Source organism: Aptenodytes patagonicus, chromosome 2 (assembly GCF_965638725.1).
Source record: "Aptenodytes patagonicus chromosome 2, bAptPat1.pri.cur, whole genome shotgun sequence".
Classification (NCBI taxonomy): domain Eukaryota; kingdom Metazoa; phylum Chordata; class Aves; order Sphenisciformes; family Spheniscidae; genus Aptenodytes; species Aptenodytes patagonicus.
Window position 1 is genome coordinate 29,273,221 of NC_134950.1, and position 288,358 is coordinate 29,561,578.

The 288,358-nt window shown below is 38.6% G+C and overlaps 2 protein-coding genes across 5 annotated transcripts; one reads left to right on the forward strand and one right to left on the reverse strand.

Moving 5' to 3' along the window:
• Window positions 1-30,575: 30,575 nt before the first annotated feature.
• LOC143157349 (uncharacterized) lies at window positions 30,576-51,929 on the reverse strand. 4 transcript variants are annotated; one of them, XM_076332175.1, is made up of 9 exons: window positions 51,738-51,929; window positions 51,016-51,107; window positions 49,552-49,731; window positions 40,253-40,325; window positions 39,180-39,250; window positions 35,482-35,583; window positions 34,770-34,875; window positions 31,825-31,881; window positions 30,576-30,715 (listed from the first exon to the last, which is right to left on the reverse strand). In XM_076332175.1, exons 5-9 carry the CDS (start codon window positions 39,244-39,246, stop codon window positions 30,637-30,639), a joined length of 411 nt encoding a protein of 136 aa, XP_076188290.1. In that variant the 5' UTR covers window positions 39,247-39,250; window positions 40,253-40,325; window positions 49,552-49,731; window positions 51,016-51,107; window positions 51,738-51,929; the 3' UTR covers window positions 30,576-30,636. The 4 variants fall into 4 exon arrangements, 2 of the variants coding, with proteins under 2 accessions (XP_076188290.1, XP_076188289.1); XM_076332174.1 differs by lacking the exon at window positions 51,016-51,107; XR_012994765.1 differs by lacking the exons at window positions 31,825-31,881; window positions 35,482-35,583; window positions 39,180-39,250; ... (1 more) ...; window positions 49,552-49,731; window positions 51,016-51,107.
• Window positions 51,930-52,708: 779 nt separating this feature from the next.
• Window positions 52,709-235,525, forward strand: MMP16 (matrix metallopeptidase 16). Its single transcript, XM_076329455.1, has 10 exons — window positions 52,709-53,105; window positions 142,984-143,132; window positions 151,033-151,155; window positions 161,049-161,353; window positions 183,380-183,541; window positions 186,496-186,713; window positions 214,164-214,302; window positions 225,143-225,293; window positions 229,815-229,930; window positions 234,492-235,525. Exons 1-10 carry the CDS (start codon window positions 52,974-52,976, stop codon window positions 234,824-234,826), a joined length of 1,830 nt encoding a protein of 609 aa, XP_076185570.1. The 5' UTR covers window positions 52,709-52,973; the 3' UTR covers window positions 234,827-235,525.
• The last annotated feature ends 52,833 nt before the right edge of the window (window positions 235,526-288,358 follow it).

Here is a 288,358-nt window from a genome sequence, read left to right on the forward strand (position 1 = left end):
TGTTTATACTCCTCATTTCCTAGCATGTAAGCAGATGATATAGAAAGCTTAGATCTTTAAAAACCTGTTTTAAGTTCATTTTGTGGAAATCCTTTGCTTAGAGATAAATATTAAAGCAGCAGGGATTGGCCTGATAACAACTGGATAAGACTAGCCTGGAGAGATATAAGCTGTCTCCCTTTGGCATCTAGTGAGGGACGTGCAGGGGCAGTGTCTGCCATCGTCTGGCACCCAGTGGCAGGTAAGCAACAGGCCTGACTGTTAGTCAGAGAGAGTACTGTGGATATGAGCCAGAAGAACAGCTCCCTTAGAGGTCCCTTCTGACCTGCTTATAGAGGCATGGCTGGTAACAAAAAGATGCAACTGAAATTCCACCAGTGTTTCGCAACACTGGGTTGTTGCTCACCATTCAGTTTTGAGCCCTCTGACTATTTCCTGTCTCATGACAATGGCAACAACTCTGGGTTAATAAGTAGGTTTCAAATGTGACAAACCAAGTTTTTTCTGGGCAAGAGATGGAAACTTCTGCTCATTCCATTTTAATACTGAGCTAGACTTGAACCAGGGCCTTAAAAGTAGTTACAGTGAGATCATTATTTCCAAGATTAAAATGAGGATGTAGCACTAGGTCTGCAATGTGTGAGATGGAGAATACTTTTTTCATTTTTTAAGCAGTTGGTTGATGTTTCCCCAAGGTCTGAAAATTAAAGTAAATCATGGAGAAAATAGGGTAGTGAGTAGAGATGAAAACAGACAATCAAATGCAAACCTTAAACGAATGCATCATATTCTTCTGAAAGTTATCCTGTGCCTGTACAACTTACTACACAGATGATATCCCTTTCTGTAGCCATGTCCTTGGACAGACAGAATTTTCTATGTAGATAATATGATACACTGAAAGTGAAAGTAAAATTTCGTACAACTTACAAAAAAGCATTCAAACATACAAGAATGTAGAATCAGGTAAAAAATTCAATAGAAATAGTGCCATGCCTAATTTCTAAAAAAACTCTCAATATACATTAACTGATTGCATAGTGAGGTATATTCAGTTCTTAAAATTACTATAGAATATGAGAATTCTGTATTTTTTTTTTTATGACTAGATATAAGGAAGAAATTCTTTACGCTGAGGGTGGTGAAACACTGGAACAGGTTGCCCAGAAAGGTGGTGGATGCCCCATCCCTGGAAACATTCAAGGTCAGGTTGGATGGGGCTCTGAGCAACCTGACCTAGTTGAAGATGTCCCTGCCCACGGCAGGGGGTTTGGACTAGATGACCTTTAGAGGTCCCTTCTAACCCAAAATATTCTATGATTCTATGATTTTACTAGGTTCTTATTCAGGTCCAATCCCCATTAGTTTCAATAAGATTCTGATTTTGAAGATTCAATCATGTCAGAATAACACAATTTTTAACTCCTGAAAAAAGGTGTCTAAATATAATAAACCATTAGCGATATAAAAAAGTCATTTGCACACAGGTCCTACCGAACATGATGACAACACAAAAAGATGGAAAATGCAGCTCTGTTGGAACAACATCCTCTTCATCAAAACTCTCATAAAGTCAGTTCAACGCAATTTTCTTGAATGGAAATTCTTGGGCGTAATCTTGCAAGATGCTGAGTGCTCATAACACTACTGAAATGCCACTCTTGAAATAATGGCTTTAATAATTTCTTTCTTAATTTCCCCATCTGTATGATATGCCTGATATGTTTCAACAACTTTTGTAAGGTACTTAAGCCATCTTTGCATGGAAAGCAGTTTGAAATGCAGTCATTCATATTGCACAGTAGATCATAGAAAGTTCTTTCAGTACCTGTGTAAGGTGTAGGGTGGTTGAGGAGGGACAATGCCACCTAATTCTTCTGCTCCCAATATTAGGAGTAGTTCTAATAGTAGTTCTCTTCATATGAGAGCAGCTGTTAAATGACTGTGCATTTTCTGGAGTACTGCATCCAGCTCTGGAGCCCTCAGCATAAGAAAGACACGGACCTGTTGGAGCGGGTCCAGAAGAGGGTCACTAAAATGATCAGGGGGATGGAACACCTCTCCTATGAAGAAAGGCTGAGAGAGTTGGGGTTGTTCAGCCTAGGGAAGAGAAGGCTTCGGGGAGACCTTACTGCAGCCTAACATAAGGGGGCTTATAAAAAAGATGGTGGCAAACTTTTTAGCAGGGCCTGTTGCGACAGGACAAGGGGGAATGGCTTTAAACTAAAGGGGGGTAACGGTTTTAAACTGAAAGAGGGTAGAATCAGACTAGACAGAAGGAAGAAATTCTTTACGCTGAGGGTGGTGAAACACTGGCACAGGTTGCCCAGAGAGGTGGTGGATGCCCCATCCCTGGAAACATTCAAGGTCAGGTTGGATGGGGCTCTGAGCAACCTGACCTAGTTGAAGATGTCCCTGCCCACGGCAGGGGGTTTGGACTAGATGACCTTTAGAGGTCCCTTCCAACCCAAACTATTCTATGATTCTCTATAATGTTTTCTAAAGATCTCTTGACTGTACTTAAAATGTTGCCTTAGAGCATCCTTAACTACTTCTTCTTTTCCCAGAGTAATGCAAAAATAATCTATTATGGGCAAAATACAGTCCTATGTATGCTACATGAACGTCACAAAATGGTTTAATCTGATGTGCATAGAAAATGTGATTGTGGTACAACATAAAGTACATTTCCACAAGACAATAGGTTTATTAGTAAAAGTAATAAATGCACCTCAACGTCAAAGTGATCCCATCATCTATAGAACATTGAAAACCTTGTGAATTTTATGTTTAATTATATCAAAGAGTTATAAAATCACAGAAATGCTAGTTAGACAGACCTTTGCGGGTCATCTAATCCAACCTGTTACTTTAACATAGGAGATCATCAGTGTTTAATTAGGTCAGTAATGACTTTGCCTAGCTGAGCCTTGACAAGCTCCAGACAAATTCTATAATCTGTTCCAGCACTGCATTACTCCTTACCGAATCTTTTACCTCATCTCCAACCTCAATATTCCAAGCCTCAGTCTGTGGCAGGCCAATCAGCCTGCTTGGTCCCTGGGAAAGTAATGGAAGGAGTCTTTTTGGTACACATTCCTGGGCATACAAGGGAGAAGAAGGTAAGTGGAAACAGTCAGCATAGATTTACCAAAGATAAATCACGTCTGACCAACTTGATTGCCTTCTATGATAAAATAACAAGGTCTGTGAATGAGATGAGAGCAGTGAATACCATTTACCTTGATCTTAGCAAGGCTTCTGATACTGTCTTCCACAATACTCTTGAATCCAAATAAGGACATTACAGTCTGGATGGGTAAAAAGACGGTTGGAGGATAGTGGGCTCAGAGGGTAGCGGGCTCAGAGGGTAGTGGTTAATGGGTTGTGCTCTACCTGGAGGCTGGTAAAAAGTGTAGAACTGCAGGGGTCTCCTCTGGGACCTGTTCTGTTTAACACCATTATCTTGAAGAGATGACTGAGTGCAGTCTCCTCAGGTTTGCAGATCACACTAAAATGGAGGGAACAGCTGATGCAGTTGAGAGCAGGACTGCCATCCAAGGTGTCCTGGACAGGCTGAAGGAATGAGCCAAAAGGAACCCTATGAAATTCCACAAGGACAAATGCCAACTCCTGCATCTTGGAAGAAAGGACCCCTGGAAAAAATACAGGCTGGGAAGAGCCTGGCTGGGGAGCAGCTCTGCTGAAAAGGACCTGGGGGTCTTCATAGACAGCAGGCTGAGTACAAGCCAGCAGTGTGTCCTGGCAGCAAAGAGGGCCAACTGCATCCTGGGTGAAATGAACAGGAGCACAGCAAACAGATCAGGGGAAATTCCACTCTACTCAACACTCATGAGACCACATCTGGAATACTGCATCCAGTTTTGGGTGCCCCAGTATAAAAAAGATTCACTGAACAAGTGAATCAAATTCAGAAGAGAGCCACCATGGTGGGGGCTGGAGCACTTGCCCTATCAGCTGGACTTGTTCACCCTGGATAAGGGAAGGCTTCGGAAAACCTAATAGCAACCTACCAGTACCAACAGGGAGGTCATCAAGAAGATGGTGTCAGGCTTTTCACAGCGGTGCATAGTGGGTGGATGAGATACAACATGCATAAGTTGAAGCAAGAGAGGCTCAGACTGGATATAAGGATAAACTTTTATACAATGTGGGCACTCAAATGATAGAACAGGTTGGCCAGGGAGGCTGTGCAGTTTCCATCCTTGAAGGTTTTTAAGACCAGACTGCGTGAAGCCGTGAGCAACCTGGTCTGACCTCACAGTTGACTATGCTTTGAGTAGGAGGTTGGACTAGACACCTCTTGTGTTCCCTTCCATCCTGAATTATCCTATTGCCAGTTGTTGAAACACTTGCTGAGAAGAGTTTGGCTCCATCATGTTTGTAATTATGTTTCAAGTATTCCATTGTCCCTGACTCTTCTCTCTGACAGTCCAAAGAAGCTCCCTTAACCCCTTCATACAGGCTGTGTGCCCTGGTAGATATCCTTCAGGGTGTTTAAGAGTACCAGTTTTCTTCAGAAACAGAGACACCATTAGAGACAGTAAGCCATATTTGTTTCCCATTCAACTTGTGTCAAATCTATGTAATTGCCTTTCACATGTTCACCTTTCTCACAGATGCTCCAGTCCTTCCCACAGTAATGCTCAAGAATAAATTTGCATATATAAGTAATCAATCACAAAACAGTGAGACAACTCAAGTGCTTTGGACATACAGATGTGCAAATTCCTCCTAGGCCCAAGCTCAAAAATGAAACCATTTGTAATGCACTATGAATACAAAGTGTCCAGAGAACCAAAAAGAGGGACATGCGAAAATTAAGACTAAAACAAGAAGCTGGAATTCTATCTCTGTTCAAATTGATGGCAACATTTCACTGTCTTCAGCGCAGCCAAGATTTCATCCACTGTTTCCAGAATAATCATTCTCAGAGATCACCCCTAAATTACACGCCTACATTTTGTGAATAATAAATTGCTCTTGATCTTGTCCACGTCTGTTTTTGCTGTCTGATAAGCATTATTGCACATCAGTGTACTAACCTTTCATGTTTTTCTGCTCACAGAAGGAGCAAAAATACAGTCTTCCTCGGCTGGAAAATAGTGTACAGAACATGTTCATTGCTTCACCCGGTAAGACATTTCTATGCTAGTGAATCACAAGAGTCCTCAGTGCATCTGTATTTCCCAGGTTATTCCTTTCCTCTGGAGCAGTGCTGTATTTCAGGCATTGACATTAACACCTAGCAAGAAACGTATCAGGGCTTATTGATGTCAGATGTGACACACAGATGTGATGTGTATTACAAAGTAATTTCTCTTTTAAAAGAGCACAGAAATAATTTTTTTGGTGCATGTAGAAAAAGTTGCAACTTCAAAAAGACTCTTCATTTTCAAGGAATAGGCAGAGTAATATCTTAGTGCTGTCATAAAAATGAGTTTGTGCTCTAACTTTAGTGACCCAATAACTTGCAACACCAATATCATTCATCACACTGTCAGAAAGAAAGAACCAAGGAGGAGGGAAATAAAACATCATATTATATTGTAGAGCCAGTATTTGCAGTTGCCAAGGGAGCAGGGTACCCAGCTGATTGGTGTCTAAATATCAGATCATTAAAAATAGTTCAGTTAATAACTGTCATTTTAAAAAGATTATTTTTTTAGTCTGATTTTTCTGGATAGTATTGTTTTGGTTTCTCTCCACCTATTCTAACAAGGAGTCTTTCAGTTTGGGCTCTGGATGAATTCTGAGAATATTACTTCTCATTTTGGATTAATATCTTAAAATTATTGTCTCTCTACACTAAATTTTGCTGAAATGTAATTTCTGAGCTGATCTAATATAATGGATCATGTTTCCTTTGTTCCTAAGCCATTTAGAGAAATGTAGCAGATTTAATCTGCTCTTCAGTAAAAGAAATTGATGCAGTGTCACATGGGATATTCATTAAACTGGAGAAAATGGGAACAAGTAGAGAAACTGTGTGATAGGTAAGAAAGTGACCAATGAAATATGGAAAAGAACTGAAATGAGATTTATCTTCATAGAAGAAAGTTACTGGTGAAGTTCCTAAAAGGTTAGTCTTGGGTCTGATGTTTTTTAAATATTTCATTAGGGACTTGGCACAAAAGTTTCAATGTGATAATGAAATTTATTGATGATACGGAATTGGAAAGCACCTTAAATACAGAATATCATGTGAAGATGACTGAATGATTCTGGGGAATGGAATAAAACATAAATGGGGAAAAATAAAAAATTCAAAATGCAAGACCAGGCATTGCAAGCTAGACCCCAAAATATTCTTAGGGTATAGCCTACTCTGTTTACCTTCCATTTTAGTTGTATAAAAGCACACAAACTTCTAAAGGTAAAGCTTATATCTCCTGCCTGGTCAATGGAGAGAGGTAGGTGCCTTTGAAGTCCTCATCAGTAAGATCATATCTGCCTAATTTAGGTGCTTAACCTTGGGCAAGATACATCCTTGCTCTGAAGAGAAATCTTACTACTTCATTAGATACCTAAAATGAAGGTATTATCTAGTTACCTAAGTTAAATGAACTGGATTCATCCCTAGGAGCATATGGGTTTGACATGTGAGACCTAGCAGGCTGGAATCTAAAATACAGAATTAAGAGCCTTGATCTGTCACAGTGTACATGGTGTATTAGGCAATCCCGAAATAACGTTGAGTGAGGAGTCTTCTTAAACTACCCCACAGCAAATGCAGAAGTTAGGAAGGGAAGCATGTCAAAGTCACGTTCCTTTATATAGCTTAAGCAATTGACTCATTGGATTTCCTTTTCAAATTTACAGACTGAAGGAAGAGGAAGTATCACTTAGCACTATAAGAGTTTAGGAGTAAAGCACCTCCTCTAGCTAATTAGGGATGGGCCAGGATGGACTCAGGTATAACCTAAGTCCTGAATATTTTTAAAGGGATTGACAATAGGTTGTGTTATAAACACAGATTGCCTATACAAACTTGCGTAAGTCAGGAAACTTAAACTTTCTTACATCAGACTCTTATTCCTCTACTCATAGGCACGGGTAGAGGTTTATCAAGTCTGGAAGTGACAGATAAGACTGCACACTGTATTTGTAATTTCCTTATTTTTGAGTTGCAATTGAGACTCAGTCTCACCAACTTTTTATCTTTTTCCTGCCTTTGCGTGTATTAAAAGAAAATGACTGGATTTCTACAGCAGCAATAACTACTCAATATAACCTAGCCTAGCTTGTATCTCTTCTGCCACAAACAGTATATTTAATGCTATCTCTAATGTATTTCAAATGCTGTCAAGTGAGTCTTTTCCTGTGGAAGATTCCAGACAATTAAAGGGCAAAAAATTGAGGAATGTAGTATTTCAGTTAGTAGTACTTTGTTTACTCACCTTCATTGATTATTTAAGTTTCATGTCCTTTGATTGGTTTTTATACTTTCCCTGTGGGTTTAAAAGATTTATTGGTGGTTGTTAGTGTTGGAACACTAACAAGGGCTGTATTAGTGCCTTAATTGTTGTAAGGCTGGAGACACCTTTTACAAGGACTCCAGTAAGGACTGTCCAGCATAATTAATAAAATTGGTTTTTTGATTGCTTGGTTTTTTAGATAAATGAAGAAATGTTCATGATTTTATGAGTCATGACTCTGTAAAAAATATCACGGAGTGCAAAAGTTTTCAAGATGCTTACAGCTAGTAGGGTTTTATATGCTCTGATATGCCAGGACACATTTGTGCTTTTGTGCATGGTACTGCACTGCACAGCATGGTTTTTCCCAGGTGTGTGGAGCTCTTGGATAACAAAACTGCACCTTTAAAGAACCTGGGCAATTAATTTGGGATGGTACTACAGACTTATCATCTCTTTTTGAGCTAGTTGGGGAATCTACATAGAAAAGTGAAGTACTCAGTAATTTATAATTTAGATGCTGTCAAAGACTTCTGCGTGCCTAAGTCTCTCACTAGGTCTAGTCCTCTGTCTGTGCCTCAGAGAAGTTCATTACTTATTTTTGTGGCTTAGTCTGTGGTTAGTCCAACCGTGAATAGAAAACCACAACCCAGTGGGAATCAATTAACTTAAAATTCTTTAATAATTATTTAGTTTCCAAACTACTCATAAGGCCCATTAACTATCCTCAGTGAAAGCCTTACAGATTGGAAGGAAACAGCAAATTTCTACATGAGCCGCTCTCAAACTATAACCTTAAAATAGGAAGTAAGGAAAGCAAAGAAGACAAAGCACAAATGGGGCCAAACTATTCATTACTGCCATTCTGTAAACAAGAGTTGTCTTTTGTGAGAAGTCTCTACATGATGCATTAGCCACATTGAAACAGTTTTGAATAAAATTAGGAAGTCACTATGGTTCTGCCAGTTTTACATTGAAGCTTTTTCAGTATTAGATACATCTTGAGGCTTTAAATATCCATTAAAATGATCTGTTTCTTCACATAGAAAAGTAGGAAAGGTATTAAAAAACCTGCTGCCAGCTTGAATTAATGACTAATCCAATAATGTTCATGCAACGCCAGGGCAATTAAAATTATTTTTAACATTTTAAAATTTGCATTTAAAAAAACTAACCATTTTTTCCTACTTTCTTTCCAACCCTCTATTTCCCTTGCAGATAAGCTATATTCCAACCTTCACTTCTTTTTTTTCCCCAGGAAATGATTATGTATTACTTTTAAGGCTCTAAATCAGCACTGTAATGATACAGTGAAATGGCTAGCTCATTCCAATAAAAATATGGTGGTAGAATCAGACTGTAAAGTTGTTAACTCTTCCCTCCTCACTTCACATTATATTATATCTATGAACATACAAGCACATCTATGAATGTGCAATTTTTAAACCTGCAAAATCAAAGTTTAATCTATATATATTTAAAAAAAGACTTCCAGCTAACATAAAATATAAAACTGTTTTCCAGACAGTTTTTGTATGCCAAGTCAGGGGATACTTCTCTGTTCTCATGTACTTCAAATTTTTATTACTAGCCAAAAGTTGTACTAGGAACAAGAAGAATATAAGTGATGGATATCACATAAATGCTTTCACATCACAGCATGCAATCAGCACCAACAGATGTTTAATTTTTCCTTTAGGATGGAACTGTGTTCATCCCTATTGTGATGAGATGTTACAGGTATGTTGTTAGGTAAGAGCTCTTTTTAGAGTACTTAAAGTGAAAAGTATCAGTATAATTACATCTTTTATATATCAAAGCAATAGAAATTTATCACATGCCCTTTAACTCATATATTAATTAGAGCATGTCTTTTAGGAAGACATTCAGTTTTCAATTCAGTGTGATAAAAAATCTACCACAGTTCTTGTTAAACTGTCTCAGTGGTTAATTGCCTTCAGTAACTGTCTTATTTTGACTTATAATATAAGCATTAATTTCTGGGTTTGGTAAACTACCCCTTTAGATTATCTTCCTACCTTAAGGTTAGGTATTCTATATAAAATCTGGAAATTATATTAAACCCCTGATCATCTGTTTGTGAACTATTCAAAAAATTATTATTTATAATGGCAACTAGCATTAAAATTTAATCTCTGATATCTTTCCATATATAGCATAAAACTGAATAGTTCCCTGAATGGATTTATCTTCTGTATGAATATCCAGAAACACACAGAGAGCTTTGAAAATATGTGCATAATTTTTTTTTATTAAAATAACCAAAAGAGAATTCATATTCAAGAACACTGCCTACTTTAAAAAAACAAAACAAAACATAACATAACACCTCCATTATATTTCATACCTACATACACCAAAAAGGGTGATCTCTTTTACTATAGATTCTTCACAGATAGGGAAGGCATATTTGGTCTGAAGTCTAAGTATCATGATTCTCTAGGGCTGTATTTTAAAATGCTGTAATGTTGTTTAATATTTCACATCCAGCATATCATATACTTCACAGCAAAATATGTATTTGGTCTATTCCATCCAGTAAGGCTACCTGAAAAACTGTGAAATGGGCACTGCCACATTGTCAGCTCTCTTATAGTCTCACTGAGAGGAGGTTAGGGAAGGTATTGCCCTCCTAAATGCACTCTCATTGTTTCCCATTAAATTTTCACCTACCAGTGCTAATTTCCATTTCTTACACTGAAGTTCTTCTATTGGTGCTAATGTGGTGGAGGTAAAATTAAGAACCTGCTTTCAGTTCTCCCCATACAAGTTAAGTATAAACTGAAATCTATAAGTAGTATTAATTAGTAAGTTCTTCTCTGATACTGCAAAGACAAACTTTATAAAATTTCACATTGATGTAATTCTGTAAGCAACTTACATGGCTAACCAGATCTAACCTAGATTGAAGTTAGAATCCACAACACAGATAATCTATTTAGGACAAAGTGTTCTATCAATATATTAAAGAATATTCTATATACTTCCTTAAGAATTGATTATACAGGATAAATGCAACTTTTCTCACCTAAAAATCAAATCAGAGGAAAATCTGAGATTGCGGTAATGGTAATTTATGCTATATTTAATAAAACAGTTTTTTATGTTTGCATTAACTGCTTAAAGAATCTGCACCAAATTAATGTATTGTTAAACAACTCACATTTGGGAACATCTGATTTTATTTAAGCTATTTATTTTGTCTATTTTCAGAAAGTCTATATATTATAATAGCTAAGACATTAAAAAAAAAGTCATAGATGGGATGTAGTGGAAAAATGAAAGATCTTGCCATCAGTTTGAAACAGGTTTGATATACAGTTGGCTAAATCCAGATTTTCTGTTTCAGGATAAAGGTTGATGATTATTTCTGAATCAGAATGGGAAAAAGTCTTTTCAGAATTCCTATCAAACATAAATGCTAAAAATATTTTGGTCTTCGAAAGTCTGATTTTGGAAGTATTTGTGGTGCCTAAGAGGACTTGTCAGCTCATGTAACGCTTGTCATAGATGTATTAGGCAAATTCATTTCTCATAGGATGTCACATTCTGGGTCACTCTAGGTCACATTCTTCCTGTCCTTTATATGCTGTCTGTCTGCCAGTTCTATGCAGTTGTCCATGGTTTTCTCTCCACTGTTCTTTCAGTCTGTGTTTACCTTATGTGCACTGTTTTCCCTAGGAACATGGGCTATTGCCTTTTGCCATTGTTTGTGTGGTGATTTGACGGTTGGACCCAAGCATGCTCAGCTGTACATCCTCACCTCAGGTCATTGACTTTGCTATAGAGGGCTGTCCACTCCGCTTGACGTTCTCCTAACTGACAGGGTCTGTCATTTCTCTAGTGAGGTCCAGATGACTTCAGGGAATAAAAATGCTTTTCTAGCTCATCAGACTTTATTACCTTGGAAGACGTTTTGCTGTATCCAACACTAGCAGATAAGGATCCTTTTCCGTTTGTTTGCCCTTGCCATCAGTTTCTTGGCTGTCTTTCCAGGGGATTATGCATGCCTACTGCTATCCATTATGTTTTCAGATTCCCAGATGCCACTGAACCACTTGAATTCTCCTGCAATGTGTTGCTCATTTCCTTAGTCAATGTCAGATAGGTCAGAACTTGTAAAATCTATCTTTAGTTCCCTCATCACATTTTTTGCCCTCCAGATAGACTCTCAGAAATTTGGAAATTAGTCTTCTGTCATCCATGTATTTCCTAAATCCTGATCTGATGTTTTCCAGGTTTAGCTGAGAATTTGGTGAGGCTATATGTCTTCTGTATCAGAATCATAGAATCATAGAATCATTGAGGTTGGAAAAGACCTCTAAGATCATTGAGTCCAACCGTCAACCCAACACCACCATGCCCACTAAACCATGTCCCTAAGTGCCTCATCTACATGTCTTTTAAATACCTCCAGGGACAGTGACTCAACCACTTCCCTGGGCAGCCTGTTCCAATGTTTCACCACTCTTTCAGTAAAGAAAGTTTTCCTTACATCCAATCTAAACCTCCCCTGCCGCAACTTGAGGCCATTTCCTCTCATCCTATCGCTAGTTACTTGGGAGAAGAGACCGACACCCACCTCGCTACAGCCTCCTTTCAGGTAGTTGTAGAGAGCAATGAGGTCTCCCCTCAGCCTCCTCTTCTCCAGGCTAAACAGTCCCAGTTCCCTCAGCCGCTCCTCATAAGACTTGTTCTCCAGACCCCTCACCAGCCTCGTTGCCCTCCTCTGGACACGCTCTAGCACCTCGATGTCCTTCTTGTAGTGAGGGGCCCAAAACTGAACACAGTATTCGAGGTGCGGCCTCACCAGGGCCGAGTACAGGGGCACCATCACTTCCCTACTCCTGCTGGCCACACTGTTTCTGATACAGGCCAGGATGCCATTGGCCTTCTTGGCCACCTGGGCACACTGCCGGCTCATGTTCAGCCAGCTGTCGACCAACACCCCCAGGTCCTTCTCTGCCAGGCAGCTTTCCAGCCACTCTTCCCCAAGCCTGTAGCGCTGCATGGGGTTGTTGTGGCCCAAGTGCAGGACCCGGCACTTGACCTTCTTGAACCTCATACAGTTGGCCTCGGCCCATCGATCCAGCCTGTCCAGGTCGCTCTGCAGAGCCTTCCTACCCTCGAGCAGATCAACACTCCCGCCCAACTTGGTGTCGTCTGAAAACTTACTGAGGGTGCACTCGATCCCCTCCTCCAGATCATTGATGAAGATATTAAACAAGACCGGCCCCAATACTGAGCCCTGGGGAACACCGCTCGTGACCGGCCGCCAACTGGATGTAACTCCATTCACCACAACTCTCTGGGCCCGGCCGTCCAGCCAGGTTTTGACCCAGTGCAGAGTACACCTGTCTAAGCCGTGAGCCGCCAGCTTCTCGAGGAGAATGCTGTGGGAGGCGGTGTCAAAGGCCTTACTGAAGTCCAGGTAGACCACAGCCTTTCCCTCATCCACTAGGCGAGTCACCTGGTCATAGAAGGAGATCAGGTTGGTCAAGCAGGACCTGCCTCTCATGAACCCGTGCTGGCTAGGCCAGATCCCCTGGTTTTCCCGCTCATGCCTTGTGAGCATCCTCAAGATGAACCGCTCCATAATCTTCCCCGGCACCGAGGTCAGGCTGACAGGCCTGTAGTTCCCCGGATCCTCCTTCCGGCCCTTCTTGTAGACAGGCGTCACATTGGCAAGCCTAAATTGTTTGCACTCTTGTTTGCACTCTTGTTTGCACTCTTCTCACTGTTCAAACATATGCCAAATAAGCTTCCATATCCAGACACTAGTCTACTTATGTCCAGAGTGAAACACATTTTTCTTAGGTCTGCTCCTAAATCTGCAAGGGCTACCTGCACAGTCCCCTTAGCAATTGGGCATATTTGTTCCTGAAGATCTGTCCATCCATTCAGTATCCTTCTTAGTACTTTCATGAAATAAGGGTATGGTAGCAAGCTGATAGAATCAGTATTTTGCTTTTCATAGCTATCCTCCTGAAATCTTCTTGTTTGTGCTGCCTTGCCAATAGTTGTCAGAGGCAAAATATTTTCAATTACAGGAATTTTACTTAGGTTTTATTGGCAATTAACACAAACTTTTGATTACCGATTCAGGTACTGGGAAAAAAAGGAAAACATACACAATTAAACACTAACACTTTCCTCCCCTCTCCCCAGGCCCAGCTGCTCACTGCTGTCTGTTAACATGATTCCAGTCTTCGAGACGTTTCCACACTGCATTAGCCACCATCCAGGAGTCTGTATGTACATATACTGGGGCCAGTGATGCTCCTGAACATGTTCCAAGGCTATTTTCAAGGCCATTACTTCTGCAAACTGAGTAGAGCCTCCAGTCCCTTCGCAGGTGGCAGCTTCTCCTGTGGAGGGATTCCAAGTAGCAGCTCACCACCTCCTGATCCCTGCTGTAATTTTCCAAGATCTATCTGTAAACAAACTCCATTGTTTGTTTTCAGCACTTAATTCATCATATGCTGCAGCTTCAACAGCCTAAGGAATTTGGTTTATTGATTTACTGGCTACAGAGTAATACTCTCAGCTAATCCCAGTCTGGAGCTTGAACCAGCACATGCCTGCTGGGTAAAGGCCAGCACACATTTTTGCCACGTAGCACTGGTTGCTGTTCCACAAGTGGATTTTGAATCCTTGAACAAAAATTTCAGGACAAGTAGTCTAGGGTACAACCACAGTGGCTGCTCTGTGCCTAACACTTAATTGGCATGCAGAATGTCCTCATCTGCAGTTTGAACCTCTTGCTCCACAGAAATGTAGTTATTTTTGGCTCTTTTGTAGCTTCAGCTCCAGAATCCCAACAGCTTGCCTGTCATCTCCTGAGGAGCTCATTGCCACAAGCTCCTGCTCTTGTTGCCACAAACTGCTGTTCTTTCCCGCACTGGTATATAACAAATTTTTTACGTTGGTCTCTTTCTGGAATAGTACTAATGTCATTGCATGAGCTACCTCCTGCTTGACCTGGTCAAAAGCTTGCTGCTGTTTCTCTTCCCTCTTAAAATGACTCTTTTTTGGAGGTCACTTGCTATAAAAGTTTGGTCAATTGGCTGTAACTGGGGATGTGCCTACACCAAAATCTGTTAATGATCAAGAAGGCATTCTTGTTAATTGCAGATGGGCATCCAAGGCACTTACTTGAGCAATTTGTTCAGCTGTGCTATGTCTCTGTCCATATGGCCATGACAAACCTAAAAAATGTATTTCTTGAGTGGGCCCTTTCAGTTTGGAACACTTAATGGCAAATCTGGTCACCCATGGCCACAGTGCCTCAGGAATGTCCATGCCCTGGTGTGGCTTATCCATGGGCTGCAGTCCTTCAGGATTGTACATTGTCTGTCACAGAGCACCTCCTTCCAAGAGTGCATCTTCAGCCATGTCCCCAACAACATCTCCTTCATCTTGTTCCATCCATAGCGGCTGCTGCTCTTTCTTAAACATGGCAGAGCCATGGCACTGGGGCTCCTCTGGCTGGCTATGGTTTTGGTGCATAATGAAGCACTCACACTGGTGTCAGAGCCGGCTAGAACTGATTGTGACCAGCAAGTTCATGGCTGTTCATGGTGTCCTCCCACACCAGTCACAACTGCTGCCCGTGTACGAAAGCCCTACCAGGTATGCCAAATACAACAGTAGAGATGTTTTTGAGCAATACAATGTTATGCCTTCAAGACTGAAGAGATTTAATATCATTCACTGCATTTTATCTTCATTGCAGCTTCTTTATGGAACTTTTTAAACACTGATAATGTGACTAAATATGTTATATTTGTCTTAAAAATTACTTCTGGAAAGTGATCCACAACAAAAAGCACCTTTAAGAATCACGTCTTTAAGTATGCCCCCTTTTATACTTCCTAAAGACTTACTAGTGGATGCTGCTTTCTATCAGTGGTGCCTGAAATATCATTTAAAAATAGTGTATTGCTGTTCTAGCTTCTGAAGAAGTAAGGTTCTCCAGGATTAGTGACCCTCTTACGATTTGATTTCTTTCTTCAAATGCTGCCCCTTGCTCTCTATTTCCATATTACAACATTATATACAAAGCTTCTCAAGAGTTCATGGTACTGTGAAGCTAAGGTAGTTAAGATAATTAACCACCTCTATAAATTGCTGGAGTCATTTCCCATTCATTACTCTGGGGTTCCTTTACTTTTCTCAAGGTTTAAAGCAAAGCTGGAGACCACCACCTGTCAAGAAATGAAGACTGGAGTAATTTCACTGAATATTCAATTTATCTGCATTCTGTCTACTATTCTTCTTCTAGTATCTGCACAGGAATTGCTATTTCCTTGATGTCATTTTTTCCCACCTAATAAATGAATGTATTGGCAATAAATTTTGATACAATTGGGTACCATCCTGTTTTCTGGTGATATTCTGCCAATAGGCATTCAAATTTGGTGATATCTACCAAAATACATAACAAAAATTGTCAATGGTTGAATGGTTCATATGGCTCAATATGACAGAATTCATTTTTATATGACAAAAAGAGAGCGTTATTTCTCTGGAGAAGTTGGACAGCATACCCATGCTGTTCATAATGACAGTGACTTCTTTTCAATGCTATCTGAAGTGGTTTGGGATAGTGCTAGTCTTCAGGTTACTTAAAGATTTTGTTTGTTTCCTTTTTAGCAAGGACGATTCATCCTTTGCTAGTTTTTGATGTAATAATATGTCTTTGTAGGCTTTCTATTCTCTACTGCAATTCTGTCTCACAAGGTACATCTGGGCATATATTTCCACTTCAGCTTACTCTATTGATGACTATTTCCTTTCTATTTGGAGATATTTTTTTCTTAGATTATAGCTATTATTGCACAGTCTCTCTTAAACTGTTCTATGTTATATATGTGACCTTTTTTCAGTTATAAGCAGATGGCAGAACACTCAAATTTGTAAGTATCTAGTACCCATATTGCATTTTGATTTTGAGTAAAAAGAGTGTTTTTCTTCTGTCTTACTCTGGATGTGAACACATATTTTACTCTTCTGCTATTATTCCTGCCAACAGCTTTGTCCTTTTCCCTGAACAATGCAGTAGAGGGGAAAAAAAAAGGCTTTATTCTTACTGTTTTAGTTTTATCTCCCTTTTTCATTTTCCTGTACTAGTTCACATGTTGCTTTTAAACTATTGCCTATGCAAATTTTAACTTATGGAAATTCAGGATATGCTAGAAGTTGATTCCTTCCATGGTGCCACTTTGCTGTCTTCCAAAGTACTTCTTTGTGCACTAATAAAATACTCTTCTTAACTCTGGATCTGACAAGAGAACTCCCTGCCACCATGACTAATGTAACACTAGTTACTTTAGTTACATTAACTCAGTACATAGATGAAACCACATCAGGTTTTTAAAGATAAATTGATTTTTTATTAAGGCAACTCTTTATTAATTTATTTACATTAAGTACAGCAATAATCCTAGCTGTAAATGAGCTGCTGTCTTGCTTTCTTCCTTCAAAATACATCCTGCCATAACCACTACTTTTCTAAGTCTAATGCTACTCTGGTCGCAGACTAACATGGTTATCTGTATACTTAACTATGATGGAGACAGCAGAGTTGTCTTTCAGTAAGAAAATCAGGTACTCACCTTCTATTCCTGTGTGCTTGTGTGCTGCTGCCAATTCTTAACGTATTTAAGGTGCTTTTCTTTAAATATAAATTCTCAGAGATAAGTGTTTTCATTTAAATGATGCTTGCAAGAGAAGTTGAGTAACATCTTGTGGCCACAATACAGCAGTAACAGGAAGGATGACAACATGATTACTTTGAAGAAGTAGTTTAGAAGCCTACTTTAGAAACCACTTCTAGGAGAGAAGATGATAGGATGGGGAGTGTGAGTCATGCATCCACTACATTTGAAAGGTTTGGTGGTGCTGCCCAAAGTTATTAGGTTAAATTGCATTGTTTAAAGGCTTCTTGTATCTGGTAAGTCAAAATACTTTGCAGAAACTTCAGGAAATATGGGCAAGAGCAATTAACTGATACTGGTATATGGTATTGGTAGATGGCAATACCAATCTATGGTATTCTATGATATATGAATCTGTGACAGTTTAAAATATCAGGGGGTCCTTTCTCAACCAATATTTATTTCTCTTGTGAGGTAGGCATTAATATCTAAAATCAGAATCAAAGTACATCACTTTGCATCCAGCTGGATATTTATTTGCCCTGATGTTGTATGGGGCAAATAAGTGACTGGAGAGGAGGAAGAAGATACATGTCCTGGTGCTCTGGCTGCATTTTCCCCATTCTTCCCTTTAATTTGTACTTCAGAAGATAGCCTGGCACAGGCTGCTCTGGGAGGTTGGAGCAGGGGAAGTTCCACTGGTACTTCAGCTATATCCCTACCCTTGGGAGGGATAACATTTGGGCTGCCTGCTCAGGCTGTCCTCCTGTTGCAAAAGCTCTGCCTACAATTATTATTTAGGAAAGTTCCACATGAGGTCAATACAAATGTCACCCAAATGAGGATGTGTAGATCATCCCCCGCCTTTAACCAGACACATTCTACTCTTTCTTACACATCCATTGAAAAGACCAGCTTGTGTCTCATCTTGTAAAACACTTCAGGGTACCTCGAATGCAAAAGACAGTGAATAAAACCAGATCTTATTAAATTTAACCTTTGAAAAAAGAATAAAAAAAGAAAGCCAAGAAGAGAAGTAATCAATATAGGATAACATACAAAAGCATTTTAGACTTCACTGTCATCCATTTGTTAATCTAAGCTGATAAGCTTCAGTCTGTGGAGAAACAATTGACTCATTAAGAGGTGAACTGAAATATGGTTGCTCTGAGGATTTTTTCTTATTATTATTATTTTAACTTAGTCCTCTGAACAGAAAAAGGAGAAAAACAAATTTGAAAGCTGCTTTACCTGTTACTTTGTTCATAATAATGTGTATACCTTAGTGAAAATATAAAAGAAATATTAAAATTAGTTCCATTTCATCAGTGTGACACAGCTACTTTCCACCTTTTAAAGAAATCTGTATTTACAATGAAATGAGCATTTCTTTTAATATGAACACACAAAATCCTTTTCAAGGAGAATCACCAAAGTCACTTGTCGTCCAAAGGGACACAGCCAGTGGCTTTAATTCAGAGTAGCTTGCTCAGAAATATTATTTTTGGTGTCATTCTGACATTGCTCTGCAAGCAGTTTAGGCTAATAATGTTATTTTATAGTGGACCCAAGGCAGTTCTCTGTATAATGGCCCAAGCATATTCATTGCATAATTCAACACCTGATTGAAAAAGACTTTAAATTTATAAAAAACAGTTACCATTTGTGCCTTTCCTTCAGGAAGTAATAGTAGCAGCACATCAAGAAGGAAAAGTAGTGATTGTTTTCATTCTTTTACTCATCTGTTTGTTTTATATGGTTTCAGGAATTATATAGCTAAGAGTGTAATTATGGAATGGGCCTCATCTGCAGGCAGGACAACTTAAAATTTTTTCAGAGTTCAAACATCTTGCTATGAAGCTGAGAAAAGTGGTCTTGTGTGTTTTTGTCTTTAGCATAAATATTTCATGTTCCTCCATCCCTCCATAAAGTTGCACAGTATAGACAGTCTTCCGTGATACACTGTAGTGAAATCATCTAATTTAAACCACCATGGATCAGCCTGAATCTCTGATTAGACTGCTGAAATTATAAACTATATATGTGTGTAGGTGTCTGCCAGTTAACAACCGAATGTCACTGCTGTATGTACATTTGTATATGTAATATATAATCCAGAGACAAAAAAATATTTTAACACAGAAGTAGAATTGGTAATGTGTATCAGTAAATGAAGACTAAGCAGCATTTTGCTGTTGGCAAACTTTGCTTTTTACCTTTGCAGAGGATTTTTCTATATATCTTCTTACATTTTAAGAATTACCAAACAATTTATACAAGAAAACTGAAGTAAGAAGCTGTCAGAAAATATTCCTTTCATAACTTCTAATGACATGAAAACGTGAAATATCAACCTTTTAAAAAAAAAAAATATTTTAACCATTGAGATCAGATTTGTTACCATGCCAAACAATTCAGACCCCAGTAAAGCTGCACTGACAGTTATTGTACATTTTCAGAGCAGGGCACACTGGTGAATCCAGTCTGTCTTTGTAACTGATTTTACAAAGCTTTAGAGGGCTGCATAAGTAAAAGCAGTGCTATGTGACAGCTGGACAGAGAAAGTCCTCGTCATTCAGGAGAAGCCTCTCTCATTGACTAAGAAGCAAGCTGTGGAGATTATCTTTTTTTCTACTCCACCTCCTGCGAAGTGTTAGTAACTCCAAAAAAGAAAGCCCACTAATCCACTTAAAATGGACTTATAATGGATATTTGGTAGAAATCTAAAAATAAGACAATCTTCTAACATAAAATTATTAAGATTATATGTTATTTGTGCTACTTGGATTCTGATCTTGGTTAGAGTACTTAAGGTCCCCTTCAAAACATGGTGCAAAGAATATATCTCCTAAGTTGTTGAAAGATTAATTTGAAAAGCTTCAATATGCAAAGAATAGGGGCTATTAATTTATTGAAAGTTCACCCAATTACTGAGGTGTACATAGAAGAGGCCTATACTTGCATAAGAGCGAGTATTGGCTTTTGTTTTGGGTATGACACCTTCCTACCAAAAATTTCACAAATGATTTTGTAGTTTTATTGTCAGGACGATGTAGCTCCTGGGAGATAAGACTTCATGTAACATTTAGTAATATTCTTATAGTGAAATTGTATTTTTGAATTTGTGAAGACATGGTAACAGAAAAAGCTTTGATTGTAAGAAAGTATGAGATTTATTTTAACTGAGTTGTACCTGGATCTACAGCATAATGCACTGGATATAATGTTTTAACACATACCTACCAGCTTAAAAGAACTGAAGGGCAGCACAAAGGAACTCCAGCCAGTAAAGACAGCTTCACTGGGGGCCCAACGTAAATGCCTCTATGCAAACGCATGTAGCATGGGGAAAAAACAAGAGGAGTTAGAGACATGCGCACGCCTGCAGGGCTACGACCTTACTGGCATCACGGAGACGTGGTGGGATGGCTCCTATGACTGGAGTGTTGGGATGGAGGGATACAGGCTCTTTAGGAAGGACAGGCAGGGAAGACAAGGAGAGGGTGTCGCCCTCTATGTCAATGACCAGCTGGAGTGCATGGAGCTCTGCCTGGGGATGGATGAGGAGCTGACCGAGAGCTTATGGGTCAGAATTAAAGGGAAGGCAGGGACAGGTGACATTACGGTGGGGGTCTGCTACAGGCCACCTGACCAGGAAGACCGAGCGGATGGGGCCCTCTACAGACAGCTAGGAGCAGCCTCACGCTCACAAGCCCTGGTCCTCATGGGGGACTTCAACCACCCCGACATCTGTTGGAGGGACAACACGGCAGGGCATAAGCAATCTGGGAAGTTCCTGGAATGCGTTGACGATAACTTCCTTCTCCAAGTGGTAGAGGAGCCAATGAGGAGAGGTGCTATGCTGGACCTTGTTCTCACCAACAAGGAGGGGCTGGTGGGGAATGCGAAGCTCAAGGGCAGCCTGGGCTGCAGTGACCACGAAATGGTGGAGTTCAAGATCCTTAGGGCACCTCAGAGGGCGCACAGCAAGCTCACTACCCTGGGCTTCAGGAGAGCAGACTTTGGCCTCTTCAGGGATGTGCTTGGCAGAGTGCCATGGGGCAAAGCCCTGGAGGGCAGAGGGGCCCAAGAAAGCTGGGTAATAGTCAAGGATCACCTCCTCCAAGCTCAGGAGCGATGCATCCCAACCAAGAGGAAGTCAGGCAAAAACGCCAGGAGGCCTGCATGGATGAACAAGGAGCCTCTGGACAAACTCCAACACAAAAAGGAAGCCTACAGAGGGTGGAAGCAAGGACAGGTAGCCTGGGAGGAATACAGAGGAATTGTGTGAGCAGCCAGGGATCAGGTTAGGAAAGCTAAAGCCCTGATTGAATTAAATCTGGCCAGGGATGTCAAGGGCAACAAGAAAAGCTTCTATAGGTATGTTGGGGGTAAAAGGAAGACGAGGGAAAATGTGGGCCCTCTCCGGAAGGAAACGGGAGACTTGGTTACCCAGGATATGGATATGGAGAAGGTGGAGGTTTTCAACAACCTTTTTGGCTCAGTCTTCACTGGCAAGTGCTCAAGCCTCACCGCCCAAGCCGCAGAAGGCAAAGGCAGGGACTGGGAGAATGAAGAGCTGCCCACTGTGGGAGAACATCAGGTTCGAGACCATCTAAGGCACCTGAAGGTGCACAAGTCCATGGGACCCGATGAGATCCATCTGCGGGTCCTGAGGGAACTGGCGGATGAAGTTGCTGAGCCACTATCCATCGTATTTGAGAAGTCGTGGCAGTCCGGTGAAGTTCCCACTGACTGGAAAAGGGGAAACATCATCCCCATTTTTAAAAAGGGAAAAAAGGAAGACCCGGGGAACTACAGGCCAGTCAGTCTCACGTCTGTGCCTGGGAAGATCATGGAGCAGATCCTCCTGGAAGCTGTGCTAAGGCCCATGGAAGACAGGGAGGTGATTTGAGACAGCCAGCATGGCTACACCAAGGGCAAGTCCTGCCTGACTAACGTAGTGGCCTTCTGTGATGGAGTGACTACATCAGTGGACATGGGAAGGGCTACAAATGTTGTCTATCTGGACCTCTGTAAGGCCTTTGACACCGTCCCCCACAACATCCTTCTCTCTAAACTGGAAAGGTATGGATTTGATGGGTGGACTGTCCAGTGGGTGAGGAATTGTTTAGATGGTCACATCCAGAGGGTAGTGGTCAACGGCTCAATGTCCAGATGGAGATGGGTGACGAGTGGCGTCCCACAGGGGTCCGTATTGGCAACAGTATTGTTTAATAACTTCATCAATGACATAGACAGTGGATTGAGTGCACCCTCAGCAAGTTTGCAGATGACACCAAGCTGAGTGGTGCGGTTGACACGCCAGAGGGATGGGCCCGTGTGAACCTCATGAGGTTTAACAAGGCCAAGCGCAAGGTCCTGCACCTGGGTCGGGGCAACCCCCAGTATCAATACAGGCTGGGGGATGAAGGGATTGAGAGCAGCCCTGCCGAGAAGGACTTGGGGGTACTGGTGGGTGAAAAGCTGGACATGAGCCAGCAATGTGCGCTCACAGCCCAGAAGGCCAATCGTATCCTGGGCCGCATCAAAAGAAGCATGGCCAGCAGGTCGAGGGAGCTGATTCTGCCCCTCTACTCTGCTCTGGTGAGACCCCACCTGGAGTACTGTGTCCAGCTCTGGAGCCCTCAGCATAAGAAAGACACGGGCCTGTTGGAGTGGGTCCAGAGGAGGGTCACTAAAATGATCAGGGGGATGGAACACCTCTCCTATGAAGAAAGGCTGAGAGAGTTGGGGTTGTTCAGCCTGGAGAAGAGAAGGCTTTGGGGAGACCTTATTGCAGCCTATCAGTACTTCAAGGGGGCTTATAAAAAAGATGGTGGCAAACTTTTTAGCAGGGCCTGTTGCGACAGGACAAGACAGAATGGCTTTAAACTACAGGGGGGTAGATTTAGACTAGATATACGGAAGAAATTTTTTGCACTGAGGGTGGTGAAACACTGGCACAGGTTGCCCAGAGAGGTGGTGGATGCCCCATGCCTGGAAACATTCAAGGTCAGGTTGGATGGGGCTCTGAGCAACCTGATGTAGTTGAAGATGTCCCTGCCCACGGCAGGGGGTTTGGACTAGATGACTTTTAGAGGTCCCTTCCAACCCAAACTATTCTATGATTCTATAACAAGATGTGTTTGTAGTTGGATGCAGAATTTATCATTTCAAGATTATCAATTCAGATCTGTATTATTTCTTAATGCTTTACAATCGTTATAACTGAAAGCTTGCTCAGAAGCCGATTGCTGGGGAGCAGCAAGGACCAGCTGCTCCCTCAGGGCCGGGGGCCGAGAAGCCTGTCCCACCCTCCCAGTGAGGCGAGAGGGCAGGCCTGAAGATGGCAGATATGTTCACCCAAGAGTTCAGATGACCAGGCAAGGTCATGTTGATCAGGTAGGTCTGAGTTCAAGACAGGTGGACAGGTCAGGTTCATGTCCGGTGAGGGTAACCAAGGGTAACACAGTCCGAGGCATCGGGCACCTCCCTGGGGATGGGGATGGGGATAGGGACAGGCTGGGGTGTGGGCCTGCAGGTGGGCCCGACTTGGCAGGCCCCATGGCAGGGCAGGGCTGTGGCGAGCTGGAGACCGGCCCTGCTGCAGCGCTGCTGGTACAGGGAGCTGACAGCCCTGGGGGGCTGACATGGGGTCCTGGGCCATGGGTGGGTTGGAGGAGTCTCAGGGGGCTTGGCAGGGGTAGTTGGGGCTGGTGGTGCTCTCAGGGCCCTGACAACAATGTTCAATGCACTAAGTAGAGTAGATGGCTTTCTTGCAAGATTATTGCATCAAAACTTCACTTGGACGTAAAAACCTTCTAGGCTTTCTAGCCTGAGTTTTAATATTTAGACGTATTGGTTTTTTCTTGCATACATACTACCTAGAGGAGAGTAGGATAAATCAGAATTGATGCAGATATCATGATCTTGCAGGACCAGGACTGTATATTTTGGGAAAACTATATTCCCAAAACTGTACATTTTGGGAAAAAAGAGAGAGGTTATCTAAACATTTACCCAGCCAAAAGGAAAAGATGGTTTCATATTCCACTTCCCTTGCTTCCAGGTACGTATCACAAGGCACGAGGGATTCAGCAGCCCTGGCATGACAGGGCACCTATGCTGTGCCAGAAAGAAGGATCAAGCAGAATATATTCCCCCATCCATCTAGTGCAACAGTTACAACCTTCTAGTTTACAGTTTCCTGTTGGAATTCCTCCTGGAGCACATATCAATGCTACTTTATCTTCAGGATTAATTCAATGCTACTACTAAACCCTATTTACTCATCATCTTTGACGTCACATCCCAGGCATTTTACCAGCATCTCCTTTGGCATCTGGAACATATTTCCATTTAAACTGATTTGCCTATAATTTCATATGTATGTTTATTATTTCCTTAATCCATTTCAGACCTTGCACGTAAGTGTATGTGTAGATAGTAACTAGAGATATCATTAAAACTTCATTAATATTGGGATGAAATTTAAAGAGAGACCTTTATTTCTACTTTAATTGTTCAAATAAATCTGCAAATTTAGTTTTATTACTGAACATAGATTAGCTGAATTTGTTGCTTCCTAATAATTGCATGTTATTATTTTTTCAGAATGTTCTAACATGTGCCTTTTTGTTAATGTTGTTTTATTTTCTTCATACTTATTTCCTACCCACATTTCCTCTGCCTGAAAGGCCTAGACCTCTGAGAGACCTGCCTAATGCCACAACTACTGAGTAATGTTTCTTCAACTTTCCTCAGCTGCTGTTCCCAGGATTCACATGTAATAGCTATTTTTCCTTGGAGCAAAGCACACTACGGAGAGGATATTTTTGTCGTAATACCAAATGGAATAGCACTTAAACAAAATTATGTATAACTTTTATAAACTATCCAGATTTAGTTCCGGTTTTCTCTGTTAAACATGGTTCAACTCTTTTCAAACAGGCTAGCAATATTTTGTTATGGAAGGCTCTGTTTGGAATTAAATCCACAACAGAGTTGTCAGAGTTCCTGAGTCTGGAGGGTCTTCAAAGTACTCATGAAGACATGAAGATGATTTATTTTCAAGATTTCTTTTTTAAGTTTTTACTTTTTGTAGACAACAGACAACAATCATGCAGGGAATAGAAAAGCTCTCTGGAGCTCACTAATTCTTGATGAGTGCACTGGAATTGTTTGCAAAGACCTCAGTTGCTGCTTCTCTCCCCTAGTTGTGAAGAGACCAGGTAATGTATCACTTATTATGGTGACAAAACCTGAAGAAAAGAATGATGTTTTGGCATGAAAATATAGGGTCATATGCTACATGTGCATGCTAAAGCACAGAAGCATTTTTTGTGGTAATAAGCAGCAAAGTAGAAAGCTCTAGGTGAAGAACACCAATAGACTGTTTAAAAACTTTTATTAGCCATTGCACTCCAATGACTATTGGCTACCATCATACAGTTTCTAGGTTTTCTTAATTCATTCAGTACTTGCTTTGTTAAAAATGTATTCTCTCAATAAAAGTTCACTGGAAATGAATAATACCTATTTTTCACTCAGTTTTAATCTCAGTTATGCTGAGCTTTATCAGTACTGCACCTTCACAAAGTTCAGCTAAGCAACAGTGAGAATGAGACTATAGGAGCCTAACTTTGCTTCAAAACTCTGTTTAAATGTGTTCAGATTCTATGTTTATGAACATTTTAAAAAAATAGATGAGATATTGACCCTATAAATAAATATATTGCAAATTATTCACATATCACTAATTCATTTCTACAGTTAATTTACACATAGTCAAGTTAATTTACTGATATTTTTTCCACCTTTTTACCTTACCTTGTTTACATCATCAATATATAAATTCATTATATAAATGAGATAGTTTGCTGATGAGATCGATGTGTTTTACTGTGTTTTGCAGATGATTTAAGTGTATATGTGATTCCACCAAAACTTTCATAATATCAATATGGACAGTTTTGCATTAGGACTTATCTAGCAAGACAAATGAGCACACTGTTATAAATATACCTGTAATGTGTCTGAATCCCTCATTATAATTTATCCAGTACACATCTGAAATTGCACTGTATTCATCATTTTAATATACTTTCTGTATTACCCAGGTTTGCATCAGAAAGGTAAATCAAAACAGATTTCAGATATTTCATTCATAAATGAATTAAAATGATGCTTTCACTTACTATAGAAATTACTACTTATTTCATTGGATGTGAAACATACATGATAGATGAATGAGGTGGGGAAGATGAGTGGACATAGGGTAATATGGTCTCAGCCTCTCCTCTTCAGGAATATTCTTTCTGCCATTCCTTCCAGTCAAAACATTTTAGAAAATGACTAACTACTCCTCTACCTCTTCTATCATTCTTTACTCACTTTGTCGTTCTCATACTGTAAGGGTTGGTATATACTCCTAAAGGATAGCTTTTTAAAGACACTGGTAAGTCTTTCTGATTGGTACTTTGCAGGTCAGGAGGGGATTTTCTAAATAAGGCTGAAACTGGTGATGGTTTGACAACTATTTTACCTTCCCAACTTCTTTATATAAGTAAAAGACATTTTAACTAGCAGAACATGTGGTTACTGTTCAGGCTAAAGACTGAAGGGCTACACCTCAGGTTAAATTATACTGGGAAAACGGGGTTCCTGAAGTCCTTTACTTACAAAATTGTCCTTTTGACATTCCCTTTTCTCCTCATGGAATAGAGGGTCAGCACATCTGAAGTTGTCTGCCTTGGGTGTTAGTTTGTACGTTTGGAATAGGAGAACAGAAAAAGCAGGACAAGTAGTGTTTCCAGTCTGGAGTCAGTACAAATACCCTGTCACTTACATGATTTCCCGTACCTTTCCTTATTCACGTGAATGTTTTAATCAACCAGAATGTTATTTCAGCTAGATTAGCAATGTTATTGCCCTCTAGTGGACTTATTTATTTGCAATCGTATAAATTATCCTGAAAACATTTTGAAAAACATATGCTCTGTAACACAGAAAAGTGAGTCTGAACAAGAAAATATCCCTTATTGAAAAATATCCCATGAGTGACTTTTTGCAAGGTATGTGTTGGGGATTATAAAATGTAAATTTTATTGGAAGACAGGAAACTTCTTAGAATCATAGAATCATAGAATCACTGAGGTTCAAAAAGATGTTTAAGATCATCGAGTCCAACCATCGACCACTAAACCATGTCCCTAAGTGCCTCATCTACACATCTTTTAAATACCTCCAGGGATGGGGACTCAACCACTTCCCTGGGCAGCCTGGTCCAATGTTTCACCACTCTTTCAGTAAAGAAATTTTTCCTTACATCCAATCTAAACCTCCCCTGCCGCAACTTGAGGCCATTTCCTCTCGTCCTATCGCTTGTTACTTGGGAGAAGACCAACACCCACCTCGCTACAACCTCCTTTCAGGGAGTTGTAGAGAGCGATGAGGTCTCCCCTCAGCCTCCTCTTCTCCAGGCTAAACAGTCCCAGTTCCCTCAGCCGCTCCTCATAAGACTTGTTCTCCAGACCCTTCACCAGCCTCGTTGCCCTCCTCTGGACACGCTCTAACACCTCGATGTCCTTCTTGTAGTGAGGGGCCCAAAACTGAACACAGTATTCGAGGTGCGGCCTCACCAGGGCCGAGTACAGGGGCACCATCACTTCCCTACTCCTACTGGCCACACTATTTCTGATACAGGCCAGGATGCCATTGGCCTTTTTGGCCACCTGGGCACACTGCTGGCTCATGTTCAGCCAGCTGTCGACCAACACCCCCAGGTCCTTTTCCGCCAGGCAGCTTTCCAGCCACTCTTCCCCAAGCCTGTAGCGCTGCATGGGGTTGTTGTGGCCCAAGTGCAGGACCCGGCAACTCATACAGTTGGCCTCGGCCCATCGATCCAGCCTGTCCAGGTCCCTCTGCAGAGCCTTCCTACCCTCGAGCAGATCAGCACTCCCGCCCAACTTGGTGTCGTCTGAAAACTTACTGAGGGTGCACTCGATCCCCTCCTCCAGATCATTGATGAAGATATTAAACAAGACCGGCCCCAATACTGAGCCCTGGGGAACACCGCTCGTGACCGGCTGCCAGCTGGATTGAACTCCATTCACCACAACTCTCTGGGCCTGGCTGTCCAGCCAGTTTTTGACCCAGCGCAGGGTCCACCTGTCTAAGCCGTGAGCCGCCAGCTTCTCGAGGAGAATGCTGTGGGAGGCGGTGTCAAAGGCCTTACTGAAGTCCAGGTAGACCACATCCACAGACCTTTCCCTCATCCACTAGGCGGGTCACCTGGTCATAGAAGGAGATCAGGTTGGTCAAGCAGGACCTGCCTCTCATGAACCCATGCTGGCTGGGCCTGATCCCCTGGTTGTCCCGCTCATGTCTGAACCGCTCCATAATCTTCCCCAGCACCGAGGTCAGGCTGACAAGCCTGTAGTTCCCCGGATCCTCCTTCCGGCCCTTCTTGTAGATGGGCGTCACATTGGCAAGCCTCCAGTCGTCCAGGACCTCCCCCGTTAACCAGGACTGCTGATAAATGATGGGAGAGTGGCTTGGCGAGCTCCTCCGCCAGCTCCCTCAGCACTCTCGGGTGGATCCCATCCGGCCCCATGGACTGGTGAGCATCCAGGTGGCGTAGCAGGTCGTTGACTGCTTCCTCTTGGATTATGGGGGGTTCATCCTGCTCGCCGTCCCTGTCTTCCAGCTCGTGGGGCTGAGTACCCTGAGGATAACTGGTCTGCCTGTTAAAGACTGAGGCAAAGAAGGCATTGAGTACCTCAGCCTTTTCCTCATCCTTGGTGACAATGTTCCCCCCCGGCATCCAATAAAGGATGGAGATTCTCCTTGGCTCTCTTCCTGTCATTAATATATTTGTAAAAACTTTTTTTGTTGTCTTTAACGACAGTGGCCAGATTGCGTTCTAGCTGGGCTTTTGCCTTTCTCATTTCTTCTCTGCACGACCTAACGAGATCCCTGTACTCTTCTTGAGTCACCTGCCCCTTCTGCCACAAGCGGTAAACTCTCCTTTTTTTCCTGAGTCCCAGCAAGAGCTCCCCGTTCAGCCAGGCCGGTCGTCTTCCCCGCCTGTTCTTCTTACGGCGTATGGGGACAGCCTGCTCCTGCGCCTTTCAGACTTCCTTCTTGAAGAACGTCCAGCCTTCCTGGACCCCTTTGCCCTTCAGGACTGTCTCCCAAGGGACTCTCTCAACCAGTGCCCTGAACAGGCCAAAGTCCGCCCTCCGGAAGTCCATGGTTGCGGTTTTGCTGCCCCCCCCTCCTTACTTCACCAAGAAGCGAGAATTCTACCATTTCATGGTCGCTAAGCCCAAGACGGCCTCCGACCACCACATCTCCCACCAGTCCTTCTCTGTTTGTAAACAGCAGGTTGAGCGAGGCACCTCCCCTGGTAGGCTCACTTACCAGCTGTGTCAGGAAGTTGTCTTCCACACACTCCAGGAACCTCCTAGACTGCTTCCTCTCTGCCGTGTTGTATTTCCAGCAGACGTCCGGGAAGTTGAAGTCCCCCACGAGAACAAGGGCTAGCGATTGAGAGACTTCTGCCAGCCACTTGTAGAACGCTTCATCCGCCCCTTCATCCTGGTTGGGTGGTCTATAACAGACTCCCAGCAGGATATCTGCCTCGTTGGCCTTCCCCCTCATCCTTACCCATAAACACTCAACCGTATCATCATCACAATCGTTGAGCTCTATACAATCAAAACACTCCCTAACATACAGAGCCACCCCACCGCCTCTCCTTCCTCGCCTGTCCCTTCAGAAGAGTCTATAGCCATCCATTGCAGCATTCCAGTCGTGAGTCACTCCACCATGTTTCTGTGATGGCGACTAAGTCATATCTCTCCCGCTGCACAATGGCCTCCAGCTCCTCCTGTTTGCCGCCCATGCTGCGTGCATTGGTGTAGATGCACTTGAGCTGGGCTATTGATTTCACCCCTGGCATTGGCATGCTACCCCTAGGCTCATCTCTAGTGAGCCTGGTTTTATCCCCTTCCCCCTTCAAACCTAGTTTAAAGCCCTCTCAATGAGCCCTGCCAATTCATGAGCAATGATCCTTTTCCCCCTGTGAGACAGCTGGACTCCATCTGTTGCCAGCAGGCCCGGTGCCGTGTAAACCTCCCCATGATCCCGAAAGCCAAAATTCTGCCGATGGCACCAGCCCCTGAGCCACGTGTTGATCAGGTGTGTTTTCCTGTTCCTTTCAGTATCCTTCCCTGCCACTGTAGGGATTGAGGAAAACACTACCTGATTCTTGTATTATATTAAACAATGAGTAAAGTCTGTTGCAACAAAGGTTCAAAATCTACCTAGCAGTGGCACCAACCAAGTATAGCATGACCGCCTAAGGCCCAAACCATACAATCAGACTGAGCGGGTGACTGTCATTTCAGCGCTGCAGTATGTGTATTAATCAGTCTCAATCGCTCTCAGCAATTATTCATGTTTTATTGTAGCTTCCATGCTTGGTTAAATTTCTGCAATTAGTCAGCATGTCAAACTCGCACGGCTTCTGTTGGGGACAGAGAGCAAATCTTGGATAATGGTCTATCAAAAAAGAAGGAAGGGCAAGCACTGGAAGGCAACAAAAGAAAATATTGTTAGAAGTGTGTTACAGAATTATCAGGGCATGCACAGAATATAACAGGTTTTTGAATGACATTATAAAGATTGGAATTTAAGGTACCAATCTAATAAAGATAGTTAAGGTGAGTAAAATGTAGATAGATTTTAAAAAGAACCCACTAGACTAAGTACTTACCTCATTGACTTCTAAAAGCATTGTTTAATGAACCTCACTTGCCATTGTAAATCACACTGAGCATCAATCGGCATAGTTAGACCCTTCAAATGTGTGTAAATGTGGCCTTTATATCTAAAATGAATTATATTTTCTATATTTTAATTTGGAACAGGAATCAGTGAAAGTCTCTTTGGGATAAGATGTGTCTGAATTTTTATGAAATATGGATTAATGGGAGTAAAACATGGCTTCACAAATATCACAAATTTACATGTTGCAGCAATTCTCATATTAACATAATTTGGTCATTTAATCTGTTTTAAACATCCAGCGGGTATTGTTTTAATATTTGGAGTCCATCAATAAGACTTATTTCACACAATAAGGACCAACATAAATATTTATTAAATGACTCATTATTTTTCTAAACCATTTCTTAGCGCATAGTGGGCTTGAAAGCTTGACTGAGAGAGACTGATTACTGTAAATTCCATTGCTTATGCTTTGAAGTGAATGGGATTACTTTGGATTTACACTGTCAGGGCCCTGCGTGCATTAATAGGCTTTACCTACCCTAAGCAGCCTCACCTGGACCTTCACCCACCCGCTCTGCCTGTGGGCACAAGGGTTTCATTCAAGCTCGTGCCTGGACACCCAGACCTGCCCTGAGTTATGTTGTAGGTGTCCCTGAGCCCAGACCTGTCTCTGGCTGTCCTGGTTTGTGGGGTTCCTGGATAGACCTTGCACCTATGCTGTAGTAGCCTTGTTTCCAGCTCTGTCTCCTGTTACTCCTCAGGGGATCCCTGGGCTCACCCCAGACTTGACTTATTATCTCACCTTATCTGGGACTTTCGATGGACCCTATCCCTCTCCTCACTCTGGCCTGATGCAGCAGGGCTGTGCGTTTCTCAGAGAGGGCATCGCCCTGTCCGTGCTCTACCTGCTCTCAGATCTTTGCTCATCCTCTTCAGTGGACCAGTCGGGCTCTTGCTGCTCCCTGGCAAACAGGTGAATTAAATGAGAATTTTTCCCTAACAAATTTACATCCAGTATCAGCAAATTAGGCACAAATTTATATTTGCTTGAATTTTACGAATCATGTTTAATGTTACGGAGTTTTAAGGGCAGACAGGACTTCTAGACATCACTCATAAAGAATTAGAGATAAATATTTCTACAACTTATTTCTTGCATTATTATGAATATTTTCTAATCTGGTATTATTCTGCTTCTGTCATACACAAGCCTAATACATTCATAAGAATCACCTTTCACTTAATAAACACATTTCAGAGATTTTAAACAATTTTTAACAATGGCATTTAAGTGCTATGTTGTATCTACAGCTTAAAATTTGTTTTCAGATTGCATAATTTGCCAACTATATTCTCACAGCAACCGTAGATTAAGGCAAAAAATACACTGCGATCCCCAAGTAAAGTCAAAAGGACTGTGAAAGAAGAGGCTTCCACAGCTGAAATCAAAATCAGGCAAACACAAATCATCCTCGGACTATCTGGTGCCTACCTGGGAGTTAATGTCTGGGGGTGGGGATGTGCACAACATTAACCTGGTGGTGAAAGTGGGGGCAGATACTGTATGTCTTAAAATTCCTTGGAGAAGAAAGCAAGGAAATGGAATCTGGCAAGAGGGTGCTTTGCCTCTGCCATAATAAAAAAATCAATCAGTTCAAGTGCTCCACAATACAGGTATCACCATACTACACTTGGCGATCATATACATGGCTTCTAAGAGTGAGCAAGGTGAGCGGTGAGATCTGTGTCAGTCATGCACACAGTTTCATCCCTGTACTATTCCTGGGGTCAGACCAACTATAAAACACTCTATATGCAGCCGTTGAAAGCAAGCAAGCATTTAGGTGGTCATAATTAACTGTGATCCAGCACTACGTTATATCAAAAAATGTCACTAGGGTGGATTCCTGATATTAAGGAATCAATTTGCCATTCTCACTGAGTTTGAATTGTACTTATCTTGTTAAGAATTTCATAAAATTCTATGAAATTATAGGATTGACTCTATGAATAAGATTGACAGAATCCAAATTTACAGCAATATTTGTGAATAAGAATCTAGGACTAGTTTTTTGAGATCTTGAGATTGCCCACTTTAACTGAAAATTTATTGCAGGCACTTCCCATTAGATCTGTGGTTTTATATTAATTAACCTGATATTTAAATTCTCTAGGAAGAAATATATACATCTATCTCATAGCAAGATTCCACTTTTTTATACTTTCATGGATTTTAACTTATTTCCAGCATAAGAAACAAAGTCATTTTTATTTGGGTATGTTAAGTAATGCCGATGCAGAGTTTGCATGATCTCAGTGGGCTACATTAACATTCTTTGTTCCTCTGCATAGTTGGTATATTAGTGTAATTGAAAGAGAAACACTTTTTTCATTAGTTGACCTATCTTCTTTTCCCTTCCCAAAAATGCAGACGAAGTTTGCCATGTTGCATTAAACTGTATGTATTCTTTCATTTTAATACACAGGCAACATGCTCCTCTGCCTGGTGTTACCCTTTCTACATCTTTTTATACTTACAATCTCACTCTTTCCCCTACCTCTTAAAACATCCTTATTAACTCAAGGCCATAGCTGGTATATACTTGATACTTTGAAGAATAAAAATATGTACTGCTCAAGTAATTGTCCAATAAATTTATCTTAAAAGAAGGGGCACAGGAGATAAAACTTCAAAATAAGCAAAGTATAAAGGCAAATATTCAGTACACTGGGTGAACTCATATCCCTGGATTGTAATTATATGACAGACCTCCCCTTGAATTTCAGCAGACCCAGGATTTCACCATTTTTCTTATAAGGAGTCAAAAACTGTCTTCTGCACTACCTGAAAATCAGACTAGGAGGGCAACAACAGTTCATTTGTTAGTAGGGCAGGGAGGTGACTGGATCCAAAGATATATTTTCTTTTATCTTGGTTTTGTTTAACATTTTCCTAGTAATTTTGTCCTTGCTGTTTCAACATATTCCTGGCAATTTCTGGACTAAAGATTTTTTCTCCCAATTCAGTCAAGCAGTAATAAAGTCTCATAGTTCCACTTCCTGATCTCATCCTATTACTTCATTATTTCTTCATTCCATTGTTCCAATCATTATGTTCTCAGATGGTATCATTTTTCCTGCTTTCTCTTAGGTGCACTGATATCTCATCCTTACCACATAGAATCAATATCTTGTCTACAACTGAAAAGGATATTCCCCCATTCAGCTTGACTCATCATTTTTTTATCACTCATTTTCTATTTTCCTGTTGTTTTTGTATTTTTCTGCTCTGCCCTTTCTGTATTATGGAGCAATATGAAAGTGGCCTTCAAATGGATGTCACAAACACAACCTACCACTCCGAACAGGGAAGAGATTGCTTCTTCTGTTCACCACAAAAGTGAAAATGTCTCCCAAAGAATGGGGGAACAGGCAGAGGCATTAACAGGAAATGGTGAAAGACAGTGATGCCTGAGAAGGATGATACTCTTCAGGGACATATCAGAAATTGTAAGGTCATGTTCTACCTCTCTGCTGCTTCCCTGTCTTATGATTTTTTTCCCCCACTTTACACTTTTGTTTTCCTTCCTCTTTTCTCTATTATCTTATAGATAATTTGAGCTCTGTAGGTAACTGATCATATTTTCTACAAGCAAAAGGAGAAATAGCCTGAAGGGTAGACTTAGTTTTACCTATGACCTACTTATAGGAAAGCAATGCAGACTTTGTGTAGTTGGAAAAACTTTAAAATTTACAACCTACTATTAGCGAAACTCTTCTTGGAGCATTCTATTATAGTATGCAGGAGTCCTACATGCAATTAGATGTAAAGTAAAATTATCAGAAGTACCTGAAAGTAGAGGAAGCCAAAGTTTCAAATTGGTCTAGTGCACAACTAATTATATAATTCATCAGAGTCCATATGGAGGCAGCAGTGAAAAAGGATAGCAACACAGCTGAAAAAGAAAAAAAAAAAAAAAAAGATTTTGTGTAATGACTACATTTTTAAAGAACTAATTGTTCATTTATCTTCATCTTAACTGTTGGTGGCCCAGATGTGAGAGATGCAGGATGACCAGAGTTACTTTCATTTCTTTAATCTTTATGTCATAAAAATCACAGAGCAAATTCATTTTCACCAACTTGGTGCAGTGGTATATATGGTTTTAAGATGAGACTTCTGAGGAGACTGTGTAAATGGAAAGGAGACCCAAAGATTCTGGCCCTTCACATGCACTCGTCAGAGGGTTGTTCCCCACTTGGAGCAGTATGAAGTGGGAACAATTGCAAATTCTTTGAGTAAAATGAATGAATATGGTAAGAGAACAGAAATATATGGGGGGGGGGGGGGAATTATCTTCCCTCTCCCTCCAAGGAAATTACAAGTAAAAGACTTTGACTGAGGGCCACAGGAATAAAGTCTCTGGAGCTGCTTCAGCTTAATTCCAGAGAATAGCTCAAAGGAGGAGAGATGGTACTAAAGAACGGCATTAGTATCCTCACACACTTTAAAAGGGGAGATCTGGTTCCTAGTACATTTTATTTGTTTGTTTTCCATTTACCTGCAGCTGATGAGGTTTCCAATTGCAATGTATTTGAATTGCCATGACTAGTTTTGTTTACAGGTACAAAACTCATCTTCTTTAAACATTCTCCAGCATTTCCTTTAAATGAAATACTTATTAAAAATAGCTAACTAACCAAATAAGTACAATCCTGCACTCTAATTCTAGTTCACTAGAATAGTCATAGACAAACACAACCAAGAAATACAATGCTGAAGTGAATTCATTAAAGAAATTAAATGAGTATTTACAGAAATCATTCCCTGTATTCACTAGATTACCTTAATGAAAATTACTTGCGTAAAGAGTAGGTTACTCAACACAAGGTCACACCCTTGCATGCCTCACTTTATTTGTTGTTCTAAACAGTATTGGTGTCTTATTTTGCTTTTCTACGCCATACTGTCTATTGCTCTACTCATGTGAAAGGTTTCTAGCCATACGGGCCATGAGTTCTTTATAAGGCACTACAAGCTCAGAGCTGCCATTTCTTCTTCTTCCTGTCTTCATTACTGAAACAAAGTCAGTGGTCTTCCTGGCTGTAGACATTTAGGCCGAATAAGCCACAGCTTATTACAGCAAACAGCAAGCAGAAGAATGATATGGTGAGCAGTATCACTGCTCATCTAGAAATGACCCCTTTACAGCTGCATTAATAACAGTGTGGTCTTCAATAATGTGGATCAAGGTTCAAAAGTTATCCCATTCTTGCATTTTTCCTCCTCCAAAGGGCAAGTGGCATCTATTTCTGGGGAAGAAAAAAAAAAAAGGCTAGAAGAGGCTATCTGTGTTCATGTACCAGAAACACTTTATCTTACCTATTTATCTTATTCGCCTACCAATATAGGGAAAACGATCTAGAAAATAAGCTGTAGTGGTCAGTATCTTTAACAATTCAGGATCATCATGTTCATGTTTTGAGAAGGGCCACAAGATTCCTTAAAAGATGGCTACAGTCTGATTATTGGCATCTGCATAGGGTCCAGACAAACTTTACCCTGTTCGCATCTGTAAAGGCAAGTTTAGAGACTATACTGGTAATTATTATGAGGAGTTATGGGTTTCTGAAAATGAGATCACTTCCCAAAGCTCTACATACTGTAATTACATCACAATCATATTATTGTCATCATGTTCTCAGAATGGCAAGCTCATACCATTCCACGCAAGTACATTTTTAATCATTAAATGAAAAGCTTTTAGTTCCAAGAGCTAAGGAAAAATATATCATCTGTCAGCAAAAACGAAGGGAGAGAATACTAGTGTTTCAAAGAGTAGTCCCGTTAGTCAGTACACTAACGTGTTCCACAAAAGCCCACAAAACTTGCCATTCTGTAAGGATCTTTCCAAACAAAAAATGAAACAAGAAAAATGGATGTCATGGTTTAACCTCAGTCGGCAAATGAGCACCACACAGCAGCTCGCTCACTCTCCCCTACCCGGTGGGATGGGGGAGAGACTTGGAAGAGTAGAAGTGAAAAAACTCATGGGTTGAGATAAGAACAGTTTAATAATTGAAATAAAATAAAATATAATAATAATAATTAATAAAAGAATATCAAAGCAAGTGGTGCACAATGCAATTGCTCACCACCCACCAACCAATGCCCAGCCAGTCCCCAAGCAGTGGCCCCCCCAGGCCAGCTTTCCCCAGTTTATGTACTGAGCATGACGTCACATGGTATGGAATATCCCTTTGGCCAGTTGGGGTCAGCTGTCCTGGCTGTGCCCCCTCCCAGCTTCTTGTGCACCTGCAGCCTTCTCAGTCAGTAGAGCATGGGAAGCTGAAAAGTCCTTGACTAGTGTAAGCACTCCTTAGCAACAACTAAAATATTGGTGTGTTATCAACATTATTCTCATACTAAATCTGAAACACATCACTGTACCAGCTACTAGGAAGAAAATTAACTCTATCCCAGCCAAAACCAGGACAATGGAGAAACTTATCTTTAACAAATATATTTAATGTATGAACTGGAGAAAAGGAAATATTTCTCTGTCCTATATTCCTTCTCAAGGAGTGGAACAAGTAAAAAATTCTTCCTATGAAAAAAGAAGTTCTATACACACTTAAAACCAAATATAAATTTGCTATTTTTTATTGTTGATTGCATTGTTTAGCTATAATTCATTAAAAAGATAATTCAATGCATCAGTCATTTGGTCAATCTAATCAGCTTTGAGGCAGGACTAACTTGAAACATTCTTATTTTTAGAACTTCCATGGCCTTCCTAAGTAGCCTCTTCCAATGTTTACATATTATTACAGCAAGGAAAAAAAATATGTCTAAACTAAATGTCTTCATTTTAAGTTAAGTCAAATTTATCCCACAGTGATGGGGGATAAATGTGTTCTTTTCATACCTGTACAGTTTCATAGCTATCATTACCATGTCCTCTGCACTGTCTTCCTTTCTAGGCTATACAAATCCAATTTTTAGTCCAAGCCAAAAGCTTTTCTCATACGCTTTTAAATCTCTGATCACTTTGTTGCTCCTTTCTGTTTGTTTTCTCTTGGAGAGTGGTGCCCAAACCTAAACTTCTAGCTGAAGCCTTGCCAAGACTTAGGAAGGAAGAAAAAATATCACTCAGAGCTGTCAATTTTCCATGATCCATTCCGAGAATGACATTTACCTTTTTTGGCAACATTTTATAATCCTTAATTCAGATTATGGCACATCTATACTTTTCTGTAGACTGTCTTGCATTGCTCTTCCTCCTTTGGCATTTGCCTATATAACATCTTTCCCAAGCATGGTACTTGTATTTGTCATCATTAAATTTAATCAGATTTGGGATCTTTTCTCTGACATACATTGATCTCCAGAATACTTTCAAACTCCACAAATATTGTGCCATTTGTAAATTGCATAGCTACGCCCTTCATTTCATTGTTTAAATCATTAATGAAAATATGGAATAGACCTTTGGAGAAGCCTTTTCCCTGAATGGGTCAGCTGGGAGAGAAATGCACCACCTTTCCAGTTTGACACAAAACTATTGAAAACTGAACTTTGTCAATATTTTTTCAACCTCTTCTGGTAATTACTTCTAGACTGTGTAAAATCAACATGATAGTATACTGTTAAGGAGCTGGGTTTCTAAAAAACTGTATATTGAGAAAGGAACTTTTTTCATCACCTAGTCATGCATTGTCCCACATTTTCAGAATTAAATCCCTGCTGCCCTCCATGAAAAACATATACTAAACTGATTGGTGAATGTACCAAGTAAAATGGAAATATTTGTTTCATCATGGCAACAAAGTGCTTTGGTGGGGAACAGAGCATTAAGCTAAAACATATAGAGCAAACAGTTACATAAATTTGGGACCTGAACCATCAAATCTTGAAAATGCAAAATGTGAACTTTTTTGATCCTATGGGAAGGTAGGAAAATGGAGATTCCCAGGTGCCAGTTCAATACCATGACGCCAAATGTATTGTATGAAGTACTGTCAAGTAACCTGAAATTCCTGAGTGCTGGAAAAGTATGTATCCAGTGATACTACTTTAAAGAAAAAAGTTAAGAATATGTGGCATGTGTTGGCAAACCGTGTTACCTATATTGTTATGACTTTAAAGGGAAAAAGTTAGTAAGAATCCAAGGAACTGTATAGCATGATTAGGAAAAAGGTTTAAATTTTATTAAGTATTTGTAAAATGCCATAATGAAAAAGCACCTTTAATACATACCAGAACCACTTTTGAATACTGAAGTAATCTTGTTAGACTGAAGACCTAAGTTCCATAGACTTTGCATTTACCTGAAATTCATATTATAAAAATTAAATGATATTTAGTTTCCAAAGTTATTAGTGCTTCTCTTGTCACATATACATTAATCTGTTCTCTTATGCATTAGCAAAGGATTTGGTTGTACTGTGCTACAGGAAATTATTTAGGTCAAATATAGATTTCCTGAGAGAGGTCCTTTGGTAGTAAAAGTGAGTCCCACTGAAAACAGTGAAAGAATCAGTCTACAGCATATCAACCTGAATCCTCACCTGAATGCTGGAAATGCATCTATCTGCTCTACACTTTTTTAGAGCTGAATTTTTAAGCAAATGATTTTTAATTCACAGGTTATTTGCAGAAGACTTACTGGAAATTTCCAAGTTTTGTATGAACCTGCATAGCTTCATAAGCTTCATATGATCATACGCGTACAGATGTATTTGAATTCCTTATCTAAATGTAAAATTAGCTATTTTCTTTTGACTATTGATCACTTACGTGGTTTAAATATAATTTTTTTCTCCGTGGATATTTAGATTTTCAACCCATAAATTTTGGTTTTTGACTGTTCCTATGATAACGTTTGCTCAGAACTACATTGTCTAAGGAAGAAAAACAACTACGAAGCTTAGTTAGACACTTAAACACTACAACTATATATATCTTAACATCACGTAAGCAAAAAATGAAGCACAAACAGCACAAAAATAAATAAATTTCCAACTAAATTATTTTATGAACTCCAGTCTCAAAGTTGTAATGATAATTAAAGAGTAGACAAGCTTATTTATTTGGTTAATAAAAAATGGTAAATTTACAGATTTTATGTTCTAGACTGAAAAGTTAGAGCTGGTAAAATGGAACTTACTCAAATAATTAATGAGAAAATTTATTTTACTTGATCTAATCTCTGTTATCTCTGTTAGTCCATATGCATAGATATGTTCTTATAAGCATACCATGCATATGTTTCACACTCATTTTGTTCAATACTAAACATGGATGAACAACATGTATTTGAAGATAAGTACCTGCATAGGCTTGGGAAAAGCAAGAAGCTTCTGTCTCAGAACTCCACCTCTCACTCTACTTTCTGGCAGCTTTCTGGATAGTTGTAATGAAAAACTAGACATTATATTCTCTTTATTAAGATAATCTGGAACCCTCCCTCCCTCTCACACACACGCGCGTGTGTGCATGCACACATATACACACTCTCACAGAACAGCAACCTTAGTATGTGTGTTACAATGAAAAAACCCACATATTTCTAATGATGCTGTTGTCATCCTCTGTCCTCCAGAAATTTTACTCATCCTGACAAACACGGGAAAGTTCTAACAAAACATGAGAAACTTCCTAAAAGGTACAAATGTTTGCATCTGCCTTTGGGTCAGTGAGAGCTGAAGGTCTGAAAGTCTACTAAAGGCCCCTCACCTCATAAAGCCCGCTCACTATATGAAGAAGGCGATTTTTCACTATGAATGGCTGGATACAGTAGCAACGGTAATAATACTAAATAATATGAACAGTAAGAAAGGCTTTCAGAGCAGTTAATAAGTTGGGCAAATGCAGTATCAATCAATTAATGTAAACCCTGTGTAAGCTGCAGGTGATGACTAAGCAACTTAATAAACAGCAGTAAATGCACTTTTAAAATAATTATCTATATTAGCAAGTCTCTTTCTAATTCTCCTATTTTTCCCTTCTTTCATTTTTATTCCATCCTTTCCACCCCAGGACAATGAAATAGATTAAGTATAAGCCTAGTGTTTTTAAATATGCCTGTGGGATAGGTTTGTCCAGTTCCCATAAAAATTAATGAGAACTAGGTGTTCAAATCTGTTAGGTTGAGTTGACAATTCAACCTGAAAGTATGAGCACTATTTGGAAGCCTCTCTCAAGCTAAAGGTCTAAGCATAATTCTGCCTCTTCTTCAGTTATGCATGAGTAAGAACATATGCTTAGGATGTGTACTGGGACCCCCCTTAATGATATGGAAATATTGTATAGCCAGTTCTTGTGCTTTTATAAAGTGCCTTGCAATACAGAAGTCAGAAGAAAATAAAATTGAGAAGACCAGAAAAATCCCAGAAGGAAGACAGAGGAAAAGATATAAAAACCTGTATGTCTTAGATTAAGGAAGATTAAAAAATATATGAATTTAAAAATACATAAATAGTCGCTTTCTTGAAGAAAGATAATTGAAAACATTACAAGGACCAGGATTGTGTTTGTGCTCACACATTGTACAGAGCAAAATTGGAGGGGGGGATATGTGTGTGTGTTGCAAAAATCTTCAGTAGTTTTTGTGTCTTTTCTGCACCTGAGTTATACAGGTCACATCAAACTGAACCAGTAAGACTTTATAAAAGTCCACACCATAATCTAAATACTTTCTATGTGTTCCTTCCAGAATACAGACACAAAACTGGACTGCTTATCTCACTCTCTTGCCAACGTCACTGTTACCAGTAGCCATGTATAAACAGACTTGTCAAGGCTAATAACCTTCAGTTCTGCCTCACCAGTTTATCTTCCCATCTTTTTCCTTTACCATAACTTTGCCTGATACAGCACTAGAAATATAATGAATTTAAATCTATTTTTGTAGCTCTATACACACCTACAATACAATCATATATACAGATAGGTTTGAAGTGTACCTCTTTATATGAGGTCCTTCCCTCCAGAAATGTTACAGTAATACTGTGGCAGACCATCAGAAATTTCCTCCTCTTCCCAACAATCACATCTACACCAGCATCTTCACCCTTTTTCACAATTTTATGCAATTTTTTTAAATTGCTGTTGCTAAGGTCGTGACTGCCACTGGAATAGCAAAGAACAGCCATGATGGCCTGTTGATTGATTGACTGATGAAAAAGTTAACAGGGTAAATTCAGTTTAGGCTTAATTACTTTAATCATTTCCTATCCTCTCCTTCCAGAACAAATAAAAATTAAAAACCACCTGTAAGAGTAAGAGGAGAGTGTTCACATTGCTCTAACTGAGAAGTAATCTGTGTTAAAAACAGGGGAATTGAACATTGCTTAGTCAGAGGAGCTTGGGCAAATGAAAACTGAGTCAGGTCCAAACTTATATTCCCCAAAGATAGGTAAAATCATCTATATAGTGCAACTAGATCCTGTAAGTGTGCAATGCATTTTCAGATAGTGTAGCCCTGGTAAACATCTGCCCTACTATTCTAAAGAATTCATTTTCTGAATCTTTCCTTCCCTTCACCTTCCCAACTTTTTTCACTTTGGGATTAAGTGGGTTTATAAAAACACACCCACACTTCAATATTCCCGCACTTAAAAGCTGCATTTCTAAAATTGTTAAATGTTGCTTATTGGACCATCAGCATTCAAGTTAAAAAGTTGAAATTGCAAATGGTACTTTAATACTAGTCTCATGAGCATTATTTTATAGTGGTCTTTGACCTGACCACTATTTCCCAAATGACAAAAATTTAACCAATTACAGCAAAAGGATGCTTTACATGGAAGTAAAGGTTGCCAATAAAAGGGGAAGACAAACAGGTTATAGATGGAGGAGTATAGACACAGAGAAATTGAATCCTCTGTGTGTGATTTTTCCTCTGTCATTTGAATACCTGTTTCTATTGGATAGGTACCTGTTACTTTGGGTGTACCTGTATTGAAGAATGGAGTAATATGTAAGCTTAACCTTGAGCGAACCCTCCTGTTTCTTGCAGGCTGGCCTCTTCAGATACATTTTCAACCGTGCCCTTTTAAAACACATTTTCTATTGTTAACACTGCTCTCTCTTTACAAGCAGTGTGCAGTTTTTTCTTCTCTAAGCTCTCAGCTCTTATTAATCCAAAATCTCATATATGAATGTTATGAACTAAAATGATCTTAAGGAGTCATATGTGTCCGATGCTTTCAAGGGAAGTAACTCCAGTTCTTGGGCTACCGAAGCAGGAGAACTGCTTTTTAGAACCTAAAATTTAATTGATGCAAAAGCAAATAAGTAAAGAAATTATGCTGTGATAATAAAGATATCCTTGAACGTATATGCCAAGTATAATAATTTTATCTTGACTCTGCAGAACAATAGCTCTAAGAGGTGCAGTGATTTCATTAATGACACTGGTAACTAACTCTGAAACTCACCAATTATATTTAAATGTTAGCATTCCTATCTATTTTACTGCTACTCATTTTGCCAGGTGTATGGAATCTATCTATGAAATTCCACAGTCTTAGGTTTACTCTTCAAGTGCCAAATGCAATGCTATTTCTCCCAAACTCCAATTACCAAGACTCATCTTTCCCCAGGTAACACTTCCAACCTTCATTTGTGCTGTAAACATATGGAAAAAAATGTACTAAATAGTCTGTTGAAAGCTGAAAATGGACAATATAAAATTAATTTCTGTGGACAATAAAATAAATGACACAGGTCGTAAGTACAGTTAATTTGGGGAGGTTAATTAATAGAGTAATTTAAAAAAGGTCTATTTTAACCATGTTGATGTGGACTTTCCAGCCAGGTTAGAGCAACACAAAACCTGTGATAATTACCTTCCATTTAAGATTCAACTTGATAGGGAGTTATGGAGACCTTTGTGTTTATATTATAGAAGTCACCTAGTAACTAGACCTTTGCACCCTTTTGAAACGTAGTATTTATGACAGACAACTGTTTCTTTCTTTCTTGACCAAACCCTTCAATATTTCTAAGAGGACTTCGTTACTTTTCAAGCCATTTGGCTATGCCAGAGTATTCTCTCAGAACTCCTCATGTCTTCCTCCTCAAATCTGTCACTCACTTGTCACTACCCTGCATTATTTAGTTCTGTTTCGTGTATTGTGTTCTTCTCTTAGCTGTTACCAATATAAATCTTATACACAGGACACCCTGTAAAAATGAAGGAGATAATATCCAACACAAATTGTTAAGATCTTACAACAATCACTGGACTACCATTCTGATACTACTGTAAACTCAGTGAATAATCACCAGCACAGTCCAAAGAACAGCTGGACCACTTGTAAGCCTTTGGCTGTAATGAACCCTTTACTTTGAGATATGAGTTGGGAAATTGCTGACAGACTTGGTGCTTGAATGGGCCTTTCTTGCTCTGCAGACTGAGCCAAAAATCAGAAAGCATGGAGAGAATGCATCAGAAGTGGGAGAGAAAACAGAAGCATGACAATTGTCATAAAGTAGAGAAAATAAAGTTTGATATGAACAGTTACACAGAGTAAATAAGTAAGGACTTGGCTGCTTCAGTGCATTTCTTGGATCTATTATTCGCTAACCCAATATTAAGTCATGTTTGTAGAAATGTTCTTATGAAAATGTTATTATCAAAAAAGATTTATTATTATTATTGTGTACTTAGAATCATAGCATCATAGAATAGTTTGGGTTGGAAGGGACCTCTAAAGGTCATCTAGTCCAACCCCCCTGCTGTGGGCAGGGACAGCTTCAACTAAATCAGTTTGCTCAGAGCCCCATCCAACCTGACCTTGAATGTTTCCAGGCATGGGGCATCCACCACCTCTCTGGGAAACCTGTGCCAGTGTTTCACCACCCTCAGTGCAAAAAATTTCTTCCTTATATCTAGTCTAAATCTACCCCCCTGTAGTTTAAAGCCATTCTGTCTTGTCCTGTCGCAACAGGCCCTGCTAAAAAGTTTGCCCCCATCTTTTTTATAAGCCCCCTTGAAGGACTGATAGGCTGCAAGAAGGTCTCCCCGAAGCCTTCTCTTCTCTAGGCTGAACAACCCCAACTCTCTCAGCCTTTCTTCATAGGAGAGGTGTTCCATCCCCCTGATCATTTCCGTGGCCCTCCTCTGGATCCGCTCCAACAGGTCCGTGTCTTTCCTGTGCTGAGGGCTCCAGAGCTGGACACAGTACTCCAGGTGGGGTCTCACCAGAGCAGAGTAGAGGGGCAGAATCAGCTCCCTCGACCTGCTGGCCACGCTGCTTTTGATGCAGCCCAGGATACAATTGGCCTTCTGGGCTGTGAGCGCACATTGCTGGCTCATGTCCAGCTTTTCATCCACCAGTACCCCCAAGTCCTTCTCGGCAGGGCTGCTCTCAATCCCTTCATCCCCCAGCCTGTATTGATACTGGGGGTTGCCCCGACCCAGGTGCAGGACCTTGCGCTTGGCCTTGTTAAACCTCATGAGGTTCACACGGGCCCACTTCTCAAGCTTGTCCAGGTCCCTCTGGATGGCATCCCATCCCTCAGGCATGTCGACCGCACCACTCAGCTTGGTGTCATCTGCAAACTTGCTGAGGGTGCACTCAATCCCACTGTCTATGTCATTGATGAAGACATTAAACAGTACCGGTCCCAATACGGACCCCTGCGGGACACCACTCATCACCCATCTCCATCTGGACATTGAGCCGTTGACCACTACTCTCTGGATGCAACTATCTAACCCATTCCTCACCCATTGGACAGTCCACCCATCAAATCCATACCTCTCCAGTTTAGAGAGAAGGATGTTGTGGGGGACGGTGTCAAAGGCCTTACAGAGGTCCAGATAGACAACATCTGTAGCCCTTCCCATGTCCACTGCTGTAGTCACTCCATCACAGAAGGCCTCTAGGTTAGGCAGGCAGGACTTGCCCTTGGTGAAGCCATGATGGCTGTCTCAAATCACCTCCCTGTCCTCCATGGGCCTTAGCATAGCTTCCAGGAGGATCTGCTCCATGATCTTCCCAGGCACAGACACGAGACTGGCTGGCCTGTAGTTCCCCGGGTCTTCCTTTTTCCCCTTTTTAAAAATGGGGGTTATGTTTCCCCTTTTCCAGTCAGTGGGAACTTCACCGGACTGCCACGACTTCTCAAATACGATGGATAGTGGCTCAGCAACTTCATCCGCCAGTTCCCTCAGGACCCGCAGATGGATCTCATCGGGTCCCATGGACTTGTGCACCTTCAGGTGCCTTAGATGGTCTCGAACCTGATGTTCTCCCACAGTGGGCAGCTCTTCATTCTCCCAGTCCCTGCCTTTGCCTTCTGCTGCTTGGGCGGTGAGGCTTGAGCACTTGCCAGTGAAGACTGAGCCAAAAAGGTTGTTGAAAACCTCCACCTTCTCCATATCCATATCCTGGGTAACCAAGTCTCCCGTTTCCTTCCGGAGAGGGCCCACATTTTCCCTCGTCTTCCTTTTATCCCCAACATACCTATAGAAGCTTTTCTTGTTGCCCTTGACATCCCTGGCCAGATTTAATTCAATCAGGGCTTTAGCTTTCCTAACCTGATCCCTGGCTGCTCGGACAATTCCTCTGTATTCCTCCCAGGCTACCTGTCCTTGCTTCCACCCTCTGTAGGCTTCCTTTTTGTGTTGGAGTTTGTCCAGAGGCTCCTTGTTCATCCATGCAGGCCTCCTGGCGTTTTTGCCTGACTTCCTCTTGGTTGGGATGCATCGCTCCTGAGCTTGGAGGAGGTGATCCTTGACTATTACCCAGCTTTCTTGGGCCCCTCTGCCCTCCAGGGCTTTGCCCCATGGCACTCTGCCAAGCACATCCCTGAAGAGGCCAAAGTCTGCTCTCCTGAAGCCCAGGGTAGTGAGCTTGCTGTGCGCCCTCTGAGGTGCCCTAAGGATCTTGAACTCCACCATTTCGTGGTCACTGCAGCCCAGGCTGCCCTTGAGCTTCGCATTCCCCACCAGCCCCTCCTTGTTGGTGAGAACAAGGTCCAGCATAGCACCTCTCCTCATTGGCTCCTCTACCACTTGGAGAAGGAAGTTATCGTCAACGCATTCCAGGAACTTCCCAGATTGCTTATGCCCTGCCGTGTTGTCCCTCCAACAGATGTCGGGGTGGTTGAAGTCCCCCATGAGGACCAGGGCTTGTGAGCGTGAGGCTGCTCCTAGCTGTCTGTAGAGGGCCCCATCCGCTCGGTCTTCCTGGTCAGGTGGCCTGTAGCAGACCCCCACCGTAATGTCACCTGTCCCTGCCTTCCCTTTAATTCTGACCCATAAGCTCTCGGTCAGCTCCTCATCCATCCCCAGGCAGAGCTCCATGCACTCCAGCTGGTCATTGACATAGAGGGCGACACCCTCTCCTTGTCTTCCCTGCCTGTCCTTCCTAAAGAGCCTGTATCCCTCCATCCCAACACTCCAGTCATAGGAGCCATCCCACCACGTCTCCGTGATGCCAATAAGGTCGTAGCCCTGCAGGCGTGCGCATGTCTCTAACTCCTCTTGTTTTTTCCCCATGCTACATGCATTTGCATAGAGGCATTTACGTTGGGCCCCCAGTGAAGCTGTCTTTACTGGCTGGAGTTCCTTTGTGCTGCTCTTCAGGCGCTTTTGACGTTTTTCTTCCAGGAGCCATTTCTATTTCACACTGTATGTTCTTTCTCTTTAAAATGTATTTCTCTCAGTCTTCAGCTACAGAATTATATTTTCTATACCTATTTCTCTTGGCCACTTCTCCTGCCTTCAAGAGATTAGGAGATACCTGCTCTACTTGCTGAAATGGGCATTGTCACCACTAAGACCAAAATAACTGAAGGCCTGAGAAACGCCTCACAGAAGAGATTGTACCCTCAAAATATCTCCCTGAGACAGAGAAATCATATTGCAGACTAGGAAATAATGCTTGGGTTAGATTAACTTGATTTGTAACTCCCTGAACAAGCACCAGAGTAACCTAACCTGAGTTGCCTATGCTTTGTGCAGACAGTTGGACCTGATGACTTAGAAAGGTCTCGTTGACCCTACATTATCCTATGGTATTATGACTCTATGAATTAGAAATGCAATTTATAACTTTGTATTTTTTAAAATTTTTACACTTTCAGACTTTCTTCCTGACTTCACTGGCTCTTGGTGAAAAATTGCAACCAAATATGAACCAAAATATCCTGAAATATTACTGACTTTTATGACTCTAGAAATTTTTCTTCTGATCCTACAACAATTATGTGTGAGGTTTTACACTGTCATTTATCTTATCTTTACTTAGGTTCTTTGCAAAACCATTGGTGGAGCTGTAAGACAACACAGTAAAGTGCACTGGCAGTGTAAGTCAGTTCTACTTCCTGAACAGATAGCCTTAAGCCTACAGTGAACCTTGTGTAAATAAAGAACCATAGATACCTGAACACAGGCAGTATGAGTGTGATCCTGGCAGGAATACATATTCAATGCAGTATTCCCTCCTACACTGTTAAACTTGTTTGTTGCCTTCATGTCCTGTAGGACCTTTCAAATAGTCAGAATTCATACGGACACATCTATGAAAATCTTGTTCCACGAGTGAAAGGCCAGGTGTGTAGAACATCTTTTCCAAAACAGAATTAAGTATACCAGTGTGAGATAAATATAGATGTGCGAGATATGTGATATCTACCCTCAATCTTTGCAGTTTATTATATCTTGTAATGAAGCACTCTTCTCTTTAAAAGTTCCAGCTGGTACTATCAGCAGCTAAGCAACACAAAATGCAGAAAGGACATCATGTAATATTTTTATTTTTTAGTTATCATATGAATTTCTATTCAGAATTGATCTACAGTAAAGTGGAATATTTTTGCCCTGTGTTCAAAGCTGGACATGGGAATGTTTAACAACGTCTATGTCTGCTTCTAGTAATCATCCATTGTAAACCTGCGACTACAGTCACCCATAAAGTATATATTCTACAGAGTATAAGCAACTCAGCTGGTAAATGGGCTGGTTGGGAACACAGCAGACCGACCCCTTCCTGCCTTTCAAAAAGGCTAAAAATTTTAGAACTAAATGGAAATCTCAGTTTTTCAATTTTGCTTCCCTACAAACCTGCTCACTGTTTATTAATTACTGCTGGTAACTGCCATAGGCAAGAACAGAAAAATCATACCGGTACTTGATAAAGATAAAAATCTGCAAGACACTTATAAAGTATACGACTTGAATCATTCAAGTACTTCAACAAATAGCTCCCATTTCTTTCCAATTGCATTCTGCTGCTTCCTTCCTTCTTGTTTACTTACCCTTTCATCTTTGTTGCTTTTTTCTGTCTTTTCTTTAATCTTTCTCATAATCCCATACACACATATCTACAAACAGCCCTATGTATGGAGTTTTAAATTCTTTTCTATTTCTCTTTACCTTCTTACATGTCCCATGAGGCTCTGACCCTAGTCTTGTATGTTCCTGCCCACAGCTTACTCATAAATATTCAAAGTCCTTTCCCATCATTGCTGGCATTTCTTCCCTCACACAAGCATTCCCGAATTATATTTTTCACTTCAAAGATCTTCTCTGTCCTTCATATGCCTTGTTTCTTCCCCTGGCACACATATTCACACATTGCTACTCTCTTTCCTTACCAATCTCATTCCTTACCTGTGTGGTCTCCCTCTCTCTTTCTCAAACATGCTTACAAATACCCAGGTGCTTTCGTTCTCCACTATTCTATTCATACCATTGTTTTTCTTCTTTCTTCTTCTAATGAATACGGTGTAAAAGAAGGAGGTAGCTGTATTCATGGCCCCGTGCTTTTCACAATAAATAGCCACAGCAGTCCTGACAGGGCAGATAAATGAAATTCCAGTTACAGGAACATATCTATTTCCGTTTCCGGGTATTACACTAATGGCAGACTCTACAAAATACACCATCAAAAATAGAGCTAGTGCTCACTGAGAGTGCAAACAAGAAGGAGGTCCCTTAGGGGAAGAGGAAAACCAAAAGGGACAGTATAAAGTTAGTGAGTGTTTCTTTTACACCAGTTACAGTGATCAATTCATAGAGTAATGAAAGAAATTACTGATATACTAGAAGCAAAAAAGTTTACTAGATCTCATAATACAATCCACTGCCCTAGGAATGGAGAGAGGATAGCTATAATATTCTTGCTTATCAAACCTCTGTATGAAAGAGACTCCACAGTCCCACTAGGTATCTTGTTCCAAATGCTACTACCATCACATTTTAGAAAGTTTTGTCTAACATTGAATCTGAACTTTCTGAATAATTTAGTCAATTCATTTTTTCACTCATCCCAAACCCAGAAAGAATGAAACATCTCTGTCCTTTTCACAGCAACACTTTCCATAGAAAAAGACCATTTACCCTCAGCCTTGTCAGACTAAATAAATAGTGTTCTTTCAACTTTTACACATACGTCTTACTTTCTAAATGTTTTAACATTTTGTTATTTTCCTCTCGACTGTCCTTAGTTTGGTACCACAGTTGGCTTCATCAGTCCCTAGCAGAAAAATAATTTGTCCTGTCAGATGTACTGCACACCTATTAATACACTCCACAATGAGGCTGTCTTGTCTTTTTCTTTAATGGTAGCACGCTGCTGACTCATATTTACTTTATAGTCCATTACAGCCCCCAGATTCTTTTCTGACATGTTGGTGTTTTACCAGTAGCCTTTTTCCTTTTTTATTTTTCTTCCCGAATGTAATTTGTATTTGTCAGTATTAAGTTTCTTCCTGATGGTTCCAAGACGTTTCTTTAATTTGTTACGATCATTTTGACTTCTAATACTGGCCACCAAAGTGCCAACAGGTCTTTCTAGCTTGCTGCCAGCTCTATGTTTCATGATTTCATCATTTGCATCACTAACAATCTGAAGAACAGAAAATGCCTTTAAGATCAAGCAGTTAACATGAAAAAAGTATATCACATAAGGAATTCTGCCTAAATACTGTTACTTTTGGTTAGGCAGAACATGACTTCTCTGCCTTACTCTTAAGATATCAAATGATGGAGAACCTACCACATTCCTACGTCCTGTTACTAGGCATCAAAATTTTATACATCTGTTCTGCACGTGTTTTTATTCTGGCCACTGACCTCAACTATCTGAATAAGGAGATTTCATCTGTCAGGTACGTCTTTTACTTCCAGGCTGTTCTGTATCATGATCAAGTATCTTTGCATCTTTTCTGATAACCAAACAAGTAAAAATAAGATAAATTTTCAAATCTTGGAATTTTTAAATTGCTTCTTTTTTTTTTCAGTAAGCTTGCTTCCCCCCTCTCCCCCCCCCCCCCCCCCCCCCCCAAGATGCATTATTGCACTAGCTTGTGTCACTAATGTGGATCATTCCACCTTCCTTTGACTGGATAACCCTGTTAACATATCAAAGGGCTGCATAAAATGTCCCACTAACCATAAAGTCACTGCAAGTTTATCTGTCATAATCACAAGGCATTTTGAACATCACGATACCCAGCATAAAGTTTGTCTATGCTATAGATATTTCACACATTGTTAATATATGACCTTAAATATATGACCATATATTTGGACGCATTAGAATAGATTTTCAATCAACCCAATAGGCAGATTTTGTCTGGCTTTTTTATATCACTGCTAACTGCACTATCATGATCTCACTTTCTGTGAACTTTGTCAGCAGTGACTTTGGATTTTCTTCCGAGCGGCGGAAAGAACAAATCGCTCCGGCACACCCTAATGACCGCCCGATGATCCCTCCCCATCAAGGGCTGCATTTCGGGCAACTCCATCTCTCCGCCTTAGTCACCGTCCAGCCACTTTAACTTGCCGCTTACACTACGTGCTCTTCTCCCGCCGCGGTCCGTCTCGCTGCGTGCCAAGAGAGATTTCACGGCAGCACGGCCAGCCGGTTGCGCTTGCTCCGCTAAACCGGACCGCACCGGGGCTGGGACGAGCTGCCCGGCCCCTCGGTGGCGGCAGGGGAAGGCCGAGGCTCAGGGACGGCCGAGGCCGAGGGACACCCGCTCCGCCGGGGGCCGACCCGCCCCGCCGGGCACGGCGGCGGCTCCCGCAGACCGCGCTGGGCAGGCGTTTCACGGTCGCTTAACGGCAGCGAGGTGCGCCTCCCCCCGCCCCCCACCCCGGCGCACAGGGCGGGCGGGGAAGCCCGGCCCGGGCGGTGCGTGCGTGCGGTAACCCCCGGGCACACGCACTGCCCCGGCCGCACTCGCGCCCCGCGGGAGCGGGGAAAGACTCGGGGCGTTCACGTCGCGCCGGGCTCTTCTTCGCGAGGAGGGGAGGCCCGCCCTCCCGGAGGACCTGGCACTTGTGCGGCTGCCTCGGTACGTTCGCGTCAGGAAGGGCCGAGCGCTCCTCCGGGGCGGCCGCCCTCCGACAGCCGCTCCCGGCGGCAGCGAGCTGGCAGGCCGGCGAGCGCGCTCGTACGGCGGCGACGCGGCAGGGCCGCCTGGTGGGCCCGTCGCCTTTAAGACGCATACGGGGCGGGGCTATGTAGATTTCGGCTGAACATTCTGGAGTAGAGGGGAGCGGCGGGGGGCGGGGCGAGGTGAGGCGAGGCGCGGCAAGGCAAGGCGCGGCAAGGCGAGGCGCGGAAAGGCAGGGCGCCGAGCCGAGCCGAGCGGAGCCGAGCCGAGCCGAGCCGAGCCGAGCCGAGCCGGCCTTCCCCGGGAGGAGGTGGAGGGGGAGGAGGCAGGGGAGGAGAAGGAGGAGAAGGAGGAGGGAGAGGAGGGAGGACACGGGGAGGCGGTTGCTGCTGCTGGGCAGAGGGGAGTCGTGCGGGAGCTGCGGCTGCACTAGGACGCCACATTCCCTCCTTACGGGACTGGTGGTGAGGATGAGTGAGAGCTGACCCTGCCGCTGCCGCCGCCTGTGCTGTGAAGTGTCTGCTCCTCCTTCTCCTCCTCCTCCTCCTCCTCCTCCTCCCCTGTTGTGGGTGAACCTGCGCTACGGGCTCTTCACCGACACGGGGGAGGGTTGGTTTGTTTGTGTATTTGTTTAAGGCAAAGAGAGAGAAAGAGAGAGATCTTCCATCCACTGAAGCACAGTTCACTATGATCGTACTCGCATTCAGCACTGGAAGCCGGTTGGATTTCGTGTCTCAGCCCAGGGTGTTTTTCTTGCAAACCTTCCTTTGGATTTTATGTGCTACAGTGTGCAAAGCGGAGCAGTATTTCAATGTGGAGGTAAGATCAGCCGTATGCGTGTGCGAGCGTGTGTGCTTCCCCCTCTCCCTTTCCCCCCTTCCCTTTTTTTATATCCCCTAAATAAAATCAAATAGCCAGCCAGCCATGTCTTCCAGCAGCCGGGGCATACGCTTGTGTCGGCTTTCTTTCCAACAGCCGGTAGCTAGCTCCCCTCCCTGAGTTCCCCCGCCTGATGGATGCGTTTCAGCCGGAGATCCCGTTATCCGCGGCAGCACAAAGCGCGATGCTGAGCGCTGGAGCGCAGCCCGTGCCTCCCCGCTGCCCTCGCCCACGGAAGACGGGAAACCCTCAGCCCGGGCTCAGAGAAAACCTGGGGCGTAGTATGTACACACAGCTCAGGGAAGGCTCTGTGAATATCTCGGACTTAAGATACCGCTGTATTGCTGAGTTTCCCCAGCCACCTTTTTTTTTTTTTTTTTTTTTTGAAAGAAGAATGAATGAAAGAGCGTTATGGGAACAGGAGGAAGGAAACTTGAGATTTTGGCACGTTTCTTTCTGGTAAAGTATTTGACAAAATAAGATCTTTTTCCCATTTAAACGTAACAAAATGAGTTGCCACTAGAAATAGTGAAACAAACGGCATAAAGGTGCAACTACAGCACAAAAGTTAGAGGGTGTGGAGGACCAGGAAACAGAATTTTGTCCAAGTGAAGAAGAAGATTAAAATGTGGGGATACCTAGATGGGGCAAACCCTAAGAGTTTACAGTGACAGTGAGAATTCAGTGCACATCCATTTCCAGTCACTCTTCTATACATTCCAAGTTTTCCCGTTTGGGGTTTTTACATAGTGCTTTTTATTAACTAAAGTTCCTTTACTGACTTTATAATCTTCCCTTCTTTTTCCCCCTCCTGTCACTCCATTCGTTCTGCTGTGAGCCCTTTTTCTTAATCTGTTTCAGTGCGATGTGTGTATTTCCCTCTTCCTTTCCCTGTCTATTCGACTTCTTCATCTTTCTTGTTATGTGTCTCTTAAATTTATATGTGCTCTTTCAACTTCTAATATATAATTCTGCTTTTCTGTTAGATCCGTGTGTTCCTTCACTTTCTTCTGTCCTGCCCATTCCAAACTTTCTGCTGCACCCATATACCACCCTCACTCATTCTTGTTTCTAGTCTCTTTCATCTCCTGTGTTCCCACAATTCTTTCTCTCAGAGAAATGAAGTCTGTGTCTTTTCCTCTGTCTCACGCATATGCACACTCGCTTGTTTTGTATGAGCTCTTGTTCTCACTCAGTGACACTCATTCTTGCTACTGTCTCTGGCAAGACTGCTGCCGCAGATGCTCCTCCGACCCTAGACTCTCTCCCTTTTTGTCTAAAGTTCTTACCTGTACTTCTTCTCCCTCTGCCTCATGTAAGATCGCCTCAAACATATAAAAAAATCACTTTTTCTTTCCCCATGTCTGCTTTCATTCTAGTCTTTCCCTCTCTACAGGTAGTTTCCCTTGCCACATGCAATCCTCCTCTCAGCTTAACAACACGCATCTGTGGCTTCTCTCTCTGACTTGTATTTCTCCAGAAAGTATTGCCTTTTTACTCCATCATTAAGATCTCTCCTGATTATAAATCCTAGTCTTTTTTTCTCTGTCATCTGCGCTCTAGTCACTCTTCTTTGTTCCTTATCACAAATGTGCATCTCTGCTTCTGTTTGATTGTAAGCTCTTTGGGGCAGGACTCATGTCTTCTTACATGTTTATGCGGTGTGTACCATGGTCGAGTCTGGAGTACAATTGTGAGACTTTTGCCGTATAAATATTAAAGTTGCAAATTTCAGAGTGCACATTGAAGTTTTATCCTTCTTTTGCTCGTGTCCTCAGCTGCCTTCTTTACTGATGAGCAGGGGAAGGCAGCGTGGAAGAGAGGAAGTTGCTCTCTGTCTCCTCTCCAGGCTTCACAGGCTGGCCCCCTGCAGGGTATAGGGATGAAATTCCAGCGACAGAACTTTCTCCTCCCACAGTAGTCTGCTTTGCTGGCATCTGGCTCTGCTGGAGAGACGGGCGGCAGATGGAGCTAGTGTGGGAGGAGAAAAAGATTGGTTTAGTCAAGTGGAATATGAACAGGAGGCCAACTCCAGTCAGAAGGAGGTTTTATGAGGAAAGAAGGGAAACACTTTCATTTTTGCCACCTCTTCCATATGGAAAACAGCACATTTTGAGGGCAAAGGCAATAACAGGAGCAAGAAACACTGTTGGGTGGAATGAAGTAGTGTGTGCGTGTGTGTGTGATGAGGACACATATTTCTCCCTTTTGAAATGTGCCATCTCCTGTTCTTCCTCACAGCCCTTCTGAAACAGTGTGTTGTCATATGCCAGCGCTCCCAGTCTCTTTTCATATTTAAGTCTTTGAGCCACAGATTGCTGAGAGCCAGAAGAGTGTTCCAGGGAATTACTCTAGTATTCGAGAGTTGTCCTAATTCGGGGCCTTTCCCTAGGCCACTGCCTTTGACCACTGTCAGTGACATGGTCCTGGGCTAAATGGACCTGAGACTTGCCCCAGAATAGCCATTACCATGTTTACGTTGTTTGGGTAGTGCTGAAAATCTAACTTTCTTTTTGTTGGGAACAGCAAAAGCTAAAAGCATGGGAAATTTGAGGCAAAGGACTTGGCAACAGCATGTATGTATTGTGCTGTGCAATCCTTGTCAGCACAAGTGCATAAAACAGTTGTACTAGATAGTAAATTGTGAAAATATGACAAACATTTCTTACGACAATAAGAATAAATATGTGAAGTAGGGTTCAGAAAAGAAGTGGTGTACGTTTAGTTGAATGAAATGTCACTGAACAAATGCTTAGGGTGGTTGCAAAGCAGATTTTTTTTCATTCTTTCTCGTCTCCAAATAAAGTACAGATAATACCTGTTGAACGTTATAAAATGCAGAGATCATTTATTTTCTCTTGTTATTCTGTCTCATTTAATCCACATTCCTGATTGATAAGAAAAATCTGTACAGGTTTTTGTTTGTTTGTTTGTTTATTTCAATGGGGGTTTGCTAGGCTGTGAGCCAGGGCAATTCTTAGGAGATACTACTGTAGCTCAAAGGTATTAAATAAAAATGTTATCTTTTAAAAGAAAAACACAAAGCTGAAGTTCACAAGCTTGTATGAACATTACCGTTCTTCTTTATAATTTTGTTGTCCCTCTGTAAAATTTCATTTAACATGGATGAAGTCCTCAAGCTTGCGATGATAGCCGAGTTGTCAATCCTGAAATGTATTCATGTATGTAGTATTACATGTAATAGACATAGCTGAGTAGAATTCAGATCATGGAGTACGGGACTCTGGAGGGGCACACCTGCACTGTGAGTCAGTGAAAGCTTTGTGGTAAAGCTGTGTGAGAGATGATTGTAAACTGATAGTTTAAGTAATGATGAAGTTTAAGATTTGCATACTCTTATGTGTCGGAGGATTTTAGCGTTAATTTTCAAAGTTCACTGATTACTAGTGGCATTTTTGTGCGATATTGTTTCTGACATCATAAGAAAAACTAAGGCCTGCACTGTTAGCTCCCTCTTCTCTGTGCTGAACTACTGGTCCAAAACTAGAACATCAATGAGTAAGTGCACTAATGGAAGAATATGTCCATCAATGTAGAGTTTTTCTACTGTTTTCAACTATTTCTGTACACTAGCAGAGGAAAATGTCATCAGTGAGATATTGAATGGAATAATAGTTATTAAAAGAACATTTAAAATGTAAAATTGAAACAAGAACACACACAAGGTAATTTGTTACTAAAAAATGATAGAGCAACCGACTTCCCCCTCCCCTCCCTCCCTGGGTTCCTCACTATAGTAATAATATTCTGTGTTGCTCAAAGATAACTCCTTTGCATGTTATTGAGAGTTTCTATAGATGGTCTTTCACAAGTATAATCATAGACTATATATATTTTTATATGTTTTCCTAAAACCAATAGTATTGTACTGTTCGAGCTGGTATTATCCTGTGAGTTTATCTTCTAATGTTATCCCTTAGTTTATTTATATATTTAAATAATAAGTATGTGTATATTTAACTTACTATTAAGTATTCAATATAAAAAAAAAAGTCACCATTTTTTTAAGGGAAAAATGGTTACTGAAACAAGAATATCTTGGTCAGAAGACAGGATCAGCATGAATCTAGAATAAGATTAATCTCCAGGTCCGAATACTGCCTACTCTTACTCAGCTGGGTATCTGCGTAAGCCTGTTGAGCAAAGAAGTGTTCTTAGAATCGCACCTAGTTTCATTAACTGTATCTGTGATAAAGGAAACACTAGAGACAAAGCATGCTTCATCATCTCTCTCCTCAAGCTGGCAGTTATGCTCTATTTTCCTTCTTCTAATGCTAAATATATAGGCTTGAATCCCTAGGGGAGATCTTAAAATGACTCTTACTTTAGTGTGAGCAGCTCCTTAAAACAATACACTCTTTTCTCTCCTCCCATTTTCAGAGATGGGACAGTTAAATTGCATATTGTGGAACAAAATACAGTGGAATCCAAACTTCAGAAAAATACCATCAGTTTCCTCCATGGTAATAAGTGGCTGAGAACCCCACTGTTTTCATTGTTAATAAACTTTACAGTTAGCCTCCAGCTCCTGCTGAATGGTAATGCATGACCTTTTCTTCCATAGGCTTTGAGTCTTTTAAGCTTAAAAACAGACCAGTTTAATTCTTCAGTTGGTAATTGAAAAGGAATAAACATTTGGGAGGGGAAAAAGTCCTCCAATATCACCTTTACACACTTTTCAACTAATGGGCTTGGATGTCAGGTTTGCAAGCACAACACAGTATTTTTGTAACTTATTAAAATGCAAGCTCAAAACTATGGAGAAACAATTAAGGTGGTTTTGGTATAAATAGTGCCATGTGTCCTAAAAGGACTTTACAGGGTCTTCTGCATTGTTTTTGGTTGCAGTGAGTAGGTATAATTGTCAGTTATTTAAATCCTAAATCTTACTCTTGCATAAGGTATCAACTAAATGAATTGGATTTTTGTTAGAACAAGAAGTGCGAACTGAAATTATTAGAAGGTTGGAGAGGAGTTATTGAATCAGGTGGTGGAGGTGGTTAGTGGGTGAAATACTAGTCAATAAAAATATAGATATAATGTGGTGTATTTCCTATTTGATTATTGAGGAAATATAGATACATAGAAAACGTCCTGTAAAGGCTTCTGATGAGCAGATATATCTAGGTAAGGAAAATAACTGGAAAGTTATGTGTCTGATAGGCAACAGAACACTCTTCTGTCACAGAAGGCAAATACCTACTATATAATGAACTGGCTCTCATTTGATACGAAGAAGTACATGTGGAGACTGCTAGTTGGCAGACTGCATTCTCAGCTGTAGTTTAAACAACAATTCCTGTTTACAAAAATTGCACTAGATCAATTTTCCATTGTGAAGTATGAGATTATTTCGTGTTACTAATGTTGCAGGGATGTTTATGGTTTCTGTTGCCTGTATTTTTTTCAAAGACAGATTGAAAAGATGGTCCCAGTTCACAATTGACATAGTATGTTAGACCTTAGATGCAGGATGGATTTGTTTATAATTCTAGTTCATCTCATTTTCCTATTGCAAATTTTTGTCTGTTTAGTGTTTAAACATCACATCTATTAGTGGTTCTCAATTCTACTAAAGGAAAGAAATAAAATGGTTAAATAAAGAGATTTATGTAATCACCTTATGTAGTGCAAGGTAAACCTACCAAAACATGTATTCCTAATGTTTTCTGACATGAGATCTTACTAAAATAAATACACAATTTATTAGCTCACCAAAACCCCCTGAACAAGCTCAAGCTCTCACCCCTTCCGTTATTCAGAAAGCATAATGTAAAACTCCTGCATAAGCATTCATTGTTTCTTCAGAGTGGATATATTGTGTTCTTTAACTGGTTTAAGATTTATGCTGCTCTTTGTCAGTTTTATTTGAATCCATCTGAAAGGTCAGTGCTTGCTCTAGGCACCTCAGCTCTGCTTATGCACTCGGCAAGACTGAGTTGTAAGAGTTTATAAAGATAGAATGTGGTGTTATAGATTTTAAAACATTTCAAACTGCATCTGTTTTCAGTATGTTAAAGCCTGTCTCATCCTTCTACTTTATTGAATGATCATTTTGTGGAGTTAGACACTGGAGGACTCTTGTGTTGGTGCTTTTTGAAGATCCTTAAAGTAACAATGTAGCTTTTTTTTTTTTTTAATCAACCTATTTAAATTGCTTAATTCTTCTCGCCTCTCTGTTTTGGATTCCAGTTTATTGTCTAATCTGTTCACTATCCTCAAACTACACTATTGACCATAATCTGAAGAGGCAGGTTGAGTCTGTTTAATTTGTTATCTGTGATATGTCAGATGACAGATTTGGTTTCATTTTGTATGAGGAAGACCAGGATTAGTGCTGCAAACATGATTTTAGTTGGCACTGAATGGATTTGAAAAATAATTATGATTAGAGCTTTATCCTTTAAAGAGAGGTCATGCTATTTGGAACCTTTATTTATTGGTTGCCTGGCAACGGTTCATTCATGTTCCTGCTTATCATCATTCATTATAAGCATCTTTGCTGTACAGTAAGAGCAATTAAGTGGTAATGACTTATTTCTGTGATAAATTAAAATTGACATAAATTACAGAAATTGAAAAAAAAAAATCTCTGTAATTTTACTTATTAACCGAAACTGTGGTACAATGTTTCTCTACTTATTAACGGCTGGTTTATACCAGCTGAGGAGTTATCTGCACTTCAGCTGTGATCATAATGTTCCTAGCATACAGGTATTACAGCACATAATTGACTTAGGGGCTTGTTCAGGTGTTTTTGTCATGCTTAAAATCTCCTGTTAATTTCAAGATCAAGGCTTCAGAGTATGAGGAAACTTATACCCTGTTGATTTCAGTGCTTAGCATTAGACAATCCAATCTCGAGTGCTGAGGCTTGAACCCAGTATTGGGAAAGGGGTTTAAAATTCTGGGATTAAAACTGCTGCAACAGGGGATGAGCAGCTGAAGTAATGAGCCAGAATAGCTTCGTAGAACATTAGTCGCTTGATGGTTTCTCTCTGTAGAACAATAGCAGTTTTTATTACACTGTGAGAAAACATTCATAAAGCATATTATTTGACAATTGTTTTGTGACTGTGGATGAGAAATATTTTGCCTTTTGTATTAATGCTTTATGTATCATATCAAGATTGATGCTTGTGTGGAATAGCAGTGTGGAATGGGACGGTTGTGCTATGGAGTATTCATAGAAGATGTCTCTGTACATTGGGAGGAATATTGGAACAAAGTCCTTATGGCTGCATCTTAAAAGAACATCTGTCACTGTAGGGCCAGGGTGGAAGTAGATTTGTCTCTGTGCTGCTACCTCTTGGCAGCAGTGGCTTTGCCTCTATACCGGACGGCTCAGCACTCAGGGAAAGAATGTCCCTCTATGACTGATGCCTTCTGCTTTGAGCTCCTGATTACCAGGCCGTGGTTATGGGGGACAAAGTAACTGCTATAAGACAAATCTATATCAGTTTTCATCAGCTTGTCCCACTCACATGACATGTCTGTAATACATGAAGATGCTGTTATGCATTTTTACCTTTTACGAAATGATTGAACTGGTTTCACAGTTGTATAGATAATTTGAAAAGAAATGCTAACCTCAGAAAATCTGGTCTTTAATTTTTCCTCATGATCTTGTAGAGAAACAGTTGTTTTATTTCATTGGTCCTGTTCATTTTTGCTGACGTGTAATCACATCTCCACTTACAAGTGTGAAATACAGGTTGGTGAGGGGGAGACTTACCTTTTCAGAAAATTACCAGCTGAAAGGCAGATGGAAAATTATCAATTTCTTTAAAATGTAGATAGCAAAACAGAAAAACAAGCATCCCTTTCAATGGGAAGGAACATACTTCCTTTAAATGTATCAGTGGATATTTACAAAGTGTACCAAAGAGGAAATTGCTTCCTTTTTCTACTGCATCCAGATCTGAAGGTGATGATCCTGTCATATTTTCCTTTCTTACCTCAGATGTTGGTTGTGTGATGCTCTTCTAGGAAATGGCGTTGACCCACTGAGAAATTGACAGATTGTGTTTGTCTACATGTCATGGTTTACATGCTGTACAGAATAGTAATAATGCATTTAATTGCAAGTGAAACAAATGATCTGTCTTCCACACAATAAAATCTATTATTATTGCTAGAAGTAATAGTGTTATATTGCTAACTATACAGCATGATTTTGGTCTTGGCAACTATGACTTTTTTATTCTTTCATTACTTCTATGTATTTAAAAAAACCCCCAAAAACCCAAAAAACAACAACCCAGGACTGTGTTCCCTTTTTCGATTTTCCTTATTGATTATGAAGTGCTGGATTCTGATACTTCTGTCCTTCATTACTCATACATGGAATGTCAGCTTTGGAAAGGTCTTTATTATCTCTTTCTCTATTGCATGTATTTTTAAATATGTAGGAAAAAGGAGGCAATGTGAGTAAGTGACTGAGGCATTGTGCTGGGGGGCTGGAGGTCTGGGTTGTGTGTCCAGTTCCATCATGAGTCTTCATATCGATCACATAGCTTGTCCATCATTGAAACTTAGCTCCCACAAATGCGAATTGGACTAACTGAAGAGTATTTACTGCCTTTTCCAATACATGTCAAGAACAATAGAAGATAAGTGATGTAAAAGAGCCAGGAATATGTCTTCATCATTCATTTGTCTTGGGACAGTTTCACTTTTTTTCATAAAAAGTAAAGAGATATCGTAAAATATAAATACAGCATTTCAATTTGGTCATCTGTGTAATGATTCAAGTAGCGAATACGTTCAAGAGACAGATACCAGAGCAGAAAAGGTGAAAAACATGTCTATAACACTTCAAACCCTGGTGTTCTTTTTTGTTGTTGTTTTTTTTTTTTTTTAAATGTAAATACCAAAACTTGGTAGAGAACATTGTCAGTAGGATTACATGAAGGATGTCATTAGATGACTGAAGATGCAGAGTATCGCATTCTCTTTCAGAATGAAAGTTGGAATAAAATAATTTTTGTTACCCAAATATGAAAACAAATAGCCCGCTTCAAAATGTATTTAAAGAAATGTAAAAGTCTTAAAAAATAAAATGCATTCTGGATCAGATTGTAAATGTTACACAATGCAAAATTAAAAACTGTTCTATTTTTGAATGAAAGTACTATTAAGTAAATTGTTCCACAAACATTCGTGTTGCCTTGTCATGACAGTACCTGTTTTTCCTTTTCTGTTTGAATATTTGTGGATTTTTATGAAATACAATAAAAGATTGGCCTTTCATTGTTCCAGGTATTAATGTTTTTTATTAGATACCACTAATAGGCAGACATGCTGCTCACATACCCCTGGATGTTAGAAACTTAATGGTGGGAAGATGAGGCACAGGGGAAATAAGAGATTTGCTATGCTGACATGTTAAGTATGATAGAATGGAAACTGAATCTTGTTCTTCAGGGTCCTTGTACCATGAGTTCACCTTATGACCTACCTTCCTTCCTTCCACTTTCCTCCTTACTTTTGTTTTCCTTGCTTCTTTCTTTCTTATCTCTTATTCTCATCTTTTTTTTTTTCTTTTTTTTTTTCTTTTCTTTCCCCTCAGCTTGTCTTCCTACAGACCATTGCCTGTAGCCAAGGAAAATAATCAGTCATTATTGAATCACAGAGTCAGAGATATTAGAGATGGGAAAGACCTATCAAGAGCTTATTTCTCTGCCAGTCCAGGATTGCTAACTATTGTATATTTGCTGGAGTTTTGTCAAGTCTTGGGGCAACCCAAGAAGAATACAGGGATCGCGTTAGGTCATGCAGAGAGGAAATGAGAAAGGCAAAAGCCCAGCTAGAACGCAATCTGGCTGCTGTCATTAGGGACAACAAAAATGTTTTTACAAATATATTAATGACAAGAAGAGAGCCAAGGAGAATCTCCATCCTTTATTGGATGCGGGGGGGGAACATTGTCACCGAGGATGAGGAAAAGGCTGAGGTACTTAATGCCTTCTTTGCCTCAGTCTTTAACAGGCAGACCAGTTATCCTCAGGGTACCCAGCCCCCTGAGCTGGAAGGCAGGGACGATGAGCAGGATGAACTCCCCATAATCCAAGAGGAAGCAGTCAACGACCTGCTATGCCACCTGGATGCTCACAAGTCTATGGGGCCGGATGGGATCCACCCGAGAGTGCTGAGGGAGCTGGCGGAGGAGCTCGCCAAGCCACTCTCCATCATTTATCAGCAGTCCTGGTTAATGGGGGAGGTCCCGGACGACTGGAGGCTTGCCAATGTGACGCCCATCTACAAGAAGGGCCGGAAGGAGGATCCGGGGAACTACAGGCCTGTCAGCCTGATCTTGGTGCTGGGGAAGATTGTGGAGCAGTTCATCTTGAGGGCGCTCACAAGGCATGAGCAGGACAACCAGGGGGTCAGGCGCAGCCAGCACGGATTCATGAAAGGCAGGTCCTGCTTGACCAACCTGATCTCCTTCTATGACCAGGTGACCTGCCTAGTGGATGAGGGAAAGGCTGTGGATGTGGTCTACCTGGACTTCAGCAAGGCCTTTGACACCGCCTCCCACAGCATTCTCCTCGAGAAGCTGGCGGCTCACGGCTTAGACAGGTGTACTCTGCGCTGGGTAAAAACCTGGCTGGACGGCCGGGCCCAGAGAGTTGTGGTGAATGGAGTTACATCCAGTTGGCAGCCGGTCACGAGCGGTGTTCCCCAGGGCTCAGTTTTGGGGCCAGTCTTGTTCAATATCTTTATCAATGATCTGGATGAGGGGATCGAGTGCACCCTCAGTAAGTTTTCAGACGACACCAAGTTGGGCAGGAGTGTTGATCTGCTCGAGGGTAGGAAGGCCCTGCAGAGGGACCTGGACAGGCTGGATCGATGGGCCCAGGCCAACTGTATGAGGTTCAACAAGGCCAAGTGCCGGGTCCTGCACTTGGGCCACAACAACCCCATGCAGCACTACAGGCTTGGGGAAGAGTGGCTGGAAAGCTGCCTGGCGGAAAAGGACCTGGGGGTGTTGGTTGGCAGCTGGCTGAACATGAGCCGGCAGTGTGCCCAGGTGGCCAAGAAGGCCAATGGCATCCTGGCCTGTATCAGAACTAGTGTGGCCAGCAGGAGTAGGGAAGTGATCGTGCCCCTGTACTCAGCACTGGTGAGGCCGCACCTCGAATACTGTGTTCAGTTTTGGGCCCCTCACTACAAGAAGGACATTGAGGTGCTGGAGCGTGTCCAGAGAAGGGCAACGAAGCTGGTGAAGGGTCTAGAGTGCAAGCCTCATGAGGAGCAGCTGAGGGAACTGGGGTTGTTTAGCCTGGAGAAAAGGAGGCTGAGGGGAGACCTCGTCACTCTCTACAACTCCCTGAAAGGAGGTTGTAGTGAGGTGGGTGTCGGTCTCTTCTCCCAAGTAACTAGCGATAGGACGAGAGGAAATGGCCTCAAGTTGTGCCAGGGGAGGTTGAGATTGGATATTAGGAAAACTTTCTTTACTGAAAGAGTGGTGAAACATTGGACCAGGCTGCCCAGGGAAGTGGTGGAGTCCCCATCCCTGGAGGTATTTAAAAGACGTGTAGATGCGGCGCTTAGGGACATGGTTTAGTGGACATGGTGGTGTTGGGTTGATGGTTGGACTCGATGATCTTAGAGGTATTTTCCAACCTTAATGATTCTATGATTCTATGTTTCTATAAGTCAAGTTTCAAAATCCACAGTGGTGGGACTTCCAAAATTGGAATAAAAAAAAAGCTGGTAAAAGTATGGTAGGGAAAACTACAGTGGAAGAATTCTTTTCAATAGACTTTTCCTTTGCCTACTGGCAACAGTCTGAAGTTGGCACAGGTTAGGCAATTTCTGATTGAAAGTGATGTCTGTTCTATAATCCAAGATGATAGCAGCTGTTTATGAGCATAGATGGCATGCACTGATTGGTAATTCGGTGTATTTCTTTGACTTTACAGAATGAAAAGTACAGGAGGGGCAGAGAGAAATGAAGGATTGATTTAAATTTTCACTCCATTTGAAATCCTGAGTGCGATTGAAATGGACTAACACTGCCTGATTTTAAAAGATATCTAGGTGTGTATGGACTGCTGACACTGTCTCAGGAGGGTTTGACTAGTTTATGATGATTTTCTCAAAGTTCTATGCCTTGCTGTATTTAAGTATTACTGCCTAGTGAATAAAATTGGATATTAGTAGGAGTCTTACAGATATCTAGATATTACGCTCTGTTAAAAAATCTTATTTTGGAATTTCACACATTACATCATTAGTGTGATCACAAACACAGACTTAAAGATGTTCATGACACTGGCACATATGAGCTATCATAATGTCCATGCTTTGCAAATTAGCTAACACTTGTGAAACAAGGATCTCAAGATATTTTATGTGGGAAGCTTGAGTTTGTTTGCTGATATACATCCTGATTATGAGATTTGTGCAGGATGATTTACATGAGGTATATTTTTCAGCAAGTGTGCAAGCTACAGGGTTAGATCAGGAAAGGGATTCAGTTTGAGAGAACAGTACTTAAATTTAGGTGTTCAAATGTGCTGTACATGTTTCCTATATATTAATAAGTCTGCTGAAGTCAATGAAGCAGAGAGACTAATTCAGCTGACCAACCAGTTAATGTCTGTATCAGAGTGACTTGAATCTTTTTTCTGGACTCTATTGTTGGTATTGACTAGTAGTGTGATTCAGTTGCTTACGTGTAGGCATCCAGCACCATTTAAAGTACCCTTGGCTGAGATGTGCACAAGTCTGACAGAAATAACATGAGACCTATGAAAGTTTCATCTTTTTAGGCTAGCAACAGAAAGCCAGGCCGTGTCCTAAGTTGTCTCAGATGACACTAGACACTTCTGTTTAGGTAACTGAATCCTGTTCCCGATTTTAAGTGATGGTGGATGGTGTCGAGACACCTATATCTACAGGGCTCCCCCCCGGTAGACACTGACATTCACATGTTGTAATTTGGGGTTGAATCCCTTCCCTCTGCAATGGTGGGATTCATTACACTTGTCTAGGTACCTGGTGCTGTTTAGGCCCTGTGGTCTATCTCGCTTGGCCTCTAATGTTCCAGAAAAGCATGGGCCTCCTAAAGGTCTGATGATAAATCTGCCATCCCCTGGATAATGTAGATCATCTCAGGTCACACCAGACACCTGTACTTCTGACAAACCAGGAGCAGAACTCCATTTTTATGATAGTACAATTTTTACCCTGTCACTCTGATGCCCTGCACATTATTAAATACATTTATCCCTTAGTGCAGGAGGCTAACACTTTCTTACATCTTTAGATCTTGTGTATTTTAAATATTCAGTTAGGGGTATAAAGAAAACAATATTTCTCCACTGGCAACAAGGCAGTTTTGCCTTCAACCTTAATGAGACCAGGCCTGGGCTTGTTTAAATCTGTGTAAAACGTATTACCTAACTTACAGAGAATACTTCTGGCACATTTTATAAACTTAGTGCTCTTGACTGTTATTTGATGCCTTACTGTAAATGATTTTAAAGGCTGTCTTTCCTTCCTTAACATACAAACCTCTAAACAGCTATTTGTTGCCCTTGAGGGGAGAGAACAGAATGTTAAGCATTTTTTTTTAAAGTAAGTAATTAGAAAATACATTTTAGAAGAATAAGCTCGCTAAATGTCTATTGTCGATAGACAATCCCCTAGAAGTTAAAAATGAAAATGACATTTTAATAATTTCTTTGGGTAAGAGCCCTAGGCCCTCAAGAATATTTAGCTATGTTTTCAAGTACTTTTGTTATGTAAAGTAAAATGTAGGTTAATTCAACAGAAATTTACATTTCTGTGTTAATACCAGAATTTAGATCTCATCATAGGCAGGTATGTAATTTAATTGATTTATTTACACTACTTGCTTTAGCTCTTCAGAACTGTGAAATTAACTGGGTCAGAATAAGAATGTTATTGGCCAGCTTATGTTTATATGTTTGCTTATTTACTTATTTATAAGTCCAAAATTTGAAATACCTGTGTATGCTACCTGATGTACTATTTGAATGAGTTTTCTGCTATCATGTAATTATAGGGAGACTAGATGTGCTGTTGGTTTTTAAGTCTGCATTTGGGAAGGGAGAGTGATATATCTGCAATCTTTTATTCCAGAAGAGCTTCCTTTCTAATATTTAGCTCTACTCTATTGTTTTGCACTGACAGGCTCATTTAGAGGAAAAAAAACAGTATTTTAGTTCCTTTGTGAATAATCCCATCATTTTTCCTGGCTGCCAAGAGAATTCACTTTTTGTCCCAGCAGTCAGATAAAGATAGAGTCATTGTTCTTCATAGATTAATTGCTGAGATGCGTTTTCCACTGAGATATTAGAGAATTTTTCTCTTCATGCAAGATCTTTCTAAGGAGGTGATGTCAATTTAATTTGGACCAAAAGATTTGGATTCTATAGAAACATGTTCTTTCTTTAGCTTTGCTCAAAATAAAGATTCCGTTTCATTAAAAGTTTTTTTAACATCATTATGAATATTCCCTTCCTCCTCTAAATTTTCAGCAGCAGAGGAAATAATTCTTAAGGTGAAACCAAGCTTTAAAAATGTTAGAACAATACATTCTGTGATGTTTTGTAAAAGTTATGAGTGACTAAGGACAGGAAAGCCTAAAGCAACTATAGCTTTTCTCATGTTCCAACTCTAGTACAATAGAGAAATTCATCATGCCCATTAGCTTTAGCATGATAGCTAGAGAAGGACAGAGTAGGACTTTTAACTTTAAATGTCCTACAATGCAAGGGTGTTAACTTGTTTTTAGAAATAAAATAGCTACATGTGTAGTTGAAAATTGTTTAATGGTGTTCAGTAAAGTATCTAATAAAAAATTAAAATGTATTTTTTTTTCCTTTGGAACAAAGAATTCACAGAGCTGTTGAAAGAAGTCAACAGCCTTAAGATTTATATAGAAATGGAGAGTATAAATATGCTTTTGTTCCATGGTTTCTTTTTTAGAGCTCATACACTACCCATGTTTCAGTGATAAGAAGAAACTGTTTAGAGACAGGAAGAAGAAGGGAATCCACCCATATTTGATCTATTTTCTTTTACATAACTGTTATTTGTTTACTTATTTACCTATTATCCTAATCAGATATCTGTGTCTAGTGGTCTTGATTTGATTGGAAAACTTTGATAAGATTCTAACTTCATGGAATTGGTCAGATAGTGCCACTAATTTAATTTGATCTGAGATTTTACTGCAAGCTGTTTGAAAAGCACTGAATTGCCAAACATTTTAACTGAGTAAATTAAAAGTATGTATATATTAAATACCTAAGATAAATATTGGTGTGGAAATCCATAGCCTTAACTTATACATAAAGGATAAAGTTGGTACAAAAAGAAGTGGAGATAAACTATCTATGTGTAAACTGAATCTTGTAGTTAGAAGTTTAAAATCACTAAAGGAGTGGTGTTCTTGAAACACTTTCCAGGAAGAATGGGGGGGGGGGGGGGTGGTGGTGGTGTAGGGGAGAAAAAGTTAACTTGTTTCGAGATGGGATCTAACTGTTTAATGAGAGGACTTACATAGTGTAACTTCTCTCATCAGCAGTAATGGCCTGGATTCCTTCCTTGTCCTACACCCTCAGCCTAACAGTAGTTTTCCTCCTTCAGTGAGGCTGATGGCTCTGCTGACAGCCGTTGACTGTAATGTTTATTCTCCTGCATTAGTCTGTCTACCTTAAGAACTCTATAGCTATTGAATTAGACCAAAAATGTGGACTATATTGCATCGATTGACTTCTCCGCTTCATTGCTTTTTGTCACTTACACTATTCAGACACCATGTGTGAAAGTCTCTTTTTCCAATAACATTTAATTCAATGCTGTCAATTGTGAATAAGGCCTGTGGAATCAACCAGACTGGTTTGGAAATTGTAAAAAGGCTTTTGGAATATTTTTGGTTGTCTTCTGCTTTTTGAGCTTTTGAGTTCACATCATCTTCTTCTTTTTTTTTTTTTTTCTGAAACAAGGATGAGAAATTCACAGTTAAAGAAGAAACTGAATATTTTCATTATATCCAGTAAGCCGAGTCTTCAGGAAACATACCAAATATTTAAGATGAAACCTATCTAGCACTAGCCACAGTGCTCACTTCATACCTTTTTTCAGTTTCGATTGTCTTCAAAATTGTATTTGCTGCTATTTTTGTTGCTGTTAAAACTTGCCACTTCAAAAGGTCAAAGTACTTCTAACTGCTGACAAACACTTTTTCACTATATGATGACTACTAACATTATACAATTTGCATAACACCATTAAACTGTTTAACAGTGGCTGACTGGCTGGCCTTGTGCATCACTATTTGTTTGACCATGGGAGAAGCCTAAGTGTGATTCTACAACTTAGCTACTGATTGTTTGCAGCAGCAGGGCCTGGGTAGTTCTCCAGAAATTTAGCTTTTATTTTTACAGGTACTGCAATTTCTCTAATTGGAGAAGAAGAACACAGATTTTACTGTTTTTAAGCTAAGTTTGTGATTTTGTACTCTTAACTTGGTATTTTGTAGCATCTGTGAGAGACAAATGGAGTTGTAGTGAGGTAGAACCAGTGTCCTAGAAGTTCAAGATTGGGCCTCCAAAAGCAGTATATTAAAATACTGTTGTGGTTTAACCTCAGTCGGCAACTGAGCACCACACAGCCACTCGCTCACTCCCCACCCCCCCCACCCCAGTGGGATGGGGGAGAGAATTGGAAGAGCAAAAGTGAGAAAAACTCGTGGGTTGAGATAAAAACAGTTTAATAATTGAAATAAAATAATAATAATAATAATAATAACAATAATAATAATAATACATAAAGCAAGGGTTGCACAGTGCAATTGCTCACCACCTGCCAACTGATGCCCAGCCAGTCCCCGAGCAGCGGCCCCCCCAGCCAGCTTTCCCCAGTTTATGTACTGAGCATGACGTCACATGGGATGGAAAGTTTCTTTGGCCAGTTTGGCTGTGCCCCCTCCCAGCTTCTTGTGCACCTCCAGCCTTCTCAGTCGGTAGAGCATGGGAAGCTGAAAAGTCCTTGGCTAGTGTAAGCATTACCTAGCAACAACTAAAACATCGGTGCGTTATCAACTTTGTTCTCATCCTAAATCCAAAACACAGCACTGTACCAGCTACTAGGAAGGAAATTAACTCTATCCCAGCCAAAACCAGGACAAATACTAATATCAGTAGTGACATGTACTTTTAGTCATAAACTAACAATAATTTGTGAACAAAGGAAGTTAATTTAGATAATATATTTAAATAATAGAAATGAATTTTTAGATGAGTACTTAGATAATATAAATCCTCCCTCCTCCTATGTAATCAGATGCTTTTTCTCTTTCTTTTTATATTCTTTTATTTTGTTATTTTATTTTGTTTTACTTTGATTGAGATAAATGAAATTTAAGAAGATGGGACTGCTTAGTAGCTGACTGCTTAGATAGTATTTTCATGAGAAAAATGCTGGTGCTTGATACATATTTAATGGATATTGATTGGAGGGGGGATGACACAACACAATAGACAGTTGACTGCCTAACAATATAAATTTAAACTTCAGAATTCCCATAGTGATTCACTTCATGCGTGAGTCCGGTGATGAAAATCAGGGGATGGCCTTTGGAAGACCTGACAATAGGGATTCTGCTTGTTCAACAATGCAAATAGGGAGTTCATCATTATTTTAACCATATATGTCTATAATGGAGGGTATTTTAAATCAGCCACCACCTTTCTTTCCTACAATTCAGAAAACATTGCTTGGGTAGAAAGGAGACAGCAAGTCATGAATTTCAAAGTAAGAGCTAAACAGAAACACACTATATGTCAGATAAATGCAGCGGATGGTGTGGCTCTTGGTTTTGAAAGAACAGAGGAGGTAATCCCTTCAGACATTGTTCTTTGCTTGTATTAATAGGGTTAGATTCAGCTTTTGAGGTGTACTCCCACAAAGGGTCTCTCTAAAGATAGTGGAATGAATTTAACTCGTTATGCCCGGCTCGGATGTAAAGCCCTAATCACATTAATGTTGGAGACAAAAAAGCATTTGAAATGCAGTCCCAGATGACCGTAAAACCCTTGTCTCATATAAGATGAAACAGAGTCTGTACAAGAAGGTATCCCTTGAGTTCACTGTGCGTTTCAAGTTATGCCGCATAGGTTTATGCTGAATGAACATAATATTGGAAGATTTTTGAAAGAGATCTGACTGAGTTTATGTATAATATATTAAAATAATAAAACTGTTTTTGCAGGTTTTCTGGAGACTTCTATGTAAAAGTGCCAATACAGTTTAAATTGCTGCAATACAGACCTAACTGAAACTGGTATAAGTCTTCAGTATCTTTAATTATGTTGAGAAATTTCCAGATGGTAAACTGAAAAGGTTTGGATAAACTTTCGTATCATGTGTAACTTCTGTCTCTTTCACCTGTTGATTTGCTTGACGCAAGATACCAAGCTAATGACAAGTTAACCTGCAGGAGTTAAGTTTCAAGATAACATGTCATGTTTCAAAAAGTATAAAATTCAGTATCAGAGTAACTCTGTCTATATTGGTAAGCTAAGCAATGCCAGAGAAGTCTTCAGGCACTGAACTCACCTGTCTATGCAGTTAAATTGTTCCAGGCATGGTTTCAGTGTGGACCAGCTAACATTCTTACTGACCAGGGACAACCTCCTGAAGGATTTGAATTCAGGCACTCTGTGTGTTTAACAGTATGGAGGTGAGCTGTTGTGCCTGTAATTTTTTGATGCTGGAGAATGGTCTCAGGCACACTTAATTTAGACATAACCAGTCTTTTTTGTGGGTGTTCTTAAATGAACTGATCCTGAATTGTCCCTCTCAGTGATTCACTCTGTTCAGATGAGATGTGAAGGGGAAAGGTCCAGAACATCTATGTCCTTGTTACCATTTGTTGCAGTTTCTCTCAAAAAATACTGATGACAGACACTCTGTTGGAAAACTGATTGTCTTGTTGTTTCTTTGTTTTTGCATTTCAATATTTTCTTTGGACTTGCATCATCCAGGCACAACAGGCAAAGGATAGCCCCAGACACTTCTATGGTAGAAGAATTTAACCAGATTTAAAGACTTGAGGATCAGGGCTTTATTTAGTATCAGTCTGCAGTAAGGTCATACTGGTGTATTGGGCCAAGGCTCAGTCAGGTTTTAAGTATGATCTAGAAGATATGCCTTCAAAAGCCTGAAATAATTTTATTGCCATTTGTTGCATACATTAGATTGAGAGTCAGCATTTTGTCTGCCCTTCATTGTATTTCTTTTGAATCTCTGCTTTCTTATGATCATATTTTTCTTGGTTTTAAGTTTGACTTACATTGACTGACTATTGAGGAGACAGACATGGTTTTTCCCATCATTGTCTCTAAAATGATTAGTGGCAGGGCAAGTTACCTAACGCTGTACCAAAGTTGATCAAACTTGAGCTGGAGAAAGCAGCACCCAAGTCTCCAGGTGAGAGAATAGTCAGCTGAAGCAGAAACATTAATTGTTACCTCTGATCATGACCTATGCAGTTGGCTCTCGTGAAATGCTTCCCTGCAGTTTATATGTTTGCAGTTCCGCGTTACAAACTTCATTAAGGTTGCAGATTGTGGATGGTGCAAATGTTATGGTGTTGCCTCACAGTCAGGTCCATATCTCTGGGTAAAGTCTCACAGTGGATGAAATTTTGCTGGAAAACATGTCCTCTTTGGTGAGAAAACCAAAAGCCTCTTTGTAGGTTGCGGACAGTTGTATGCTGGTGTTTATCTGGGATATGATTCAGGCAAAAGAAGCAACCAGTGCTTCTAGTCTCCTGTGCTGAAGGTGAGGTAAGTCAAGAGAGCTTTCCAAGGCTCCTTCCTGGGACTGTCAAGGAAGAATGCCACTGAGAATTGATTTGAACGGTATTTTTGGGAAACGAGCTGGGATGATCAGCTTGTGTTATGTACTAACAGCCCTCTGAACTCCTGTAGTAGCAATGATCTAGCATTATTAGCCTTTAAAACCACATTCAGAGTAGTACTTAGATGGGGAAAAATGAGCCTTCCTCTGCTTTTTTCCTTTGCATTTCTCTTTATAAAGCTCAGCCTGGTACATAGCAGAGGACTTTAGCCTTGATCTGGGAAAGCATGCTATTGAGAACTGTGTTTAGGGAAGATAGACCATTCAGTGTCTTGAAAAGGAGAAAGCCCAGAGTGACTTTTTGTCATTGATATTATTAGCCTCCTCTGATACCCTGTGAAATACTGTCTTCGGTATAAACTGTGTAAACAAAATCAAGCTATTGATACCTATTGTGCTTATTACTCCTACACAAGTCAAATATTTTCTCTTGATCTGACACCCTCCGTTCTCGTTTTGTAAGCCAGTTCTTAATCTGTATGAGCAACTTTTCTAATGTCTGACCTTGTAGATGAAACTGCTGTGTGATGCAGCATTAACTGATTTGAAATCGGGATAAATAAAATGTTCATTGTGTCACATTTATTGTCTGTCATGTCAGCAATACATACAGTAAATTTGCCATGTGTAGGTTTTTTATGAGTTTGAGTTACTCTGACTGGTCTATGCAGTATACAGTTTTAAAGGTTTGTAAATTAGGCCATAACAAGCATTTCCAGTTTCTGTCCTAAAAGTGAAGTCAGAGTTACTGGATTGCAGTTGTTCAGATCCTCCCTTGTTCTTTATGTAAATATAGTTATTACCATATAACATATGGTGCTTCCTCTCCCCTTTTTAACTTCACTTCTTTATTCTAAGTAGAAGAAAGGATATTGAAAATACAGCAAGACTAGCGACAATGAAATTCCTACAGTGAAATTGTGTCCAGACTGAAATTAATGGGAGTTTTACTCTGACCTGTGTGTGGCTGTGGTTTCACCTGGAGCACTTCTCTTACAAAGCTTTCAGTTCAAGTGTGAGGGGACTATGTCTGAAGCCGTGGAATCCCCTGTCACCAGCTAGAATGTTTCATGCTGCTTTTGCTCTGTGTTCTTCACTCACGGGATTAGCTCTTACTAACATCAGTGCTATTGGTTGAACACTGTAGACTATGCGATAACTGTAATTCAGGGGAGTATTACTTGCAGGATGATAATGTGGCTGATAATTTTCCAGAAATGTTTCTTGTGTGCTTGGCAAAGTAGCTTCAAGTCATTAAGACTTATTTCTTCTATTTTATTTAGAAAATGTTAAAATACAACAAAATATCAAATGAGGCAATGCAGACATTTGAACTGGGGGAGACTTATCTAGGGATCCTTTGAACAAAGTGTCTGACAATTTTCAAGGTAGTGCCTCAGTTTAAGCCACTTACAGAAAAAAGCGGCTGATGATTATCAATATGTTTAACTTACCTGTATGTACCAGGTAGATATATACCAGATCACTAGAAATACTTTTCTTATGTTTAGAATCATAGAATCATAGAATAGTTTGGGTTGGAAGGGACCTCTAAAGGTCATCTAGTCCAAACCCCCTGCTGTGGGCATGGACATCTTCAACTAGATCAGATTGCTCAGAGCCCCATCCAACCTGACCTTGAATGTTTCCAGGGATGGGGCATCCACCACCTCTCTGGGAAACCTGTGCCAGTGTTTCACCACCCTCAGCGTAAAAAATTTCTTCCTTATATCTAGTCCAAATCTACCCCCCTTTAGTTTAAAGCCATTAGTTTCATAAAGTTTCATCATGATGTAAAATGAGGACATAATTTCTGCATCAACTTGAAATTATTCTCTCAAAATTTGTCTGAATGATCACCAGCAGAACAAGGTGTAAATGTTGCTACTTTGACCTAGCCTCTTTGCTTGAACTACATACTGGGACAAACTATTTGCACTTCCTTTCCATGTGGAGGAGGACAGCGTGAGATATATTGTACCACTGCCAGTCCATTGGCATCGCCAGTGTTACTCCTCCTTTCTTTGGCCAAGGACAAGTGAAGTGTTTCTTTTAAAATATATGAGATGCTCATATGTCACTATAGTGACATATAGATCTTTGATACTGTTTGTGATATGCAAGGCGTATCTGTCCTACAGTACAGAGTGAAACACAGATATCCTGAAACTACCTGCTCTGCCTGCTAGGTAAAGATACTTAACTGGGCTCCCAATAGCAGTCATACAGTGCTACACCTGACCCAAAAAATCCCCATGTTCAAAGACAAAAAATTAGTATGTGTATGAGTAGATCCAGGACTACATCACTTTACTCCTTTTGGTTAGAGACCTAGGGGAGGTCCCTTACTAACTGGCAAGTCCATTTTACTCTATTTCATTTTGCTGGTCAGCCTAGCATTTTGTTAAGTAATTGTCATGGCTTAACCCAAGTAGGCAGCTGAGCCCCACACAGCCACTAGCTCACTTTCCCCGCAGTGGGATGGAGGAGAGAATTGGAAGGGTAAAAGTGAGAAAACTGTGGGTTGAGATAAAGACAGTTTAATAGGTAAAGCAAAAGCTGTGCATGCAAGCAAAGCAAAGCAAGTAATTCATTTGCTACTTCCCATCGGCAGGCGGTGATGGTGTTCAGCCATCTCCAGGAAAGCAGGGCTCCATCACGCATAGCAGTTACTTGGGAAGACAAACGCCATCGCTCCAAATGTCACCCCTTCTTCTTCCCTTGGCTTTTATTGCTGAGCGTGATGACATATGGTATGGAATATCCCTTTGGTCAGCTGGGGTCAGCTGTCCTGGCTGTGCCCCCTCCCAACTTTTTGTGCACCAGCCTCCTTGCTGGTGGGGCAGTGTGAAAAGCAGAAAGGACCTTGATGCTGTGTAAGCACTGCTCAGCAATAACTAAAGCTTCCCTATGTTATCGACACTGTTTTCGTCACAAATTCAAAACATAGCATGATACAAGCTTCAATGCAGAAAACTAACTCTATCCCAGCCAAAACCAGTACAGCAATTAAAATAGTGGAACCAAAACATAGGTCTCCATGATTCCCGGTTGCATAGGAAGAAATATGGGGTGTCAAGATGGAGTGAAGTTGTGGTGGTGGTCTGGAGGAAGAGCCTTACATTCTTTCACAGTTGCCTAGCAGCTAAATATGACTGTATTTTATTATTACTGCATATAAATGTACCCTTGTTCAAAATGCTTGACAAACATCAGCAAACAAATTCTCACAATGATAATAATGCTGTGTAAAAGCATTACCTCTGCACTTTCGGTAGCACTTTGTAGGACATTTATTGAAACGTTGTATATATATGCTGGAAAATAGTAGTCATCACTCCAGACAGACTTTTCAATCACTGTCACAGTCCTATCATTCTTTTTGAGTCTCCAGTCTGTACCACTTTCACGTTCTAGACATGCTCACTCTTTGTTTAAACATCTCATTCAGTAAAAGCCCACCATCCCTGGTGATTCCTATGGATCTGTCACATGCCATAGGAATTATCTGTGCTTTGGTGGTAAAGTCATTAAGGCATCATGGTATGGATCCAAAAGTTCTTGCTCCAGAAGGCTTCCTCATATATACCAGGTCAGGTATAAGTGGGATGTTTGATAATTTGATCTGTGTGATTAAAGGTGAGCCACAATACTTCATGCTTGTTGATACTAGTATGTTTGTACCATTCTAGCCTTGTGAAACTTCAACAGACCTTTGACAAAAGTATGCATTCTTACTTTGTCAAATGGGATTTTTCTAGGATGCTTTTGTTAGCCTATCGTACATATACAGATGAGGAAACTGACGTCAGTTAATCTGCCCAAACATCACTGTGAGAGCCAGAATCAGACGTCATGATTATTATCTTTGGAAAAGTGGTGTCAGACCACTATGTCACACATTCTTCTAATAATGAGCTTAAAAGTCCTTTGTACACCAGCATGTAAGCCACACTCTCTACAAGGGTTACACAGGATAAGAAGAAATGTGGATCAAATAACTAACAGCAGAGTGCATAAGGGGTGCTAAAGGAACCAGGAGATGGAAAGAGACCCAAGCAACCATAAAGAAAGGAGAAAATGGCCTCCCTCTGTTTAAAGGTGTGGCTTCCCATGGCAGAGGACAAGGGCTTGTACATTCTATCCCATTTTTCCCTCCCCCTAAGAGCATACAGAAGAAAGAGAAAATTGCTTTGGGACAATATGAAATTTAGTGCAACTCATGTGAACAACTACTTCTCTACCTTCTGTGTTAAAAGGATCCAAAGCTCTGTAAATGACACTTATGTCCACTGTAGGACTCCTGTACATAGAAGATTCAAAAAGCAGGCCAGTAGCTGAAAACCAAGTCAAAAAGAACCCATTTCTGATGTTCTCTATCTCCCATATGATGATGATAACAAAAGAAGAAACTGTATATCAGGAAATGTGATTTTTTGTTATTTCCTTTATTTCTACAATGTATATCCTCAGCAGCCGCTGAAACCATCTGTAACAATGTTTCTAGCAAGTTTTCATGGTAATTGTTCTTTTTATACTTTTCCCCATGTCCACTTATGCTGTGTTCTAAAGGAAAAATGCATTAACAAGCTCTCATTTATGCCTTTTCTTTGCACGTTTTAGAAATAAAGTGAATTAAGTGATATATTTTTTCTTTTTTTTTTTTTTTTTTCTGTTTACAAGTAACAGTTTGTAAAAATCAAAGAGATTTATTAACCTCAATAGCTGCAAGGATTTACAGGAGTGTAAGTGCAATATTCATGAAACAATAGATCAATTTAAGGCAGATGAATAACAACTTTTCCCAAGTTTTGTATGTTCAGGAGAGGATAAATCCTGGCTCTGGCATTACATGAAGGCTGAATCGGAAGTAACTCTTTCCTAGTCTATATAAAATCAGCGTGGGCATCAGAATCATTCAGCACATTTCCTCAGCTGTCCAACACTTGCTGGTGTTTGTATTACTGTATCTGGATTTTTTACACATTCATAATGAGGTCTTCAGACCCATGATACTCAGGCTGTTCTGTGTGCAGCCTTGGAGGCAGACCAGACCTGTCAAATCCAATGGAAAATAAATGTAATGGCCAGCTGGCTTAGAAGGCTGCAGTTAGATGATCAAGAACGAAAACTCCACCCGGAGGTCTGCCCTCCTCCTGTAGTGGAGTTTGAGCCTCCAGCAACAGATCATGCTATCCCTACCTGAGCTGCAAGGCTTTAACCTTTGATTTTTTACCATTTCATAATTGAGCACAGGGACTCTGCTTGTTCTAATTTTCTGTCTAGAGTGCTTCAGAGCACCAGCAGAGATTTTTTTGTGATTTAGTAGTCTCTTTCTAGACAAGGGAACTTTTGTTCTCTGTGTGATGAAATAGTGAAAAGATGTCCCACATGCCTTCTGTCAAGAAAATATGTGACGGTAAGAGTCAGTCACATGTTAGTACCTGGATTTCTGGATTGTTGCATGCCAAAATATCATTCTGGAAAAAAAAAAAATCTTCTCTAAAACCTAAAAAGGTATGTTTTTGAACTCTTTTACCTCCTTCATAATTATACAGCAAAGACAAAAGAAATACATCAATATCGTGGGTTTTGGTGGGTGGACTGGGATTTTAATTAGGCCTGGTGGTTCTGAGATCAGAGGTTGCCTGACTTTTATCTCCTCAGTTTTTTTTTTTCAAGAAATGCACTGATCTCCAGTTCCTATCTATCAGCTTTACCTCGGGAGAAATTGGTTTCAAATTCTGTATGGCTTACATACATGCAGTTGCCAGTGGGGACACTGCTGCAAAATGTTGTGCAGCTTCTGTTTATGAACTTTTATTTGAATGTGGAGAATAATCTCTGTGGGAGTATCAGAAATCAGAAGAAGAGGTCTATTACGTGCACTGAGCCCTGCTATACTTTGACTACAGTTTTCAGTAAACCAAAAATCTGGAAGGGGAAGTGATAGACAAGAATATTGCTAGATGGCATTGAGCCTAAGCAGAGGGTGAGATTGGCAATCATAGAGAAAATACTTAAAGGGATTGGTCCATATGAGATTCAGGGTTCTGCAGCCCTAACAAGACTGTGTACTGGGGGCAACGGGAGGCTCTATAAGGACCTTCCAGGGCAAGCAGTCAGAGATGCTCTTCTGGTTTCAGGGTTACCACACAGAAGTCATGTGGTCCTCTGACTTATGGGCTTGTGGTCTCATATTGCAAATTTTCCCATTATCACCTATAGAGAGCACACTGTGGCTTGCAAAGGTTATATATATAGTACTATGTTGTATTAGTGTGATGTCAACATTCCGCAGAATCTCTTTTTCCAATAAGCGTGTACGTTTGAGGATGTAGGAATGTGCTAGAGGGAGTGGTTTTATACAGTTTCTGGAATAAACAGGCTTAGAAGTGAGAAAAAAATCAAGAATTTCTAGGAGGTTGTAGAATGTAGTTTGTTTTAAGGTTTGTACTTTATATATCTAATAAAAACATGACCAGGCCATCGTTTTACAGGTGTTTCTGGGTAATAAAATATGGTGATGTTTAATAACAGGTGCCTGGAGAGCAAGATAGTCAAAGAACAGCAATACATAGCAGGAAAAAAAGGAAAGAATGCAGGTTAGAAAGTTAAGCTGATCTTTAACTATAAATAATTCAGAATAAATCTTCATTTTTTCATTGATAAAGTGTACAAAAATGCTGTTTCCACATTAATGAAAAACATTAATTGAGAAATAAAACACTTCAATAAACACAGTTCAAATGCATTTTTCCTCTTTGATGTAATTTTTTGCATTTCTGACTATTTTTTTGCTTTAAACAATAAATATGCCTGTCTTTTTAAACAATGATGAAAGGACTCTGAAAATCAGTATTCTACAGCAACTATATATAATACAAGAGGGTAAAGGCAATCTAAGCAATAAATCTTATTTCTGTGTTAGGATTTTATTTTACCCCTGCAATTGTATTTTAGTAACAAAATGAGTTTTAAAGAGCATGTGTCTTTAATAATTTGCCATCTGCAATGTACAGGAAAATCTGTTTGTTTGAAGAGCAGCAATAGCTCTTACTAATAAGGGGGGGGGTTAGTACTCATGTAAAATAATAGTTGTATCACTGCAAATAGGAACTGCTTAATGAGTCATTTGTCATTTAAATTTTGCAATGCAGTTACAGCAGATGCTTTTATATCCTTATTTTGCTGCCTCTTTTTTGTTTTTATTATACCTATTGTTCACTGCTGAAATGAGCACGGCTGCTCAGCTGATGCCGTTTTTCATAGGCTCTCTTGGCAAGGGAGGGAGCAGGGATGAAGCTGCGTGTAGGTCTCCATGGTGACCTTGGTTTTGGCCTGATGCCTGCAGTCTGGCCTGCTCACAAAATGCCATGCCCTGATGAATTATTTAGCTCTGCTGAAGAAAAAAAGTACAGCAACAGGCTCCTAGTGAGTAACTGAGGAGAGCAGTGAGGTGACATCAGTCGGCTTATACTGATGTGCTTGAGGGTTCTCACCAGCTAGCAGAGCTAGCTTCAGTTTGCTTTTGCTTTTCTTAAGGCTCTGCTATTAATCACTGTCCATGTTGGATACCCACATTTTGTCAATGGTTATGAACAGAAAATAACAGAATAATAATTCTGTAAGCTGATAATCTTTTTTCCTTTGGTGATATTTTATTTATGTTTGAACAGTTTTGTTCTTCCATTTTTAACAATATACTTTCATAGAGAGAAATTACGACAAGAGTTTGACAATATCATACACCGAATTATTAAGCCCAGAAATAATTATGCCCCAAATTGCTATGTGATTCTGTGATTTAGATGATTGTATCAGTTTGTTAAAGAGCATTTGGTAGTTGTCAATTGTTTCTGACAAAATTAACTGACCTATATTTTGTTTCTGCATTGTTATTGTGCTTGGATTACACATATCCAATCCAAAATGCATATATGCAGTTTTGAGTTTTGAGGCGTACTTGCAGGTGGGGAATTTAAGTAGAATAGACAGAAGTTATTGTTATTTCTAACAGTATTATCTACTGCAGGTATGAAGAAAATTTGGAATACTGGGGGAAGAGGTAATGTATCAAGTGTACACTGTTTGCTTTGGCACCTCAGACTTCGGAGACAAATTTTACCAGTGAGCCTGATTTTCAAAAGTTCAGTCTATAAAGGATTATTCATGTGCATGTAATTCAGGGCAGAGTACCATTACATGCATATATAAGACTCAAAAGCCCTCTATTTCAGAAGAACTCATAATTTTCTTTCTAAGGGGAGAAGATTATTTCATACTACCACTGATCAAATCTCTGTTCATGTCAAAAAAGTGAAAAGTTTAAAATAGTTTTTCTCCCTGGCCGTGGTGTATTTTTGCATATTTTTGAGCCATACAATAACTCATTTTATGACCCCTCTTTGTACAACAGCACTAAGTAAGGGTAACAAATGAGCTATTTGACAGATTCAGTAGGGACCATGTTTGTGTCAGGGGGTTGAAGTTCATGTATATTTTGTTGCTTGACTCACCTCCTTTCAGTTTTGACATGGCAACACAGCATTGACCTTCTGCATGAAATATGAACCTGCGGAAGGAACGTTCCCTACTTGGCAAACTGTATAATTAGTCCATGTAAGTCTTGAACTAACCTGGCGAAACACTACCAGTGCTACCATCATCAGTGGCTCGCAAAGCAGTGGTGTGCCTAACCTTCAGTACATTCGTCTTTGCAGCTTCAGCCTCAGCCAGAAGGATCCTCTTCACAGCTCTGTCAGCTTGTAAGTCCAAGGCAGGACTTATAGTGAGGTGGCTGAGATTACTCTGTCCCCTTGCACTCTGCTTTTGTTTTAACCAGAAGTAACATTAACTAAACCGAAGCCTTTGCTAGCTGAGGTTATTAGAAGTAAAAAGCTGCATGTTAGTCATTAAATCCTTATTTTGAAAGAGAGTAAGTCAGTCTAATAATCTCATTTTGCCTTGGGACTCATATTTCTTGAAAGTAAAACACGGAACAGTTTGCTAAAGGGAAAATTGTAACTTCTCTACATTTCAAGAAGTCACATGTCAAAGTCTCCTGAACATAGCTAACATCTTTGCATCTGCCAGCTGCAAATAAAGATGAATTAGTAAATACAGAGCTCAGTTATAATCTAGAGAATACAAGAATTTGAAGACATTACAAAGTGACTGTAAAGATATACAGTATAATTCAAAGGCAGACAGCTAATGATAAAAAAAAAAAAAAATTGTCTTTTATCAGGCAAACATACCACAGTAATAGAACACTACAATGAAGAAGCATTGATGGCTTCAGCAGAAAGGAAACACAGATTTCTGACTATAAGAAATTCTAAAGTCCACATTTTCTGTGAATAATCAACAAGTACTATTCTCTTTTTTCATTAATGCTTAGTTTATCAGCTTTATTTTTCTTCATTTATAGGAGTATTTGTTATTCTTGAGGGAACTGATTCTGAATCTGGGAGTGGTGCTCTGTGTAAGGCTATTAGGTGGTTACTTATAGCTGAAATCTGGAGTTTACATGCTCCTTTCTTTTAGATTATATTGTTTTGACAGGTGGAACATCTGGGTATTGTTATTACATGGATTCTATTTACTCCCAAACAATCAAACATGTAAGCTTATACTTAGCTTCACTTTTAAAATGTTACAAAAAACATTACTTCAAAATTTGAAGTATCTTTGTAGAATCCACTGAAAACAATTGTCTGTGTATTAAATAAATTCCTTGAAATACCATTGCAACAGTGCAGATAAAATTCATTATAAGATCTCTTTAGACTGATCTCATTAACATTAGTTAAAGAATTTGTAATTCTAAAGAAGGTGTTAAAAGATGGGAATGGATTCTTTTTGCTTTTACAGTAATAGCATGTAAGTAATATATTTTATATTCTGACATGCATATTTTTAGATTTTTTTATAGCATCAATTTATCAATCCTGGTCATTTGCATTAATCATCCAAGGTGATGGCTATTTTGCTAATTCCATGGCCTAAAGTGATTCAGGACCCTTCACCAGCTTTGATTACTAATTGATAGTTACAATGATTCATGAGATATGTCCTGATTTTTCTAGCTCTGGCTTTCAAAATAACCTGGTGTTACCCGGTGGACATGTAGAAATAAATTCTACCAGCAATGTAGTGTGTTGTTTTGGCTGTGAAGTTTCAGCATTACTTTTAGTAAAACTGACTATTTTAATAGCATCTCCATGTGCCATTTTGCCCTGTTGAAATAGCTCAGTTTGCCACTGAACCTAGTGAAGAAAGGATTTCAGTCTCCATATCTTTACTGCTTTTTAAACACTTGAAAGTCATGGTCAAAATTACCATCACTGTGTTGAGTTTATTGCTTAATGGCTCAGCTATGTTTAGAAGTCAGGTGTAGAACCTCTAATCAGTAGGCTTAAAAATTTATCATACCATTAGTTGAAACTGATTTGTCAATGGTCTAGCTGTATAATGTGGTATTAAATTACAGTATTCCCCATTTTTTTTCTTATGTTTTCTTCTGTTACTTAAAATAGAAGTGTCTGGAGAAAGGATGAATGGTATTCTAAAGAAATCTTACGAGGTTTGCACATCATTAGTTTGCAGTTGTGTTTGATGAAGAGTTCCTTTAAGATAACATGACTTTATTACCTATGCCATAGGAAATGCATTTTGTGCTTCTTGAAAAAAAAATATTTCTATTTTGAAAATAATAATGACAAGCAAATTTCCCAAAAACAGTTAAAAGCCTGTTATCCAGTTTAGTATATTATTTCAGATGTTTTCCTGACATGTTTTCTGAAACAGAGAACCTCTTTTGTAAGTTGGTTTCCATTTTATACAGTTTTTACTTAGAGAAAAATGCTGTTCAAGTGCACCGCTATTACACCTGTCATTTACATCCTAGATAAAAGGGAAGAGAGTTTTGCCCAAAGTTGTTCTGCAGAATTCATTCCCATGTCCCTAAATTTAAGGAGGAACTGAAAGAAAATATCCTAATTAACATTTAATGCACTGTATGATCTCATATCTCTGCTGAAGCAGAAGGCTGTAATCCATAATTTGAGTGTGAAATGCACTTTCTTTACTTTATGCAATTAAATCCAACATTATTTAAGAAATACATTTCATATTAGTTAGGCCTGCCTTTCAAAAAGGCAGCACAATTGGGATATGGAAGGAGAAGTTTCTATTGTAAATTATGACCCCAAAAATGACACTTTAACTCTTGTTTATTAGTGTGGTGGACTGAATCTCCTTTAGTGACTGATTACCTTAATCCTCTTCTGATATTTTCCATCAGATTAAGTTGAACATTTGCATGAATAAAACTGAGAAAAAGAAGCATGGGATGATTCTCATGACACATCTAAGCTTCTGTAGAGACTGCAGTGGGTGATGAGGTCTCAGGGCAAAAGACATTGCCTGGCATGGGTTTGGTGACTGCCACAGCTATAAAAGAAGTTGTAAGAAGGGAAGCAAAACTTAAACGTATTGCCTGCACTGCTGGACAGTTCCTCTCACGCCCTGGCCCTCTGCAGCTGCCCACCTTCTTGTTTGTGTTGCTCCAGAAATTGCTGCTGGTATGGGTATACTTTTAGCATTACCATAAGCATGAACATTACCTTGAAATTAGTCTACATCATTCAGTGTGCTGTTATAATTAGAAAGGAACAACTTCAGGCTAACTTGAAAAGCATATGCTTCAAAAATACATTTATAAAAGTTTCATTTAAGTTAAGGAATAGTAAGAATAAAAAATACTTGAGTATTATACAGCAATGTCACAGTTTGAGATCACATTGACAATGTAGAGACTAATGGGGCTGCAGAGAGGTGATCGGTGCTGTTGTTTTGGCTTTCCTTGTTTTGAATAGCTGGGTTTAATCTGACTTTGTTATTCATGAGGCACTTCTTATTCCTTCTGTTAGGTGATTGTCTGACAGCAGTCAGAGGTAAAAGTTAGGGGAGCTGAATTCTTGAATTGATGGCCAAATCCATGAAGTTGCAAGACCAACATACTAGGTACAGCTGGATGCTGTTATTGGTTGTTTTTCTTGGTGGTGGTTTTGTTTGTTTGTTTTTGCCAGAACCATCTGAAGCTTTCATGATTGAGAACTTACTTTTTAGTGTCATGGGACCCCAAGTCAGCCACAGCTGTGAGGCAGATGTGTGTAGACTTTTCCTTTACAAGGAACTCTTCAAAGAAATTCAAAAGGCTTTTAAATAAACAAGTAAATAAGTAAATTACCTTTAGGTTTTATTAGCATAAAACTAGATTAGTTAACTTCCTAAGAAAATTCAAATAACATAGGAAAGACAATAAAAATAAGAAGGATTTATAAACAAGTACCTTCCCAGAGTTGATCCTTGCTTCCAGAAAACCCACTGACCTCCTGACTCAGCACCATCCTGTGGGGCCCACAGGGGAAAAAAAAAAGTCCCCATCAGCTCTGAGGTCTAGTTATCTGTTCCTTGCAATCGTTTCTTCACCTTTTCAAATGATTTGCAGGCTCCCAGCCCTGTACTGCTATGCAGGTTCCTTTTCCTTGACATTTTCTCTTTGAGGAGGCTCAGTGTCTTCCCCAAGGAAGGAGCAATATCCCCTTTTCAACAGGTTCCATCCCAACAAGTATTCGTAACTGCCATCAAGAATGAAAACCAAGAACTGCCCATCACAGCTTGTTCACACTACAAATTTATTTTTCGCAGTGAATGAGACAGGTAAAGAAGCAAACTCTACTCCAGCATGGCTTGGTAGAATTGACAAGAGCGTAAAGGTGCTCTATACTGGTTTATCTATTTCTAGATGTGGAAGCAGGAAGTTAAAAAGATATAACAGTATGAAGAATCAAATGTAGAGAAGGTATAGCCATATCTAAATCAGAAACTGCAGTTGTATGGATATAATTACTATGCTAAACAAACCCACAAACCAAAATTTTTATTATGCTATTATCTGTGTATAGAATAGCATTAGGTATATATGCACAAACTGGCAATTACAATGAAGAATGTGTGGCAGATAATTTCAGAAAAATACTCAGGCCTGTGTGTGAAGTAATTTCTTTTTCTATTTCTGCCTGTGCATGCTTTTAAGATTGTTTTCATTCCCTTGCGCATGCAGACAGTTTTGTGATTTCATCTGAAAATGATCCTGTTGCATTTCAAGGAAGAGGGAAAGGCATTTCATTGGGGGGGTCACTTCTAAATGTTCCTTCAGAACTCTTTCAGGCAGAAGTATTTATCTGAATAATGCATAATGAGAGTGTTGTATAACTTTTATTAATAAGATGATCAATTATTTTTTTTCTCAGAAGAGAGATTCTTAAGAGTAGCGATTGTAGTACCTGAGAACATGTCATTCAGCCATTGGTGTGTTCTTGATTGTGCTGGTCTGTCTGTAGTTGTGCATATGTGTGCACATACAGCTCACGGGGTTGCTGATTGTGTACATGGATAATAGAGGTTTCAGGGGTCAGTCTTATGAATCCAGAGTCCTTATTCATCGCCTTGGGGACAGGCTATTTAGTGTCCAAGAAAATGCTGCAAGCTATTTCTTTTCCTTTCATTCACTGTGGAGTTTAGCTGGTGAGGTGTGTAGTTTGGACATATGAAAGCACTTCTGGTGTGATGTGATAAGTGACTGTTTCAGAATTGAGCACTTTTCCTTCTGAAATAGGTTATATGGATTTTGTAAGGCTTGCTTGATGTGCAACTCCAAATGAAAGCAAACTTCCAGTTTCCATAGAAATAAGTACAGCATGTGTTTAAAAACTTTGAATCATGGCCCTATTTTATACTATAAAAAGAGATTTAACAGCAATGTAAATCTACATGCTGAAATTGCAAGCTACTTGCTGCTTTATTGCTATGTAACATTTTTCAATTTCTGGAAATATTTGTATATGCATTGTTTCTCTGATTTTTGAAAAGAATTATTACATCAGCAGCTGTACAGTAGCGTGAAGCTGAACATTCATTCATTCAAATTACTGTTCATGTTCACAGTTCTAAGTAAGGAAATAGTAAGTTTAATATCTGGTTTTCATTTCTGATGGTTACATATGACACATAAACATTGCTATCTGTCTGAAGCAAAGACAGTGCAAAGCTGCTCAGAAACTGAAAGGCTGCGTATGGAAAAGCTTTGGCAGAGCAAATTGCCCAATACTGGGCATTGACTGGGTGTTATTGGAGAAGATGGTGGCTGTGTATGGAAAGGTAAAGAGAACATAAAACCAAAGAGAGGTGTGGAAGTTTCAGCATAACTTGATCGACACAGGCTCTCCAGGTCTGTTTGTAATCCTGCTAATATATCCTTATGCATACTGAAATCTTTGAAGAAGCATCTGGCAAGCAGTCTGTGATAAACTGAAGGCTGTCAGTCAGAAACTGAATCCAAAGAGAAAAGAATTATTTAAAAAGCAGACACTAAATCAGCGAGATCAGCATTTCTTCTGAAATAACTAAGGTTATATGGAAATGGATAGTTTTCCATTCCTTTTAGGATATGGAAAGTTTTGCAGGAGCCTCTTCTTGTTTTGCTCAGTAATATTGCTAAACTAATATTGCACAGACACTGCACAGGTTACGTGAGAAAGGCAAGCTTACAATAGTTAATGCAATGTGATTTTTCCTTCTCAAGCATTGACAGCTCTTGTCATTTCTCTAGTTGTGGACTGCTTGCATGCCAAAATTCTTTAAAGTTGAACATACATGGCAGTCCTTACAGTCTAAGAACAGTACATAAGCATACTATTGTCTTAAGAAGGTGGTATGTCACGACAGGAGAAGTCCAGATGTTCCTGAGAGAAATAATTACACAATCTTGTAGTTGTGATTACATTCTAGAACATTTTCATCTTATTTTTTATCATTTCTATTAAAGAGAGATTGTGTTTCCCTGCAATAGATTTTATGGTTCAGGAATCTTGAGGGGCAGCTAGCTAAGTGGTCAGAAAAAAAACCCCTGAAATGTTATGATTGATTATAAAGTTAAAGCAGGCATGGGCATAAACATGATAATGCTGATGCCCTAACCAGACATTTGATATTTTAGGACAGTATCTAGATGAAGAACAAAAATTGAATGTACAGGAGGAAAGTATGCATGCTAAGAGAGGCTTATCTCTTTCCATAGTTCAGTAGACTTAAGACTCAAATCTGTTTTCAGATCTACTGAAAACTTACCAAAGAAGTTCCTAATGTCAGGGTAGACATTAGTGGAATATGAACTGCTAAATTCATCCACCCTGCAGTGTAAAGTGCTCCTCAGAGTACCAGAGTGCCACTTTTAAATCAAAGCGTGAAAGCATAGCTTTTGAAGGTGAAATATTCAGAGCAGGATCTAGAGGAAGCCTCTAGGTGAAGGATATGAGTAACAACTGGCTGTTCTGCCTGGTTCAGGAAAAACAAGTACTCTGTTTCTATAACTGTTTATAAAACTATTGGACTGCTGGGGATTTCAAACAGCGAAGAGATTTCTTGGTAAAACATAGAGTAGGAAGATGTGGGAAACCACTGCAAGTGAAATAAGCTTGTGTTACAAAGACAAGGGTTTTTTAAAGACTGAGACAGCTCCAAAAGTTCCGCGTCATTCAGGGTTCATTGTCGGAGCATGTTGTGATTTGGGCATCTGCCTGGAGCAGAAGCTGACAATCGTGTTTGCTGATCACTATGAAGTACTTCACAAAATAGCCTGAAACTTAGCCAGTAAGAAACCAAGAGGCTATGATAGTAGCTAGGGCTCCACCAAATGAACGGATTGGTTTGGGGGTTCTGAGTCAGTTCAGATGGGAAAGCTCAGCTTTCTGGTTTTCTGGATAATCCATCTCTTATAATTCTGAAAAATAATTTCCTTTCAAGTATTTGATGGAACACAGCTTGGCCAAGGGGTCTTCACACATCAGTGAAGAATGTTAAAAGCAGACATAGTATACTAAGATTGAGGTTGTAATAAAACAAGAGACTAATGTCATTGATTAATCCCTGTTGTGTGAGAACATGACATCACTGCAGAAATCTCTAAAACTAATCTCTAATGTGGTCCTGTCTTGGGCTAGCTCTGTCAGTAGCTGTCAGTAGAGCTATCATTTTGGATGCAGACAGTATAAGAGAGCTCTTAGAAGACAGAGCACTCTGAAGACATTTTTATTCTATTGTTGATTTTATGACTTCAGTGAGAGCATTTCCTGCTCAGTGCTTTTAGCATAGGACAGGACAAGGTAAGAGCCAGATAGAAATTTTTTTTAGGGAAGAGCACATGTTGGAAAACGCCAACTTGCCTAAACAGAAATATTTCATGAGTATGTTTTCTTTCTCCACTTATTTCCTCCTGTGATGAAGACTCCCATGAAATAGTGGATGGGTTTATTTTTTGTGTCTCTGTCCCTTTCGGTAAATCCAGACTGGTGATAGGTAGTTTCCTTATCCTTTTTCTGAGGAAGGTTAAAGAGATAAAGGCACGTCATTCTTCTTTAATTTTATGGCATCCATATTCTCTCTTTCTTTCTGTATTTAGACATGTATTCTAATAACAGAGAATAATAAAGGCCATACTTGATGGCAAAACATCTATGGAAAAAGGAATGCTGGTATTTGGTTTATTGCAGTAAATTTTAATGATGCCATCCTTGATGCATGATTGAGACAGAGACTTTGTTGGAAAGCATCTTTCTCTTGATGGTTTCCCACCTTTCCTTCCGGTGTGTATCAGCAGCATTTCTATTAACTATTCCAATGACGCAACGGGAGACAGTGCCTACAGGGAGCACCTATCCCACTGGAAGGTCCTCTGCTCTAAAGACTGCAGCTCACAGCACAAGTTGCTAAAGTCCATTTGTGCTCTCTTAGTATTTGTTGAAGGTGCACTGCTGTGAACGCACCTCATAGCATAAGTTGTTAAAGTCTGTCTGTGCTCCCTTAATATTTGTTGAAGATGCATGGCTGTGAACACATTCTGGACTTATAGCCTGGGTGTTGTGGATGGTGCTGGTTACATTACTGCATCCTAGCTAATAGAATAATTTCAAAGCATGATAGCCATTTATTGATAACCGAGGTTTACTTCGATTTTATTATATTTTCATTGAATGTATTGATCCACCGGCATAAGCAGTGTAAGGACCCAAAGAGCTCCAGGAGCCTCCACTCAATTTGCAAGTTAACATTTTGTTTTTTAAAACAATATAGTCTTCTAAAAAAAGGATAAACTTAGGCTGTAACTCTTAACATATTGACTTACAAGATGCCTGGCGTGTGGAATGATAACTCTCTATATTCATCCCACTTTGTCAGTGTTCCATGAGGCTGCTTATGGTGAAATCACTTAATCATTTGTTTTATAACTTAGAAAGGCTAAGAGCAGAAGGTGTTATTATATCAGATAAAGTGTTGCTATATGTACTGCAGATGCCATGCTAGTACAAGATACACAATCTATTGGGACATCCTCCCATATGGTCTGTGGTAAGCTAAACTCTTGGCTGATGCCGATGCCCACTATATTTTGCATTTTTCTGTAAGTGAATGTAAATGCTGATTTGTAAAACCTGAGTAATCATTTATTTAAAATTTATCTTCTGGATGGCTTGATTGAGTGTTGAATTTGGTAAGCTCTCTCACTAAGATATTCAGTTATTTTTCTTTTTTTGTATGTCCACTGAAATTTAAAATGTGTATGAATCCTATTAGGAGAAAATAGCATTGTCTTTTTACAAATGGTATGTTTTCATTCCACACTGTTTGTGTGTTGAGCTTTTATGTTCAAAGTGTTACTGCACATTTCATTTCTATGTCTGTATCTTGAAATGCTTGTTCTAGCTCAATATAAGTGACTGCAGCTGCAGAATTTTATTTAATCCTGTTGGATAGCACTTCTCTGACTGTTTGAGTCTTCCAGAATTATCTATCCATGTTTATTTTAGATTGTTCAGAATATGATTACTAGTCAGGTTTTTATAAGTAGGGAGCCAAAAATAGGCTGCTTTGCCATATTCTTGGGTTTGCTATATTTGCCTTTTCTTTTTTTTTTTTTTTTAACCAGCTTGAATACCTTACCAGGAAGATATTGCAAGGCGTTGTCTGCTATTCAGTTGTCTGGTTCTAATACTTTACAGAGTGTTAAATAACTTCATATCTGCTTCCCATGGCTGTGGTTTAAAAGGGAATAAATGTCTACCTAGTGAAACGTGCCATTATAAACCAGTTTTTGATGTTTTGCTTAATTTTATTATTTTCAATAGAAACATGCTGAAATTTCAAAGAAGGAAAGAGGTCTTGCAAGCAATTCTCAAATTCCATTACAGTTTTCATCAACTAGTTTTGTTTTTATCTGCTGTTTGAATTTCTAGTTAATATCACATAGTTCTAGGTGGCTGATGAGTTTTGAGAAGTGTCTTGGGTGGTATTTCTTGTGAATGGAGCAAATTTTTGCATCTAAGAAGAGAAGACATTTTTTTGGGAGAATCCCCATGGCCCTACTTTCCTTTGGTGAAACAGACTGCATCAATTGAAGTCAACTAATGTACTTTCCTGTACGTCATCTCCAGTTCCTTCCTGGAGGTGAAGGCAGAGTTAAAAGTTCAAAGAAAAGGTGATTTTGCTTTCTCCTCCAGAGAATTAAAAAACCTTTCTTTTTTTTAATAGGCATAGCTATTTTTTCACTGTTATACCTAGAAATTACTGACTAAGGTGAACATGTTCTAAAATATTAAAGAAGCTCACTATGGCTTCCTGGTTTTTTTTTTTCTTTTCCTTCTTCCCTTTTTCTGTTCTCCACTTTCTGCCATTATCGGTTTATGTTAGTCCCTTTTCCACATAACTTTATCAAAAATTCTACTCCCAAAATTATTTCGTAACTGTCCTGTGTCCCCAAACCTTCTGACTTCTCTTTTCCTTTCCTTCCTCAGCTTTACCTCTCAATATTTATTATTCCTTCCATTGTATTCCTATTTCTCATTGTCTCTGTCCCTCCCTGGACACTGTCCCACTAGCTACCTTATTCTGTTCTCCATTTGCAAAAGCATGTCCCAGCTGATGAAGTTTTGGTAACATCTCAAATGAGAATATGGGATGAAGCATCTGCAGAACATGCCCTGCTTGACTGCAGGCACAGCAGGTGAAGCAGATATCAAAGCATAGCAGAGAAATGGTTAAGAAAAGTAAGCCCTCCACAGGTAGGTCTGGTAAAAGCTATTTCAATGATAAATTAGAATACAGATATATACTTAAAAATTTAGAATAGGCAAACTTCTGCTAAGAGATTAGTTTATGGAGAAGGGATGGAGAGAAAGCCATTGTGTTAAGCTCGCCCATATAAACTGAAGAGAACCACGCTGTTCTGCACGTTTTCTTGGCCTATTACAGCAATAGGCAACCTGCACTGCTTATCCCAGAACTCATCAGCTAAAGGCAGCTGTACCTGAATCTCTGATCTTAATTTAACTTGCCTGGTCTAAACTGTGGCTGATGAGCTACTGAAGAAGTTTAATCCCACAGTACCAGCTAGCTAAAGCTATTACTCTAAGATTTACTATTTGAAAAACTATACTTTTCTATCTGTAAGTGACTGCTGAGTCAAATACATGTAATTCAAAGATGGACTGCAGTTCCATAAATGTGACTAACTGCTTCCCTGCTACAAAGTGAAATACCCTGGACCAGATCCAGCTTTCTACTGAAACAAATAAATTGCATGGAAGATTTTATTACAGTTTTTAATATGCTAGGCTCTTTATCCAAAGTCTTTTTAAAAAATAAATATTTCCACATAGGGGCATGCACACAAAAATTTTTGTTGGGAAATAACACCTCTCTAAAAGACACTTTTTTTTATCAGTTAGTGCAATAATAACAGAACTCAGGGACTGTCGTCAAGGTCACTCAGTCTTCCTTTTCCAAATGCCTTTGAAGATCTATATCTGCAAGTAACTAGAATTATGTATTTGTAGGGAAACTTGTAATTGGCTCCATGTATCATCCATTTACAACATATTATGGACACAGTATTATTTGTCTGGTTAATTTTTTCTTTGAGACATAATTAATTTTTATTTACTAGTTACTCGTTACATTTTTTCCTCTCTGTCTTACTAGAAATCAGACTCTTCAGGGCATGAGCAGAGCAGTGTTCGGTAGCACATTAGGAGTACAAGAAAAAAAAAAACAGCTTTTTATTCAGGTCCTCAAAGGTAATCAGACTACTTTCATTGCAGTATAGCCAGAACTCAGCCAGATATTAGTCTGGCATGATAAATTTATTATGTAATAGTAAATGTCAGACATCAAATCAGGCTCAGTTTTTGAGTGTTATCTTCTGCTGGGTTATAGTCTTTCAGATCCCCCTTATCAGGGCTGGGTTACTCTTATTGTATTATGATGTCAAGATTTTTTAAATCACCATTTCTGTGGAGTACACAGAAATTATTTTTGGTTGTTCCCTTGTTATGCTGATACAGTTAAAAAGCAATCACTATTCCTAGAGCTATGCAAGTATCGGTCAAATGATGGTAGTACGCAGACAAAGATATATGGGAATGTCAAGACACTGTGCAAGTTGAAGTTGCTCTTGTTGTTAAACAAATGCAGACATGCAAATTTCACTTCTGTTCAGGGCACAAGAAGAAAAATCAATATTTTCCAAATGGTGGAAATATAAATCAGCGTAAATGTATGAAAGTATCTCTATATTCTCTTGCTGTATGCTAGTTTCTAATGGCTTGTTGCAGGCAGTGCACTGGAAAATACAAACATGTATTGATCATTTTCTTACCTAAAAAGAATAGAAAAGTACTGCTAAAGAGAATTTTTTTTTTTCCTTCAAATTCTTTGCTGATATTTGAAATTCTTTCCTTGGATTCTCAGTGTATAGGTTTCTGAGAATGTGGGGTTTGAAACACATATGGTTTATACACTTTATACATTGAAATGCCCATTTTATGTAACAATAGACAGCTATAACTTTATGTCAGCATATAAATGAGAATAATTTGCATGGTTAAGAACCAGCACTTGACTGAAATTAAACAATAAAAGGAAGCAAGCCATTTTTGATGGCTAATGGGTTTGGTCTGAATGACCTCTAGTCTAGTCTTTGAAAAGGCTCTGTATAATGTATGCCCAGATACTAGAACCGCGCTAATATAATAGAGTTGGTATAATTTTCTGACAAGTTTAACTATACTATGAGCGGTTGTTTGAAACACCATTTACAGAAGAGGAATGAGACCCTAAAAGAAATGCTGCAGATTAAAAAGAGTGATATACGTCCTTCAGATCTGATATGATTTGCAAATTCAGGATGGTAAATATGATTTGCAACATAGTTGACATACATACTGCTATATGAGAAATAAAGACTGTTCTTAGCCTCTGGTTTAATGTAAACACCACCTTCTCTCCATTAATTCAAAATAAAAGGGCTTTGTACTTCTTGTATGGGATTCGTTAAACAGACCTATAGGCAGATATATATGACCTCTACAGAATGATAATTAAATGTTAATGTGACAAGGAATTAGTTCACATAATCACAAGTTGTGATTCTTTCCTAAGCTTAATCCTTTAGTTTTGCAGTTGGTATAAAGATATGTTACAAAACATGTGGCTTTTTTTTTTTTACAGAAACATCCACACAGTTCCATCAGGAAGCTTTAGTGGGAGGAGAGTACAGATTCAGTGGATTTCCCTTTAAAGATATTATGCATATGTAAGCTATGTAAGCTATGCATATGATAGCATGTGAAATAGCCACAGTATTAGAAATATATATATTTTTTTTTTTCTCTCTTGGAGGGGCTGGTATTTATGCTAAATACATAAGATTTCTTTTTAACCCTTAAGAAAGAAATACGATTTTTTTCCACTTCAGAGCAACCATAACGGCAGAACAGATTCACATGTACTACAAACCTATCATTTCTCCCTGTTTGGAACACTTCATCCACTCTTCTTTCTTTCTTTCTACCATTTACTTTCCACTCAGCACTTTGTAAAACAGTGAACCATTGCAACTTTTCAGTCATTCTTGCTTTTATTGTCCTCTATCTTTTTTTTGCATTTTAGATAGGCAAATAAAAAGAGAACCTTTTAGAAATGGAATAAAAAAGGACAGAGGTATTTGCTTCCTGGAACATTGGAATCTGGAAGAGAACTTTAAGTTCCTTAAAAGTGACTAAAATTCATTCAAAGGTCTCAAAATGCTCTGAAAACATAAATGAGTTTAATTATTCATTTGTGGCATGGCCTTGTAAAAATATTGTGAACATTTTTGTACTGGACTATAATATATGGCTGTTCCTTCCAATTTTTTATGTACCTGTGTGTTTGAGAGTTATGAAAAAGGGAAGATATTTAAATTTTCAATAATTGTATCATCCGTGCACATGGTTGATGTTATTCTCCATTTTTAAACAGTTAAAATGAGACACGTTTAATTCCTCTGAGGTCATATTGGATATTTGAATGGAGAAAGGGGGTAGTCAAACATTCAGGGAACTTTTGGGTTGCTTTTCTGTATTGTGCTGAATTGCAAAACTCAGAAAGTCAGTTTGGATCAAATGCTTCATTCTAGCTCAGTTACTCAGGTAAAATGTCCACTACATGAATGGGACTGGAGCCTTGCTTAAGAAAGACTAGTTGTATCCACCCCTCAGTGAGATACCAGTGTGAAACTGTTTCCTTCCCCCCAGATACCGCAAGGTCCTTCCACAAGCAAATCTTAAATCTTTCCAGTGACCTGCACCAGGCTTGGAGCACAACTGCTTCTGCAGTCTATGTGCTGGTACTAACCTTCAAAATTTCCACAAGAAATTCTCAGCTTTATGCCTTTTAAATAGACCCATTGACTTAGAAAATATCAATTACATTCTTAGTAGTTAAATATCTGGTTGAATTACAGTCTAATGAAACATGATAGACCAGTTGTGTTCCGGGTACCCAACCCCCTGAGCTGGAAGACAGGGACAGGGAGCAGAATGAAGCCCCCGTATTCCAAGGGGAAATGGTTAGTGATCTGCTACACCACTTAGACACACACAAGTCTATGGGGCCAGATGGGATCCACCCAAGGGTACTGAGCGAGCTGGCGGAAGTGCTCACCAAGCCACTTTCAATCATTTATCAGCGGTCCTGGCTAAATGGGGAGGTCCCAGTTGACTGGAGGTTAGCAAATGTGACGCCCATCTACAAGAAGGGCCGGAAGGAGGATCCGGGGAACTACAGGCCTGTCAGCCTGACCTCAGTACCAGGGAAGGTTCTGGAGCAGATCATCCTGAGTGCCACCACGCAGCATGTACAGGACAAGCCGGTGATCAGGCCCAGTCATCATGGGTTTATGAAAGGCAGGTCCTGCTTGACTAACCTGATCTCCTTCTATGACCAGGTGACCTGCCTAGTGGATGAGGGAAAGGCTGTGGATGTTGTCTACCTAGACTTTAGTAAAGTCTTTGACACCGTTTCCCACAGCATTCTCCTGGAGAAACTGTCTCCTCATGGCTTGGACAGGCGTACTGTTTCTGGGTCAAAAACTGGCTGGGCGGCTGGGCCGAAAGAGTTGTGGTGAATGGAGTTAAATCCAGTTGGTGGCCAGTCACAAGTGGAGTTCCCCAGGGCTCAGTTTTGGGGCCACTTCTGTTTAATATCTTCATCAATGATCTGGATGAGGGGATTGAACACACCCTCAGTAAGTTTGCAGATGTCACCAAGTTGGGCGGGAGTGTTGACCTGCTTGAGGGTAGAAAGGCTCTGTAGAGGGATCTGGACAGGCTGGATCAATGGGCCGAGGCCAATTGTGTGAGGTTCAACAAGGCCAAGTGCCGGGTCCTGCACTTCAGCCACAACAACCCCATGCAGCGCTACAGGCTTGGGGAAGAGTGGCTGGAAAGCTGCCCGGTGAAAAAGGACCTCGGGGTGTTGGTCAACAGCTGGTTGAATATTAGCCAGCAGTGTGCCCAGGTGGCCAAGAAGGCCAATGGCATCCTGGCCTGTATCAGAACTAGTGTGGCCAGCAGGAGTAGGGAAGTGATTGTCCCCCTGTACTTGGTACTGGTGAGGCCACACCTCGAATACTGTGTTCAGTTTTGGGCCCCTCACTACAAGAAGGACATTGAGGTGCTGGAGCGTGTCCAGAGAAGGGCAACGAAGCTGGTGAAGGGTTTAGAGCGCAAGTCTTATGAGGAGCAGCTGAGGGAACTGGGGTTGTTTAGCCTGGAGAAGAGGAGGCTGAGGGGAGACCTTATTGCTCTCTACAACTCCCTGAAAGGAGGTTGTAGCGAGGTGGGTGTCGGTCTCTTCTCCCAAGTAACAAGCGATAGGACAAAAGGAAATGGCCTCAAGTTGTGCCAGGGGATGTTTAGATTGGATATTAGGAGAAATTTCTTCACTGAAAGGGTTGTCAAGCATTGGAACAGGCTGCCCAGGGAAGTGGTTGAGTCACTGTCCCTGTGGGTATTTAAAAGATGTGTAGATGCGGTGCTCAGGGACATGGTTTAGCGGTGGACTTGGCAGTGCTAGGTTAACGGTTGGACTTGATCTTAAAGGTCTTTTCCAACCTAAACGATTCTATGATTCTGTGATAAACTATATCTACAGTACGCAATGCTGGGCATTATTAAGATACAGTTAATGAAGATAATATTTAGAGTATGAGGGTAAGTGTTTAGCTTGGGAGGAATACCAAGGCAAAATCATTTTATAACATGCTTATAATTGAGCACCACTCCTGATTATACCTATATGACTCTTAATAGGCATGCTATGCTGTGGTGTCTGAAGCTTATATTCTAATTTAAACTTTTGAAATGGTCTGACAGGGAGAAATACAACTATTTCACAACCTAGCAATCTTCTTATCTGTTTAAAAACACTTTGCAGCTGAAGAATGGTTTTAGGAAAGTCAGCCAGGGCTTATTACTTAAATGATTGATTTTTTAGTTGTTGACCTTGGACACTACAGTTCAGTGCTGCACATTTAATTACACAGCCAAGTACTGCAAAATACAGGTGTTTGATTAGGTAATCAAGAATTTAACCTCTGACTACCTAAAATATTAGGAAAGATAGAGGTTCTTTTTGTGCAGTCAGAATCATTAGCTGCCAAAACTAAATTCTTTGTTAACACAGATGATACTTTACCCTTAAATATTTCAAATGAGACATTGATTTATGGTGAAGAGGTGAGGTTTTCTATTGTACTTCTATACTTTTTAAAAATATGGAAAAGTAATTAAACCACTAATACAAGCACACATTAAAGAAAGCATTTGGGGTGTAATCATTTATACCCTCATATAGCCTGGATTTACCCAACAGGTGGAGGTGGTTGTAGCCTTCCTCTTCAGTTGGGGCACACAGTCTAACTAACTGTGATGCAGCTGCTTGACTGTACTGCCTCTCCATGCTTTCTGCCTGTCTCCCATCTGCCAGCCTCTCGCAAACTGTGGCAACATCCTTCCTGGTAGCACTGTCCTGCATGCTCTACTACTGGTCGTATGGCAATACGATCTCAGCCCTTACTGATGATGCTACCTGTAGCAAGAGCAGGTGACAAATTGTTATTGAATTTTATGCACAGAAATATGCATCTGCTTTTTAATGTTGCTCGGGCCGCATTGTCCTCAACTGAAATACAGCTACCTTTTCTCCACGGTGAGTTTCTAGAAATTGAAAATGGCCAGTCTCTCCAGAACTTATTTCTTCACAGTGATTGAAGAGAAGAGCATTCTCAAATACTCGCAGTCACCTCCTGCAGCAGCCTTGGAGCACAACTGCTTGTGCAGTCTATCTGCAGTTGCTAATCTTCAAAAAGTGTGTAAGACATTTTTTTCAAACAAGTTGTGCACCTGGAGTTTGCATCTACCCAGAATTTGGAGAATTTGCAGTAGATTCTAGGTATATTTTGTGTATAGGATTTATAAATATTATCAAGCAAATAATAATTTTTAATAAAGGTAATTATTATTGTCCACATTTACTGATGAGAGCAGTAGTCCAGAGAAGTGATCCTTGCCATAGTTGTCCATTTCCTATGTACAAGTTGGATCAAGATTACTGGGGAGAATGTGAGAGAGCTTTCTGGATCCCATGCTGAGAGCTGGAAAGAGTGGGGGTGGGGAGCTTCTTTGTAATCTTGTTACTTTAAAACTGATAAAAGCCATTGAAAACCAGTAAACATTGAGCTATGAGGTGCTGTTTTCACAGGAACACTCTCTGGAGTTCAATCACCCTTTAAAATTGACTGCAGTCACTGGTTCAAGCATATTTTGTTGTGCTACATACTATGCCCAGATGATGGCTAAGACTTCACCAGGGTTTGAAGTCCTTGGTATTTTGGATGTTTTTTTTTCTCTGTGTCTGTGTGTCTGGTTGTCAAAATGCATTTCAGACTTATTTTGAATATGATTGTTGCTAAGGCTATGAGTTAGTTTTTCTACAAGAAAACTATTGCCCAGTGTGGGAAGATGTGAGAGAGAAAAGCAGCGCTATTGGCATTGATTCCCTTTGGGAACAGTGTGGATGTTCTCTAGGCAGGGCCATTTACTCTGAACAGCTCTCCGGCCAGAAATCCAGTAGCAAATGACAGGAGCATTAGAGCAAAGAGAACTTCCACTGAAACAGCAGAAGTAGGAAGGATTTGAAAGGAGCATGCTCTCTAGACAAAGAAGGCTATTTTTGCCCAGAAACTGAATATGAAGTGGAAGAATGAACGTAGCTTCTGGGTGAGCATAACATTCATTAGAAGTTTGAGAAGTAAAATTACATTCAGGAGGTTATTGTTTCCCTGAGGAACTTAATTCCCCCTCCCTTTTTTTTTTTAATTACTTTTTGCCTATTTTTTTTTTTTTTTTTTTTCAGGAGAACAACAGTTCTGTGTCTTTTAGAAATTCCTTTGCTGAACTTGAGTTCTTTCTGTTACCAACTTGTTCTCCTTTAAGAAATTAATGATAAGCCAGCATCTCTGTTATAGGCATGTGTTGTCTAGGAGAAATTTATTCAATTAACTGTGGCACTTAAAAGGCTTGAAGGGCTAGTTCCAGAGTTGAGGCATCTGATGTGCAGATCCTGCTCACCTGGAATAGTCTCAGATTAGAATTTGCACTTGAGAGAGCCAAACTAACCATGGTTACACCCACTGCTTAAACAGAGGGAGCTTTATAGCAAATAAGGTATATAATTCTATCACAACAGACTAGCTTTCACTGAGAACAGCAGAGCTGAACTAAGCTGTGGTATAAGGCTTGGTTTTGACATTTTTATCACGAAGGAATCCATTTAAGATGTGTGCTTATTGGATAAACACTAGAAGAGAAAAACTATATTGTGGATTTTCAGTAAGTTAAAGAGGGAATAGATTATGGGCTTTTCATTTTACTGTTTGCATAGCTGAGGAAACAGAAGACAACAGATTGAAAGAAGTGGCTCTAAATATAAAGTGAAAGAGATAATACATTAGATAGTACTTAGCTAGTCCATTGAATTCACAGGAAATCTGAACTTTTTGACTGCACTTTAAAAAGATAAATTAATAATATTTGGATACTGATATTATTTGTAGGGATGCATTATGTGGCAATAGATTATCACATTTCTTTAATACCTGAGTAGAGATTAAAGAAGAATTTAGAATTTTCACATGGAAAACTGGATGCATGGACGAAGGGATCTGTTTCTTCTTAGCAGAATATGTAGTGCTGGCTACTGCAGCAATATTTTGCATATAGTTTGCATATAGCATGTGGTTCAATTAAGTATGAATCAAGTAGAGTTTGGAAGTGAAGTTTAGACCTCTCAGAACAAGCAAATGAGAAAAAAATGTTTGTCATATTTTGTCTCTAGTGGAATTATGTCCTTCACTGATTTGTGATAGTAAATCTGTAATGGAAAGAAACATTGTCCTAATGGGAGAAGCAGGGGTGTGGACTTCAGCCAGACGTGTCATTTTCTCGTTTCTTTTTGTGCCCTACTTTTGCATTTCCCCTGTCACATAAGAAGATCCTTTTTCAGTGCCTGCAATTAGATGCCTACTACTGTCAAGTGTTCCTACCCAGTTATGTGTAAAGAAACTGTCTGTGCTACATGAGTGAACTAGTGCTTCTCATTCTGCCATGCATCAGTAATATTTGAAGCAAATTGGAATGGTCTGTCTCCTTTGGAGAAAAGATGTTGTCTGTATTCAGTAGCTGTTTCCTGGGTGTAGCATTTGTCCCAGATGGGAGCAGTATCTCTAACATCACTGCTCATGCAAATGAGTTTATTTAAGTTTGGGAAAAGATGAATAGGCTGCAGAGTTACTTTGCTCTTTCACAGGAGTAAAGAGATGCTCCAGATGCATCTTTGTGCATTAGATCTACTTAAAAAGCATGCTAATAAACCAATTCTCACTTTTAATGTAGGTGTTTTACACTACAAAAGAGGAGAGAAAAACAGTGTTAACACTAAGAAACTGTGATTGTAGAAATACAAATTAGTGTGGGAATTGTGGGCCTGCAGTGTATATGCAACAGCTTTTAACACTGTATTTGGAAACTAACATTACTTCTAACTCAATCTCTTAAGCACAGATCAATGTTGTGCAGCTTAATATGAGTAAGATATTTTTTCTTCCATAACAGGAAATGACAATTTCTAATCTTGCAAGTACTTAAGGCAATCAGCAGAGTATACTGGAGTACTTTTAAATAAGGTGAGAATAGATTTTACTAGGTTTATTTTAAGACTGAATTTTTTTAGGTCATACATATCAATGTTTTATGCTAACCACAGGCAAAAGAGATTTACCCATAGCTGTAATTAAACAAAGTCAGAATTCAAAACATGATGGTGCTGTAGTAGACTTAATGAGAGCTGCAAAACAGATACTTGCTAGCATATTTTTTCAATTAAAAAGATAAAACCTTCTCTTGCTTAAGGTACACTTTTAATATAGTTAGTTAGGTAGGCACTGTATTTCACTAATTGTTTTAAAAGAAAGAGAGGAAATTTAATGCCAAGGTGGCACAGCAGAGCACTGGAGTCAGAAGATCTGGATTATTTACTTGACTTTGCCCCTAATCCATCATTGAAAAATGAAAGACATACTGCATATGTAAAATAATTGTAAATTTTTTTCATTATAAAGCAGTTGGAGACGTCTGTTATGCAATCATTTATGAGTCCATTGTAATAATTAACTTTAAGCTTTTCAGAATACTGATTGCAAAATAATGAATGTACACATAGTTTACAGAATTTACAGCTGTCTAGAAACAGTGTTATTTGTCTTAGACTATTAAATAAAAAAATTATGGGTTTATGGTAGATTCCCAGGTCTCAGTCTTCTTTAAAAAAATAGACTTAAGGGGACTGAAAATCTTGTATCATGTAATGATTTTGAAATCATCCTTTCTTGTAAGAGCACTCTGAACATCTACAGGTTGAACAAGAAATCAGACTTCCCAATTCAGCAGTTCCAGAAGAATCATAAGATTATATTTCATTAGATGTCCAGAGGCAGAGGTGTATGAACATTTGCATGAGCAACCGCCCTTCTTTCACTTCTGTTTTGGTCAAGTCTCCCTATGTCGCCTCTGAGTTGCTGTGGAAATGACCCAGAGGGAGCTAGCAATGACCTGGAAGGCTGAGAATTGGCCTGGCAAGTATCATAGCAGTCAAGTAAACACTGAAGTGGCCTTGTTTGCACCCTGGGTATAAAAAAAATAGGGGGAATTTAGTGTCTGCTTAATGACTATTGCATATCCAGAACGGAATCTAACATTTATTCAGAATTAGCTGGTTGCACCCTGTAGAATTTACCACAGATAAAAAGAAGACGGTTAGCAGGTCTGTACATTGTGAGTGAAAAGTAGATTGGAAGGGTACAGTATGTTTTAAAAGGCTACAATACCACAGCAGTCTTGAAGTCAAAGGCAAAGTGCCCCTTAACTTCAATGAAAGCACTGTGAAACCCCTGCAGAGTAGCAGGGTTTGGATGATAGCATATTTTTCAGTCTGAAAGTGAATTAGCACAGTTGTAACAACAAATGGTACAAGCTGATATCTTAATATGTCAGGAAAAAAAGTCAGTTTTGAGGTGAGTGTATAGATTAGGATCTAGATATATGTCTTTTTTAATGTGGTTCTGATAGGTTGTGGCTGGATCTATAATTAAACTGGCTTTGTTGGAGGAGTCCACAATGGGCGTTTTCCATTCAGGGAATGAGAATTGATTGTCTCTTCAGCTGATCCAGAGCTCATCTGTTTGCTCTAAACCCAGGACAAATAAAGATTTGTACAACTAGCTCTACAACTAAGGCAGAAAAGTGTCACTAGCTGACTTAATGAGTAAGAATTTAAATATAACTTCACAGTAGCAAGAGGTATAAACAGGAGATGTACATTGTTCAAATTCACCCTTACAGCAACTATTTTTTTTTTTTTTTCTTTCATAAAATGGCTGTAGGCTCTTTTAGGTGCAGTCCAAAGCCATTAGTGTGTGAAATTAGTATAATTAACTTCTAGATGTTTGCTAGGAGATATTGATATATTGCTTGATGATGACTCCTATTTATTTGCATCTAAAATTTAGTGTTTAGCCTTACACATAATTACTGCTTATTTTAGGCTAACTTTTCCAAAACCAAATAAAACAGGAGATAAAACAAAACAAAACAAAAACCTCTTCATTCTCCTGTAACATTTTCTGTTGAAATGTGGTGAAATTTTGGGGCAGATGTTTTCTCCTTAATGGTCTGAAGGCATATTTCTGCTCATTTATTTGACAGTATGAGAAAAGCCATTTAGAATTACTAAATGTAACATCTTTGCCTTGTCAGAAATAGAAAGGTGCAAATTAGTCTGAGAATTAAACAAATAAAAAGCTTAAGGATTCTAGGAGAAGCAAAGAAATAACTGAAAGCTGGGGTTGGTAGCCGCATGTGTCTCCTTCATTAAACTCATGCCTCAAGCCCAATCAATCCAAGGAAAAAAAAAAAAAAGTTCAGTGAGCCAACTTCTACCATGCACCTACTATGTGCACATAAATCTCTTGGGTTTTGGTCCTGAGAACCATTACAGGTTCTTAACTTAATAAGATAAAAAGTTAAACACATGTAACTGTTAATAAAACATGGAAATCTAATCTTTAGTTAATCCCATGATGTGTTAAATATGACCTCGCTGTTGTTTTGTCATGTTAGTACATGATAAAATAAAATTTAACGCATCCAATTTCAACTGCACTTTTCAGAAAGGAGCTAGTGGGGAAGAAGTCTTTCAGAATTTGTGATCACCTACTTCCTGTGTGAGCATCGGGTCTTCTAGTACAAAAAAAAGTTGCAGGGAATAAATTACAGTTTGCTAGGAACATTATGTGCTTTTCTTCTTGTGCACTTTCCATTCTACAGCCTACAGATTCTTGCATGTATCTTGGAACTGACTCCAAAAGAGTTCAGAACTTTATTATAATGATGAAAGGCAGATTTTTTTAATCTTTTTTTTAAACTTAAAACCTTTAAGTAATAAAAGTACGTGTGAGAAATGAAAGATATTGTTGAGAGTGGTTGGTCTAGAAATTTTGGATCCCCTACTCTAGATAAAAGAATTGTGACACAATCCATATTAATTTGCAAAACACTACTTCTTCTTAAATTCCCGTAATGGACAATTCATTCTGCTTTTTTTTTATAGGACTCTAAATTTCAGTGGACTTTTTTCAGAATTCTGCTTTGGTCAGAAGTTCTTAGTACAGTTCAAACCTTTTGCCTGTTATTGTAGCTGTGATTCTTGGAACCCACTGCTGGATAGCAGAGGATGTGATTTTAGTAAAAATTTATGCATAGCACAATGACATTTATTTTACTGATAAATCTGTTGTTGTATGGAGAATCTGGTAGCAAGGATCTGATTCCAGTAAATTAGATTAAGTTTTTAAAAATATAACTTCTCTGACTGCCTACAACTCATCACAGTAAGAATTCCTTTTCAGATCTCTCTAGCCTGTTGACCTCTTTTTGATTCAGTGATTTTCTGTCTCACAGGTCTATTCCTCAGCTAAAATGTCTCTTACAGTTTTTGACAAAGTTAATATAAACTGGAACAGATTCAACCATTGTTTTAGTGGTCTCCTTTTAAGTTTCTTTAGCATCTTAGTGTAATTCTGTGAACAAGATTTTCTTCAATTTGTAGGGTGAACTTTGGGAACATGTTATTGAATTTCTATAACATTTTCGGCTAATAAGAGAAAAAGCTTTGTTCCTTCCTAGTGGAAACTGTAAAAACATCTTACTTTGTTGGCTCAGGCACTGTAGGCTACTGCAGAAACAGGTCAGAGCTAACATTATTTTAACATCAAGGATGAATAAATTTCTTTGTAACAAAGTCTAAGATGGATTCAACCTAACACCTGACCCCTCTTTTTTTTTTAATCTTGAAATTCTTGAATTCTTGAATTTCCCTTGGAACTTGTATCACATATACTTTTCCTGTCACTTTTTCATAGACTACATTACCTTTTTCAAAAATTCTTTTCATTATTTTCACCACTACAATTTTATTTCAGCTTTGAAATTTGTAGTAAATTGGGACAGTGAAGTGATGGTGTTACCACGTCCTGAGGAAATCTGGATCATGTTGAAGCTACTGGGTCTTTTGTTGATTTTAATGTTCTCCTTACTTTTAGAGAGTTATAAAGTTTGCATTTGACCTTTTGGCTTTACCAACCATGTTTGTGCAATTCCAAAAGTTATTGTGCTATAGCTTATTTAAGTTGTCTTCTAGTGAAGAGATGTTATCTTTCAGTATTTAGATCTTTGCAGCTTCTCTTCCTCTTCTTTAATTTCTGTTTATTCTCCACACCAGAGCACACTACTCATTATAAACTGCCATTATCTAATTCATCATTAAATTATTGAAATGAGCTAAACTATGAAAAAAGTGTTTCTTCATTACACTCTCTTCAGCACAGTGTGAGGAAGAGAGTTTACACAATCTCTGAAACAGAACCAGATTAAAGCACTTTTAGAAATCATGGAATATATTAAATGCATTTTTACGATCTCTGATAGTTTTTTTATAATGCTAGCTATCTTGTGGTGGGGAAAGACTTTACATCTACAGTGGTTCTAATGATTAGGTTTATATAACCTTAAAGACCACAGAAGCCATCTCCTACATCTTGTTGAAGAATGCAAGAATAAACTCAAATGAGCTGGAGATAAGGTCATTTTAGAGGAGCCTTTAAAAGACATTAGAGAAAGCCTCCTTCTCACCATATTTAGGTCCAGCTAAAAGAAACAGAAAACCCTGGGAGAACTTTCAATAATAACAGCCTATTACTGTATCAAGAACAGGGCAAAGAACTGAGCTTACCACCCTCTGAGGAAATTTTAAATATTTTTAAGCACATGGAAGCCACAATGATTGACATTTTCATAAATGTTTATACTGTAGAGAGATTGTTAAATTGCCAAGGATTTGCTAGTGACAGTGTAAAAGAAACCCTCTCTTAAATATTAAGCTATACTGCAGAAGGCTGAAAAAGTTTTAACTTATCAGAATTGTGTATAAAACAATTACATACTGACAAAAATCTCATGTGAATGCAACATTAGTTAATTAAAAGTAAATTAAACAAAATGCAAATAATGTCACTGTACTAGATAGTTACAGAGTCAGCGTTTGTTTGTTTTGCAGTAGTGTATATGAAACGTGAGGAAAATACTATGAAAATATTCTATCTTATTGGAATTTACTATTTATCAGAATTCTTTTTTCATTTAATTTGATTTTAGGACAATGGAGTGCTACATTTCTGACTCAGATGGCCAGTCTTTAAGTTAGTATTAATCTGAGATAATAAATCAGCTTTATATGAGCAACAGTTTTAGAATTTAAATGGATCCTTTTAATTTTTTATTCCATTTTTCTAATAAATATATAATGCAAAATATGTAGAGACTTTATAAGTTTTGCTATATCCATTTCAAGAATATAAATTATGTCTTTATTTCCCAGTATATCACTGTTGAAATATTTGTATGTGTGCATGTATGGTTTTATCACTATATATGCTTATAAAATTATAGATATGATTATTGTATTTTTTATATAGAAAGTTTTTATGGGTTCAGTTTTTCAGTAGATATGTTTATCCAGAAAAAGAGGTGTGAAGTATATGTTGCAAAATGCTCACCTCCTTTGAAAGACAAGCTTGTGATGGTAGGAATCAAACTGCTATAGTGGCCCTTTGGATATTTCTTACGATGAGGACGGATGACTTTATGTATGCGTCCTTGTCCTCTCCAAAGCCTACTCACTGAGGAAGTAATCTTCCTTCACTAGTCTGCTAATATAAAAAAAAAGACCTATAATCTCATATATTATCTGGCATAATGAAGATGCTATGCAGGTTACCACAAAATTGCAGCTAAATGTTGTAATGTCAATGGTGGAACTTTCTATTGCAGATATAGCCTTGTTGCACAATTATCTCCATGCTGTGACTTCACTGAACGTAACAGCAGCTAGTTGCACCAGGTATTGTCCAGTGTTCTGAATACATACTTTCAGTGCTTATTTTAGTGTAAACTAATTAAGTTATTTTAGTAAAGTCACACTTTTTTTTCATCATGATCTTTGTAATTCAGAATTTACTCACAGTTCTGAAGATAATTTAATGAAAATTCCAGTCATAATGAGATCAAGGGACATGACTGACAGGTATTCGCATCATACCTAGTACTTAAGAAAGCATAAAGGCACTTAGGATTGCATTACTTCTGCCTAAAGCAATAACAAAAATGTTCAAATCCTAAAAAAAGATATTTTTAACAGGATGGGTTTTGTGTTGGTTTAAGTATTAATATTGAAAGACTTGAATAATTTGGTTAATATCATTTATTGTGGTGTTTATATGTTTTGTAAACACCTTTGTTTTCCCTTCTTTTTGATTTCACTTCTATTAACATACATGTATATATAGGCACACAATTAATAAAATTCTTCTGATGAATTTTAGGAAGGGAATACACTCCATTGTCAGCTTGCTCAGACATGGGGAGAGGGGGGTCAGATTTCATAGAATCATAGAATGGTTTGGGTTGAAAGAGAACTTTAAAGATCATCTAGTCCAACCCACCTGCAGGCAGGGACATCTTTCTCTAGATCAGTTTGCTCAAAGCCCCGTCCAACCTGACCTTGAACACTTCCAATGATGGGGCATCCACGACTTCTCTAGTCAACCTGTTCCAGTGTCTCACCACCCTCATTGTAAAAAAATTCTTCCTTATGTCCAATCTAAATCTATCCTCTCACAGTGTAAAACAGTTGCTCCTTGTCCTATCACTGCAGGCCTTGGTAAAAAGTCTCTCTCAGTCTTTCTTACAAGCCCCCTTTAAGTATTGAAAGGCTGCAATAAGGTCTCCCCAGTGCCTTCTCCAGGCTGAACAACCCCAACTCTCTCAGCCTTTCTTCATAGGAGAGGTGTCCCAGCCCTTTAAAATTAAGTTTGAAATGCGTTAATGACAAGAACCTATTTGTGAGTAAAGATATCACTGATAGGCTGAAGTATTCACAGATCTGAAAACTGAGGGAGGAACCTGAAAATAGAAGGACAGTAGGAAAGACCAGAAGGTTAAAACTTCCAAACATTGAGAGTTCTCTACAGAGATGCCTGGAGGATAAACTGGAAGATCTTGAAGTTGAACACATGTCTAGAACTATTACTTGATGTGGATGACAGAGATGCCATAAAGTAAAGCAAAGATGGACTACTGGGTTAGAAGAGTATAATTTGTTTAGAAAAGACAAGCCAAGGAAAACTGGTAGTTACACTTCATCTGAAAAATGTATTTATAGCTCTCTGATGTTCAAGCAAAAAAGTGAGAAGTAGACTTCTTGAAGGCACACCTTCATCAGCCTGGATAAAATTATGAAGGGAAAAGAAAAGGGACATTGTCATTCTTGGAATCTATTGTAGACAGCTTGGTCAGAAGAACAGAGTCACTAGAAACACCTGAAGGATTTGGTGTGGTTGAATTGGAGAGCATCAATTACTCAATTCCAAAAATGGTATGTAAGGACAGAGAAGGTCTGACATATGAACAACTTTATTTTAAAAGATAAAGAAAGGTTTTACAAATAGCATTTCTTAGATTTGGCTATGACTAAGAGATTTCTGAAACTGGATGAGAATCTGCACTTGGAAGCCAATTTGGGTGAAAGTGACTGTAAAATGGCAAAGTTTGTGGTTTTAGGAAGAAGCAGCCATAGTAGCAGAACATGAACAACTGACTTCAAAAAAGCATACTTTAACGAACTTGGGGACCTAGTAGAAATGGTCTCCTGGGAAGATAATCTAAAGGATAAGTGAGTGAAGGAGAGCTAGCAGTTACTGAAAGAGAATATGTTAAAAGCAGAGTTGCAAACTATCACAATGGGAAGGAAAGACAGGAACTACACTCAGAAATATGGATGCATCAGGCTACACAAATAGGGCACATGAAAGCTTTGGGGAAAAAGTTCTGAAGGTGTTAGAGTGATACGTTAGAATGATAGAATGATAAAGGATAGTGCTGGTCCATTGCTTAGCAAGAAAGAATAACAAGAAACAGAGAAAAAAAAAATCCCCTTCAGTTCTGTAGGCATGTATTTAACAAAACAACATTACCAAGTAGGTACAAACAGAATTGGGAAGGAACAATTTAAATATTAATGTAACATGATGTATTCATGTTGACAGGATCCAATTAAATTTGCCCTTAAGTACTTAGAAAACCTAGCCAGCTCAATCCCTGAACCATTAGCAAATATAGTACCCAACTTTAAAAAAGGAAAAATAGACTATTGTAGGATTACAGATGAATCACTGTAATTTCAATATCTGGAAAGTTACTGGAACAAATTATTAGGCATTCAATGTGTAGGTACAAAGAAGATAATAAAGTAATAAAAACAGCTAATATGGTTTTGTAAAAAAAACAATCACATCAACATAGTCTAATTACTTTCTTTGATGGGATTTCTGGGTTAATCAGATGTGGGAACACATAGGATTAATTCTGACTTCAGGCAAGGTTTCTGACACTGTCCCATAAAGGAGTCTATAAATAAATTAGGACAATATGATCTAGATGAAATTAAGACAAGGTGCATAACTAGTTGGAAACAATACTTAAAGCTGAGTTATCAGTGTCTGACTGTCAAGGAGGGTGGACAGTGTTGGACCTGTTTTTGTTCAACATTTTCATAAATGACTTGGTAACGGACTAACAAGTATACTTCACATAATTTATGGATGAAATATGAGGGTTTGGAATAATTTTGAACAATAAGAAAGAAAGTTCATTATCTTGGAAAATTTGAGATTGTTTTGTATCACTGTGCTGAAATACAGTAATAAATAAGTATAAAATGCTTAGGCGGAAGAGTGAAATGCACAAATACAAAATGAAAATAAAGAACTAGGTATTTATTATGAAGAACAGTATCTGCACACCATAGTGGACCACAGACTTTGTCAGCTAAAAAAATGATGGTTTTGAAAAATAAACATCAGATGTTATTCTGGTTGTATTAACCAGAATGCCATATGCAGTGTATGTAAGTTACAAATTTTACTCTGGACCTGATGAAGACTTGACTATGAACTAATGTGTCCATTCTTTGCCTCCACACTTTAGAAAAGAGCTTAAAATTATAGCATGCTCAGAGGAGTAGCAAAATTACCAGAGGTATGGAAAATTCCCTTTTGAACAGAAAAGACATTTAATTGATTTTATCTAAATGGTGGAACTCACAATAATAGACTTTCAGTACGTAAAAAACTGTTGTAGTCAAAAGACATCCATGTGGATAAACAGGTAATAATTACTTAGTTTAAAAAAAAAAACAACCCAGAAGCAACCAACCAATCAAAGCCCAGTGTTTTAAATGTGGTATTGGGAAAAAACTTCACCGTTGTGAATAAAATGCAGGAATGCTGACTAACAGGAAACAGTATGGATTCTTTTTTACCTCTGTCTTCACCAGCAAGTGCTCAAGCCTCACCGCCCAAGCCGCAGAAGGCAAAGGCAGGGATTGGGAGAATGAAGAGCTGCCCACTGTGGGAGAAGATCAGGTTCGAGACCATCTAAGGCACCTGAAGGTGCACAAGTCCATGGGACCTGATGAGATCCATCTGCGGGTCCTGAAGGAACTGGCGGATGAAGTTGCTGAGCCACTATCCATCGTATTTGAGAAGTCGTGGCAGTGCAATGAAGTTCCCACTGATGGAAAAGGGGAAACATAACCCCTGTTTTCAAAAAGGGAAGAAAGGAAGACCTGGGGAACTACAGGCCAGTCAGTCTCACGTCTGTGCCTGGGAAGATCATGGAGCAGATCCTCCTGGAAGCTATGCTAAGGCCCATGGAGGACAGGGAGGTGATTTGAGACAGCCAGCATGGCTTCACCAAGGGCAAGTCCTGTCTGACTAACCTAGTGTGGCCTTCTGTGATGGAGTGACTACATCAGTGGACATGGGACGGGCTACAGATGTTGTCTGTCTGGACCTCTGTAAGGCCTTTGACACCGTCCCCCACAACATCCTTCTCTCTAAACTGGAGGGGTATGGATTTGATGGGTGGACTGTTCAGTGGGTGAGGAATTGGTTAGATGGTCACATCCAGAGGGTAGTGGTCAATGGCTCAATGTCCAGATGGAGATGGGTGACGAGTGGCATCCCACAGGGGTCCGTATTGGGACCGATACTGTTTAATATCTTCATCAATGACATAGACAGTGGGATCGAGTGCACCCTCAGCAAGTTTGCAGATGACTCCAAGCTGAGTGGTGCGGTCGACATGCCTGAGGGACAGGATGCCATCCAGAGGGACCTGGACAAGCTTGAGAAGTGGGCCCATGTGAACCTCATGAGGTTCAACAAGGCCAAGTGCAAGGTCCTGCACCTGGGTCAGGGCAACCCCCGGTATCAATACAGGCTGGGGGATGAAGGGATTGAGAGCAGCCCTGCTGAGAAGGACTTGGGGGTATTGGTGGATGAAAAGCTGGACATGAGCCAGCAAGGTGCGCTCGCAGCCCAGAAGGCCAATCGTATCCTGGGCCGCATCAAAAGAAGCATGGCCAGCAGGTCGAGGGAGGTGATTCTGCCCCTCTACTCTGCTCTGGTGAGACCCCACCTGGAGTACTGTGTCCAGCTCTGGAGCCCTCAGCATAAGAAAGACACGGGCCTGTTGGAGTGGGTCCAGAGGAGGGTCACTAAAATGATCAGGGGGATGGAACACCTCTCCTATGAAGAAAGGCTGAGAGAGTTGGGGTTGTTCAGCCTAGAGAAGAGAAGGCTTTGGGGAGACCTTATTGCAGCCTATCAGTCCTTCAAGGGGGCTTATAAGAAAGATGGTGGCAAACTTTTTAGCGGGGCCTGTTGTGACAGGACAAGGGGGAATGGCTTTAAACTAAAGGGGGGTAGATATAGACTAGATATACGGAAGAAATTTTTTGCACTGAGGGTGGTGAAACACTGGCACAGGTTGCCCAGAGAGGTGGTGGATGCCCCATGCCTGGAAACATTCAAGGTCAGGTTGGATGGGGCTCTGAGCAACCTGATGTAGTTGAAGATATCCCTGCCCATGGCAGGGGGTTTGGACTAGATGATTTTTAGAGGTCCCTTCCAACCCAAACTATTCTATAATTCTATGATTCTCTTTCACTGGGGATTTTTAAGAAAAAAGTCTGTCCTGAATAGTCTAGATGCACTTTACTCTGCTTTTGGGATAGTAAAGTGACTTCATTATTCCTGTACACTCATCCAGCCTTCCTTTTTTATGATTCTTTGCAAAATGCTATGTCAAAATTCTGCTTTTGCCCTCATCTCTATTCTTTTTAAACTTCTGTTTAGTTTAATGTAGCTTTTTAATTTGGTCTTTGTATTTGGGGAACTAGACAGGTTCCCTCAAATATGATGCCTTCTTAATTAATCAGTTATTCCAAATAGGGTTATCTATACAGAGGCAGGGAACAGAACTTCTGAATCAGCTCAGGGTGAGTCACTTGCCAGACTGCTGCTATTTATTACTCTACAGTTTTGCATGAACACTCTTCTGTCTTGTGGATGCTCCAGATGTGCATCTGGAGCACAGCAGTCTCTCTGCTGTGAACTGAGACTATCACCTCTCCAGGCTTTCATCTTGTTTAGTTTGCGGCTTTTTGATGGAAATGGCAGCCACCATATCTGAACACATCACATTAAAGCTAGCTGGAATCACAATTTTTGTCCCATAGGCAATTCCAATATTTTGACATTTGTTTTCTACCTCCCTTACTAGATTAGATCTCCTCTATCACATTCATTTCATTTAGGTGAGACTGCAGTGCCTCATGGAAGATGTAGTTCAGACAGGCTAACAGGTATTTCACCACTATCTTAGAACAATTGTGCTGGGTATTCCTTCTGTACCAGAGTAATTATATAAGCTTTGATAGAGTTATTAATGATTTGTGCCTGTGTAAGCAAGAAAACCATAAGCAGATTGTTTCAAATTGTGTGATTCAGTAAGAAAACAGGGCCTCATTTCATAATTGGGAGGGTTTCTTTTAAAAAATATTTTCTCCTTTCATTTAAAAGCTGAGAGGTTTATATGAAAGCATAGATGGACAGGTTTTATTTTCATTGATGATGAAATTAATTTCCCCATAGATGGGGATATAATAGATATCCCCATATCTATAATAATATATATAATAGATATAATAGATATCCCCATCTTTGTTGCTTCAATAAAGTGGGGGGGGGGGGGAGGGGAAGGAAAGAATCCTTGGCTGGAGTAAGGAAAGACATTGCTTCAGGAGCAGCAGTAATGTAATCTTTTGTTTATTTTGCTCCTGCACTGCTGATGGGTGATACTTAGGGGTATTCTGGTTTATAAGCAGGATTCTTCTGTTTTTCACAGTTGAAGTGATTATGTAAAAGAGTTGTCTGTTTTGAGTTTGTTGGGGTTTTTAAATTATTTCTGGCAAAACAGTCACATTTTCCCTTTAATACTTTATACTCTGGTTGTAACAGTTTATTTATTCTGAAAAATAAATAGTAGACCACCATGTCATGTTGTTTTTCAATGGAAGTTTACTAAAGCTATAAAGTTCCTTGAAAGCATTTAAGTATTTGCTGTTTTGTGGATAATGAAAGCAACCTCATGCAAAACTTCTGTCCATTTAAACAACAATAGCAACCATAATTCTTCATCCATTGCAATGTTTTTGTTTCTGGTCCAATGAATGACAAGTACAGTTTTCATTATTCATTTATCTTCATTGATTAGTTTTGCATTTCACTTCACTAACGTGGCTGATCTCCAATAGGTAAATGGTGGGGATTTCCAAATCGGTCTTATACTTGTTTTACTTTATAGCAAAACCCGCGCAGATCATTTCTTAGCTTTATATGTGTTTTCATAGGTCTTATTTGCAGATTTTCTCCTTTTACATGGGAAGTGACAATCTAGCATTTACCTTTTTCTTCAGTACTCAGCAAGAATAAATTATTCTGCCTTCATTTCCTTTCCTTTCCTCAGAAAATCATGGGCCGAAAAACCTAGGAAATTGGCTTCTAGGAGAGGGATACCAGAAGAAATATCTGTCTAGTGGAAAATCCATATGAGCTTGCTTCCTTGTCGTAACATAACTACCGCTGAAATGTTTCTGTTGGTGGGGAAGTGTGGAAGGTTGCTGTCATGGCATTCATATGCCCTGCAAGCACTGAGCTAAAATGGGAGCACCTTATCCAGCAGACCCTCCCTGCTTTCTTTTCCAGGTAGCTCTTCAATCATTTTGACCTGTGTCTGCATCTATCATAGCTAGATTTTGACTTGTCAGTCTACTTCTAGTAGTAAAAGTCAAGCAGCACTAATGCCAGTATCCCTGCTGCAGAGCTGCATCTACTGTGTTGGCTTTTATCTGTGACTTTAAAACTCCTCAGGGCTTTGTCTCTGTTATTCAGTATAATTACATATTTTAAGCACTACGTAACTTTTGGCAGTACCAGCTTATATAACAGAATGCAGAAAAATATTTTTTTATAGCATTGGTAGTTTATATTTTTTCATGAAGCAAGATGATGTTTCAATTTATTTGTTTGGATTTGTGATAAAGTAAAATCTTATTAGAGAAAGCTTTATTATACTGCAATCTCTAGTAAAGCAGACATGCAGTTGATTAAATAATTTACTACTTTGCCTTTTTCTTATCTTTAATTGAATCTAGCCCATCTCAGTTGGGGAAACAGGGCTCTTTCTTTGAAGTTTTTCCTTTATGTCAACTTGCATGTGTGGCAACAAAAAAAAAATAGTTAATATATAACCAGGTTTGAAGCTTATTATAGACCATTCTTATAACAGTAATTAAATGAAATATTACAAAAGAGCAGTAGAAAGCTTGGTGATTCTTTCTCCAGTACTTTGATGTAACTCTTGCAGCATGGAGGACCAGCTTCTTCCCTCCATTGCACCACCATAAGCAAGGAATAATTCCACCAAAGCCATCATGGTTAATGAGAGGATGATCACGTCTGCTTTTTACCCAAGGTCTGTGGGGATGGGAGGAGAGGGGGCCTGTATTCTGGATATGTTGATTTTACAATGAGTAAAGTAACTGAAAAAATAATGAAATTAAATTTTTTTAAGTCTTCCCTTAAAATACCAGGATTTTAAGGCCTTCTTTACTTTGATATTCCTGGTTAAAAGCCAGATTGTGGCTATTATAAAAATAAAAGAGAGTTACAGAAGTAGTTTGGATTTAGTCAGAGCTAGCATGACCTTTTACCTGGTCCAAAAAACCAAAGAGACATATTAGACAAAGGTGACAAGGGTGAGCAGGAATTGAGAGAACAGAAATGAAATCAACTTTCTGTTATCAATTATCTGGTCTGTATGTAGCTCATACTGTGGGTTCAGTCAGCACAATTAACTCTGCTCTGGCCTTCTCGCGTGTGGCATCGCTCAGAAGTCCAAAAGCCGTGTGGAGATGGTTGTGCTGTTTTCTGATTTGAGCTGACTCTGCAGTTGGGTGTCATTAATGAGCCTTCCAAGAAAAAGACACACAAAATCCCAGGAATGGGGGAAGGAGAAAGAAGAGGGAGATGTGAACAGTGTCAAAAGCAAGAAAATGGATCAAAGGCACACAGCTGATAGATATCACAGAATGGTTGAAGGCTGGAAGGCATCTTTGGAGATGATCTAGTCGAACCCCCTTGGTCAAAAAAGGATCAGCTAAAGCAGGTTGCCCAGGCCCGTGTCCGGCTGGATTTTTAATGTCTCCAAGGATGGAGACTCCAAGACCTCTCTGGGCAACCTGTTCCAGTGCTTGACCACCCTCACAGGGAGAAAGATTTTTCTTATGTATAAAGGGAATTTCCTTGATGTCAATTTATGTCAATTTGTACCCATTGCCTCTTGTCCTGTCCCTGGGAACCATTGACAAGAGTCTCCTTTCATCTTCTTACTCCTACTCATCAGTTATTTATACACATTGATGAGATCCTCCCTGAACCTTCTTTTCTCCAGGCTGAACAGTCCCAGCTCTCTCAGCCTCTTCTCATATGGCAGGTGCTCAAGTCCCTTAATCATCTTCATGGCCCTTTGCTGGACTAGTTCCCATATGTCTATGCCTCTCTTGTACTAGGGAGTCCAGAACTGGACACGGTAATCCATGACATGATAGGAAATGTATTAAAGGTGTGGAAATAGGAATCCCCAAAAAGGAGACAGCATCAGAAGCAGGGCAACTGTACCTGAGTAAGGAACAGCCTGGGCTAGTGATCCTCTATATTCACATGGTCCTAAGCAGAGCTGGCTCAGGTGGTTTTGCACCTTCAGCAAAGTTTTGTGGGAAGGAGAATTTTTTTTTCAAAAACCCCAAAAAACCAAAACTACAGAGGAAATAGCAAGGGTAAACAAGAAGGAGTATTCTGGAGTATGGGCTTGTCTTTTTTCCTTCACCCAGGAATGGTTTGCACACATTTATATGAATGCATGTGGAGTTTGTGAGAGGAGGGAGAATTAGGAGAATGAGGAAATGTCTCCAAGATATTCTATAGGTGTATTTAGGGTCTCTCATGCGGGCTCTGAGAAAGTGCAATGTGAGTTGAGCTGAGTCCAAAAGATCTGTGCCTATATTGACATAATGCTGAGTTTGATCTGATGTATTTTATATCTCAGGAGGGCTTTTTTAATTCAGGCTTAGCTCTATGTAAAGCAGGTACATCTTGGCTAGCTCATAGGGTGGGCAGGATGAACTCAGCATCTCCTGTAATGCACTGTGTAGACTCATGTGGGCCATTGCCAGAAAGGCTATAATCTGCTATGGAAGCTGTTGGCATGGAAAAGGCAGGGAAGGAGGCTGGGGTAAAGCCTGAGTGGAGTGAGCAAGTACTGCACTCAAACTTCGTGCTTTGAAATCCCAAGGCGGGTAGTGAAAGAGGAGAAAAGGTAAAATTTTCTTGGAGTTTGTAGAGAGGTCAAATGGAGTGTAAGTAGGAATAACCCAGAACTGTGTAAAAGTTGAACAAGACAGAGGCAGAGTTTTGAATGTGAGTCTAAGGAGGCAGAGAAGGCAAGTGGATGACAGCAGGGAAAGCCTTAGGAAGAGTACCAATCAGGTTTTCAGAGACAAGTGGGCAAATAAATGGAAGAAAACTATACAATCACATAAAAGAATATAAAATACGTGCTTTTTAAGAAGGAAGACTGCTTAAATAGCTGGTTCATGAAGGAAAGTCTGATTCTTCTAATCTCAGAATGTATTGCAATTTATTTAATTCACAAAGAAGCTGTGGTGAAGCGAGGTGCAGTTGATATCAACTCTCTCTATATTCCTACTTCTTTATAATCAAAGGGCAAAGATATGAAGTTGTTGAAGGTTTTTCCAGCTGCAGTTTCTCCCTTTACAGTATAATCACCACACAGCTGCTTTAGAGCATACTTCAGGTTGATCATGATTTAGTTCTGCTGATGGCTGTCTGCATGTTTTTATTTGAGAAAGCTTACACATGTCATTCTGTAATGGTTCCTATTTTCATTTTAGGTCAGTATGCTTATGGTGGCAAACAGTTATAAACGGCCACCACCAGGTGTAGGCATGAGAAACCAAGTAGAAGAAACTCTCATCACACTATACCCTCAAGTTTTCCCCTTGACAGCAGTGTTTCTCTTCTGCGAGATACAAACCCTATGTTTCCAAATAAGTCATTATAACACTCCTGAAAAAAGATGTTATACTGCAGCATTATCATTTGTGAGACTTTTGGTCTTTCGTAGTGGAAGTCTGAAGCCTGTTATATGATTGGAAGGTGGTGGGGATTTGAAATTGTGATGTGCCGTGGATGATCCTTGGACATATTTGGGTGAATGTACCAGGTTACATGATAACCAGCAACAGTAGCACGGGTGTCCTTTTCTGGTCAGAGACAGATCTAACTATAAAATATAGTTCTGACTTTCATGCTGCCTTAGGATAAGCAATAGGTAGCTCAGTTTTGTATTTGTTCTTAGAGTGGAAACATTCAAGTGCATATATGATCCGTAAACTCCACAGAGCTGTGATCAGCCTCCAGATGCCAATCCACCAGCTGCTTGTGTTTTTTGAAATTGTGATGGCTTCTTTTCTTTGCATCCAAAAAACCTTAAGGGTTTTGGTTTTGTTTGGGAGTTTGGTGTGTCGCCCCCCTCCCCCCCCCAGATGGAGAAAAATGTTTGAAAAAATGATTTGGGAATTATTTACAAATAGGAGTAATTTATAAAACGTCAACTGGCAGTAAGGTAAGTACCTTAAACCATATATGGCTTATGTGTCCTGCACATTGTAGGTAAGGAAAAAAGCATCAAAATAGTTTGCACACATCATAGGTATACTGCAAAATGTTTCCTATATTGGAGGCATATTTCCTATGAAGGCATACATTGGAACCTATTTATAGCCAACTTAAATTTTTGGCTTGGAAATACCTTTGTTTATGAAGATCTTATATAAATGTAAATACATTTTATTTTACTATTCTTGTCTTTTGTGTCTTCCATCATACTCATATCCCACTTCTCTCTCTTTCTCCTTTCCTTCCTGTGAACCCGTTTCTGAAGTTTTCCCAGACATCCAGCATTTCATGATGCACAGCAGAGGGTTTTGGGAATTAACAATCTCCCACATGAGGTGTGATGGCTCCCTTTGCTTAAATCTTTCATACATTATGTTTCGACCATGGAAGTCACCTGCCACAAGCCAGTTTATCCCAGAGATCTGTGAGCTTGCATGGCAGTAGCTGGGTGAAATGTGAATGTCAGGTGATCAAATGTTCTGAGAAAGATTCTTGAAAGGATGAAGTAACGGTGTAACCTGTATGAAACAGCAGAGAAAACTTTGAGTCAAATTTGTTATGAAATTAGATATCATTCTAATTGGTTAGAATTGCATGTCATTCTTAACTGAGGTTCACTCAATTTTTTTTGTAATATTCCTTCACATGTATCAGCAATATTTCCCTCTGTGGGATGTGCAGTTTCTCTAATTTACGTATTCTCATATCTTAGAGTTGTCAGTTTTCCTAGAAACTTCAGCTGTATCAGTTCTGCTTTGCTTTTGCTTGAAACAATACTGAAGTGTATATTGGCTGGGCTGTATTGTAAAACACTAGTCTGGCATCATGTTGTTTTCAGAGGTGGGCTTTTTAATTGTATCTACAACATATAGCTGCATATTATGTTTCAAAAACAATAGCAGAATGTTACGTTATTTTAAAGTGACTTTTATCATGAAATTAGAAGAGAGAGAACCTTACAATTGAATTTCAAGTCTCATCTGTCCTGTTGTATTTCTGGACTTTTTTTGTCTGCATCTGTACTAAAGACAATACTGTCAAGGTAGCTGGAACTGGATCAGAAACTGATCTGCCTTGACAGTTGTACTGCCTGGAAGCTCTTATCTTTTGTAAGTGGAAGATGTATTTCTTTTTTTTCAAATAAGAGATATTTTGATTTAGAGTCATAGCTGTGGCCAAGTAGTGCTTGGCACATCTTAAGTGGTGAATGGTGCAAACATACTTCAAGCCAGGTTAGTTTTTCATAAAGCCAGTCTCTGAGCACAGGTGAAGACTAAGTGGTGTGCTTTGACTTGCACTGGTTGCCGGTGGTCCCAAAGGACTTTTAGGACAGCAGTGGTTTTGCTTTCTTTTGCCTGGCTTTCCTGCCTGATGTATGTTTTTTATCTGGGGCTGGGGAGAGATTGGTGCAAGCTATCAGGATTGGAAGGTTGAATACTTTTCATGCTCTAAAAATGTGTGAGAGTCACTGTTCATCCTGACTGTCTGGAAAGCACTGAGCTTAAATAGGAGTGTGCACTGTTTGCAGTAATTATCACTGCAGAATAGATGGGGGGGGCAGCACTGTAATGCAAATGTCCTAGCTGGACATCTTCATAACTAGTATGGAGCTGCACCACTTCCAGCAATGGGCTGCCATCAAGTCTAAATTGATCTTGGATATAGCAGAACAGTTTGCTAGCTGTTGTTCTAGTCCAAAACAAGGATTACCAAACTGTGGCATACCTTTTTTAACAGTTCATACGCCATCTATTTCAAAGCAGCATGCAAAATAATAGCAGTAAAATGATAATATGACATCTTGCTCCTTTATTCACAGAGGAGATGAATGACAGCTGTTGGGTGGCCAGTTAATGCCCCCTCCTGCACCTGTGCAGAGTTTGGCACAGAGATGTGCCAGCTACCACCATCGCCGTACAGAAGAGGTGGGACAGGAGACTCCCTAAGTGTGCATGTGACACAGCATTGACTCTGCAGGAGTGGCTGCTCATTATACAGGGGAACCCCTGTGGAAAAAATGACATATTAGAAAACGTCACAACCAAGGGGGTCTAGCCAGACAGCTATGAGTCATTTCCATGTGTTTTACCAATAATTGCCTTGCTTTCATGTGCTTGATTTTGGTTAAAGAAGCCTATGGCACAACTGATGAAGTAAAGCACACTTACAGTTTAATCTAAGGTCAGCCATAGGTGATTCCCTTCTCCCTGCCATTCCACTGGGACTTACAAGATACTAAACCAACATGCATGAAGAGTGGCATCACGCTGTCCATGTTACGTCCACATCACACTCCACATTTTGTTTGGAGCACTCATTTTGAAGCATTCTTTAAAATGAAATTAAAACAAATAGTGGAATTTGAGGTGACTTTTGCAGATTATGCTCATTAGGTGGCACTACAGCAGCTAAGAGACGTGATAACCTTTAAATCATTCTTATCATATTTGACTCATCTAACCACTGCAGATGTATTTCTAGTGGCAGTGACTATCATAGGTCTGAGCATCTTCTTCACACTCCAATTTTATTTCATGTTTGTGCTTCTGGCTGTGGGCTGCTACACTAGATGGTTCCAGGGAACTATCTAGTCAGGATGCTAAATATGATTATTACTGAATTGTTCTTTTAGTGCTAATAAAATGAAAAGGAGAAACAACTATACATGGATGAAAGAATTAGAGCAAGTAGTACTTCTGGAAGATATAATCTGTTTATGGTAAGTTATGTTGGTAGTAAAAAGATACCATTAATTATTTAAAGAAAGAAATACATTCTTGAATTCAGTGTTACTTGAGTGTTCCATCCTGCTAAAGAAATAATTATCATAATATGTAAATTATTATTGTATATTATCTCAACAGTGGAAAGTAACCAAAGAGTTGGGGCCACATTTATACTCTTTTGTAGACTTCTGACTGATCAGTTAGAGCTAGCATACCATAGAGCACTGTACCATAGAGACCAAGCGGTGCTTGATACTGGTTTCAATGGCAATACGCCCCAGACTATCACTCTGTAGCTTTCTGTAGCATTACTCCTACTGTTTTTTCTACATTATTTACCTTAATTCTGAACAGGGTTCATTGCATCCATACACACTTCCATGTACTGTTTCTACTTGCATTTTTCATAGTTACCTATGTAGCTACAAAGCTGGCACCACCAAAAAGTAACACTGAGCTTCCTTCAAGACTCAAATGTTACCTGATTACTGTAGCTATTTTTCTGACATGTCCATGGAAAAAGTTGAACTCTGAGCAAAGCACAGTGTAAGTAATTCTACCTTGCTGTCACATTTTGAAGAGGCATACAGAAGGTCAAAGTGTTCCTGCAGATCAGAAGCACTGAAAAGTTGATGAAGGGCATGGTCTGCATAGACAGGATTGAGTAACTCATAAAGGAAAAAAAAAAAGTTGTTTCATGGTCTGGAGGTTGTTGGACTGAACAACATTGTAACTAGTTAACCAGAATTTAAACTTATACCTATTTTTCAGTTAAAAATAGACATTTTTTACAAGTACTTTGAGGCATTATAAAAGCTGTGATTTAAAGAGAACACTATATCCTGAAGTATTTTTTCTGACAACTTTTCTAATTCATTATTTGTATGATGTCGAATGGTTTGAAGTAGTCTCCCAAACTGGAGTATTATGCAGATTTGGAGGTGACAGCATCAAAGAAAAATCAGTATTTGCAAAGATGTTAATGCTTGTTCATAGTATTTTGAGACATTGCCCTGATATTGTGTGATTGATCAGACTAAATGAAAGCATTTTCTTCATCCAAGCTGCTGAATTCCCTTGTGGTGGATGCAGCAAGCAAAGTTGTCCTTCTGCATTGACCTTTCTAAAGCTAAACATGTCAGATTCTCATCACAGATGGCATTGCTTAGAGGTTCTTTGTCAGATCCCTTGTCACTGAGATTGTGTTTGAATTTTGGGTCAGTAAAATACAGGCTGATAAAAAACTTGAGCATTATTTGGGCATTATCTGAAAATGTAACTCTCAAAATCATCTATCATACTATTACATATCAGAAAGTTGATAAAATTTTTGCCAGCAAAAGCAGGTGAAATGAGAACTGTCCTTCCAAAACATTGGTCATAGTTTATTTAAATTCTGAAAATATTAAAAAAAGTAGGATTTATCAATTCTTGATCAAAAGTGCAGTAAGCAGTTGACACCAAGTCTAACTTGGTGCTGCTCTTAAGCATTTCACAAGAGTAAACATCTGGTGAGGCCACTTTAATGCCAATTTTAATAATATCCCATTTAAATAATAAACTTCTGACTTTCATGTGCTTTAAGCTAAGCCCTTCCTCATGTGCAAGTCTGCAGGAATTTGTAACACAGAGGGGAGGACATCTGGGTCTGGATTTAATTCCATGTTTCCACAACCAAGTGTTGGAAAAACAACATAAACTTAAGACACTGTGAAAAACAATGTGTTTGCAGTTCACTTTATTAATTGAAGCACAGTTATCAACAACAGCTTGGGTGTTACAAGCAACATTAAAAGCATTACTTTGATACATTAAAGTACAGTGAAACACAGACATCTTTTTCTAAGTATGTACAGATTTTGTTGTAAAGATGGAAGATATTGAAATGAAAGCCAAGCCATTGTTACTGGGATCAGTTACACTAGAATGATAGTATTTAAGGTGTCATATGGATCTGTGGGCCTTGTCACTGATAATAGGACATGAAAAATATCTGGTAAGAACTGTGCTTGTGGAGAATCCCTGCCTAAATTTAAAGCTTCTGCCTAGCTGCCGATTTGTGTTGGTTTTTTTATGTAGTAAAAAACCTACAAGGTATATACCATAATAAAACATAATGCCAGAGTAAACTGAAATGCAGTATGTTTTATCAAATGAAAGGCATTTTAAACAATAGAACAGGGGGAAAAGTACCTGTGAAGGACAGTAAGCAGAGTCAAGTGATAATCATTAAGGTATTTTGAAACTGTAAGACAGTTAATGTAACAGTAATGGAAGTAAAATGTAAACACATTGTGAAATTCATAACATTTCTATCTGACTGCAAATACAGTGAACGTGTGTAAGGTATTTTAGTTTAATCAGCCTAGTACATGTAGAATCTGTCTGCAATTCCAGGTGGAAAAATCCATGCTTTTTGGTTTTGCTGCTTTATTAACATAAAAAAAGAGAAACTAGATGTGGTTTTAATAGCTCACTATATTTTTTATACCTTAGATATATTGTACTATTTATGTATATGGGCTCTTATATTGTTTTCATTCCTTGTTTTTATTCCTAATTTGAGATTTTTTTTAAACAGTTTATATTCACAACCACTGTAAAGTTCAGTCATGTGCAACTATCTGTGAAGATATGCATTTTATATATTTTTATATATTTTAGAATTCTTCAGAGTAGTAATGAATAGTGTACAGTATGAAAATACGGTTTTATTTGGAAAAAAAACTCTTCATGATATAACCATCCTGGCCAGTTAGAAGTATATAATGAAGAAATACTTACAATATATAGCCTCTGTACGGTTCCACCTGACCTACTAAACTATCTTCCTGAAGAGGCCTTGATTTAATTTTCCAGGCTTTTGATTTTAACAGAAGCATTTCCAGATTATAATTTGTTGCTTGCAGCTGACACTGACTATGTGTTCAAGTCCACTATTAGATTTCTTAGTCTACCTCTGAGATGCTGCTCTGGACTTAAACAACTTAAGCTACCACTTGAGGACTTCTGAGGATTTGTTGTAATTATCCATGTGACATCTCTTTGTGACATCTATGAGCCTTGCAAAAACCTAGATGCATTCAAAATTTTACATACAAGGGTGCGGAAGACAGTTAAAAGATTTTCTGGTTTGGATCACAAGGGTGAATGCTTCCCTTGGTTGCCTGCTCTTCTGTATAGGACCCTATCTTGTTTTCACTGTCATGTTCTTTTTCCTAACTTTTTTTTGGAGTCTATGCTTTTTAAGCAGTTCATATTGACATTCACTGTAGTGTATGCTGTCATGTGCAATCACATGTGAAAAAGTTGGACCAGGAAAACAGGAAGATGTAACATAGCAAAATTGAGTGTTAGCAGGGCTCAGACTGGGAAGAGAATTAAAAAAAATCATGTCCCAAATCTGCATTCTCTTTACAGGGAAGGGAGAATAGGGTATTTATCAGCACGGGTCAGCTTCCACTCAGAAATATGGAAACGAGAAGTTTGATTGTGACATCTACTCTCTTCAGGTTTTGTCAAGCTAAATAAGCTCTTTTAGTAGCTGGTTCACCATGGTCTTTGAAAAGAACTGCCAGATAGCTGGTGCTAAGGAGTCATCAAATTTTCCATTATGGTCTTTTAAATAAAGCATTTGCTCATATTCGTGGCTCTTCTCTGCCAGTCCCTTGCAATAGTCTGTCAGACTAAAGGCAAGTTTGAAGCTCTCCACCCTCTGAAGAAATACTACTGTATAGGAGGAATGCTACCTGAAGTAGTGGGAATGCCTCCACAGAGAAGAGCAGAAGTAACAGTGTGGATTTGTTTTCCGGTGGTTAGAATAAGAAAGAGGAGAATGGGACCAAAGACTGCTTATTGCTCTTTCTGTGAAAGAAATTTTCATGCATACCTGTGTGATCTAAAGATCTCTCTGAATAGCAAAAATTTGAATTAAAAGCAACCCGAGGAGTCTGGGATAATGCTTATGCTATCCAAGGAAATTGTGTTTGTCTCTAAAAATAAAACAGAGTTGCACTATAGGTACTGCACTAAGACCAGTTAGGGAATCAGGTATTCTACAATAAGTGGCTTAAAGGAACCCTGAGATACATAAGTTTCAAATAACAGCTTTTCAACCATGAAAATATCTGATAGAAGAAAAAATGGAAAATATTCCGTGAAACTATTGTTCACATTCTTGTAAATTAACTGAAATTGGAAAATATTTGATGATATTTATTAAATATAGTGAAATTCTGGATAAATTGAAGTTTTGGAGGGAAATTTCTGTATACCTTAGCATAAATTTTTGATGGGCTTTTTTTCAATGAATGTATGCAAAAATGCTGGAAAAGTAATTTGAATTCGTATATCTATAACACTAAAATAGGAAAAGATCCATTTTTAAGAACAGGTCTATTTGGATGTTCTTTAAAAATAACTTCCAAAGATCTTACCTGGTATTTCGTAGCTGGGAAGAGAATTATATTGGGAGAGAACTGAAGGTAATTGAATTTTATAAATTAAAAGATGTACAAATAGTTAAGCATTTTCATATGCATATATTCATTGATTTATTTTCATATATGTATATATTTATTTCCATTGATTTTAAGTATTCATAGAAATAACCCACAGCAAGCTAATTGGTACTGTATATTTTGTAATACTAATGCAATAGAAATATATTTATTTGCTTAAGAGTATGATAAATTTGCAGTTATTTTAAGAAATTAATATATGATCCAAAGTATAGTGCAGGAACACATCTGTAAAGCTAGTGAGTAATACAAGAGTGTCGGGCACAGATATGTAAAGCTATAGTATTTTAAAAAGTATGGGGTTTTTATTTTAAAAGGTATATATTTAAAGAGAAGACAAATTATGAATTAGCTAACAGTTAAATACACCTTATCAAGTTGGCTCTAATATCTGAATATAGAAATAAAAGATAACAGTATATGTGCTTTCATTCATGTGGTTCCTCTTTTGCAAAAGACTTGTCCTGAATTGTCCTGAAACCTTCCTTAGTGGGTATTTTTAAGTGTTTACAAAGCATTTGGTCAAACATCAAGGTGAAAGCAGTTCCTTCAACTTCAGGAACTTTAAAATATCAGCATAAGACTTTGTTCTGATGAATCAGGAGGAAGCACAGTTTGTGTCCAAGGGAGTTTCCTCCTCTCCTCTCAATCTCCTGTCAGAGGCTTAATGGGACAGTTCTTTGCCTTAGCTCTGCTTCAGTTCCTCATCTATGAAAGGAGATTACCATTATTTCCCTGTCTGATCTGCTGTAAGAAGAAATCCTTTAGAATTGTGAAATATTCAGAGAAAATATTTTTTTTTAAGGCAATGTAAACTCTATGATAGATTTTTATGTGTACGTGTCCATGCTGTACTGAATTAACCTCTCCGTAATAAAACTTTTCCGGTCTCGTGTGGAAATTAAATTTTAAGTCTGAGTATTTCAAAATTAGATTCTGTGCCTTTCTAGAAAAGAGCAGCTACTCTAGAAGCCTTTCAGAATGGCAGAATAGTGCCTGCAGGTACCAGATGCACACTACATGGGGAGGTATTTGAGTTTTAAACAGAATTTTCCATACATGATATGAGAATAAAAACAGCATTTCTGAGAGATTTCAGATACTTTTGTGGTGTTACAAATTTTCAATATTTTAAAGTTAAGAAGGAAATAACATAAAAATTAGTGTCAGCAGAAGAAAAAAAGAAGTCTTGCCAAGCATTTCTATTATAATGCTGAATAGTGCACTACTTGGCACTATCTGAAATGTTTCAAGACCTTTACAAGACTGGGAACAGAGACTTTCTATATATTCTTCTCACACTAATTAGTTGTAAGGATTTTACAAGGTTTAGTTCAAGGGTTCCATTATGAACAGTGACATGTACAGAACTTGGTATGTCAGCTGCCCTATGTGCCCTACAGAAATAAACAAAATAAATAGCTCGTTCTAAGCCTGCAAGCAGATTTTATTTTTTTTTTAAACATATGACAGAAAACTGGCTTTGGTTAAGTTTGAAGGGATGTATATGTGTTTTCCACCTGTCTAGACCTTATGTGTACAAATGAAGCCATTTATATAAACATCCATTGAGCCAATACATCATCCCAGACCTCAGTAGCAGACTTTTGATCCATTTCTCTCAGATTCTTTTTCCTACAAAGCAGTTCAGTGCTCACTAAAACCACATGAATCTTTTCCAGTTCCTGCCAACCCCAGACTGGTCTATATTAGTCCCTCTGCAGACCTATGTCCTGTTATTTGTCAGTCCCTGCTGCGTTTTTTCATTAAGGCTTCTGCACTGTTCCCTGGAGGCATCAATTGTCAGACCTCCCAAACTCTTATGATGCATATCGCTTAAATATACAGCTTTCGCTTACGGTAAGCATTACCTCTTTGCTGTCACAGCCACATCTGTTTTGTGGGGCTGAGATAAAGTGCACAGGCACAAAAGAAAGACTAATGATTTCTAGATCATGATATGCAAAAATGCAAGTCTAATAGCTACTGCCATGGTGATTGTACAAGTATCCCGTCACATATTCCTCTTCATGAAGAATTATTATCTCTAAGAAGAATGTTAACTCTAGGAGGAAAATAATGTGAGACCTGTTCTCAAAGATGACTGTTGATCATCCTGCTTTCATAGTAAAGGTCACAGGACTTCCCTGAACTAATTCTGCTTTGAAATAAAGCACATCCATTAGGGAAAAGACAATCCAACCTGATTTTCAACTTGCCAGTGAAAGGAATATTTCTTAAAACTTTGAAACTTATTCCATTAGCTACTTACCTGTGCAAGACTTTTTCCCACAGATTTTAAGAAGTGAGTTTATGATAAGAATTTATTTTGAGAGAGAAGTTATTTGCTGAGTGCTATAGTACAGTTCTCAGAATGTGTGGATTGGAGTGAGTGGTTGTCAGTTTATTGAGGGTGGCAGGTGAAATGCAGTGCTAATAAGGTAATGCATACTAGACGGGATAATTTGAATTTCTCACACACGTCGTATATTTCTAAATTTAATGTAATCACTGAGGGAAGAGCCTTGGTCAATGCTTTGGACAGCTCAGCGAAAACAGCTGTTCACTGTGCTACAAAAGGAAAATGCTAGGACATTTAAAAACAATTTTAAAAATTATTGAATATTTTAATATCATTAATGCACAGTATTTGTTAGGTTCTGACAACTTCATCTCAGGAAGTGATTCATCAAGAAAAGACAAAATTCTAGAAAAGGTGGAGGAGAAATTTGAGTAAGGGAATGCCTTTTATAAGGGTCTGTATTAATATTGTTTCATTTGAGGAGACTAAATAGGATCGGCCTTAAGAATAGGAAAAGCTACGGAGTTGTCCTATTAATCTTTTCAAAAATTAATGCGGATCAGTTGAAGTGGACAGTAAACTTTGAAGTGAAAATTGCTTTTTAAAAAAACAACCTTTAACTGATGGGGTGAAAATGAATTTACCCCAATAGCCAGATTATTCCGTAATTGTTCAATAGGGAGTTTGTACTAAGGCAGGAGATGAAGCACTATTGAGACAATCCATTGTGGAATTTCTCATGTTTAGTCCCATGCTTAGTTTCCAATCACTTATCATGATTATCAGTTTATGTGATAGGGATAATGATACTGGCATGAGTACATACAGTCAGTTAAGAGCTTTTGACGTTATCAGATCCTTCAGCTTTACTTTGCTTTCAGATCATCTGCAAAACTTACCCAGTGCTGAACCAAGACTGCATTTCTGCTCTAGAAAGGAGGAAAGGAAGGCAAAGGGAACTAGAGATCAATTAAATTTGATTAATCTAAAAATGCCACTTGCTAAACACTCATTTCATTAGGCATACCTCACTTTTTTGGCAGTATGGCTATGTGACCATATCTCACTTTTTATCCGTAAAACTGAATGAGGAGAAAACTTCAGTTTTCCACCTTGCAGCTTTAGGTTCCTAAGAGTATGATGCTGAACTTCATCGAAAAGACACATGAGATGCTTCAATGACTATAACAACTCATGGAAAGTTGGTTATAGTTTCTGTTAAGGTAATAGGGTCTTCAAATCGACTTCTGACTATTAAGTGCTTGGTAACTTTGGAGCTCTGTCCTTCAATAGTTGTGAGATAGAAGAACTTTCTTCAAGTTTGCATCAAGTTGCAAACTTGGTCTCCATCACTGCTTCTTCAGACTTTCTGCTACAAAGAGAAAGAAAAGAAAGGTTGCTGCCACTCTTTGAGCCTCCATTTACATCCCTGCGTTTGCTATGGGTAGCTTTCTCAGCAATATGATTCCTCACAGCTTTCACTCTCTAGGAACTTCTCATTAAAGTCTTGTTCATATCCCTGCTCCTCCTTATAAGATCATCAAAGAGCAGCATGAGCACTTCAAGTACTCTTCTGTAGATTCAGGAAGTCACCTTTGCACCAGTTTCTGTTCAGGTAATGACTGCATTATTAAATCCACTATTAAACTAAAAAAGACATGAATCCTAATGATATATTTAAAATGCCTTTAAAAAAAAACCAAGTTAGATTCTTGAGTTAGAAAGCTATTATTGCTTTAAAAGCTGATCTCATAGAGCATTCCAAAATTAAAAGGTAACACTAGGAATTTTTACTTTTTATTAACATGAAATTCTCATTGTTAAGAAAGGATGGGTAACTTTATCACTTTTCTCAGACTGAATATTCATTAGATTGGGAGACAGAAGAAAGATTACTTTTTGTGAAAAATTGCTTACAGAAAAAAGTATGTGTTAAAAAAATTGAACCTTAGAATAGATATGATGAAGGTCATTTGCACAATTTTAAGGTAAGGAGATGGTGCTTCATAAAAATGAAATTTATAGTGCAGATGTTTATCATACAGATATCATCCTCAAACAATGCAAAAGCATACTGTTAGCTCTTACCTCTAGGAAGTAAAAAAACATTGCCAGGTGTCTAAAATAAACTCTAGTTTAGCAGTCATACAGAAAAACGATACAGCAAAATGAGAATACTACTTCCATGATGTCCACCACATATTGGAAGATCTCAGCTGGAAATGTTTTGTGTGTCTGTTCTGTTTTGGGATAGACTAGATGGGATGGACTAAAACAGTGTATCCAAACCAGTTTATGCTGCGTCAATCACAATCTGTATTCTTTTGTTCATAATACATGGGTCAGAGGCTGGAAGGTTTTTGGGTGTTGGTTCCTTAGTTGCAGTTCTGAGGTACCTTAATCTGGAGGAGAGCTTAATATTTGCAAAATGCAGGACTTCATTTGATTCCTAACCCTGTTTTCTTTTTTTTTTTTTTTCAGTATAGCAAAACTTACACTGTTCCTTTTTTCTAAGGTTTCTTCCTCCTTCCTGATAGGAGCTGAGAAATCAAATAATCAGTTTGTCCGTTAACAATTGCTAACTCAATCACTATACTATTTTTTTTTCTTGTTTCTAAGACCAAAACTGAAAAAAAAGTATAATTTTTTTCTTAAGTGTATACATACACAGATAAACAGTTGTAAACACCCTTGGCTTTGATACATGCGAAAGCTGTTCTCATTTGCAGTTTGAACCTGTACAAAAATGTATACGTACCTTTAGAAATTTGGATTTAATTGCTGAATGGGGTAATACTAGCTCTAATTTTGCGTCTAGTTTATGGTAGACCAAGTCTAAAAAAATTATGTTAAACTGAAAACAAATGAATATCAAGTAAAGTGCTGCTTGGGATGCTTAAACATTAGGTTCACAGGATTAGCATACTAATGACATTGCTATGAGAATACAGAACCTATTATGTTTATTAATTGCAAATGTAATTTCTAAAATGTACTAGGTTACTTGTTTTGCATATTATCCTTCTTAATTGCATGGAAGACCATGTCTCTCGGAAGAAAAAAACAGAAAAGCATGCACATATAATTTTCCCTGGCCTTTTCTGCTATCTTGATTCTATCTGCATGTTTGAGCTAGAAAAACAATGTATTTATACAAAGAAACCACTACAATGTCTGAGCTTTATAAATGTTACCAGTGATGAGTGCAAGGAAATTAGTTTCTTTTAGCAGCTTTTTAATATATATAAACGTATATATAAATCCTAATCTTGCTGTTGGCTGATAGAGACACTTGACTGACTTCTGCCAGGTACTGAGTGCTCTAAGCATCCATCTGACCCTATGGCTATTGAGAGGACTCAGGAATTCACAGCATCAGGTCCTAATTAAGCAAAGCTAAAATTGTTCTATTACATTTTAAAATTGCAATACACATGACCATAACCTATAGGGGAGCTAATAAAAGATAATCCCATGGTTTGCTTTGAAGCAATTACTCTATGTCCCTTTCTGCCTGCAGGAATCACCTTGTCACATCCCTCACTTGCATCAATCCACCACTTCCCCTTCCCCCCTTCTATTTTTGTAATCCTGCCCTTTAACAAAAATAGAGTTTAGAGGATGACATAAAAAGGAGAGTTGCAGATGTACTGAAATATATGCAGTCTTTCTGCTACTTGCAGAAGGATTACAAACAGCTGGTGTGTTAGTGTACTGCAAGCAAAATAGATTTACTTATCAAATGAAGTATGAGGACTTTTTTATCGTTATGAAAGTAGGAGGTCAATACAGCTAGCCTGAGTTGGTCATATTCTGCCACTTATCTACACAGAGATGGTTTCAAGGAAAGGAAATGTTTTACTTCAGAATTAATATGTCTTTATTATAGCAAGCAAGATAGCTTTCTCTACACTTTCTGTCTTTTTTCTTCACCTTAACATCTATGGCAGGAGTCAATTGTGATGGATTCCATAGTGATCTGAATCAAGGGTAGTGTCTTACCCATACTAAATTCACCTTTTCTTGCTACTTAAGATTTGAACTCTCTACAGAAAAGCTACTGTGTTCACCTGTTGTGATCCATGCTAAAACAGAATTTATGAAAGGTATGTGATCACTGTTGAAGAGGATTAAAAAAAAAACAAGGTAAAAATGTTTAACCAGTAATGTTGTTACCTCTTCAGTTGTAGGGCACTACCTGGCTCCATTTGAACCACATGTACAAGAGGAAAATAAGACAGGTGTAATGTGCATAAATTATCAGAGTCATTAGAAGCAAATGTAAAAATGGAAGTGTTAGATTGTGATTGATCCCTCCCTGTGGCAGAATCATCTCCCACAGGCATTTTCTGAAGAAGGGTTGGAAAGGAAAGTGGGAAACATTAATTACAGATCAATATTCCATGGAAACTCCTCTACTGGACCAGTATTTTCAAAACTGGGGAGCAAGTCAGAAGTTAAAAGAGGATGGGACAGAGGACGAGCTGGTTTCTGTACTGCCTTTTCCTTTTCATCTTTACAGCTTCTGATCAGATAGAGTTACTATGTGGCTGAATAGATTGTCTTCATTGCAAAACAGGAAGAGAGTGGCTGAATTAAAATGTTGTCCGTCTTCCTCCCAACTGGATGCGTTGCTCCAAAGAAATCATACATATCAGGGATTTTACTTCCTTTCTTGTCCATTAGCTCCTTGGCCTCCTTGCAAGAAGTTACAAAGTTTTTCTTTCAAATGATGTTGTGTTGTAGTATTTACCTTTTTTTGTTTTGTTTTCATTCTGCTGTGTGGACCAAATAAAGTAGTTTGGGAAACCACAGTATTACCTTTTACGTTGATTGCATTCATCCAGTCTTTCCCTGGGAAGTAACAAACTGATACTATCTGTAGACTTTATGTACTTATGAAATTCATGTTCATCTTCTGTCTACAAATTTCTGCAGGAAAACATGAATCAGATCTTTCAAAGAGCTATTATAGTACTGAAAATATCACAAATCTTATACCAGCTTGATTGTAAAAAAAGAAGGATTTCTAAAATATTGAATGATATCCAGCAAGGAAGTGCAGCATCTTAAATTTTACATCTTATATATCTGACTTTGAAAAGCAGAAGACAAAAAAAAAAAAGATATTTTAAATTTAAAAGTGGATTTAGTATCAATTTATATTTAAAAACTCTTTTGACCATGGGAAACAAACGTACTGTGCCATAAAGGCTTATATTGCAAGTAGTAGTGACATCATTCATTGCTGAAAAGGCATAGACAAGAAAAAAATAAAAGTAACATTCAACAAAATAAAGGAACTATCTGATTCAGTTAAATACCTCCTGTTTCCACTGAAGGCAACTTTGCTGTTGACATTAGCCTAGCCAGTTGTTTTTTTACAGACACAGACTTTCAAACTGCTTATGTGCAGTACAGTATGAATTTACATGCAATCTTTTCTGTACAGGTGTAGTAAAAAAGCCTATGAAATATAAATCCACAAAAGATATGCAATGTGTTGTTGCATTTCTATTCTTTTGCTTTAATGTAATTTTAGTTTAATCCATAATATAAGAATATTCAAGATATTGCTATCTATACAGGAAATATTTGCATAGATATTTAGTGGATGCGTTTATGATTCAAAATATTATGTTTCTTATGTCTATAAAATGAGAAAAAAACTACTAATATAAGTGATATGGAGAAAAAAAAAATTGGCCAAGTCGCATTTCTTATAGATGTTTATCTACTTCACTGATGCAAATTTAAAACTGCATAAACTAGAATAGTAAAGTTATTTTATCTAATGGATTCAAACACCAAATGTCAGATATGGTTTGAATAATCATTTCCCCAAAGGAACTTTGTAGCTTGACCTTTTGATTTTATTCCAGTGGACTACCTTCCCACAAGCCTTTTTAAAGTAGCACACCACCATCTGTTGGTACATTATATATTTATGTATTTCCTATGTAAATGTCTTAGAACAAAATTTTAGTACTTTTATTAAGATAATTTGAAACAACCTATTGGCACATATAAAAAAGGGCAGTGCTGATTAATGTATTTTTGGTTAATACACTATTGGTATCTTTTTTTGTTTTTACATGACAGCATGTGATTTATAATTGTGCCATAGAAGACATACCAAATAACCAAGGTTTTTTACATTAGTCTTACAGTAGTATACAATTTCTATTTGTCTGATGAAGATGCTGCTGCTAATGATTTTACAGTATATGAGGAAAAATCCTATATTACTGTTAAATTTTACTGATATGAATGCCTCTCTTTTGAAGTACATGATTGACTGCAATGATATTCTCAGAGCCTAAAAATGTCTGTGGCCATTTCCAGCTAGTGCCAGCCACTTCAAGATTTTGCTGCTTGTAGGATGGCGATGGAAGTAGTGAGGCAGTCCTTATGAATTCATGATGAAATGCATTGTTTTGGTTGTTTAGCATATGTGTGTGAGGGGAGATAGGCCTTTCTCTTGTAGAATCTAAAACAGAAGAAACAAAATTCCAAGCAAGTGCTAAGCTGTAGGATCTAAGCAGCAAACTCTGTTTTCCTGGTTGGTGTTCAGTTCCCTGCTTGCTTTTAGAAATAGTGAAATAGAAGAAACAACTCTGCACTAAAATACTGTGATGGTAAGCATAGTCAAAATAATGCCAGCAATATATAGATAGATTAGACCAAAATAATCAGCTTGCAGGTGAGGTATTGCAAAGCTATAGGGATCAGAGATGCTAATACCAAGGCAATGATAAGGTGGGGTAATCTGGAGTGTGATGGAAGAGTCACTCTGAACTCTTGCCTTCCTCCGACAGTTGCATTTTATATAGCATTTTATATGTTCCAAGCCCTGTCTGGATTCTTGTAATGCTGTGCTGAGGAAAGTTCAGAAGCATCACTCATTCTTATTTTTGCTGCCATGAAAGCCAGCTGATTTTCCCAGGAACACCTAATGGGCCTGTGGCTCAACCAGGATTGGTCTGACTCCAGCCTCATCTTTGTTTTTGATATAAGGCAATCACCTTGATCTGGCCAGTGGTGTTCTGGGATCCAGGCATCTGAATGAACTCTACAGTGACATATAACAAGCCATAGAAAACAGTAAAAGAAAGAGAAAAATCTAAACCCAGCAAAGGTCAAGGATATTCCAGGTAGGAACACATAAGTAACCTTGCAGAAGATACACAGAGAGGGGGAGAAAGAGGCAAACAAAGTAAAAGGTTTGACAAATAAAATGAGTCTTATAGGGACTGGAGGTTATGGAATCTTGTGGACAATCTCCATACCCCGCAATATGATGGCTGCCAAAGAAGTAGACCACGATTCTTGCAAAATGTATACCAGAAGCCAGACTGCTTAGCTATTAGGCAAAAAGTTGCAAAATTGCACCCAAGTTCTTCCTTAGTTTGAGATTCATAAACAAAATGTGTTATTGAAAAGATATTGTAGAAAGAGAGCTGGAGAATTAACTTCCTAGGACTTATTTTCATCTTTGAACATGAGGACTTTTTTCCCTAATCTTGCAACACTCTGCTAGATAGGTTGTTATCTCCAAGACTGTCACCTCAATTTTTTTTCAATGACTGTGGATGACTACTAAGAATTACTCATTATTTTCTTTCCTTTATCTTGTTTAAAAGATTGAATTACTTAACACCCGTTGTACATAGGTTTTTTCAGTCTCTCCTTCCTATAAACTCTTTCTTCACTCCACATTGAACTAGATAGTGTCTATTTCTGATGAAGGAATTGACTCTCATTCTTATTTTGCTCAGTGTAGCACAATGAGACTCTGTTGCTTCTTATAGCAAACTATCTGACTTCTACTGTGTAAATACTAATAATTATTGTTGTTCCCATGTTCATATTTCCTGATTCTCTGCCAGTCCTTTTTTTGTCCTCATCTTAGGAGCAGCGTCAATGCCTTATAGGCCGAAGGTAAGAGGGTCTATGAAACATGCTGGCTATTTAGGAATATAAGTATGTAAGCATGTTTTCCCTCCTAGACAACTACTGTTCTTCCTGTCTTGGAGATCTTGGAATCACACTGGGTGCAAGTATATGAGTTATAATACCAAATGAAGTCTCCCCTTCTCCATGGGAAGAGTGTCTGTCCAAGAAAATCAGTCACTATAAACATAATTTGCAAGGAGTACATGCTTAACCAAAGTTAGCAGTCTTCTGTTCAAACCAAAGTTTTGCAATTAAGTCAACTGAACATTCTGTTAGATCAGCCAGCCTCAGAACATATTCCTGTATGCACCTATGCACCTTTCTCTGTGTGAGCTAAAATATGCATTCACTTCAGTTTGAGAGTAGTGTACACAGTAGAAGAATCTATTGTTTTGTTTGTCCATATAAGAATTAGTCTGGAGTAATTTTAGAGTAATTTTTACAACAGACCTTGGGGAAAAAAAACTATAAAAATATCAGTAGTGACTTACCTGGATTTCTAATCCCTCAGGGACTTTTCCATGGTTTGAGCAAGTATGAGCAGGATTCTATACGTCTTCAGGATATTACAGTTTTGGGAGCTTCAGTCTAGAATCACAGAATCACACAGAATGGTTGAGGTTGGAAGGGACCTTTGGAGGTCATCTGGTCCAACCCTCTGCGCAAGCAGAGCCACCTAGAGCAGGCTGCCCAGGACCATGTCCAGTTGGCTTTTGAATACCTCCAAGAATGGAGACTCTACTACGTCTCTGGGCAACCTGTGCCAGTGTTTAACCACCCTCACAGTGAAAAAGTGTTTCCTTATGCTGAGAGGGAACCTCCTGTGTTTCACTTTGTGCCCATTGCCTCTGGTCCTGTCTCTGGGCACCACTGAAAAGAGCCTGGCTCCATCTTCTGTACTCCTTCCCTTCAGATATCTGTACACATAGGTAAGATCCCCCCTGCGTCTTCTCTTCTCTGGGCTGAACAGTCGCAGCTCTCTCAGTCTTTCCTCATAGGAGAAATACTCCAATCCCTTAATCATCTTCATGGCCCTAGAAGTTTCATTTTTTTTCTGAAGCAGTCATGACTTATCCAGACAGATTATTCAACATAGCATCCTTATCCCTGCAGAGTACTTCATATTTTCCTAGAAGCTATAGAAATTCTAGTAAGAGGTAAGGACAGTATCCCCTAACATGTGCTCTATGATTGAGTGTTTACGTCTACTAGAACTGTTAGTTTTATTCATGGAAGTGTTTCCACTGGTCTGGGTCCATGCCAGAGACTTCTGTTAGTGACTGGAGAAAATTTCCCTGAGCAACTAATGAATAAGTTCCACATTCTGCAGTCAGTTATAAATGTGCATACTGTTACAGGGAATGATCAAGGTACAAAGAGTTTCTTTCCAAGGCAAGGATTTGTGTCACAGTTGTTATAACATTAACCCACTCTTGGTACAGACACTCAGTAGAAGTAGTGAACGAAAATGTAACTCCTGCCTTTGGAGCTGGGTAATATCTGATCCCTGTTCCAAGTGTATTTCGGAGTCTCTCAAGCGCAGTGTTACATGCAGATCCCACATCTGCCACTTACTGGTAGGTCCCCACCTGCCTGGGATCTGCAAATGGCTCTGTCCTGGTGCTCCCGGCTGCTCTTTTACACCTTCCACTCCTGCTGCTCTCAAGCTACATTGTTTTTTCCATGCACAAGTGTGGCAGTAAAACAAAGGATTTAGAATATTTAAATTAAACTTGAATTATAAATGAGAGGAAATCAGCAAACAGTTTTGAATATATTTTGCCTTTTTAGTTTTGCCGCTCCTTGCACTCTTGAGTTTGGTTCAAGTCGCTAACCAGGCAGAGCTTCTGGCTTTGGGCTGCAGTCTTGATTCTTGCAATGGCATTACCTCTCACTGGGAACAGGAGCTCCCTTTTAAAATTATCTAAGTCACTGCAGACATGCGTGGGGAAATTCCAGACTCTGTCCCCTCCCTCCTGACTTCATGTAGGAAGAGACATACAAGGTCATGTATCGATAAATCTGGTTTTGTACTATCTGAGAATTATATGATATGAATGTTCAGTTTCACATTCATTTTGTAGCCAGAACGCAGAAAAAACTAAAGCATATACATACTAGAACAGTGGAGATGCCTCAACTAATGTTGAACTATCTAGCTGCAGCAACACTGAACTCAATGAGGCCTAATTTATCCTCCTCTTTGGCCCACTGTGAGCTCAACTCTGCTACTTCTAGTACTGTATCTAAGTATGCACTATAGTGCAGTCTGCAACCTAGACATCCCACAGACTTTTCTGAATTATTAAGTACTTGTTATAAATTCTGTAATCCACAATTACCATAATTAATGTGTCTAAGACTATGCCAATACCACATCTATTTTTTTTGGGGGGGAAGGTTGTCACAGTAATTCACAAGAAAAGAACTTGGTCAACTCTAGTTCAGGTAATTGAAGAACTAAAGTTTGCAGGTTGGTATTTTGACTTTTTGGTTTTGGCATGTTCATAATGACAAACAAGATAGTCCCTTGGTCTGAAGATGATTCCTTCTGTTTAAGATCTTTTCCACCCTGCTATACAATTTCCAAGAAGTGGATTTGTTTGTGAGCTTCAAGTCATTCCAGACTTAGGTATTCTGAACCCGCAGGCTCTTTTTTAGCTGTTAAAGATTAGTTATCTCAAATTACAACCATAGGTAGCAAACCAATCATAAACATTAAGCTATTATATTAGCTATCATAATTCTTATTCTCATTCTGTAGACATTTCCGATAGACTAGGTTAGACTCTCCTGGACTATATGTTCTTGTTATATGCTTTTTTTTGGAAGTATTTTTCTCACTAGATAGATACCATACACAATATACCCATTCTGTAAATTCACATCAGTGTCTTCTGTTAAAAAGAGAAAACATCACCAGTGAGGAACTGGTGGCATTAGAGATATGAGGTATGAAAACCAGCAGAAGATTCCCTATAATGCTTTTTCTTCCCAAACTAGTGAAGATCTGAATGATTGAAGTCCATTGCTGTATTTAATACACATTTAATACACTTTAAGTTAGCCCAAAGTCTCCTCCTTTAGAGGAGACATACATACAGCCATGTGACAAAGTGCTATCTACTCCACAGCCAGATGATCCATATAGCATAGCATTAGTAGCAGTTACAAACTAAAATAAAAAGATCTTTTCATCATGGCAGAAACCCCCCAAACCTTAGGCATCTAGTCAACGACATGCAAAATCTGGAAGGTGATACAGCTCATGTGCTGAGCACTTACAGGTTCCATGGACTCCTGCAGAAGTGGCAAGTCCCCAACAAACTCCTAGCATCTCTACAGCTTTCTTCTTTTTCCTTACAATTATGAAAAGAGAAGGTGGACTTATGGTGAAGGAATTTTTCTGGTGGAAAAAGCATGTGAAAAGCATGGTTTTATAATTTTAAAATGTATAGATAAATGGGACATAAGCCTTGAAGTTCAATTAGTGAGAAAATATATTTTTAGGCTAATTTTGTTTCTGTGTTTTTGTTTCCAAAATGAAGTGTTTGAGTGTCCGTGTTCTTCTGAATTACTCCTAACGCTTCAGCTAAACTCCAGTGTTTGTTAATAGGCTAATAATGGGAACTAACATACAAATCTAGTGCAAGCAGATGCTTAGTAAAGATAGATTTTAGCTTCTAGTTTCCTGGAGGTTAATGTGGACAATGAAATAACATTAAACAAGAGGTTTCTTTAGTTTATTTAAAAAAGATTAGAAAGAGTGACTCACATAAGAGCGTTCAAAAGCATAAAAGGCTGCTGCAGAGGAGAAAGGAATAATCGGTTCCCCTCACCCGTAGCAGGTAAAATGAGAAGTTACAGGCTTAAATTATAGTAAGGGATATTCAACTCTAAGGCAAACTTCACAGCAGTAGGATAGTAAAGCACTGTAATAGAGAGGGAAGTGGTGGAACCCATTGTCTTCCAGCTGTGTTTTTCTGCGGTTACCGTGAGAGGTTACCATGGCTTTCATTTTGCTGCAGGACAAGAAAGTCCTGCCCAAAAACTGTGACTTCAGTGGCACTCTGCTAGATTCCAGTTTGCCCTCTCTACTCCACTTCTCCCATGAGCAGTACTCCCCAAGCCATTTTTTCTGTCTCTCTCTTTATAGCTTTTCTAGTTCAGATATCTGAAGGTTTAGCTCCCGGTAAATTTGGTTACTTGTAACCCCATACCTCTGTCTCCTTCAGTTATGCCACAGTGAGGATGGTTTTGAGTGGTGATAGGTGGCCTCACAAGCTTACCAAACAATTTTGTGTGCCCTTAGCACCTGAAAGAGAGCTTCATGAAACGCCCTGCTCTGTGTCTGCACACCAATTCATGCTGAGAAGGTGGCAAGAAGGTGGCATCATTTTAGACAATAGTGACATGCTGCTCAGAATTATTTTTCTTCCCTGACTGATCGTTTGTTTTAATATCACTGACTTGAGAAGATGAATCTCAAAATAACTCCATTCTTAAATATATTCATTTTAAATATTAATTCAAAGGGACTCCACACGCTACATTGAAATCAACCCACTCTGTGTCAAACTTACTTCTTACTTCCACAGTCTTGTTTCCATGTATTGCATTGCTCTTGCCAACCTTCCATCTCTAGATGGCCTTTCAGAGCTATCTTCTAATAAGCTGTGCAAAGCGACACATAAACTAAATTATTTGTGTGATGACCCAAATCTAGCACAAGCAGTGTACACAAGTTCACCCTTGAAGCTGAAAAGTGCAAGAAGTCAGGAGTTTGTAAAGTTGGTTGTAGGTGGTGATTGTAGCAATTCATTTATACTGGAAATAAGAGCATCTTCGTATCTATTAAACAAATTTTTTTTCTTATTCTGAATGGCTTCTGTATATAGAGATAGTATGAAGGTGAAAGAGGTTAGGCTGGGTCTTAATCCTGTCTGTACTGTATCTCCCTGTGGTGTGGAGCTCACAAACAATTAAATTAGAAATATCTGAACTCATAACCTGAAGATTTCCCCTATCTTTAGTGCCAGTTTTATCTTTTATTTACACTGAGCCAATGTTCATCTATAATACATGTTCAGTGTTAGTAAAGTGAACCATAGCAATGAGTCCATCCATCTTGAGGTTCTTCACTGGGTCCATAAAAGAGGAGTGCACCACCAACATGGTTACCCTGCTACAGAACTGAATCGGGTGGACTCTGCAAGCTAAACTTAAGGCTGAAAATTGCAGACTACACAGTTTGGTGTTAAGCTGTGTATAAACAGTGTGTATAAACAGATAAAAAACCCAGTAGTGTTGTATGAGGCAGACAGAGCCCACGACAAACTATAAGGGGAGAGTGGGTGGGTAGCATTCATTAATGTAATGATTCAGAAGCCGTGAACTGGGATGTGATACGTTTGAAAGAGGTGGCTGAACCTTTTTTTATTTGTTTATCTATTAATTCTTTTTTTTTAAAGAACAGAAGATCAGATTTATGGGGTCACAAGTACTTCGTTACTGGGGAGAGTAAAGCTGCAGCAATATAATTTAACTGTGTCTTGTAGATTGACAATGTATGTACCTTTCATTCTAGTGAGTAGTTCCAGTCCTTAGATGAGAAGCTAAGACATTTTCAAAGATGTATCAGTGCTGTCATTGCCTCAAAAGTCTTACACTGTGGTTTGTATAGATTTTGAGAATGCTTAGAAACATTAAGATAACTGCAGCTACTTGTTTATGAATCATTGCCTCAAGAAGACAGCATGTTTCAGAGGGTTTTTCCAGGTGTTCTTAAGATATTGGCTTTAATCCACAAAGCTTTCAGTTATTTGGACCATGCCTTCTCCCTCTTACTTCTACACAATTAAGAACATAAACTGTTGGCATTAAATCCATCTTGTTTTAAAAAGGAAGATCCTCTTATCAGGCAGTTTATTCTAAGTGAGGACAGACTCTCCTACTTCACTTCTGCTACATCTCCTGGCCACCTGCTTTGCCTATAAGTATGTGATTTTGATATTCTTCTCGGAAAGCTGAATTTCTCCCCACCCTCTTTTTCATATTCTTTGAGAGACAATAACAATACAGCATAACTGTGTGAGAGCTTTTGTGGATTTATTATTGTAGTTGATGAATATCATTATGTACCCTGCGGACAGTCAATTATATGTGGTATATATTGTAGATTTTATATTTTCTCTGCTTTAAAAATTTCTTGAAGTGTGTAGAGCCAGGGTTAGGTGCTTAAGTTGTAACTTCAAATAAATAAATACATTAAATAAATAATTGAAGCAGGCAGTTTCAGATAATAGAGAGAGCTGGCTCCTGGGAGAAAACACTGTAAGTCTTAAATCAGCAGAATATTTAATAAAGGAGTTGGAAAAAAAGCCCCAAAGAATTTATTCTCTGGAAAAAGCCAAACCAAACCAAACCCCCAAACTAACAGGGTTTATGCTCGGTGAATTAGAAGCTTCATTATATATGGTACAAAACTAATTACTAGGGAGCATTTTATTTACCTCTAATTTCTATTTAATAGCCACTGCACTTGTCATTGCAGGTATGGTTACAAAAGTATGGCTACCTTCCACCAACTGACCCACGAATGTCGGTGTTGCGCTCTGCAGAAACCATGCAATCAGCTATAGCTGCCATGCAGCAGTTCTATGGCATTAATATGACAGGAAAAGTGGACAGGAACACAATTGAGTAAGTAACCAGTACTGAACTGCTCTTGACTTTTCTGTTTCAAGCAGGGTAAAATAGAACTGGAAAAACTTTATAACACGTGAAACAGGGTGACCTGGATATCCAAATAGTGTTGCAGCTTCAGATGGGGAGAGATAAAAATGTTTCTCTCTCTCCTTGCCTTTTTTTTTTTTTTTTCATCTTCTGTAGTTCATGGTAGCAGGTAGTCACCTGCCTAACTGCTGTCTGCCTTTGGGCATGTGATTGTAAAGAAAATGTTTCAGGGTTAACTAAAGAAAGGGCCAAAAGGTTATCAATGTGGAAGTGGAGAAACCTATTCAAAATTGGCAAGAATTCATGAAATGTTTCACAGTGGAAAGAGTCTTTTCTTACTGGAAAATCTTTATTGTAAATTTCCTTATCCTCATTGAAAAAAAAAATTAGCACACTCCACTGGTCCATTCATTTAATGGTTTCCAGTAACAAAAGACCAGGTGTGGTCATCTTAACATGCAGTAAAATTGCATTAGTTTTGCATGCCCTTTGCAATTCTGAAGTTGTGTAAAGCTGGCAGTGTCTGATTTTACTGACAGACTGAACACGGAGAAGCTTTGTGAAACAGAGCTATTAAAAGACACTTCCAAACAACTCTATACTATGCCAAATTTTAAAAATATGCTAGGAAAATTTTTAAAAAAAAAGTATTAGTGCACAATTAAGAAAACATATCTGGGATTAAGATTTGAAGTGCTTATTGAACTCATTCCAGTTAAAATGCAATAAAGATTATCTTGAGATTTTAGAAGAAGTTACTTTGCTTGAAAAGCAAACAATAACAAAATAGTACTGTCACTACATATCCAACATTTACTTTATTGAAATATGTTTCTACTACTTCTCTAAAATGCTTTTTTGGGGGGGGGGGGAAATCATCCTTCATTTCCCATGTACCAGTCCCAACCCAATGTGTCACCTTTCATTTTTCCTTTTTGGTAAAGTACCTGACATGCATGATTTTTCTATCATTTGGAGTTTAGGGAAGAGACTACCCAAAATGCTGGCAGGATTGGAAAAATCATTTTATTCCACTGGCTCATGCATTATTGCATTGAAAAGCAATAAAGCAAAGCAGATTTTAGGGCTGCCCTAAGGGGAGGTGAGTTGATCACACATCCCTCAGTTTAGGAGTTTAAAGGACCTTAGAACATGCAGTGCAATAGCAATACATGCCTTGTGAGAAGAGCTGTGCTCAAAAGCATGTTTATGATCCAATCTGCAGGGTGGAGAGACTAGGCTCTTTATACAGCTTCAGTGATTGATCCTTGAGGGGACAGTGCTGCTATACCAGTCACTAGTAGCCTTTTAAAGACACATTAGTGGCAGCTTTGTAAAAGGCAATATATTTCACTAAAAGGAAAATAATCTGTTCACAGTTAGCAATACAGAGAAGATAGAAAGTGGTAACCTAAGGAAAAGCGGAGGCCATCTCTTAGTTTAGAGTATCAGCTAGCAAGTTGAAAAAAAACAAACCAAAACAAAACTTTAATTGCAAAGGGAAGTGGTTTATATTTGCTAAATTGGGCTTGTTGGCCAGCATGTCAGCAAGGTTGTCTTCACTTCTTCTGCTATGTAGGAGACAAAGGAATCCATCTATGCAGCAGCCCAAAACAGTAATTTTACAATCTGGTGGATATTGAGTCTTCCAAACCTTTTGATGCATGGTTTTCTTCTACACAGAAAGATATATTAAAGTATAGCAATTTTTAGGTACATATAACTCATGCTGGATGAACTCTGCATTTACTTACACATTTGGAGTTGCATTAACTTGAGTCAAGTTGGGAACAGAACTGATTCTTTAAGACTTGTCACATCTGCATTGGTGTTGAGAAAAAAAAAATAAACTCATTAAACTAAACTGTGGCCTGAAGTTACCATCAATTAACACCACTGAATATTCTTGGGAGATATGACTCTATATCAAAGGGTACATATTTTTTCTCAATCGTTCATTTATGGCAGTATTTTGTAAATGTTTGAAATAATTTTCCCTTTCATCTACATAGAAAGTATATATACTCTCTTTTGGCCAGAAATATGTGACAGTTTACCATTTGTTTCTCTGTGATTAATATGTTATAATCACATACAATGCTGGGATTAGAAAATAAAGAGTACAGCAGGAACCTCATAAAAACAATATGTTCTCATGTTGTCCGTGAGGATTTACCTGCCTCTCTAGCATGTCTTGAGAAGAGATTACGATGTGCCTTTTCGTCTTCAGAAGGACAAACAATAGAAGAAGTTATAGTAGTAACTTGATAGGAACCAGCTTTGGGGATATTAACAGAGAAATAATGTCCTGCAGCAGCAACATCAGAAGTCTCCTGGGGGGATTTTGTTGCTCTGAAGAAAAGATAATCCCTGAATGAGTATTTTGGTATGAATAAATATGAACAGTGTTCATCTTCCCCCTACTACTCACCATTCACTTGTTTTTGCTATATTTTTTAATTTGTTTCCCAAGTGGCTTGAAAAGCATGATGCATGCTTATTGCTGGGGACAAGGAAGAGTGGGTGGTAGAAAGAGACATCATTATAATGGCATAAAAATATGAGGGACGTTCTGAATACAAGTATCATGACAATGGCAAACCCAATGAAAATACTGTCTGACATTTGCATGGGGTGCCACAGTATTTTCTGTGATTCATTTATATATTACCAAACACAGTCAATGATTCATTAAAAAGGAAACTTCTGAAAATGGACCTACTGTTGGCGTCCTGGTTTTTCACATCCCTAAACCAAGCATACTAAGTAGAAAAAGACTAGCTGTTGTCTTTTGTTAAAACTGCTATACATGTTTATTTCCAAAATATGTTTTGCAGTTTAAAGGGGTACATTACAAACTTCTTGGTGTACAGATAGAATGGTTGTGTACAGGATGCTGACTAAATCTATGCAATAGTAACAAAGCATTCATTTTATTTTAATGTCATCCTTTATAAATAAATGGCAAATGTGCTTATTTTAATGCTCAGATGAGCTTCTAACCAAGTTTACTTCAAGATTCATAATTAAGATGTTATCATATCTGTGTGTGACCTCTGCTGTTTATATATTAATTATCAGTCACAGAATAAGAGTGAACGGTAAATTTTGAGCTGTTGAAATCGACCCAGTGGTCCATTTTATTAGTAGATGTTTTTGTATGAAAGCTATACATAGGTCTTGTACCCTCAGCAAACATTCAGTGAGAAGCCTTGAAGACGAATCATCGTCAGTTACAGGGCTGAAATACAGTATCTTACATCACTCTTTGACTGCTTCCTATTACTTAGAGGAGTGTCAGTAAAGTCCTGTAATAGCGCAGTACAGTAGGGAAGAGTAAAGACGTTTAGAAAACATATCTATCTCTCCTCACAAAAAGTTTAAGGGTACCATTCAGTAGTTTTCTTAAATAAATGTCTATAGTTTTCCCAGCCACTAAGTCAAGTTGCACTGTCAAGTTGGACTCTCCCTTTTGTTTTCCTTTTTTGCTATAACTCTGCCAAAAAACCCCAAACAAAACAAACCCACCACCACCAGAACCATACAGCCTAAGCAGCAGTTTTGATTAGGGGTAAACAAGGGGGGGCGTTTAACCAAAGGTAGGTTTTTTTAATGTTTTGATTCCACATTAGACCGAAACTTTTTCCTGAAGGCTTAAGAAAGTGAGGAGACAGAAAGAGATTCTTCCTCTTAACCCTCAAAGAACAAAATATGATTAGGCGACTGGCTTGAGTTATGAGAAGTTCAGTTTCAGCTCTCTCTCTACTGGAAGAGCATTACAGTTTTGCTGCATATTTTTGTTTTGATCTTTTCAGATTTTTTGTGAGTCTAAATTGTTTTAATTCTCTTGACATATATAGCTCATCAAGATTCAAACTAATGGAGCTAAGAGACGGATTTGATGTGACGTAGTCTACAGATAGAGTACATTAGTCACAATTAAGCCTCTTTATTGAGTACTGATAAAATATTAATTTTGAGGGGCTGCTGCATAAAAGATTTCTACAAGTTCAGAAACAAACAGATGAAAGAGGCAAAGTCATTACCAGTATGCACCTTTTTTTAAAAGAAAAACAATTATTTCAAAAAAATTAATTAAGCTTCAACAAGCAATTAAGAACATGGAAGACCTTGATCATATTATGTTAAAAACACCTATATTTAGAAGAAAATAGAAATGAATGTATTATTTGTCAATTCCCCCCCAGATGGAAGAGCATATTACACACTAAGTATCACCAAATGTCATGAGCATTAATAATTACTACTGACAGAAGTCTTCCTCCCAGTCAGTGTGTGAGAACAATTACCATTTAAAAAAATATTTTTAACATATTAAAAAAAAAAAAGAAAATTTATGTGCCAGAAGTTGTTAACATTTTGCCTCATTTCTGCGCTAGAAAATACTGAACTCCAATACTAACCATGTAATAATTTGTTTAAAATTCTGACTGCTAAACTTAGCTCATCTAAGATCTGGGTGATAGATTCGGTGATAGTCCAACTCTTCGGCTGCAAATTGCATCTTTCCTTAAACTTTTCATGAAGATAATTTCTTGAAAGCTAGTGAACCACTTGTGCAAAGGCTTCCATTTGATTTACATTGGGATTTATATCGTGTGTGAACCACAATCCCAGTCCTCATGTAAGAACAATGAGAACATTAGTGGGCCAGACAGCATGACGACATGGAACATCCCCTACCCATCCAAACCAATAAGGATACAAGCATAATGTTCCTGATAGTACATACCACTTCAAAATCAATGCAAGAACAAATTGTGACGGCTTGAATTTCATAACATGTTATTTTGGGCTATGTTTTGTTTTGCTAAAAATGGATTGTCAGTAGTTCTAGTAAGATAATACAATGTTGAATTTTGGATCCATGCTACCTACTGTTCTTGACTTTTTATATTAAATCTTAAGTGTAAAACAGTTTATGCTAACATTATTTTCTGTAAGAGTATTGAACCTTTGACATAACTTGAGAGATTAGTTCAATAACAGCTTTGAAGATTAATTTTTAAATTCACAACTTGGAATATTTACACTTATTTGTCCCTGGCTTGCCAGTGAGCAAACCCTGTTATTAAAATAGGTCTCCATCAGTTAAGCAAAATAATTTAAACTTTTTTTTGGGGGGGAGGTCTAATTCAATTGATTTAAAGTCATTGCCCTTGAAACAATACAACTATAAGTGATATATTACATATTTTATACAAGACCTTGACATTTTTGTAGTGTGTTGTAGCAAAATATAATGGTTATTTGGTCTTGCTTTATTCCTTGCTTCTTTCTTTTGATATACTGATACCACCTTAAGGTGACAACACTGCTCTTTTGTTCCGTATATGTCTTTTTCTGCAATGTGTGTGTGTGCAGTTTCAACAGCAGAATTTAAATATACCCTGTCATTAAAATGCATGGTAACTACATGCTGATCTAACATGCACTGCCAAAAAGTATTACTGACAATGTGTCTAAAAGTTTTCTGAGGTCTGAGCCAATTTTAATCTAATTTGCTGAAGTGTAAATATGATATCATTTTACTAAGAAGAATAGAACTGCCCTTTGGTCTGTAACTAAGATCTGCTTCTTTCCTTCATTTTCTTTTATTATTAGAGCAAATTAAACTTTTCAATAATATTTCATCCTAGAAATCATTAACGTCTACTTTGTTGAATTGACACTTCTTTTAAAAAAACAGAGGAACCTGAAGTAAAGTTGCAGGGTGTTTCAGCAAATACTGATGGGGTAAAGTTTTATAGATTTTGCAGTATTGTCTTTGCAGACAATAGGGAAAGAAAATTGTCTTCCTTGCAAATACAAATAACTGTTTTATGTGCCACACATACTTTGTAATTATTCTGACCAGAAATTAGAGCAAATCATTCTGTTTCTTATTTAAAACAGGTAACTATGAACTCAGTGTCTTCAGTTCAGGCAAATCCATAAGTTTTGCCTTCCCCATTTGTACTACTTGATGGATGTGTCACCCATCAAAGTTTTTGCAGGCACTTCTATAGCCTTTATCAGTGCAAGTGGGGTGTAGTGCCATCTTGGTACTATCACTAAAAATTTGTACTTTTGTACAGGCTGGTGAGCTTAACTCCTACTTATGCATTTAAACAATAGTTTGCTATATATGAATAGCTACAGCATATATGAAGTGTTATAAACCTGGCTGTACTTTTAAACTTCTTCACTCAGATTTATGAAAATGAGTGTGTCTGATTTTGACTGGATTAGCCCATGTCTTAAAATTCATGCAGTATGCAATGTGGTTTGTCTTGTATTAGTAGGTGTAAAACTTACAATACACATCTCATTCCTTGAGTACAGAACTGAAAAATCAATGATTTCATTAGATTGTGTAGTTTTTTATACACACATACACACACACACACTACTTCTTTGTACTGCAAATATTCCATGTTTTCTTTTGGACAAAACAAGATGATTTTCTTCATTTTGCTTATATTGAACTAAGAATATCTACTGGAAAAGATAAAAGATGGTTGGCGGGGGGTTTTTTGAGTTTTTGTTACCTGCATATGTTTTAAAAGGAGTCTACGTTCTGAGATGACATTTCAAATTACTTTTCTGTCATCCAGTCATACATACATACAACTGCTGTGTGTATATTTATTTATGAAACAATGCTTAAATGCCAGTTTAATGGTCAGAAATTCATTCATGCAGGCCTGAATATAGGGTATGACTACTCTTGTGGTAAATACCATCTGAAAACTATAGCTTTTACATCAGTAATTATTTGGCATGATAGAAATAGTCAAATGAACTGGAAAAGTAACAGAGGAGATTTGTCTTTTACTTATGCAGTGAATGTCTTTAATCTTACTATCTTTCTCATGGTAAATTGTTCTGCAGCTATTCAGCTCATATAAAATAATAACTTCACCTGAATTTTGTTCACTTTTACTCAAACTAAATAACCCCTTACACTACAAGTGAGAAACAGTTCAATGATACTGTTGTTGAACTCATGCTTTTGAATTAGATATCATCTTAATTTTGACATATTTGGAATGCTGACAGATTTGAAGTTTTTAAAATATTGGAGAACATTGAAATATTGAAGGCCATTGTAAAAATCGAGCACTTCTGTGGAAAGCCTGGTGCTGCTATGATGGTCATTTTTCTTGTTTGTGATTTAGACCTTTTCAGCTTGATTTTATGCAGAACATTAAATATTCTTCAGCAGAATTCTTGAGTTAAATATTGCCACTAGGAGCTTACAGCTGCAATGAGATACTCTTCATTGTGTGGAAAAAGAGTAAGATAGAAGAACTTAATAATATCATAAAATTAGCAGTTTCAGTATCTTGAATTAAAAAAAAAAATTCTGGCCGTTGACTGGGCTCTTTGATTGAAAGAACTTGAGGCTTGTTTAAATATCATGACAATGAGACAAAAGAGAAGGATCACAGAATACAAAGAATAATTTAGGAACTAGTGGTTTGATTAAATCTTTGTGTATATACTTTAACTTCACCTTCAGCAAGCAAGTTAGTAATACAGATTATAATTACCTTGAATAAATCAGAATAAATTATTGACTATGAAAGACTTGTCCAGTTGTGAAGGCTTTGTTCAGAGGCTGTAGCAAAAGAAAACTAGGAAAAATAACAGCAAATAAATTGGTTTCTGAATGTCATGGGATGCAATGAAGTTCAACAAACTATACATCTGGTAACAAGATAACTGTTCCTTTTGTTAGTCATTGTTGCATGTAGACACAAAAGTGATAATACTGTAACTTCAAAAAAGTATGATGTTTTTATTAGTTGGGTTATAATTTTTCTGTCTTGTTGCTTTAACTATGTGGTGCTGTTTCTTGCAGCTGGATGAAGAAGCCTCGATGTGGTGTGCCTGACCAAACAAGAGGTAGCTCCAAATTTAACATTCGTCGGAAACGCTATGCGTTAACAGGACAGAAATGGCAACACAAACATATCACTTACAGGTACCAAAGATATTCATATAGATACATAAATGTCACTAGTAGTGCTGACTTTTAATTTAAAGTAAATATAAATTTCTGAAATATTTTTCAATATTTTGAGAAGTTTATTATTAATATGTGATATAAAAATGCTGATTTAGATAGGATAAGTATGTATGTGCTACATAAGAACCAAATTATTTTCTTGGATTAAAATTGCATGCATTTAGTTAGCAGTAAATTCTCTGAAGCTTTCAGCATCGATTTAACACCCAATATGTCCTTAAACTTACCTTTCAACCCTCTTGGCAGCTTCTCAGGGAACATTGCTCTGAAACTGGGAACGCTGTAATGAAACTCAGATCTCTAATTTAAGTACGTAAAATACGTTATTGAAAGGAGTCAGTCTCTGCAAAATGTAGGTGCCTACAGGTCTGTTCTAAGTACAAATGAATTTGTTTATAATTTGGTGAGTCACTGACCCGTTTCCTGCCTACATGATGATGGGCATAGGGGTATGTGTGGGGCTGTACATCGAGTCTGGCATGTAGTTTACACAGTGTGTTGCCTACTGTCAAATCTGATCTTTGCAGGGAAAGTTAGGTGCAAACTGTGTACTTGCTAGAGTTCTGTCAAACAAAGAACGTGTCATGTATATAATATAAAATCCATAATCTGTCAGCAAACCAAGGATTCCAATACAGCCTGTTTGAAAATTTACACAGCCTCATTGGGATTCCTGTAATATCTAACAAGGGTAAATTCTGAGGGATAAAATAGTTTTCAAATTCATTATTCATGAACCCATATAAGTATTAAATTTTAAGTTCATAAGCTCTAATGGTCATATAGACTGTTCTTCATACCACAGTGAAGAAATAATTTTATTAGTAACTTTGTGTCAATACTATGGCTTATGTCTGAGTTGGAGAATTCTATTTTAGGATGTTACACACTGTTGTGGTTTAACCTCAGTCGGCAACTGAGCACCACACAGCTGCTCGCTCACTCCCCCCCCCTCCCCCCCCGGTGGGATGGGGGAGAGAATTGGAAGAGCACAAGTTAGAAAAACTCGTGGGTTGAGATAAAAACAGTTTAATAATTGAAATAAAATAATAATAATAATAATAATAACAATAATAATAATACACAAAGCAAGTGATGCACAGTGCAATTGCTCACCACCCGCCAACCGATGCCCAGCCAGTCCCTGAGCAGCGGTCCCCCCGGCCAGCTTTCCCCAGTTTATGTACTGAGCATGACGTCACATGGTATGGAATGTCCCTTTGGTCATTTTGGCTGTGCCCCTGCCCAGCTTCTTGTGCACCTGCAGCCTTCTCAGTCGGTAGAACATGGGAAGCTGAAAAGTCCCTGGCTAGTGTAAGCACTACCTAGCAACAACTAAAACATCGGTGTGTTATCAACTTTGTTCTCATCCTAATTCCAAAACACAGCACTGTACCAGCTACTAGAAAGGAAATTAACTCTATCCCTGCCGAAACCAGGAGACACACTGATATAACTTCAAGCAATAGAGAACTGACTGTCTTGAGATTAGTATGTTGCATTGGCTGGAGTCCTTTATTGTTAGTGTAAATGTAATGCATAGTTGGTTAGAATAAGAATGCCCACTTACAGCACTTTACATTTATCTGCATTTAAAATTTAAATTTTCTGTGTGTGTACATATGACAAGGCATGCATGGTCACCTACAAATATGTGTGTTTTTCTATCGCTCTGATTTGTACAGAGTCTGATTATTTCATTACAAGATTTTTTACAACAGTCTAAATCCTACCAGTTGTATATCTTCTGTACTGTCACCCAAATCATTAATCATAATAACAAATGAGAGTGCTCGGTATTAAACTATGTGGCAACTATTTAGTAATCTTTCTGACTTTGAAGAATTTATAGCAATTCTTTACCTCCTGCCTTCCCTCTTGTAAAATGTTCACTCTCTCACTTTGACAAGACCTCCAGTGAACCAGAGCTTTGAAGTGAGTAAGCCTATAATATTTTTTGTAGTGAATTACAGACCAAAAGACATTTAAACTAGAAACCCCAAATTTTATTAGAATAAAAAATACAATATTAGTCTTTCTGAATTAAGAAATAACTCAAAGCAAATAAGGACCAAAAAAAAAAAAAAATCTTTACATGCTTCTCCTCACCTGCTTTGTTCTTCCCATCAATTCCCTGCTTAAAGGCTTAATACCAGTTAACTGAATAACATTTTAAGTTGGTTTGTTCCCTAAACTTTTGATCATATCTCTAGCATGGCTTGTCTTCTCCATTTTTCTCCGTGCCACTTCTCAGTCTCTTTATAACCTGCAGGTTTCCAGCTGCATTTTGTGTCTTCCTGGCCAGTTGAACCTTGTAGTCTGAAGTGTACCTGCTAAGCAAGCTTAATAATTCCTCCAAAGAAAGAGTGATTTCTCCCTCGTTTCAGTGTCTGCTACCTCTTCTACTTTTCTGGAAAACAAAGCCAAAACCCCACAAAAAAAACACCCCCAAAATCAAGCCCCCCCACCCCAACAGAACAGAAACACAGACTAAACAGTAAAAAAGATGCCATCCATCACAGTTATCTTATTACAGACTGCACTCACCAGCTTTTCTGAACAGGAATGGTAATAGCAAAAAAAAGTATTTTGTGGACATACCCATTATTTTAAAAAGAGACCAACAGATAAGCAGAGCATGGAACTTAACATCAGTTAATGGGTTTTCCTAAATTATTTGGTGATTTTTTTTGCCAAGGATTTTGATTGGAGTAGAGTAAGGCAAGCTTTTCAAATTTGCTTCTTTGTTGCTTATTTCAAGAAAATATTTAATATAATAATGGAAATGGATAAACTCTTGTTGGACTCTCTGAAATCCACAGACGTGGAGTTCTTCTTTGTATGCATCACTGCCAAATAGGTGCAATTCCAGTGCTGAGGGGAGCCCTTTGAAAGAGACCAAAAGCTACATTTACCACTTACTATCTGTCTGGCTACGTGGTCTTAGAGCATATCCTCAGATGCTCTATTTAAATGAAATAATTATCACTTCAGGCAAAACATGAAGACATTATTAATGGAAAAATAGAATTGAGATCACATATAAGTGCATTTTAAAATGTGTCTACTTATATTTTTACTCTAGAATTTTCTCTGTCACTTATTTTTTCCCCAAGAATTGCTCCTAGCACCTGTTAAATTTAAATTAGTTAATGTGGGTCAGAATATATTTCCTCTTAGATTGCCCCTGTAATCATGGGTAAAAGGATGAAAACAGATACATGTGACATAATATTTTTTCTACATTTCCATATTTTCAATTTGTAATTTTTCAAGCTGAAACAGTTCCTCAAAATTTCAAGATGGAGCTTCAAAGAAGTGACTTACTATGATAATTTACATTAATTGTGTCCTTTTTGGCCACATATTACATTTTGGACCTAGGTGATAATTACTCTTAGAAAACAATGTGTGCGCAGACAGTATCAAAATGCAGATTTCCAGTATTGGGAATGTCAGCATGGAATGGGCATTGTGCTGCATTAATTATACTCTCTCTCCCTCAGGGAATGTAGCTTTCTGCTTATTTGAACTGGTGAATAGGGTGTTCGTTAGAATTTCTGTTTCTAATGAAGTTACACAGCAATATTACTTACTGTATCTTTTCTGCCTGGTATAGTTCATGCCGGTATACCTTGTAAACTTTTTTAGTTATATACTAACGTGACTTTTACAAAGAGAGAAACAGAAAGTGATTATTTGAACCTTTTTACAAGCCAGAAGAGTATAGGAGTGAAGGAGAACATCTAGAGTATATGAAAATTATAGCCCCATTACAGAACTAACTACAAAGATCTTAATAATATGGTCTTGATTCTCCTTAGTGCTTTAGACCGTATCAGGTTACACAACAATCTCTGAACATTACATAGAGTCAGAGAAGAAATCTATGAAATCTATTAAGGATTTTTTTTTTTTTAAATTTAAATTTTTTTTTAAGGGGTTGTTTACAAAGACATTTATGAGTCTCTCTCAAAAAACAATCACCTTCTTTTTTGCTAGGGAAGTAAATAATCCAGTACTTTAAAGAAGGAGCAACAATGTGAATCAATAAAGCAACCAGCTTTGTAAAAATAGAACATAAATGTTTATATGTCCTTTTTAGACAGACAATTATTTAAAGAAAGTCCTCCTCATCAGAATTCTGGGCATACTATTCATAATTTTAACTCCAGCAGTCAGTCATTGGTCAATTGCTCAGATTATTCAGTCTGCAGAACACTTTTGCAAATAAAATTGGAGAATGCTCTCTAAAAAGCCAAGCTTTGCCTTGAATTACAACCATTACTTAGAACTCATAACAATTTAAAATAAAATAAAATAATAATTTAAAAGCTATTCTGCTTCATTTTGCTGTCTTGAGGAAGAAAAAAAACAATTTGATTGTTCAGGAATATGTACTAATTTAATTGGTGGAGGAAACTTAACTGTAGACGGTCAATGGCTTCATCCCAAACCAACTAGAATTAATTTAATCTTTTTCTTGACTTCAGTGGACATTGGGTCAAGCCCTAGACTAATGTATTTTTTGTTCCTCAACAAGTTGGATACATCCTGGATTTCAGCGCTCTAAAAACTGACAGAAGATGAAAGATTTGGACATGTCTAACTTTATGCTGTCCAGTTAAATGATTTAATGTTAGCTAGTATGCAATGAAAAGTCCTATCTGGCTTGTTAACAATAGACTATGTTATTTTTATGGTCTGAATGATCCATATTGTGTGGAATACGGAAAGAGAATTTTTCTTGGATGTTTGAAAGCCACACGGAAAAGTAAGAAAATACTGAATTAAGAAAAAACTTAGAAAATACTGTTGATTCAAAGTAGCAACAAGATTTTTTAATAAAATAATATTTTGAGTGTACTAATACAGAGGAATATTTAGAAAATATTTCCTAAATCAAGGAATTGCACACCTTATTAATCATACTTGTCACAAAGTCAGTATGTGCTGAATTTCCTTGATTTCAGTTTGCTCATGAAGGAAAAAGATCAGCTCTGTGTTTATATTGAAATGATAACACAAGCTTTGCATTGTGATGACGTTCACACTGCACTATTTTTGAAATATATGGCTATACTATTTCAGCATCAAGACATGAGCATATTGTCTTTCCATTAAAAAAGAAAAGCAGAAATAAGGGGAAACAATGATTATCTGTTTTTTTCAGAGATGCCAAGACCTTCCTAACTTTAACAAAGTTGTGAATAACTGAAATGTTTGAAAACTTTTCTTCAATATGCTAGCAATATTCTATGCTTTAATTCAGTTGTACCTGACTAATATATTTTGAAACATGCCAGAAGCACGTCCAGGATTGGACTGCACTTTGATATAATTTTTTACCTATGTACATATAAGGCTTACAAGACATTAAGGCAGTGAAAATACCTAACTATATGCTCTGGAATCCTACCCTACCATTTTAAGTCGGTAACAAATATTGAAGTTCTTAGCTCCTCTGTATCACAGAGCACACAGTAGTATAGAAAATGCATGCAGATTTATATTGGGAAGTGATACCTCCAGATGTGGAAAGCATTCTGAGTGGCATTCATTCTGAGTGAAGAAATTTTCAGGGTTCTCTGAAAACAGATGTTTTCAAAATGACCCACCCATGAGTTGTTAGTATTCCTACTTACATGTTTTGCTGAAATTCTCATGATTTACAGTTGCAAATCTAGAAAAACAGTAATTTGTACTAGAGAGGCTACTTGTTTTCTACAATAAAGTTCTCATAAACTGTTAGACTACCATAGAGATTCAACCCTTAAGGACTAACGGGACAGGGATGCTATGATTCCTGACACTAAGCATTAGCTTTTTGGAGTAAGCATGGATGCAGAATTAGATGATAATTAAGGCTCTATTAAACATTCTTTTGTCATTATAACTGCATCTCCTACCAGCTTTCAATCAGAAATACCATAAAAAATACAATTCTAGTCAACCTGAGGATACACAGGAAAGTTTCCAGTATCTATCTACCTGATAACTGCTAGTGCCATTATAGGCAATGTTTAGGAATCTGAATAAAATGGAATGCTTCAGTTCCTGGGTGTTGATTTAAGAATATTTATTCCTCTGTTAAAGCTTTGTGCTTCCCCAAAGTCCAACTTAATAAAGTTAATGCTTGCCCTTTTCTTAAAGAACTATGTTAGCAGTTTTACACACCTTAGCATTTCTAACCTCTGAATGGAAGGGGGGAGGACATGTCAAATATACCTAATAAAGGGAGACTAAATTACTCTGTGGTGATTCTCAAATTTATGCAATGAAAAAAGTGTAGATAACTGTAATTGTGAGAGAGGATTCCTACGTAACAATCAATTAAGCCAATTAGTTATGCTTTTCCACAGTGTAATTAACAAAAAAATGCTCTTCACTATACGTATTTTTAGTGTCAGTCTTTTTCATACAAAATTTGAATGTTGTAGAATATGAGTTCTCATTTCTTTAATATAACTGGACATGTTGAGCGTAAGATCCCAGTTCCTCTTTTTTTTTTTGTTACCAGTGACAGTTACCACTATTTTAGGTGACTGCTAGGTTTAAGAGGTAGAGCCAAATGAAATAGGAAAAGGGTTCATATAAGACTTTATTTGCTATTGCAGTGATATGTCTAAACTGAAGACTTTTAAGAGATGACTCCTAGAATCTCTAGTAGTTGGTACATTGTCTGTATGGATTGATCTTGTTACTGTGCTTCCCCTTTGGAAGTTATATGATCAACACCATGAAAGAAATGTAAAATAACTTGGATTTCATATGTCTACATTGGTGAATTATTCTAAGCAAAGTTCCCAGCTAGACAACTTCAACATTCATGTTACACATAGTATTGGAGTTTGCCCTTTTAGGATTGAACATGGCTTGTGTTAAACACATTAAAATGGACAATCATTTTCTGAAATACTCTTATATTGGAATAACTACTGATTTATTTCATTTCTTTTAGAATCTACATTTTTCAGTATAATCTCGCCCTCTCCAGAAGGTTGTTTTGGAAGCCAGAAATCTGTCTTGTTTTAATACAGAATGTATGCTTTGAAAAATATTTCTTCTTGACAATGAATCTTGAGATGTAGGATGCTATTTCAAAAATAATTCAATAGCTGAATCCCCTGGAAAAGGTCTCCCATCATAGGTAATCACCCCTAGTTAATGTGTGCGAAACTAGCACAATGGCTCAATTTTTCATTTGTAATCAATGACTAAAACTGTGCACTGAAAAAGCAAGAAAATATAAAGTGATAAAGTTTAAAACATGAGTCAAACCCATTTAGACCAAGTAATTAATCAATTTACCACCAATACAAAATTCCAATCTGTTTTTATCCATTTCCTCATAACAGCATAAGACCATCCTTTTGCTCTATTTACATAAACCCAAGGTGTGACTTTGACCCATTACTAAGATTCATAAACACAAAACAATAAAAAAAACCCTGTATCTTTCAGAGGAACTTCTCCTCCATCAAAATATCAGTTTTGCTAGACATATTCTATTTTCTGTGAAAGCCTGTTGATTCATTTGTTGTATTCATTAAACGTAGCAAATAACAGAGGCTCTAATCCTTCAATGAGCTGTGCTTGAGACAATTTACATGCTTTAGAGAGCACACTGCAGGACTGACTAAGAGAAAATTCATCAGCTTTGTAAGTGGTATTCTTAACACAGCAACAGGTTAACTGTTGTCAAGTTTTTGGTAGTGGCGGTGTAAGTGTGCCTTTGTGAGGTGTTTTGATTTAGTGCCACATGCCATTCTGCTTAAAAATACTGTACATTCTCAAGGGGAACAGGATGCGTAGTTCACAAACTTGCTAACTAAAACATCTCAAAAGAGTAATTCACAAAGGAGGGAGCTTTCAGAGAGGGGTTCTGCAGGGACTGATAGTTGGTCCAGTGCATCCAATATTTTCTTAATCAGCTGAAAATCAACACAACACTGATCATAAAATTACTGATGAATAAATAACTAGGAAGAAAGGGCATCCTACAAAGCAATTTGAATCACATGACATTTACAGCATATAGGGTAAGGCTATGCTTACAGATCAGAGGACTTTTTCTCTCTGATAGTGAGATCAGTACAGCAGTACTTTGTAGTTTTGACAGAGTCAGTTTCAAAAGAACATTGCAAAATTGGAGTGAATTCAATAAAAATCACAGAAAATATTTAATAGACTGGAGAAAATGTCTTATAATAAGAGATTTCAAACTTTTAATTTCAGAGAGACAACAAAAAGGTAATGACTTTGCAGTGCAGAAATGTCTTTTAAATGTCTTTTTTTAGGGTGAAAAATGTTCTTAAAGCTCATGTATGTGAAAGAGAAAAGCAGAACAAGGACCAATGATACAAGTCAGACAAATAAGAGAATAGGCACAAGTATGTAATGACTGGTTAAAACATATTTGGAATAAAAGTTAAAGGGAAGCAGTGGATTCTCTACAGTATGCTATCTTCTAATCTGTCTTGATATCTCTTTGTAACATACATACTAGCTAAAAAGAAATAATGCTTTGGTTAGACTAGCATTATTGGACTCAATACAAGAATATTTTTGAGTGGTAGTCAAAATAGGTAACTGTGTTTTCTACATGAACCTATAAACAAAATATTATATATGTAAAGTCAAATCTATAAAATTAGGCTTGAAGGATTTATTTCCATTTATATAAATGTACAATACCATATAATCAAGCACATTTAATGCACCAAACAAATAAATCTTTCCAGGTTTATTCATGAAAATATTTTTGTTCTCCATTAACACGCCATGCTGTGTAAACGTACAAAAATCTTACATATACCCTAGAACTATGTAATTTCTGAAATTTGTGCTGGACATTCAGTCAAGCACATGTCAAATGAACAAAGAGCATCTGATTGCAGCAGTTTCAGAACACGCAAACCTAACAGTTTTTGCTGGCCATATGAATCGAGTAAAAATGATGGAGGAAATTGGATAGGTCTGAAATTGATTATTGCCATTCTTTTCTTGAATTTAATAATAAAAATAAAAAAGTTGGGTGTTTTTTAAGATTATTCCATTATAATTTACTAGTAACTGTGACTCTGAACTCAACTGTAATTCTGATGTTTTTTTGCCTTTCTCTTATGTGTGTCATTTGAAGAAGTAGTGTAGACTGAAATTTCTGTTTAAATATGTATTTCTGAATTAGCACATAATTGTTTTCTATAAAATTATTTCTCTGATGATTTTTACAGTTTTATGCAAGATTTATACAAGTAATCAGATCATAAAAGGACATCTTAGCCTGTATTGAAATAAAAAATCTGTTTCTGATAAGGAATTATCTATCCAGCTACAAATGCAACAAGAACTGTTTTTAAGGCTTTGTGAATACTGGTTGGTGGTCACAGTATGGAGCTCTGCTATTGTTAATGGGCTGACTAAGAAGTTAAAATTTCATTTAACTGGAAACATATTTCTTTTGATCAGAAATGACATGCCGTCCTTGAGCTGTGATGGGTTCTAATTGTGGTCCAGGAGGTAAACAGTCAGTGGTTGATTAATCTGGTTATCCCACTGTTAAGAATTTTTCATTTTTAAATATTTTTAGTCTTCTAAAAATAAGATTTTTGTACTGCTGAGAGTAACCTAGCTAACATATAAGTTCTAGCATAAAGGGCTACAGAGATTGACAAAATAATTTTGCACCAGCTTGTTTAAAAATACTCTTCTTAAAGGATATAATGCCAGACTAGCACATTTTATTAAAAACACAGTACTTTTAATAATTAGGGGAAAATGGATGTAAGCAGTGTCACTTACCACTCTGTCAAATTTAATCTATTTCACGTTTCTCTTTCTTTCAGCATAAAGAACGTCACTCCAAAAGTAGGTGATGCTGAAACTCGTAAAGCCATTCGCCGTGCCTTCGATGTGTGGCAGAATGTAACTCCTCTAACCTTTGAAGAAGTTCCCTATATTGAATTAGAAAATGGCAAGAGGGACGTGGATATTACAATCATTTTTGCATCAGGTTTTCATGGAGACAGTTCTCCCTTTGACGGGGAGGGAGGATTTTTGGCTCATGCATATTTCCCTGGGCCAGGAATTGGGGGAGACACTCATTTTGACTCAGATGAGCCATGGACTTTGGGAAATCCCAATCATGATGGTAAGAGAAGATTTCAGTTTAAACAAAATAAATAAATGGCATGAATTTTCAGCTAACAGAACTATTTCCGTGCTTCCCTATCCCTAAAGTCACATAGTTTTCTTTCCTAAGTTCACATTACTTTAGAAATATCCTCAGTTGATTGGTCTATTAGAATCTTAGGCAGAAAAGTTTCTGTCTAAATCTAAGTTACAGTATGAAAACGTGTTTCTCTTGAAAAACATTGAATTCTTGTTAGGAACCTTTGTGTTCATTCAAACATTGTACTGTTGAATGTTTACATAAACTACTTTCATTTTGAAATTTTTTGCCATATAGAGATTATTTAGGTTTAGGGAAAATGTGGAATGTTCTTAAGCAGTGATATAAGAGAGGTTAAGAACAACTGAGACTACCTACCAATACAGTAGATACCTATGTACATAAAACCTAGTCTTCTCCAGTTTTTCCTTATGGTGATATAGTGGCAACATTTGAAGTCAACTCTTAAAGATGCCATTCCAAGAAGAGAGTTAGTGTTTCCCAATATCTTTTGAACATCTTTTGGAATTGTTAATTCCAACAGTAATTCCAATTTACTGAAGTTGCACATTCTCCGTAGTCAAATAAGTGACTGCATAGTGCAGTTGACATACCTAAAATTTACCAAATCAAGATTAAAGATACTCTTTAAAGTTACTCTTCACAGAACTATAATCTGGCCCTTGCCAAGCTCCAAGTTCATGTGACTAAACTACTGCCATTATCTAGGAAACCTAATTTAAAGCTAGCCTTTACATCTCTGCAGAACAGTATCGAAGAAGAGTTTTTGTGTAGACATATTCTGTGTCTGATGCTTCGACAAGTTTTGGTTCCAAGCAGCCTCAGTTGTCCTAGTAGATTTCTCTAAGCCAGTTACATAGAGTTTGAGAGAGTCCCTTCAGCAAAAAATTATGCACAAAAGAGGATGCACAGATGCACAAAGAGGATGTTTCTGGCATACAAAAGACGATAAAGATGACAAGAAGTGCAGAACTGTTGTATTTCAATGTTACACTGAATTTGTGAATGAGAGGCTTTATTTAATTCCCTTCCTTTCCCTTTGTCACCTGAGATCTTCCAAATAAAATTCAGAGCTTTTTATGTAGCAGTATTTATAGCCTGGAGTTTGCAACAAAGCTTTAAGTTAATATTTCAGGAGTATAAATACAGTATTGTGACTGTTCTAATGGTGCAATACTTCTGTTGTGCCAGGGTCAGTGAAGCAAAAGCAGTGTACTGCACTGTGAAAGCCCTTAGTAGCAGAATGGGCTCAAGAAGCTTATTTCTTGTGAACCAAGCCCTAGATTCTTACTGGAGCAAAATCTGTGGTATTGCACTGCTCATATTTGCCCTCTTCACAAGTTTAGCTCAAAGAAACAGTGGGAATCTTCTGTTTGTGCAGTTCAGGTACATAGTCAGTCACAGCATTGTGAGGCTAAATTAAGGTGTTTTTATGGGTCTCAGTGGGAGAGCAACACTGCACAAAATCTTCTGTGGTTTTGGAGCTATTCCTTCAAGCACTCAGGAAAATCTACAGGCATGTATATGTTGAAGTCAAGGTGTCAATTTAAAATGTGATAACTCTTTTGGAGCAGTTCCACATATGGATACTTTTAGTCTGTATGAGAGTGTGCAAACTTCTGGCTATCTCCTCCTTTAACTTAAATAATTTTCAGAGTGCAAAAAGGCACTCATGTCCTCATATGCCTTTTTGTGGTTGAGTTTTGTAGAGAAGTTTTCAATAGCTATTTCTTGTATTAGTGAATTTTAAGATATTTTGAAGGAAAAAATCAAGTGAAAGTAAAATGATACTATTACTAAAAATATGCTTTTATGTATCTTAGAACATTGAACTTTTATAATAAAAAAAGTTTTGCTGTCTATATCATGAAGATTTAACAGGTGTCACTGGAAATTTATTCTGTAAATTTAATAACTTACGTATTTTGGTGTGCTCATATATACTTTTTTGAGGGAGACATATTTCTGTTAGAATGGAATAGTCAAGGTGGAAAACCCAGTATATTTTATGACTGGAAAATTTGTGCAAAATACACGACGATTAAAATAAACATCATACCAACGCAAGCTTTTTGAAGAATTTTGGCAACTCCTAGTTTCACTGTTGAGATGGTATGAACCATGGATCTTAGGTCATAGCTATTGTCCAGAGAAATGCCTTATGCCATTGTAACTCTAGAAATGGCAATGTATGTGCAGTTGATCTGTATACACAGAGTGCCTATTTGTCTGATTGGTGACTTCCAGTTATGAGGTAGGCCGAGTTCTGCTGATGATCTTACTGCATTAGCTTATGTCTAGGAATCCTGAAGGAATGTCCAGATTTTTTTTTGTGACTGGAAAAAATTTCTGGGTGGAAAAAGAAGACAAGCATGCCATTTGGGATTGACAGGAAGAAAAGACTTACAGCTCTCTTGGGCTCCCTATCATCTTGAACTCAGTCTCAGAGCACTGAAAAGCAGAAGGTTGAAAAATATATTTATGATCTTAGCTGGGAGTATTTTCCCCAGGTAAATGTCATTTTTTTTAAAGTTCATTGCTCCAATAGTCCAATAGGCATCTTCATGTAATGTTATTAGAAATCCAATAGAAGGGGAAAAAGATCTGGTGATTTATTTTTAATTTTAAATTAACTCTCGCCCCAAAGGGCTGATTTTCTCTGATTCCTACTCTGTTATTCCAGAGTGATTTGAAAACACAGACCAACTTGGTTATTTAGCAGCAAAAATGCAAATATAAGATCCTCTTGAAAAGTACTAGCCTCATTCTCCACCTTGTACTGTTTTTCTAAAGAAAACGATTTTCATGCTATCTACCTCAGAAAAGACAGGGAACTTCTTGAAATGCTTTCATAAACTGTTGTCCTTTTTAAAATAATTTTCATTCCAAAAAAAGAAACATATACAAATTCAGTATTCTGAGTATAGTTAATTCCTAAGGTAATGTATCCGAACTAGTTAATTGCAGTGTCTTCATACTTTGTTTGGGTTTTGTTTTGTTTTTTTCTTATAATGTTTGCTTGATTTTCTTGTGTTTTGCTTGGTTTTAATAATGTTCTAGACTAAAAGGACAGTTCCAATAGAAATACATCATGTCCACAGTGCAGTGCTGCTTTCCTTTGTTCTCAGTTTAGTGGTATGTTTTTGTGGATCACAGACCTAACTTATCAATCATGTTCTGGGGAAGAGATCTATGCTTTGACTCCTCCCTCATTCTGAAGAATGAATAAGGTTCTTGTAGGAGTAAAGACTAATGGGCCTGTCGCTCAGGAAAAAAACTCCTGTCATACAATTTAACACTTGCAGGCTCTCTAAAATGATGTATTTCTTTGCTTTCATAATGCCCTGTAAGCAGAGTACAGCTGGTACTTTAACTCCAGCTGAGCTGTAGAGGTCTTTTCTCTGAATTTCCTTCCATAGTGCTGCAGGTGATGCCGGAAGTATTGGCCAGAAAGAAGGACAAGAAACTTACCATCACAGGGGAGTAATGGAAACAAGGACAGAATTTCTTTTGCTAGGGAAGGAGGGATATACTAGAGGATAAAAGGTATTTGGTTTTTTTTGCAAGGTAGGGAAATGGTAGTCTTCCAATACTTTGGACAAAGTATTTGTATGCATTGGACTGTAGCCTTCCTCCAGTCAGCTTTTGTGTTCCACTTGTTCTTTTAGGACATCTACTTTTCAGGCTGTTCTGTGGGAGTAGGCTTTTTCACCTACAGTAGACCCCATTTCCTTTATGGTCTGCCTACCCAGGCTTCAGTGTGAGATGAGAGCCTTAGGCTTGTAAATTGTTTGGGACAGGATGGTTTCTTCATGCATCTTATGAAGTACCTTGTGCTCCTAGGCAGCCTCGTTTCTGGTAATGCTTGGCAACTATGGTAGAAGAGGATGGAAGAAACAAACATTGACGGTGAAACACTGTTCAGGAATAGCAAATCAGAAAGGATAGGAATATCACAGGAAAACATTCCACAATATGTACACTTAAAGGCGTAAAAAGAGAAAAGAATAAACAGGAGATGAAAATCAAGTTTCATAAGTAGCTATCTGAAAAATCAACACTTATTAAGAAAAACTTTAAATCCTTATTTTCTTTTGAACTTAAGTGCTGGAAAGAAAAAGAAGTGGACAAAAAAAAAAAAGAAAATGAAGAAATCTTAATATACCAGTTTTGAGGCTAGGGAGAGATTTCATTGTTCCTATGACTCCAATCCATTTGGGTGATACATATCACCTTTTTCTGAATGAAAAATTTATGGACAACGAATAATGTATCTAAATCCAGAAAAGGACAATGACTTCTTGCTAAGAGTGGCAATATTTTGGAGACATTGTATTGTCAAAATACTCAACAAAAATCTTTTTCAAAGTATTTTTTTCAATTGCAGTATTTCCAATCACTGTGATGAAATTCAAAGTCACTGCCAGGCAGCAGGGGGGATAGGGACTGTCTCTGTAGTAAATTTTCTAGTAGCTAGCAGAAAAATCCTATCCTATGCTCTGTCTTCCTGTACCAAAACTGAAAGTGGTGCTCTTATTAGCCTTAACAAGGTTCTCCCACATATGTCTATTATCTTCATCTGTCCATTATTAAATCTGCAGCATTGAAATTTTTTGATGCACTGCAATATAATTAGAGGTTGAAGTGTCAGATTCTAGTAGAACAAGTAGTGTGCTAGATTTCTGGAAGGTCTGTTTCATTATGGAGTTGTTAAGCCTGAGCCTATAGTCTCCTCCTCCCTTATCCTCCAAGTTACTGCAGCATGACAGGCCATACACATTCACAAGGTCTTATAGATAAGATGCTTTCCCCATCATAAGACTGGCAATTATTTGTTTCTATTTATATTCTCCATATTTTGTTCTAACTTTGAGCAACAGTCTTTTGAAAGTTGTTAATAATGTCTGCTGAGCATAGATGTTTGCTACTGGAAAAAATGGAAGGTGTATTTCTACAATGACACAATTAGGAATAGGACTTACCTTGCAACTCTGTCTTGTTAATAGCATGTAGCAATAAAACCATAAAAAATTTTCAGTAGGCCAGTTTTCCTATGTGTACTTCAGAAAATTAGAAAGAAGTCAAAACATATATTATATACAGTACTCACTAGATTTTATTTCATTGCCTCACTCCTGTGACTGAAGGTTGCCTATGATCCCATAACAGAACTTCGAGAAAGAGAAGAGACAACATGTGATCTAAGAGCTGCTAAATGCAGTCTACACAGTGTGGGCTGCTTCTGAAGTGAAGAAGTAGATATATGTCCCTTATTATAGGATCATTAGCTGCTGTATTTTGGAAGAGAAGTGTTATTTGCTTGTTTGGTTTTTTTGTTTGTTTGGCCTGTTTTTTTTGAGGAATTCCTTGAAAAGCCTTGGAGAGGACAAGAACTATTCTCAGTTTAGTTTGTAGTTTTCTCAGTAATTTAAAAGTGGACAGTTTCAAAAGCTAAATGAATCTCAGACCCTTCCCCATTTCTGAAGTAAGACCTAAGAGAGGGACAGCTGAAGAGTCTGAAAACAGTCTTCTGAACGGTGACTTCAGAGAAAGCTGTCTCATCTATAGAAATCTGTGTGTCTTTACTAGTTCTGTGGGCAAATCCCAAGGGCCATTTCATGGATCAAGTTTGTGTAACATTCTGATATTCTCTGGCAACCCGAACCCATCAAAGCCAGGTTCCTTAACTAGTGACTACGCTCAGAAGTTTCATGTTGGCAGATAATGGCAGGGAAAGAAAGAAAAGAATGTGATGAATTTTGCAGTTAATAGTCACTGCTACCTGCATGTTGAATGAAACACAGACTATTCCTATCAGTTGGGAATAATGACTGAGATATATCTGTTCTTCTTCCTCACTGTTGCCTTACATATTTTCCACCAGTCTCTTTTCCCTGGATTTATTGCATGATTTATTATAAACATAATTCCTATTAAATATAGGAAAGTTGTCAGATGAAATCCTAAAAATTATGGCAGAGAGAGCAGAAAGGAAGACATTCAGAGAAGGGGCCATCATGGATGAAGATATATACACTATGTTCTAATAGAGAGCAAAATCCATTACTAATACATATCATCATATATTTTATGGATTCTTAATTTATATCTTTCCTTTCTTCACCTGAGAGTGTGTGAAAACATTTTTGCTATCTGTCAGAAGGTAAAGATCTCTAACTTAAGGCATAAACTCTTGCCTCTATTTCAAAAAATGTATTGGTTTATCAAAATTGATTTCACATTTGTCTGGCTACATGCACTTAAGTTAGTTTAAACCTTGTTTGAAGCAGTTATTTTTTCTGGGAAATTACTGGATGCATCTAAGCCTATTTAAGGGAGTGTTAAACCAGTTTGAATGGAGAGTGCACTACTTTTAACTAGATTAATTTAAGATTGACCTACTTACACGAGTGCAGCTTTTTAAAACAGAGCAAGATTTAGAAGTAGCTCTTGGGGAAAACAAGGATTTCTTGGGAGCTTAGATTTCAAGCACATTAGACATGATGCTTAATGTACCAATTACTGGCTAAACTCTGACCATAGAACTGTGTCTTCCAGTGGCAGAAAATATTTGGCAAAAACTAAGTTTAAGTTCTCCTTAGATAAACACAGTAGATCCGTAATGGTAGTTGGATACTCTTATCTTCATATTCATATCTTTTAGAGAAATAGAAATCAAACTAAAATGCATGATTTTTTACCTTGTAGCAAATTTACCAAGGCAGCTACTATACCATACTGAAATTCTGCAGAAACCAGTTCTTCCATCAAAGAATATACAATAAATAATAGCAAGTGAAACTCCATTACAGAAGTAATAGATGTTTTTAGTGTACAGTTACATTTAAATGTAAGGAGAATATTACCAGAGAGTACTGACATTCATGTCACTTTGGCCACAACAACCCCATGCAGCGCTACAGGCTTGGGGAAGAGTGGCTGGAAAGCTGCCTGGCGGAAAAGGACCTGGGGGTGTTGGTCGACAGCCGGCTGAACATGAGCCGGCAGTGTGCCCAGGCGACCAAGAAGGCCAATGGCATCCTGGCCTGTATCAGAAACAGTGTGGCCAGCAGGAGTAGGGATGTGATTGTGCCCCTGTACTCGGCACTGGTGAGGCCGCACCTCGACTACTGTGTTCAGTTTTGGGCCCCTCACTACAAGAAGGACATTGAGGTGTTAGAGCGTGTCCAGAGAAGGGCAACGAGGCTGGTGAAGGGTCTGGAGAAAAAGCCTCATGAGGAGCAGCTAAGGGAACTGGGGTTGTTTAGCCTGGAGAAAAGGAGGCTGAGGGGAGACCTCATTGCTCTCTACAACTACCTGAAAGGAGGTTGTAGCGAGGTGGGTGTTGGTCTCTTCTCCCAAGTAACAAGCGATAGGACGAGAGGAAATGGCCTCAAGTTGCACCAGGGGAGGTTTAGATTGGACGTGAGGAAAAATTTCTTTACTGAAAGAGTGGTTAAACATTGGACCAGGCTGCCCAGGGAAGTGGTTGAGTCACCATCCCTGATATGGAGGTTTTAAATACCCTGGAGGTATTTAAAAGACATGTAGATGAGGCGCTTAGGGACATGGTTTAGTGGGCATGGTGCTGTTGGGTTGACGGTTGGACTTGATGATCTTAGAGGCCTTTTCCAACCTTAATGATTCTATGATTCTGTGTGGAATATTTGTAACTTGTATATACATGAAGCTGTGTTTTCAGGAAAACAAAACCAAAACTTCAAGAATTCAGTATTTTTTTTGTTAACTCTCCAGCATTCAAAAAAATTATTCAAGTTTTGCAAGCAATAAAAAGAAAAAAAAACAAACTTGTCACTTTGTGCCATGCTGTTTGTAGATTGCCAAGTAAAAGCTTCTTGGACCTGATGCAAATACAGTATCTAGTGTAATGTACTTGGACTCTAGTTAGTGCACAGATTCTGCTGTGGGTACTGTGTTGGCAGCCAAGAAAAAATTATGAAAATCCTGATCTCTGAACTGCATAGATCAACTTGTAGTAAATTTCTTTTGGCTGCCAGTGTGGTTGACACAGTGCAGGAGATATATGCTGCTGGAAATATGAACTAGTGGAGTTGTGAAAACTAAGTCTCCTAAGGGAGCTCTCTGTCTCAAACCATGCTCATGTTATATGCTATGGTTAAGTATAAAGAAAGCCGAGCATTTCAGATTAAAGGAAGCTCTGAATTACAATTTTACCATGACTTTAATTTCATAAAGCATAGTGCTCTTACTTCATTGATTATATATATTTTTAATAAGCTCTTATCAATATCAGATTTGATCTGTAACCAAGCAGTGTGACCTTGCAGTTGTCACATGCTTGCTTTCCAGTTCTGTACTAGGATAAATATGTAAAAGATTAATATCTTTTTTGAATTTGTATTATACTTGTGTGTATACTTTTAAACACAGAATTGCCAACATGGGTTCAGATCAAAGGTTATCCTACAAAATATCCTATCTCCAGTTATGGCTATTAACAGATACCTAGGGAAGAGAATAAAAGCAGGGCAAACATATGGCAACAAAACCCCAGCATATTCCCTCTTAGCTTCCAGCAATATGTGGCTCATTGAATTTCTGAGCCACAGGCCATATTTTTGTGTTTAATAGCCTTTGAGGGATTTCCTTTCATGAACTGGTGTTATCTCTTTTTGAACTCATGTAAGCATTTGGTATCTACAACATCCTGTGGCAATGTGTTCCATAGTTTAAGCAGATGTGAAAAACTACCTCTTTCTGAATTTTGAAGCTGCCATTGATAAATTAACTTTAGGTAGACTGGTGTTCATATTGTGAGGAAGTAATTTCCTAATCATTTTATCTATGCCATTAATAATTTTATGGACCTCTGTCATATCTTGTTTCCAGGATAAAGAGACGTAGCCTGTTGAGTTATAGCTTTGTTTGTATGTAGTTTTAAGGTTAAGGAAACACAACTTCTATTTTAAACTGAATCTATTTGAGTGCAAAATGAGAGAATTAGCAAAATTATAAAAGATGGCAAAACCCAGCTATTACATTTATAACATTGCACAATGATGAAGATGCCAGGATAATATTTAAAAGAACTTTGCAAGTTGCAGACAAATAGAGTAACGATTGATTCTTTTCATTTCACCATTCCCCCTGAAATCCAATTTAATTCAGGAGTCAAGCAGCACAGATAATACTTTCTATTGCTAAACCTCAAGGCTTCCAGTATTTAAAAAACATACCAGTCTTTCCCCATCAGTAAGTGCATGTTGTGCTGATAGAACTTAACAGGTAATCTCTCCTCAAACCTTCCATGGATTATACTTGCTTGGTGTCCATATGCCCACCTGTTCCATATCCAGTCACCCCAAGATCTTACATAAAATGGTAACTCTGAAACATTCAGTGTCTGCTGCATAAAATGTGTCCTTCAAAGTGTTATCATAAGATGCAAAGATGCACTTGAGAATAGAAGGATCCCTTTCAGTTATTGAAGAGATGGAAAATGAATAAAAAAGAAACCATAAATGGCTCTGGCTGGCTTGTGAGGACTCAGTCATTAGACATAGGGCTATACAGAGAGGAGAAGAGGATCTGTCTGCTAGACCCCACTTACTGGCTGGAAGCCAGATGATGGAAAATATTAACTGTTGGCAAGGTAATGACCTCATTTTTATTGTTTCTGGGGAGGTGTTTTTGCTTTCATGGAGCACCCTTTCAGCTTTGAGAAAACCACTTCATTTACATGTCGTTAAAAGGGAAATCTGTTAAACACTGGCAGTCAGTGAAAGCAGTCTTGTGGATGAAACCAGCACCATGTTCTAGATGTGTGTTTAGCTGGCTGCTTTTAATACATCCCAGGGGCTATCAGTGTGCAATATCATGCTCTCAGCTTCCTTCTTGGCCTAAAAGTGCCAAGTGCACTATTATGCAAACTGAAAGAGTGGCTGAGGAATATGTCAAGAAGGTGGACTTTGTGTTATTCTTGATTAAAACAATGGAAATGTAGACTGTTACGTACATCTTACATTGTGCTTTTTGTGTCTGTAGAAGCAAGGTGATATTTACACTGTGCCTTGATTGCCAAACAGAGATGGTCACGATGCAGATCATAAACCAAAAAAAAGCAGTGCAAACTGAGCCACTAAATTGCATATTGCTTCCATCACAGTGTAGGTAAACATAGATCATTGCAAACCTATGTGGAGTAGTTAGGGAAGTTGCAAACTCAGTTATCCATTCAAACTGCAAGTGGAGGTTATTTCCCACATACCAGGGCCAGTAGAACAAACTGCTTGCATTTGCCATCTGCCTCAGTTTGCGATCAGCCAGCCTATCTTAAACTGCTAATGAAAAGTGTTAAAACGAAGCTGGCTGACTTTGCATGGAAATAAATGAGGAAGGTTCACATTGTCTGTTACATCAACTTTACTGCCAAGGAAACATCCAGCTGAAAGGCAGAATGGATCCTTGCAGACAATTTTGGCAACCATTGCACCTACATTCACAGAAAAAGAACTGCCATATTTTTTTTCTCAAAGATGTCTTTGTTTCAAACAACTGTTTATACAACAATGAAGATAAGTTTATCTTCCCAAACTGGATTCATTTGATTAGACACTCATATTAGTATATTAAGACTACTGAGTTAATATGGGGAAATTTAGTTGAAAAATGTTTGTTAAAATTATTAATAAGTTGAAACTAACAATGTTGGGTTTTTTGGGTTTGGGTGGTTTTTTTTTCCCTTTCTTTTTCCCTGCAGTATGTTAGAAAAGAGCATTGGGAAGGCTTTTTTGTTCAGGCAAACAGATGTATTTTGAATGAGTGCATACATAAAACATGGGCCAGCCCCTTCATGATTATTTTTATGATCCCACAACCCCTCACACATGGTTACTGTGTGGGAATGACAAGGAAAAAAAAAAGTAACAACACCTCACACACAACGAATAAATAGATCTAACTCCTACCTTACCTTTCCTCCTCTTAGAAAGCAGCTTAGCAGATTTTAAGTTTGAGTTCTTAATCTGAGAGAGCTTCATATAATTCTTGTACATGACAAAGTTATAGTGAAGAGGGGAAAAAAGGAAAGAATTTAACACATTCCAGTGCTTTTTTTCTTATCCCCTATGCTTCTTTTTATGTGTTCTCCATCACCTTACAAAAAGGCAATATTTCTTTAAAATGTATGATATAAAAATAATATTAATAAAACTAATGCTAATAATAAAGAAACTACCTTATGACCTATGAGATTTCACACCAGAGACTGAATTTCAGGTTCTTTAGAGATTACTTGCTATGGACAGCTTGTGAAAAGCCATACTTTCAAACACGTTGGGTTAAAAAAAGAGAAAATCACCTTTATTATTGCAAATAAGTTGAAATCAGTTCACAACTAAAAAATCACCTAATGAATTAATGGCTTGAAATTAATTTTGTTTCTTTTCAGTCTGATCTGCTAGTAGAAATAATTTAGGAAAGATAAACTGTCTATGATCCTCAAATTGTCCGTTTAAACAGAAAGTGGCATTTCTGTCATTTAAAGCAGGCACCAAGCTTAGCAGTCCAACTCTCATGTGATCCAGAGATGTTCGAGTCTTTGTTTGCTGCTAGGACCACTTCATGGAGACTTTTTCACCAAGACAGCAGCTTTAGGAAATCTGACTTTTCCCAAAGATGTTCTATAGAATATTATTACTGCATTGCCCTCTCCTTTCCCCTCCTTTTCAGGGGCAAACAGAATCTGAAAAACCACGTTGCCAATCACTATGGAAGTTGTCATGGTTTCCTGAGAGAATGAGAAAAGAATTTTACAGTAATTACATATTTATTTATCTATTAGGCAGAAATTTAATGGATTGTTGTTGCGATAGTAGAAGAATGCAAGATAACCCTAAAATATAAGGTAATACTATGTATGACTTTTTAAAGAAGAGTTTATGACTAACTAATGAAAGATTTTCTACAATGCCTGTGTTCTCAAGCCTAGAGAATAATTTGTGCTTTGTCCTGAAAATTCTTCACTTCAAAATGCTCAAACCATATGTTCTTGAGGCCAAAATGTTTTGAATCTATATTTAGACTCCTTCCTAAGTGGTTTGGGTTTCAAAAAGTGCTGAACAGCTAACACCAATACCTGGAAACATCTACAACTAAAACATCAAGTTGGGAAAAAAAAGGTGGAAACAGAAAAATCAAAAAGAACCAGCTAAATTAAAAGAACAATATTGTTTTGTGCAAAATGTTTTGTTGTAGTTGACAGGTTTAAGTCTCTAGTTCAAGTCCATGATGAATGCTTCCTGGTTTTGTACATATATCACTTAAGTCCATATCCTGTACTTTTATAATTAATGTTTTGCCACTGACTTAAATGAAAAGACCTAAGTCAGAAGCCAGAAGACTTGAGGGGGTGGAATTAATATGACCATATGTTGATGTTTATATCTGAGTTAATTTCACAGAGTCCCTTTAGAGTAAAGAAGAGAGATATATTGCCTTCCTGGGTAAGATTTGTCACATCCTGAAGTAGGTGTCTAAAACTAGACGAATCATGTCCTGAAATACCTGTTTCTCATCACTGGCTGTGAAAGGTGCAGGTATAGACATTTGTGTTACAGTTTTCTGTAGCCAGATGACTTCCACCAGTGATGTTGAATCATGTGCAATTTCAGACTAGAGGACAACTGAAGTGATAAGTACTTCCACATAACAGCACCAACTGGGGTCCAAAGAAATCTGTCTCAGCAGCAGAGATGCCTGTTTTGGGAACAGTTCAGTATTACACTCCGAAAAGGCAATTACTGGTGTAGGCTATCCCCTGTCCCTCTCAGTATGGCAGGACAAGCACTCTCCTATTGGTCTAAATAAGGTAATTCACAAATGGATTACACCACTTAAAATTTGAATACATAGTTAGTAATATGGTAATGTGTAAACATACTTTTAGTTTCCCTTTTCTAAGAATTATACATAGCTCCTTTCTTATGATGCAGTTTAGGAACTGATACGATAAAAGTATGACGAAATGGGATTATCACTGAATATTCAGGAAACTGAAGATATGGTAGTGACATAGGACTAATGTTGCTAACTGTACTCCAGCTAACAGTGCTAGCAGAAGCAGTAAAAACAGTAGGGCCTGAGCTTCAGGAAGAGGTAGCAACTACAATATGTACCAACAGTCAGTCCTTAGCTAGTTTGTGTTTTTAATGATCACTTGTGTTACTGGCAGGGCTGGCCACGGTGGCTGGCAGAGGTGGAGAGATAATGGTCCTGGACCTGCCTGACTGTGGGATGTGGCAGAGCAGCTGTGGGAGCAGTGTGCCCCCAGCAACTCTGTGCTCAGCTCCCTGCTTTCCAGTGGGAAGCTCTGGTCTGAGAGCCATCAGACATGGGACCTCTGGCATTGTCCCGTCTCCCTGCCTGTGCCAGCCATTGTCCCCCCCAGGCTAGGGTCCTGCTGAGCTCCTAACTCACAGAAGGTAAAGTGTGCCAGGATTGACCTCTGCCCTGGCTAACATTCCCATGTCCAAGTTCTCCTGCAATTTGGCAGGGGCAGCTAACTCCTGTCTTCATCTTCCTCTCTAAACATCCTCTTGCATAAGATTTCCTCTGCTGGGAGGCCCAGGAGGATGGCTGCCTAACCACCTTGGCCTCTCCAGCACCCTTTTCCCTGCCCTCTGCAAGCTTTCATCCTGAAGGCTGCCCCTCTATGGCGGGTGTTGAGGCATCTCCATGCCGACAAGTGCTAAGAGTCACTAATGCCAAACTGACAGTATTCTGAGTGCTAGAGAGGTTTACAGTGGTTCCTCTAGCTAGAGTGAAACAAACAGCTATGTGGATATACCCACTAATAGTAGCAGATTATCCAATAGATCAGAGCATTTCATATGAGTAACTTTTAACAAAGTAAAACCAAAGTAGCAGATTTGTCTTTCTGTCACTTTCTCCATATATATGATCCCCAGTTTGAAGTTGTCTCAATTTAGAATATGGTACACACTTAGATCAGGTCTCCCTTTGAAGTCTGCAGACTTCTTAGAAAACATATCTGCTTTTCAGATCAGAGAACTTTTAATGATTTTTTTCTTCTCCTAATCACTTTGCCAATTAGGATTCAAAATTCCCACTTCTTTTATCACCAGTCCAAAGGAAAAAAACCCCATAGACAATTCTATCTTGACATTTTTTTTCTTAATAGGAATTAAACAAGCAAAATATCAGTGAAGGAAGAACTGTTCAAATAAAATCCCCAAATATAGATACAATACTGTCACTTTCTCTTTAAAAAATCTTAAAGTCATATGTATGTGTTAAGTAGATACAATGATAGGGTAAGAATAATAACTTGGTTTTTGATGGCTTTAATGTAAGTTAAGTTAGAAGATAATATAATTAATCTCAGTAGTTTAACTGACACTGGGTAAAAATTTATCTCTGCAGAGAGCCAACACAAGATTTACACATAAATTAAATTCTATGTACACCCTATTGTGGGGATTTCAGTGACCTGTAGGACCCTTTCTGATTTCTGCCCCATGGAAAGTTACATCTATTGTGAATATTGGCAGCATGACTTTGACATTCCTCCTAGTAATTACACATATTTCTTTATAGTAGGACATTAGGGGAAATGAAGAAAAAAAAAATCATCCCTTCAAAACAAAAGCAGCCACAGTGTTAACATGCCAGCATTTTAGCTGAGTGGCTTAGAGACAAAACCTGCATTTGTTGTTGTCAAAGGCAAGGATTTGATTTTAATATGTATTCATGCACAATTAAGGTCCTTTTATGTTTATTCTCACCCAGAATGGCACTTACTCAGGAGTGGTAGAAAGATGTCCATTCCCTTCACCTGAATGATCCTCAGGGACAGGACCACGGAGCATAGCTGAGAATTGTGTGATACATGCTCTTTTCATGCACATATCCAAATCTTCAATCCCAGCATGTGTTCATTCTTACAGCCTTCAGAAAGGAGTTTTAAATACTTCTCCAGCTTATTGTTCCCACAGCAACAACTAAAAACAGAAACAAAGAGAATACAGGAAAGAGTATAAATAGATAAGGCTGCTACAGTGTTTGCAGCATTTGTAATTGCATTGAGACTACTGGAAAAATAGTGTAAATGTTACTTAGCAACCTAGTCATTTGTAATGTTATGAGAATGACCATTGTATTTTCAAATATTTTTACTGGTGTGAGCTTGCTAAGAGAAATTAATTTATGAAGATTTTTCTTCCAAAATGCAAAATTCCATTATAATTTCAGTTTAGTTTATTTAAAATAGTTATTATCTAAAGATGACCATGAAAACACCCACAATAAAACTTTTCAGTCTGTTAATCAATATGACTTTATTATTAATAGAATGAAAATGCCATTTGAGAATAGTATACAAATTCAATAGTGGACCTGAGCGATTAAGAAGTTAATCCCAGGATCTAGAGATTCAGCGTAAGTGTAGTTTTCCTTAGTTTGTTAGGTTCACTGTCACAGCAGGGTTTTCTCAAAGCATGAAATGAAGCCATAAACATTATATTTGCAGAAGGAACACATACCATCGTATTTACACCCTTTTGGGAAGCAACAAGCTCTCGTGTCTTCTTTACCTCCCATAGGATCATCTCCAGCTGCTTCACTTCTCACTCTTTGGAGAAGTTGGTATTGACTCACTAGTCAGAACAGTTTGCAAAATTTTTCAGTACTAGTGATTGAAACTCTGAGAAACAAAATGGAAATATCCTTACATCCATGCTTTTTTAGAAAGAAAATTAAGAATACATTAAGTAATTAATTCCACCCATTGCAAGCAATTTACTAGAAAGTTGTAGAACGTACTTGGTGATAAATCTAAGTAGTAAGGCAGAAATTCTTACCTTTTGCATGTCCTTGCCTCCTAAAGTACAGGCTAATCTGTAGTATAAAAGAATGTGGGCTCCTTTCAAACATACTATTTATCAGGCTCTTGACTTCTTCTAAATTATGCCCACAATATGCAGAAACAGTAGAATATTGCCAGGAAGAAAATACACACCTCTAAACTCACATGTCCTTATCATATCTCATCAACGATCACTGAGTCACCTGAAGGCAGTCTTGCCTATAGGAATATCCCCTTGTCAAATTTCAAGCAAGCAAGTTTAAATTTCACACTAATCTGTTGATCTTTTTTTAAACAGAACAGTTTTTCAAAAATAGACACATGTGGGTGTAGGTATACTAAATTATACACAGAGTATATTAGTACATACTTTGTATATAACAAACTGCCTGTACCTCCCCTTCTGTCTGCAAATATATATATATATCAGTAAGTCAACTTGAAAAGATTTTAGTATATATGTTAGTACATGTAATAATAGAGTGAAAGAAACATATTTTTATGTCATTCTCTTGTCACAATGGAAAAAAGTCTAAATGTATAGATAATGTTATTGAAAAATGATTGTTTAAAATACAGCATGTACAAATAGATGCACTAAGTTCATACAGAAAATTGGTATACCATATATGATACATTTTTATTTAAAACCACAAAAATTTAGTTTTGCTCTTCATTTTTCAAAGCTACTGCACCATCTCAACTCCATCTTTTAGCAAAACTTTCTTTCCAAAATAACCACCAAGCTACCAAATTTCAGTGCCAATGGCAGAAGTTTCAGATAATGTCAAGCAACTGTATATGATTTCTTAGACTGGAAAATGTGGTACCTTTATTTGAGTAAGAGTATGCCTATGATTTGTATTTAGGTCCATGTATACTCTCTGTATAACGTATATATGCATATATGGTGCTTATGTAAGTGCATGCATAATGTATATGCTCAATTCCGCTGTATTGCAATAAGGTCAGAGAGAGAAAGAATCTTCTTTTATCACTGACTGTTGAAACAGCACTTTCAAATTTCTGTCCTCTCTGGAAATAATAATAATTACAAGGATATAAAACTCTTTTTTTCTTTTGTTTCTTTTTTTTTTCTTTCTGTATGCTATGTAGAGTAAGAATCTTACTCTAAAGTTTGCAGCATTTCAGCTGGTTGGGATTAGCAGCATTGGTTTGATGAGTCAATGGTACAAATTAACAGAATAATGAAAATGCAAATTCTAAATACATAGGACACAAGTTCATGGGTAGCGTGTGTGTAATATTTTCTGAGGAACTTAAGCTTGACTTTGAGGTACTGTCTTGATAATAGGGCTGTAATAGAAGTCTTTCTTGTACAGATTTACATTTCAGATTCATATGGATTTAATCTGAAATCATCTATCTGCATCACATGAAAAATTAAGTTGAATAATCTTTGGAAGAAACAGTGCATGTCCATGTATAAAACATTTTTGTAGTTTTCCAGTTTGTCATTTGAAATTCAGTTTCTAGATTTTTTGTTTTTCTTTGGATGGGAAAGTCTTCAAAATTGAGGTCACATGGCATTTAAATGATGGACAACTCTTGAGCTCAGAATGTGTTACAGCAGTTACTGTCACGTGCCAAGAAGAACCAAGTGACATGCCCTGAGGTGTCCTCTAGTGCTGCATTAAAAAGATGGCCAAGTGATGAATCAAAGGCTTGCTAAGCCATTAGGGTATTGCTTTTATAAATTAAGCTCACATACCATTTAAAACAGGAATGAATATCTTCAGAACTAGGGTTTTTTAATAGCTTGCTGTGGACAAACTTACTGGCTTTGTTTATCTGTAGACATGAAAAATAGTGTATATATTAGCTACAGGGAAAGGCTTCCCCATACACCATGCTCCACAGTGCTGGCTGTTGAATATTTTATATATTAATACATATTTATATTCTGGAGTTTGGGCAGTGATTGTAAAGTCAGGCAGATTTAGCGCCTAAAATAGTTTATAGCCTCAGAGAAAAGTGTCAGTATAAAAATAGTCATTTTGTCTTAGTTCTTTACACACAGTATCTTTTTTTTTTCCTTGTGAAATCAAACTTCAGATAAAATAACAAAAACAATCACAAGCTTTTTGAGCTTATATCCATTCTATCCCAAATCTCCATGCTAATGGGGAACACAAGAATAGCGATGCACAAGTTTTGGACTTGTGAAATATATTTTCCAATATTTCTCTACTACTCTATAGATAAATATAACAAGATGTAACTGAGACTATCGCAATGAATATTCACCATCGTATATCCTTCAATGGCAACTTTTAGTTTAAAAGTCATCATAGTCATACGTAGTTTAACTCTGTTACTCATGACTTGTTAAAGTTTTGCGATGGTGCTCCATTTTGCCAAGTGGACTGAAATATATGTTTCTACTTGGGTAATGTATACTGAAATATAGAATCATTTGGGACTCTCTCCTTCAATGGTGGGGATATGTTTAAATATGTTTAAAAAATTATATCCAATGTCAGTACAATAACAAAGCTAGCCTGAGCTGGTACGAATGTTCACTTGCCTTTACACTCCTTCATCTTACTCTGACCACTGGCCAAGGAACTGAAGTTGGCCTACTATCAACCTTGCAGTCACAAATACACTTTGTGCAGCCTTGAGAGAAAGAGCAAACACTCAAGGTTATCCTTCTGCGCTCTCAGTAGCTAGTTACAGTAACATTGAGATGCTCAAGGCAAGTCTGCTCCCAAAAGCAAAGAGGGACTGAGTAATTGTTGCCTAATTGGAGAAATCTAATTATATGCAAAAGGATCAAAACTAAGACAGTAGTAAGTCCTACCTGTGTTGGTCTCAGACAACACATCTTGAACTGGTTTAAACCTCAGTTTCAACTGTGCTAAAGTTATTTGGTTCAGTTTAAATTCAGGATGCCCTGGAGACAATCATACTCTTGATGGAAATTGTTATGAATAATGGGGCTATTTGCCTATAAGTAGAAAATATGTTCCCTGTTAAATCACTGTCACCCCAGGCAAGAATACTATTCTTCCAGCTCTTTCCTGTGACCTTCTCCCTTCCCCCCTTATCCATTTGCTCCAAGGGCTGCTCTGTCTTTACCACATTTAATAGCACCCCTGATGGCTACAAGTTGCGTTGCAGGAGGTGGAAATTACTTTTCATAGTCCTTTTGCCTTTTTCCCTTTTGGACTTAGGCTTTGACTAAGTCCAGAGGGGCAGTCAGATGCTCAGTATAATTTTTCTTTTTTTTTTAACATAATCACCCCTACCCAAAAGGCAAAGGGAGAAAGACATATTAAGAAACAGCCACCTCCTGCATAATATCTGTTCTCTGACATAGTCCCACTGTCATTTAGAAGTACTGCTTTGGAAGTGCTCTACCATATGCTCATTATCTGTGATCCCAGAAGGAAGATACGCCAGTTGATGACAGTGCATTTTATTTATTTCCCCATTACTGTGTAATTCACACCCCTTCAAGGTCAACATGGAACAAAATAAGAAAATTCCTGGAGATCTTTATGGGGACTCAATGAGGACTGATAATCAAAGGATGTATTGATTCTTCATGCATTGCATAACTGCCACAAATAGAGAGAAGCAGTAGGCTCTTCCAAGACTATTTATTAACTGTGGTTTCTTGAAATTTTAGAATTTGTAACAAGTTCACTTTCCAGACCTCCTACCTCAAACAGTAGAGGTTGAATGCTACATGTAAAACACGCTTTGGTCTACTGATACTGACCAGCCTATTCTACCACTAATAATAGTGGTAGAATCAAATGCTATTAATTTAACATGATTTGAAAATGGTTCACTAAATACTGTGGCCAAACATATTAGTACAATTATTAATATAGGACCTAGACTGGTTAAAATCCTTAATTATGATGTAGGAAGCACAGGTCTAGGAGGCAAATTTGCCTTTCACAAGGTCTGAAAAACAAAAGAAAGTTGCATTTTAAATATATGAGTTAATGCCAAACAAAGAAATATTTCATTCTAATAAACCTGGGTTAGAACTCTATATTTTCATAAAATGCAGAAAAGAATTGAAAAATAATGTAAGGCATGTCACCGTACAATAGTTATAGTACAGTAACATCTTCCTTCATGTCTTCCTATCTTACACCTATCATTTTTTTAAAAAATATATTAATTATTCCATTATGAGTGCAGAATGAAAACATTTACAGAGTTGGTCTTATGCATCACTTGCAAGGCTGAGGTTAGCTACAGAAGCTGTGGATTATTCATATGAGATATTGTCAAGATCAGCTTTGACTGCATATAGAAGGGCAGATTCAGATATCAAAAGCATTCCTCACCGGGACAGTCAAGCTTATCAAACCTGTTACAACAGCACATTGAGAATCTGCTTTACTATAAAAAGAACTGCATCCAAGAAAAAATATTGTCATGAAAATATTTCATCTGGAAACCACATAATTATAAATGATAGGAGAAACTCTTCTCATTTCTGAAAACACATTATGTCACATTAATTTTTGAAAGACAGGATTTTTCTGCACAGTTATACTGAATAAAAGAGCAAGAACATTTATTTTTCATATTTCCGGATTAAGAATCAGAAAGACATGAAAAGACTCTGTCAACTAAGCACATAGTTTCAGTTGTGACTGTTTCCATGCTTTCAATCAAACATTTATTTTACAAACATCAGCATGGCTCCATAGATCATGAAGTCATCTACTGCCAAGTGTTCCGCCTTTCATATATACCTGGGAGAAAGTTTATTTCTTTGTGTCAACAAGAGGAAATACTTGAAAAATTGAAATGCTGTCAACTGTGTCCTCAAAGTTCCGTAACTATATATTTGCAATTTTTTTTGCTAAATTAAACTTTTTAATATTATTACTATTAATATTATAATAGTACTTAGAATGCCAGATCAAGCCAGAAGTGGAAAGTAACTGTCTACCCCCAAAGAATTTACTGAATATAGGATAAGAGTTAATGTTGAGCATCTTCTTGTTCCAATAGACAACTGTCTATTAGGCCACGGTATAGGCCTTTCATTATTTATACTGCTCTTTCAACAAGAAACTACCTACTGTAGGTGGCACCTGTTTCACTTGAGTCCAGCCATCTAAAAGTTAGATGTTCAGCATAAGCTGCTGATCTACAACACTTCTGTCTGTACAGACAGAATCTGTACAAAAGACTCATAGAAAGATATGCTGAACTAAGTCTTAGATGAATAAAAATAGAACAAAGTTAATACCATAGAGGTCCAGCTCTGAAATTTTTATAGAAATAATCCCACTGGCATTGATTTGTGTTTGCTTCACATAGTGCCATAATTCTACTGCCAAAATTTCTAGTTGTGTCTAATACCCTGTAATAAAAAATGAAAAGATTATTTTTAAAAGGGAATAACAAAAAAGTTAAATCAGTCTATAACATGGGTGTGTTATTTTATTTTTTAGACCTACAAAAATCAAAAAGTTCTAATACTTAAGTAAGCAACCACACTTATAAGGAAATTACACAAGGAAATAAATAAGGGCATCCTATTTTGAGAAGGATAGCACAACACCCATATTTTTCTCATTAGGATTTCAGTTATAGTGATTCAGAAATGGACAACATCTACAAATAAACAGCAGGCGTCTGATTACAAGCGCTTGGATGACTAAGTTCCCTGTGGGGTTTGTCCTAAATAGGTAGTCCTCAGTTTGTGAAGTTTACCACACACAGCAAGGATATTTTCCTTTTGGAACTATGTCTTGATGCAAGCATTTTTAGTCAGGTTCACTGCAACATCAACTTCAAGTCAGAAATTGCACACAAGCCTAGACATGAGGTATGACACTTGAACCCTACACTAACCATGTGCACCAGTTTAAAAAGATTACGCTTATGGTGTCTGTAAGAGTATCATATATTATATGTAACAATAATGGTTTCCTTGTTTAAAAAAAGGGAACACTGCCTTCGCTACCACATTATACTTATGATTCATTATTAAGCATTATCTTGTAAAATTCAAATTCAGTGAAAATGTCTTTCAGGTGCTGAGTCCTCCACTTGTGTTATTTCTGTTACTATGCTTATGGTTTCAAAGGTCTTTTTTCCCTTTCTTCTCTTCATAGGAAATGATCTGTTTCTAGTTGCAGTGCATGAACTGGGACATGCTCTGGGCTTGGAGCACTCTAATGATCCCACTGCAATCATGGCTCCATTTTACCAATATATGGAAACTGACAACTTCAAACTACCTAATGACGATTTACAGGGCATCCAGAAGATATACGGTATGTCATACGCTAATTAAGCAACATAAGTTTTTCACTTTAGAATACATTTGAGGTCCTCCAGTCCATACCAGCTCTCCAAAAGAGTTTGTTAGGGTAGACTCTGCCAGTTGTTATGCCAGAGGCCTTCTTGTGAGTAGGCCAAAGATTTTGATGAAGCTCTTGTACTTTGTTTCTCATTGCTCACAACTTGCATTTAAATTTGCACTCAGCTGGAATAGTAATTTTAAATGTTTTAAAAAGGCATAAAGAAAATATCTGCAAAAGGATCCCAAACTATGAAAACATTAAGAAATGCAGAGCTTTAACCATAACGAGCTTATTTCCACAGTAGGCCAAGCTTGTGTAACTGGATGAATTGATTGCTTCTCAGTTTATCAATTATAATACTAAAGAGTTCCCTGGGTGTACAAAATTTGTGATCCCAGAAAAACCCTTTCTTGTGATAAATATAGCAAATTGATCTCAAAAGAATGTTATTATCAGCCCAAGATTTTGCGCTACCTAGGGGGAAAAAGGCCCACTTCTTTAAAATATGTTTGTATAGTTTTTTTGTGGCCTGATACAAAAGACACATGTGAGATAAACAAATTCTACATGTATTGAATTCAATTTGACAAGGCAAAGTAATTGAAAATTAAAAAAAAAAAAAAAGCCAAAACAATAACATTATTCTGATTATGGGTTGAATGTAACACTAACTCCCATATCACTGTTCCTTATATTTCCAAACACATGGTTTTGTTCTTGGTTTTAAAGATTTTGATTCTGTTGGTATCTGTTAAGTAGTCTGTTTTTGTCTTTAAAAATATGTTTTATTTTTCTCTCCTACAGTGAAAAATCTGTGGTATCTGTATGTTAATGCTATGTATCCAACACATATCATTTGGAATTGCCTTGCTTAATATTCCCCAATTAATTCTGTATTGGATTCAATTTTGTACTCACAGTTATTTTCAGTTTAAAGGTTTGTCAGGTTTATATTGAATATTATCAGGACCATTCCTTGTTTATCTTTACTACTAGAAAGGACAACTATGATCATGTAGAATTACTGTACCGCTAACTAGAACTCTGCAGCCTCCATGGTGTTTCATACTAACAAGCTTTTTAAAATATTATATTAACAAGCACTGATATGTATTTTCATAAAGCATAAATAGCAATTTCAAAATGATTGTCTGATCAAGTTTTGTTTGGTTGGGTTTTTTCCTGTGTGATTAGCTGGAAGGAAGGTTGTTTCTCATGACCTCATAAGTTGGTAGTCTAGACTTAAGGGCTAGACAAGAATACTTTGCTGAAAACTAACTGCTAAGCTCTAACAGCTGTGGGCTATACATTAGGAGAAATGTGTTACCCCTGGGAAGTAATATCTGACATCACCACCAAATGACATATGAAAACTTTGGTTTGGGGTTAAAAAATTTCCAACACGAGCTACTGCAAACTGATTTCTTTCCTCCCTTTTAAAATCAAGAGGTGATCTGGAATCATATGCCTCAATAAAAATGTCACACCTATTAAAATAATTACTTTGGTCTACAGTATTCCTTGAAACACCATTATTAACTGTAAATTATAAATGTCACAAGCCTTAAAATTGTGAATTAAATAAATGCCTTATTAAATTGTATGACAACCATTTGGCGAGTTTAATATTTCCTTACATAGTCCATCTTGTTCTTTAAAAAATATACTTTTTTCAAAAAAGTATCAGAAATTCAAATGCCGTTTATGCAGTTTTAGAGTTGTATTACTATTCAAAAGTCTTTCTGAAGCTGGTCATACAAATGACATTTATTTTTTAAAGTAAAAATTAATTATGTATTTAAATGATTTGGAGAGAGGCCTAAATAGAATGAGCAAAATTAACGTGTTCATCTTGTTTCCAGAAATTTTACTGATCCAGCAGAAACTTCTTATCTTTTTATACATGGAAAATATAAGTAAACGTAGTAATATGTGTAGAAAGGGAAAGGCATTTTCAGTACATCCATTGCAAGTCATTCAGTATGCCTTTAGGGTTATGAACAGCATCTGACTAGGATGGCCTTTTGACTTTCAGGTAGAGAAATTATGAGTGGGATAGTTATTTCACCTGTCATCAAACTCCGTACATTATGACAGAAAACGTATTTGAAAGAAGAAAAATATTTTGAAATCTCTGTACAGAGTTTTAATTTTTCACTTTAGTTCTTTTTAATCCATTTATCCTTAGAACAATTCCTTTAATTACCAGGTATCTAGCTTTGTAAGACCCACTGGAAAATAAAAATTAAAATAAGAAGTAATTAATTTCAGAATATTGAAGAAAACACATGAATTATGGTTTTTGTTTATATAGATGCCTAGGATTTGAAGTCCAGTTTCAAGAGCTCCTATACATAGCAAGGGGCATTGGGGAAAGTTGGGAATGTCCTGTCACTAATGCACATGACATTACTTGGCCTACAAATTGGGTCAGTAGGAAATATCAGGTATGCCACACTTATGCATATGTGAATTGATGAGTGGAAGTTAAAAATATGTGTTGAAAATCCATTGACTGCTGATGATCTTATTAGGAACAGGTTTTTAATTTTCCTTTATTTTGTACAATAAACAATGATTCTGTTTTAACAGTCCGTACTCGGTAAAGTATGTGCTATGAATTACTTCTCATCTCAAACGATGGTGGACTATGCATCTTTTGCAGGTTTTATTGGAATGCTGTTCCAATAAGGAAGGAAGATTCTGGATAGTGAAAAGTAATTATTTTCTTAATTTGTGCCTTGGTTTTATGGTAGTCGTTCATTATACCCTTTAACAACATGGGAAAGGTATGTTAGGTCACTTTTTCCATTCCCCTTCCACTGTAGGATTTGCACTGCTTACAGCAGGTTTTTGTTGTGTATTTCTTCTTTGAGTGCCACTGGTGGGCATGTAAATTAAATCCTGCTGCTATATTTTTAAAGGTCCACCTGACAGGATCCCACCACCAACAAGACCTCTGCCAACAGTGCCCCCACATCGTTCAATCCCTCCAGCAGACCCGCGGAAAAATGACAGGCAACCTAAACCTCCCCGGCCACCCACTGGTGACAAACCTTCTTATCCCGGAGCCAAGCCTAACATCTGTGATGGGAACTTCAACACTCTGGCTATTCTTCGCCGGGAAATGTTTGTTTTCAAGGTAGGAGGCTGTGAAATTTTCAATGTTACATCAAATGCCTACATTTCTCCTTTTTTTTTTTTAAAGCAAACTTTCATTCATCATGACGCCACTTTCCCAGCCTGCTCACAGTTAGAAAGTTTAAGAAAGAAATTAAAAAATAAACATACACATGGCTTAAACGTCTAGCAGAGGACTGCTGTAATGTTCTATTTTGGGAGAATACCCATGTCAGCAGAAACTGTAATGCCTCAAAATGTAAGGGTAAATAAATGCTGCATGTTATGGAGAGATAAAAAGTGTAAATCAACTCATGAATATTAGGAATGATTTTTTGGGGAATACAGTCACATCCAGACATACAGTAGATTTTGTGTCTTCAATGCTTTTTTTTTTTCCCACAGAGCTATAATTTTAACTTTATAATTAGACCTGTCATTTACAAAGGAAGTTTGTCAGTGTGTTGTGGTTGCATTGAAACCACAATATCTAAGTAAAGATCTTTGCCACAGAAATCTTATTGCAAATGTGTCATTGTTTATTTCCATTCATCTTCTTTCTCTGAGCTGAGAATGTGGTATATACAGCAAATCAAAATAAACAAACTGAACTGAAAGGCAATCTTTTGCTAGAAGGACTTTGCTAAGTAAGACTCATGGACATCAAAACTATCTTAGGAGGATGATCGGCAGTATGGTTTCCAGAAGGCATTGAATGTTGAAGAATAATTACAGAATCATTATTATTCAGTCTCTTAAATCTTAAACCAATTTGCTGACAGGTAGTGCTGTGCAAATGTTCCAGAAACAAGCAACAGGATAATCTATTATTTTGAACTACTGGTGTGCCAAATTCGCTTAAGCAATAGGAAGTGTGGGATCTTTGTTTTGTAAATATATGATATGATTCTTTTTAACTTCAACGTTATAGGTAGAGAAGGGCCTTTCACATGAATAGATAACACTTTTCTCTTCAGCAATAGTGTAAGTACAAGGGAAGTGCAATGAATTTGTCCCAAAACATGAAGCTCCCAGTTCAATGGCTTTTGTTGTCCTTTCTGATAGGACCCATTTCTCCCTTATATGTTTTCTTTTTATGTAATCTATCACTCCAGATAAATCTTATTAGCAACGCTACCCAGCCTTTCACTTTCGTTAGCATACCTGAAAAAATATGTACAAATAGCTTAACATGAATTCACTCAAAATTATTGAGCTACCTTCACAACCCAATGGGCAGGAAATATTTTTCCCATAAACAGCTAAGGATTTTGCCAGCCCTGGGGCTGGCAGCCCTTTCCATTTGAATAGATGGTATATCTTCAAACACTGGGAGGTCCTGAACCATCAGTCTTTTTATGACTAAAACTCAAAGGTTAAGGAAGAATCTAATTTTCTAACTTGACATTAAACAGGATATTAAAATACCTACTTCAATCTCATGTCATCCACCTCAAGAGCCATAGAACATATTCTCATTTCTTTTAGACATGAATTGATAAATAGTGAAATGCTATCCCACTAATACAAAATTTCCCATCTAGCCAAGTCTGTGTTCCTGGATAAATAGATTCACCACCATTACTAATCACTCTTACCTGTTCTGATTGAAAATACAAATTAAGTTTTCTCCAAAAATGTTTACTGCTTACTGCCTTAACACTACATATTTACTATACAGTTTATATGCTTACTAGTGTGCAAACTGTGTTTATGTTCCAAAATTAAAACTTCATTCATGATCCACACCCTAATGATGAAACATGGTAAAACTTTGTCAGAGAAAAGTGACCAGTAACAGAGTGTTTACAGATTTCATGTTTAGAGTCTGACTCTCCAAAATGAAGTTGCTGCAATCATAAAAGCAACGTGTTGGGAAGGGAAGAAATAAATGACCTTTGTCTAGATTAATTTCTTTAAGGCTCCCACAGTTCCCCTTTTCTCCTCAGGGTACCTGGGAGCATGTCAAGGCATGACTTGGGTTAGCATGCTAAGCAAAAGAGTTTAAGTATACAAATCTTGACTGTAGTCTGAGTGTCTTTGAATGCTTGAGTTAGTAGGCCTTAACTTTCTGGTTTGTACATTAATTTGCTAATGAAGATTTTTGTCTGCTAAAGGAGTTTCATTACCTGTTTGAGATTTTTTTTAAGGGAGGCAGTGTTTTTTGGTGTATGGTGAGGAGTATGAAAGGAGCAGGAAAGGGGAGAAGGAATTAGAAAAGTCAGGAGTTGTTAGTAATTTTCAACAGAATCTCAGGCGGGCAGGTTATAAGGAAAAGTTCAGCATGTCAGACTGTAGCAGGAGCAGGGCAGGAATTAATTCTCAGAAGGTACAAACAGGAATATGGACTGAATGCAGGGAAAGCATCCAGCAATGGAGGAAACAAAGCTGGAGGTTCTGTGGTCTGACACAAAAAAACCAAACCTCTTTGCCCTTGCCCCTTAATGCTAGTACAAGGATAGACTGGGAAGGCATGAGTGATGGGCTGAGAGCCAAGTACAGAGGTGGACAAGAAGAGGGGATTGATAGCAGTACTGTACCAGGTGGAAAGAATTAAAGAAGAATTATGACCTTCATTGGAAAAGATTATTGCTCGATAGTTCCCAGATGAGTTAAATTAATAAAGTTGGAGGCTAATCAAATGATATCCTTTCCTTTCTTTGTCTTTATCCACAGGTCTGTAATGATTGTGTAGTGGCAGATTTTACTGCCTTCTGAATGGCATGTATGCCATGTACCAATTTCAAATTGAAAATAACCACTTTTTTATCTCATGGGCAAGTCTCAAGCTCAGGAGCTCAATTTGTTTAAATAATGCTTGAAATTGCTTGGGTACTTAGCCACAGAGTTGAAGAATGTGAGCCCTTTCAAATAATTAAATTCTAATTTAAACATAAAACTGAAGCACGAAAGATAACAGTTTGATTTTCATAGTAGATGACAAACAATATTAATTTCAAGAAGATTATTTTCTCTTGGCTGTTGAGCTATTAGGTATACTTAAGAGTATCAGAATATTAGAAACAATTTCTATGTTCGGTCAAATTGATGAGCTTTGTCTGTGGTTTTAAGACTATCTGGCATTCTCAAATGGATATATCCACAGTAAAAGTGAATAACAGTAAACTTAAAGGGAAAAGGAAATTTACATTTATCCATCCCTTTTTATTGTTTTGCCATCACTTTGACAAAGTAACAATCCTAGCAACACTTGATAAAAATTGTAGGGCTGTAGGAATGAAATCAAGAGGAACTGTTCTTGATCTAACATGAACAGTAAACACAAAAGTAAAGCAATCAACAAGTTAAAGGTTCCCCAAAGATCACCAAATAAAATTAGAATTTTGCGGATCAATGTTTTTGGTAGAAATTATTGGATTTCAAGGAAAACAAAATTATTTTTCATCAAATACACATGGATTACTGACATATAAATGTATTGTCCCAAAAGGACTTCTTCCTGAATTCTTTAAATTAGACGGCCGTAAAATCCCCCTGCTAGCTGTAAGGTTTGGGGACATAGTACACTACAGAAGAAAAATATTAGTTAAAATCAATGTATTGTAACTATTGGTTTCAGTTGTCATCAACTGATATTTTAAAGTGTATGAAGTTTGTCTTAATTGAATGCAGTTTTTTAATTACTGCTATTATTTAATACCTGCTTGAACTGGTATAAGCAACCATCAGGACAGAAGAATTTCTATGCCAAAATTCATGAGAGCCAAGTTTTTATCTTGAGATTCCAGTTAGCTTCTGTATTTATGCTAAATGCAGTTAGTATTTAGCTGTCACTCTCATTTCCAATCTTTTCTCCAGCTATTTTCTCCCTCTGTTTAGTTAGAACTCCCCTGGGACACAGAAAATGGCTGAAAACAGAGAAAAACAAATTGGTCTTCCTTTTCTGAGAACTTTGTGCAGGGTGGTATGACACTGTTTGCCTTCAATGGAAAAACTTCTCAGCCATTGTATATAGTAACTTGCGGTATCCAACAATACTGTGTTCTCCTTAAAGTCTCCTGAGAGTACCTCCAGGGCTACTGTGTCATGAAAAGGAGCCCTGTTGTCTAAGGTCACCAGAAAGATCCATTAGTGAAGAAGTTTACAGCACTTCTTCCTGTGTTCTGTGCAATTCACACTGCTTTTCCAGTCTTCTGTAGCAAAACAGTTTTGAAGATAATCTAGGATGTCCTATCAATAGAGGTACTTATGTTAACAACTTCTGAATCTTTTACACAGTTAAAAAAAAATGTTCAAGGGAGCCAATGGTTGCACAGAATGTATTATTTCTCAAAGGGTACATATCAAGTAACACTGGTTGCTTATTCTGTTATTTTTGAGGTGTACATAGCTTGTGTTTGACTCTACATGCTGATTGTTCCTTGGCAACAAAATTACCTCTAGCTCTGCTTCAACAATCTGTGTTACTGCTGTTAATATCCTTTTTCTTTATGTCCTTTTCAGTTTCACAGATTTTAACAAAATCCTTAGTTTTTTGAACAGGTTACATCTAGAAAAGTAAGCACTAAATGTGTGGAACTTGTCCTGCATAATCAACAAGTTAGACAGGTCACTGCTCTTTGTTTGTGACACAGGTTTTTGCTTCACAGAAGAACATCTCATAGAGGTTGCACTGGTCCTTTCTTTGTTTAATGCTAAATCCTTAAGAAACAAATGAATGGAGCCTATATAATCTATAATGATTTTAGTATTCATGTTGGAAAAGTTAACTCACTCCTTGAAGAACAGCATTTTTAACCTCTGTCGTATAGTAGGGTGTTTGTTGAAATGGAAGAGAAAGAAGTTTGTCCATCAGACAAATGGCATTTAGAGCTCAGAGTAATGTTTTTTGAAATGTTAACATTACAGATGGTAGAATGTGGAACCAATTTTAGGAAGGCCTTAACAGGCTGTGTTTTACTATTTTATAGTAATTTCTCCACAACTTGCAGAAATTTGTTTTCTGAGTCTTCATCTGCTAAGAGCCATTGTAAAAACATTTATGACGTGCCAAACAAGCCAAGCCAATTAGGCTGTCATTACCCCTTGGCATTAGTTTAGACTGCAGTTGCTTTCATACGTAACTGTATAGATGCCATTTAATATCCCTTTCAGAACTGTGTATTTATATAGAGTATGCTGTTAAACACAAAAGGAAAAAAAAAAACCAACTGTTTCTTGATATGTGGCAAACACATGAGGAATTTTTAAAGCATTTTTGCATTGGCTACTTAATCATAACTGGTAGGTCTAATAAAAAATCTGTGAGATGGAGGGAAAATACTAATAATAAAAAGTAGAGACAAAGAAACAGCTACAGTATGAGACTTGACTCCACTGTATTTGAAAGCAGACATTTTTTCAAAGCTCTCCTGGTCTGTTTGTGTAGCTGGTTTTTGTCGCGTGATGCTGTGGATGTCTGGGCTGTCAGCTGCAGCCTGGGAAAGTTCAGCAGAGGATGCTGTGGAAGTAGACACTTTGGGATCTGAAAGGGAAAACCACTTAACAACTCAGCTGTAAAAGACTGGGAACATGGGGTCAGAAGTAGCTAAGTCTGCAGAGAGCAGACTCCTTTCCCCCTAGTTTTTATATCATTATGTTAGGAAGAACAATCTGGTGGAATTTGCCATTTTTGAACTCATCAGGGAGGAGGGCTGCTTTAATTCAGGTAATTCAGGTTATATGTTGAAAAGGAAGGAGAAAAGCAGCAAAAACTCAGTGGGGACTTCAATGTATCACAGTAGACCAAGCCCATTGGAAATGTACAGGATGGATGTTTTGTGGCACAAAAACAAATTGTAGGATGTCAAGAAGGAAAAAAGCATGGACATGCTGGAATACTAAAAAGTCATAGCTTGTATATTCTTGATAAGTGGATACTTTCACTGACAGATGTAAAAATATTTTCCAAATGTTATCTAAACCTTTCAGTGTGCTTCTAAGCTAGCTAACACATTTCACAGGTTTAAAATGGAAAGCACAGTCTGTACATCACTGTATGGAAAGTAGGTAGTATATTCCATCCAGCTGCAGAGGAATCTAGACAAGAATGTAATCGCCTGGGTAATAACTGTACAAGAATAGTTCAGTTAAAAATCCTTCTACCCTCTCACCTTTTAAAAAATTGTCTTGGACTTTTTTATTACATAGTTTTACGTCCATTCGACAGATGGCAACCCAGTCATAGCTATACCTATTATCTAGCACCTACTAACCTACAGGTATATTTGTACACATTTAAATATTATGTATAGAAAGTTCTAAAAAATCATAGCTATATTATTAGGGCTTTATTTACAAGAGCATCAGTGTAATGGATATACGTGTTATTGAAAGTTGTAAGCAACTTGAACCAATTAACAATCTGTACTATCTGGCTAATAAAATTCCTATTATTCATGTACTAGCCCATTAAAAAGTATAACCGTAGCAGGGTGCGTGACTCAGTATCTTCAGCAGGGCTTTAGATTTGTCAGAAGAAAGAGTACTATTTTTTTCCAAAAGGCTATGTTTTCATTGGCAAACAACGTGGTGTAAAAGGATTTGATCAGTAGCAGAGCAGATGGTACTGAGCTCCTCTCATGTCCATGATATGTGCTTTGCTTTTAATTAGATACAGTCTGTCCTCTGAGGCCAAACAGTTCCACTATACATGTGGTTCAGATTTTTCTGAAGTGCAGCTATCCCTTAGATACTGGCATCTTTGACTGTGGACCCCTCGAGAGTGTACCACACAAGCGTTTCATCTAATGCAGGTGGTGTTTCCATCTTGTTAACATGTAATTGCTCACACCATCTTGACCCAAATAAACCCTCACATGCAAAACACATATTATTATTTCTCCTCATACCATTTTTTGCATGACACAATGGTACCTGTTGCTTGACTACTTCCGTACTGCGAGTTTGGGTGATGTGCATTGCAATACAGTCCAGGGAGAAGAGGTAGATTTAACAGCTGTGCCGAGACATCACCTTGACTTTACAGACTAATATCCTTCTGAATTTTCTTTTCCCTGAGAGAAAAACAAGGCAGAATGCCTTGTTTAAATTCAATTTAAACGTAAGAAAAAACTTTTTCATTGTAAACCCTTACAGATTAAACACTGGAACAGGTTGTCCTCCATCTTTGGAGATACTCAAAAGCTGATTGGACATAGACCTGGTCAACTGGCTGTAGCTGACTCTGCTTTGAGCAAAGAAGGGGGTTGGATCTCCAGAGGTGTCGTCCAACCTCAACCTTTCTGTGATTTTGTGTAGCAATTGAAATATGAGCACTAAAAAGGCATAGCCTCCCAAAAGGTTTCTGTGTTACCTGTTTTCCCCATTTTCCTCCAAAGGAGCGATCGAGTATTTCTTCATACTCCCCCAAAACCTCCAGAGGTCCCTTCCAACCTCAGCCATTCTGTGATTCTGCAAATCCACTGAAGTTTGACTGTTTCACCCAGTCATTTCCCAGTAGCATTTGATCTATCATCTCTTTTGGGATATGGCCCTCACAGGCAATAACTAGTGAGATTTGGTCAGGAGACTGTTTCTGTGACTTCTGTATTCAGCTCAGAAGAAGAGACCAGGCAGAGGAGATTGGAGTGTGTGGCTGCTGCTCACAAAGCACTAACACAGGGACTGCAGGGGAGGGAATGTCCACCCCTTCCAGCTGTGCGAGTCAGATCCTCTGTTGTCTCCTTCACCTGTCTCGGCTTTCAGGGGAAATCACCCTCCTTTCTAGTGTCAGACTCTGGGCTAAAACACTTTATTCAAAGACTGACCCGTTCCTGTCTCTGTGAGACTTTCACCATCTCATGATGAGCTGTTAATACCCACAAAGTGCACTCCCTACCCCAGAGAGTCCTCACAGATTAAAAAGAGGTATTTCAGACTCTTCAAGAGTTTTCACAATGGGGTGGACAGACTGAGTTAAACAGAAATACTGAAGTACTTGTGTGAATCCATATACAAATGTGGTGGTAGGATTTGGGACAATGTTCATAAAGGTTTGGACAGTTAAACGTAAATCTTAAGAAATTCTTGTTTCTGATTTAGTTTTAATGTAAGAAATACTGAAAAATGTGAGACTTTTTGTCTCATAGGCCAAAATTCCAAGAATTAGTCATTCTTTAGAAGCGTTTTTTGTTTGTTGTTGTTTTTTTTTTTTTAATGGAGTGGAATTGGCAGAATCTAAAATCTTTGTTACTCTCTTTATGCAAAAGGATAGAGTGGGTCAAATTTTTATATATTCTTAAGAAAGTACTTGTAACAATACTAAATAAAAAATAGAATTATGACTTTTTCTTGATCCCCGAAAAATAATCCACAGGATTCTCCAACAAATGATAGCATGCTTGTATGGTGTTACTTGTGTATTTAGAATTGCTATTTTTCTTAGTTATTGAATATAACTGTTCCTTTTTTCTCCCCGTATGTCAAGAGGTTGTTCTGAAATCTAGTTGACCGTTAACTTAATTGTGCTTTCGATCAGAACAAGTTTTATATACTATCAAATGCAAGAAATACAGAACAATTATAGTTCTGCATGGCACTATTAAATAAGTGAAAGACATTAAAAATACAGATAAACAAATGCACGTGGAAGACTTTGATCTGGCAAATTTACTTCTTATGACTAACTAAAGCCTAGACAGAGAATCTCAATGGCGAAAATATATGCACATAAGCCCTCAGTGGGCATAATCACTTGAGTAAGGACTAACGATGTGAATTGAAGTTGAAAGATCAAATCCTGATTTTTTTTTCCCTCACAGTTACAATATTTGCTTGCTACAGTCAGAGAATCCTGTGACCCTATTAATTTTTCACTTGGTATTTTCCTACAACAAAAATGACTAACAAAAAGCTTTAACTGAATACTAGGGTACAAAAGGTATTTAATTTTGAAGAACTTGCCTGTTTTCAGAGACTCAGTGTTTGAGTGAACTGATTAAAAATATTTCATTGGCAAGAGAATAGAAAAAAGCATTATTGACAAAAAATAATTGCAAAAACTCACAGCAAGGAATAATCTAAAATTATATGGAGGCATATCTTCAATTTTGTACCACCAGCAAGTGTTATCCTGTAATATTAACACTACATTTTAATTGGGGCTACATCCTAATGGAACCAAAGGGAATAATTGCAGAAACACTTCAAGCACAAGGCTTAATTAAAATTTCTTGTTGTAAAAAATTGTGGCCTTTCAACTAATTTAGGTAAACATTTTGGGAAACAATTGGAATGGCTTGTAATATAAGCTTTTTCAAGCAGTGGTATTGATCATTCTTGGAAATATTTGCTTAATCTTGATTTACAGCTAAAGCTTTATATTCCAGAAGTATTTGTGTATTTTTAATTTCTTTGTTTCTTTTTTTTTTTTTTCCCTTTTGAGGGGTTGAGGGTCCACAATGCAGAAGTTTAGCAGGCATTTAAATGAAAAGAAACTAATTTCATTTGTTCCTCTGGATTGGTCATTTCCTATGCAAAACACTGCACTACTAAACAGTTGAGGTCTTAAATAACTTAGAACAACATCTATGTTTATTTTTTCAACAAATCGATGAAACACTATTCACACTATTGAAAATCTATTGAAAAATATCAAAAAGTTATAACAGATATTTATTTAAATCCTATATTTTCTTCTTCTTTTATAAGCTATAGCTTCAATATTTTTTTAAGTGTTGTCTTCCTTGCCTACTGAGTGAAAACTTGGCCCAGTTAAAAGTAATGGGAAAAAATTCCATTGACTGTAACAGATTTGAGATTTTACTTGGAATTAAGTACCTTTGACATGACAAGGAGACTATCTATTTTGAGTAATACATATTAGGTAAAATAACACAAGAAACAGCAGATTAGCTTGTAATAGCAAGCATATGAAATCAAAAACTGTTTTTCTATACAAAATCAATTTTGATTATACTACTTGTCCAGTCTATAAATCAAAATGAGACAGAGGTCATTTTAATTAATGATTTGACATATCTGTCCAGTGAGAATATTTTCACTGAGGAGAATAGACTGTATTAGGTCAAAGGTTATACTTGACAATGACAGAGATTTCCCATTCTCCCTAACAGTTCACCAGCCGTTTCTCCTCTCTTATCACTATGGAGCCTTTGCTGATGTTTTAGAGTGATGTCTGACCAGCCATTTATAACATCCACAGTCATTTACTGCTTCAAATTGTACATTCCCAGCTTACCTGTAATCAGATGTAATTTACAATATTGCATATTCACTGTTAGAAATTCCTTCACTTTCTTCATGATCTGAGTGATGATCACTCATGATCACTCACCCTGTATCTGAGTGACAGAGACAGTGAGCAAAGGCAATTGAATATCCACCATTTTCATACTTGTGTTGTCATGACAGATGTCACTGTTGTCTGCTCTTTGCTGGATATGCCACTCTCAATGGCCTGTTTTTCTCTTTGGCCATTGCTGTCCACCTCAAAGCTGAGTCACTCCAAGAATATTGCTATTCACCCACTGATTACAACAGGAACTTCTACAGTCTTTTTCTAATACTGCCACTTCCATGGGGGAGAAGATTTACTTAGCCTTGCCCCATGCTACTCAAAGCTAGATTTGGTACCCAGATCTTTTTATTTTTGTTGTCAGTGCAATTTCATAGATCACAAGCATTAAACTGAGATCAAACAGCATATATTAGCATCTTAGCTTGCAGTGGCTTGAATCCAAAATAAGCCCCATACATTCACTTACAGAGTTTCTTACATCATATCTTCCCCTATTTTCATGTTAACAGCTTATCAGAGCTTATTGTTGTCCTGGTTTTGGCTGGGATAGAGTTAATTTTCTTCCTAGTAGCTGGTACAGTGCTGTGTTTTGGATTTAGGATGAGAATAATGTTGATAACACACCGATGTTTTAGTTGTTGCTAGGTAGTGCTTACACTAGTCAAGGATTTTTCAGCTTCTCATGCCCTGCCAGCAAGAAGCTGGGAGGGGGCACGGCCAGGACAGCTGACTCAAATGGTCAAAGGGGTATTCCATACCATATGATGTCATGCTCAGTATATAAACTGAGAGGAGTTGGCCAGGGGGCAGTGACTGCTGCTCGGGAACTAGCTGGGCATTGGTCAGTGGGTGGTGAGCAATTGCATTTTGCATCACTTAGTTTGTATGTTCTTTTATCATTATTATTATTTTCCCTTCCTTTTCTGTCCTATTAAACTGTCTTTATCTCAACCCATGAATTTTATTTTTTTTTTGTTTCAGTCTTCTCCCCCATTGCACTGTAGTAGGGGGAGTGAGCGAACGGCTGTGTGGTGTTTAGCTGCCTGCTGGATTAAACCACAACAATTGCTTAATTCATACCCTAATCAACAGGAAAGATTGAGTTATCAGCCACATATATTCAAACTCATGTTGTATATTTTTAAAATTTGAATTTGGTTATGCCCTAGTCTGCACATCTTGCTCTTTACAAGTGACTCGTGTGGACTTTTGTAAGCCATTTGATGATTTACAAAGAGCCTCCTGTTGGTCTGTTACCTAAGTGTTTAGTTAGCTAGTTCATTAGTTTCAATCTATCTCAGAATACTTATCTCCTCAATTGCACAATTACAATAGCTATATTTTGGGGCAAAAGATTGGGACATTTTTGCCTTCAGGGTATTGCATTAGTTGACTTCCATGGCCACTGAGCATAATACAGGAACAAAAAAATAAGCTTAAGAGAAATATATACTTATTTACATTTAGAAAGGTTGGCATGTATGAAATTAAATGCATTCTTACATTGTTTACAAATGTCTGGTTCCTTTTGCAAAGAAACCACAGCTCTGACCTGAATAACTACATGTTTTCTACTTTGTGATTTCAGAAATCTTACATTTAGGTATACCAACCCATGCAGTTTTGAAGACTGATATACATCTTTTCACATCTACTTGTTAAAGGTATGAATATATGGACAGAGGTGGTATGGCCCTGAAATGAGTAGGGTAGGTCCTCTTCCATTTCCCCTACACAGTGTGTTAAAGGAGTGGGATACACTCTTGAGAGCCCCAGCCTGGTTAGAACAGCTTCAGTCTCTTGTTTATGCATGGACTGTCCTAAACGACTTCAACCAGGAGGAAATACTTAAATTAGACACTGTTTCTTGTTCCCACCTGTGGTTCTGACATGACTCATCAGGGCACTGCACCTTCTTTTGGTCTCCTCGGAGAATCCATGTAATGTGCAGTGTGGGGAAGGCAGGCAGACAGGGTAAGTGGTGGGATGAGCACATACTGTGTCTGCACTTAGGATCTCATTGAATTACATCTGTATTGCAAAACCATGAAACTTGGCTTCAGTGACGATGAAGCTTCAAGGGAGGGACATGATTATTTTAGGTCTTCAGAGAGGTAACAAATGTCAATGTGAGAGTTACCGACACAGCTGTTTTCATGTGTTGTGTATGTGTGTGACACATACATTATGGTTTCCATCAGCTCATGCTATGTCCTCACCCACTGACATCCATCTTTCTTTACAACTTGTAATGTTACTGTTCTATTAGGAACATTTTGCCCAATTTTCATTTATTCTTTAAATGTTTTTTTCCTCTTACTTTCTTGTGAATGCTTTCCTATTATTAGCCATAGAATCATAGAATGGTTTGGGTTGAAAGAGACCTTCAAAGATCATCTAGTCCAACCCCCCTGCCATGGGCAGGGACATACATATGCATATGGAGAGAAACACAGATGTGTATGAATTTATGGGTACGACAGAAATATGAAAAGACAGGTGATACAGTGATAAATCATATAAATATTAACATAAATATATCACAATTCATTCTAGAGTAAAAAGATCACTGCTTAAAGGAAATGAAAACTGAATTACACCTAGGAAAAATATCTGGAGTGCTAATTTCTGTGTTCCTACAATATCAAGAATAGATTTTTGATAGCTGGTTTTGGCTAATCTTGGTGGATATAGTTTGTTACTCCCAGGTCTTCACAAGCTTTTGGCCAACAGGAGTGAATGATAATGACTCATATTTTATTTCCACAGTGAAAAGAGACTTAGAAGCTTTCTGTAGCTGGAAATTATGCTAAATGATCTCCTAGACATGCCATAGTTCACAAGCCACAGGCTTATTTATGTAGGTGAACATTATTTTTTACTGAGTGAATCCTTCTGTGCTCTATTTGGAGTTTTCCAATCTTCTTGGTTTGCCAGTGGTATCCAGCTGGGTTAAAGAAACTAGAAACAAGTATTTATGGCTTTGGCTTAATCATAATTTCTCCATTTGAATTCTTTCAGTGTTTTCCCTGCCTGCATCTAGAAATTTTGATGAAGCAGGTCATACCTTCTCTTGGATTGTCAGTAACTTTTGGTTATCTAGGCCCATAGCCTCCATTCCATGCTGATTTAATCCCTATGTTTTGGGGGTAAAAATAAAGAAAGGGAGTTGAGTTTGCTCTCCTCTGGCCTTTTTGATTTTCAGGGAGTGCCCGAGTCGTTACAGAGAGCCTGATGACTCAGACGTATTTGTAGTAGTTGTTAAAATAGTCTGCTCACCCCTCAGGCAGATGGTGAAGCATCATATTACAAGTGATAAAGTGATAAGGGCAGACAAGTAGAGAAAACACAATTATTCTGATTCATTAGAACGGTTGGTCTGTTTTGCTTGACAAAGATAAGTCTGTCCTGGACCTTTTTCACATATTTGTATGTCTTTTCCTTACAAATGTGGAGTCAAAAATTTCAGACTGATGAGAAATAGAGTATAATTCTGAGGGGGAAAAAAATTACAGAAAAAAATGTAGGCACACAAACCCAAATGTTCCTTATTCTCTTCTCATGGCCCAAGATGGATAGAAAAAATAAATTACAAACAACTGTGGGAAAAAATCCTTAATTTTTCTATAGGATCCTAGGTGGTACACTTGGTCTTCTCCAGGAAGATTTCTGTTCTAAGGTCTGTGCTATTGTTGGTAAGGAAATATAGCATAGTGCTAGGAAATACTGTGCAGCTGGGAAAAGAATCTTGAAAATACTTTTATGCTGATATCCTGTATATTTCTAGGGAATTGCACATGTTTTCAAATCCTCTTGACAATTTCATTAAAGGGAAAAAGGTAGTCCAATGTTCTTGATATTCTTTATTTTAATGAAACAGTAAAAGAGGCTGTAAAAGAGTGGAAGAAAAGTGGAGAGTATGACATATAATATCAGCAATGACTTGGGGAATCAAAAGAGTTGTAAAATTAGTATTACTGAGCTTTCAAATAGAATAGAGGCTCACAGGTTTATCAGATTTAAGCTAGCAAACTGTCATAGAAAAGTATTGGTTATTTAGTTTCCCACCGAGCGCATCAAGAGGGGAATGTGTTAGTGTAAGAGAAGTACCAAGAAGTAGGTGTTGGTAAATGGAAAAGGAGACTTACCTCATTTGAACATTATATTCATCATATATCCTGTGATATTTCCAAGAACCATGATCATGTGTTGACACAACCTGTATAAATGCAGACCTCTCAGAAAGCCAATCTTCATTCCAACTCAGTTTTATAGTATTATTTGTAACGACACAAGGATAGCTACTGCAAAGCAGGCATCTTCACCTCATATTGTTATGCAACTACTTATTAATCCTTTTCACCCCTTTTCATTGTTTAGCCCCTACTATATACCTGCCTGGTTTCAAAGATGGATCTATCAAGAATCCCTTGTTTGGATTATATTACATAGACAGGCACATGTATACTGTCATACTTTTTCCATTTGAGACATCATTGTTAGAATATTTACAGTTTAAATATAACATATACCTCAGCAGAACACTTTTTTCTCAATGCTAGGAGAAAGTTTTTCAGTTTTAATAAAGAAAATTAGTAATTTTTTTATAATAAAAAATGCCCAATTTTCTTATCTTTCGATTGTGCAGAACGCACCATCGCTCCATGAACTCATGGAACTCATTGACTTTTATGTGAACTCCCTATGGGTACAGGCAACAGACCTGGGTTCAAGAAAATTTACAGATGGTTTTGTAGGCTCAAAGTGCAATTACTACTGGGGAAATAAAGAGTCAACTGCTCTGTAAAGGCCTAATGTTCATCCTGTGGATGAAGGGGTTTGTGCAGCACTTCATGTGCATGTGCTGTTACCTACAGAGCATTAGAGGGAATGTGAGCATTCCAGAGATTCCTGGCTGCAAGCCTAGATTTGATGTCTTTAGAGGTCTTTATTGTGCCTCTTTTATGGCTGTCTGTTTGTTTCTTCATATTGGATCATCATCATGTGGCAATGGGAACATTTTATAGAGTCGCAGCCATTTTAGTTATTTGCACAAAATCAGAATGAATTGAAATGCTGAATTCAGTTAGGAATACAGAAACCCACCCAAAGGGAGATAGTTATTTTTTCTTTTTTTTTAATTGAATGATCAGTTGGCATAGATAAAGCATTGATAACATGACTCTCATACCGGAGTTGTTACCGTTAATATGTCCTGGGACACATCAGAAAAGCAATAGCACTGCGCAATATCATCTCCAGCTGCACCATGGTGCAAGGTCTGTAGCTGTCAGACTTGTAATCCAAATAGATACACTGGACAAGTTCTGATGTGGAAGATTTTCCAGGAAAAGCCAAGGGCTCTTGGAAGTATATGATAGTGATATAGTACATGGTAATCTTCCACATAAGGCCCAGATCAACCTATGGTGCTGTTAAGGGTCTCTAAGATTGCTGAGTTTCATGGTTGATATAAGATCTAGTGTCACCCAGCCGCTGGTGGTAACCAAAGACTCTGTAGCATATTTAAAAAATATTCTGCATTACAGTTTTTCCTTGAACTGAAAGTATTCTATAGATACTTACAGGTTTTGATTGCTTCAGAGTAGTTTTGAAAGGTTAATGTATACAAAGAAAAGAAATGGATAAATGCCATTGCTACTGTCTACACAGGAAAAATAGAGAGGACAGATGGATATGCATCAAAAATTTTATTAAAAAGTTCAACAAAATTTGGTAATGAAGAAATTATAAAATACATATTTGATTAAGACTGAAAGAATTAAAAGAAAAGATATAATGAAAGAATCATTTACTGATGAGAACAGAGCTGTAACAAAATGAGGATACAATATTTCAAAATTAAATATTATCCAAATGTACATCAAAGTGTTCTTAAATTAATTACTTCCATAGAACACCAAATACTAATAGCAGTCTTGAGATGTTTATTTTGGAATGAATTTGTTTCATTCATGTAAATTTGTCAGTTTGAAATGTAGAGAAGATTTTTTTTTAAAAAACTGTTTTCATCTGCACTGGAAATGGTGACAGCAATCATGTGCCCTTTGCAGTGGTGATGAAACTAAGTTAGTTACTGCAGTTAGTTACTGCACTCATCTGAGCAGAGACAGGAAAGGGCCAGAATTTAAATCAAGACAAGTCTTCCAAAAGAGAACTATAGCCAAGATTGTGGATGTCTCTGCAAGTAGGGTACGTTCACTACCTTCATTTAAAGAGGCCATTTCTCTGGCAGTTCTCTCTGAATTATACCAAGCCTGTTTCCTTAAAAAAAAAAAAAAAAAAAAAAAAAAAATTAATGGCCTCTTTTGGCATTTTTTTAAGCTTAAGATCTATTTTTAAGAGCTGATTTTCTTTGTGTGTCTGTGTATGTCTTATACATTCAATATTCAAGGAAGCACACAGAGTATTTCGATATACTAATAGTCAGCCAAATAGATGTCCAAAACCATTTCTGCACAGCAAATGACCAAACTGCATGAGGTCTTGGCTGAATATTTTGTTATATTTTGTTTAGGAAGAGGTAATGTAAGTTCACAGTATTGTGCACTTTTTTTCATATTTGCCTTGTAATATGCAAGATATTTAGCAAAAATTCAACATCCAATACCCAAAATGAACCTCACAGTTATAGTCTAAAAATATTAATAATTTTTTATTCCTTTTATGTTGATGATTTTAGACAAAATAACACCTTTTTGAAATAATTGAACAATGAATGTTGTCTTTCAAATGAGAAAAATATAGCACGAAAGTGATGTGCAGAATCTAGTCTAAATATGAATGGGTGTTTTTCAAAGTTTATTGAAGAACTGCAGAATTTTTGCATAGCTTGTTGTCAGGCATAAAATATTTCTCTTTGTGTATTGGAAATAAAGTCAGAAATTCCTCAAATCTGCTGCTGAACATGGAAGTGTTTTGAATATAAAAAAACGCTGAGTGGGGAGCAATGCTTTTGCCCTTTCTTAAATACATTACCACAGAGGCAGCAGCAGCTTGGCTGAGGGGCTCAGCTTGTCCTGAGGTGGGTTCACTGGAACCGGCTGGAACCGGCTGGAACCGGCTGTGTCCAACACGGGGCAGCCCTGGCCTCCCCCACAGAGGCCGCCCCTGCAGCTCCCCCTGCCAGCACCTGGGCACCGACACCCCATACAAGTGGCCAAAGTATGCATTAGAGAAAGAGTAAAAGAAGGAAGCTTACAGAGAAAAGAAGAAATTCAAAGGTAGAATATAGGAGGAGAAACTCTGCATCTTGGATCTACTACTGTGCAGCACTAGAAGTGGGAAAACTGGGATGCAGCTGGTAGTACTTTATTAAAATTACTACAAAAAGTCAGGAGAGGTTTCAGAGGGATTACCAATGTTTTGGTTATTCGACCATACTTTAGAATTTGATGTTGAATGCAAAGGAGCCATTTTTGCTCCAGCTTCAGTGATAGTTCCTCTTGTTACATCCTGTTGTCCTGGTGGTGCATAAACCAAATTTGGGATGAGCAAGAGTGCACATTACAATTTTCTTGTGTATAGTGTTTGTGAAGGAGATCTATACAGCCGTTTATAAATGAGGGGGGAAAAAAGAGGTTTCTCTTGTGAAGAGAGTTGGAGTGTATATGGAGTGCCATAGCCCTTTGACTCCTTTGGAAAAAGAAATGTTATTTTTCATATTTTCCCTAATCTTTGAAGCCTAATTTCTGGATTACTGTAGCTTTTTTTTTAAAGCATAGCTATAGATTTCAGCATGAGCAATGAAAAACAGTTTTGCACATATCTCAAATGAGCAAAAGAAGCTATTCAGGTCTATAGTTAGGACTCAGAATATGAAGCCAAGAAGGTAGATTTTAATATAAACAGAGCCATTTTTGACCTTGAATAAACTACTTGACTTGACTTTACTTTGTCAGTTACATATAGAAAAACAGATAAGAACAGATACTAGAAAAAATATATGCTACTCCTTAGCAAAGATTTCCTCGATAAAATCACTAGATAGTTTTTCCACTTGAAGATGTATTTACACCAGTGAACTTTTCATGTCAGTGGCTTAGCTGAAGACAAACACTTTAAAGCGGGCTCCGTGTAGTACTTCCCATAAACAACAAATGGGTAAGTTTACCAGTTTTTTATTTGCTCCTACTCTGAGTCACAGCAGTTAGTTCTTTTGCTCATGGTGTTGGTTAGCATTAACATGTTGTTAAGAAGAAAATCATAAGAAACAATGGCTTTAATTGTCTGGAGGAATGCTTCAATGTCTGATTAGATGCCAATAATAAATGGCAATTAACAGTGGATAATAAATTGCATCAAGGAAGTACATTCCTTGTTTAGGAACATAAAGAAGCAACAGAACTAGCAATAGCATTTGGTGATGTTTTTGCATCCCTTTGTTTTGAATCCAGTGAGTTGGTCTCGTCTCCAGTGAGGAGATGATCAGATTCAGGATCTCAACATAGGAGGTGTTGAGGTTTTCCTGAGGGGTGTTAAGTGCTCTGACTTCTCACAGTGGTTCTCAGACCACATTTTTACCCTATTACAACCATGCTGTTGTCTCAGCATCTTTCTCTTAGGAAAGATGAATTGTTTCTAGAAGTTCAAATAAGTCATCTTCAATGCATTATACATTCATCTGTTAATGAACGGATAACAGTCCTTCATAGTTTTAAAGGAGCTTGCTTTGTTCTTAATGTGAATCAGCTTAATAATAAGCTGAGCTAAAGTTCTGTGTGTGTATAGAGTAGTCCATTTAGTTAATTGTTTCCTAAAATGAGCTCGATTAGCAGCATCCATTTAATGTCTGATTCCAGTCTCACTAGAGCCAATTGTTTTCTGCTGTGGAATTAAGCAGGAACTGAAGTAGGGCTAATCTGTAAGTTTCCTTGCAAATTCTATATTGAAAAAAAAATGCAAAACAGAAAAGAAAGATAATTTCAGCAATCATTCTCATAGCTGAATTGTGCTAATATTTTTTCTACATTTAATTCCCCTGGACTGTAACTTCTTTTTTTCTGCTCCATGAAAATTATTTCACAGAAAGTTGCTCAAAAATATTTTATTCTTTTTTTGCCTATTCTGTGCAGTGGTGTCCTTTGAATTAAATGCTATAAATTCCAAATTTGGAATGTTGAAAATGGATGTTATTAAAGAAATAATGGGATTCCCCAAATGAGTAGGAACAAAGCCTTTAATCCCACATGCTGCAGGCCCAGTATTACCATCATTGAGATCCCCTGGTGAAATTCATATGAACTGATGAAGTAGATGTGGAAAAGTGCCTTTTCAGATCAAGATTTTTAAAAGGATATTCCCGATTTATTTTGACTTAGATACAATAAATATACCTTGCATTTCCTAAATTCTGGAAGTTTCTTAATACTCCCATAAAGGCGTGTAGTAGGGGAACTTCATTCTCTCCTGAATCACAGTCTTGAAATATAGTCTGCAGGTTCTGTCCTCTGGTAAGTTTCTGTGCACACAACTGGAACTCTTCTTTCTCTGTAAGAGAATAATTTAAAGTTACTAAACAGCTTAGTATATTATTTACCACTGGCTTTTTTTTGCAATAATCAGATGGGAAAAAATTATAAGGATACTCATTTGTCTGAATGTTTCAGTCTGCTGCTCCTGCTTTGCATAGCTGCTGGGTATGCTTAATCTTCCATTGACAAAGGCTTGCTTTTGCACATGGTCAGAGGTAGCTTATGGGAGAAGACATGACCCAATGTGAAATCTTGATGTATTTTGTCAATAATATTAAGCTACAGTATTAACTGGAGTTCAACATTTGATTAACGTTGATTTAGGGCAGAAGTATTATGTTTATTTGCCTTTTTTTTTTTTAAATTAAATAGGCCAAGCAGTGATCCTGTGGAACGCAACCATAGTAAAACTTCTCTCTCTAGCAGCTGTAGATATTAAATTTTTCAGTTTTGCATCTCATTCCATCTTTTGGTGGTGGAATACCCTTAACAGCACTATATATATACTTTAATATCAAGTCAGTGTCAGTATTGACTGAGAGAAATTCACACAGAGATATTTGCTGTACAATGCAAGGGTATTTCACAAATTACTGGGGGTTTCACCCACATTTTTATAATCATCGTCAAAATATTATAATTTACATTTGTGATTTGTCCTTGTTTTCCACCTATCCCACTGTCTGCCTTAAATCTTTTCCTGCCTTGTGTACCTACAGTGAGTTTTAAGATTCCTTGTAAGACCAGCACAAAACCTAACTTCTGCTAAAGTCAGCTTAATCCTCATCTCCAAGTAGTTACAAAAGTTACCACCTGAAAGGTTTCCAATTTTTTCTTCTTCATAGGTCTTTGTAGATTTTTTAGAATGTCTATCACATTGGGCAGTCTTTCTGTTTTTAGTGGATATCATTTGGACCTCTGAGTCAGTGTCACATGTCGTTACAGAATTGCAGATAGAGTTCATTAGGTATAAAATAAAGGGCAGAGCTCTAGAGATTTTGTAGCAAATTAATGTTTTATTGTTGGCAATGGTTGTTGGTCCAGAGACGCAGGAGAAAATGAGGTGCTGAGAGAAGATAGCTCCATTAATTTTGCACTAAAAACTCCACTAGTTTGTGTATTATGGATGAACTGAAATATCTGGAGATTATTTTTAATTATCCTACCCATCAGTTGTGTCCCTTAAGGAACCTGAAAGATGTTTAAGGTGAGAATAAATACTGAAATTGAAATTAATTATTCCTAGGAGTACAGATTTAAATGTTCATTTGAAAAAAAAAAAAAAAGAGATGGCAACAATGCTTACCAGCATCAAATAGAAATAAATAAAAGGAAAGTTACAATCTTTTTGGTTTAGAAACTTTGCTAAAAGAGCTCATAGAATCAAACATGAAGAACAATTTAACACAATCATCACTAAAAAGCTAAAATGGGTTTGTTGTAAGATTAGGAGGAGACTGTATCTAAAAATGAAGTATGAAAATTATGCATTATGAGCCAGATCTTTTTTACTTTAGTACACTATTCCATTCAAGGTTCTCCAAGTAGTTAAAAAGAAGTGCTTTTATGAGGAAGGTATTTGCTATGATGATACACAATGTACTATATTTCAGTCCCTTCATCTAATCACTGGGTTACATATCCACAGGAAAAAATAGCTAGAGCATTTACTGACAGTGTAGAATGATTTATCTATAACGTCTGTTCAGGTTTTTTTTCCTCTAAAAAGCTTTATTGTCTTTTTTTCTCAGAAGTATCCCATCTTCTAAATAAAACAAATGTCATAACACTCAATTTGAATCCTACTATTACTCTTTATCCATAATAGTGTTTCTGAAACAGCTTACATTCTCTCCTTACTCGGTGCCCATTTTCTGATTCTTATATATATTGATCACTTTTCAATTCCATTTTGATTTTTGTTTGTTTGTTTGTTTCAGTTCTCCTTTTTGAACTGGGAATTTTAATTCACTTAGTATGTCTATAGTCATAATATTTAATGATCCATTATTATATAAGATCCCAGCTGCACAGGAGTGATCCATATATTTGGAGCTATTGGGTAACTACAGATGTTTACAAAAAGGTATTTGCTAGCCAGCAAGCAAAGACACTAAAAGCTATGCATTCAATATATGTGTTTGTCAGGCTTGGAATTGGAGTGCATGTGACAAGTTATGTGTTCAACCTGTCTGCAGGAGTTAATGTGTTTTGGGGAAATAAAATAATTAAAAGTATATTTAGCCAACATAGTGGAAAAGACAAACAGTTTTTCAATACACAGTATTTCTCAAAAGAGACAAAATTGTGTTTATTCATTATAACCAAATACACTGAGATGTGTTTTGTCAGAGAAACTGTTTTAAGCTCTTTACTTCAAGTGTAAGAGCTTTCTTAGAGTGAATACACTTTCTCTTGGACTATGCCTCTTTCGAATTTCAATAATAGCTGAACTGTGTTGAAAACACATTTTCAGTAATTGTACCTGTTTATCAAAATGCAGATGATAAAATTATAACTGTTTAAGACAAATTAAGTACATTTAGTTCTATGTGCTGAAATGATCCATTCTTTCTATAAGCAGAGCCTATCCCATCTGATACCTCAGAAAGATCCTTGGCATGCTTTACAGACACATGCTAGAGTTTCTTAGCTTGAGTTCCAGAGTTTGAACTCTGGCAGTCTAAAACCATTGAGTCCAGTATGTTCATAGGAAAGTCAGCCAGGAAAATTCAATTTACATAAACAAATTATTCTATCAACCTCTGCCAACACCTACCTTGCCCAATCATATAAATGATCCAGACTTCCAGTTTTGCTCTCAGACATTTCCAGATATTTGCTGATTCTTGTCGGTCTGGCTATCTCTAAAAATATATCTATTGGCAAATCATGTGCCTGCTTCTGTCTGTTTAAATAAGACCATAAAAATGCTAAAATTATACATTTCCAAAATTTTAGTTCTGTGGAAACCTGTAGGGTCCTTACTGATGAGCAATACCCCATTGTTCATGATTATTGCAATGGCATTTAAATCTACTGAAAATAGAGCAGGAAAATAAGGAGTCTATGGGATTCCATCAGCAGAAGAGAGAGCATGGTATGTTATGTTCACAATTATGCTTCAGAATGGAATATTTAGACATTAAAGGCAATGGCACAGGAAGATCTTATTTCAAGCCACAGATCCTTTATCCTTAATATTGGCCAAATGTGTTACAGTATAGAAAGTTTTCCTGAAAACAAGCAGAAGGATTCAGTCTACAAGGTGGTTTTAATATGAAGCAACAAAGATCTTGGATTAGGTCTTGCAGTCAAAGTGCTGCTATTCTTGGTGATAAAGAAAAAGAAATAAAGTGAATGAAGGCTGAACACCAGCGAACAGCTGTGACTGTTGCTGATTGCTTATGGCTTTTCACACTGTGGGTTGTTAAATTGTCACACACATTTCTGCAGATGGCTGTGGATGCTCTAAGTTTGCATGTGCTAAAGAAGGAATCCAAAGGAGTAAAAGTCCATCAAGTGCTATTAATCACAAAATTATCGCGCTTGGTTCAGGAGGTCCCTGAACCACAAGTGATGGGTGACTGAGAGAGTGTATCAAAGAGGTGTCCTTGCATGATCCCTTTGTTTTTATTGTCATAGAATAGAATAGAATAGAATAGAATAGAATAGAACAGAACAGAACAGAACAGAACAGAATAGTGCGGTTGGAAAGGACTTACAACGACCATCTAGTCCAACTTCCTGACCACTTCAGGGCTGAAGTCTTATCTGTTAATTTGCTAGTGACTCCACTGGAGATAGGATACAGGCCTAGATGAACCCTGATATGGCCCTGTGATGGTCATCCTTATGATTTTATGTTCTTTGCATTATGACAGGTTGAACTCAGGAAACAAAAAGTAGAGAATGGACGGGATTTCTCTCACTTGCATTTAGATGCCCACTTTGTACTTTGCAGACACCTAAACAGGAGTCAGGTTTCTAGATTCCCTTTATAATCAGTGTAGAGAAGTAAACAACCAAGTGAAGCTTACCTTAGAATGTCTCTATGAAGGACCTTTATTGTGCCAGGTTCGGTGATTCATTTCTAAACAGATTTTTACATTGTAGACATATAAATCTCATCAATTCTACTTATGTAACTCACTGAACACTAATCTAGTCATATTAGTACAGAAGTAGTAGTCTCATTTCTTTATAGAATTTGGGAAGTAACAAGTTACATATTAAAAAAAGCAAAGATCTTGAAGATTCATGATTTTTCATTATAATATTTTAGACACCATTTCTATTGGAAGTGTCTCTAAAATGACTATAGGATAGAATGGGGATCTTCTGTAATCAGTCTCAGGTGAAAAGGCCTGTGCCAGTTCAGGATGGGTATGTATACACAGTAACACCCTGCTGAATTAAATTCTTGACAGATACCTTGAATTATTTCTTGTTGAAAGCTTATGGATACATAGTATTGACATTGTTTTATATATATATATATTTATATTTAAAAACAAATTCCTGGGGCTATGCTGCATGAATCAAACATTCCAGCTTTGCCATAATTGTATTATTGTGAAGATTTTAGTTGTGGTATAGCAGGGCATGTTATTGGTTTGCTAAGGAATTTGAGCAAAAACTAAATAAGAATAGTCTCACTATTATGCTGCAAATCACTAATATTAAATATGAAATACACAATTTGACATACAACTCAATACCAAATCTGCAGAATATAATTTTATTGGTCTTGTTATCAAAATGAGTTAATGCAAATATATTCCACAAATCACTAAGGTCGAAACGTGACTTATTCTCAAGAAGAGGATCTTTGTTGACTTGTTGATTTTACACGTTTTGTTGCACTGTGAACTCTGTGTTCATTATAGAGTCAGTTTCTTTCAAGAATACGTTTAGTCTCTTTACTGAAGTCATTCCACTGACACTTTGACATTATACCAGAAATCACTATGATGGGATAGTACTAGCCCAAACTAAAATGACTGCTTGCTACTCTGGCCACATCTATCTTAACACTTGGAAGTTTGTGAACTATTGAATATAGCCATGACCATTTAAAGTTTGGGTGGGTTTTTTTGTTTGTTTGCTTTGTTGTTGGTTTTTTTTAGGAAAAAAAAAAGTCAATAGAATTGATTAAATATTTATCAATGTAGTTTAATTCTGATCAAAAGAAGATTATTCCTGTCATTAGAATTACAGGAATCCTTCTCTTGTAACACAGTAATGTGATTTGCAAGATCTGCTTTGGTGTACTAGCTGCAAGTTGAGATTCATTAGCCAACCTAGAATGTTATAAGCTTCATCTATAGCACTGATGTCCAGACTTTCCAGAGTATACGTGTTGTATTGGGAAACTCCTGAAAGCCTGAACATTTCATTTATGGCCTTTGTTCAATGAAGTGATTATGTGTGTATTTATGTCCTTTTTTATTCAGCTAAGTAGTCAGCCTTTGTTCAGCTTTAAATATCTTGCGTATTTTGTAGCCACAACTTGATCAATGTCCTTCTGAGTTGGTGGAAATTTTATGACAGCTGGATATGTTCCCTCCTGTAACTAAACATTGTTTTCTAAGACGTGCTTTTGCAACCAAATTCAGACAAATAAAAAGGGTTATCTCTATCTTGGAGTGAAGAAAGACAAGATTGGAATATTCCATTGTACTGAAGATAGTGACAGATATCACAAAGACTGCAGTTTTAAATCACTGCAGCTTGCTACTTGTTTGTCCTTTTTTTAAACTTTAATAACTGATCTCTGAGATATTGCCTGGCTTTTGAGGGTTTTATAGAAATTTGGGGAGGACAAAGAACTGTTTGGCCTATTGAGACTTACCATTACATCATTCCTCCCTAAGTCATTTCTAGATTGATGATGCCTAAAAAATCTGACCTGAAAATGAATTTCAAGCATTTATTACTGTTTCAATGAAAAAGTACTTCCAAATGTCTGCTTTGAGGATATTCCCCCTAATTGTAATTTTTCAAAGCCTTCTTGTCTTATCTACATGCTATAATAAAAAATAACAGAAGTTGGCATTATCTGTTCCAGCATTCAGAACACATGCTTCAGTTAGGCCTTCCTAAATACTTGTATCTCTAAGTTGTATTCCCCCACTTTTGCCAGTTCTCTTACTGGAATTTAGTTAATTAATCCTAAAAAAATTGCTTTGCTGACCTTCCTTAAATGTTATAATACATCTTACAATCAAAAAACAATGAAAGCTAAAAATAAGAATCTAATCAGGTAAGAATAGTGCAACTGTGTTACACTAGCAATGAAATAGCTAGACATGAAAAAATGTGAGGGATTTTAGTAGTATTATTTCCAGACAATTGCAACTTTTCAACATAATATTTTTCAGGTTGTGTAAGCTATTTGAACTTTTTTTAATACTAAAGTTCTCAGAAATCTGGGACTCAAAACAACTCTTTCAATTTTAGACTCATTTATGCACATGATTAAAATGTATTTTTTTATATAGATTGAGCTGTTTTGTATTTGTATGGCTAATACTTTTTGTGGAGATTTATAAATTGTTGAGTCATTGGAAAGACAAACAATAAAAGAGAGCTGTGATCTCAGGTTTGGAAAGATGATGAATACAGTTCATCATAAGCCTGCTCCTGCAAAGTATTAATCTTCTCTCTAAGCTGTGCCAGTTCCCATTAGAGCACAGATCTGTTTTGCTTGGCAAGTTGACCTATACAGAAAGAAGGCTGAACTGCCATGTAAAACTGTGACAGATATCTCACAGAATAACACTTTCTTTATCATTTAAGGGGCTTTGTTTTATATAATATTAATGCTGTAAAAATGTGTGTGAAAAGTTAAATACTTGGTTACCCCATCCTTCATCTCTAAATATTGGATGAACTGGAACTGTTGCTGTTTCAAGAGCTGAAGAGGTACAACAATGACATCTTTATCAACACCCACCTGATGTGTCACATACTCATTTCTCAACTTGAACATTCCTCATTCCTCAACAATGCAACTTCCGTATGACTCTCACTTAAAGCAACAGCATATCCCACAGGGAGAAGCCATTTTAAATGACAACAAGCTAAGAGAAATTTACTAGGACACTGGATTTAGCACCTATAACTGGCTGTAATATTAACCATTCTACTTAATATCACACGGAAAGACTGCAAATCTTCACTACAGTAAAGTTGTCATCAAAGTGTAGTTCTTATCAGACTGATGTAGTAATGTTACAGCTATATCTATCAACCTTTCACTGTTAGCAGCCACTGCAAAAAAATGGCTTGCAGAAACAGTTGATCTTCAAAGCCTGTCTGTAGTCCCATTATATTGGGCTTACACATATGCATATGGTTCGGTCTAAAAGTACTTGTAGTCACTCCACAAATTTTAAGTTGGCCCCTGATAGGATTGATGTTGAGAAAGTCACATCATCTCATCTCATACAGCATGCTGTATGTTCTGCTGAAGGCTATCTACACCAAACACACAGTTCACATGGGTAGCTTATTCCCACCTCAGGGAACAACTAGTTCTGACACATTTGTAATGTGTGGATGTGACACGAATGCAAACACAAACATGGTTATGCAAACAGCAAAAGGTCATGCTCTAAAAATGCTAGGATAGGCTGTTCAGTATTTTCAAGACAGCAACTGAACACATATAAATGCCTCAAAGCATAGTAAGAGACGTATATTTGGTTTCCAGGATCAGTGGTTTTGGCGAGTCAGAAACAACAGGGTGATGGATGGATACCCCATGCAGATTACCTACTTCTGGAGGGGACTGCCTCCCAGCATTGATGCAGTTTATGAAAACAGTGAGGGGAATTTTGTCTTCTTTAAAGGTAAGGAAAGAAGAAAAGTAAGATTTTGTGTAACACTTTCAGCTGTGATGATTTCTTTGAACATATCTTGCTTATTTTTACTAATGATTTGTAAATCATGTTGCAAATTGGTAGATAAATGAAAAGTATGTGAGTTACGTTTTCTCATTTTGGCAACTACAGCTTTAATTTATGATTACTCTTCAGAGTATCAGATCATTTACTCTTAAATATTCAGTAAAAATTTGGAAGTATAAATAACAGACATAGCAATGCAATGATCTACTATGAAATCCTTTTTGAAAAATGTGGATTAGGAAGCAAGAATGAACACAGCTCCTTTTTTTTTTTTTTTTTTTTGTGGTTCTCTTTGCTCTTCTTCCTTTTTACAAATGAAATTTGCATATATTTAAATGGCATCTGTGCTACATATATGTCACTGTACTGCCCTGTACTTATTTCATCTGAAAACTATGATGTTGGGAATTGGTGGGGAAAATAAATATCTTTTTCATAGATGTGTATTTAGTATTTTTAAAGAAGCATAAACTCCAGAATATATGTTGTATGGATTGAATCGTTGCTAATCATTCTTTTCAAAGTTTCACTCCAGGCATCAGTCATTCTTCAAAATTAAAGTTCTTGAACATGCATCTAATTTAGATTTAATGAGAATGTTATTCTATATGTTAAATAAATACCCATTTAGCAACAAAGAGTGAAAACCATGTAAAGTATGTTTTATAAAATAATAATTTGGGAGAAGAAAGAAGAAACTGAACAGATATGTGAAAAATTATTCAGCTATTTAGTGTTGTGAGTGATTCACTTGTTAACTCATTACAAGAAAGTAGAAACTTTTTTTTAAGTTGGTATATCAAAAATGAATTCATTTTTACAAGTGGAATCATTAACAGGGAGATAGAAATAATATTTCATTCACTATGGAAACATCATCTTGGGAATGTTAAATGGAAAAGGTTTAATAACATGCAGAAACACTGCATAACAGTACAATGAAGATGAAGTTTATGTTTTGCTAATAGGGAAATTGTATTTTTTGTGTGAATCGTAAAGAAAATTACATTCCCTATAGTACATTTTCTATTTACATTACTTCAATACAGCATATGCTTTTACTTCTGTTGCCATAAAATAAACTTCATGTCATAAACTCTGGGAAGTTGATAAGATCAGGAATCATGATCAAAGTATCTCCAAATCTCCATCCCTCTGCTTGATTTTTGGGTCCATGGGACATGGGAGGATACAAATATTATTCTGTAGATATTCCTTTGCTCATCACAGCTACATAGAGCAAAGGAACTACCCTGTGCATTCCGGACCTCTACCTTGATAATGCTGGGATCCATTACCTGAGCATCAGACAGAAATGATCAAGCTTAGTCTTATACATGCTTTATTTCCTTCCCAGTGACCGCAAAAAATGTTTTATCATTATTTAACTCTTCACCCAATGCTGACTGACTCCTGTTAGGTCTTAGAGGAATGGGTTGATTCAGTAGTCTGTAGGTTACAGATAAGAAAAAACAGGAGGAGAGGAACTTCTCTATTTTCTACCTGGGAAATTAAATAACAGGATTAATTAAAGTAAGCAGAAGCAGCAGGATTGTGCTCTTAGAAGTCAGAATATTGTGTTCTTCCCGTTCCTCATCATCCCCAGCTTATGCCCTCTGATTTCAGACCAGATAGTTTTATGCTTTCTAGCTGATATCATATGATATTTGGCTTTTCTGTTGCAGGTATTTTTCCACCTGCTTTCTTTTCAAAGTCCCTTCCATTATTTTTCCAGTGACACTTATATTGTCCCATTGTTTGCCAAGGGCAAAAGTCCTTATATTTCCTTGTGCAATTTTTCTGAATTTTTGCTTCTCTGCCACTTCCTCTTCATGATTTCCAATATCTAGCTGATGGTGTTTGTCTATCAGTGTAATTCATGTTTTTCCACTGCCACAGAATCACTAGGTTCAGCTGAGTCTTTTGTACGTGTGCCCTTGAAAATTCCTATTAACCAAGAATCTCAGCTGCTTTGTGGAACATGATTGCAGAAGTCTATATAAATAGACTGTAGGTAACAATCATTGTCTTGTTTCTTCCATTCCCTCACATAATTTCTTCCTGGGAAGAGAGTATATGTCTTCTTCCCAAAGATGCTAGAAATAGACAGGTTGATTGTTGCTAAGATGATGAGCAAGTAAAACATGTTATCCAGGTAGTGTGCTTTACCAATCTAAAACTGGTCAAACCAAGTAAGTTCTAGAAGGAGCTTTAAAACTCAAGTCTGGCATACAGATGTGTTCACAAAGCACATCTCTAAGCCAACATTTATGTCCATTATTCAGAGAAAAAATAGAAAAGATGGAGTGAGTGCCATCACAGAGCTCGGACTGGAATAATGTCACAATGGGCTCCTCTCAGAAAACATTTTCCAGATCACTTCATTTTAAGACTCGTCAGTTCTTCACAGCAGAAAAGTGTGGTGGTTGAGTGAAGACAGCATTTACTTGCAGATTTTTAAATAAAGTCTCCAAAACTTCTTCTCAAGGTATCAGTAACATCCAATGTCCTGTAAGGTATAGAGTCTTGAATCTCTGGTGTGTGCTGGAGAAACAGGTCAGGGTGTAAATATCCTCCTTTAGAACAGCCACTGCTGCTTCTGCAGATGCTCAAAGGAAAGTTCCAGGCACACCTTCCATCTCCATTGCTCTCTTTCACTCACTTTGGAGGCTTTTTTACTAGTGAAACAGGGCCTCCTGTGACTCACTGGTATTTCACTCCTGTTTTCATACTTATGGAGCAATAGCTCTACTCTCTGAGGAAGGTGAAGAAAGGAGTAAGCCAATTTACTCATCTGTGATTGCTAGTGAGTAATTGCCATCTTGCTTCTCCTTACATGCCTACACTGTCATAAGTTCAGGGTAAACAATATTCTGTTAGGCCAGTGACATTTTTAAGATGCACTCAGGATAGACCTTGCGTTGCGAACCATCCTGGATTGAAACATTCTGTTTATCTCTTTAGAAATCCACAAATCTCATTTATTTTCAGTAATCTATGATCTATTTGATTTGTTTCAATCCTCACTTTTCAGGACAGCAAACATCAAATTTGAAACAGTTGATTTAAATTATAAAACAGGTTTAGAACTTTATTATTTTTTTTTTATTAGCATTAGATTTTTCCTCCCTTTGTGTTTACAGTTGGATTCATGATATTAGTAGACTTCTTTACAGTAATAGAAATATAGATTAATAAAGGTATAAAAGTATTTAAAAACTAACATTTTTTAAAAATGGGAGCTATGTTGTAAAATATGAGCCATATGCAAATGATATAAGATGGTAGCTCAGGATAGAACATTTATTTATGAACCTTTGATACGTCTTTATAGCTTATGTTTTTGCTATGAGAAATGTAGTTATTAACTTGTGCTAATAAAATCTATCAGTATATTTATACCTATTTGACATTACTCTCCTGAGAATACTTGAGGAGCCTGTGAGATAATTCATAATGTGTTAGATGTCTATAGAAAATCAAGGTGAATCAAGTTCAAGATCAAGTGTCTTCTTTGGTTTTGAAATTTCATTGGTTTTGTTGTTTTTTTTTTTAATTTTACCATTTTAACTTTTATTTCCTTTTTTTTTCTTTTTTTTCATTAATATTTATTTACACAAGGAAAAACAATTGTAAAAAATCAGTAGCATGCTTGCAGTGCAAAGTGATGCTTGCTCATTTCAGGTGGCTTAAGATACTTGGCCTGCCTCCTTGTGCCTCTTAATGCTCATAAAGTACATAGCAAACTGGTGGATGGTTGCTTATAAAAAGCAGATGTTTACATTCTTGTTATTATTCACTTCTGGTGTCCATGCTGAATGATAATAAGAAGATGGCACCAGAATGATACTTTTTTCTTTTTTTTTTTTTTTTTTGATGAGGACATGTGAGTAGTAAAATTTATTCTGTGTACCTGTGGGAATTTATATGGTGCTAAAAAGAAATTTTCAAGCCATCTGCACTGTTGAATGTTATGTAAACCAAATGTAGCAATAGAAAGGCTGCTGTAAAACTCATACTATCAGTGCCACCATCATAACTTTCAATTGCACTTATCCCACTGCTCGACAGTTTTATTTTGAAAAATAGATTTACTATAGTGTCAGATAATGGAGCAGAGAAATGACAGAAACTTAATATGGGAAACAGAGAATGAGAAAAAAAGGAAGCATGAATAGTAATTTGGGGATACTAGCAAGAAGACGCTTGGTCCTGGCTTGAAAGACCAAAATTAAGAGCAAGGATGACTGGAGAAAAAAACCTTCAGAATTAGATATTAAAATTTTAACTGGTTTCAACTGAATATAATTCCTAAAAATTTTGAGAATTTGTCTCATCACTGTAACACTTACAGTAATTATATGCTATATCCCACACAGGTCTTGCGCTACACACATATCATAATTGCATATAACATGAAAAAAAACCCTTGGTTGCTGACAACCCGGGAGCACAACTATTGAGCATTTTGATTCTACAAAGGAAGAACTACGGTTGCTAAAAACTGCATAATTGTTTGCAGCAGTCAGTAGGTAGTCAAATAGTCTGAAGAATATCTGGAGTTAAATATTCAATATTTTAAGTGAAGCATAGCAATACAGATACCCTTTATTTCCAGTGATTTTGTTAGAATGTCAAAGATAGATGTTGAGAGACTTCAAATAATTGCAGTCACAGTTCATCCTTCTCAATTGTTTCCCTACAGTGATGATATTTAACAAAGCATTATTGCAAAAAATAAGACGTTGTGACTTTTTTATCACTTGTTTCATTCTCAGCTTGTGACCTTACCATTCTGCTTGTTATTATATTAGGTCTTACATTAGGGAATAAAACCAGAGAGATGAAACATTATGAAGGTTGGCCAGACTTCATGAAACGTGGTGCTTTATTCTCTGTGAGAATAATAAACCCACCAGCCAGACCTTAAAAAACAACTTTGTAAAATAAACACAGTGGTGATTTCTGCCAAGGGCATAGGTTAGGACTCTGAACAAACATTAGTTATCTATAAGAAGGATCAAAGTATAACTATTCTAGTTTTGTCATATATTCTTTATTTCCATTATAATCACAATTAATGAAGTGTATTGACTATTTACTAGTGGCAGTGGAATATGAGCTAAATGAAAGCATACTGACTTAAGCGTTTGTTTTTAATACATTTTAGAATACATAAATATAAATTAGAAATAAAAGGAGCTAATTCTTATCATAGTCAGGCATCATTTGCACTGATTTTCAGCTTTAATTCCTCCTAATATTTGGTTCTAAGTGTGAAAGCTTCTCATTTTTTCTGACGTTTTGGAAATCCTCTGATCAACAGCCACCCACTTTCTTCCAGCTGAGGGACAGAAGCTAAACAGAAAACAAACAAACAAAACAACAAAACCAACAACAAACTACCTAAAAAACCCTGAAACAAACAAACAAAAAAAACCCAAAGTGAAAACTGTCAGCCAGATGGAACATTTGGATTTCTTATATACAGTCCTTCCCATTAACAATCAACACAGTTGTAGCAGACTAAACATGTCTTCCAAAGCAAATGTTAAATACAATTCCCTCTAGTTAGAATCAATAGAAGTCTTGCCCACATATGTTAGAGCTCTCAATGCCCTACTGTCTCCATAAAATACAGTTAAATTTACCTTTTCTCTATTTACCCAGAAAGAATTTGCTTCTTCATAAGAAATTATGTGAAGAAGAATTTAGTTTCTTAAGTCTTGTGTTCCCACATCTACACTTTCCTTCTACTTCAGTATATCTGAATATGCAGCAAATACCTGGCTCAGTGGTGCTGTCATTTATAATGGCGTGTGCTCAACCCTTGTTCATTTTGGTATGACCTGATCTTGTTAGATAAATAGCTAATAGCTAAATTTGACTCATTGAATATGGCTGATAATGACCTATTCCTAACAATTGCTGTTACTTTTATTCCTTGTGAGGCACGGAGAAAGGTAATGGCATTACATACATCACAGCATATGCCTCTCAATGCTGTGCAACAGCTGTCATTTTGAATGATGCTCTGAAACAGAAATGAGCTGGATCAGTATCATTCAGTGGATGCCATCTGTTGTTCACACCATAAGCACCAACTGGTAAGGTCCAAAACACGACTTCTCTTATCGTTGCCTTTGAAACTGCCATTACCATCTGAAGCCTTCTGTGTCCAGTCATGTGAATTGGCAAAAGGATAAACCACATGGGAGAAGGGACAGTAAATGAGTGAAGATGCTCACCTCTGTCATGATCAAACCCTCTAAGTGCATTTTGTATGGAATCTCAGTAAAGGTAAATGACAGGTTAGCACAGACCTTAATCCCAATGGCTCTGTACATACTCATTCTTTGAACCCTTTCTTCCTTCAACTGGCAGGGGGGAGAAGATAGACCTGTTGAGCAAACTGTACTGTCTGTGCTTGGAAGTGGGTGACAAGCAGCTGTAAAGAAGTTCATAAAAAATTTACTCTGGAAACCCAGCATGGGAGGGACTGAAACTATATCCCCTCTCCTAATTAAAACTGATAAAATGAAACCATGCTTTAAATCACTACAATACAAACAGGGAGATTAAAAACACCTCACTTTAAACAAACATTTAATACTACTGAGGGATAGCTAAAATATAAAACGACCTGCAAAACAGCTCTCCAGATTTTCCATCTTGGTGACTCTGGCATACACCTGATCCTAGATCTTTGGGGTAATATTACATTTACTCATGAAATATTTATACAGCACAGTGCCTTAACCTCCTAAGTCTGTGTAACAGCCTGCCTAGCCTTACAGGTAAGTACAATGGCTAATACGAACGGCCATGGTTTTATCTCTTAGGATCTCTTTCCAAATGTGTTTGAACAAAATATATTTTCAAACTTTTCCCCTTATATTTTAAATATCATGGAATCATAGAATCATAGAATCATAGAATCATAGAATCATTAAGGTTGGAAAAGACCTCTAAGATCATCGAGTCCAACCGTCAACCCAACACCACCATGCCCACTAAACCATGTCCCTAAGTGCCGCATCTAAACGTCTTTGAAATACCTCCAGGGATGGGGACTCCACCACTTCCCTGGGCAGCCTGGTCCAATGTTTAACCACTCTTTCAGTAAAGAAATTTTTCCTCATGTCCAATCTAAACCTGCCCTGGCGCAACTTGAGGCCATTTCCTCTCGTCCTATCGCTAGCTGGGAGAAGAGACCAACACCCACCTCGCTACAACCTCCTCTCAGGTAGTTGTAGAGAGCGATGAGGTCTCCCCTCAGCCTCCTCTTCTCCAGGCTAAACAACCCCAGTTCCCTCAGCCGCTCCTCATAAGACTTGTTCTCCAGACCCCTCACCAGCCTCGTTGCCCTTCTCTGGACACGCTCTAACACCTCAATGTCCTTCTTGTAGTGAGGGGCCCAAAACTGAACACAGTATTCGAGGTGCGGCCTCACCAGTGCCGAGTACAGGGGCACGATCACTTCCCTACTCCTGCTGGCCACACTAGTTCTGATACAGGCCAGGATGCCATTGGCCTTCTTGGCCACCTGGGCACACTGCTGACTCATGTTCAGCCAGCTGCCAACCAGCACCCCCAGGTCCTTTTCCACCAGGCAGCTTTCCAGCCACTCTTCCCCAAGCCTGTAGCGCTGCATGGGGTTGTTGTGGCCCAAGTGCAGGACCCGGCACTTGGCCTTCTTGAACCTCATACAGTTGGCCTGGGCCCATCGATCCAGCCTGTCCAGGTCGCTCTGCAGAGCCTTCCTACCCTCGAGCAGATCAACACTCCCGCCCAATTTGGTGTTGTCTGCAAACTTACTGAGGGTGCACTCAATCCCCTCATCCAGATCATTGATAAAGATATTGAACAAGATTATATCATCATCATAAATAACAATGGATAGACCAAAGTGAAGTATCCAGTAAGCCAATCCATTATATATGATCATGGATCTTCTCTAAAACTTTCTGTGATGTAACTGAGAAGGGTCTACATGATGTCAGAGAGTATCTTCTCCTTCAGTGTTATTATTACTAAAAATAGGAATGCTTTTTGGAAACACAGATGAAGATAGTGCTTTGAAGAGAAAATAAACATATGCTTCCTACACCATGGAGCCTATAGTCTAGCTCAGAAAGAGTGTCCCTGTGGCTTAGATGACATAATGCAAAGAGAAGACAGGCCTCAAAACAAGCTCTTCAGATAAGTACTAAAATACAAATTATGCTCCCTTTTCCCTATTTCTAGGGGGCATATGAGGTTCTTTATTCCCTTTTTTCAGCCAAAGCTGGCTGTGTTTGAAAGAGAAGTCTCTACTGAAAAGACATAGGTGAGAAGTGTATTTTAAAGAAGAATTAGAAGAAAGCAAAAATGTAAAAAGGAGAAGATAGTTACAAGAATAGGACAGGAGGAACAGTATGTTGAGAAGACCCTAGTAAAGAGTCTGGAGGACAACACAATTATTGGGGAAAGTGTTAGACTAAAGGCTTGATATGAGATGATGAACCAGGTGAGATAATCCTGGAAGTGTTCAGTAAGGAAGAAGAGCTTGGCTAGGAAGCTAGAGCAAACTGAAGCTGGGAAACTGGAGTTGTGGGCTGGTGAATTGTGGTGGGTTGACCCTGGCTGGACACCATGTGCCCACCAAAGCTGCTCTATCACTCCCCTCCTCAGCTGGACAGGGGAGAGAAAAAATAATGAGAGGCTTGCGGGTCGAGATAAGGACAGGGAGAGATCATTCACTAATTGCCATCACAGGCAAAACAGACTCACCTTGGGGAAATTAGTTTAATTTATTACCAATCAAATCAGAGTAGGATAATGAGAAATAAAACCAAATCTTAAAAACACCTTCCTCCCACCCCTCCCCTCTTCCCGGGCTTAGCTTTACTCCCAAATTCTCTACCTCCTCCCCCGCAGCAGCGCAGGGGGATGGGGAATGGGGGTTGCAGTCAGTTCATCACATGTTGTCTCTGCTGCTCCTTCCCCCTCAGGGGGAAGACTCGTCACACTCTTCCCCTACTCCAGCGTGGGGTCCCTCCCACGGGAGACAGTCCTCCACGAACTTCTCCAATGTGAGTCCTTCCCGTGAGCTACAGTTCTTCACAAACTGCTCCAGCGTGGGTCCCTTCCACAGAGTGCAGTCCTTCAGGAACAGACTGCTCCACTGTGGATCCCCCACAGGGTCACAAGTCCTGCCAGCAAACCTGCTCCAGTGTGGGCTCCTCTCTCTCCACAGGTCCACAGGTCCTGCCAGGAGCCTGCTCCAGCATGGGCTTCCCACGGGGTCACAGCCTCCTTTGGGTGCATCCACCTGCTCCAGTGTGGGGTCCTCCATGGGCTGCAGGTGGATATCTGCTCCACTGTTAACCTCCATGGGCTGCAGGGGGACAGCCTGCCTCACCATGGTCTTCATCATGGGCTGCAGGGGACTCTCTGCTCCAGTGTCTGGAGCACCTCCTCCCCCTCCTTCTTCACTGATCTTGGTGTCTGCAGAGTTGTTTTTCTCACATATTCTCACTGTTCTCTCTGGCTGCAATTGCCTAGGTTTCCCCCCTCTGCCTTCTTAAATATTTTATCCCAGAGGCGCTACCACCATTGCTGATTGGCTCGGCCTTGGCCAACGGTGGGTCCATCTTGGAGCCGGCTGGCATTGGCTATATCGGATATGGGGGAAGCTTCTAGCAGCTTCTCACAGAAGCCCCCCTGTAGCCTCCCTGCTACCAAAACCTTGCCATGCAAACCCAATACATGAGGTTAGCTATCCAGTAACAAGAAAGAGCACAGGAAGCATCCTCTCCAAAAACAGGTGTGGGGGGACTGTACTACAAAATACTGGTGCAATTGCTGCTTCTGTAGACATGTATACCTCTATATAAACAATATATTTAGCTAGTGACTGCAACAGTAGGGGTTCAACCACTGAGCATTGCTGTGCAGGAGGCACTAGGCTATTATTCATATTTAAGATGGTTTAGGTAACCTGAGGTTTGTGTAGACACTGTGCTAACACCAGCTAGAGTCGTACAACTACCTTGTATTATCAGCATGTAATAAGTCAACTGGGTGGTCTTGAATGATTTGTCACCCACAACCAAAGGTTAAATCTTACTGCCACTGGTACTAAAGGCAACCCCCCATTAATTTCAGAAACACAAGGTTTTCACCTGTGGAACATCAGAACCTCAGTTTGCTGTCTTTAGGCCACACTAAACAAAATATGATTAAAAAAAAATATATAATTCTATGGTCATTTCAGAAATAGTCTGTACATCCTTCATAAGTAATTTAACTTCATAATTAATTTAACTTCTTGAAGAGAAGCAGAGTACAAAGTTATAAAAGTATATGGTGTCAATGAGGATAGGAATTTTATTTATTTATTTATTTATATGTTTTCTTACTTCATTTTGTCGTAAAATTCACTCTTCTTTCCTCATGAAACGTAAATCTGTTGTGTAGTATTGCTGTGAGCATATTACATTATCAACCACAGAGCATCTTGAGATGACTTCATTTTCTTTTTGGGTTTGATCTCTATATAGTTGGTATCAAAATATTCCATGGGCTTATTGAATGAAAGGTGCTTTATAAATGCAAGGTATCTGTAAGGCATATTTAATTTTGCATTATCTGCCGTGGTAGAAAATTTTAATTTCATTGTGTTTGGCAGAACCACTATAGCCCTTTGGGAGTCTTTCTTATTTCTTAGGAGTGTATTAATACTGAGAGTACTGATGATTAACACACATATATGTATGTTTATATATACGCTTTTGTACAGGTAACAAGTTCTGGGTTTTCAAGGACACCACTCTCCAGCCAGGTTATCCTCATGATTTGATAACACTTGGAAGCGGAATTCCTTCCCATGGCATTGATTCAGCAATTTGGTGGGAAGATGTTGGGAAAACCTACTTCTTCAAAGGAGATAGGTTGGTACAGGAATTCTGCAAGGAAGCTGTTTGGTGGATATCAGCTAAGCATGTTAATCTTTTCCTCTATTTCTCAAAAGAAGTCGTCAAGCCACTTAAACAGTTAATTTTCTGTGGATGAAATTAACCCCTCCTGCATAGAGGGCCATACTGTTTTCACATGTCTTATAACCTAAATTATATTTGTGTGAATATACTGAAATAAGTATATGTATATCCAGTGGAAAAGTTATGTTTTAGAAGTCAACAGGAAAGTCACAGTTATGGCAAATTTAAACTTAAATATTCAAAGTAATGTGGTTATGTACACTCTTACCTGCTCCTTTTTATCCACGTTTCTAAACCCTAGCACATAAACAGGCAAGGCATGATCCAAAGCTTTTTAAGGTCAGTGAAAATGACTTCTCTTCTACTATTTAAAAATGAGGTAAGAAAGGGAAATGACAGCTAAACCAGGAAGCTAGAGAACAATTTGAGCAGTTCCCTAGGAATTATTTTTAAATAAATCTTACAGTTCCCTTCAGAATAGACACTTATTTTTATGATTAATAAATAACAGAAAAAAATTGTAAAATCTGAATTATTTTCCAGTCCTGAAAGAGACTTGCAGTAGTCACTTAGTGTCTCTGTGTCTTCATTTCCCTATCTGTAAAAATAAGGGAAAAAATATTTGTCTGCTTTATAGAGGTGTCAGGAGAACTCATTAATTTTTGAAATTCTGCAAGTTATCTGAATGATGGATGTTACAGGTTTTCAGGATGTTACTATGTTTGTTGATTGATGTATCACTGTGCAAATTCTGAGTGCTCAGAGACAAATTATTCTTTATTGATAATTGTAATGTTTATATTAGTATTATTAAAAGTATGATGACTGCTTTTGTTACTGTGTGGTACTTAAGATTCTGAGACACTAATAGCATTCATGGACCACATAAGAAATTAGTGCACATCATAGAATAAGTCTAGCACACTACAGTTGATCGTTTTTAGCAGTACTGTAATATTGCACTACAGATTGCCACAAGCAATTTTATTGTTAAAGCTTTTAAAAAAAAAAAATTCTCCAACACTCATGATGAGGAAAGTAGATAACTAAGTAAAATTTTTGTGGTGTTTGAAAACTAGGTATCATTTCAAGCAATCAATTTCCACAGTGAAGAAGCAAGCCACCTAAATAATTTGCTTCCCATAGTTGAGCAGATTTTTTTAATCTAACTTAATGTAAGTTCATTTTCAGGTAATAATTTTCCACCTCCACACTCCTGGGAAAGTATGTACAGAAGGTATCTTATGTGACCTGTACTTCCTTTAGGCTTTATTCAGCAGTGTCCTTTTATATTTCCAGGCACAGGCAGTTACATATAGTCAAGACTTTCCTAAAACACTAGTGGTAATAACAGAAGACAAAAAGACCTATCAGAGAAAACATCTGTTGATGGAGAAGTTGCTACTTAGAGCTAACAAGCACAATGAAACTCAGCAGGATATAAATGCAATACAGTATGTTAGAAGAAGATCGAACAACATGAGCCTTGCAGAGATAATTGAGCTATTACAGGATATTGACCACCAGTGGGAATAAACCCATACACCACTAAGCTTCAAAATGTGTATTTTTTATATCACAATTTTTTCATAATGTAAAGTTAGAGTTGAATTCTCCTGTTGGTTTTAGTAGTATGTATGTCTACTACAGGGGTGGATCTTTTCCTGAAGAAGGTATAACATAAATGTAGCTTCTTGGTGGCAGGAGGTAGGAATGAAAGGGAACCGAAAAGTTATGCCAGCATCAAAATAACAAAGTATGTTCTTCCTTATGTAACTCAAGGACCTGTATACTTATTTTGTTTTGACAGTAATCTGTAGTTAAGGAGCTCCAGGGCAGAACCTAGACAGAGTTAAATGTCCCAGAACAGTGATATACATGAAAAAGTTAGAGCAATAGCATACAAAGTACCAAATATTGGCCTCAAAATGAAAAACAAAACAAAACAACAAACCAGTAAGAAGATTTAAAAGACCAAATAGTAAATGGTATTGTAATACTCATATGTCTAAAGCAGCTTATGTATGGATCATTATTATTTATATTTAAAATGATCCATTTAAACACTAAAGATAGTTCTTCCAAATAATTGTATGAAAGCTAAAGAGGGGACAAAAGATGACTACAGAAAACATTTTGCCCTGTCTCATTCCTCTCCTACAAGAATTGAGTAGTGTAGGACAGGATGATAACAGGTTCGCTGCACTTCTTGTTTATGCCCCTGTCTGGTGTGACTGTTTCTTGTACTTTAAAAGAGTATAAATGAATATTTTTTTCTTCATAAAGCTTAGTCATCCAATAGTTCAGAATATCATTAAGTACATAGGATTAGATACAGGAAAGAACACGTTTTAGCAAATATTTTCCAAATTCCCTTTTTCTAAAGCCATGAAGTGCACTTTCTTTTATTTCCCTTTGTTACTTTATCAGTCTTTGAGATACAGTAACATAATTTATATCATTTGTAAAGCTTAAATCATTCAAATCATCACTGGGGAGTCTGCTTGTGAACATTTGGCATGCCAAGGAGAATCAAGACTAGGCTTTTCCTTATCCTGTAGACATGCTCATTATTCCAGCACAGATTGCTGAGATAGTATCATGATCAGTCCTTCCCTCATAGGATTTCTCATCAATGTCGAAAAAACAACAGGTTTAGGACTTTTGAGTGTGCACTGGGTGTGTCCGCAAAGACTTGTTTTTTAATGACAATGTATATTTTTGAAAGTCCTTTAGGACTGTCTGTTTCCATCATGCAGCCTAGTGGAAAAACACAGAGGTTAGTAAAAGGAGCTCAAAAAGGTGAAAAGGTTGGAATAGAAAAAAGGAAAATGAGTGGAAGTATGCAGGAAGGAAATAGGGTTCTGGGAAATAGGGATAGAGGAAAAGGTAAGACAGTTGATAAAGAAGAAATGCAGATAAAAATGGAGATTAGAAAATAGAATGTTAAACTCAGCAAAGAGTGAGAATAAAGAAACAGAGAGAAAGAGACAACAGGCAAATGTGAAAAGAGAAAATGCAAACTAAGGATGAAGAAGCACAGAGTCAAAAGATGAGCAAGAACTGGTTGCAATAGTATTGATGTCAGAGCTTTGTTTACCACTTCTACATATTGTTTCTTTCTCCATGTAAACTCTGAAAGATGTTACATTTCAAAATAAAGAGCATTGCTCTGTTGGCTGGTTACTGATGCATATGTGACTAGATTAAGAAATCAGGCTATAAAAATAATTTATGCATAAGAAAGAAAAAATAAATACAAATGTTTTTTAATATAACTTGCCAACTCTTAACCCACTTGAAATCTGCTACCTTTTAATTTCATTGAAAGTTTAAAGCCAGAGAAATGTCCCACAGGGAGAAATACAGAGTAGTTTAGACCATTTTGTTTTTAAAAAAGATTAAGATGTGAATTGATTAGAGTGTCCAAGTACCTTCACAGGGACAAAATATCATCCACTTAAGGACTCTTTAATATATCAGGAACGATCATAACAAGGATTTTTAAAAGCTGAAGTCAAATGAATTCAAATTAGAAAAAGGGTCAAGTTTTTAGCAGTGACCAGATTATCAATGAAAGTGATACATTCTCAGGCTCTTGATGTCCTGAAATGGTGAGTGGCTGCCTTTTAATGTAACTTTTCACATGAATAAAACTGATTTTGGAAAAAAAAAACTCCAAGAAAACTATGCTTTAAATTGGTATGCTCTAAATTAGTGGAGACAATCAAAATATGAAATGACCCACCCAAATATTATATCAGGATACACAGAGATACTAGAGATACAGTATATTAATTCTTAGAACCAGTTTATAATAAGATATGCATAACAATTTAGCCAGCTGCATAAGCACAAAGAAATTATCAACATTATCTGTAAGTGTAAATAAAATTACAAGTGTAAATACTTCTTACATGTTCAGGTTGCCTAGAATTTGCAAACTGAAGCTTTTTAAATTGGAGAAGGGCTGGCTGGCAAAAAGGCACAGAAGCAGGTTGAATTTTATATTACACTGTCTCTATTTAATGATAAAAAATGAAAAGTTACTGTAATGCATACATATAAGTTTGCTGGGAGTATTTTAATCTGAATCCACTGTCATTTTCATAATTAAAATGTTATATAAAACATTAATGTATCTTTTTTGCATGTGTTGCATCTCTCTCTGTCACTGTGCAGAAGTCCTAGGCATCAGAATCACTGCAATCATAAGTGAGATGCATGCTGATTTAGTTGTCAAAGTGCAAAAATCTTTTATCTTCTTTCCGCTTACATGAAACAGTTGTCCAGTTCAGCAAATAGATTTCTTTTTAATCTTGTAGTATGTTCAAAGAAAAGAAGTCAAGTATTCCCATTTGTGGCTAATGAATGTAGCAAATGTTAGAAGAAGAAAAATATGTAGTTACTTATCTGTTATCTTATAAATGCTCTTTCTTTTTTTTTTTTTTTTGTCCTTTAAAAAAAATTCAGGTACTGGAGGTACAGTGAAGAAATGAGATCCATGGACCCTGGTTACCCCAAACCAATCACAATTTGGAAAGGTATCCCAGAATCTCCTCAGGGAGCCTTTGTCCACAAAGAAAATGGTATGCAAACACATTCCTGTTTTAATGATTTACTAACACTGTTTATGTAAGATAGAGTAGTAGAGGGGTGATTGACTATTCAGGTTAGGTCGTGAAGGAATTTTTGGTTTATGAACAGAATATTTCCTGCTATAGGACTTGCTGTTGTGAAAATGGCTGTTTGTTTGCATGTACCATTTAACACAATGGAGAAAAATCTTTCAAATTTAGTATCATAAACCTTAATTTCCATTCTTTCTTTTCTTGTTTTTTAATTCACTTAATTATTTTTGTTCTCTGCTGAATTATAGTACCTCTTAAAACAAGCTTCCTAAACACAGTATATCTCTATTTGAATTGTCAAGGTGTTGGCTGTTTAAACAGCTTAGAAGGTATTATCTTCATTCTGAACAATTAGAAAAAAGAAGCAAAATCATTATCTAAGCAGAAATATCCCTAGGAAACTGTGTAAATCAGAGATGTCATAAGCCCATGATGCAGAAATGCAGATCACAAGGATGCTGTGCACTTCTGTATGAAGTGCTATTACCTGTATCAAGATGCATCATCACATACAGGGACCTAGAATCTCAGCTGGCCACACCTCCAAATGAATGAAAGCAGCCAAAATCTCCTTCCTCTTATGAGAATTCAGTCCTACCTAGGGGCTGCTAGCAGGCTGCCAAGAGTGCCCTCAGTTGCACAGAGTTTAGATCCCTTTGACAGGAATAAAAATATGCATTTGTCATCACTTATCATTGTTGGAGAATTGTTGTATGGCATTTATGATTTATTTATTAGTAGATTCTGAGTTTATTCTGTTTGCCTCACAGACAGCACAGGGATATACTACCATATTATTTTAATTTCCTTTTAATAAGCAGATAAAAAGATTTATTTCCTTGTATAAACCATTTCAGTCTCTGATTTCAACCTCCAACTTGATTAAGTAATTTACCATGGAAATGTTTGGGGTTTATTTCAGAAATATGTTTAATTGTTTCCTTGCTTTGTCTCTGTTTTATCCAGAAGCAGAAACCCTTTCTGGATTCTGGCCTTTTGGCTAGACTGGATTTTTCTGTGTTGTTTTTATTTGTTTTGTTTTGTTTTTAACTGGAAAGTAGGTCAGTCAAGATGATATTCTGCATACATCATACTCAATAACTAAGTGTGTAAATATACATTTACGTGGAAATGGGCACAAACATTATGTATGCACAGAGAAACATAATGAATATAACCTCTGTTTTCTTCCCTTCATTACTTTTTAAGCATATTTTTAAAGATTTGCATCCAAAAGGAATTTAACATATAAATATATACGTATGTATGTATGGGTTTGGTTGTTTTTTCTTACCTTGATTACATTCCGCATAATAAGTTTTCTGTACTGAGCTCAGGTACATGTGTGTCTCATTACAAATGAAAATTATCTTACTGTAACACTCAGACCAGTGGGTTTGAAAGTACTGCATAGGCAGAGCACTCATTCCTAAGGCAGGAAAGACTCTTGGTTACTCTAAAGCCACTTCTACCCCAGTGGCTTTGATAGTCTGTCTGACTCTTTGAATGAGAAGGGCGGTAAAACATGACATGAGATCATGGAGGAGGGGAAGGGAAAGAGGACATTCTTGGGCTTCTCAGAAAGCCTAAAAGGGCCCCAGGGCAGAAAGAGGGACTGAAAATGACACCATAAAGTTCCCAAGAAGACCACTAAGATATTTTCCCTGAAATCAAGAAAATAGACGTCTTAAGAAATAGTTCAAAAGTCCACTGTTGTTTACATGAGGAGAGAAAGAAACAAAAGCAGATGCAAATAAGAAGTACCACAGCTTAGTTGGAAAGAAGTTGATTACATTTTGCCTGAAACTGTTTTCCTTTCTTTGGGCAGAAGCAGAGTTGACAAGGAAGTTTTACTGCATAGCTTTGTAAGAGAACATCTGAGCATGTCTTCCAGTTAATCCAATTTGTTTTAAAGAATACTTTTTTCTTTCCCTTGTCTTTCTGTTGTGTAAACCATGCAAATGAACACCTGCAATAAGTCTGAACATAAAAGGATTTTGTCACTGTCCACAAAAATTCTGGGTAATCTTGCAGTAAGAGGCTTGGGAAAGATGAGAAAAAATGACTTCCTACTCTAGTCAGCATCCTGACTCAGTGTCCTAGAAGCTTGGTAAAGTACAGGTAACACCTTTGAAACTCTCCCTGCCACTTCCCATATTGTGATTTGGTTTCTAATGCTGTGGTAGAAACTCTTAGGAGGAGGTGAAGAAGAAATTTTCTTTCTGTTGTTCCATGGAATCTGAGATCACACAAAGTTCTCCAGATTGGAGAAATCTTTCTTTCTGGATTGAGAGCAGCATAGAAAATCTCAACTCCCAACTATAAGTTCTGCTAAAGTGGATGGTGGGGCAATTTTTAGAGAGAAGAAAGTGAAAAGGTAGTCTACTTTATTAGCCCATTGAGCTTTTTTTGCCTTGTACTTACTACCACTCCTAATTTGAGTTTCTATTTGACACATTAGTGACTGCTGATCCCTTCCATGATGATTGGGTCAGGCATTGCGCTCACTACTCTCAGCGACTAGCACCTAGAAAATTGTAAGGAGCAGCTCCCAAAGCAGGCTCAACAAGTCAAGCAGATTAGATGAAATCGCATTCAACGGTTGTGTGAAGGCCATGAGAAGCCGTAAAACTACTCAGTCTCTTAGAACTACTCTTCTCTGCTGGTAACTTCCACCCTTCAGCTGTTACTGTTATCCTGGTTCCTGCCTCAGCAAAATGACAGAAAAGTTTAAACTACCATCAGAGTTTTCCAGTGGAAAATATGCTCTGATACAAGAATTTTTACTGGACCTACAGGGGCTGGCGATTCCTTTGCTGCTTTGATTTTAACAGTTTTAATTTGATATTTCAATGTATAATAGCAATTAATACTAACTAGTGTCAGTATTCTGACTTATATGTACCCTTGATGTATACATATATGTATTCTGTATGTATGTAAGAATACAGATTTAGAGATGTCATATCTGCATATGGTCTCCGTATATGTATTAGAATATTGATAGTGATAATGTGTCAAATTTCCACACTTGTAATATTTATCCAGGGCCAGTATGTACAGTGCTTTCTTACATCCACATTGTTATATGAAATGAAAAGATAGGGTAACCTGTGGCTCAAAATACTGAAATTTTGCATTTGACAGTATTTTTCTTTTAAACTACAGATTGCTTTAAGGAACTTTATATATGCTAAAATTTTAAAACTTCATCGTATTAAAAAAAATTAGAATGCTCCTTTTTGTTTTGTTGCAATCAGAATAGAAGGTATTTTGTGAACAAGCCTCCTAACTACTGTTTTAATATAGCTCAGTACTTTTCTTTTCTTTTTTCTTTTTAACCAGTATTATGCCTTTCTATAGATACACTAACACATTCTCAGATAATAAAACTGCAAGGGATTAAGGAAAGGGAAACAGTACCTTTTCAGTGGCTAGAAAGGCCATTAAAATTACATAAATATCTCATGTAGAAGAATGTTCAAATATTCTAAATATTCTGAAAAGTGGCAGTAGGTGATGAAGATTTTTATACAGTTTGAGCTGAAAAATATACTATCAAGTAATTTTTTTTTCAGAATTGAAAGAAACTAACTGCTGTTTGAATAGGTGATTACTAACATTATCTCCAGATAACCAGTTACTGATCTTTTCAGGAAGCATTGTTAAAATGGCAAATAGTGCCCAATATGTCTTAGTATTCTTAGTGGCCTTTAGTACTGCAGGAAATAAGCTGAGGTCTATAAAGTGAAGATAAGGAAAAATCCAGCCGTTTGCATTCAGTTCATAAACAGTAGGAGGAAGTTCACCCATCCTGAAGGTTTGTTTCTTGCCAGATCAATGCCATTTTTCAGCTGGGATAATAAAGTGGATTTTTAGCAAGGAGTCAAGTGGTTTTTTTTTCCATTTAGGCATGTTTAGTAATAACATTGGATTGCACCTGAACGGTCAAATACCAGCTCTTTACAGAAAACTTAAATCTGGTTACACCTGCTTTCTCTTGGCAAAGCTGCTGTTGTTTCATCCAGTTTTCTTCTTCTGAAGTATAGCAGTAGGCTATGTGACACTGAAGAGGGTCAGTTCTCATTTCTAGCTAGCATAGCATTGCAATTTGTTTCAGTAGACTTTCCATCTTGAAGAGGTTGTGATGCTTTGAAGTCCTGGCCCTGAGGATTCTAACTCTGGTTGGGTTTTCAGTGAATGAACAAATCAGCTGGACCCTGGTCTGTCAAAGATCATATTCTCTGGAATTCCTTTATTTTTTTGTAGTAATGGAAGAAAATAAAATCCCTGTTTATTGAATTGAAAAAACCCAACACCCCAATGTTAGGTTTTCTAGAGACAGTAAAGAAACAAAATTTGTAAAGAAGATTTGAAAGACTATAACTGAAGTCTATTCCTTACACCTTTTTAATTTTTTAATTACAAAATAATTTGATACCAGTAGTTTCGGTCATGGTGTGTTGATGACATGATTTCATCCAATATGACCATGAATAATTGCAATTTTCTTCCTCAGGCTTCACATATTTCTACAAAGGAAAAGAGTACTGGAAATTCAATAACCAGATGCTCAGGGTGGAACCCGGCTATCCCAGATCCATCCTCAAGGATTTTATGGGTTGTGATGGACCAACAGATCGAGATAAAGACCGACACAGCCCCCAAGATGACGTTGACATTGTCATCAAACTGGACAACACAGCCAGCACTGTGAAAGCCATAGCCATCGTCATTCCCTGCATCCTGGCCTTGTGCCTCCTTGTCTTGGTTTACACTGTGTTCCAGTTCAAAAGGAAAGGAACACCCCGCCACATACTGTACTGCAAACGCTCTATGCAAGAGTGGGTGTGATGTAGGGTTTTGTTTTTTTTCTTTCCCTCACAGGAGTTTGTGGTAACTTGAGATTCAACACAAGAGCTGTTATGCAGTTTCCTAGCTAGGAGCGGGCATCTGTCAGTCTGAAACAAAGCTGATCTTTAAAACCCAGGGGCTTGCCTGTCCTGCGCATGAGTGGCGATTCGCTCAGCTGGGAAGCTTCCATGATACACAGTATCTGCTGTTTCTTCAGTCCTTTGTCTTTCTTTGTCATTCAATTCTAGGCCTTTCCTCTGCACGCTCAATGCCCTATAAACTATCAGGATTAACTAATGAAGAGGAAAAAAAAAAATCTCCAGTGTTTCTACATTTTTCCCTTAAGGCCTGTTCCCCTTTGAAAAATTTTTTGCTGAAAGTAAATTTTTTTAGAAAAACACAACAACCCACAACAGAACTTTCAGGAAAGTGAGAAGACCCAAAACAGCTTTGTCTCCAAAGAGGATTGCTTTCTGTCTGCTATGGATAAAGTCCTATACTCCTACTTCCAGTTTTGTCAGGTGGGAGACTCGGATGACATGCAGGACTTCAGACTGTTCGGACAGCCATTTTCCAACAAACAAGGGGCCAAAATATCTGCAATATAGTAACAGCCTTAATAATACATTCATTTTGTGTTTTTTACAGCTGCTCTGGGCTACGTCCTTAATGTTTTAAACTCATTTATATTCATTCCTATATTCAAGCAGAACCTTTTTATTGGTTTGTTTGATTTTTGGTTGGTTTTCCTGCATAATCTTTCCCAAGCTGTACCAAGCCAACTGCCCCAGGCCTTTCATAGGTCTGTCAGGAGCACTCATTCCAAAGCATGGTAAAAAGCAGTGTGTCTCTGAAGTGGATTTCAATGAACTAAAGCAACAGTCATGCTATAGAGAAACTTGACGCTGGTATTACATTGGTGGTGTAACCCTTTGAGAACTATTGCATCTGTTTTCAGAGTCTGGTGGATGTTAATCTTGGTTGTCATTACATTATAAGATTGTGTTTAGGTAATACAGGTTTTAAAAGAAAATCAATTTTTTCAAAACAGATTTCCTGTGACTGCAAGTGAGTGTTTTTAATTATTTGCATTATTGATAGAAAAGCATTTGTAACATAAATAGAATACAAAATATATTTACCAGCTACTTTCTGGTTAAAGGAACCAAACCTATTTTAATAACTTCTACCACTTACCAAGAATTTTTCTGAACTGGCGACAGTTTTATAGCTTAGCCTTTTATCTTAAGCATCTTGAATTTATCTTTTGAACTATGTTGCATGATGATTCAATTTGCCTCTGCAGAGGTAGAGTTACAGTTTCAAAGGAAAGCTAGGATGATGACTCTGATATTGCATGAGTATCCTCCAGTGTGTTACCCCTTTGCATGTTCACCACAGTTCTCAAAGGGTTAGTCAAATTTCTGGCCTTCAGCCGAACATGATATCACTGACAGAGCCAAGGGACCATCAAAGCATTTTGTCATTCTGTGTAATTTGTGCTAACAGCAGTATTGTCATTTTCATGTGACCTGCAGAGCAGGTTTGTATCAATATTTTTTTCCTAGAGAAAAGTCAGCAACTGACAGACCTCTTTATTGATTTTAGGAGCTGCTTCTTGCAGTGATAGGCTTTACAGTCACTGGGCTGTGAACTTATTAAAGATGGTCAGAATGATGCACCCCAAAAGTCAGACACCTGGTTTTTTATGAAAGCCAGGATTTGAGGGGAGTAGCTTTTGCAACAATGAACAGCTTGCCTTGAACTTGATTATTGACCTGTTGACTGTCATTACCAAGTTAAACATTGTCTTCTGTGAACAGCTTCACTGTCTGAATTTCCTTAAAGTGTACTGTCCTATGTCTTTGATCTTTGACCTTTAACTTGCAAACTGGCACAAACTGAAGGGAATCTGGTGTTGCGAATGAACTAAGATGAGTTTTATTTCTTAAAAGACCTGATATACATTATCCAAAATTCGAGAAAAAAACGTTGAAGTGTTTTCATAGAAAAGAACTGACATAAACTAAAATATTTATGATAGATCTGTAGAAGGGTATTTTGTTATGTATACATGCACACTCTAAAAATGAACTACAGTAGAAGTTAATTTTTATTTAACTTGAATACAATTTTCAGTATAAAATTATAATTTCTACAGATAGCTAGTTATTAATGAAAAGGTTATAGGAAAGTATTAAAATACTTGAAATGGCCAGTATTGGCTTTTACATAAAATGAGACTTTTATACTACATTCAACCAATTTCTTACTGGTTTCTTAATCCACATAACTGGATCACTTTTTAGAGAGTGTAGGTATATATACATATATATTATGGTTATTATTATTTTGGTAATGGATAGCTTGACTGCCTTGAATTTATATTTATATTGAGCATAGCATGAAAAATAGTATGCCTTTTTGTCCAATTACATGATTTTATATTGATTTGAGGACTTATTTTATGAACATATGTGGCATGCTATAAAGCATTGCAAACTTATTTCTTAGAGCATAAACAGATATACATATGTATGGCTAACAAAAATGAAGATTAGAAAAAGATCTAGTTTTACAACAAATATGCAATGCAGATGGCATTTTGGAGATGTTTTGTAAAGGTACTGCATACTGTAGGTTAGAAGTGCACCAGTATCAGCCCATAGCATTATTTAGTAAATCCAATTCAGTTGTTTCTGAAAATATAGATTAATTGACAGTTAAGTAACATAGGATATTTACTGCACATCAGCTCATTTGGTGAATTTGGAGTTCGATGCCTGTTTGTCATATATATTAAAATGTGTGTGTGTGTTTGTATACTTATAAATGCACACAAACACACACATCCACATACATGCATATTTTAATCCATGGAGAGATTTTTATTGTCAACAAACTACTATAACTTATGTTCTGCTACAAACAGAACAAAATGATTCATGTTGCTGTTCCAATTTTGTCCCTTGGATAGTTGGTGGAAAATACTAACAGCACTACTTATTCTGCATTTGATTTTCCTCTACAATAGGAGAACTTATTTTATAATATCTTTAAGTCAGAACAGCATCTCATCTGGTTTTTTACTCACTTGAAAATTTCACTTCAGTTTTGAAATATCTTTCATGGCAGCTTTAACTTTTTGTGCAACTGTTTCCCTGACAGTAATGAAGTGCTGAGCATGTTGACTGTTGTTCTTTGATAAGGTAACAAAAATGTTTGTATTTGGAGAATTTAACTTTAATTATGCAGGAAGGTAAGTGTGATAAGTCTAGTGCTTTGTATATGGTACATCATAGATACATGAATACATAAGTTGATTGTTTAATCTATTTTCTTTTACTTAAAAGTGCATATATATTATATACAGAGAGAGGGAGAAAAAATAATATTATATCGGCATGTTTATGTCATGCAGAGCGAGATTGTGTTGGCATTTCTATTACATGCTCCTATTTTCAGCAGGTTGTAACACAGTGATAAAGGTTTGCTTTAAGTAAAAGATGTAGGAGCAATTGTGTTCACTGTAATTCCCAAATACATACTGGCTAGTTTCAAATTATAGAAGTTCAGAGTAAATTAGTGATGTTGCTTGATCTAGTTTTGAACTCAAATGAGTAAAAGTTCTAAGACGATGTTATTTTTTGAACAGTTGTTTTTCTACCGGGGCCTATAATTATGAGAATTAAGAAAAAACATATTGAAAGTATTTTCAGTTCTGCAATCTGGGTTCCTGCTCATGTGCCGTAACTTTTTTCATAAAGTTTTTAATAAACATTTCCATATTGCTATTGTCATGATCTGTACCGTGGAACAATACAAAACTGAATATGCATTGTGTTAATCAGTTACAGTCTATCAAGCTGACTATACAGGGTCATGTATCTTCAGAGTACTACGGTCTGTATGATGCAGGAGGCCAGAGTACACGATGGCAGTGTTTCCTCTGGCCTTTTAATGTATAAACCTATGAAAAGGTTATTGACTGTAGACACAAATTAATTTTTATCAAAAAATACATTTAAAAAACTATGTAACTGTATATTTACTGGATAGGCTGGGATGGAGAGACTCAAATGGCTCCAGAGGAGCCCTTTCAAGTCTCCTGAATAAATGTAATACGTATTTTATATCTTCCTATGAACTTTTGTTCTTTTTCTTCTCTCGAAGTGGGGCAAAGAGAGGGGATAATTAAAGAAAAAGATTTTTTTAAGGCTAATTTGTGAATGAAAATAACAGAAGCTAATAGATTCAAATGTAAGGGGCAGACTTACACTTTTTCTTAAAAGTGTACTTCACCTCCCCAGTTGTTTGATCAAGACTCCTGTGCCGTTAGCACTGTGGGTTAAGAACAGAGCGTAAGGCTTAATTTTTGAATTTTCAGCTTTTTTGGGGGGTCTTACTTCACAATCTTAATGTCAGTGAAATGTAGCTTTGGTACCAAATTATATAGAATCAAATTCTAGCTTGTTGGTTAGAAAAAAGTGTAGAATAGAAAGTAGGTCTGCCTATAAGCAATGGAAGCATTACATTCCTATTCTAGTTTTTTTCATTTGAACCATCACTAGGGCAAACTTTAAAAAAGACACATAGCAAACTAAACAGTGAACGTTCCAGGCACTGCATTTTTAAGAAAGTAGAAATGCAAGCTACCACACCATTAGCAGCCTAAATTGGAGATAGCACAAGATGATCGGGCTGAGGAGCAAGGATATGACTGCAGGGGCTTGCTTTGTCCTGGCTTCCATATCTTCTTACAACATGGCCTAAGTTTTATCACCAATTGCAGAGGTGGAGGAAGCTGTGCACCGTGGCGGTAGGAGATGTGAAGCAGCCATTACAGAACAATAGCTCCCTGTCACCTTTTGTTGTTGTCAAGACTGTCTTTGCACAGCTCTATTTCCAGAAGCTTAAATAGATAAGTGCAGCCCTATGAGCCATAAGGAAGATCATTATTATCAGTGGAGGGAACAAATGTCACTGGCCACTTAGGTGTTCAGCTATGCTGTAAATCAAATAATATTGTGAGGGAGCTGAGGAACAGATAACCTGTTATTGAATACAATGGTATAGCTATGACTGATACACCAGCACTGTAACTGTAGGCGTACTTCCTTAGCTCACGGTACACAGACCGCAGACAGAGTGGTTCACATAAGATACGACCATTTAAACATATGTCAGTTACAAAATCAGGTGTAAATGAACCATATAGTCATAAAATCAATCTGATTTATGCATATAAATCAATGAATTGTCTGCCACTGGTCTCATGAAAAAATGTAATGTGTGAGTCAAATCTGTCTAACCCATCTTTGTGACTTGCCATCTGAGATGTCAGGGGTTGATAGAGCAAGACATTGTCATCAATGCCATCGATGCTGAAAATGTCTGGTAAGCATCAAAAGCATACCATCACTTGTTGCAGACTGGCTCCATTTGATGCTTGATCTAAGGTAGCCTCTAATATTAGGTAGCATAGATTCTGTATGATGTGGCATTATTTGATGTATGTATGTAACTAGGAAAGCCCAGTGATAATCAGGAGACCGTATTTTGAAGGATCATCAGTATGTGACTGCAGCAAGCATCTGTTCCTAAAATCAAAATGTATTTGAAAGAAGCACGTAGACATCATTAAACACATGCATCATAAACAGCTCTTGTTTCCCAGTATACATAAGCTTTAGCATATCACCTACAAATTATAGTCAATTCATTAACATTTGCAGTTGCAGCTGCCCATTATGTCTTTGAGATATGACATTCTGTGAGAGGAGTACATAAAGTAAGTTTGCCCTGTGGAGATAGCCTTAAGTACTGCTCTGGTCTGCCCACAGTATAGATGAAATAAATTTTAGTGGCAGAGAAGATAAAAATGAAGAAATGCTGATGTAAACTAACATGCTAAAGGCAATTTTCTACACTTGGATGTGCATGCAGCATAGTGCTACTTGCTGTCACAGTAAAACTACATAAACAATAATCATTACACATGCCAGCCATTTCTGATGGCGCAAAGCTTTCCAGTCACACATCTTAGTTTCTTCTGCTTCTGTAGAATGAAATTGTCCACAGATGATAATTACAATAGCCACCACATAAACCAGTGTTTTCTGTTTAGTTAATAGCAATTTCTACCCTATGAAATTGCATCACATCCTTTTTATAACTACAACCTTAATCTCCTTGGCCAGCTATTGGCATATCTTAATTCAGTCTTTCATGCCCATTATTTTTTTTGCTGTTGCAGTAAAATATATGCTGAGCATTCTCTCCATCTTGCCATCTGGCACTAACACGTGGAATAATCACTTTCATTCTGTGCCATGCACGTGTCCTGGATCATCCATTTGCCCATCCATCACTCTGGGAACTGACTTTCTGGGAAGCGGAATTAGCAACAGAAGGCTGGGATAAAATACCTTCCTAAAGTACCTGGTTAGCCCTTAACAATATGACAACAGAGTCTGAAGAGTTTTTAGTGAAATATTGTATTACTTACCCACTGGCAACAGAACAGCATAGCTGCCAATCAGTGCATGCCCAGATGGGTTCACCACTTGCAAAGCGTAGTGTGTTAAGTTAGAAAACAATGTTTCTAATCCATATTTCCATCCTGATGTGTTGGCATAGTTTAACACCCAGCCTACACACATATTCATAACTTACATGGCTGTACCTAAAATCATCCACCTTATGGAAGCTGCGAGTTGCTTAGGGTCAGCAGGCAATGAGTGTTAACTTGTTTATAAGGTGTGAACAAATTTTGGTTCCCTTACTATCATTTTACAACCTCAAAGAAAAGAAAGTAGGTTTTTCCATAATGTAAAATGATGGTTTATAATACTTTTTGTCAGTGTTCACAATTACATGATAATATATATAGCTCAAAAAGTACTATTGTACAACTGATATATTCCAGTTGAAATGCACAGCCCCATATTTAGGCACACAACAAATCTAAACAGAGATGCACATACTGTGTATGCTATGGTTGGCTATTGCCACAAAATTGTCAGTGCTCGCATACTGATCATCTCCATATCTTACGGGAGCACCATGTTGAAGTCAGCTCCAAGCAGTTTGTCTGCTTGGATATAAGTAGAGTCATACAAGTTAGGAAACGGTACATGTGATGGTATGTATTCAGAAGACATCATCAGCAACATAAAGCACTCTTTTAAATGATTGTGACAACCACAATTTATACCTGCAAGGCTTGTATTTACATGGTTGTGTTTTACCTCATATGATAAAGTGCTATGAACTCTAGCCATGCATCACGAGGTAGATGAAAACTATTAAAAAAAATCTTTCAGGATAGCCATTGTCAATACTCACACAGCTCACAGAAATACCTGACATTGTAATATCCAAGAAAATTTAATCTTGAATAGGAATCCAGAATTGAAGGAATGTGTGATGATGCAAGTAATCTATTCCCAGATCTTACTCTATGTAATGCATTTGGTAAAACATTGTCAACTAAGTATACGCCTAACATCCATCTCTACTGTGTTTCCAAACCCATGCAAACATCTCTTGTCAATTCATGCACAGTACTGTCTTACTGTGTCTGGTTGAAAACCATTTTGTAGGATAGATCAAGTATTATGATCCTCCCTTCTCATCATCCAAGATACACAGGTCATCATCTGCTATCAATATGCATTCCTTTGAAGGTGGTAGTCCTTGGATCACAGTGATGGCAAATACAGATTTAAAGGAACACCCTACTGAAATCTTTCTCAGAGGAAACTTAAATTAGTCATCAATTTACTTTCCACAACTTCTAGGATCCACAGGAAAGCCAAATAGGTCTTTTGGTCAAAGACTGCAGACAGACAGAAAAAGCAGCATAAGCACATTTCCATTTTTCATTTCCAGAAGAATATAAGAAAAGGAATGAGAACATTTTGGTTTATAATTGCAAGTACAAAACCAGTTTGTCAGAAAGGGAAGGAGCCAAGGACCACTAACACCACTAAAACTGCATGTAAGTGCTACATAATCAACACTAAAAGGGAAGAGATATTATCAGGAAGTTGGCGATAACTTTGAAAGTATTATTGGTCTCGAACAACAAGGATACCTGTTAGGCTGTAGAAAGTCTACTGAATTCTATATTTGGTGTCATAACCCACCAGAGAGCAGTCAGTCAAAAGGGTCCTCAGTACAGTTACTCTAAACCTGACTACAAATATATAGAGCGAGCACATTATTTATCTGCTGCAATCAAAAATTTTTCAAGAGAAATTTAGTCAAACTAACATCAGTCTGAATCTATGACAAGCAAAAACTTGTCACAGTGAAATGATCTTACTTTTTTTTCAGAAATTAGATCCAAAAAGTTATCTATAATTTGAAGAACTCCACTGGATGAAATACTGAAGGACAAAGAAGCCTTTACCTCTATTAGTTTATATTATAGCCATGTATCTTTATCTCCATGATATTTCAGTCCTGAAGTGTTTGATAGAATAGAAATACTTTTATGACATTTGGATGGATCATCTATTTTTATTTCTTTATGTAAATTGATAAATATGATCAAACTTCTGATTCCCCTCCACCCCCTTTTTTCACTGTGCCCTGGCATGTTTCCTGACTAATTAAGGCAATATTTAATGTTATATGATCTTGGTAGACAGGTGAGAAATGATCTGTTCACTATACAGAGAAAAGAAGAAAATACAATTTTGTTGTCCATCTCATTTAATCACACACAACTTTTTACAGTCTGTCACTAGGAAATGCAGCTTTTTGTATCTACTGTGAAGAGGCAGGACCTTTTCAAAAACTCCTGTGAACATCTGAGGAACTTGATGTATATCTTTCACTAAATCTATTTCATTGTCCAGTCCCCCCAACACTGAGCTCCAAGTTACTCACTTCAGATTATTGAAGTCTCTGCCGTCCATTGACACTGCCATCCTTTAAGTCTTCTATGAAAATGAAGTGGTACAGCCAGCACTGACCATCATGGACTCCTTATTTGCATCTCGTGGCTACTTGCTTGGTCACATGTACACTGGTGTAACAGCAGAGACCTATCATTTTTGATGCCAGCCATTGCATACCATTTGCATGCATGGCTTATGCCATCTGTGAGAGGTGAGCAGCCTAGAAAGCTGCATTTCAAAAACGTTTGTATTATTTCCGGTGGTTCCAGTTCTCATCTTTAACCTTTTCTCTTTCTCCTTTGCATTCTGATGCCTATAATCTGTGTCATGGATATTCAGACAATAATTATATGGCTGGACTCCTTCCTCTACCACAAGTCAGTTCATACACATACATCAACTACCATTACATTACTGCTGTAGCATAATACGCTAGCAGTGTTGCATGGCAGAATGCTTTACTATTATGCATTGTTTTCTGATTGATCCTAATTTTCAGGCATCATAAATAACATATTTATGAAGAGCTCTCTCTGACATCTGCTACTGTAGTCTGGGAATCAGATTCATTGCACGGTTCAGTCAGCTTGCAGAGAAAGATGCAGGTGTTTGACTTCTGTAGGGTTATTGTATGTGATAAGTGTTCCTATATGATCAGAAGCTGTTTGAGGGAGGTGACGTCTGCTCCTTGCCAGTCCGGTAGTTAGTATTGTTAGCAGTTAAAGCATGTACAGCTGGTTTTGTCAGTGTGTAGTCAGAGTTTGATATGGGTATGTACAAGAAGGGTACATTGTTTTCTATGCTTCATACACATTCTTGTTTCTGAATGACATGCACCTTGCTTTCTCTCCAAGTGCCGTGCTCTTGTACCTACCAGAACCTGATTTCTTCCTTAGTTCTGCTTGTTGGGTGTTATTTTAACAGCTGCTTCCTTTTTCCATCTTGTTGCCATTCCTTCCTCCCTGTAATTCCAGCAGAAATTGTTCTGGTTCTAATATGTTAGCTAGAAGCTACTACAGTTGTGACTCTTCCCAGAGTGTGATTTGCTTGTTTATCCTCCACCTCTGAGAAACAGGAAATCAAGCTTTCATGCAGAGACAAGGATTTTGGTGCAGTTGTTAGGATATCTCTGAAAGTGGTTTTATGCATAACATGACCATAAAACTCACACATTGTTAAACACCAACTCTTTTCAAGCTCTACTTCTTGAACCACCCAACAATTGATCACTTAATTAACAAAGCCTGACAAAAAAGTCAGAATATGGATGTGATGATTTCTGTGTGACGCAAATTCCTCATTTTTATTCCCTTTTCTCTGCATAGGCCCATATGCATTTCGTGCCCGTGTTTGGCTCATTAGGATGTGTGTTAGTAATAAAATAACTGGAGCATTTATTTGCTTTCTGCAACTAAATTTCATGTTATTATTGTTATTTTATTTTATTTTATATTATTTTATTTTATTGGTTCACACAGCATTCTATACAGTAACCTTTTTATAACTGACATATGTTATTCCTTCAGGTAGCTTCTACTGACAAACACAAAGCTTGTTTGTGTGCAAATGCAAGGCTGACTAAATGGTGCTAAAGTGTATGATGACTGTCAGATATAATCAGGCAAAATTTTGTGGTGCTTAGACTGATTTTTTCATTGTTTTTATTGATCAATGCATTGAACAGTGTTTTATTATACACAAGTTGTCTTTTATTAGTAAATCAAGACCTCATAGTGTATTGTTAAACAAAATGGGTTAATTAATCTATGTAACAGCTCACCAAGCTATTATCTCTTTAACTCCTTATAATGTTGTGTCATTAAAGGTCAAGGGGTCATGATAATAATCTCATTGCTGTAGACCATTAACATGACTGAACATTTTCAACAAAATACTTATGTTTACAATGCTATAACCCTTTGACTGCTGCGGCAACCTTTAACCACAGAAAGTCACATGCTAGAATCATCATTATGGTTCTTGCCATGGCAATCAAAGAGTTAAGGGCTGTGCAGTGATTTGTTTTATATTTATTAATTTATATTTATTTTTTTGTTTTCATTTGAGAAGGGGGGAATTGGGGTGGGGCAGTTCTTGTCTGCTGTAAGTGTCTTAACCAAGGGAAGGGTTAAAATGGCTTTTTATACTATTGCATCTTATGTACTTACCATCGTTTCATTGTGTTGTAATTAAAAAAAAAATCTGTCAATAAATAAGAGAACAGAAAAAAAGTTTCATAAAGGCATTGTGGTTTAATTGGTATATATCACTGTAAGATTTATAGCTGTTGCTCTTTAGATACTGTATAACATTACAGCCAACTTTAGCCTCCGAAGAGGAATGCCTAACACATAATGAAGATGTATAGAAATATTATGGATATATCTGGGTATAAGCAGGGTGAAATAAACATTAATTAATTTTCCTAATCAAAATAGAGTAGGAAAAACTAATTTGTATGGAAAAGAGGTGGAGTGTGTGACAGTGGACCTAATTCTGTAATGTCTGAAGGGCCACTGATTAAAGATTGCTGTCACAGCCACTACAAAAATGACAAACAAGTGGATGAATTTCCTCCTTTCTTGTGTGTAAGAAAAAACATGAAAAGTATAATGTAAAGAAAAGGTGAGTCTAATGATTCAGATTAGAAAATAGTTGAAGAATAAAATAAAAAAAATATATAATTTTCTTGAAATCGAATCACAATAGAAGACCACAAGCTTAAGATGCAAAGGAAAGTTTTGTAAAACTTTGGCCATCCAGCTCAGCTTCGCAAAGATCTGTGTTCCTCCCGTGTCAACAAACGTGTAATTCTTCTTGGGCTATAGAGGATTAAAGGTTTCCTACACCCATGCATATGTGTGGGTGTAGGAAACCAGGAACAAGCCCAATCTATTTGGAGATAAACTGAAAGATATTATTGTTTCAGAGTCCTAGCAAGAAAAAAGGCAGTGCTTGTAAGCTGATCCAAGACCTGAGGCCAAACTCATCACATATCTAAGCTACCTGAAACCTTACTCTTTTCCATTCTAAAGCAAGTGTTTTACACTTGCTAAAACTCACAAATACCTCATCATTAAAAAAAAGAAAAAAAAAAAAGAAAATTCCATTTTTTAGCTGGGTAAAGGAAGAAAGCAAGAGAACTGAATATATCAGATGCTACAGAAGTCACTGACTGCACTTCTCACATGTGAGAGAGGAAAGGGCCCCTGGCTGGGCCTTGTCTGCAGGTGACTGACAGGAAAAACACCAGTTCTGAATGGACGGGTTTGGGGAGTGTCTTAAATATCTTAACATCTTAAGTTCATGGAAGTGTGTAGTTTCTGAAAGACATCAATTAAAACAACGTCCAAGTTGATCCATGTCTTCTTAATACCATTTACTTTACAGGTGAAGTTGCTGCTACAGGCAGAAAGCTTATTAGTAAACATCTAGCAATCACAGCTAACATAGGAGAAAATTTGGTGCCATAACTCGATCTTTTTCAGACTTATTGTCACATAATTATGTGGCAGATAATTAGATTTTTGTTTTAATGTTTGGGCCCAAATTAAAGATTTGGCTTCCAGGAATTTTTCTCCTCCAAAAATCTTTCCAATCAAGAAACACAATCAATACTAGGTTAACCAATTAGACAAACTTGTTTATGAATAACAAATATTCTTAATCAATGCTTGCCAACCACTTTCATGCTATTTGTTTGAATTATTACAAACAGTGAACAAAATCAACTAAACATCTGGACATCAATAGTTGTCAATGGAATAAAAACTCATGAGTATATTATATATTACTTTCTTCAGTTCTACACAGCATACAATGGCATGGAACACACTCATTTTCCACTCAAAAGAAGCTAAGGATAAAAGAAACAAATATTTTATAGATCACCTACTAAGCCAACTGGGAAAACTCTGGGTGCTTACTATGAATTGTGAGGATTGCACTTCAATGAACGTTATTCAGTCCTAAAGCCTACACATGAGTCAAACTGTCTTTTCTCCAAGTATATTGGCAATGCACTGCTGCTGGTGATGAAAATGAGTCTGTATTGGTAAAGAGATTTTTGCTGTGAGATATTCAAAGTTTAGGTGCACATTTGAACTGTGCTTCACTAGTACAAAAAGCTAGACCCTGATCAATGCCTAACCAATGTTCACTTGAGTCACTTTCAACCCAAAAGGAGGTGTATTATGATCCTCTGCACAAACACTCAGAATGTAAGAGCTTTTCCAAGACTTAACAAAAACATAGTCTCTTACTTCAGTGTGTGTCACATTAAATGCAACATATAGAAATTTTCACTTAAGTGCCTCTTTCCCCCATAAAATTCTTTTTTGTTTTTTTTAATCTGAAATATTCAAGTTATAATTCAGGAGAACCAGAGTGGGTAAGCTGTAAAAGTAAAGCACCATCCAAGCAAACAACAACAAAAAAATATTTGAAAACCCAATATTTTTCAAAGATATTTTTATATTAGTATTTAATTTCTGGAAAGTCTCCAAGCTGAAATAAGTATCGTTGCTACTACACTGTTCAATATATTGATGTGAAGTTTGGTTTGCAACTCATTCATCCAATCACAAGTCACTACAAGAAACAACTCTTCAAGAGCATGCTTAATTTCCCAGATGTTTGTGTGAAATTACTGTCATTAGTCACTGTATTGATTATCTTTCTTCGCTTTTCTAGGATTCTTTCCCCTGAAGTGACATGTAGAGGTATCCTTGTTATCCATGACTTTCTCACTTGCTGTCTAATTGCTAGATGAGAGATTCTTTGTGCAGTGCTTTTGTGTTGTGGTTCATAGATAATTTTTTTATTTGATTTTCAGCACCAGTCAAACATTCTCACCATGACAAATGGCAAATGTGGCTGCGCTCCCTCTGTTTCTACACTGGGAAGTTGTTACTCTGTCACACTGGCCAGCTTCCCACTGCATGTCTTTGCTCATACATTGATTGAAGTAATAGATTCAGGTTGAAAAGATCCTGAAGGGTTTTTCTATTCATGTTGTTCTTTTGTAAGGAATTACTTTATTATCTGTGAAGGACTAGTTTTACGAGGAAGGTATGGAGTGTCTGAATACTGTCACAGTGTCAAATAACTTCATTCCCAAATCTTTTCCGGCAGTCCACACTGTGTGTGCATTGCAGATTTTCTTCTGGAGTGCACTAGCTAGGCCTTTTAGAGATAAAACCTGTGTTTTCTTTTGGGAGGCAGTTATTCCAGGAATCACTCTGGCACTGTTTAGACCCAGAACTGTAACAAACTCAGAGATAGGAAAAGTTAGACCTTCTCGAAGGTCAGTCTAGCCTACCAGAAAATCAGTTTGGTGTACAGGAACTTAAATGCCCCTTAAAAGTCTAGTATAGGGCATAATTGCCAACTTGTAGCTCCTAACCTATGCTTAAAGTAACCACACCAGGGCCTTACCTGACTATAAGAGATTTGTACCCTAGCTGGTGGCCTTCAGAAGTTGGTTCCTCTCTCCATTGAACAGACAGCTAAATTTGGGAGTTAATTTAAGACTCTTTCTCTTGATAAGACAAGTAAGTTAACTGAATTGTACCGCTTTCACCCCTCAGCTGGGAGAACAAAGATGCAGACAATAGAAAAAGATGTTGGGAACAGGAACACTCAGAGATCGCACACAATTAAAAGAAATGAGGTATCTCAGGACTGTCAGGAATCACAGTACAAAGAGAAAAAAAAGGAAAATGGAAAGGAAGCTCAACACATGCTTCTCTGTATTTTAATATCTGACATGTGCTTGCATGCCTGACTGTACTACAGTTGTGTATTACCACTGGACGCTGCCCAGGCAACAGCCAAACCAGTGTCCCATTTACAAGTGTCAGGCAGAGGTACACCGTTTCCAGGTGTACCACTTCCTGATTTCTTTTGTTTGAGTCAATTAAAATTCAATTAAGTCACTCTTATCACCTGTAAGGAAGGTGCCTCCACTGATTCATTGTTGAAATTCATGTGTGTAGCAGAGCCTTTGCACATTACAAACAGCATAGAGAAGACACATTCATTGAGCTATCCCATATGGACATCAGTTAACAGGACAGGACATAGGCGAGAGCAAAAAAAGGCCTTGCAAGGGCAGCAGTGCTGAATGCCTTCTGACTGTAATGCTGAATGCCACCTACAGCTTTTGCATGCACAGCTATTTGTACAGTGCTTTGCTTATATGCTGGCTTATACCATGTAGCAGAAGCTTATATCTTGCTGAGAAATGTTACTGTACTGTGTATAGTCAGGTTTCTCAGAGGATGAGGGAACAGACAAATGAGGACACAGAGAATATTACTAATGTAATAAAAAGATGGAAATGGGGGAAAGACAAACATTCTGTGAGAAATGAGAAAAGCAGTAAAGACCAGAGTGTTTAGAAAGAGTAGTTCTGAGCTTTGCTTTATACGATATGGAAATTAATCTTGACAGTGGAGTTTCTATTTACCTAACTTTTGGGGAAATCTGGGCCATGCACATTTTTCTGACTCTGTTACCTATTAAGCCCAGGTGCAATCAGTAGTTAAAGAGGAAGCAGCAAAATAAATCCAGATCAACAGTACTGGGAAAGCATAAAATGCCTGGATGTGAGAAGATTTCTCAAATCCTTTGGTATGAAAGGGACATTGCCTAATGCCATAAAGTCCTAATGACCTTTGAAAACGCAAACAGGGAATTGTAATCTCATTTAAATGTTAATTAAAAGAATTGAACTTAAGTGGTTCAGAGAGACAAGAAACTGAAAGTTCTGAAGATTAAATTATTCCTTTAATGGGTCAGGCTACACAGCTTTGCACAGTACGTATGCCTCTGTTGATGTGGGCTGCAGGAACAGTTCCTTGAGGGATAAAAACTCTCTCTTCACCTCTCCCACCTCTCTCCAAATTACACTGGCACAATCATACGTGCCTGTTTATCTCAGAAGCTGTATGGTTCTTGCAGAGCTTTCTTCTTTATACATAAAAGTAATTATTTTAGCATTGGTAATCTTATTCCCACATGTCTCTTTCCCTTCATACTCTTTACATGGATTATTACAGCAGTTAGTCCCCATCTGCAGCCCAGCAACCTCAGGAGTTCCTCTAAGCCTATTCTTTCCATCTGCATAGACCATAAAGTGGTTTTGCAGCTGCTTTTGTAGTCTTGTGGCTGGAGTGAGAAAGATACCTAGGTGATGGCAACACTAGCCTAACCGGAATAAGATTCAACTTCCCAGCACAGTCAGATTACTTTTTTGACCCTTGGTGAATCACATAATCACCACTGGCCAGCTGTTATAATACTCTGTATTGAAATGAGTAGAATTGTCAATACAGAGTTGCGTGTCTAAGCTCTCCATACCCTGAGCACCAAAAATATGATTCATATTAGTCCACCTGTTGAGCAAGGTGACACTTAAGCTTACTATTAAGAAGCACCGAAGGAGGAAGACAGTGCAACTCTGCCTCTAGTCTTAGCCACCAACCAAGGGAAGAGCTAGGCACACCTGGTCATCATCAATTGATGAATGGGTAAATTGCATGTTTGGGGATGGGTAACTCATTCAAGCATTGTCCCCAGGGTGTGGAGACTTCTGGACTCCAAAGCCCTGTGAGCTCAAGGGGATCTGGCTCTTCTTAGGAATTAGATAGTTTTCATCAGCTCAGTCTTCTTTCCTCTGTGTCTAAAAAGGGGAAAATTTAGATATTTAATCTCCAGAGAGCTTTTGTCATTCATGTACTTAACCCAGAGAGAGAAGAAGGATTTTAAATACTCTATTTCCTCAGTATTTCTCAGTATTATTTTTTCCTCAACATTCATTTAGGAAATATTATGGCAACTGGTGTGAATCTGATTCTACACTGCCTCTCCAGTCAACGCAGAAGGAATTTAGGCACTAGCTTAGATATGAAAGCAAAAACTCTTTGCAGTAGATGTCTTAAGCTGGGTCACTGGTAAATTCTGTGAGGATTCTGTGTTTCTTCACACTCTAAGGTTGCATTTGTCACAGCAAGTTCCTTCTGAATGGAACAAGTTGGCTGATCTTCCCAGCGGCCTCTTGGTAGCTTACAGGGATTTAGTCATTGTATCTGCTGTCAGTGCCCAGGTGTTGGCAGTGGGGGGCTGCAGGGTGGCCTCTGTGAGGAGAGGTTGGGGCTGCTTCGTGCTGAACACAGCCAGTTCCAGATGGTTCCAGCCAGCTTCAGTGGACCCACTGCAGGACACAGCTGAGCCTGTCAACCAAGTGGGTGGTGCCTCTGGGAAAATGTATTTAAGAAAGGGTGAAAACACTGCACAGGCAGTGGGCAGTGAGGGAAAAAAAAATGAGAAACGTCCCTGTGAACACCAGGGTCAGTGAAGAAGGAAGGGGAGGAGGTGCTCCAGGCACTGGAGCAGAGATTCCCCTGCAGCCTGTGGAAGAGACCACAGTGGAGCAGATATGCACACTGAAGCACGTGGAGGACCTTATGCTGGAGCAGGTTCATCCTGAAGGACTGCAGCCTGTGGAGAGGGCCCACACTGGAGCAGGGGAAAAGTGTGAGGAGGAAGGAGCTGCAGAGTGGAACTGCTATGGTCTGACCAAAACTCCTGTTCCCCACCCCGCCCATTGACTGGGGAGGAGAAATGTAGAAGAGTCAGGAATGAAAGACTGAAATTGAGCCTGGGAAAGAGGGAGGGGTGAGGGGAAGGTGATGTTTTAATTAGTCTTTGTTTCTCACTATCCAAACCTGTTTTACATGGCAATAAATTAAATTCTTTTCCCACAACCTGAGTCTGTTTGGGCCATGACAGTGACTCGTAAGTGATCTCCCTGTCTTTATCTCAACCCATAAGGTTTTCATAGAATCATAGAATCATAGAATCATAGAATAGTTTGGGTTGGAAGGGACCTCTAAAAGTCATCTAGTCCAAACCCCCTGCTGTGGGCAGGGACATCTTCAACTAGATCAGATTGCTCAGAGCCCTGTCCAACCTGACCTTGAATGTTTCCAGGAATGGGGCATGCACCACCTCTCTGGGCAACCTGTGTCAGTGTTTCACCACCCTCAGTGTAAAAAATTTCTTCCTTATATCTAGTCTGTATCTACCCCCCTTTAGTTTAAAGCCATTCCCCCTTGTCCTGTTGCAACAGGCCCTGCTAAAAAGTCTGCCACCATCTTTCTTATAAGCCCCCTTGAAGGACTGATAGGCTGCAATAAGGTCTCCCCAAAGCCTTCTCTTCTCCAGGCTGAACAACCCCAACTCTCTCAGCCTTTCTTCATAGGAGAGGTGTTCCAGCCCCCAGATCATTTTAGCGACCCTCCTCTGGACCTGCTCCAACAGGCCCGTGTCTTTCTTATGCTGAGGGCTCCAGAGCTGGACACAGTACTCCAGGTGGGGTCTCACCAGAGCAGAGTAGAGGGGCAGAATCACCTCCCTCAACCTGCTGGCCACGCTGCTTTTGATGCAGCCCAGGATACAATTGGCCTTCTGGGCTGCGAGCGCACACTGCTGGCTCATGTCCAGCTTTTCATCCACCAGTACCCCCAAGTCCTTCTCGGCAGGGCTGCTCTCAATCCCTTCATCCCCCAGCCTGGATTGATACTGGGGGTTGCCCCGACCCAGGTGCAGGACCTTGCGCTTGGTCTTGTTAAACCTCATGAGGTTCACATGGGCCCGCTTCTCGAGCTTGTCCAGGTCCCTCTGGATGGCATCCCACCCCTCTGGCATGTTGACTGCACCACTCAGCTTGGTGTCATCTGCAAACTCGCTGCGGGTGCACTCGATCCCACTGTCTATGTCATTGATGAAGACATTAAACAGTACCGGTCCCAATACGGACCCCTGTGGGACACCACTCGTCACCCATCTCCATCTGGACATTGAGCCATTGACCACTACCCTCTGGATGTGACCATCTAACCAATTCCTCACCCACTGAACAGTCCACCCATCAAATCCATACCTCTCCAGTTTAGAGAGAAGGATGTTGTGGGAGACGGTGTCAAAGGCCTTACAGAGGTCCAAATAGATGAAATCTGTAGCCCTTCCCATGTCCACTGATGTAGTCACTCCATCACAGAAGGCCACTAGGTTAGTCAGGCAGGACTTGCCCTTGGTGAAGCCATGCTGGCTGTCTCGAATCACCTCCCTGTCCTCCATGGGCCTTAGCATAGCTTCCAGGAGGATCTGCTCCATGATCTTCCCAGGCACAGAGGTGAGACTGACTGGCCTGTAGTTCCCCGAGGCTTCCTTTTTTCCCTTTTTAAAAATGGGGATTATGTTTCCCCTTTCCAGTCAGTGGGAACTTCACCACACTGCCGTGACTTCTCAAATACGATGGATAGTGGCTTAGCACCTTCATCTGCCAGTTCCTTCAGGACCTGCAGATGGATCTCGTCGGGTCCCATGGACTTGTGCACCTTCAGGTGCCTTAGATGGTCTCGAACATGATCTTTTCCCACAGTGGGCGGCTCTTCATTCTCCCAATCCCTGCCTTTGCCTTCTGCGGCTTGGGCAGTGAGGCTCGAGCACTTGCCGGTGAAGACCGAGGCAAAAAAGTCATTGAGTACCTCACCTTCTCCATGTCCCATGTAACCAGGTCTCCCATTTTCTTCCGGAGAAGGCCCACATTTTCCCTTGTCTTCCTTTTATCCCCAACATACCTATAGAAGCTTTTCTTGTTGCCCTTGACATCCTGGGCCAGTTTTAATTCTATCAGGGCTTTAGCTTTCCTAACCTGATCCCTGGCTGCTCACACAATTTCTCTGTATTCCTCCCAGGCTACCTGTCCTTGCTTCCACCCTCTGTAGGCTTCCTTTTTGTGTTGGAGTTTGTCCAGAGGCTCCTTGTTCATCCATGCAGGCCTCCTGGCGTTTTTGCCTGACTTCCTCTTGGTTGGGATGCATCGCTCCTGAGCTTGGAGGAGGTGATCCTTGACTATTACCCAGCTTTCTTGGGCCCCTCTGCCCTCCAGGGCTTTGCCCCATGGCACTCTGCCAAGCACATCCCTGAAGAGGCCAAAGTCTGCTCTCCTGAAGCCCAGGGTAGTGAGCTTGCTGTGCGCCCTCTGAGGTGCCCTAAGGATCTTGAACTCCACCATTTCGTGGTCACTGCAGCCCAGGCTGCCCTTGAGCTTCGCATTCCCCACCAGCCCCTCCTTGTTGGTGAGAACAAGGTCCAGCATAGCACCTCTCCTCGTTGGCTCCTCTACCACTTGGAGAAGGAAGTTATCGTCAACGCATTCCAGGAACTTCCCAGATTGCTTATGCCCTGCTGTGTTGTCCCTCCAACAGATGTCGGGGTGGTTGAAGTCCCCCATGAGGACCAGGGCTTGTGAGCGTGAGGCTGCTCCTAGCTGTCTGTAGAGGGCCCCATCCGCTCGGTCTTCCTGGTCAGGTGGCCTGTAGCAGACCCCCACCGTAATGTCACCTGTCCCTGCCTTCCCTTTAATTCTGACCCATAAGCTCTCGGTCAGCTCCTCATCCATCCCCAGGCAGAGCTCCATGCACTCCAGCTGGTCATTGACATAGAGGGCGACACCCTCTCCTTGTCTCCCCTACCTGTCCTTCCTAAAGAGCCTGTATCCCTCCATCCCAACACTCCAGTCATAGAAGCCATCCCACCATGTCTCCGTGATGCCAATAAGGTCACAGCCCTGCATCCTATTTCCTATCGTATCCTATACTTTTCCATCCTATTTTCTGCCCCAGTCCTGTTGAGCAGGGGGAGTGAATGAGTAGCTGGGGGGGTGTCTGGCTGCTAGCCAAAGTGAACCCACCCCAACCATTCTTTAAGGTTTTGTTACTTTATTTGATGGTATACCTGACACTGTTTTCCTGGCACAAACTTCTGTGGAGATGCAAAATTCTGTATCTGTGTTAAGAGTGGAAGAACATGGAGAGGTAGAATTATCTTCCTGGATGTGATTATCACAGCATTATCTCGAGCTGAAATGTCAATATAGGATGTTAAAGAATAGTTGATAGGATGATAACTATCACATTTCTGCTGGAATTAACTTAAGTGTTCTGAAGGAACTGAAAAAAGAAGTAACTGATTTATGAATTTTCCTGTGTCATGTCTTCCTAAAACTGCCTCATGACTGGAAGGTGGTTAAACTGACAGTGAGTTTTTAGAGAGTTTTGTGCAAAATCTGAAAAACTGCAGCCAAGTAAACTGTCACCTCTAGTGAGCGAACTGACCTTAGCAGAGGGACTTGTAAACATATGGATAAATCTGATATATGAGAGTGGAATCAGAATTACTTTAGTAACGGAATTGTCTATTAAGAGTTCTTGAAACATGTAAATAATGCTAATCAAGTTGATACCCTTTTCTGGATTTCCAAAAGTCATTTAGCAAGACCCTTCTCCAAACACTCTTAAAGAAATTTAGCTGTGATAGCAAAAGAGGTAAGGTCCTGAGATGGCTGAGCAAGTTATTAAAGTACAGGAAAAAAAAGAAAGCATTATTACCTAGTTTCCACAATAGAGAGACATCATAAATAAAACTTACAGGAGTCTCTGCTGGAGACTGTTATTCGCTATATTCATAAATGATCTGGAAGGAGTTATGTGACAAAGTTTGCTGATGATACTAACAGTAATAAAGACAAGGAATGAGTATTAATAATTGTAAAATGAAAAGGTGCTCAATACTAAGGGACTTGGAAATGAAATGGCGTATAAATGAAATTATGTACAAGTGAAGCACACAGGAAAAAAATAGAATTAGTATATATAATGATGTTTTCTGAGCCAAGTATTAGTGTTTGAGAAAAGCTCTTAGGAATATGAGAAAGAAATCTATGAAAGTGTCAGTGAAGAAAAACAAATGAGATGTTAAAAGTTGTTAGGAATGGAATAGAGAACAAAACAAAATAATAATAATAAAGAAATCATTATGCTGCTATATAAATCCATTACATACCTGCATCTTGAATTATATCTGAAGTTCTGCCTCCTTTTCTCCACTTGCACATCAACATTTGTGTAGTAGCAAAGTAATAATATTGTATAATGTAGCCGTGTTTGGATAAAGGCTACAAAGATGAACAAAGTTATCAAAGATATTTCTATTTTATAAGAAATGACTACATATAGGAGAACTCTTCAAAAAAGGTAGTTGAGGGGAAACACAAAAACAGACTAAAAACCTGAGTTATGTGAACAAGTGTATGGGGAGTTATTTTTCACTGTCTTACCCATAAGTCAATCAAATGAAACTAACAGGTGGCAGACTTAAAGCTAGCCAAAATAGATACTTTACACAACACATAGGTAAGATGCTCATCTACTTGCTGCAAATCATCATAGACACTAAAAGTTGGCATATACTCAAAAAGTGAATTGACAAATGCACTGAAGCAAGATCTCTTTAGAGATACTCAATACAAACCACCACCATGGGCACAGGGAGTCCTCTGGAAGGACCTGACACATGGAGAGGCAGGACTGAGGAAAAGAATAAGAATAAGGCAAATTTAAAGTAATATCTCTGGGGAAGTGGCTCAAGATACTAGACTAGATCTCATACTGTAATTTATTTGTTTATATATTGAGTTGGTAAACAAGCAGCATTTGTTGTAATTGACTTGACTCAGTGAGGAGTAAACTACCAAGCTTCCCACTGCTTTGGGTAAATGAGACTTCAAATGTAAATGTGAAGGACCTTCATTTACTGAACCCCGTATTTCATATTAACCCATACATTAGTAGATATACTTAATATCAATACTTAAATGGGATAAATGCATGTAATTCTTTTCTGCCTCTTCACTGAAACCAGACACAATGATAATCAACCACTTCGGAGATGATGAGTTTTGGGATAATGATCCTGAAAATATGTCTTTGAAAGCTATCATAACAGTCATGCTCACCATTAGTAATTGAATCTTTACACAGATGAAGGCCTAATCTGAGACAATGATTCCTGTGTATCATATTATGACGGTCTCCCCGATACAAATCTTTACATCATCAAGATTTCTATTGAATATGCCTTCTGTGTGTTGGTACTCAGTGTGACTCATTAAAAGACTGACTTGCCACACTAAGGCCAGCTGAATATTTCTATATTAAAAACTAAATATTAATCCTTGGAATAGTTTTCATATATTTTTTACCTTCCTAACACAGTAAGTTAATCAGTATAATTCTATGTGCTCAGCATATCACCTACTCTGTAAAAAATTCAGTATGTGTGTGTGTGTATTATACGTGCAAACAGGAAGGTTAAGTAAAACCTATGTGCCTGATGTACAGTTTGCAATGAATGAATGATTTTTCATAGTTTCTAAAGAGAATGAAAGATTTTCCGTAAGGTGTAAGAAAATAATTCAAGACACATGATGTAGAAAGTGGTTGATTAAGGAAGACTTTCTCAGGTGGCTTCCTCAGAGATAATCACTTTATATGCAAGTTTAAAAGCAAGATTCCCTTGCTTTTAATGGATTTAATACCCCTTAATGGATTTAATAATGGTGATAAGCTATGACCAGCATATAGTATCTTGCTGGGCCCTGGCAGCAAGCAAGGTAACACAGGCAAATTTTGCCTCATAATTTTGCATTGGGGTTTCTGCAGTAGTTGCCTCCATAGTTAACAGTTGTTCAGTTCTTTCACAATTTTTCATAAACAAATGGACAAGGAAATGTCAAGGTGGATCTGGTATGTGAATGACATTTTTAATCCTAAAAGAATTAATTTTGTCAATGAAACGGAAAGTCTTCCATTCAGTGGAAACTAAAGAGTTTGTTCTGATGCTTCATATATTTGCCAGTGTTTTGCATGAGGCCAAGGAAAAGTGATTTTGTCAGCAGCCTACATATTACTTACATAGATACAAAATAGAACAACAATAAAATAAAAATCAAAACAGAATGAGAAAAAATAGCTGACAAAAGAAATAGCACTAACATTATTTCCCTTCCGCCACCATTTCTTCTCCTTTCAGTACCCTGGGAAGATAAAAAGAAATGGGTTCTTTATCAGTAACACTTGGCCATGTATTTTTGATACATAACAGGAAACATATTCCACTGTATTTGTACAGTACTAAATTGATTCCATGCTTTAGATTTTCCTCTGGGCACTTTTGTGGACAAGAAAGATTTTCTTCCCCTTGTACTTGGACAATTGTGTATCAGAACTGTATTTCACCTTCTTTAAGAGATTCAGAGGATGGCCATGCTAAGTACAGGACATGGGAAAAAAATGCGTTTGTGCTTTTAGTAGTGTCAATGTGTCTGTTTGGTGTCTGTTTAATGTGCCCCAGATCCAACCAGCTGTCAGGTTGGAGGTCAAGGAAGAATTGTGTCTGCTTCCAGATCAAATTGACAGGAACCAATAGCTTTTTGGGGGTCTACTCCATAGCGTGTGATATGGCTCCTTTGGAAGAGTTTTCACCTAATTAACTTTCCATTACTATTACTATTTCCAGTACAAAATGGGGCATTGACACCCTGATTCTGCATTCTGGTGGCTATCCTCTCTCTTTCTGTGTCATATTGATTGCTTTTGGTATTCTCCACACAAGTTTTATGTTTGGATTTGGGTTTCAGGAGGCATATGGAGGCTCTGGTGGGGCTGGGAGGTCCTGGAAGGAGGAGTCAGGGTAAGGCTGCTTATGAGCCTGGTGCCTGCAGCTCCTTCCCTCTACATGCAAAGCGTGATTCAGAAGGGTCCCCTAAGACTATGAGCTAAAGGGATGCCAAATCTGGTGAACTTCAGGACCCAAGATAGTTATCTTTCCCAGCCCACTGGAACCAAAGACTTGGAGAGTCCTCCTGGCCCAATTCCCAAAAGCCAGCCCAGGTTTGGGCCCTAGTGAGGCCAAGCAGGTACCTCCAATACAAATACACACACACACACACACACACACACACACACTTACATACATGCACACACAACCAACTGACAGCAAAGTAACACAGACAGGATAACAGTGCCCTTACAGGCATCACATGCCCACAAATAACTCCCACAAACATGAATCATACCAATGTCCTGATCCTGTTCTCAACTGCAGGATAATCAGTTTCAAGATTACCGACAGAGCCCACGCTCAGGCTCTCACAAATGGGACTTTCTCGTGACTGGCTATGTCCTAGGATCCCTCCAGTAGCTGCCCCCAGTCTCCCCAGTATCCAGCGCCAGACCTATGTAACTAAAGTTACTCTTTAGTAACTGGCTCCCGGACCTATGGTGTGACTCACTGGCTAGTCCAGTTTGCAATTTGCTAGCATCATGCACATGTAAATGGATCCCTCCAGGAGATGGCCTTAGACCCTCAGCCTATCCAGCAGCCCCAGTCCCCAGTCTCTCTACTGGCCAGAACCCCCAGAACCCAAGCCCCTTTGATCCACAGTCTCCATCTTCCATAGCAGCCACTTAGACCACTCTTCCTACATGCCAGCTAGTCCAGCTTCATGCTTGCTAGCAGGTCTCACACACACATGCACACACACAGAGAGCACACTCACATAGGAAAACACTTAGGAGAAGGGTTTAATAAGAAGACTCAACAGACTGTGATGACCATGTGCAGGACTTAGCCAGTCAAGCGTGCCAGACCAGCAACTTGTTTACACATTACTTTCTTTGGCCTTTCTCCTAAACATCCCATAATAAACTTCATAATCTCACAAGCCCCTTCAAATATCCTATAATAAGTTTCCTCTTTCTCATGAGACTCAGGATAATCTTGTTTCCCCCTTCTTATTAGTTACAAAACATCTGGATGAGCCTCCTCAAGGCTTTGAGTGGTTCCATCCATGGCCTGTCTCAATCAGGCACCTGAGAGCTCTGGTCTTTGACATTGTCTCCGTTATCTATGGCTCGTTAGGGTATGTGCATCTGGGTGTTTAATTTATTACTTCTTCTGTCCCTTTTCCTAGTCTTTTGTGTTGAGTATCCACTAACAAGATATCCTCACAAACTACACATCCTTACTTCCACATATTCCACTACATCCATGCACTGCACATATAATTTATTTGATTGTTCAGTTTAATTAGACTATTTCCTAAGTATACACATCTTCATAAGAACTTAGCAAAGAAATTGTAGCAACAACTATCTTTGCAAAACTTCCTGCATTTCAAAGCTTTGTTGGTGAACCAAAGTCTTTGTAATGATTCCAGCAAAGGTTCCAAGAACGCTGATTATGTCTAAATGTTGTAAATGTCTGAATCAGTTAAAATATCTAACTGGAAGAAGGGTATGGTTCAACGTGCTTTAATAACTATGCAATAAGTAGCAGCTGATTTTCAATGGGTGATTAGAACTGTTCACATGTACTTATGAAGAGAGATATGTTTCAAACATGTACACTTATACTGAGCCCTTATAGCCCCAACTGTGTGCGGCATTTAAGCAGGAGGATTACATCTTGTTCAGCAGGGAAATTAAGCTAACATGTTTGTGTATGTTTAAATACTTTCCTAGAGGGAGATGGGCTCCTGAGTTTGGGTCCACTTGCCTGAAGTATACGGTTGTAGTAGAAAGGGACTGATCAACAGTAAAAAGCCATGATGTGTGACGTACTGAAAGCACTGATCATCTCATAGTCATCTAGAATCTTTTAGCAGAACATTTTTTATGAATAAAAATATGATTCATAAAATTAAGGTAAGGCAAATATCTCTTCTGAGATTATTGTGTACCAAGCAAAAGTTATTACCATGTTGTTTCTTCAAGTTAATTATGTTAGCAACTTTAATTCTTTCAGAATGTTTTCTTTTTCATCACTATATCTACAAACTATTAAATTTAAATTGCTAAATGTATTGTAAACATCACTAAAAGACAGCATCAAATAGCTTTGCAATTTCTCTGGCTTGAGAGATATGCAAAGTAGAACAATTATCAGCAGAAGGACTCTTCTATTTGTCAACTTCTCTCTCATCTGCATCTCAGGGGTGTGCTACATACTACATTAGATGAACAAATAAATTGTTAACTAGAGGCAGAGTGGACAGCTGCCTTCATATACTTTTTCTTACTACTACTATGGCTGGAAGGATTGATGTAGAAAATTCAATCTTGTTTTCTGTACGGGACGGCCTGCCTAACCCTGGGAGTGAAAACTATGAAAAGCTGCAGGATGCAGCTATCTGTGAGAGACAGACAAGATGAAGGTAGCCATAGACTCCAGTTTTCAAAATGTGGATCTTTTTTTCACTGCTGAGGGTGCCTGTGGAGGGGCATACTGCCAGGTCCATGCAGAGCCCCCAGTGCCAGAGGGTTATATCTGGCAGGGACACGCCAGCCTTGCTGCTGATCTTTCTTCTCTTCTCACCATTAAAATTTTCATATTTCTTATACTTTTTTTTGAGCTCACTCTTCCTGTGCTTCAAAAGTCCCTTGATAATTCCCTGGTTACTGTTTAACCTGGCTGTTTGTCACCATCCTTGCTACCATGTTCAAACTGGGGTGAAATGGTCTCTCAGGCAGTTTTGGGAGTCCCATTCACACACACTGTTACACCCATGTTCCTGTCTTGGCACCTGACATTTTGGCAAGGTGAGCACCCCTGTGAGCACCCCAAGAGCTGAAATATCTTACAACTGGTATGAAACCAAATTCAAACCCACTTTTTTTCTCAATCACTCACACCATTAAGATTTTTTAAATGAAACATAAAAGAAGAAAGAAAGTTGGGAGAAAGCTCTCATTTATATTGACATTTAGAATAATAATACACAAGTAATATGCATAGGGCCTTATACATATAGTAATATATATAGGGCCTTATAGAATAACTGAATACTTTCCATATTTTTTTTTTCTGATCTCTTGCAAGCTCTACCATGGAAATATTTTGTGTTCTTAGTAAGCAAAGTTTAAACTTCAAATTTAAACATTTTATTCAAACAGAATTATGCAGTCAATGAATCTGCTTTTGTGAAATACATGCAGAAACAATTTTCCTTCATATTCTACATTACTTTAAGATTTCTTGGAATGTAAAAGTGTCTGGGCCTCTGGAACTCATCATAAATTTAACAGTGATACATTTAGTCTAACTTCCCCTGTTGGAGCCTCCTCAGTTAACAAACATCTTCTAAGTCTTCCTGGAGCATACACCTTTGAGTTTCAAAATGTATGTTTTCAGTCCCACTAGAACACAGAACAAAGATCTCCTTTCACTTGGATGCTATTGAGAGATGTTTCAGTTCTTCCATCAACAGTAGGAGTAGCCAACACATGTAGCCAAAGAACTTTTTCCTGTGCCTGTTGGCAGCAGGATAGAGATCCTAATGAATCCATTATCAGTAAACATAGTCTGTATTTTCAATTTTTTTCAGGTTGTGGATCATTATGTGAGATGTCAGTTGTGCATGTGAATGCACTACTGTTCTTGCTCTGAAAAGCAAGAAAAAGAAAAGCTTTTTGTCATAAAAAAGGCATATTTCTCCGTTTGTATTTCAGAGCCTAATTTATAAACCGAAGCTTCCATGACAGAAGTAAAGCTAAAACATTAAAATGTCATTTTAATGCTAACTTGTCATTTTAAGGCAACCCTATACAGAAAAGATTCCGTGAGGTAAATGTGGAGTCCAATTCCCACTTAAATGGCTGCAAATTGAAATTTTCACACATCCTTGTACCTACTTTGGACTCCTTTTCCCATCCTCTGGATTCCCCATTTCTAGAGGGACACTAGCTCAAGGATGTATGACTTTATTGTAATCCTGCAGATGGAGATTTGTGCAATTCTGAATCTGTTAAAATAACTTGAGGTGCTTCAGGCAGATGTAGACACCCTGCAAATGGTTTGGGGAGATATTAAAATAAAGCTATTAAGATCATATGCCCTTGTTTGGTTTTTTTAATGCAGGGTTTCTACAGTCTCAGTTCTTTCACTTCTGAGATGTTATACATTCTTTTAATATAATCAGTCATAGTAATATAAAATCTTTTTCTTGCTATGTAAGCTCAATGCTGGAAGATTTAATTGAACAAATAGGCATGAAAAATACTACAGCTAGTTTGCTGACACTTATAGTTTAGAAAAACAGTCATAGAACTGCTGAACTCTACCTCCACTGAAGAAAAAAATTCAGTGAAGGTTTTGTTTCCTAAAGAGATGATACTTCAGATACTGCCAACTGAGAAGTTGCTCAAAGAAAAAGTCTTCCACTTCTTTCAAGTGGCCTCTACTCATAAACTAAGTATGTCTATAAAAACCTGTCAGTGACTATTGTTTCACTTCAGATGTAATGATAAATGACATTGAAAGTGAGTTTCAGGATATATGGGAACTCTAAAGCTATGGATTTTTTTTCACAATTGTATAACAGTTAAGTAAAAATATTTAAGATATTGACATTGCATCTGAGTTTAAGTCTGAACAGGCTCTATTTTCCTGAATTATATAAAGAAGTCCAATTGGTTTGAATGCTAGCAATTTGTATTGTGCCCTGACATAATAGGGTCTGAGGTCTGGGGGATAGAGAGTTATTAGCAATTTACATTGATCTAAGATAACTCATGAATCATCTTTAATCTCCCATTATTTGTCTCTCCTAGTAACTGCATTTTAATTTTTAAACTTGTTCTGCAGAATGCACAAAGGCTCCTTGACAGAGACATGGCAACATGAGAGTAGCTGGTTGAAATCTGAGCTTAGTATATACATCTCTGGTTTAAGTAAAAAACTGTATTATGGTGATTTTACATAATCCAAAACAATAGATTAATACAAATTACTGGAACAATTCTTGCTTGCTTAAATAACTTTACCTCATAATATCAGGTGAAAAATTCACCCTACTTAGCTATTGGTAATGGTAGATATCGCTTTGTCATTCTAACAAAAGTATTCTAAATGCCATCCTCTTCATCTGCCTTCATCATACTGATCTGTTTTGGTGACTGGCTAAAATAGACCCCAAAATTAAGCAAGCCCTATAATAAACAGTCCATTATCAAACTTCCATTCATGTTGTGCAAACCCACTTTATTTAGAAAAGTGTAGAACTAGAATATAACTCCAAGCTTCATGTTTTATTTTTACTTAAATATAAAACTGTCATAGCAGCACCTCATTTAAAGTTTTGTTTGTTTTTTTTTTCTCTTAGTTCAAATGAAATTTTGCTATGATGGGGGTTTAAGAATATCTGCCATCAGCTTTAAACTGCTTGCTGTTGTCTTCCTGCAGATTAACTTTTTCTTTGGTTTGTTTAATTAACTTCAGGAAATCCAACACACACATCAATTTGCTTTGAGTCTGAGAAGAACAGGACAACTCTTTTTTTTTTTTTTTTTAGAATCATAGAATCATTGAGGTTGGAAAAGACCTCCAAGATCATCGAGTCCAACCGTCAACCCAACACCACCATGCCCACTAAACCATGTCCCTAAGTGCCGCATCTACACGTCTTTTAAATACCTCCAGGGATGGGGACTCCACCACTTCCCTGGGCAACCTGTTCCAATGTTTCACCACTCTTTCAGTAAAGAAATATTTCCTCACATCCAATCTAAACCTCCCCTGGTGCAACTTGAGGCCATTTCCTCTTGTCCTATCGCTTGTTACTTGGGAGAAGAGACCGACACCCACCTCGCTACAACCTCCTTTCAGGTAGTTGTAGAGAGCAATGAGGTCTCCCCTCAGCCTCCTTTTCTCCAGGCTAAACAACCCCAGTTCCCTCAGCTGCTCCTCATAAGACTTGCACTCTAGACCCTTCACCAGCTTCGTTGCCCTTCTCTGGACACGCTCCAGCACCTCAATGTCCTTCTTGTAGTGAGGGGCCCAAAACTGAACACAGTATTCGAGGTGCGGCCTCACCAGTGCTGAGTACAGGGGCACGATCACTTCCTTACTCCTGCTGGCCACACTATTTCTGATACAGGCCAGGATGCCATTGGCCTTCTTGGCCACCTGGGCACACTGCCGGCTCATGTTCAGCCGGGTGTCAACCAACATCCCCAGGTCCTTTTCCGACAGGCAGCTTTCCAGCCACTCTTCCCCAAGCCTGTAGCGCTGCATGGGGTTGTTGTGGCCCAAGTGCAGGCCCCGGCACTTGGCCTTGTTGAACCTCATACAGTTGGCCTGGGCCCATCGATCCAGCCTGTCCAGGTCCCTCTGCAGAGCCTTCCCACCCTCGAGCAGATCAGCACTCCCGCCCAACTTGGTGTCGTCCGCAAACTTACTGAGGGTGCACTCGATCCCCTCATCCAGATCATCGATAAAGATATTAAACAAGACCGGCCCCAGTACTGAGCCCTGGGGAACACCGCTCGTGACCGGCCGCCAACTGGATGTAACTCCATTCACCACAACTTCTTGGGCCCGGCCAGCCAGCCAGTTTTTGACCCAGTGCAGAGTACACCTGTCCAAGCTGTGAGCCGCCAGCTTCTCTAGGAGAATGCTGTGGGAGACAGTGTCAAAGGCCTTGCTGAAGTCCAGGTAGACCACATCCACAGGCTTTCCCTCATCCACTAGGCAGGTCACCTGGTCATAGAAGGAGATCAGGTTGGTCAAGCAGGACCTGCCTTTCATGAATCCGTGCTGGCTGCGCCTGATCCCCTGGTTGTCCCGCTCATGCCTTGTGAGCGCCCTCAAGATGAACCGCTCCATAATCTTCCCCAGCACCGAGGTCAGGCTGACAGGCCTGTAGTTCCCCGGATCCTCCTTCTGGCCCTTCTTGTCGATGGGCGTCACATTGGCAAGCCTCCAGTCGTCCGGGACCTCCCCCGTTAACCAGGACTGCTGATAAATGATGGAGAGTGGCTTGGCGAGCTCCTCCGCCAGCTCCCTCAGCACTCTCGGGTGGATCCCATCCAGCCCCATAGACTTGTGAGCGTCCAGGTGGCGTAGCAGGTCATTGACTGCTTCCTCTTTGATTACCGGGGGTTCATCCTGCTCACTGTCCCCATCTTCCAGCTCGTGGGGCTGAGTACCCTGAGGATAACTGGTCTGCCTGTTAAAGACTGAGGCAAAGAAGGCATTGAGTACCTCAGCCTTTTCCTCATCCTCGGTGACAATGTTGCCCCCCGCATCCAATAAAGGATGGAGATTCTCCTTGGCTCTCTTCTTGTCATTAATATATTTGTAAAAACTTTTTTTGTTGTCTTTAACGACAGCGGCCAGATTGCGTTCTAGCTGGGCTTTTGCCTTTCTCATTTCCTCTCTGCACGACCTAACGAGATCCCTGTACTCTTCTTGAGTCGCCTGCCCCTTCTTCCACAAGCAGTAAACTCTCCTTTTTTTCCTGAGTCCCAGCAAGAGCTCCCCGTTCAGCCAGGCCGGTCGTCTTCCCCGCCTGTTCTTCTTACGGCGTACAGGGACAGCCTGCTCCTGCGCCTTTAAGACTTCCTTCTTGAAGATCGTCCAGCCTTCCTGGACCCCTTTGCCCTTCAGGACTGTCTCCCACGGGACTCTCTCAACCAGCGTCCTGAACAGGCCAAAGTCCACCCTCCGAAAGTCCATGGTTGCGGTTTTGCTGGCCCCCCTCCTTACTTCACCAAGAATCGAGAATTCTACCATTTCATGGTCGCTAAGCCCAAGACGGCCTCCGACCACCACATCTCCCACCAGTCCTTCTCTGTTAGTAAACAGCAGGTCGAGCGAGGCACCTCCCCTGGTAGGCTCACTTACCAGCTGTGTCAGGAAGTTGTCTTCCACACACTCCAGGAACCTCCTAGACTGCTTCCTCTCTGCCGTGTTGTATTTCCAGCAGACGTCCGGGAAGTTGAAGTCCCCCACGAGAACAAGGGCTAGCGATTGAGAGACTTCTGCCAGCCGCTTATAGAACGCTTCATCCGCCCCTTCATCCTGGTTGGGTGGTCTATAACAGACTCCCAGCAGGATATCTGCCTCGTTGGCCTTCCCCCTCATCCTTACCCATAGACACTCAACCATACCATCATCACTATCGTTGAGCTCTATACAATCGAAACACTCCCTAACATACAGGGCCACCCCACCGCCTCTCCTTCCTCGCCTGTCCCTTCTGAAGAGTCTATAGCCATCCATTGCAGCACTCCAATCATAAGAGTCACCCCACCATGTTTCTGTGATGGCGACTAAGTCATATCTCTCCCGCTGCACAATGGCTTCCAGCTCCTCCTGTTTGCCGCCCATGCTGCGTGCATTGGTGTATATGCACTTGAGCTGGGCTATCGATTTCGCCCCCGGCATTGGCATGCCACCCCTCGGCTCATCTCTAGTGAGCCTGGTTTTATCCCCTTCCCCCTTCGAACCTAGTTTAAAGCCCTCTCAATGTGCCCTGCCAATTCATGAGCCATGATCCTTTTTCCCCTGTGAGACAGCTGGACTCCATCTGTCACCAGCAGGCCTGGTGCCGTGTAAACCTCCCCATGATCAAAAAAGCCAAAATTCCTCCGATGGCACCAGCCCCTGAGCCACGCGTTGATCAGGTGTGTTTTCCTGCTCCTTTCAGTATCCTTCCCTGCCACTGTAGGGATAGAAGAAAACACTACCTGTGCTCCCGATCCTTGAACCAGTCGCCCCAGTGCCCTGAAGTCCCTTTTGATCACTGCAGGACTTCTCTCTGCAACCTCATCACTGCCAGCCTGTATAACCAGCAGCGGGTAGTAATCAGAAGGCCGTACCAAACCAGGGAGCTTCCTAGTGATGTCTCTGACCCGGGCCCCAGGGAGGCAGCAGACTTCCCTGTGGGACAGGTCCGGTGGGCATATCGGGCCCTCTGTTCCCCTCAGAAGGGAATCGCCTATGACAATTACCCCTCCTTTTTTTCTTAGCAGCGGCAGTCATAATGCGTGGGGCTGACTGCCTCACCCTAGGTGACCCCCCGGATGGACCTTCATCTATATCCTCGTTTGCCTCACCCTCAAGTTCCAGGGCCCCATATCTGTTGTGTAAAGGCAACCGGGAAGGTGAGGGAGGCCGGGCGGGGGTTCGCCTGGCACGCCGAGCAGGGACCCGTTTCCATCCCCCCCGTCACTTAGGTCCCCTCTTTCTACCTAGTGGCAAGAAGGCAGGGGATCCTCTGCTTCTCGCGGAGCCTCCATCTGCTGCCTCTGCCTCAGGGACGGTAGGGTGTGGCTCCACCAATCTATCTCCCTCTCACACTCCCGGATACTCCTCAACCTTTCCACCTCCTCCTTCAGCTCTGCCACCAGGCCGAGCAGATCATCCACCTGGTCACACCGCACACAGGTGGTGTCTCTGCTGCCCTCCGGCACAGCTGACAGGCTCAGGCACTCCCTGCAGCCAGAGACCTGGACAGCTGTATTCTTGCATGTGAGCTCTGTCTGGGTCGCCACATTCCTTCTGGCGACGGCTTTCGGCCGAGTGGAAACCACAGCTGGTCCTCTTCTCAGAAGCCGACGATTACCAATTGAGTTGGCCTCTAGAGCCGGGAGTGGGGCTGCGCCTTGCCCGCTCGCCTTCCCTGCGCGAACTGCCGCGCAAACTGCCGCGCCACACCCTTCTGACGTGCCGCGCTCCGAGGTCGCTCAGTGCTCCCTGGGGGCTGCTCTTGTAAGTGAGGGGGTTTGGCCGCCGCCCCTCTTGTCCCCGCCCACGCTGAGTCAGAGCTGCCGCTGGTCAGGAACGCCCTCCTCCGGCTCGGGGAATGGCGGGGCTGGGGCTCCCTCTCGCTCCCTGCGCTTTTGCTTTTCGCGGGTTTGGCCGCGGTTTTGCCGCTTCAGGAAGGGTCCCCCGTCGCGATCCTCCGCTCCGGAGCCCTTCGCCTCGGTGGCTTCCGAGGCTACCCATTTTAATGGGTACTTAGCTGCCTCTTAAAACTAAAGTACCTCTGATTCTGGAAGAAGTGGATATGTAATACACATCAGTGGTGTTTGCTTTCTTCTCACTGGAGAAAGCCAGGCAAACCAAACGGAGAATAAAATAAGGGGTGGTGAATCACTGCAGTGGGCATCACCAGACTCCTACACAACATAAAAAGGCTGATTTACCAGAATTATAGGTATTGCAGCTGGGACACCTGTTCAGTTCCTGTTTATTTTCCTCACTGGACATGAGGAAAAATTTCTTTACTGAAAGAGTGGTTAAACATTGGGACAGGCTGCCCAGGGAAGTGGTGGAGTCCCCATCCCTGGAGGTATTTAAAAGGCATGTAGATGTGGTGCTTAGGGACATGGTTTAGTGGGCATGGTGGTGTTGGGTTGACAGTTGGACTCGATGATCTTAGAGGTCTTTTCTAACCTTAATGATTCTATGATTCTATGATTCTATTTTGTGTTTCTGAAAATTCAGTCACTTAAAAACTGCTGCTTTTTTTAAAGTTAACTTTTAGTGGTATTTGAACATATGGTAGAAGCTCCTGTGAGAGTGAATACATTACAATGCATAGTTAAATGACAGGTGACAGTGTAAAGACCTAAGTTAGAGGGAAAGAGAAATTATATTTAAATACTATGCAAATACTGAGGTTCAGATTGATTCCTTGACCAATATGCTGAGTATTCACACCAAGCAAATTCATAAATTACATTACACATAAATAATTGAAGAATTATTATAATTGAAGAATGTGAGGTTTGGAGGACAGTTAGGGATAATGATACCTTGCAGAAGACACTGCCCCTAGGAGGGAAGGGAACAAGGAATAACCAGGCAGTACTGAGAAAAATATTTTGATTGGCATCTATCATAGAATCATAGAATCATAGAATAGTTTGGATTGGAAGGAACCTTTAAAAGTCACCTAGTGCAACCCCCCTGCAATGAGTAGGGACATCTTCAACTAGATCAGGTTGCTCAGAGCCCCGTCCAACCTGACCTTGAATGTTTCCAGGGATGGGACATTGTCATGGTTTAATCTCAGTCGGCAACTAAGCACCACGCAGCCGCTCGCTCAATCCCCCCCGACCCGGTGGGATGGGGGAGAGAATTGGAAGAGCATAAATGAGAAAAAACTCATGGGTTGAGATAAAAACAGTTTAATAATTGAAATAAAATGATAATAATAATAATAATAATAATAATAATAATAATAATAATAATATGATAATAATAATAATACACAAAGCAAGTGATGCACAGTATAATTGCTCACCACCTGCCGACCGATGCCCAGCCAGTCCCCGAGCAGCGGCCCCCCCGGCCAGCTTTCCCCAGTTTATGTACTGAGCATGACGTCACATGGTATGGAAAGTGTCTTTGGCCAGTTTGGCTGTGCCCCCCTCCCAGCTTCTTGTGCACCTCCAGCCTTCTCAGTCAGTAGAGCATGGAAAACTAAAAAGTCCTTGACTAGCGTAAGCATTACCTAGCAACAACTAAAACATCGGTGCGTTATCAGCTTTGTTCTCATCCTAAATCCAAAACACTGTACCAGCTACTAGAAAGGAAATTAACTCTATCCCTGCCGAAACCAGGACAGACATCTACCACCTCTTTGGACAACCTGTTCCATTGTTTCACCACCCTCATAATAAAAAAATTTCTTATAGAATCACAGAATAGTTTGGGTTGGAAGGGACCTCTAAAGGTCATCTAGTCCAAACCCCCTTCCTGTGGGCAGGGACATCTTCAACTAGATCAGGTTTCTCAGAGCCCCATCCAACCTGACCTTGAATGTTTCCAGGCATGGGGCATCCATCACCTCTCTGGGCAACTTGTGCCAGTGTTTCACCACCCTCATAATAAAAAAATTTCTTCCTTATATCTAGTCTAAATCGACCCCCCTTTAGTTTAAAGCCATTCCCCCTTGTCCTGTCGCAACAGGCCCTGCTAAAAAGTTTGCCCCCATCTTTCTTATAAGCCCCCTTGAAGGACTGATAGGCTGCAATAAGGTCTCCCCAAAGCCTTCTCTTCTCCAGGCTGAACAACCCCAACTCTCTCAGCCTTTCTTCATAGGAGAGGTGTTCCATCCCCCAGATCATTTTAGTGACCCTCCTCTGGACCTGCTCCAACAGGTCCGTGTCTTTCTTATGCTGAGGGCTCCAGAGCTGGACACAGTACTCCAGGTGGGGTCTCACCAGAGCAGAGTAGAGGGGCAGAATCACCTCCCTCAACCTGCTGGCCACGCTGCTTTTGATGCGGCCCAGGATACAATTGGTCTTCTGGGCTGCGAGCACATGTTGCTGGCTCATGTCCAGCTTTTCATCCACCAGTACCCCCAAGTCCTTCTCGGCAGGGCTGCTCTCAATCCCTTCATCCCCCAGCCTGTATTGATACTGGGGGTTGCCCCAGCCCAGGTGCAGGACCTTGCCCTTGGCCTTGTTAAACCTCATGAGGTTCACACGGGCCCACTTCTCAAGCTTGTCCAGGTCCTTCTGGATGGCATCCCACCCCTCTGGCATGTTGACCGCACTACTCAGCTTGGTGTCATCTGCAAACTCGCTGCGGGTGCACTCGATCCCACTGTCTATGTCATTGATGAAGATATTAAACCGTACCAGTCCCAATACAGACCGCTGCAGAACGCCACTTGTCACCCATCTCCATCTGGACATTAAGCCGTTGATCACTACCCTCTGGATGTGACCATCTAACCAATTCCTCACCCACTGGACAGTCCACCCATCAAATCCATACCCCTCCAGTTTAGAGAGAAGGATGTTGTGGGGGACCATGTCAAAGGCCTTACAGAAGTCCAGATAGACGACATCTGTAGCCTTTCCCGTGTCCACTGATGTAGTCATTCCATCATGGAAGGCCACTGGGTTAGTCAGTTCTTCCTTATGTCCAATCTAAATCTACCCTCTTTCAGTTTAAAACTGTTGTCCCTTGTTCTGTCACTACAGGCCCTGCTAAAAAGTCTGTCCCCATCTTTCTTATAAGCCCCCTTTAAGTATTGAAAGACTGCAATAAGGTCTCCGCGGAGCCTTCTCTTCTTCAGGCTGAACAACCCCAATTCTCTCAGCCTTTCTGCTAAACCACTTACCATTCAGATAATGGAAGCCACATAACAGATGTTTTATTTAATGGCTATACATCTATCCACTAATGTGTACAAAAGAAAGAAGATATTAAATGTACAAAACCAAGCAAACAAACAAGGGATAGCGTATGAAAGGTAAAATGTTCAAAGGACTGAAAAGCTGATGTCCATTATAAAGCCTTAACTCTTCCCACCCTCTCTCCTGTTAGTGGGCAACTAACTGGAAAATCCCAAGCCAAAATAGGTAGAGAGGGACCATCCCCAGAGGGGTGAATCAGAGGAGCTCAATCCCCCTCTAGAAGTGCCTCTCTTTTCCTGACAGTAAAGGGATCTAGGAATATCTTTCCAAATTAAATGCCTTGGGTGGGTGAATCCTTCCACCTCATTAAGTCCCACGTTTAGATATCACAGAAGTATTTTAAAGCTCCATCCAAGCTGCTAGTAATTAATCCTTAATCAGCCCATAATAATGTTTCTGTCAGTTAAGTCTTGCCTTGTCTGCAGAGCCTGCTTTAGCAAGTGATATTAGAGCATACCTACTTGAATGACTAGACAGGGAGAAGTAGAGGCTTCCTGCACCCCATAATCTAGAGCTTCAGACTCTTCCTTGGTTCTAGGAACTATTTATAGGGCTTCTGGCTGGAACTAGATGTGATGTTTGTAGTGTTAAGAAGAGGCAAAGCAAAAGCAAAAAAAATTGTCTTTCCATTGTGAATCCTTAACTTAGTCAGTGACGCTTATGTCTTAGGACTTATTTTTATTTAAGTGATTGGCAACAATTTTTATATTTGTTTGTTTGGATTACCCTTTGGATTATCCTTTGGAGCTGGATTCATTCAATGTATTTTGTGTGTCAAGTTTAAAGTAGCTATCTAGATTCTTCCCAGAGTTACTGTTTTGACGTAGACATATCAGAAGGGAGATAAAGGCATCCCCTATATGGACAGACTTCCTATAGCAAAGAAGAATGTTATTTATTTTAGGTGCTTATTTTGTGATGGAATGGATGTTCCTATGTCTTTCCATTGACCTTACTGGAAGCCTGATCCTTTACAGAGCCTTCCTGACCTGCTTATTCTAGATGGATATTAATGTCAGTTAACATGATATTGTCCCCATATTCCATTTTGCTAAATAGAAAGAAAAGGGAAGATGTGTGTATTGAGTCTGTATTGTACTTGAAGTTCTTAACCAAATAATTGAGTGATTGGGACTTGAAAATAACCTACATCTTTCCCTTTATTCCAATGCTGAGAAAAATAATAATCTCACATGTTATTATATGTCCATGCTCATATATTACTTTAGAAACTAGATATTTTGGGGAGAGGAGGGAACTATTTATGCAAAAAAAAAAATCTAATATTGAATTTAAGATTAAACAGAAATGTTTTCATCTATCTTGTTTATGTGTTGTGTCTATTGGCTGGGGCATGTGAGTGATTGTGTGTTTGATCGTCAGTGATTACTCCTTTCAAGACTAGAGGAACTGCTGGCTGTTCATGACAAGCAAAGAAATTTGTTGAACATTCTGTAGTGTACTGTAAAGGACTGAAAAAGGGAAGGTGCCCAGAATCAACTTTAAATGATTCCCCCCCCCCCCCCCCCCCAGGAAGTTAATGTATACAAAATGTTCTTTTGGCTTGATTCTTTTTTTTTTTTTTTTCAGGTGCAGTCTTCATCTCTGTAATGTAATAAGAGCAGAGCACTATGGGATAGTCTGAATTGAAGAATTACTGCCTAATGTTGTTTAAATGAGAAAGTCATATTATATGACCTTGTCTTTCAAACTATTCTGAGAATAGGAGCCAAGGCCTGCTTCAAACAAAAGAATGAGAATGCCAAAGAGAGACAGGATGCACCGCTTGCTGTTCCTTGTAATGACAGTTTTATTTTTAAATCAGAAAAAGTAATCTAGTGATCAGGAAGATAGATGTAAAAGAAAGCAGTTGAAACATACTGCAGCTGTGTATTACCCAAAAGAAGCCATCAGCAAGCACTGTCTTGTAGCTGGCACAGTTAAACTTCCAGTGGATAGGGACTAATTGAGAGAAGTATTACACCGTGCATGTGAAAAGGGTAGATTGATCCCATCACGGGAAACAGCAAGTGCTAAATCAGAACATTTATGATACATCAAGGAAACTTCTTAGATGACAGCTGCATTCCTCTGGCAACTAAACAGGGAGGACAGATCCAGAAAGGAAGGAAAATCATGGCAAAACCACGGCCATGAAATGTCAAATAAATTCAAACATCTGGGCAATAATCATATAAATATATATATATTTCCCATCTTACAAAATGGAAAAAGTAACTTTACCAGATCATATCTCTGGGTGGAAAGCCGGCATCTATCTGTACAGCAAAGTAATCTAAAAGTCTAAAGTAAAGTATAGGGCTTTTTGGTGTTATGGATTATTGAGGAAGTTATTTATACTTGCCTTGCCTAGGTAGCCTCATTTATAAGTCATTTAGTTTCCTATTAAAGAAGACATGGCATACTTGCACACCCTGAAGCTGCCCAAGTATGTTACAGTGAGGGACGCTCCAGTGCTGAGACTGTGTCAGCATCTTTGTTCTAAACAGATTTTTTCAGGTGGCAGAGCATAACCTGCATCTACATATGTGTTTTCTTTTTCATTTAAACAGGACTGTTTTTCAAAATCTTTGCATACTTCTATTCTACCTTTATAGTTAAGGAAATGAAAAGTTGAACATCTAATGACTGATTGAGTGAAACATGTCTGTACATTCAACACAGTGGCAGGTGTCTGCTTAGGAGAGGTGAGAGAAAAGAAACAGAAATGAAGGTCCAAGATGACCACTATTACAAACATTTCAGGAAAGAGGTCCCAACACTCTTTGTGGAAAACAGGCACACAGGCACCTATCTGCAAAAGAGGTCTCAGCCTCTGGGACCCATGTGGTCAGAGACATCTCCTGGAGCCTTGAATCTAGCTGAGGGACAAATGTAAGGTTTTATTTGTGATTGTGCGACCTGAATAGAACAAGGGCTGTGAAGGGGAGCTTTGGACTCCCTTTTAAACTTAAGTGGATAAACGGGTCTTGTTGCTTTAAGGATTGGGCTGTTGGGTAAAAGAGACATCTGCCTATATGGGAGGTCAGAACCATTGACCAAGTTCTGGAAATGCTACTAAAACAAGCATGAGAGATGAGCTAAACATGGAAACACATAATTTGTGAATATTCCAGACATATAGAAAGAACAAGTCACTTCTGTTATGTCATTGGTGGCTTTGCATGGGGTCAGCAGTGCATGTTCAGTACCCAGGATATCTTTACTGGCAAAAGTTTAGACATCTAAGGAATTTAGGTCCCTCTAGAGATAGCTGTTGGCACGTAACTTGCATGATGGGAGTTTATATTTTAAATGCAAGTGTCTGAGGTGGCATCTAGATATTTAAGCCCTTGTGAGGAGCTAGTTCCTTGTGATCTGTCTGAGTTATAATACTTAGTATTTGCATATGCAAATTAATAAATATTTTCAATCCAAATACTCAGGTAAGGCATCTAAATCCCTACACAGAGAGCTGAATGGGCAGCCTTAATGACTGGCATTTAGCTCCCAGTTAATCAGATTCTCATCATGTAGTAGCACCAATTAGTCATTAAAGCACTGCCATTAAAGGAGGGTCATTTAAATAATAACATTATCAGATGCTTATGATTAAAGATTTTATCAAATTAATATGATGAAAGAAAAAAAAAATCACAATTTTTATTGATAAAGGTGAAAGTTCTGGTCTTGCATTTTGACTTTACTGGATTTTAAATCAGAAACCAGAATGAGACAAAAACAACATGGCATACTTAAAATGGATTTAAAACTCCATGTCTCAGAATGTCATGCTGAATGGAGAACTATCTACTCTTCTGATTTTACTGGAGCCCCATGGGGATCTATTCTTGTTCGTACAGTATTTAAAGTTTGCCAGTGACATGGAAGACATAAAATCATTACTGATAAAATTTGCTGTTGACAAAGATTGAGGGAGTGGTAAATATAATGAAGAATACAGGTCACATATAGAAAGCAGGATCATCTTGTAAATCGGGCACAATCCATATGTTTCTGTCTCACTGAGTGTAAGGTAATACATCTGGGAGCAAAGAATGTAGGCCGGGCTTCCAATATGAATCCCAGGAAAAAATGAGTCTGAAAGATATCATAGTGGAGAGTCAGCTGAATGTGAGCTTCCAGAGTAACACTCTGTTTTACAGTGATTACATACAGACAGCTGAACACTGCGTAGTAGTAGGAAGCATCTGATACCACTACCAGTGAGTATGACTACTGCTGCTGAGATGGGATGTGTGCCGAGTTCTGGTGCATGCCTTTTATAAAAAGAATATTGGTAAATGGGATGTGTTCCAGAGAAACAAGAAAACAATTAAAAACAACAGTTAAAAGAATAATGAAGCATAGGATATTCAAGGATGAGGCTGGTCATAGGTCAGTGTTTCTTACATTCTCTTCCTCAGGCAACTTTCTTCTTACAGTAATCTCCTTTGAATTACAGAAACTTCTTTTAAATCTTTCTTTCTCTTACATCTAGATTCTTCACAGCCTTTTCCTCCCAGCTTTATTTCAGCAGCCCTCTAGTTGCTTTCCCAGATTACTAATTATTCAAGCAAAGCCTTTCTGGTGGCCAGGTAAGAAAAGCCCTTTCCCAGTAGTGAGACCTCAGTTCTAATCCTTAGTCCTGTGTCAGCTCCCATAGTCAGAGGGCACATTTTGCCAACATACTTACCTGTCTTTTACCTAAAGGCAGAGCTACCTGCAGGACTATAATTTGGAATCTAGTATGAAAAGTAGACATAAAATTAAGATAGTGTCCTGGTTTCAGCAGGGATAGAGTTAATTTCCTTCCTAGTAGCTGGTACAGTGCTGTGTTTTGGATTTAGGATGAGAACAAAGTTGATAACACACCGATGTTTTAGTTGTTGCTAGGTAGTGTTTACACTAGTCAAGGACTTTTCAGCTTCCCATGCTCTGCCAGCTGGGAGGGCTGGAGGCGCACAGGGGGCTGGGAGGGGGCACAGCCAGGACAGCTGACCCAAACTGGCCAAAGGGATATTCCATGCCATGTGACGTCATGCTCAGCATATAAAGCTGGGGGAAGAAGAAGGAAGGGGGGGACGTTTGGAGTGATGGCGTTTGTCTTCCCAAGTAACCATTACACGTGATGGAGCCCTGCTTTCCTGGAGATGGCTGAACACCTGCCTGCCGGTGGGAAGGAGTGAATGAATTCTTTGGTTTGCTTTGCTTGTGTGCATGGCTTTTGCTTTACCTATTAAACTGTTTTTATCTCAACCCACGAGTTTTCTCACTTTTACCCTTCTGATTGTCTCCCCCATCCCACCATGGGAGAGTGAGCAAGCAGCTGTGTGGTGCTCAGTTGCTGGCCGAGGTTAAACCACGACAGATAGTTATGCCCTAAAAGATCAGAAGACATTTCAGAGCACTGGATTAGCCTAATGTGCTTTACTTATGGATCATCAGTATAGTTATTTTTTTCTGGAAATTTTTCAGTTCCTAGTGTTTTCAAAAAAGTGAGCCAGAATAGCTTTCCCTTGTAAAATAAAACAGATAAGATCAGAGAGTAGATCCAAAATATCTCCATTGACTTCACAGGGAACATGAATCTCATTTCACTTGTGTATATTGAAGCTACAGCACAACCCCCCCAAAAGCGTACTGTCACACAGTGGGTCTGGCCAAATTGGAGGGGGGGGAAGTTACAAATAATTAACAAATTAAAAAAATACTAACTTTTTATTGAATACATTTGTCACAGATATTCAATTATCTGAATACTGGCTGAAATGTGAAGTCACACACAGTCGGATAAAGGGGGGAAGGGAGAAAACAAGGCTCACTACAGATAAGCCTGGGGGCGGCACACCAACGTTTGAGGGATGGTGTGCTAACGAGGTCCTTCGGTCTGCCATCTCAGTGGAGGTAGGGAATGGAGATCCATGCGGCAGCAGAGACGCAAGGATTATTCATGTGTTAGAAACCACGGAAGCTCCTGAGAATGGTCATGTTGGAATTAGGGTTTCTTCCCCCATAAAAGTGGTAAGATCAATAGCCCAGCTGAAGTGCATCTACACCAATGCACGTGGCATGGGCAACAAACAGGAGGATCTGGAAGCCATTGTGCAGCAGGAAAACTATGATATAGTTGTCATCATGGAAACACGGTGGGATGACTTGCACAACTGGAGTGCTGCAATGGATGGCTATAAACACTTCAGAAGGGATAGGCAAGGAAGGAGAGGTGGTGGGGTAGCCCTGTATGTTAGGGAGTGTTTTGATTGTCTAGAGTTTAATGATGCACCTGTTTTTGTGAACAGAGAAGGACTTGTGGGTGATGTGACAGTGGGAGGATATCTTGGGCATAGCAATCACGAAATGATAGAGTTTTCGATTCTCAGAGCAGTAAGGAGCGGGGTCAGCGGAACTGCTACCTTGGACTACTGGGGGGCAAACTTTGGCCTACTTAGGAGACTGGTTGACAGAGTCCCTTGGGAGCCAGTCCTGAAGAGTAAAGGAGTCCGGCAAGGCTGGATATTCTTCAAGAAGGAAATCTTAAAGGTGCAGGAGCAGGCTGTCCCCATGTGCCAAAAGACGAGCTGACAGAGAAGAAGACCAGTCTAGCTGAACAGAGAGCTTTGGCTGGAACTCAGGAAAAAAAGGAGAGTTTATGACCTTTGGAAGAAGGGGCAGGCAACTGAGGAGGACTACAAAGACATCACGACGTTATGCAGGGAGAAAATTAGAAGGGCCAGAGCCTAACTAGAACTTAATCTGGCTACTGCCGTAAAAGACAATAAAAAATGTTTCTATAAATACATTAGCAACAAAAGGAGAGCTAAGAAGAATCTCCATCCTTTATTGGAAGTGGGGGGAAACATAGTGACAAAGGATGAGGAAAAGGCTGAGGCACTTAATGCCTTCTTTGCCTCAGTCGTTAAGCAGTAAAACCATTTGTTCTCAGGGCACCCAGCCCCCTGAGCTGGAAGACAGGAATGGGGAGAAGAATGAAGACCCCATAATCCAAGGGGAAAGGGTTAGCAACCTGCTACACCACTTAGACATACACAAGTCTATGGAGCTGGATGGGATCCACTCAAGGGTACTGAGGGAACTGGCAGAAATGCTCACCAAGCCACTTTCAATCCTTTTCAGCTATCCTGGCTAACCGGGTAGGTCCCAGTTGACTGCAGGTTAGCAAATGTGATGCCCATCTACAAGAAAGGCCGGAAGGAGGATCCGGGGAACTACAGGCCTGTCAGCCTGACCTCGGTGCCAGGGAAGGTTCTGGAGCAGATCATCTTGAGTGCCGTTACATGGCATGTACAGGACAAGCAGGTGATCAGGCCCAGTCATCATGGGTTTATGAAAGGCAGGTCCTGCTTGACTAACCTGATCTCCTTCTGTGACAAGGTGACCCACTTAGTGGATGAGGGAAAGGCCCTGGATGTGGTCTATCTAGACTTTAGTAAAGCCTTTGACACCATTTTCCACAGCATTCTCCTGGAGAAACTGGCTTCTCATGGCTTGGACGGGTGTACTCTTCACTGGGTAAAAAACTGGCTGGACGGCCGGGCCCAAAGAGTTGTGGTGAATGGAGTTACATCCAGTTGGCGGCCGGTCACAAGTGGAGTTCCCCAGGGCTCAGTATGGGGGCCACTTCTGTTTAATATCTTCATCAATGATCTGGACGAGGGGATCGAACACACCCTCAGTAAGTTTGCAGACAACACCAAGTCAAGTGAGAGTGTTGACCTGCTTGAGGGTAGAAAGGCTCTGCAGAGGGACCTGGACAGGCTGGATCGATGGGCCGAGGCCAACTGTATGAGGTTCAACAAGGCCAAGTGCCGGGGCCTGCACTTGGGCCACAACAACCCCATGCAGCGCTACAGGCTTGGGGAAGAGTGGCTGGAAAGCTGCCCGTCGGAAAAGAAGCTGGGGGTGGTGGTTGACAGTCGGCTGAACATGAGCCGGCAGTGTGCCCAGGTGGCCAAGAAGGCCAATGGCATCCTGGCCTGTATCAGAAATAGCGTGGCCAGCAGGAGTAGGGAAGTGATTGTGCCCCTGTACTCAGCACTGGTGAGGCCGCACCTTGAATACTGTGTTCAGTTTTGGGCCCCTCACTACAAGAAGGGCATTGAGGTGCTGGAGCATGTCCAGAGAAGGGCAACGAAGCTGGTGAAGGGTTTAGAGTGCAAGTCTTATGAGGAGCAGCTGAGGGAACTGGGGTTGTTTAGCCTGGAGAAAAGGAGGCTGAGGGGAGACCTCATTGCTCTCTACAACTACCTGAAAGGAGGTTGTAGCGAGGTGGGTGTCGGTCTCTTCTCCCAACTAACAAGCAATAGGACAAGAGAAAATGGTCTCAAGTTGTGCCAGGGGAGGTTTAGATTGGTTATTAGGAAAAATGTCTTCACCGAAAGGGCTGTCAAGCATTGGAACAGGCTGCCCAGGGAAGTGGTTGAACCGCCCTCCATGGAGGTATTTAAAAGACGTGTAGAAGAAGAAGAAGAAGAAGAAGAAGAGGATTTCAGCTTCAAATTAGAGTTGCTTGCTGACTTACTAGGCTTGGATCATCACTTTCTGCATATTAACTTGTCACTGTTATTTTATTTAATTTTAATCCAGGACTTCATCTAGTTATCCTTTATACACTTGTTGATTTTATTGTAATGGTTGTAGGAGAACTCTGATACATAAGAAAAATCAATCTACCCTAACTTTTTTCTAAAACACAGTCTCACTATTTCCTAACAGGAAGATTTTCTTTTTTTCCGAATCCCATGCGTGTTTTTTGATTCCATCTTCCTGAATATCTCCTCAAGTTGGTTTGTTTATCTTCTGTTAGAGCAGCAGCTGGTAAAATTTGGAAAAGAGATCTGTAATTAAGGACACAGTCAGAGAAAAAGATTCTAAATAGAAAATGACCACATCCCTCCTTCAGCAGTTTTGTGATGAGAAAATTAGGACTTTGAAAAAGAAAACAACCTGGATTAGTCCCAATTTTGGTACATAAACCTACCTACCAAGATATTTAAGCAGCGAATAGAGCATCTTATTACATTTGGCTTGTCAAATGCTCAAGTAAGGCCATTGTGTCTGAAAAACAAATCTTGTTCTGCTTACGCATCCAGGATGCCACCTTTTGAATTTTCAAAACAAACCCATGGTAACAGAATGTTTCCTCCAGACAGCAAAAATGTCTTTAATTCTGTCTCACAAATAAATGACAGTACTTTAGCCATGTTTGTTGCTAAAAGGGGCTGTTCCTCTTCTGGAACTGCAGGCTGGAAAGAGCTTTATTTTCCGTAACTGTGGATGAAATTCTGGACTTAAACTCAGTAGACTCTTGTCATTGATTTGAGTGGAGTGAGAACTTGACAAGTCATAACATAAAAGAAGGAGTATATGTGTGTATATGCTGAATATGAGTATATAAGAGTATATATATATACTGAAAAGAACCCTGAGCTTCCTTTTACAGGGGTAATAAAATGTACAATAAAATCAATTAACCTGAAACTGAAGAGAGGTGCTGTGAATCAATGATCTGGATGAGGGGATTGAGTGCACCCTCAGTAAGTTTGCAGACGACACCAAGTTGGGCAGGAGTGTTGATCTGCTGGAGGGTAGGAAGGCTCTGCAGAGGGACCTGGACAGGCTGGATCGATGGGCCGAGGCCAACTGTATGAGGTTCAACAAGGCCAAGTGCCGGGGCCTGCACTTGGGCCACAACAACCCCATGCAGCGCTACAGGCTTGGGGAAGAGTGGCTGGAAAGCTGCCTGGCAGAAAAGGACCTGGGGGTGCTGGTCGACAGCCGGCTGAACATGAGCCGGCAGTGTGCCCAGGTGGCCAAGAAGGCCAATGGCATCCTGGCCTGTATCAGAAATAGCGTGGCCAGCAGGAGTAGGGAAGTGATCGTGCCCCTGTACTGGGCCCTGGTGAGGCCGCACCTCGAATACTGTGTTCAGTTTTGGGCCCCTCACTACAAGAAGGACATCGAGGTGCTGGAGCATGTCCAGAGGAGGGCAACGAAGCTGGTGAAGGGTCTGGAGAACAAGTCTTATGAGGAGCAGCTGAGGGAACTGGGGTTGTTTAGCCTGGAGAAAAGGAGGCTGAGGGGAGACCTCATCGCTCTCTGCAACTGCCTGAAAGGAGGTTGTAGTGAGGTGGGTGTCAGTCTCTTCTCCCAATAACTAGTGATAGGACGAGAGGAAATGGCCTCAAGTTGTGCCAGGGGAGGTTTAGATTGGATGTAAGGAAAAATTTCTTTACTGAAAGAGTGGTTAAACATTGGGACAGGCTGCCCAGGGAAGTGGTTGAGTCAGTGTCCCTGGAGGTATTTAAAAGACATTTAGATGAGACGCTTAGGGACATGGTTTAGTGGGCATGGTGGTGTTGGGTTGACGGTTGGACTCGATGATCTTAGAGGTCTTTTCCAACCTTAATGATTCTATGATTCTATGATTCTATGACTCATAGTTGGAAACACGGATATTGTCTGGCTTTGGCTCAAAGGTAGCAGGCATGCACAAACATTTCTTCAAGTCTCTTAAAATATAAACATGGAAAAAACATGATCTTTGTGACTGCTGAAAAATTAAGTCTGCATGTATAGGAGGAACTGGCTCTGCTACGGGATCTGTAGTTGTGAAAATGTGCAGGTAGGAATGAATTGCTTATTTCTCCCATAAGAAGTTATATTCTTGAAAGTGGAGGCTGAGGCAATGAGCATTTATCAGAAGGAGGGAGGGGCAAGCTTGTTTTGGAAAAGATCAGAGCAAATTGCATTTTCATAGCTGTATACACTGTACAGAGTGGGATCGCAGCACCAAGCATGTTGAGCAGGGAGATGACAAATACATGCAGTAAGAAACTTCAGGAAAAAAAAAGGGCTGTAGCTCTCTCTCACCTTCCCCAGACTTGAGTATCTATCTTTCCTAGTGTTAGGGCAGTAGATGTGGAAGTAGCTGACCTAAGACTCAAGCTTTTATTAACATGGCTATGTCCAACCCAGGCTTTTCACTTCCAAGAAGAGTGCCCTGAACACTAGACCTTCACACACACTTTACACCTTCCTTGCAGAAAGTATGCAGAAAATCACGTGGAGCCAGTGAGGGGGTCCAGGAGATACAGTATTATTCTAATGATGAGGAAAACATTCCTACAGGTGAGGGAGAAGGAAATATAAACTTTTACATTGCATTGCAAGGCATTTTGTGTATTTAAACTCCTACCTTTAGCATGCTCTGCCATTCATGTCTCAATATGTGCCTGGTACTAAAGGAGCTATGGCCCTTGGGCCTTTTCAGTGCTTCATCACTATAAGTTTAGCAGTCACCTGTATACTGTACTTCTTGCCTAGTTCCTTACAATGTTTTTAGCTGTTGTTATTACAACTGTACATTATACCCCAACTCCTCATATCAAAATAAACGAGAAAAGGAAAACTGCACTTATTTGTAGTGAAGAGAAATGTTTTTTGTCAGGGAAGAAGAATGTACCACTTGGTGTATGAAGGGTGGTTACAAATAGCAATACATACACATACTCAAACCTTCCCCCCACCCTCAGTCTCACTTCACCCACACACTCTGGCTACTCAGTAATTGTATTTCATTAAATTCAGCTTCAACAACTTGACTAAATCCTGATGTCCTTCCTCAGACCAAACTCCTCTTTATTTGATAGTAATTGAGCTTTTCTAAGACTGTGAGAATCTGTACTTGTTTATTTATCATTTAATAGTACAATGGAAATAACACAACTTCTGTGAATATAGAAAAAGACAGCAACTGAATGGGGAAAATTCAAAGTTCATAATATAAGTATTATTGTGTAAATTTAGAATTTGTTGTGAGATTATTTAGGAGGTCTGTGAGTCCTTTAACAGTCAAATACAGTAGTGATGATTGCCTACTAAATGTGCCAACAAATTCTATTTTGAACATCAGGCAAGTTTTCCAGAACAGATCTTTCCTAATGAGTGAATCATTACTGAAACACAGCCAGATCCACAAGCAGATTTAGGTCTGATAGCATGACATGTTACCACACAAAACATTTACGTGTCAAACACCTAATGAAATTCATTAATTGAAGCTAAGCATTTAAGCTCTTGAGATAATTTCTAGTGTACCTAGTAATGGGGATTCACAGCAGCCAATAGGCTAAGCAAGATGACATCTCAGCCAGCCTGTAGGAAATAATATTGCAACGCTATAGCAACAGAAATGTGGCAAAGCTCAGCCTGAGGCATTACAGGAAAAGGTGATTTAATTTTAAAACAAAGCCTATTTCATTCATTCACACTCACATCGTCTTGCCCACATACTCAAAACCACTAAAACTTACGTGTCCAAGTAGTCCATCTAGCATCCAAGGCATTTGTATTCAGGTAGTCTGAGCAGGATTCCTTGCGATGACACAGAAAGCAAAGCTTCCTGTCCTCCTCATGTCTCCTGGCATTGTCTTGTGCTGGTTTTGGATAGCCTTTTTGTCCTCTAGGAGCTGACAGTCTTTCTATTCTTTCACATTTGTGTGAGTAATTAGAATTTACTCACCGTCCTTTGTCTTTCAGTCTGGTTGTTCTAAGCAGTTGCAAGTAAATATACTGGGAACATCTTTATCTGGGTGAAACCAGCATATGACATTCTTGCAGCCATTTTCCTGACTGGTGTTCATTCCTCCTAGTGCCTCATATATTTCTGTTCAGAGGGACAGGAGTTTGTGCATAGTGTGTGGACACATATATCAGTGTGTGATTGTTCATGAATGTCAAGCCAAACTAGTCGGTAAGTGGCCTGGGAAACACGTATTGAAATGTCCAGAACTGGAGGCTGGACACTGGAGAGAGCAACAAACCTGCCAGTTTGTTACTAAAGGAACCAGAAGGACCAAGCCAGCTATGGCTGACCGTGGGGTCTAGCATTTGACCGAGGGACCCATTGGCACATGTGTGTGTCAGTGCATGAGGCAACAGGAGATGAGAGGATCTCAAGGCAAGTTACTGGATAGACTGAGTGTCTAAGGTCAGTTACTGGGTGCATCCACAGTGTGTGTGTGTGCGTGTGTAGGTCTGTACCAGCAGCTGTAGTGGGGCTGCAGGCCTTGGGGCTTCTATGTCCAGCTGCTAACAACTGGGGAGAATGGGATCCAGGGGCCAGTTCCAGTGCAGATTGTCTAGGCCAGTTACTGGAGGGATCCACATTGTAAGTATATGCACATTTCTACTAAGAGGCTTTTATCCTGACGGACAGGAGAGGAAAACTGGAAGAGGCCACTGGTGCTTCCTGCGTTTGCCTGAGTGTTGTGTTTTCTGCCTGTGCTGGTTGGTGTGGCTGGCCATGTGGATATGTATATTGTATACATGTGTTTTTCTGTGTACCTGTTGGGACTACATGCTCAGCCTCGTTACTGGCTGGAGTAATGAGCTGGGTGGAGCTGCAGCCACTGCACCTCTATCAGGCTGCTGGATTGGGCAGCTCCTGACAGAGAGCTGTTCCTTCCAACTGCTTTTCTCTTCTGCTCTTCCTGGCAGTGATGCCGGTGAGATTTCCATGTGCAAAATGCATAAGATTGTTGTTGTTATTAGCTCAAATTTTCTAGCATGATTAATTACCTCAGTTACCCAATATACGGCATTCTAAAAACCCACCATTTTAGGAAGTGCATAGTACCTGCCATATAAAATTCATAACTCTTTAAGCAGTCTTTAGCTGGACAGATGAACATTGTGGCATATAAAATGATTAATTAAGTTTAAAAATGTGCACCAATATTTATATAGTGCAATAGGATGGCATAACAGTTTCTAGGAAAGTGAAAAATAGTTTCTGCCTTGAGGAGTTTATAGTCTAAACTTAGATCTGACAAGCTAAGTGATTGCAAGCAAGAGAGCATGAGAGTTACAATAATAGGAAAGTTGCAATTGCTATTTTCTCCCTTTCTTGTTTATACTTGTCCCTGTCTTTGGGAGCAGTTTATAATTACTTAATTGGTGTGAACTTAAAGTTGCTCTGTGGTAAAGCAGTCACATACAATAAGTGTGTGGAAATGAGATGATATGACAAAGAAAGAGATAGGAAGAAGCACAGGACAAGAGGAAGGTAAAGAGAATAAAATAACTGGGTGGGTACAGAAACAGTCATGAAGAGCAAGGTGGAAAGGAAGGAAAAAAAAAAGTAAGGTAAGGAAACATAGATGACTTGCTACAGAGCATCTGTAAGACTAGATGAGCAATGACAAAATTTCTGTTACACATCCAAAAACAAGATGTTGAAAATTTCAATATGGTATATATTTGGAGGCTTCTGGGACAAACCCCTTAGGAAGGTGGTAGGATAATCCAGAGTGGGGTGTCAGCAGCCCATTCCAGTTACTATTGCTGCTTGGAGTACAGAGACCTATAGAGGAAGCTAGAGCTTGCAGTTTGCCTCGCTTGTAGATTTTGTGCAGTTCTGTAATTACACAGGGGACCTCTAAGACAGTGGTCTCCAAACATTTTTCACTGTACACCCCTATCAATAAAAAATTTTTGAGCACACACTCCCAATATATTAATATTTATTTATTTATAAATTATATACATTTGCTACTGTAATATATTATGCACATTATAAAACATACAAACCCCTTAGAAATTAAAAAAGGGTGAGATAAAGATGAAATAAACACCCTTTTTAATTTTTTATTTTACTTATTAATTACACAAATAATATTTTCTTCCCAATCCCCAATGGATTGTGCACCCCCTGGGGGGCAGGCACCCTAATTTGGAGACCGCTGCTCTGGGGTACCCTTAACAGGATGAAAATACATGGCAGTAATATACATTTCTGAGCTAAGTTTAATCTACAGTTCTTTGCTCAAACAGATATTTTCTCTTCTGGAAGTATGCTTCAGTACTACCAGCAGACCAAAGAAAGACAGCAGAACAGAGAAATTGCTCTATAAGATGAGAAATGCTAATTCAGTGGGCTCCATTTCCTGGAAAAACTCCCTTATGAAAAGAAATGTGTTTCTACAGCAAAAACGGAGGGATCTGACGTAAGAAAGACATTCAAAACTAGTGAGTAAAATGGAAGAAGCTTTTTGCTAAACCCGGTTGGAGCTAAATATTGACAACATTCAATCTCTACAAATGGTTAGATTCCTAACACAAACTAGCCTTTCTTGTTAGTAATTCATGACTCTGCTCTAGCTTCTTGTGATTGAAGGTCAAGAAGAATCACCTACTGTGGAAAGAGTGGTATGTATTTTGTAATGTAAGTTTTGTAAGTCAGAAAAATGCCACAAACTTAGCTAGCTCAGAGATATATCAAGTTCTTTATCAGTGTTTAAACTGATCTATGACAATAGGCAAATTTATTTGTATAAACATTTATATGTCCTGACTATACCCTAAGAAAGTTTGTTTTTAAACAGTCTAGACAGAAATGTGAAAAAACCATAATGAGAATGATATTAACATGGCAAAAAAAAGTCTGCAAAGTCTCACTATATACATTATCTTCCAAATGAAGTCTGACATATATTGTCTGTATGGAGAGTATCCAAAATTACAGTTAATGAACAAAACCACTGTCAAGCAAAATTTAAAATCAGGCGTGCACAATTTAATTTGTTTAGATTAAAAAGTAATTTTGAACTCTATACACAATTCAGCATATTGTGAGAAATACTTTCTATATCTATAGGACAACATCCAAACTGTCATAGATCAAAGAGAGAGTG

Coding starts and splice junctions, on each gene's coding strand:
- LOC143157349 (XM_076332174.1), bottom strand. CDS start 39,246: ATGCAAAGTCTATGGAACTTAGGTCTTCAGTCTAACAAGATTACTTCA. Junction 35,584..39,179: donor AGTATTCAAAAGTGGTTCTG/GTATGTATTAAA, acceptor TTTCATTTAAAG/GAAATGCTGGAGAATGTTTA. Junction 34,876..35,481: donor GGAAACCTCATCAGCTGCAG/GTAAATGGAAAA, acceptor TTTCTTTTTCAG/CTGTGTTGCTATCCTTTTTC.
- MMP16 (XM_076329455.1), top strand. CDS start 52,974: ATGATCGTACTCGCATTCAGCACTGGAAGCCGGTTGGATTTCGTGTCT. Junction 151,156..161,048: donor CACAAACATATCACTTACAG/GTACCAAAGATA, acceptor TCTTTCTTTCAG/CATAAAGAACGTCACTCCAA. Junction 214,303..225,142: donor GAATTTTGTCTTCTTTAAAG/GTAAGGAAAGAA, acceptor GCTTTTGTACAG/GTAACAAGTTCTGGGTTTTC.